At 38.1% G+C, this 246,040-nt stretch overlaps 4 protein-coding genes across 6 annotated transcripts; 1 reads left to right on the forward strand and 3 right to left on the reverse strand.

The window, feature by feature from the left end:
* Positions 1-2,847: 2,847 nt before the first annotated feature.
* Positions 2,848-24,032, reverse strand: ephx4 (epoxide hydrolase 4). Its single transcript, XM_067459548.1, has 7 exons — positions 23,395-24,032; positions 21,347-21,432; positions 19,345-19,502; positions 16,573-16,701; positions 14,338-14,441; positions 9,585-9,733; positions 2,848-3,780 (listed from the first exon to the last, which is right to left on the reverse strand). The coding sequence occupies exons 1-7, from the start codon at positions 23,635-23,637 to the stop codon at positions 3,537-3,539; spliced, it is 1,113 nt and encodes a 370-aa protein (XP_067315649.1). The 5' UTR covers positions 23,638-24,032; the 3' UTR covers positions 2,848-3,536.
* A 1,456-nt stretch (positions 24,033-25,488) lies between these two features.
* On the reverse strand, positions 25,489-55,971 carry brdt (bromodomain, testis-specific). Of its 3 annotated transcripts, none has more exons than XM_067459550.1 (21): positions 55,819-55,971; positions 53,156-53,452; positions 52,868-53,005; positions 52,625-52,766; positions 52,373-52,497; positions 40,090-40,455; positions 39,876-40,004; positions 39,557-39,766; positions 38,191-38,369; positions 37,785-38,065; positions 35,715-35,807; positions 31,673-31,801; positions 30,242-30,303; positions 29,925-30,087; positions 29,368-29,709; positions 29,010-29,098; positions 28,128-28,239; positions 27,978-28,045; positions 27,694-27,887; positions 27,234-27,432; positions 25,489-26,286 (listed from the first exon to the last, which is right to left on the reverse strand). In XM_067459550.1, exons 2-21 carry the CDS (start codon positions 53,351-53,353, stop codon positions 26,218-26,220), a joined length of 3,288 nt encoding a protein of 1,095 aa, XP_067315651.1. In that variant the 5' UTR covers positions 53,354-53,452; positions 55,819-55,971; the 3' UTR covers positions 25,489-26,217. The 3 variants fall into 3 exon arrangements, with proteins under 3 accessions (XP_067315651.1, XP_067315650.1, XP_067315652.1); XM_067459549.1 differs by having other exon boundaries at positions 55,204-55,948; XM_067459551.1 differs by lacking the exon at positions 29,368-29,709 and having other exon boundaries at positions 55,204-55,949.
* Positions 55,972-64,072: 8,101 nt separating this feature from the next.
* On the forward strand, positions 64,073-203,361 carry tgfbr3 (transforming growth factor, beta receptor III). Its single transcript, XM_067459552.1, has 16 exons — positions 64,073-64,292; positions 78,120-78,272; positions 109,229-109,416; positions 147,565-147,702; positions 163,434-163,617; positions 167,265-167,427; positions 169,329-169,476; positions 171,991-172,180; positions 174,279-174,571; positions 175,587-175,742; positions 176,607-176,753; positions 178,089-178,271; positions 183,423-183,719; positions 187,847-188,003; positions 192,849-192,956; positions 200,284-203,361. Exons 2-16 carry the CDS (start codon positions 78,203-78,205, stop codon positions 200,400-200,402), a joined length of 2,541 nt encoding a protein of 846 aa, XP_067315653.1. The 5' UTR covers positions 64,073-64,292; positions 78,120-78,202; the 3' UTR covers positions 200,403-203,361.
* A 12,149-nt stretch (positions 203,362-215,510) lies between these two features.
* Positions 215,511-227,845, reverse strand: LOC137093567 (piggyBac transposable element-derived protein 2-like). Its single transcript, XM_067458386.1, has 2 exons — positions 227,777-227,845; positions 215,511-217,526 (listed from the first exon to the last, which is right to left on the reverse strand). The coding sequence occupies exons 1-2, from the start codon at positions 227,777-227,779 to the stop codon at positions 215,835-215,837; spliced, it is 1,695 nt and encodes a 564-aa protein (XP_067314487.1). The 5' UTR covers positions 227,780-227,845; the 3' UTR covers positions 215,511-215,834.
* Between the last annotated feature and the right edge of the window lie 18,195 nt (positions 227,846-246,040).

The following is a 246,040-nucleotide window of genomic DNA, read 5'->3' on the forward strand; positions in this document are numbered from 1 at the left end:
CGAAGGGCGAAGCATTGAGGTCACAGTGACACCTTGTGGTGTGACTGAAATACAATAAGTATAGCCTCCTGACGCTGATACCATCTGTGATTAATGACTTGGATAGGTATTTGGTCAAAATCTTTGTAACCTATTAAATATGGATATTTTTCTTACAAAAACATAATGCTTCAGAAGGCCTTTATTAACCACCCGGAGCCGTGTAGATTATTTTATGATGGATAGAAGCATTTTTATGGCCATTATAAAGCTTGGAAGAGCCAAGACATTCTTTAATATAACTCTGATTGCATTCGTCTGAAAGAAGAATGTCATATACACCTAGGATGACTTGAGGGTGAGTAAATCATTGGCTAAGTTTTCAATAAGAATACTGAAAATAATTAATGTTACTAATTTCTAGAATACTGCCACTGAAAGTGTTTTCCACACTGCTAAACATGTGACTGATTCTATAATTGCAGTCACTTTTTGCATTTCAAAAAGTTAAGGAAAAAATGGAAAAACTGTTTATTCACAGAAGAGGCAGAGGATGAGAGGCAGAAGCAGAGAAAGTAGAGGCAGCAGAAGCCTCAAGCTTCTTCCCCCCAGGGAGCACCCATGCACACCAGGTCCCAACAGAGAGTGTCCATGTTGTTTTCACATGGCTCACTCATTCCTGGCCTTTACCCCAGGGAGCACTCGTGCCCACCTCCTTTCCACAGGCAACACCTGTGCACCCGTTTTATCTACAGGGAGCACCCGTGCCCAGTTGGAAACAAATGGAGCAAACGAGAAATGAGAAATACCTCAATCAATCAACTTTATTTATATAGCACTTTTACAATGACGATTGTTTCAAAGCAGCTTCACAGTGTTAAACAGGGCAATATTGCAACAAAATTTAATTTGGCTAGTTTGATTTGGATAGTTTATAGAATTAAATATGACCTAATACCTCCTATCTCCACTTTAGACATTCAACTAACTATATAACTTTGCGACTACATAGAGTATTAGTTCAATGGTTGCTAATATCGTCAATTTATTCCACTAACACCTAACATGAATCGACTATTTCTCTAATTAAAAAGTTAGTTGACATGTAGTAGTAAGGGTGACCATATTTTGATTCAAAAGGACCAGGACACTTGGCCCAGCAATGACATACTCAAATGATACTCAAAGTTTACTCAGAGATTCCTTATTCATTTTAATATATTTAAAGTATGTTCCCTCTGTATGGATAGAAAATGGTTATATTAGGGCCAGGACAGGAATTGAAAACAGGAAGTTTGGTCACCCTATGTAGTTGCAATTGTACTTACACTTAGCAGTACGTCTAAAGTGGAAATTAAAAAATAAAGTGTAACACTGCATTCAACTAAGATACTGTGCTTTCTAGTTCCTCTCTCTCTAAAATCCTTTTACCGGTATATTATATTTTAAAATGATAAAAGTGATCTGCTTAGATTTTTGTCTAAGAAGCTCTCATTAAACCTGCTCAGCACATATTGTCTTTTTCTTTAAACAGGACAAGTGTGTACCAGCCTCCTCCACCATTTTTTATACAATTAGTAGATCATTTATTTAGTAGAGACTGTGCTTGAATTTGATTAAACAGGGAGTGATTGCCTGCAAACTAATCTGGTCTGGCAACATTAGTAGTGCTTATTGCATTACCCTACTAACGTGAACTGAAAATAAGGTTGTTCTATTTGATGGGATTTGCTGGCTAAACCAATTACAGAATAAGTATAAGAGATTTTTTCTTATAGATCTTTAATGTGTATTATCTTAATATTACCTTAAAATATGGAGCCTCTTGTTAAATATGTACATATTGCATCAAAAGTAGTATCCCATGGAAAAGGTCACACCTTTTATTTTTGGTTAAATGCTATCAACAACTATTGTTGTTTAACAAAATGTGTTTTTATTAAATGTAATAATATTATTATTGGATCATTACTGAAAGATTATTTTTGAAATGTTACTTTATTGAAAATATTTACTGCTATATGAGCAAAGTATATTGCAGCAGCCATATGACCCTATAACCCAAGACTGGTTTCCCACTGAAGCTAAGTAGGGTTGAGCCTGGTCGGTACCTGCATGGGAGACCTCCTGGGAAAACTAGGTTGCTGCTGATAGAGGTGTACGTGAGTGAGGCCAGCAGGGGCGATCACCCTGTGATCTGTGTGGGTCCTAACACTCCAGTATAGTGATGGGGACACTGTACTGTAACAAGCACCGTTCTTCGGATGAGACCTTAAACCGAGGTCCTAGCTCTGTGTGGTCATTAAAAATTCCAAAAAGAGTAGGGGTGTAACCCCGGCATCCTGGCCAAATTTGCCCATTGGCCATCATGGCCTCCTAATCATCCCCATATATACGATTGGCTTCATCACTCCGTCTCTTCTCCACAATCAGCTGGTGTGTGTGGTGGCACAATACGGCTGCCGTCGCATCATTCAGGTGGATGCTGCACATTGGTGGTGGTTGAGGAGATTCCCCCCTATGTAAAGCACTTTGAGTGCCTAGAAAAGGGCTATGTAAATTGAACTAATTATCATTATTATTAAGTGTAGATTTAACAACAAAGCCTTTGAAAAATGATAATTGACCTAGGCGTGTAATTGACCAAGGCGGTACAAAGTATGATATATATATATATACACACATTTTTTAATCTGGATTATTTTGAATGCTTTCTGAAAATTTGGTATTTGCTGTTGCAAATTATTCTGTCAAGTCTTTTTGACTTAACACAATATTTTTTTAACCGCAACTACCTTTTTTCCCTGCAAGACCAAACATTTGCAAATTCTTCTTATCAATAACCAAAGGTAACAGTGTTCAAGTGAATGAGTTCCCACTATTAGGCCTATTTATTTACTTATAAAATCATAATGGCGCAGAGCTGGTTGTATTTTTTTTTTTTTGATGCAGTTTAGCAAGAGATACAAAAAAAGTGTACAATATTTAAACATCACTTTGTTTTATCATACAGGAGGATCAAAATAATGAAATTCTCAAACTTTTAAGCCAAATATTGTCAAAAATACAAAAAAAGAAGAAGAAGAACAATATTTCCCACTAAGACAACACCTGATAGAGATGCGGAGGGGTTTAGGACTCCCTTAAGACTGTGTTAGAGAGTAGCAAACTGACAATACAAATGGCTGACAACCCCACAGCTCATTCTCAAAAAGACATGGCACATCTTACGCTGCAAAATGGTATGTTGAAAGGCACCACACATTACAACTTACAGATATTTTGCAACACACTTTTAAACACTTGTCACCAAAAAACCTTAAGGCGAATGTCATGTGCAAACTTGAGAAAAAGAGATTAAACGTACTACTCTCTATGCATCCCCTCCAATTGAAATGTGCTTTTGTTCTTTTCTGCTTCACTGAAGTTTGATTTGTTTCTATATCTTAAATGTATCAAATTTAAAACGATGATTGCATTAATCATTACATTGGTTTGTGTTCACAGGCATTTCCCTGGTCCCCTCTTCAGACAAGCTCAGAGGGCAAAGGACCCCATTATAAGTTCCTGTAGTTTTTCCGGCCTTCTCCCTCCTTAATGAAAGTCCATATGAGTGTATTGACGATGTCGGGCTGGTCTTGTTGCAGCCAGTGACTGGCTCCAGAGATGATGTTGAGACGGAAATGGTTTCTGATGTACAGACGGCAGGCCTCGGCCATGTCCTGCTCAAGGAAGGCATCTCTCTCTCCCCACAGCAGCAATACAGGAGACTTCACCTCACTCTGACTCAGTGGGAGGACACTGCCGAATACAAATAATACAAATATTAGGGCTCTCAATTGATTCAAAATGTTATTGTTTTTGCCTTTAATTACTACAATGTGCATTAATACATTGTTATATAACTACATGATTTGTATATATGTACTTTTCTGAAATCCATAACTTGGACATAGTCTCCCCTGATAACAAATCACTTTAAATTGTAATGTAGACAAATGCATTTTCTGTAAAGCTTTGAAACGACATGTATTTTGTAAAGCACTATACAAATAAATGTGGAATTGAATTGAATAGTCTGGCATAGCCAGACTTGATGGCAGAAGGCCTGGACTCTCTTGCAGCTTTCATTGATCAAGGACCGCCAAAGAGGACGTTTGAGTGACATGTAACGCAACCAATCACAGTTCGCTTTGATCCGCGTCATGTTTAGGGGCGTGAAAAGTCAATGTCCCTGCAATAACAGGCCGATGCGGATCTATAAATTATTTTAAAGGGTTAATTCACCCAAAAATGAAATTTATGTCATTAATGACTCCCCCTAATGTCGTTCCACACCCGTAAGACCTCCGTTCATCTTCGGAACACAGTTTAAGATATTTTATATTTAGTCTGAGAGCGGTTGCAAGTATATGCACACTATACTGTCCATGTCCATAAAGGGAATAAAAACATCAAAGTAGTCCACTGATGTCACATATGGACTACTTTGATTATGTTTTTATTACCTTTCTGGACATGGACAGTATAGTGTGCATACACTTGCATACGCTGTCAGACTAAATATAAAATATCTTTTTTAAATATAAATATAAAAAATTTCATTTTTGGGTGAACTAACCCTTTAATGAGTGAGTCATTGAGTCATTAATTTAAATGATTAATTCAAACGACTGATTCATTTAAGAATGTGGCAGTTGTTTACGAACAGGTCATTGATTCTTTAATTCAACCGATTCATTCAAACACTGAATCATTCAGTAACACACTGTTGCTGTGAGAGGCGTTATGGTTCTGCTGTTTGGAACTTTGCTGCTTGGAATCTTTGTTTGGAACTATTTTCGCTCCTGAAATAGAACAAAAACACTCAATATTGCATCTAAAATGTAAGTGACTAAATGTTAATTAAAGGGGGGGGTGAAATGCTGTTTCATGCATACTGAGCTTTTTACACTGTTAAAGACTTGGATTCCCATCCTAAACATAGACAAAGTTTCAAAAACTAAGTTGGACGTTTGAATGAGTATTTCTGTGTCAAAAATACTCCTTCCGGTTTCTCACAAGTTTCGGAGAGTTATTTTCGAGTATGGCTTGGCTTGACGTCGATAGAGCGGAAGGTCCTTGTATGGGCCATACGGGCTCTTCTCCTGGTAGGGTGTGCGCGCGTGACTAGAGGCGAGGAGGAAATGCACGGCCATAAACACTTCTTCAGCTGCAGATCCACTCGTCTGTGAACACTTATGTCGTTATAGTCTGCGCCGCGCTCCACTTTATTCCTATGGGTGACATTAAGCGACTTCAACGCTTCAGTACAGCATTCCAGGAAGGCAGCGCTGCATTTGAACCAATTTGAACGCAGAAATGCAAGAAGCGGCACAACATCACGTTTCAGTCGCGTCGCAAAAGTGGATCTCCGCAGTCACTGCTGTCACAGGACTTCACCAAATCAACAGTTACCAGAGAAGTGTGTTTTTGATGGAGCGGTGAAGATAAAGGTTCACGATCCTGCTTTGGAAGCAGGCGGTGAGTAAAACTGCTTCAAATGTCTATGCTGTTGGCTATCGTCACGTGAGTAAACATCAGTAAACGACACAATTGTGTATAACGTTAATTAATTTATCAATGGAGCATCAGTCTATGGTGTGTGTTTAAATACATTTGTTTAGCTCACCACTATAGGTGTCAGTTTGTTTATTGTAAAACCACCCAAACCTAGCATTCTCACAAAGCGTGCTTCGTCATTCAAATGCGCTAACGGTTCCTCCATTGTTGTTCTATGTATAACGTTACACTAGTCTGACGTGCAAAACCATTTTGCTTGCTACGGCTAATGTTTAGTCGCATACAATAGTCCATAAACCGAATCATGTCCTCATAAACTGCGAGTAAACCCACACAAATGTTGACAGGCCACTAAATACAGTACATACCACAGTGACGGACGTCTTGATGTTATTGCTTCCCCTGTTCAATTTATTTCAGCCTCCGGATCTGATTCTGGATCATATATGTATTAGTTGAATCTGATTGATAGCCATGGGTTTCTCCACGCTTGAGGACGTCACCGCTTTGCGCGATTGTCATTCTTTAGCTCCGCCGACCCGATACGCCTCCAGCCGCTCGGTTTTTTCCGGAAAGACTCGGTACAGCCTATATTTCTTTGATAAATATAATAAAACTAAAGACTTTTCGGAGATATGAAGGATGCAATACTACTCTATATAGGTACTCAAGATTTACATGAGATTGACTGAAACTGATTGTTTATGGAACTGTCATATGAAATTAGAGTAATTTTCAATTGTGATGGTATTCAGGAAAACATTTGGTTGTGTGTTGTTTAACTGTATCATATATAAAAAATATAAAAACTTCACATTTTGAATGTTTACCGCAATTTCTCTGAGCTCATTTGTTTAGATTTTTCCTCGAGATGCGCGAGCGTCAATAACGTGCTGTTACCATCAGACGTCAGTTCATTACATTATATATCATCCACTATCAATCGCCACTTACACAAAATAAATGCAGAAACATTCTTGCATTTTGGTGATTCGTTAGTTATTTTTTTTGCTATCGGCGTTTTAATCAGGCTGTCGGGCAAGTAAAATTCTCTTTCACTTGTCCTTTCAAGAAATTCACTCGTCCCGGACAAGTGGAGAAGCGTTAATTTTGAGCCCTGAATGTTATCTAATGTTAACATTTTTAAGCATTTTTTGATGGCAGGAGGATGATGACACACACACACTAGAGATCAGACAAGATGAGAAAATGACTGGGAACAAGACAACTTGGATGACTTAAAGAGGACTTGGATGACTAGATGATGACTGTGATGACTTGGAAGACTGAGATGACTTGGATGACAACTGAGATTGCAACAGCCATTCACACGTTTACCAGAGAGTCAAGTTCCGGCAGAAGAGTGACCTCTGACCCTAGGTCGGACATAGCTCCTTTTTTTAAATATTGGAATTCCAACATTTTTTTAGACTTCTAATTCATAACTGGTGTTTAGTTTTGCTCTATCCTCTACCTTTCTGGGTTTGTCAATTCTCACCTAAGCTTGTGCTACACCTAAATCCTACGTCAGGGATATTATTTTATAAAACTTTAATTGCGCTAGAAGAAAAGAAGAAAAGAAGAAAGTCATATACACCTAGGATGGGGTGAACTATTTCTTTAAATACCAGAATAATCATAGGGAAAGCAGCCTGTGACTAATACCAATATATGTACACATGAAATATTACATAACTAAATAAGTACTATAAGTGCCATTTTAAAAAGTCTATAGGTGGGGTTTCAAACGTTTTGATGGTATGGATCCCCATACATGATTCCCTTGCAAGAGACCCCCTTCCTAAAATATGAAGACAGCTTGTAATGCACAGTTGAGATGTTGTTGCCCAGAAAGAAATCAAACGTGGTGTCGGAGGAAAAGATACATACGAGGGCTGGCATATTTTCCCCGGGTTTAAAAGAATGGCATCACACTCATCCACAAACATGGGGATTGAGTGAGGAAAAAGTATACAAATAAACATTCAACTGAGGTCACAGATAGGAAAAGGAAAATAAAAGGAAGAAGAGTAGAAAGTCGGTAGAGCGGTTATCTCTTTCTCCTCACTTTCAGACACCCTCTAGTCTATGCACATTCTAACTCAAATTACCGTAAATACACTTAGTGACCGTTACAAGCTATATATAGAATATTTATTTGTAATAGAAGACCTATTTGTACTACTATGTGAGGAATAGTGTGAAAATATGCTAAATTAAATAATTTGCTTTTATATTATGACTGCACTGAAGCCAAAGCAAAAATCTTAATTTTCCAGTAAATCTTCAACACAGCTAAATATTTGCAAATTGTTTTTCATAATCAATATCATTCCACATTGACAGTCTTAAAAATGTGTTTAATTTTTTTCTCTATAATGTTTCCACTGACTTGATAGAACCCTCTTGCAGCTTTCTGACAGCCCTAAAAACCCACTGGACATACTAGTTAGTTTAAGAGGTGAAGACGTGTTTAAAGGGTTAGTTCACCCAAAAATGAAATTTCTTTCATTAATGACTCACCCCAATGTCTTTCCACACCCGTTCATCCTCGGAACACAGTTTAAGATATTTTAGATTTAGTCCGAGGGCTTTCTGTCCTTTGAATGCAAGTGTATGTCCACTTGCTGTCCACCTCCAGAAGGTAATGAAAACATCAAAGTAGTCCATATGTGACATCAGTTGGTTAGTTAGACTCTTTTGAAGCGTCAACAAGACATTTTGGTCCAAAAATAACAAAAAAAATACGACTTTATTCAGCATTGTCTTCTCTTCCGTGTTCCTCAAATAAAGAATCAAACGGTCATGAATCATTATTCGGAATGCGTGTCAAACTGGCAAACTGCTGAAATCACGTGACATTGGCGATATGAATCACGAATCAATCTGCTGATTCACGACCGTTTGATTCTTTATTTGAGGTTTGAAAACAAACGCGGAAGAGAAGACAATGCTGAATAAAGTCGTATTTTTTTGTTATGTTTGGACCAAAATGTATTGTTGACACTTCAAAAGAGTCTAACTAACCAACTGATGTCTCATATGGACTACTTTGATGATGTTTTCATTACCTTCTGGACGTGGACAGCAAGTGGGCATACACTTACATTCAAAGGACAGAAAGGCCTCTGACTAAATCTAAAATATCTTAAACTGTGTTCTGAGGATGAACGGAGGTCTTACGGGTGTGGAACGACATTGGGCTGAGTCATTAATGAAAGAAATTTCATTTTTGGGTGAACTAACCCTTTAAAGGTTTGGACACCTCAAGCTCCTCTCCTCAGTTCTCTGATATGGACTTGTGTGTTTCTAGCTTCCGTAGAAACTGTTATGTCAGCGCCCTCCTACACACACCCACCTGCCCACCTACGCACACACAAGCACATTCAGCGCAGCTCTGGCCTGAGACATAATCAAAGTGTGCTTCAGGAGCAGATGGAGGGCTCAGTCATGCATGCACGTCTCACATGTTCCCAACACATGCACTCCGCAAGCAAATTAATGCAGTGTACTTTTACAATTGTTTGGGTGTATTAAAATGAACTAAAAACCCATTTTGATTGTTTAGTACTCTCAGAGATACACCCAGCAGTTGATCTGCTGCTGATATGAGCTCAGTGTGAATGAATATCATTACTACATAGGCAGTGAGTTAATGGCTGTTCAGGCACAGTTCAGAGAGCGTGAAATCAATCTCTCTTATGAATGCACTTAGGAAATTAGTTTCCATTCTGTCCACCCAAACCGTGATACAGATTTTTTTGATGTCTATACATTTTGAAATAATTATATCATTTTTTATTCATAAGCAAGAAAACAATTCTGTTATAAGAATCACTGCTGCAGTAGCTAAAGTAAAAAATAAAATAAAAATAGCACCCTCTCAAAAGTTGCTTAATAAAAACAAATATGCATTTCAGGCACTATGAGGGCAATATTTTCTGACAACCAAGTAGTGACTATTCTGCATTTTTGTATAAGACATCAGCAAATGAATGCTGAATTCTGAATTTGTTATAAGATTTTCAAAAAAGAAACAGTACCTGAAGACATTTCTGAAGTAGTTGAGGGCCCCTGTGAGGGCCCCTGGCTGTGAAAGGGCATACAGGTATGCTTCAAGGTCTTCTGTGGTGAGCCAGCGGCCTTTACAACTGATGCCTGTGCTGCGGCTGGTGAATAGATTCTTCAGCGCCTGTAAATCCACATTAGCAAACAATAAGGAAGAAGTCACATAATTCGGTCCCGCTTTATATTAGGTGTCTTTAACCGCTATGTACTTACAGGGGTTGGATAATGAAACTGATAGATCTAATTTTTGACCACAACAACTTATTAGTTCATTATTATTCATTTTGCAGCCAGTGCGGCATGAATTCATCCTGGGAATCATAGATACAAGCACGGTGGCCAGAGGGATTTTGAGCCATTCCTCCGCCGTGGCCAGGTCAAGTGATGCTGATGGAGGAAAAAGTTTCCTTACTTGCTCATCTAAAAGTCACACCAAAGTGACTCAATCATATTAAGATTTGTGACTGTGAACTTGGCTTTCATGCTCTGTCACCAGTCTTGCTGCGTGTATTGGTGCATTATCATTTTGATACAAGGCACCAAATGCAGGGTACAATGTTTGAACCACTAGGTGCAGGTGGTCCTCCAGAATGGTTCAGTAGTCATTGGCAGTGATACACCAATCTAGCAAAAGAAGTTGGCCTAGGGAATGCAAAAAACATTCCTTACCCACACTGTGCTTTGCTCTGTGTATGCAACAGTCTGGGTGGTAAGCTTCTTTGGGGCTTCTACACAACTCTCTTGGATGTGGGAAAGACAGTGATGGTGGACTCATTAGAGAACAGTACATATTCATCTGGGCTAGTACCTAGACATTTTTTTCGGACAGCTTCCTGTTGCAACGACAGTTACTCCTGTTGGATGTGGTTTGTACTTAGTGATGGTATGTCGACATTAATATCATAGCTCTCGATATACCACAACTTGCTGTCCTTGAGATGCAAAAAGTTGCACGATGGTTACGTACGTCTTGTCTGACCTTAAATGTTGATAAAACGGTCTCAATGTTTTTTTCAAATAAACGTAAATTACAAGTAACTCAAGAAATTCAAGTAAATGGACAAACAATTAAAAATTTAAATGAAACAAAATATTTAGGTTTAATACTTGATTCGAACCTTAGTTTTAAAAGTCACATAAAAAATCTTAGTAATAAATTGAAATTTAATTTGATGAACTATAAACATATTAGAAATTCATTAACTACGGATGCTTCAAATATATATCTCAACACTATGATTGTTCCACACCTTCTGTATTGCATGTTGGTCTCAAGCGTGTAAAACATCGTTAAAATCCCTTGAATCATTGTATAAAAGGGCCATAAAAATCCATGATAAAAAGCCTCGCCAGTACCATCACTGTAAAGTACAAAGTAAATATAATATTTTGAGTTTTGAAAATCTTATTAAATATAATCAAATTTCTGCTTTATTTAAAATTATCCATAACATCGCTGCTCCCCCTTTGAGAAAATTTGTCACATTAAATTCGGAGAGAATTTCTAGAGCCACACGGTCGACAGTCAGAGGAGAGTGCAGTGTTCCAAAATGTAGAACCACATATGGTCAACAATCATTCTTTTATAAAGCAGCGAACCTTTGGAATATTCTTCCAAATGAAATTATCTCATGTACAAACTATAGTACATTTAGACGCCTGACCAAACAGTGGTTATTATTAAAGCAAACCTGTACGCACTGAATTGACTGTGATATGAACGATGTATTGAGTGAGTGAGTGAGTGAGTGAGTGAGTGAGTCCTGATGTGGAGTGTGTTTTTATGATGTGAGTGAAGTAATGGTTTTATGTATTATTTTGTATATGTTTTATGAACTCTTGTACGTAGGGCTTATAACATCTACCTGTCCAGGGACTGCGGGTGGAAATTAGCATTTTTTGCTATAACCTGGCACATGACATCTCGTCTTTTTAGACTAATGTTTTTTCTGTGCATTGTCCCTGATCAAATAAATAAATTCAAATTCAAAGTCCTTGTCACAGATGAGCCAGCGAGATGTGCACCATCAATTTATCCTCTTTTGAACTCTGATATATCTCCCATTATGTTGTGTGGATTGCAATATTTTATGTACAGCTGTGCTGTTGATCTGCTATAATTCAACCTTCACACTCTGCTTCTACAGATGGAATATGAAATCAGAGAAGATTGGCCCCAAATATGAAAGGTGTTTAATTCTCCAACCCCCGTAAAAAATAAAATAAAAATAAAAACATTAATAGTACAATGTACTTATTGTGTTCATGTTGTGTTGAAAAATATTTTTGCTGCCATTGAAGTGGGATACAGTTAAGGTTACAGGTTTTTTAGTATGGTTAATTTTTAGAGTGGATGAAAAAGTAACTATAGATGTCATCAAAGACACTACAGATTACATATAGGTATCTTTTAAAAAGTAAAAGTACAACTCAAAACATGTGCACAATAAGTGCTTTATATGAAATGATTAATTGAAATGTTAGTACATAATAGTTAAAGATGCTTATTATAAAGTGGGACCCATAATTCAATCTGGTCCCACATCTGAAAAGTAACTGAAAAGAAAAAGCAATTCTATAGATGCTATGCTAAATAAATATTTGTAATTTTACAAAGGTAGCAGAGCAATTAAATATTTTGCTCTTATTGGTTTAAATGATACTTGACAACTACACAGTGGATTATTTAAATATGCTGTGCTTAAAGGGATTTCACCGCTGGAAAGATGAATGTGTATTTAAATTGGGTCATTTATGTAGTAGAAATGGGATTTCTTTTAGAAGTTGGTGCCTTTTAGACTGAGAAAAGCCAGAAAATGTATTTTTTGCTCATGTGGATAAAAGACAGCAACTCCCAGAATGCACTTGCTTCACTGCCCTACTCCCCCAAGCCACACCTACCGCTTACATTACTTGCCCACTGCAGCACCACCACCACTGTCGTTTTCAAAATCATTTAGTTCAATTAGAGAACTGACACTACAATTAAAAACTGAACGGTTCTGCTCAATACAGTGTGAGCCGAATGAGAGACAGACCAGCAGCAGGAGCCAGATTTCATTCATCACCAGAGCGAGGAGATGAATGGCAAGATGATCGCGGAAGATTTGGTTTCAATGTAAAATGTACAAGCACCTATTTAAAGGAAGTGTATGTAAGACCGCAACATCAGTTGAGGGCTGCAACAACAACTTTTAAACAATATCTTGGCCAGACTACTGTTGTCAGTGATTTAAGTATTTGAAATTAACATGATTTCTTAATGTCTAGTGACATATCAGGGTAATTTTATGATATATATTGATATATATTTCTTACAGTTCCTTTACGTGAGTTTGTCATTGTACCGTTTTGTTGTTGTGTTTTTCATTAAGAATAATAAGCTAATGAACCCACAATTCAAGCAACCCGCCCCCGAATTGGCGCTAATTCTAAACCAAAACTAAAATGAGCACGGCCGCACAGGCATTCATTCATGGCTGCAGTGTAATTAATTGATTGCCGTACAGTGCGCACACATTTCATTCACGGTGCATGCCCAGTCTGGCACATTTTCAGTTCATGCCTATGGAGGCTTAACTTTCATTGTTCACTTTTCTTCGCACCGCTCCGTTATGAATGAACAGAAGTCTAACCGTGGAGATCCACTTTTGCGACACGACTGAAGCATGCGGAAATAGCTCCTACTATTGACTGTAGTCTCTAGCCTCGGGCCAAAAAAGCCTCAGATGACGCTAAATGACGAATTTTACGTCATCTGAGTTTTTTTTCCACACACAAAATACAGAAATCTCTCGTCTCAGTGGGACATGAGGGAGGGAAGCACGGCCATTCGAATATACTACCGGGTTCCTAGTTATACAAAGCTTAATGCTATCGGTGAAGTATTCCTTTAAATACTGCACATGCTTATTATAGGTTTCTATTTAGGAGGTATGATATGCATGAAATAATAACACTAAAAGTAGCTGAAGTAAAACTGAGCTGTGTGTTGAAGACAGATGGATAAACTTGGCCAAATGATTCACTCTGTATTAGTAATTCTGACACACAAAAAATAAATCACATGCTGGACCAAAAAGCTGTTAAGTTATAAAGAATCATCCAGAATGATGGGTAATTAAAACAATAGAGATAACATCAACCCACACTCTAGTAATCTAGCATTTCTCAGTTTATAGGCCACATATGTAGTTATTTATTTGTAATTCTGAAATCAGTCCAGGAATTCAGAATATATTGTTTGCTGCAGTCATCACATTAATTTATTACAGTAAAGTCAAGTAACGAATGTATATAGCATGATTTTGAGTCACTAAGATTTTTAAGTAGCCCACCAAGATTGTTAGGCTTTATTTTTTTTTAAAAAGGTGAAATATTGTTACAATTTAATGTTTTCTCACAAAATCTGTTGCTGATGATGCCAAAACTGCCTTTAATGTCACATGATCTTTTTAGAAATCATTCTAATATGCTGATTTGCTGTTTAAGAAACTATTTTCATTATTGTCACAGTCGAAAATTGGTGTGCTGCTTAACATTTTAGTGGAAAATTTAGTGGAAAATATATATTTTTTCCAGAATTATTTGGTTAAAGTTCAAAAGAACAGCATTTATTTGACATTTTTGGAGCAATATATTAACTGTCACTTTAGATAAGTTTAATGCATATATTTACTGAGGCTATTAAAAAAACCTTACTGACCCCAAACTGTTAGTCAAGCTCACCTTGAAATCATTGATGGAGAGCATTAGCTCTGGGAAATGTGGCAACTGGAAGAAAAAGTAGTAACTTGACTTGAGCATCTGACTTGGGTGACGAAGGGCATAATCTGGACAAAGAAGAGAGAAAATGAAAAAGAATTACCATTTTCGGTTCCCATTGAAAATGGAAGTCAATGGAAACCAAAACTGTTTGGTTACCAACATTCTTCAAAATATCTTCTTTTGGGTCTCACAGAAGAAAAAACAACAGTCACAGCACAGGGGTAGGGACCTGCACTCCCGCTGGACTACCGCGGGACCCAACACAACAGAGTGCGGCGCGGGAAAACATTTGATATTTGGGTTTGAGCATTAAGACACTTGTATGTGTGGGTTGTGGGAGAGCAAAATTATTTGTGAGACTTCTGGAAAATATCTAAATTAATATTTTAAAGCAAATATCTAAAAACAAATCAGTTGTTATTAATTTATTGCAAATGCAAGAACAACAACAAAAAACTATTTACAGGCACAAACACTGTGTTATGTTTTTGCACCATTGAGCAATGTACCCAATCTGAGACATATCTGTTGATTTCTTGAACGCAATGGCCAATCAGAAGTGTTACAATCCATTAGTGACAGCTTTATGAGTGATTATAAAGGCAGCTCTCCTTGCGTGCTTTCTGAAATGTCAAATAATGCATGCAGTAAACTCAACTGTTTAACTCTAAGGGACTTGGAAAATGAGCCTATTTTCAAAAAAAGTGGAGTGTTCCTTTAATGTTGATGGTCGCATTATTTTACATATGCATATGATTATGCTATCGTTTGTTTCTGCATCTTCTTTTTCATGTGTTTTGATCAAGAGATTCAGTAATTTTTCAAAAGATGTGTCAGAGCACCCCCACAGTGAAAATGCAGAAAGCTGTAAAGTTTCATCAAAAAGGGGAAAGTAAATAATTTATTTACAAATAATTTTTCGGACAGATTATGTTGTAGATGTGTAGCATGTGGCTAGGCGACACGTAACTTGAAAGTACAAACCCATATTTTTTGTAAGCACATGACTTGTAAATAAACTGGCACTAATATGGTTTTGAATTTTGATTTTGAATAATTTATGTTTTTATTAACTAATTTCGGGAGAAGCACGCACAGACAATTAAATCTAATTAAACACAGGTGGAGCAGGCTCAGATAATTAAACCTAAATTGAACACAAGAGGAGCAAATTAAACTAATCAGTTAATCAATGATAGGAGGTGTATATAGACAGCTGAATTACCTTCCTGTCATTGACAGTTTCTCAGCATCCCACCACCACCCCCTATAAATATCAAAACAATCATGAACTTGCAATCTAGTTCTAGACTATCTCATCACAGGGAGGGGATACTCTGGGTTCGGGCAAAATTTCCGAGCCCAGAGCCCTCCCCGGACAGCATGCCATATACGCATAATCTTTACTCTATTTAATTGATGTAAGTGTGAACTCGTGAAACGGGTAAAGGGATTTTTTGGTTACAATATCTTCCTGGCAGTCATTTTAAACTAATTTAAAATCTTGCATTGTGCACTGCATCAAGGACACATTTTTACTTTGGAGAACTGCTCTCAGAAAAGCACATAGCATTGATTTCTCATCCATCATAAAATATGATTCACTTTTGGTCGTAGATAAACCTAACTCTAAAATATTAAGAGTTTTATGTTATCTACATATTAAAAATATGTGAAATTTGTAATTAAAAGATTAGTTAGGAGCCAATTTTATTTAATTGTCATGTAGCAGGTCGTTTTTATTATCAGTCTTTAATTATCATTTTTCCACAGTGTTGTCTCTAGGCAACATACCTTTTGATTTTATGTAATTTATGTAATTGAATCAAATGTGTTTCATAACACATGCATTGCATGGTTAAGACACCCCATTTAGAGGAGATACATTTCAAAAGAACAAGAAATGCAAAAGATGTATTCGATATGTCACTGAGGTATGTCAGGTACTCAGTGTTATTATAAGAAGGTTCCGAGTCTTTGCCAAAAGCCTGCCTGTAATTACCTCCTTCTCCAGGCTGGAGTGCACAAGACAGATGGAGGGCAAAGCCCCATGATTCCCTGGACCTAACCACAATATTTCATTGTGAATGATGCAGCTCATACTAATGAGCCCTAAAAACAAAACAAAAAGCCTCTGGAACTGGCATGTTTGGACAGGAAGTCTGTTTGTCGATGTCAGATGTATAGGGATCTTACCAGTGAACACACAGGGGTGAGGACTGTTCAGCACTATGAGTTTTGTCACCATTTCAGGGTAGTGAATTGCACAGAGCCATGCGATGATGCCACCCCAGTCATGCCCCACGAGAAAACATCTGTTGTATCCTGAGGAGAGGATCAGAAGGAGGAAGCTGACATGTTTGTGTTTGCTGTGTATGTATGCCTCGTAATTAATAGGTAAAGTGAAAGACAAGACAGGAAATGGTAGCGATAACAGGATTGAGGAATAACTCAAACCAAACTCAAACTCATATTTTCCAAATAAGCACCATAGCCATTTTTTTGTTAAATAAAATTAATATTTTTGATTTAAAGGTGCAGTGCGTAAATTTGAGTGGCATCTAGTGCTGAGGTTGTGAATTACAATCACCCACCACTTACCCCTCCCTTTCAAAGAGCCTGCGGGGGCCAACACAGGACAAAAATATCGTCGTCGAGGAGAGCAGAGAGTTCCTAGGACTCTATATAGAAGTTTGTCTGTTTAGGACTACTGTAGAAACAAAACGGCGCAAAATGGCGATTTCCCTGTAAGGGGACCCGTGGTGTATGGAGATAGAAATGGCTAATTTTAAGGTAATAAAAAACATAACAGTACATTTTGTAAGGTTTTATACTCCACTGAAAACTTAGTTATGTATATTATATTGCATTTCTGTCAATAGATCCTCATAAATAGTATACACTGCCCCTTTAAGTAAAAACACTTCTGATTTTAGAGTACATAATTGGCTTTCTGTGGCATATTTTATATGATTTAATTTTCTACAGAGCATTGCACATGACATTGGTAAAAAATACAAATGTAACTATGAATTAAGAATCCGTCCATGACTTATTAATAGGAATCGGAAAATTTCTCATATTTTCCAAATGAGCACCATAGCATAATGTCTAACCACTAACCCACAGTTCCAACCTAAAATGCTGTCCTCTAATTTGAAAGACATACATGACGGGGACAAAAACATTAGAAATTCTTTCCTGCATGTTATTAATTCATGGACACTTTTAATTGATTTGTTCCCTTGTTTTGGTTAAAATGTTTTAACTAGATTAAAATGAGGGAATTAATACAATGTGGCTACAACTGACCCTAAAAAGAGGGAAAACATTATTTCGTGGACAAATTCTTAAATCATAGCCACAATATTTTGTGCAATATAAAGATGCTCTATTGGGTTGAGATCTGATGACTGTCGGGGCCATTTTAGTACAGTGAACTCCTTGTCATGTTCACAAAACCAATTTGAAATGATTCAAACTTTGTGACATGGTGCATTATCCTGCTTGAAGTAGCCATCAGAGGATGGGTACATGGTGGTCATAAAGGGATAGACAGGGTCAGAAACAATGCTCAGGAAGGCCATGGCATTTAAACGATGCCCAATTGGCACTAAGGGACCTAAAGTGAGCCAAAAAACATCTCCCACACCATTACACCACCACCAGCAGCCTGCACAGTTGTAACAAGGCATGATGAATCCATGTTCTCATTCTGTTAACACCAAATTGTGACTCTACCATCTGAATGTCTCAACAGAAATCGAGATTTATCAGACCAGGCAACATTTTTCCAGTCTTCAACTGTCCAGTTTTGGTGAGCTTGTGCAAATTGTAGCCTTTTTTTCCTATTTGTAGTGGAGATGAGTGGTACCCGGTGGGTCATCTGCTGTTGTAGCCCATCCGCATCAAGGCTGTGTGTGTTGTGGCTTCACAAATGCTTTGCTGCATACCTCGGTTGTAAGGAGTGGTTATTTCAGTCAAAGTTGCTCTTCTATCAGCTTGAATCAGTCGACCCATTCTCCTCTGACCTCTAGCATCAACAAGGCATTTTCACTCACAGGACTGCCGCATACTGGATGTTTTTCCCTTTTGACACCATTCTTTGTAAACCCTAGAAATGGTTGTGCGTGAAAATCCCAGTAACTGAGCAGATTGTGAAAAACTCAGACCGGCCCATCTGGCACCAACAACCATGCCATGCTCAAAATTGCTTAAATCATCTTTCTTTCCCATTCTGACATTCAGTTTGGAGTTCTGGAGATTGTCTTGACCAGGACCACACCCCTAAATGCATTGAAGCAACTACCATGTAATCTGTTGATTAGATAATTGCATTAATGAGAAATTGAACAGGTGTTCCTAATAATCCTTTAGGTGAGTGTAACTACTTTTTACACTGTAGTTCATGTGTAAGTCCTCTTTCGCAATAATATCACGTTGCAGTTAATTTAGTGTCATATTAAGGTCTGACTAAGTATGAATGACACCATTGCTGTAAGCCAGCGTGGAAGTTTCCATCATCTGCAATAGAGTGATTCCAGTGTCAAGGAGCTAAGACCCTGGAGCAAGACATCATCATGAATCCTAATAACGTGTCATTGAGGGCCTGTCATAATACACCAGCCGCTTACACACATGCCACAGTGTGCAGATGAATTTAACTTTGACATGATATATAGTGTTCACCCACAGTTGTCCTTGTCCTTGAGTCACACAGTACTGTAACGAAGCTCAACTAGTAATTCTGTATTTGAAATCAGTTAATTAGACTTCATGTTAAGCATCCTAAGCTGACAATACGTATCTAAAAAGCCAAGGACATCAGGGGGTCACCTTCACATTACAGATTGTTGGGAAGAGCGCTACATTAGCATTCACCACTACAACAGCCTTATCAAAACCTCTAGACATGCTGGAATGTGAAATGGAAATTGGGCTGAGATAAAGGAGGCAGTCTGTTCTTACCCAGATACTCCACAATGTCCTTGATGTCGGTGACAAGGTAGTCCAGTCGGTAGCTCTCAGTGGAGGAGGGCAGGTCAGACTCCCCATAGCCTCGCATATCCACGGCAACAACGCGGAACTCGCTCTTAAATTCCCTCAGCTGGTGACGCCAAGAGAACCTGGAAAAAAACATGGGGTAAATCTTTGAGAAATGTTTTGTGTGATTTCTAGAAATATACAGGTTTGCTGTAAGATGTCTGAACTCTCTCTCTCTCTCTCTCTCTCTCTCTCTCTCTCTCTCTCTCTCTCTCTCTCTCATCCATAAGATAGTATAAGAGCAGATATTTTCAAAGGAGTCACAATGCTGAAGCCATGGAAAAGTACAAATAAATAAATAACTAAATAAAATGAATGAATGCAGCCTTGGTGAAAGATGATAAATGCAGCCTTGGTGAGCATAAGAGGCTTCTTTCAAACATTTTGTTTTGTTTTCTCAGGTTTAATCAGGTTTTTAACAAATTTTACCGAACCCAAACTTTTAAGTGGTAGTGCACATATAACAGGTCTCTAATAGTGGGAAAAAAATTACAATGTAAACATAATAAGAAGAAGTAAATATTCAAGTATATAAAGTATATAACTGCCTTTTTATTTTAGAGGCTCTTGCAAGTATCCCCATCAAAACTTGAAATGGCTCAGCGATTTACTGCAGAGCAAGTGCTGAGTGTCACTGTCACTTGATATGGGAACTGGCGAAGAAGCTGTCAGCGATCAAAATACATATTTTAAAAATATATCTTTTTTTTGAAGATGTCGAAATTGATATTTTCAGTATATGTTTGAGATCGCAAATATGAGCCAGACGCTGAATGTACTGGAAAATGAGCTCTGATGAGTACAGTGAGAATGTCATAAAACATATGCTCAAACTGAACCCTTCCAAGCTCCAAAAGGGAACAAAATATGCTTGATTTCATTCTACTGTAAATGTTACTCTAATATCAGGAGAGTTTTATATGATGGGGAAATGTAGAGATCCATCTGTGTTAGATATAGATCCGGGTCGCTTAAGACCCAAATATGCAATAATGTTTGAAGAAACATTCATGCATTTAAGGGTTAAAATGAAACACACTTGGGCCAAAAATCTGAAGGAGCAGTGGCAAATTGCGCCACTGGCTAGTACTTTTACTGAAATGGATTGTCCAAAATCACCCTGAAACTAGTTTGACATTCGCAAAATTTAACTGAATTGTATTAGTACTCTCCCACACTGGCACTACCTAATTGGTGACTGTCTAAAAGAGGGAGAAGAAAGAGTGAGAGAGAGAAAGTTGAGCAAAAGCACAAGGAAGTCTGACTATGATTCTGATGAGTCAGATGCAGAAAAGGCTCCCATGACCCAAACCCAATATGTTAGAATATAGATGAGCTTTAAATTGGCACACACACACGCATACCCTATAACAACCTCAACGCTTCCCTATTGCTCAGCAGTGAGGGAAATCTCTGATTTGCACTTTTTGAATGCAGCAAACTAAAGTGAAGCGAAAGTCGGAAAAAAAGGGCGTCCTCCAGGTCTCTTCTGGATTCTGGAACAGTAGATTGGCCAGTGAAGCAGAAAGGAGCCATGCCACATTAATTAGGCACAGTCCTGTCCTGATCGCAGTTCTGCTGTCTGGCAGCTCACTGAAATGACAGCTTCACTGGTCCCAAGATAGTCTGAATGTCAGGACACTCCAGATCACAGAACAATAATACAATATATCATCCGTTTAACATTTAACAACAACAATACAGCACACCTCGGACTCTCCAGAGGATATTAATAGCATTAGGTTCACATTTTTAGGCATTGTGTCTTAAAAAGAGAGAAGTATGTGCTGAAAGGGAAGGGTTGTGTCTCTGACTCCATGTGTATAATGTGGACTGATTCCACAACAACATATTTCTGATCTGCGTCTGGCAGCATCCCAGTAGAGAAGTGTTTCCCTCGTGTGTGCGAGTGCGTTTTCAGTCTTACCAAAACTCGGGGAATCCATGCAGAAACAGCATAAGTGGCTTCCCTCGTTCCCCGGCAGCAACATAGTGAAATCTGAGTCCAGACTCCTAGAACCATACAGAGACCAGAGGCAGTTATTCTTCACCATACACACAGGATATCATAAAAGCTACCCGGTTTCTTTAATCACACAGGCCTGTCCATCCTGATGTAAAATCCATTCTCGCATCACTCTCTGCTTTATAGAGCCGAGCCATAAAATGTATCAGGAGAGAGGGAGTCATGTCCGCAGGCTTCAGCTAATACTAAAGCAATATCTTCCATGGACATTTATGAAAAAATTCATACCCTGTTAAAGGACAGCCTGCATTTAATTCCATGTGATAGTATCCTCGGGTTGTGGGGCTATTTAAAGAGAATGTGGCTTGCCATGCAAGATTTTACTTTTGAATACAAACAAGTTGTGGGTTCTAGTTTACATACAGAAAACAACCCACCTCACAAAATGATGTTTTATTAACAATGTTTGGGAGGAGCACGTTCAGATAATTGACATAAGTGGAGAGCATTCAGCTAATCAACAGTAAGAGGTATATGTACGCAGCAATCTTACCTCTGTTCATTGACATTTCATCAGCATTTCTCCACACTTTTAGTTCTAAAAACTTACATACACGGGGGGCACTCTGGGTTCGGGCCAAATTCCGAGCTCAAAGCCCTCCCCCAGTACAGCATGGTGGTAAATAATCTGCCAGTGGGGTAATCAAAAGAATCTTAAAACAAGATTATTTTGCTTATTTTAAGCAAAAACTCTCTTAATTTTTAGTTATTTGTTCCCAAAACAAGACAATTACTTTTGCTTGTCTAGTAAATACTTCTTGTTTTAAGAAATTTTAGATGTTTGAACTAAGACAAAAATACTAAGTAAGAAAAGCATTTTTTTGCAGTGTACACATTTACATTAACTCTCCATAAATTATATGTGTGAACTAGTGAAATACCTAATGAATATAATAATGTATAATAATGTATAAAGCTCTTACATTTTATTCTGCAGGAAAATAATGTATAACAATTTTTTTTCCCAGAACATTTTAATATCGCTTATTTATGGTCAATTCTTATTTTACTTAGACAGAAATCAGATTTTTACACCAAATCTCCCACTCCCAGAGAACAATTTACAATATTTTTCCTCAGAAATGTTTCAATGCCCCAGGTTACACAACACATACTCAGGAACAAAATTTAAAGAGGTTGCTTTCAAGTCTAAGACTTCCTCAAAGCTATCTTGAGACTGTCTAAGCAGGATATATTTTCAGCACCACTTGGGTGGAAAGTCCAGGCAATGACTTTCATTTTGCGGGAAACTGATCACACTGCTGTCCACCCAGATGGCGCTGAACTGATGTTCACTGACGGTCACTGCTTTTCCCTTCATAGTGACAACAAACACAAATTAGATCTCTTTAAAGAGACAGCTCCCTTATGAAAAATCAAACAAACAGTAACATTCTGTCATCATGGCATTCCAAACCTTCGTGACTTTCTTCTGAAGAACACAAAAGAACATTCAGTTGTTGTTGTTGATTGGTCACTATTGACTTCCATTGTGGAGATAATTCATACAGGTTTTGAGGGACATGGGTGATTAAATTCTCTAAGAATTTTCATTTTTGGGTGATCTTCCCATTATGTCTCAAGTGTTTGTCAATGAGAGTAAAATTAGTACAAATTCTGAGATCTTGTTAATTATTAAGAACAATGTCTCAAAATGCGTTTGGCAAGATACCAAACCTAAGAACATTATCTCAGTAGCCTACACAACTCTTACTGTCCGACAACAATCGACTCATTTGTTTCTCCTAAATAATTTATGGAGACTGTATGTGAGACAAAGGTAATTTTTTGAGAAATAATTATAATTGAGAACACATGAGCTATGCAAGAGCAACAAGGTAAGCACCGACGAGCAAAGTTATGTTTTTGTATATATTCCCCCCCCCCCCACCCCCCCCCATACTGTCATATGCATCCATCTTACACCGATACCTAACGAAACCTCTTACCTTGATTCTAACATAGCAGTGGGTTCCCAAGGACGTGTCATTCAGGCACGCGGGGGGTGTCTCACGAACCGTCCACTGAAAGGTTGTTGACGGTCGTAGGATGATATTCCAGCCAAGTTTGAGCAGCGCTACGCCCGTGCATAGCGCGCAATATCCGTAGATAAGAGACCAGTATCCCATAACTCTGATCTTCAGCGTCAGCGCGACTGTCAACAACAGCAAGTTATGAAGCAGTCTCGCCATCTTTACATTACTGCAGGAATACGCTTGTTGATCACGGCTTCTTATTGATTTGTTTACTCAACTGCCCGTGTTTCAAAAACGACGTGCATCGTAACAGCCCTGTCGCACCATCACCGGGGAGGATCCCTGGGTAGACGCTACAGAGCCGCGCTTACGTATGACAGGAGAGATGCTCAGTCCCAAAGGTGTTTGCACCTTGGACTAAACCATTACACCCCATCTACACTGACAAAACTAAAACGTTCTCATAATAGTCAACGCAGCTGCCTGGGCCCACCTCGCGCTACAAACGCTGTCAGTGTCCACGCGCAGAGTTCTGGACGCTCCCGGTAACGAGCTGAGGCTTCGTCAGTCATGGGAGAGATCTCGTTTTAGTCGCGCGCGCAGTGTAGCCTAAACGAGGTTTCGCGACAGCTCTTCCAATATTTTGCCTAGTATACAACAATAAAATATACAGCGCCTCATGATACATTAAAATTACAATTTCTCGAGACCAACGAGACCTATGCTCCGCCTGCATTTTAGATATTCATAACGTAAAGATTAAAAAATGTCATAAAAGAGATGCATTGGAAAAAAAGTTGTGGATTATGTAGGATTCTGCTATTGACTTACATAAACAAATAATTAAAATAAAAACCAAACAAAGAAAAAAAAAATAGGCTAAATAATCGTTAAAGAGAGATAAAGTCCAAATAACTTTTGGGCCTGGAAATGATGTATATTATTAATTATAGATTGATGATTATTTAAATGTACAGGATAGACCTTGATACGGTGTAAAAAGGGACAAAAGTTAGCAGTTGCACAGTGAAATGCTTGAATCAGTTCTAAACCATATTTAGAATTTTCATATTGACAACCAGAAGGCTACCAGCTGTTGTGATTTTATCTAAAATAATGTTTACATATTAGAAATCTAAGAAATGGTTATCAGTTCAAACAATATTATCTACATTTTGTTTTTGAAACATTTTTAGGTAAAGCAAAAAAAAAAAAAAAAAAAAGCAAAAAAAAGTGACATCTCTATAAGTTGCTTTTCACATCATGGCAACAGCTGGTGAAACCAATGTTCAAAATAAAAATCTGTAAAAACAGTTATACTGTGAAATATTACTATATAATGGTTATTCCTTGGATTTGGTAAAATAGGCTTTTTAAAATGGTGGATCACCAAAATAAAATAAGACTTTCACTATGCTTTCGTATGTCCATTATTAATTAACAATTGCATTTAAATATTTTTCCCCATCAGGGCTCGTCATGAATGTGTACTGGGTAACAAGAATGATCAAAACATAAATATTTATTCACTTCATTGTAAATGACCACAACACACATTTTAATGAAAATACTTATTTATTTTATTGATTTAACTTTTAGAATGTGATTTCTTTGAAATAATGTCTTTCCCTCACTAGCATGTGACACCTCAGCATGGTGGTGTAATGAATAAAGTGCTTGTGATGAAAACTGCCACAACCATTATAGTCAGAGAAACGATTTAGAACATGTTTTCAGTGCAGTACAATCACCAGATCACACCTTGGAATCGACACGGCTCTGGAGAAAACACTAACATTAGGCACGGAGAACTGCCTATCATCTCCAAAAGAGAAACATATGGCACTGCACTTCCAAGTGGATACAAATAGAAATACAGGAAGTGCAATAACTCCTCTAAATAAGTCGAAGGCAGACACCTGAAGAAAAAAAAGAAAAATAGGAGCCCCTCCCCCCAGTAACAAAACACTAAATATTTATACACACATGCTTACATTACATTTCTGACACTACAGAAATATGTTTTTATTTATTTATTCATATTATATATATATATATATATATATATATATATATATATATATATATATATATATATATATATATATATATATATATATATATATATGCATATATAACTTAAACAGGACAAGTTTAACGCAGCCAGCGCATTTTCTGTTTAAATTGCTGCATCGAGTCAAATGTATGAAATACCAGCTAACAGGATAAACAGGGGCAGGGCCCTGCACAGGAATATCCTTTACAGTTCTGACAACAGCTAGCGCAAGACAACCAGCTATGCAATATTCATACAGCAGGAGAGTTGATGGAATGTGTCAAAGATTACGATTGCAATAATAAACCAAGAGAAGTAAACATTCTTCTTTATAAACAAAAATACAGAATAACAAAAAAAACTGTTGTGAAACGTCAAGACATGTTTCTCTTTCAAAACTGCCTCGGACAATCAGCAGCGTTTCAGTGCAGGCATTTCTGGATCCAAAATATCAAAAACTCAAGAATATACACTCAACACTGTTAATGGTGAAAATATTGGTCTTACAACATTGTACAATGTCCACTACTGTATTCTTATTTTTACAAGAGCTAATTTGTTACAAATGTAAAGTGATGCAGCTGTATTGCAGTGTTTTCTGCCCGTCAAAAGACTAAGACCCGTTTCAGTCACCAGGACTCATGGAGCAAGTAAGTGATGGGAAAAGACGGCCTGCACTGTTCACTGAACAGAAGCGCAACACAAACAAGCACTTTTTTTTTTGTTGATTTGTTTACATCTCAGTCCAAGTTCTTCTCAAAGGTTGCCATTATGTCACTCTGCATGGTCATATCAATGACTCCTGACATCTAGAGAAAGAGCATTAAAAAGAAAAGTATGCTTCCTTAATAACATCATAAAACATCATCATCATCACTACTACTACTTTGAAAACACATTAATAAATAACTTAATTATATGGTGTTAAAGGATTAGTTCACTTCAAAATTTAACACACCCCCCATCTCATCCAAGATGTTCACGTCTTTTTCTTCAGTCAAAAATAAATTAAGTTTGAGGAAAACATTCCATGATTGGCCTTCATATAATGCATTTCAATAGCAACCAATGTGATATACCACAAAGAATTACAAACACCAATGTCGAGAATTCATGATTAAAAAGTATACAGTATACTTTTTTTGTTGTTGAAAATGACCGATCATTTCACTAGATAAGACTCTATTCATCGGCTGGGATCGTGCAGAGCTAGCAGTGCAGAGCCTCTGAAACCCTTCAAAACTGCCTTGATTTGGAACATATATTGGTTGCAACTGAAACGCATTATATGGAGAAATATCCTGGAATGTTTTCCTCAAAGAAATGTATTTCTTTTCAAATGAATAAATATATATATATATATATATATATATATATATATATATATATATATATATATATATATATATATATATATATATATATATATATATATATACACACACACACACACACACACACACACACACACACACACACACACACATATACATACACACACATATACATGAATATGCAATGTGATGCACACATTTAGCAAAATGCTCCTCTCTAGAGTTTATTTTTGTAGCTGACTAAGAGTTTATGGTCACTGAATGGCTTTCTGAGATAAATTTAAGATTAATGCAATTACATTTCGGCAAGTTGTAGAAGAACCCTCAATAATACATTTTTATGGTATCTTTAAAAAAAATTGCATTTGTTTTAATTGTGTTTATACCTAAATACTTAAATACTTTGTGTTTAAAGTACTTACAGCCTCTCTTCTGCGGCGCTCTTGCTCTCTCTTACGGGCCATCTCTCGTTCTCGGTCTACAGAGTTTTGCTGAAGAGAGCAGGGCTCAGGCGCTTTGGGTGTATCCAAGATGGCGGCCATCAGAGGCAGCTCTGCTGACTCCACTTCTGGCTTTGAAGGCTGGCAGTCCGGCTTGGTCTTTGGGAGCTGCTGCGTCAGACTAGAAAGCATTAAAGGCCACATTGTCAACTAGTTCAGTGAGTAGAGTCATAACAGTCATGGGCTATCGGGATTCGTAGGTAAATTAATAAGATAAATAACATTTTGAATGCATGTCGCAAAATCGCTAGGTTTTGAATCAAAGCCATGGGAAGTTGTGGTCAGCTGGAATCATGTCTCCAGCCAGGTAGAGATTGAAACTTTTCCAAAATGAAACTTACATAACATCTTTATTGCCTGAAAAATACAATTCTGTTTATACCCAGTTTTGTCTGTGCTGCTCTTCTCTCGACCAGCCTCCATTTGCAGTTTACGAGCTCTCTCGCGTTCCTCTTTCTCCATGGCAACTTTGCGGAACTGCTGGAAACTTTCCTTAGATGATTTGATGGGGCAAGGATTTTGAGTAGCCATCTTACCCAGGCTGGTCCAGGAGTCAGCATGCTTTAGGACAATATCCTTAAACACACATGAATAGATCTAAAATTATCAGAGGCCACTAAAGATTGAGCACATATTTTGCTATACACACATGTAAAGCATCTGTACCTTTTTAGGCAGGGAGGATTTGGCATCTTCAATAGACTTGCATAGTTCACTGGAATCATGTTTCGCTCCTAAATAATATAACAAAGGATTTTTTTAAAGAAACAATTGAGGGGAAGGACTGCAGAGGAAAACGGCGGGAGAAATGCTGACCGTGCATTTTGTGCAGCTGAACGGAGGGTTCATCCAGCGTCTCTGGGCAGCCCTGGTCATCCCTTATATTGGTTAATGGACTCTCGTGCAGAGGTGACAACAATCTACATTGCTGTAGAGACAGACAGTACAAGAAGTCATTTGAGGTTGAAAATGATTTTCAGTACTGCAGCATACCGTGAGTGTATATTAATACCGTTTGTTTGTTTTTGAGATCTGATAAGAGCATTTGAACCAAGAAATGGGGAAGCCAAATTTAACCAGATTGTTCTAATGACAATAGGGAAGTCCAAACAGAAAGTCCACAGCTATGCACCTTATTATGCAACTTTGAATTTGTGATATATCATATATCAGTTATTGGCTTTAAAATATAAAGCATTATTGGTATCGGCACATCCCTACTTTCGTTACAGATTAGTTTTGGTGACCCTAACTGACATCATACACAACCGAATTTTGTATTGTTAGGTCATATTCAGGGGTAGGCACCCCAGAAATAAATAGAAAAAATAAGACATTTTTTGAGCTACGACAAGGTTTTTCCTGCCTCAAAATTCACCACCGTTTACCAGCTTCTTTGTTTTCGTCATTGTTAAGCCTGCCCACAAACACTACACATGATGCGATTGGCCTAACCAGAGTTTGGGTTTTACAGCTCACAAAACAACAGAGTTGCTAGACTACCCTGGCTGCAAATTAGATGACTTTAGGGGGCTTATTGCTTATATTAAAATAAATAAATATTATACACACACACTATAAAGCATAACTTAAAGAAAGTGTCAGCACAAATCTAATATATTTTAAAGTCCCTAATTTAACTAAACAATTGACAAAACACTCTCTCCATATGGATATGTTTAGCAGAAAGAGAATTACCTCAAACTGAGAGCTGGAGGTAGGCTGAGATCCTGTGACGAGCATGGCTGCAGGAGGTGAGGTCAGTGGTGAAAGAAGAGGAGGGATGCCTGCAAGATTGAGGAGAGAGAGAGGACTTTACCTTGAATGGTATCCTGTTTTACATGCACATACAATCAGAGGCAGCAATGACATGCAGCTGGGGGGAGAAAAACTAAATTGATGACAAAACTCGACAACACACCACCAGTTAAAAGACGAACACACAATGCTAACCTACAATGGAAGGGGAAAGTTGCAGATGCAGATCGTTAACAGAGCGAGGGCAGAGATCGGCGAGTTTGAGAGTCGACACTCGGCATATCAAGCGACCTCTTACCTTCCTGCTCAGACTTATGTGGAGGCTTCTCTGCAGCAGCAGATGATGTGGCGCCAACCTGAGATACCTGCAGGTCAAGGGGTTCGAGCGAGGGACTACAGGAGAACAATGGGTCTGCAAGGAGTGAGGTGGGTGGGTGTGGGGTGATTAAAACGTGGGAACATTTGGGTGGGGTGGTTATGTTGTCTTCACGGGGGGAGGTGGCGGAAGTGTTACGTAAAGGGCTGAGGTTCTGGTCTGGAGGTGGGCTGAGTGGTAAAGGGCCAGTGCTGGTTTTACGAGGTAGCGGGGCAGCTTTGCCACAAGGTCTGGTTGGCTGAGGTGGCAGCCAGCTGTGTAACGCTGTCGTGGAAGCAGAGGGATGGACAGAAAGGTGTTAAACCGATAAATCAATGCTGCAGACATCCATCTGGTCTCCAAAAGTTGTTTTAGATTTAGACGAGGCATAAAAAGAAACCATTTTCATTTTTGGTGGTCATTTCATTCTTGTTGTGCGATGTGGCCACAGAAAACACATTAACATGAAAGGAATTATGAACAATGGCACCATGCCTAACCTGGGATTGCTGTGATGGTGTCCTCAGCAGGATGCTTTGCTTGCTGTGACGCAAACAGGTCTTTGGACTCTGCCTCTGAGACCAGTGACGCTAGGCGAGACTGGCACGTCACGACTGAGGCAGAAAAAGAGTCCTTTACCTCAGCAGCGGCCTGCCGCATTGCCTGTTCGGGGAGGGGGACAATGGGGCAATATTTCACTCAGGAAAAATCTGGCACTACATGAAGTGAAATTCTCCATGTGCCATCATCAAAGTTTAAAGGAGTGGGAGTAGGCCATTTAATAATGGTTGTCTCTTATTGGCTTGTGTGCTTTTACCTTGTTTTTATTTTTGTTGGCATGGCCAGGGGCTTTGCTTTGCTTCCTCTTAGCTTTCTGTTCTGTAAGAAACGCACAATGCACACTGAGGTCATTTCACTTCAGTCATGGCTGCGGGAAAGGCGAACCCCATCCCATGGGCATTTCTGCTGATTTACCCAGTTTGTTTGAGCTCCAATAACAAAAAATAAAACAAACTGTATGCATACACAAGTGCTATAAGCATTAAATCGCTGTAATAAAAATAAATACAATCCATAATAAAACTAATTACATTTTTAAGTGGTTGTAATTTGGGTATTTTCAAGTCAAATGTGCACAATGTGTGAAAATGTTTTGTGACACGAGTAAAAGTGAAAAAAATGTGAAATGACAAAAGGGAGTGGGGAGAAATCACAACACTAATCTTAATATTCAACATTTGTCTATGAAAATGCGTTTTTATTTAAATCTCTGGGTGTCAAACACCAAGCTCAATGAGTAAGCTTTACCTGTTTAGGTAAATAAAAATGTACACATCTACAAAATAGGCAAAAGATTTAAAACAGGACAAGTGGTTGCCATTTATGACAAGCTTGCTTTGGTCCTAGCTTCCATGTTGTTTCAAATCTAGTTTACAATCAAAGTACCTCAAAGACAACATATTGACGCATGCTTTTACAATCTATTGTAAAGTTTCATTACATATACATCTCTGGATAACCTATCACACAAGTACAAAAGTTGAAATCACAAAGCAATGGAAAAAGAGAATCACATAGTAATGAATGAATGCAGCAGTTTAAAACAGACCAGCTGTAACTCTTAGTAGGGAAAACAGCATGGCTCAAACTACTGTGCTCTCAATTATGTTTGAAGATCACAATTTAAAAATAGTGTTTTTAACCTAAATGCAGGGGAACCTAAATAACTCAACTTCAGGTAAACCTCATACCAAGAGCCAACTGGTCTCAAGCTTGTCTTAAACTACAGCACCAACATAAATAAGCGATTATGATGAAAACAAGAACAAAACCTCAAACACAGGAAAACAATAAATAACACCCAAACAAAAACAAAAAAAACTGAAAGCGTGAGAGACCCCTTACATGACTAATAATTGTATCATTATTTGGAGCCAAAAGTGCACAATTTTTATTACAAAAAAAGAGAGAAAGTGAGAGATATGGGACAAGTAGTGAAAAAAGGAACGTACACAATTTTTTTTTTAATTGGGGAGAAAAAAAAAATCTGAACTGCATACCATCTCATGCATTGTTGTCCAGTAGTGAAACAGATTGAAGAGTTTATAACACTGGGATGTCCAAGTAAGCGTTACAATTTTTGATTTGTTTTCTGCATCAGTGGCCAGATAGATAGTGTGGGGGGCAAACTGGCCTGAGAGACAGTAAGTGAATAAAAGGGTTGGTGGGTAGGTGTGAAGCAGCTAACCTGAATCAGAGTCACAGCTATCAGAGGAGCTAGAGTCACTACTACTGCTGTCAGAGCTGGACGAGCTGCTGCTGCTGTCACTCAGACGAGACGGACGGCTTGTGTCTTTAAACTCACCTTCCATTTCAACTGCACATAGAAAGAAAAATAAATAAATACACATTTATATTGCCTCTATATGATTACTAAGGGTGCAATGATATACAAACTGAACCAAAAGCTGCGATACACCACCCACGGTAGGAACTGTGATAGTCTCATGTCGAACCGAACGAGCACCACCCGCCGCCACCCTGGCCCAGCTCTTATTTCACCTTGTGCCACAAAATTATTTATGACGACATTTGATTAAATAGCAATTAGTACAATTTTAACAACTAAGAAGAGCTGTATTTTTACTAGGGCTGTCAATCGATTAAAATATTTAAATCACGCTTAATCACATTGTCATGAGTTAACTCGCGATTAATTGCAATTAAATCGCACATTTGTATCAGTTCTAAATGTACCTTAAATTAATGCTGCAAGTTTTTAATACTTTAATCAACTTGGGTATGGACAAATATGCACGTTTTATGCAAAATTACATTTATTAGTGGTGAAACCATACTCAGAGCATGAAGACTAGACATGTATCAAAGGTCATAGATGTTTTTCAAAGAACTAGTTCATGTCTCTTAAGCCTAAGCTTAAATTCAGAATAAGGAGTGATATCCTCATTTTAAAAATATAAATAAAAGGAGTTAACAGGTCGTATGAAAAATTGGTAATGTGAAAGCAGTCATGCGGACCTGGGAGCGCACAAGTACCACACCATACCTGGAGGAGGTCCATATTCCACCAGTGGGAATATAGTGTGGCCCCTTTAAGAGATGCGCGTCCCTGTCAGTATTGTGTGTGTGTGCCTAACTGTGCCACGATTCACACGAACAGTCAATGTGAGAAACACGGACATGTGGGCGTTCTTATTCAGAAAAGAAACCTGCGTATTTAGTCGATTGTAATTTATTTAGTTCAATAAAAACACATGTACTAAGTGGTGATGGTGTTGATGATTTACCTCAGATATGAGCAAGACTGGAGTTTAATACAAGTTAAGTAGAAAATATGGTAGCTTATGTAGGCTATAACTGCACTTATTTCAGAGTAATGTTATCTTTAACCCTTTTTTTCCCCTATTAATGTTTGCTGCTGCATCTTTTACAACTGGATGATCTTAATTTCTCCAACTACGGGCCATGGATCAAACTGAAAATGTGTGTTGCGTTAATCGCGCATTAATAAAATTAATTTGCGTTAACGCGTTAATTTTGACAGCCCTAATTTTTACTAATTACTATGATATTATTCACGAAAAATACACAAAATGTTTGTCGTCCAAGTATATGACTTGGGCAATAGCCCAAGCTGCATGGTGGAAGAACAAAGAAAGCCAGTTTAGCTAAATGCTACCTTTGAGTCCCCGCCATTTTATCATAATAATACTTCTGTCCGACTGTTTGTTTCTGTCTGGTTTCACTCTTATTCTTGTTTTTATTGTTTTGATTTTATTTCTCTATACGCTGTTCAGCACTTTGGATAGTTTTACTACGTTTAAATGCGCTATTTAAATAAACTTTACTTACTATTTAATAGCTTTAACTTATTGGCCTATTTATTCATCAGTATTAATCATATTCGTACAATTTCTGGTTTTTTTTTTGGTAGACTAAAGTGGGAAATTACTTGTGTGTGTAAATTTAATGAAACAAATTAGCTTTTTTATTTTATTTTAAACATTACTCTAAATGTTTAAAATAAATGCTTAAAATAAATGCTTAACTGCTCTTAAGAAAACATGAAGCCAATGTATTTTTTACATACATACATATACCCAATTTTAGCTTCGGCTAAAATGTTGTAGTATGTAACATGTGTTTATGTGACATACTTGTCCCTACTCAAATAAACAAAAAAAAATAAATAAATAAATAAAGTTAAAGATAAAGTTAAATTTTTATTATTAAAGAGCAGGCATATTGCAGGTTAAAAAAAAATTGAGATGAACATATAACCTTGTATGAAAATGCCATATGAAAAGGTAATGCAGGATTTAAAATGTTTTTAAAAGACACAAGAGCACAAATTTAGCAGATAAGGTGGCCGTTTCGTTGGCTGTTTGTAAAAAAACGCTGTTTTTTTCAACATCGCGTCATATTACGCCACGACAGGGATTCGTCTGCCAAGCTCTGCGTTGGCTCAGTGCAGAATAGGTTGGTATTTTGTAGTAATCAGTGTATTTTCGGTCGTTTTTCTATTTAAATTTATCATTGTCATGGAAAATTATTGTGTCCAGCCTGTCAGGACATCGAGTCCACAGGTTTCCTAAAAAAATACGTTTGCGTTTTGTGCAGGTGAAGAGATGGTACTTCACTTCTGCATCTGCTTTGACACACGTGGTGGTGTGTGTGTGTGTTCACTTTACACCGCAGATTATCAGCGATATGATGAAGTTTAACATTCCAATACTCATGTAGTTAAAGGATAATATTAAATGATTAAACACTCACACGCAATGCTTCTTGGTTATTGTTTTTACATTAATCAATTTCAACATTGATTAATACAAAGTATGTAGGCTACATAAACACAAATGAATAGTCTCACACTTTTTAAAAAAAGTCAGGAATTATGTGCTGATAATGTATACATATATTATTCAAGCCATGTATACATATACATATGTACATCGTTCACTCAAATACATACTCAAAACGTCATACATCCTCACACTATCGACGGTGAATCGGCACAAAATAAACCCATAACACAGAATGAGTGAATAAAGGATCACAATAACACGTTATACTGTCTGTGGCTCGGCCGCTGCGGGAGGTGTGACGGTCGGTCACGGATCTGTCAGAGGATCAGCTCGGAGAAACCGCGTGAACTGAGCACCGTAACTGAGGCGATCCGGGCGAACACATACACACGAGCGTTTGCGTTAAACAGAGACTGGAGACTCAAAACAGAGACTCAATGTTGCTGCTATCTTTGATAGAAAACATTACTTATGTGCAAATGATTTGTTGAAAAGCATAGAACAGCAGCCTTTTCAACAGAAACAACCAGAGGGAGTGAGAGCGTATGTGTGTGTGTGTGTATGTGTAAAAAGGCACTGTATGGTTGCAGCAACTGAGCTATAGCATAATAATACTCATAGATCTAGCCTGTGACATTGTTGTGCATGATTTGGCAATAGGAGACAGCCATGCTGGTGAAAAATCAAGCCGACTCCCGAATTTTTTGATTTTGTATGTTTAAAAAATATTGTGATAGGGAGGTGCGAGAAACGTGCTCGGCTCGTCGTGTTTTTCCTCACATGATGCGAGCCACGACCATACGAGTATCCACAATGTCCACGCGAGGGAAAAACATTGTCTGCGAGCTCGTATGGGTGCAAAAACAGCACAGTGTAACGTTACAACCTGCGCCCGGCTTTAACATCTAATGTGGACGGCGAGTGTGACTTAAGCCAGATGGCCACACAACAATTCAAATCATCTCCTCTAAATGTTGTTCTGTCTAATCCTGGCCTGTCCCTTATTGTGAATCATAATTGCATGGCTGTGGTCTGCCATATGACTATTAATAAACATTTATAATTTCCACAGCGTCCCAACTGCCATTGCGATCCATTGTTTTCCTATGGTTGAAAGTCACCGCACTCACTCTCGTTATGTCACTTCCGGTTTGCGCATTTTTAGATGCGGAAGTAAAACGAATGACTCAAAAAGCCTTATTAGCGTATTTACAAGTATATTTTAAAGAAAATCTAGGTCCTACATTATTTTTCTATACACTGACTGACTGGAGTCTCTAACCTGCAATATGCTCTTTAAGTTAAAAGTGAATATAGGTGTTGTTATTACTAGTGCCCTGCCATGAACCCTGTCTCCACAGAAAACAGAACCGAACTGAACTGTGGCTCCAAAACCGTGACAGAAACCAAACCGTGGCACTGGTGTATCGTTATATATACAAAATGAATACATATACTCACTTTTGGCCTTTTTATTGGAGTTTGGTTCTCCAGTTGTGTGTTGTAGCTCTTTATCCATTTCCTTGATTTTAGACTTCTTTTGTGACTTCTTTTCTAAAAATGTAAACAGATTAAACGTATAAATTTAAGCTAAAAAGTCCCCCTTTACACACAATTGTGCAATTCTTGAAGTTCATTTTACTGTTTTTTTTTTTTACATCCAAATTATGTGGCACCACTGCTTTAAAAAAAATTGTACATTGAATTTTGTCTTTTCAAATAATGAGAAGGAAAATAACAGGGTATATGTAGGGATCCTGAAGTTAATTTCAATACCTTTTTAAGACTTTTTAAAGACCTTCTCAAAATATTTTAAGACCTCATCGCACTTCAAGTTCTAATCGGCAACAAACCTTTAATAAACAGTTGTAGTCGAATGTAGACTTAAAATCTCTAGCGTAGGCCAATTTTGTATCGTTTATATTGCTTATCTATTTTACAACATATGGAGGGCGACAACATTACCTAACTGCGCATTTCGCAAAATACATGACGTCACCCTTAGACAGCGCTCGCCAGGGATGGAAATTAACTTTTTTCAAAGTCTACCACTCAATGTTTTTACCAGCCACTTTTTTGTTTTTAACAAATTAATACTACAAGCTCTACAATACTTTTACAACAGCTCTACAACAGTTTATTTAATCTCAAGTCTCAATGAAATACTGACATTTTCACGATGATTTGTGGTCTTTTATGGCTTCCAGTTTTATGGTTTAGTCCCAAGAATAAAACTATTCGTTTTGGCATCTTTGAAGCGTGTTGACAACATACTGAGCAGAACATTGTCAGTAGGGATGCACCGAAATCAAAATTCTTGGCTGAAACAAAAAAAGAAGAAACCAAAGCCGAAAAATAAAATTTAAAATTCAAACTAGAATGTTTAACTCGACCTCACTCATGTGTACATTAAATAATAATGTACAGGCCTACTGGCCTGCAGAAAGGTACAGAAATTGAATAAAGTAATCAAATGTAAAATAACTGCATATTTAACTGTTTAAATGAAAGATTAATCCTTATTGAACTTGCAAAAGCTATTCAATCAAGAGCATTGTTTAATGTCAAACTAAATATAAGGACATCACTCAGGCAGCAGTAAAGGCTACTGCGCCTTTAAGACCTGAGGCAGGGATATGCTCGTCTTTCTCGACTGTGCATACTATACAGTCCTCTTAAGGCATATTCAGACTATGTCTGCTAGGATACTCATCAAGATTGACATGTTGACATACTTCTTGTGTGAGTTTGTCTGTTGAAGTGCAAGACTTGAAAGAGAACTCAATATTTGCGCGCTGTGAGACGAGCTTCTCTCAGCGCGCGCGCGAGTCTCACGGCGCGTCTTCACGCGAGTGATGACGGAGAAAACGACTGGTCATAATGCGCACATACGGCAGCACACGCATCCATTGAACAAAGTTTACAAAGAGGTGAAACAGCTCAGTAGGTGAAGCGAGTTTACCCGCCACAACTCAAAATCAGCCGCATTTGGCTGGTGGCGGTGCTAATTTCCATCCCTGGCGCGCGCTCCGAGCCGATCTCAGACTGAGCGCCCCATTGTTTTTTAATACGTATGGGGATGAAAATAAATATATTCATAAATACTTTTTGGAGTCAAACTCTTTTGACAAAGCTTGAACAAAATACTTTCAAAATTTAAGACTTTATAAAGCCGTGATAAGACTTTTTAATACTTTATAAGGGTCTTAATTTTCCCAAAATTGATTTATCACCTTTTAAGACTTTTCAAGACCCCGCGGATACCCTGAATAAACAAATAATTTAAATGGGAGCCATTTATGCAATTTCAGGCTCCATGGAGGCCAAAACACTGTACTACGATAATCTGTTTTTATAATGAATATTTTCCAAGCCTTGGCACATACTTGATATATTTGCATGTCATCTAATCATATCACACATGGTATGAACAGGCTTTTAGTACTACTTCACACATCATTTCATTTACATAGCTTTCCATATATGTCCCAGCATCAAAAGCTGTAAATAATGACTGTAAATATTACTCACTGTCGGTTTCTTTTATTTTTTTGCGAAGGCAAGTTACAACGTAGCACTCAAGAGCTCGAAGAGTTGAAGGTTTAAGAGTCTCAAAGTCGATCTCGATCTCCTCAGGGTCTGTGTCCCTGAGCAGAGGTTCTCGCGCCTTGATGATGTTCACTACTTTGCCAAGCTTGTCCCCAGGAAGCTTGTTAATGTCTAAACTCAGTTGCCGTTTCTCCTCATAAGACATGGGTAACGTGTTCATTTCTTCTTCTTCTTCAGAATCACATGCTCTACTCTCCTTCCGCCTAAGAACAGAAACAACGTTAATTTAGATATCTCTGAGAATATAGTACCATAGTAAAAATACTCCATAAGTTAATTTAGTGTGGAAGTGGCCATGTGCACACAAACACACACAAAACTTTCCTACCTTGATGACTTGCTGCTGTTTGACCTTTTCTGTATTTTTGCAGATTTTTTCATTTCTTCACCTTTTCGCTTACTGGACTCTCTCTCTTTTTTCCTCTTCTTTTTGGACTTTTCCCTTTTCTTTGGTTTCAAGAGTGGTGTTTGGGTCAGTAACTGCAGCTGCTCTCGTACTGCATTCAGCTGGAGAGGAAAAACAGAAATGGCATTAAGAATAAATACGCTCAATCTATAGCTCAAAACCCTTGAAGCTACTTCTCACTGCCTACTATATAAATGGGCTGACTGATCTTGAATGCTCCCATCGGAAAAACTAGATTTGATTTAAACAGGGTTTGATGTTAGCTAACAGCACAATACTGTAATAAGTATAATAATAAAGAAATAGGGGTGTGCGATATCATGATTTTAGATTGTGAGCACGATCCTAACAGTTGCAGTTCTTTGCCATCACAGAAGTGTATTTTGGCATGCTTTTTAAAGCCTTGCCAGTTCAACTTTCACACGAATTTACTCACAAGCTGTTCTATAGTTTCAAAGGACCATAAAACTCACGGTTCAGATCTTATTACGGTTTGTCAAGTGAACAGCCAGTAAAAAACAAACTTGATTTTTCAACAAAAAAAAACAAAAAAATTATTCAATGACTCAATATTCAACACAATACTTACACTCATACTTCACTTTTTCATAACTGGATGAATCAGCTGTTTTAAAAAAAAATTCTTTAAAGAATGTTACTGTTAAATGATCTACTGTAGCTGAAAAAAGGGTAAGACACTGTTTGTTTCACTTGTATCTTGTATTTCCCCACTTATTTGCAATTTGTATTTTTTTTTAAATTAAAGATAAAATAATATTAAGTGAAATAAGACTGACCCACTCCAACTTTGGCCAAATAGTCTGTCATTCTTTTTTCTTCTATATTTTGTAACCTTGTAAGGCTAAATTTTAAAAAGAGAAATTTGTTTGGCTGTACTGCTCAGCGGCTTGCAAAAAAATAAATAATAATAATACATGAAAACAAAATTGTGGATCATGAAGATTGTGGATCATGATCCTGCCTGAAAATAAATATATAAATTAATAGATTTTGTAACTCTGTAGACTTATTTGTGAAGACTTTTCAGTTTTGAGTGTACAATAAGCATATTCAAAAATCCCTCTTTCACTTCTTGGCGAAGAACATTCTGGAAAGGATTTTGCTACCAAGGATACATTTCACACTGACATAATTTGTGTAAGGACTGCGTAATGTTGATGCATACCTTTTGGAAAAGTTGCCAAATCAGGAGTGTGCCAATGATAAATTGTTTTGGAACAGCAAATGCATGCAATAAAGGACACAAATGTCTACATGCAAGTTTTACCTGTTCCTCCAAGCTGGCAAGTCTATGTGCTCTCTCCTCTTCATCCTCCTCTGTGTCTGAGGAGTCTCCTGATGGAGATGATTCGCTATCACTGCTCTCAGAGCTGGACGGACTGTGTGCTCTCTCCTTTTTTACTCTGTTCTGACTCGAGGTTGGGGCTGTATTTCTAGGCTCATCAGGAATCTTAGAGAAGCGAAACTCAAAAACATCCTGGGGAAAAAAAGAGAAAAAGAACAGCCTGTGAGAAAATAATTAATTTCCAGATATTGCATTTATGAAAGGAACTGGGAAGATCAAATGACCAAACCAAAAGACACACCTGGAGTTTCCTTGCCATCCCCACAACCTCATGGCCTGGTGGATTATATTTGTAGCAGTTTGAGAACATGAGTCGCATATCGGCTGCAAATTGCAATGCATCCGTGTACTCACGAGTTTCCATCTTTTTCTGTTAGGACAAAAAAAAGGCCAATACTATCACAATAACAATGACCAAAGATTTTCCAGTAATAGTAACACAATGTGATACTCACTTTTATGGTACTCATATCCATGGGTTGGTGAATGATTTCATGATAATCATCAAGGCCCAGTGCCTTAGCATCCACAGGCTTATAAAAGGGCCAGGCATAAGCAGAATGCTTTTTGGCAAACATCTCTTTTAGGATGGCACAGCAGTATTTTAGTCTTTCAGAGAGTTTGGTCCTTCTGCCCACCTGATGCTGTGGTGGTGATTCAGGAAGGTCTTTACAGGGAGGTTTAATGGGTCGACCACTGCCTCGCCTGGAGAATAACTTTAGGACTTTTGGCTCTTTTACACAAGGGGATGACTCACAGCTGGTAATGGAAGAGGCAGAAGGGGTCGTTGTGTCTGCTTTTCTTTTCACGCCATTTTTCAACTGAAAGAAAACAAGACCATTCATTTAGATAGATGTGGATTACGGTTAAAACAACTAATGGTCAATTATCTTCTCCTACTATCCCACCTTTAGCATATACAGGTCCTTCTCAAAAAATTAGCATACGTGATAAAAGTTCATTATTTTCCATAATGTAATGATAAAAATTAAACTTTTTAGATTCATTGCACACCAACTGAAATATTTCAAGTCTTTTATTGTTTTAATACTGATGATTTTGGCATACAGCTCATGAAAACCCAAAATTCCTATCTCAAAAAATTAGCATATCATAAAAAGGTTCTCTAAACGAGCTATTAACCTAATCATCTGATTAACTCTAAACACCTGCAAAAGATTCCTGAGGCTTTTAAAAACTCCAAGCCTGGTTCATTACTCAAAACCTCAATCATGGTAAGACCTCCGACCCGACCCTGTCCAGAAGGCCATCATTGACACCCTCAAACAAGAGGGTAAGACACAGAAAGAAATTTCTGAATGAATAGGCTGTTCCCAGAGTGCTGTATCAAGGCACCTCAGTGGGAAGTCTGTGGGAAGGAAAAAGTGTGGCAAAAAACGCTGCACAACGAGAAGAGGTGACCGGACCCCGAGGAAGATTGTGGAGAAGGACCGATTCCAGACCTTGGGGGACCTGCGGAAGCAGTGGACTGAGTCTGGAGTAAAAACATCCAGAGCCACCGTGCACAGGCGTGTGCAAGAAATGGGCTACAGGTGCCGCATTCCCCAGGTCAAGCCACTTTTGAAGACCCAAAACTCTGGAAGAGCTTAAAGGACAACTCCGGCAAATTTTTAAGTTTATCTTGATCGTTATATCTTTGTGAGTACAGTCTATAGAAAAAAAACGAACCAGATTGGTGGTTGCAACACAGTTATTACAGTTAATGCCCAGTGCCTCTTAACAGACACAAAATGCAATTAAAATGTCTGTCCAACATAAACAGGTCCCTTACATGACAACGAGATGCGTTTAGCCACTTAGCCATTGTTTAAATTCACCTGTTTTAGACGGCCAGCTGTGTCTCGTGCTGAAGTCCCGTGGGGACTCAGCGGTAGATGGAAAAAAGGAGAAAATGCCTCGTCCAGTTGGGGAAGAGCGTTGTGTGTGTAAAGCATGATTTTAAATTACTGCACATCTTTCCTCAAGCCGTGTGTGCCCAAATGGAAGGATAAATAAAGTGTACATTACTGTCTCAGTGGTTGCACCCATCTTTAACCACGGAATGGCATTATTCTTCAACCGGCCCGGCTGTGTTGTGTCTTTGTAAGTTAGTCAAGTGTTAGCTGTATATTTATACAATTCAGAAAGGCACAAACGCGAACAATTTCTTCTTCACTTGTTAGCCCGATCGGATCATTACTCTAGTGATGTCCGGTCATGAACGAATCGCTCTTTTTTTAGTGAACCGGGCGAACGAGTTCACCAAATCGGACTGAACCGTTCTAAACGGTTCGCGTCTCAAATCAGCGCTGAAAGCACACGTTACTTTAGTTACTCACTTTCTGACATGAGTGACAGTGCCAGACGAATATAAATAATGTGTTGAATTATATGTTGTAACTCCAAACGTTCACTGAACTGAGACATGTTTTGCTGAGAGATCTGATGAACTCACGACCCGCTGATACTGAGCATGCGCGAGTAACTGAACGAGCAGCGGTCCTCTCCTCAGGATCAGCAGTACAGAATCAAAAACTGTTTATCTCAGACACGTTCAATACTGAGAACCATCAAGCCGATGAGCAGAGCCTCTTCATACACACTATGCTCATACCCACTGAACTGTTTTTCCGTCTCCTGCAGGACTTCAGCACGAGACACAGCTAGCCGCCTAAAACACAAAGATATAACAATCTCCTTCGGACTGGGGCTCTATGCAAGAGCTCCCCTCGTGGGGTCTCAATGATCCTAAGAAAGGAGAGAAATCAGCCCAGAACTACACTGGAGGAGCTGGTCAATGACCTGAAAAGTGCTGGGACCACCTTTCCAAGGTTACAGTTGGTAATACACTAAGACGTCATGGTTTGAAATCATGCATGGCACGGAAGGTTCCCCTGCTTATACCAGCACATGTCCAGGCTTGCTTAAGTTTGCCAAAGACCATTTGGATGATCCAGGAGTCATTGGAGAAAGTCATGTGGTCAAATGAGACCAAAATATAACTTTTCGGTCATAATTCCACTAAACGTGTTCGGAGGAAGAAGAATGATGATGAGTACGATCCCAAGAACCCCATCCCTGTGAAGCATGGGGTGGTAGCATCATGCTTTGGGGGTGTTTTTCTACACATGGGACAGGGCGACTGCACTGTATTAAGGAGAGGATGACCGGGCCATGTATTGCGAGATTTTGGGGAACAACCTCCTTCCCTCAGTTAGAGTTGAAGATGGGTGGAGGCTGGGTCTTCCAACACGACAATGACACGAAGCGCACAGTCAGGATAACCAAGGAGTCGCTCTGTAAGAAGCATATCAAGGGATATCTGGCGTTGCCTAGCCAGTCCCCAGACTAGGGCTGGGATAAACGATTATTTTTTAAACGATTAATCTAGCGATTATTTTTTCGCTTATCGATTATCTCCCCATTAATTGCCTAATAGCAATTTATACATGTTGATTTAATTATCTGAATGAAAAAAACTAATTCCTTAACATTGCAATATATGTTTATTGCTCTTAAAATTCCAAAGTAAAAGACTATACAAGAACAATGCATTCAATAAAATCATAACAAAGTGCACGCACACACACACACACACACACACACCCTATTTTGAAGTTACTGCACTCTGCCTTTGTATTGTCTGCAAAAAATGTGGAGTCATGCCAAGGCAAAAGGCAGTAACTTCCATATTATCAATATTTGGTTGCTGATCACCATTTGCAAAATCAATATAGTAACACCTGTATAAAATCTAATGATCATGGCATTTATTTTGGATGATTTACAATTAATTATAGCCATCTTCTTATTACCATCATGTGCTTTGGCTGCATTCTGATGCCATTATTAAGGACACAATACGTCTTGTAAAGAGTATCTTCATTGCTGTGCAGCAAAACTTACAGGTTGATAGGTGACACTGAATTATATGAACAAGATAAGATTTTTTCTAATGAGTAAACATTTGCATATATAATGCAAAGATATAAAAAATAGAACAAATAACAAATCATGTAAAAATGCATGGGATTGGAATAAGATAAATAGCAAATAGTGCCGCTGGTTAATCAAGGGTTAAGTTTGGCTATCACGCTCTAATGACAGCGCTGACTGGATCGGATTGCCCATTCATAGGCTAAACAGAGTAATTATTTATTGCAATATGTTTTTAATGTTTTTATCTAGTAAAAAAAAAAGATACAATAGGCTGCATAGCTTAATTACTTTTACATCTTTGAATGAAAATCGCCTATAGCCTAAAAGGACAACTTTTAGATTGATGTGAACGGCAAGTAGGAATAATTCTCAGAATGCTTGTGGATTAAACATCCCCGATGACGTTCATTGCCATGGATTTTATCGGGTTTACAAGAAAAGGTAGGATATATGGATATAATTGCGAACTGTTACTACTGATTGTATGTGTGAGCGCACGCTGTCACGGCATTCGAGTGCACACAGTCGGGCAGCTCCAAACTGCCTGACAGCGCGCTGAGAGAATATTCTGCATTATGAAAACATGTATGACAGTACACAGGCTCCACCGTAACTTAAACGCGGCAGACTTTAATAGACAGTAAAACAAAGGCGGGACACCATAACTGGATTTCGGTACCGTAACTTAATTTAAACATCTGTCTTCCTGTGTGCAGAAATTTGTTTATGTAGCAGTGACAACAAAACGCGTGCATGCGCACCTGTGCTCCGTGCGCGCCAACCCGCAAGCCTTGCACTTCTGAAAGTCTGAGGAGCCACTCGTGTTGCTACCATAGATATACATAATACATAATATACTTAATTACATAATATACTTTATTATGTATATCTATGGTTGCTACTACTCTCCGGCGCCACCATCTTTATTTTGAGTCTGACGAATCGACGCGCATATTTTGCGCAATGCTCAAAACATTCAAAACAACGCTGTGTGCTGGATTAAACGCGATCATTTTATGCGTGTACATGTGGCATTATTTTTACCCGCTGAGAACTCATGAAGAGCTCATAAAATGTTCAAAACATTCAAAACAGCAGCAGGATTTCCTCCGTTGTGCAGAAAAGAGATGGCCGTTCTGTCGTCTGTACCTGCTAATAATGGGCAACACAGGAACTTTGATGAGAAGAGCCAGGTATGCTTTTTGTGTGTTTTTTCTAGCATTTTCGAAACATGCTCGTCTGACCAAATAGCCTATTGATTAGGCACTTCCTCGTTGCTCCACGTTTGCCCTCTAACGTTAAAGTTACTCATTTTGGATACCTTTCCGCGTCGTCAAATCAGCTGCATTATGCGTCGCATCTTTTGACATTATACGTCCGGTTTTTGGTCCGTTTACATGTCTTTGGTCCGTGTTGTGTTCATATATCAATCGAACCGCACCAGAGTTCGTTTGAAAGCGGACCGAGACCAATCTTTTTAGCGGTCTCGGTCCGCTTATTTGGTGCGCACCAGGGTTCGTATGGCAGCGTTCACATATGTTCAAATGAACCGCACTAAACGAGCAATCGCACCAGGGTTCGTTTTAATCGAACCAAACATGACAAGTGTGAACGCACCCTTAGACCCTGGTTACTGCTGTCAAAACACACCGAGTATCACCCAAAGTTCCTGGTTCCTGGGTAAAGTTCCTGTGGTTGAAACGGGGCTAAAGGCTACCATACCAAATAATAACATTGATTTTCTCAGGTGTTCAAATACTTATTTGCAGCTGTATCATACAAATAAATAGTAAAAAAAAAAAAAAAAAAAAAATCATACATTGTGATTTCTAGATTATTTTTTTTTTAGATTATGGCTCTCACAGTGGACATGCACCTACGATGACAATTTCAGACCCCTCCATGATTTTCAAGTAGGAGAACTTGCAAAATAGCAGGGTGTTTAAATACTATTATTCCTCAATGTGAGCATTCAAAACTTAGTCTCTCACTTCCGTTCAAATGGATCACAGATTTTTATGACATCACCACAGACTTCAGTATCTAATCACATCTTCTGTCCAATCAAATGCGCTCTAGAATCTGAAGCATCCCACCCCTACACTATAAATGGATGCTGAAGCCGTGGCTGAAATCGGTCAGTTGTTAACATATTTACTATTTTCAACATGGTGAATGGAACATAGCGCACTATATATACGATCGGAAACAGTTTCGACAGTGTAAACATGTTTTCAGTTGAGGCGAATGAAGTCTGGTTTCACGTTAGTTTCACGCGCACTGCAGCAGTGCACAGTCTAGACCAGGGCCATTGGCTAGACACAAGACCTCAGAGCGAATCAGCGCACACAACAAAACGTATCGGACCCATTTAAATTCTGCGCAGAATGCTGCATTTCAATGTGATGGAGGAAATTATGATCATAAATGGTTAGAGATTAGGCGGAAACTGTGGCTTTACCGTATAGTCAAACTGTGATATTAACAAAACACTATTGGCTTGTTTTTTTTTTTTAAAGGGGAGGAGCTGCTTACAGCTGGAGCCGTTTCAGTCTACTCTGTATTTTCTACTGCACAAGAGGCGTGATAAACGAGCATTCGAATTACTCTGTAAGTAATTGGATAGTCCTTCAACCTATCAGACCACAAGAGGGCAACAACCAATATCAGTGGCAACGGCCCATCACTTCTCTAGCCATCATCGTGTTAAACTCAGCAATAGCGTGCCAGGTGGACAAGCCAGTCTGTGATTGGTTCCCGCAAAAGTGTAACAGAAGCAGTAGAAATGAAATGTACAGGTTTCCAGACTTAGTTGCAGGGCGAAATCAAATCTCTGGCAGATCAGGCTGAGTTTATCCAGTTTAGTTTTAAAGGTCCTGTTTTTCGTGTGTTTTTGAAGCCTTGATTGTGTTTACAGTGTGTAATATAACATGAGTTAATGTTTTGAGTGTAAAAAAACACAGTATTTTTCACACAATTTACTTATCTCAACACCGCTGTTTTCTCTGTCCTAAAAACGGCCCGATGATTTCCTTGTTCTATGAAGTCCCTCCTTCAGAAATACATAAAGAGTTCTGATTGGGCCAGCGCTTCCCGTGTTGTGATTGGACAGCAGCTTAGCGCACTTTGCCCGGAAAGGTCCCGCCTCTTACCATAACGGGGAGATGCAAGCGCTCAATGTGCGCTCTTCTCCACGTGGGAGAGCAACAAGACCACGCTCCCTTTTTTGCGTAATCTTGTAGGCGGAGGGTTAGTCAACAAACTGTTCTAGTGACGTCAATCCTGCAAGGAAGTGCAGGAGAGTAGTCCAAAGCAGCCGTTCGCTGTAGGCTTTGAAAGGGAACTTCTGTTAAATAAAATATCTCGCTTGGCATTGAACTTTAAGCGTTATAATTTTACAGGTATTATTTACTCTCTAACAGCAACATTTCACACTAACTAAAGTTTAAAAGATGGGATCGCAAAAAGAACAGGACCTTTAAGGCACTTCAATGGGCCTTTAAGAGCAAACATGGATTCTGTTTGATCATCCGTTATGGCTGGAGGCTGTTTTCCGATTAATCTTTTTTTAAAAATCTGGTCGATTCAGAATCGATTCTCAAAGGCCACAGAATCGATTTTTTTTCCATATTTATTTCCGCTAACATTGAACAAGATTAACATAAATCTAATTACTATTCTTCTCCACTAGATGTCACCCATTTGCCTCGTGTGATCTTAGCTACATAGGAGCAAGAGGCACACATCATTTATCCATTCAGTGTTTAACCGGCGGCTTCCAGTGCGTTGTCGCCTTTTATAATGCTGAGGTGAAATGCTGTAGTAATACTAAAAAAAAAATCTGCGGAACCATTTGATGTGACAACTAGGGATGCACCGATCCGATACTCGGGATCGGTATCGGCTCCGATCTGCCATTATTTGCCGGATCCGGTATCGGACAGACAGGACCAATCCAAAGTCGATACTGTGCGCATAATATTCTGTTATTGTTAAGCCCCAGCGCCCCACAAAAGGCACAAAAACACTATAAAGCATCATCAACGATTCGTGCACTATATTATAAGTCTTCTGAAGCCATTCCATCGTTTAATGCGAGTACAGATTAGTTCACGTCAATGCTTCCCTCCACTGCGGCTGTCAGTCACTCTCCATTCAGCTTTAAACTGTCGCGTTCGGTTACAACACTCAACACGATGAAACTTTCCAAGATTATTTATTGTTTCTGTTATTATGCTTGATCTGTAGATAACGCTCTAACGTTATGGTTTCTCAAAAAAATGGCTATCTGCTGGCGTTTATTGCTGTAAACCGTGTTACTTTCTACCGGGTGTCAGTTAGATCACAACACTGGACTAGTTATTATATTGTTTTTCACACACAGTAACTGAAATGTTAAACTGTTAAAATAAACGGCTTATAAGAATACTGCATAGATATACTACGCGTCTATATCTTGTTTTAAACTTCTCGATGCGGACGGAGCGCGGCGCGCTGTGAGCGTTTGACTGTGGCTGTGAGCATGTGACTCCGTGTTGCTTCAAGCGCATCATCCTGCGGACAGGATGCGCATAAGCGCTTTGTGCCGCTCTGTATTATGCTACTGTTGCGCTATGAAAGCCTTATTAATAGCCTTCCTTGTTCTGTTCTATCTATATGTTGCTGCCTCATTAAAAATATGCATTATACATTTAAAATAAATGCAATTTCTTAGTATATAGGCCCTATTTCTATAAATATATTTACTTGTTTTTCATGAATATATTTTGTGTAACATTTTACCAGATTTACAGCTACAGTTATTCACTTTTGTGGTTTCCTTTATTTTTTCCCAAATAAATGTTTAGATTTTATACAATTATTGTGCACTCGTGATTTTATAACCTTTGCTGCTGTATTATTCACTAATCTAATTTATTCAATTCTACACACTAAGGCTTAGAAATTCTACATAGACAAAACTGCATTGGAATCGGATCGGTTTAGTATCGGTATCGACCGATATTCAACATTTTTAATATCGGATCGGTTCTGGAAAAATGGTATCGGTGCATCCCTAGTGACAACACACACAGCCGAGCACACAACTGCTAAAAATATGTCACATAACTTACACGCGAATGCTTGCCATGCATTAGGATCAAACTTGAGCAGTCACTTAAGCACGTACGTTAGCCATTATAGACATATTCAAATTATAGTCCACATACAGAATAATGAATCCATACAGTCCATGAATAATTCAAGCCCTAATAGCTTATATTATAAACAGGTCCACAGTCAACTTAAGTCAGAACGTTAAGGTATTGTCCGTTCCGTTACCACGGCAACTACTCGTGTCCAGAAAGTAACCATAGACTGTAAAAAAAATAATGAACGTGTTTCTCATGTATGAAAAGTAAATGCACACATGACAAGCAGCAAAATCGCAAGAAAAGCTTGTTGTGTACTGAAAATTGCTAAAAAAAAAAAAAAAAAAAAATCAGCCAATATCCTTTTTATGTTTTAGAATAAATATATAAAAACATCCATAAAACACTTCTCAGATAATTTTTTTTTTAAATAAAGTTGCATCAAAATTGTATTTAACAATTGGATGCGTTCTGTTTTAATGTACTCAGGTATACTTAAAATAAAAAGTTTAATATACAGGTTTGTGGCTCTTCATTTCTTTTTAATTACCCACTTATGTTCACTGTTCTTTTTTTATAAATACCCACAGTATTTGTATTAAATCTATATTCGAGTTGAATACAGAATTGAAAATCGAAGTCGAATCGGTTTGAGGGCTTGTGAATCGAAATCGAATTGGAACATCTGAATCGATACCCAGCCCTACTCAAGAAGTCAAAAAGATGGTCAAATTTAACTTACTGTAAAACTAAAAAGTGATTCTCCTCATGGAAGCAGATAAAGACAATGGGGCAGTGTTTATAGATCATTTCCAATAAATGACATTACAGAATTTACCGCTATCTTGCTGCTGAGATGTATATACACACACAATAGCCCAACGAGCAAATTGTCAGGTCTCTGTTCTGTGGACCCTTATGTGGACATTTGCTCTTTATTTCACTTTCACTATCAATGCTCTGTTTAGTTTCGGTTTCATTAGTTACTGACGTTCTCGTAGAGGGGGTAACATAATGCTAACATGATTAACCGATAGAAATTTGTCAACTGGTAGAGATTTTGTACTATATCGCCTGTCTCATGGTTACGCCCATTTGATTTTGCTGTGCTGCTCGTGGTCGCAAAATAAAGTATATGCATGTGCTTTAAGCATTGCGGTTTAAAAACAAGTAATTTTAAACTGTTGAACCTTAGTAAGTAGTGAAAGAACTCATTTAACTATATGCATGTGTAACCCCTCTTGTAACAGTACGGACGCTGACTGAGTTAAAGGGGTACTTCAGCGCTGGGAAGATGAATCTGTATTTAAACTGGGTCATTAATGTAGTAGAAATGTGAAATTATTTTTGAATTTGGTGCTTTCTAGACTGAGAAAAAAAGACAGAAAATGTATTTTTCTCATGGGGATGAAAGACTACAATTCCCAGAACGCTTCGCTGCCCTACGACGCCACTCCCTAAGCCACCACTACTGGATCACTGGATTACTTTCCCACCGCGCTCATTTTCATAAAATCAGTTCAGTTAGAGAACAGACACTACAATTAAAAACTGAACATGATCACAATCATTCGAATATACTCCAGGGTTTCTACCGATACAAAGCCATGTGCTAATCGCTGAAGTAACCCTTTAACGTTAAGCATTACCATATCCGAGGGGAAAGTTACAGCGCGATCTGCCATCTTCATCTGATCCAATCTTCAAAGTATGATTACAAACACCAAAAGAGTAAACCCGATGATTTTGTTTTGGTGGTTTGCTTGACGATGCGAGTATAGGACTTTTACCTTCATGCTATGATTAGACTTTTTAAAAAATTAACTTAAAACATATATTCCTAGATGTTTTGATTCTTGCGCCGCCTGAGCTGACACTGACAGGTGGTTGCCATGACAATGAAGTAGTTTAGTCTCTCTCTCTCTCTCTCTCTCTCTCTCTCTCTCTCTCTCTCACATACACACACCTGGGTCACTGCACCAATGTAACCCCTACTGTTCAAACCACGCACTCCAAGCTAGACTCAAACCCGGGTCCGCTGGCAGGAGAGTCGGACGCTCTAACAAGGAGGATAAAGGCTGCAACCCTAGCTTCAGTCGCTAGATCTCTAGATTTGGTTGAAGTGACAGCAGCCTAATAAACCTGCTGCCGTCTGCCATTCATGTTAATCAAAGAACAAAGAGAAAATCTCTTATAACCGCTCCTAACGCAATCACTTTTGTAACTTCAAAGTATGTTAAATTTACACATTAAAGACTGTTTTTAATGCATATCTAAGAGATTTTTTTTAAACAGGCTAGTAGTTTGTGATATTGAAAATTGTGACAAGAATTGTCATATTTCAATGGTAAACATGAAATAAAATTACTCATATTGTGATACGATTTTGGCCATATCACCCAAACCTAACTACACAAGGAACTGAGGCCCCGTCCACACGGAGACGCGTTTAGCTGTATACATATAAATTTTGTACCGTATCAGCGTTTCGTCCACACGGATCCGGCGTTTTAGAAGCATGCATCCGATATTTTTCGAAATCGGGTCCCAAAGTGGGTAAATCTGAAAACGATCATCTTCCGATTTCGTGTGTATAGCAAATCCGTATATTTTCTGAAACGGTGATGTCATCACACTGCGTCCAGCACGGTAAAAGAGTTAAGGGATACAACTACGGGCACTGGGCATGCGCACATCAATATCGCGTCATTTAATTATCGTATCTGCATTGTTGTAAGGGTATGTTTTGGGTTGGGCTAGGTGTAGGCATTAATAAAACACATCTGCTAAGTAACAAATGTATTTATTGTTATTTTATTGTGAGATTTTGCCTCACCTCCGACCACTGCTATACCCCTGATAGCCACAACTCTTCTCCGTTTTTAGTGTATTTCTGTGGCAGAATTACAGTGCCACATACTGGCCTGGCATGCAAACTACATCGTTTTTAGTCCATTTTTGTAATCTCGTGTGGACGCAGATATTTCTTGAAACAAGGGGGAAAAAAAGACTGGATTGGGAAAGCGCTGGCTTTGTGTGGACAGGGCCTGAGTTTTCTAAATGCATACCCAACAGGCTTGCTGCAGTAGTCAGTGTTATCGGTGTTAAACAGTATTCAGCTGTACACCGAATTACATTACTTGGACAATGTGACACCGCCCCTACTGTCTCTACAATTATAAACGGCTCGGCTCTTGCAGAGTCACAGCAGAAGTCAAATTTGTACTTCTGTAACAAGAGTAATGAGAAATTACTGGAAAGACAATGGTGGATGATTAGGTGCTCATCACTCCTATGTGGTAATGAATCCGATTTAAATAGGATTCGGACACGTGCATTTGTGTCTGTCATGCATGCAGTAAAATCGGACATTGCCCAGTAAATACGAGTCATACGTCATTACAAACTACGGGGCTCTCTTCTTTAATTTCTCAATCATTTTGTCTGCACCCGTTGCATTTTGCACCGTTTTACTTTCTTTTCCGGGTCAGAGTGTCTTGGGCTGTTTTGCCAGTGTTTAATGTAAAAATCAGATATGGATCACTTTTAAAAAAATGAAAGCAGGTCATCTCCAAAAAAAAAAAAAAAAAAAAGTTCACATGGTTAGTTATGTCATGGGCGACTTATGATAGTGCTGCGTTAACAGTACAGGTGATTTGAAACTGACTTTGGCTGTGAGCTGTGCAGACAAGGGAGCGGAGGGAATTTTATGTAGAGCATCTGGAGGGATGACAGTCACTGTTTGCTGGAAAACCACCTCAGAAACAGGAGACTGCGGCCTCATCTTTAACCCTGCAGAAACATGCAAAGGTACATTTTATTTTGGTGATCTACCAAACAAAATGCAAAAACCCAAAACACATAGGCCTAGTAATTTGACATGAATTGAATTCATTAGAAAGGTCTTAGGTGAGAATACCTGTTGTAGACTTCCTTCCCCCTTTTAGAGGAGCTTTAGTTGTCAGAGCAGAGATCTCAAACTCATCCTGAGGCATCTGTGCCACCTTCTCTAAAAAATACTTCTCAAGGTCTTGAGCCATCCTAACAATATCATCACCTGGCTGGAACCACACATAAATGGAAAAAAAAAAAAATGTCTAAGACCAAATGTTGAAAATCAAATCTTCCAACTTTTTACACAAAATAAGACTAAGGTCCTCACCCGATTGTACACATAGCAGTTTGTGAACATGGTGTTGAAGTCTTCAATACACTCCATTGCCTTCCAGTAGTAATTGTTTTCAAGACGCTTTTTAATGGTAGTCATGTCCATTGGGTTCTTGATTATTGCATAATAATCCTAAATTAAATATAAATACGGAGATCACAAATAACAGAGCAAGAACATTTTAAAGCATGTTACTAAAGATATGCACTTACAAACTGTGTAATCAGTGAAATTGCAAGTGAATAGTAGTAAAAAAAAGCTCCAGAAATATTTGAGACTTACTGGCAAATTGAGTCTGACGGCATCCACAGGCTGTCTGAAAGGCCAGGAAAAGTGGTGTCTCCATAGGGACTTAAGGACCACCTTTTCTAGATACTGCAACTGATTGGTGAGGCGTCCAGGCTTTTTGGGGTTCTTGAAATGAGGGGGAGGGGGGTTCCCATTCATGGTGAAATTCTGTGGGGGTTTCACATCAGACATCGCCTGAACTGATCCAGGGAGTGGTGACCAGTACGGAAAGGGTTTTCGCAGCTACGCCTAGGCAGCTCAGCGAGCATTACACATCCACTGTCTGTGCCACTGTAAACAGGGAGAGCAGTGTCAACATACTCATGGTATTCTGCACTGCTGTTAGGTATCTTTAGGCAAATCAGAACAAGCAGCAGATGGAAACAAGCCTTTGAATCACAAATCCTTTTGACAAGTATAAAAGTAGTAGCATTGTTTCTAGTTAATCAAATACTGCACTGTAGTCCAGAGCTCAGGACTATAGCAGGTTTCCTACGGCATGCACTGCCCTCTATTGCCTAGTAAACGAACAAATGACTTTTAGCTCCACTAGACATCAAATGTCATCTTCATAAGGTGAAGTATACGATTGGTCTAATACCCACCCAAAATAACTCAAATAGACAAACAGAAATGCATACAAAAACTTGCCAGCTAAAATGCACTTAATCAAAATTTAAACATACTTTCAATTTTCCCTCCCATAAGAGATTAACAGCACAATACAAATATATACCAGTGCTGTTTAGAATGTAAAATGCCACAATTAGCATTTCTTAAAGAATTAATATTTTTTTATTTTTAATGTAAAATAAATTAATTAAAAGTGTATTTTATATTACCGCAAATTTTTTCCCAATAGAAATAAACACCAAAAGGCTAATAACAGAAATGTATCCCTAAGTAATTTTCACTTACCAACTTAAAACGCTCTTCAAGACCCAATTCATTAAACAATAAATGAAAACACCTCAAAACTCTTAATTTTACAATATGTAGTGGAAAAACAGGTTCTTAACTCACAGATTTCTTTTATTAGTCTCCGAGCAATCTTTATTCAGCTTAACTTCATCACACTTACCCCAAACTAAAAGGTCGTCATTCTCAGTAAAATATTTTTTTTTCTCATACTCAAAAACATTTACAAGTTATATTGATCATTATGTGTACTTTATTTAAATAAAAGTAAAAGAAATAAACATTGTACAAGAAATCTAAGGGCTTACAAATTTATTTATACAAGAAAAACAATTTGAAAAAAAAAAAAGTTGAATGCCATTTTATTTTTTTTGTGAGCTATATAAAAACATTTAGTTTCACACTGGTTTGTTTATGATTGGGAAAGGGGGTATTTGTTTTTGGAGGGAAGGGGAGAATGAAAAGTTGTCCCGTTTTCATTGATAAAGTCCACTGGAAGGGAAAACAAACGTTTCATCATTATTTTCTAACAGTTTACAATTAACAGTTAGTCTATATACAAATGTAGCGACGGTTTGTAGATGTTAAACAACAAATTTAAGCCTGCACGCAGAAAAATAATATATTCAGGACAGAAAGAAACTTCGTAAGTCTACATAAATGTACAGCAATATAACATTGAATTATAAACAGCTCCCTAGGCTCAGAGAATGAAATATGCACCATGTGCTTGTTTGCGCAAAATTTTGTTTGTTCCTTTTACGCAATCCAGAGCCATGCGTTACATAAAACCAAACAGACGAATCCTTTTGGATGACGCAATACCAACTTCCGGCTAAAAATGAATGCCATAGAATTGTCGCCTCAGCTTAAATGTCAAGAATTATTAAATTACACAAGCATATAAACACGCCGTAGGTAATTAAGACATGTTTACATGAATTCCCGTTTATAACAGTGTTATCAAGCCTCGAGCCACAAAATGGCGCCTTGCTAGCTTTAGCACGGCTAGCCACACATTACCCCGCCCCGTCAGATGCTGACATTGAGCTCAGTTAACAGTCCCTCCCCTAACCATTCCGCTAGCTAAATGAAGCTAGCTCAACGTGGACCCAAAATGTTACCTTTCCGTCTCGGGCACAACAAAGAAAGTTTAAACTGCCGAACTGAGACAGACGCTGCAGTGCAGGAGGGGCTCTGCTGGAAAACTTCACCAATCGAAGGATCTTGTTGATGCTTTGCGCCCGAAAAACCCTCATAGAAAACGACTGAAAGATTTTTGAGCTTAGTTTTCAACGCCAACAGAACAAATTAACATTATATACATTTGAAATAACTGTTTCTTTGAAAGGTTAGTCATCAATGGCGGATGTCTCTCACGGCAACCGCCTGGTATTTATACCCTCCTGCTGAAAGCGCCCAATCCCATTGGACAAGACCCCTCACGTGCTCCCTTCTTCCCCCTCGCGCCTCTAACAACTAGAAAACATTCCCTTAAAATGCATCCCACGGAAATCACGCTGTCGTTTTATACCAAACATAACTCCGAAACACTAAATTTTACGATTGACCACGTTCATTTTGACAACGACGAACGAATTCCTCTAAAAAACGGACACGTACGTCAGTATTTTTTTAAACTGCGACATAACTGGTCTCCGGACATCACATGACCATTCTAGAACATTCTGTCGATCGCTATAGTTCAATTCCCCTTTTAGTGTTTGTTAAATTATTACATTGTGGCTATTTCCCGTAGCTTTGGTTGTCAGCTTCTGGCGACTGTCGGACATCGGTCATCTCTGCAGCTTGAAAATCTCACAAAGAGAACTATGATATGATAGAGCACTGAGCAATGCTGAGGGGAGGCGAACACGAACTAATGCGCATGCGCACTTTCTTGACACTTTTTGATTGGCTTCTCGGTTGACGCTTTAATAATCTTTTGTCTGAGAATCTCCGTACATTTTTAAATCTGTATTAAACCTCTTCAGATAATCATTATAAAAATCACTTCAAAAATCACTTTAAAACTAAAACTAAGCATTATCATCGTTAAACACAAGCAGAGTGCAAGCCAGAGACCAGAGGGGTTTCTGGTCTGTGTTCCCTTACAGAAAAAAAAAACCCATGAATTTCACTTGTCCACAAATTTCCCTTGTGCTTTTAACATGTTAAACTTCACATGTGCAAAATCACATGTACATGTGATCACGTGTTTTTGCACATGTGAAGTTCGTGTGTTTTTTTCTGTAAGGGTTGCTAAAACACTAAATCCCATTCTCTGAACCAAATTATAATAGCCTAGGCTAAATCACTCTTTCTGTTTAGAATTAAACAAGTTCAGGTAGTTTAGACACTATTTGCAATACTCATGCACTCTTTTTTTGCAAAACTTTGCATACACTTGTTTCAAAACGATAAACAAAGGCAGGCAAAAGTTAAACACAACTACAACATCATTTACACACAAATTGTTGCCACATTGTACAAAATACAAGTCAGTTCAGAGTGCCAAAAACAATATAAGAGGGAGAGAAGGAGGACACGAAAGAGTAAGATATGGATAATGTTGTCAAGACTGGATCTGGCACTAAAGGGTTTTTCCCTTTGCCTGGCAAGAGAATACATTGCCTGTGATGCACAACATGAAGACCTGATACTGACGCAAAATAAATATATTAGTTTGCAGTTGAACAGCTCTGAGTGTGCTATAACATGCTTTTTGGAATTTTGCAGTTGGGTTACTGTATTTTCACAGTATGAAAGTGCTAGACAGCCATTCGATAGGCCTACTATACAATATTCTGTGCAATACTTGCAGTTCAATTCTGTAAATAATTACTATACTTTTTTACGTAATTGCAAAATTTGTTTACGGCGTTACAATTAACTTTTTTTCTGTAACTGCATGCTTTAACACAATAAATTCAACGACAAATCTTCAAGCTACATTCAGAGAAACTCCGACTCTTCTGGCAAAATCAAACAATTGCCTCAAAACAATTTGATATGTGCACACTACATCCAAAATGCAGAACATAGAATCCAAATCACGCAGTTACAGAAAAAGAGCGGTTTAACTGCAAAATCAAGGTTAATGGGAGATTCATTCTACAGAGTGAGGTGTTGCTGTTGTCAGTAATGTACTGTAAAAATATACATAATTGTTAACATTTTATTTTCTGAAAGCATGCCTCATACTTTCAGAACTCTACACACACATTAAAAAACGCACACACAATGGGCAAAACTGCTCAAATCTCCAGCAAAATGAGAGACATTTCTTTTCAAAATGGTATTTTGTTTTCAAATGACACACACAAACCGAATAGACATTTACAAGTACCAGTTGAACACTGATGTGCTCAATGCAAAACACTTCTTCAGTTCACACTTTGGATCAGTGTTACATTTACTACAGACAGTGTAAGTGTGTTGTAAAATATTTGAGAATATTGTTTTTTATACTCAGAACACACAAATACACAGTGACAAATATATTTAATTTTTACCACAAAAACAATGTACACAGTGTACATCATAAACAACACAAAGTTACACATGGTCTGCATACAAAAAAAGAAGAATTTACAGCTACAGTAAAAAAATAAAAAATAAAAAAAAATACATTCCAATGTCATCCATTACTCGAAATCAGAAGTGCTCACCTGTTGCCCTTTTAGAGCTTATGGAGGACCAAACCTGCAGAAATTAAAAGTAATTAAATTAATGAATGAATAAGTATACAAATTAATAAATAAATAAATGCAACCCAACATTTTGTGCTACACCCCTGCTGGGTGCCACTCAACAAGGACATTATATTTGAGTGAATTTCTCTGACATGTTTTTCTTTACTGGATGTCCTGTAAAGAGAACATTCAGGGCTTTTTTGTGTGTTTTTTGTTTTTGTTTTGAGGTTTCACCAGGACAAAAACTTCTCCTTGGTCTTGTGACCAAAAACATCGTGAATCGTGAATCATCAAATGTAGCACTTTTATGGAAATATGATAATATTTTGTAATTATCATTTAAATCTGTCTAATTTTCAAATTGTTATAAATCAACATCTCAGGAAAATCTTACAGGTTTATAATCAATAAATGCTACAACGCAGGCATTGATTTGTTCTTAATAGAGGACTTAAAGCGTGTTTATCAGGCATTTAGGGAGACACAACAAGAATTGGGAAATAAATTAGATATAAATTTTCCAATAAAATATGAGATATTATTATGAAAATGTTGCCAACTATTACTCCCGTTATTACACTACTTTTTTCCATTACATGTTGCTCCAAGAACACATTAATGTGAAAATTAAATAAAATTAGCCTACAGTGTATAGACATATTAAATGGGAAAAAACTGTAGCCTATATCAATTCATTCCGTTAGTCGAGAATCATCTTCAAACAAAGTTGAGTTAATTTTTTTTATCTTGAAACCTGAAAATTGACTGGTGAATGAAATTCCATTGTTTTTGCTTGCCTTAAAGGCTACATGTAATTTCATGAGTCTTGGTCCACAAGAACATAACATAACATATGAATAAAATATTATTATAATATTCATAAAAATATAATTAAAAATGCTAAAAAATGCCCCCCCCCCACTTTTGTTTCTTATGCTAAACAATGTAATGACATGACGTAAAAAACTAAATAATTATAAAAGTCCCGAATTTCCATTTTGAATTTATGATCCTTTTATTTCACCAATTTAAAAACATGATTTAAATTAAACTTTCCACAAGAGGGCAGCAAATGACTTATTTTGGATTGGGAAAAAAAACCTTCCATCATGCTTTCTAGCTTGCAGTGCTGTTTTATAACACTTAAATTACCTATAAATAACCACATATATTTATGAACAAGCTTGCTACAGTAATGACACGTTTTTCTTTTATCTTTGATTTTATAAATATTTAGAGTTAGGCTACATGACAATTTATGTCATATGTGTTGATTCATGTTGTTAACTTAGTTTTTTATTCTCCTTTCTGTCTTAAAGAAAACTTTAAGGGAATCTAAAGTAACTATACATAAACATCCCCTGTATTTGCTCATACTTCAGATGAAAGGCTTCATCATACCATGCGGCTCCAAGGTCAAGAGTTCAGCACCCGACATTCCTCGTGGATCACTTCTCATATTTAAGAAAGTGTTATACAGGAAAGCACTTTCACAACTAAAGAGCCAAAGAGATCAGGCCATGACCAAAATGAGAGATGGGCTATGTGTCTATATGCAGCTTTGTAGAAGATGTGGTGAGCCAATCCTTTTTTAAAGGCAGTACAACCAGTGCATTGTGCTTTACAAAGCACTGGTTGTATTGCACTGAAAAAAACAAACAAAAAATTGTCTTTTCTTATTGTCATTTCATTTTTTTTAAAGAACAATTTCATGCAAAGTGTTTGACAAAGATCCCAAATACAAGCGAAACTAAGGAAATCAAAGAATTAGGGCAGGAATTCATGTTCAGGACTAGATTTTGTTGCGTCTCTCTCCCCGTCTGTGTGCGGATGCTTTGAGTTGTCCTGGTTCTAAGGCATACATATGCATGAGAAGTGAAAAATGACATGAAGCCTCTGAGTACATCTTCATTGACACTCAAAAGCAGCATATCAATGTTTTCAAGACAGCAAGAAGCGGCAAAACAAAGTTTTCCATCTTGCAAGGGTGCTGTCTCATTAGTGGCAAATCACGACTCTGACATTTACACTGTAAGCAGGGGTAATGCATTTCCATTTCCTTTAAAACGGAACGGAACATTTCAGTCAGACAACATAAGTCTGTTTGTTTGGGAAAGCAAGCCTGTGGAGGAGGCAGAATAAAAGGAGGGGGAAAAAAAAGAAAAGTAAACAAATATCAAATATCAATAACAAATACAACACACTGAAAAAAGTGTGCTGGATTTACATGATTTAATTGTGTACATCGGTCCAACATGAATCAATTGAACAAACATAATTTGTTCATGTAACTTTAGCATCATGGAATGAATTTTAAGTGACCCAATTAGTCTCAAAGTGAATTTTATATGGCTCCGTGACATCAGGCATTCAGTATAATTCATAATAATATATCCATTCATTCACTTCAATTTCACATATTTTAATGTTACACAGTTGAATTAAAATACTGCACTTTGCAGCATTTTAAATGCTGAGAATTAAAAGCTCTTTCAGCAAAACCATCATGATGTTAGTTGTTTTGGTCAGCTTATAAGCAAATGCTCCACTCTTCTCCATGGTATTAATTTATATTACTTTATTTATATATTTATAATATTATTTATATATATTATATTAATTTAAATTTAATAATTTCTACATATTAAACACAATCAAGTCTCCCCCTTTCCCATCTTGCTCAAAAATAACTAAAATTACACTTTTACATTTAAAATAACATATACTCTCTCTTGATTAGCCATAACATGCCGAGAACAAACCCCACATTTCATTTAAAGAAACACAAATTATTAATGTAATCTCAATCTAAAAAAAAATCAAGTCTCCAATTGAACATTTTCTAGTGACTGATCACATCTAAATTTAGATTTTTTTTTTTTTTTACAGTGCACAAAAGGATTAAGTAAACTTCAATTTTACTTATATTTAAGTGGATTGAACACAATCAAATTAAGTTAGGACAAAATGGGTTGCTTTAAGCTTTTGAGGACACTACAAATATTATTTTATGGCAGTTAATTGTTGATTGTCAATGGCTTATTTGGCTTATAGTTAATACCACAATCAACTACTCTTTAGTAAATGGATAAGGCCCTAAAGGCAGATTTCTGACCAGAAAGAGGTGTTAGTCACTAAGGAAACGGCCAGTCTAAGTCAGGACAGCATGTTTTTTTTTTTTTTTTTTTTTTTTTTTTGTTGTTGCCTTGAATCAAATCAGTTGGCAATGACAGAGTGACACAGCTATCACTAAATCATCTAAGATAAGATAAACTCATTCTACAGCGGAAGATCTGATTTACTACTATACCGGGGGTTGGGGGGGGGGGGGAGTACATATTTGTACCTTAATAGTATCAATACCTATTAAAGTGTTAGCTAAATTGTATATACTGAAAGGGTACTGTCTCATAGCTTTTGTAAAAAAAAAAATCTGAGAGTGTATGAAAATTGTTGTTTCAGACTTCCGAAAAGATCCACTCTAAAGAATGCTGGGTTAAAAACAACTCAAGTTGGGTGGAAAATGGACAAACCCATAAATTGGGTTGTTTGAATGGGTCCATTCACGGTGGGTTCAAACAACCCAATTTATGGGCTTGTCCATTTTCAACCCAACTTGAGTTGAGCTTTAACCTAGCATTTTTTAGAATGTGTGTAGATAATTTTGAGAGTTGGAACTGCATCCTGAAATGTATTTGGAACACCATGGATGTACACCTTGGATCAGTGTTAGGAACACCTTTGTGTAGATGACATTGACATCACTTTAATTTAGATTAGTTTATGGCTGAGGTCAAACTTGGGAGCCCACGAAAATGGCAGCACCCATCATACCTAAAACATGAGATATTCTCCATTCAAGCATTAGGCTACAACATAACAATCAGACACCAAAGCGTGTTCTTTTTGCGCACTATGATAAATTGCATTTTACATAATTACCCCAAAATCATCAGCAAGAGAGCAACTCACGACAATACTCATGGAAAGAATTTGTGGTTTGAGGCTACATTTCTCAGTTCTGCAAAACACATTGTGAATAGAAACCTTTGACGCTCTAGAGTGCAAACACAGGTACACACTGGATCGTTTGCTAAATCTGTTTCGCCAATATTTTGGAGAAAACTGATCCTAGACCAGTAGGTTACGCTAGTCTCAAGTCCGTGGCCAGGGGAAAGCTAAGCCTATCCCAGCTTTACAAAAGCTCCGCAAGGAGAGCTGGGATGGAGTGTTGCACCCTCCGAGTCAAACTCTTCATGGGAAATAGGCCTATTTAAACGAGGTAAGGTGAAATATCTCACAAATGGAGCATATGACAGGGCATTCAAAAATGAATAAAGTAAAAATAATAACCTTACAATATTAATAATTCAATTGTGCAACTGCTTAACAGAACAAAATGCATTCAAATACAAATAAATACACTTTTTGAATATACGTTCACTTCTGTTGCTTGAATATTTTAACATTTACACAATAGCACTTGACTTTTTGTTTTTAAATTCAATATTTTATTATATTTTAAATGTATAGAAGGCTATTATTAATTGTATTGTTGTCAATAAATTGTTAAATCCAATCTATACAATGCTCTAAAATATAAAACCAAGAGTGCAAAATCCATTTCTAAATGGCTTCTGGAGATTCTCTAAAATGTTGCTGTGGTTAACACAAACTACTTTTTAACGCTTGGAAGAACATGAGTTTACCTCTTTCGGCTGGAATACGGTATAAAGGATATAGCCTAATGTTTATGTGAAAGTGTTACTATATGTTGATTCTCACAGTCTGACACCTCCACATATAATAGAAAGAAACATGTTCAGCGTTATAGCCCTAAGCATAAAATAGGCAAAAGCTTGTTAGTGCAGATGCTAGGTGGGAGCCAGCAAGTTGTGAAATATTACACTCCATTTTAAACTAATTTAAATAGCATTGTTTTAACACTAAGCATTATTATCATTTTTATGACCTTTTATGACCATTTTAATTATGAAACTTAATGGAATATGCTGTGTGTAAAAACAAAAAAGTAGTTAGGCTAAAGTAAAATATTAAAGTAATCATTGCTAATGAAGGGAAATATTTAAAAATGTAAAAAAAATAAAAATAAATAAAAATATATATAAAAAAAGATAAACCATGACCAATTATAACAGAAAAAATATACAAATTCCTCTGATCTTTTAAAATTCTGCAATGATGATGATGATGATGATGACGATAATAATAATAATAATAATAATAATAATAATAATAATAATAATAATAATAATAGGTCAACTGTGTACCCTATAATATCAAACAACAATAAAAAATAATACTAATAATAATAACAATAATAGGCCTATGTATTATTATTATTATTATTATTATTATTATTATTATTATTATTATTATTATTTTTATTATTATTATTATTATTACTACTACTACTACTACTACTACTACTACTACTACTACTACTACTACTACCAGTTAAAATATAAAATCTTTTAAAATTCTGCATTAAAAATGTACCCTATAATTTCAAACAACAATAATACTAAATAATGATATTTTATTATTATTATAATTATTATAATTATTATTATTATTATTATTATTATTATTATTATTATTATTATTATTATTATTATTATTATTATTATTGTTATTATTATCAGTAAAAAAATTATTATCCGTTTATTTATAAAATCTATTTTATTATTATTATTATTATTATTATTTTTATTAGTTCTAACATAAAAATTTACAAATTCCAGTGATATTTTAAAATCCTGCAATAATAATAATAATAATAATAATAATAATAATAATAATAATAATAATAATAATAATAATAATAATAATACAAATCGGTCAATATATACCCTATAATTTCATAATGTAATATATAATAACAATAATACGTATTTTTTATTATTATTATATTGTCAGTTATAACAGAAAAATATACAAATGCCATTTATCTTTTAAAATTCTGCAACAACAACAACAACAACAACAACAACAGCAACAACAACAACAACAACAACTAATAATAATAATAATAATAATAATAATAATAATAATAATAATAATAATAATAATAATAATAATAATAATAAGGCCTATTATTATTATTATTATTATTATTATTATTATTATTATTATTATTATTATTATTATTATTATATATTTTTTGTATAAGTAAACTCACGTGTCATGGCTGCGGAAGTTGATGGGTTTTCAAGCCCACTTCATCCTCTCATTTGTCTTGATAGATGTGAATCGCAGCCTCCTCCTTCTGGCCCCTCCCACTGAAACACACACGGACCCACAGAAAGCGGGAGAGGTATTTAAAACTTTTTGAGATCTGTCACAGGCTTTGTCATCCCGAAAATCGTGGCGTTTGTCGCACGATTGATTACTACACTGACAGAAGATTTTACGCAGGTTGTTTACTATATCAACCGAAGGAAACGCTACCGTGAACTCCCAAGAAAGTTTTCATCAGCATTACTGAAGATTCGCTGGTATGTCACGTTGTTTCTATCGTTGTTTTAGTTTTGACGTAAACATTGTATAAGGATCGCTGTCAGACCGGTTTAGTGTCCTTGTTAAAATGGTTGTTTTATAGCGTGTTTACAGTCGCATGCTCATTTGATAGACGCGCATGCACGCGCGGTTCACAGCAGCATGTCTCGCGACGAGACAAAACCAGAACTCTTCCTTTAGGCTATATTCTATGAAGTTGTTGTCTACTAAGCAACGTTCTTCAAGTTCACGCAAAGGTTTAAAGCTCATTTGAATTGAATAAGTGATTGTAAAATGTTTTTAACAAGGTTTTTATTTGAAGTCTGCACGGTCTGTGCGTGCAGATGTTGTGATGTGGTCTGGATGAGCTGTGCAACTTGAGGTGCTTGTTGTGACATCTGACAGCTGAACTACAATGTGTTGTCCTTGTCCAACATCGATCTACTTATTTTTTTCAGACGCAACTCTTTTTAAGGATGAGTGGACTGCCCTGCACAGGAATTTCTTTTAATCAAATTAATGTAACTTAGTTCACATAACACCGGAGGTACAGTCATGGCACGAATCTCTTTCAGTGCATGTAAAGACAAAAGCCTCTTCCATTTACTAGTTGCATGTATTGTGAAATTCTCAAGCAGGCATGTAAGTGTATTGAACAATTGGGAGTATTATTATGTAAAACATCACACGACTTTAAGGTATAGCCTACTTTCCTGGGATTTCTCTCACTGAACTTAATTTATAAACAGGAAATACTCATAAACATGATGTCTTGTGCCATAATTCGGTTGTGGGCATCAGCAAAATTAACAGCTGAGAAGTTCTTACATGTTAATTCTAGACTTGTGATTCACAGCGGCGGACCCTAAAATGTTTTCAAATTGGGTTTCAGTTGCAGACAACAGATAAAATGCACATAAAACAATGCAAATAATACAATTCACCAAATGTATTTATAGTTTGTATGTCAACTTTTAATAGGAAGGCTTCCCTTACGTTTTGGTGTTGGCATCTAATGCTGTGCAACAAGTCAAATTCTACAATATTTTGGCACTATAAATGTCTCTTGTAGAGCTGTTTTACAGCAGAATTTGAATCTAATTTCTTTCTTACTGGACTGTGACTGTCAGAGGTATTTTTTGTATGTTTATTTCTATATATTTTCTTATCTTTTTACCTTTTATGTCCCTAGAAAGTATTCAATATATCAATAGAGCTTTGCTGTTATATTACACATCTAACCATGAAGCAATGGACATCCTTGTTGCTATGCTTCAGTGTTTGGTTACCAAAGAGACAGTTTTCACCTTATCAGTTTTGCAAAGTGTCTTAATATAATATTCTATGACCTAATCCAGAATTGATTCATGTTTACTAGTTACACATTTAAGTAATATCTTCATTTGAGAACATTTCCTGTAAGTCACTTTCATTAGTGGTGCGTGGCTGATCTCCTCAGGGGGATTTGTTCTGAGTCCCGGTCAGGCTTTTGCAGGCATCCCTGCAAGTTTCTTACGTGAGAAAACAAGGGTTTCTGGGCAGTGGATTCCATGGGAGAGGCTGATCATAGTTCTTGAATGTACTTTAAGACATGATTTTTATAGTGGAGATAAGGTGTTAGAGTGAAGGTGGTTTCATTACAGACCTCTGAGTGTTATCTGATTCAAGATCATGTGACATGTTGATTCAGGTCCTCAGGGTTAGCAATCACTCACTCCCAACTTATTACTTTCTATTCTCAAAGATAGAGGGAGACAAAGAAAGTTAAGTGCTTTTTGGAGGGAACCAAATTCGCTGAACATAGCTTAGTAGATTAACACAAGATTATGTATTGTAATGAGTTTCATTAACTTTCATCCTTTTTTCTGTCTTTGTCATATTGCCGTTCTGTGAGTAGTGCGGGTGATTCATAACTGGCGAATGAGTAAAAATGGCATGTTGATGCAAGTGTGTTACTTTGCGTGCTCTGATGTGACTCACAAATAGAGGTCACGTATACGCAGTTGTGCAGATGTTCCATAAGTGTGTGTGTGTGTGTGCTCTGTGGTCTTAGCGGCAGCCCTGAGGTGTGATTTAGTGTGTGTTTGTGTGCATGTTGTGTGAATGAACGTGTCCAGTGCTAAAGATGTGCAATTGGCCCAGTGAGTCGAGTAGATTGATCAATTTGTGTCGTTGTTGGAGGTTGTGGTTTTGTTTGAGTGCAGCTGGCCACTTCATGTCCCCAGTGTCTCACTGTTTGACACGTGGCTATGCTCGCGGCCAACACAGAAAGGATCCATTTGGGCCGACGAGCACATCTTCCATTATAAACATGTCAAAGAGGCTCCCGTCACCATTGACTTACGCAAACGGGAAACCACATTCTGTTTAGGCTGAAAGACTCAATCCAAATAAGATTCATTAGCAGACAAGAGGCCCATGTTGGACATCATCATGGCTTTCGGGAGGCCTCCACTACCAAAGTGGTCCTAGATGATGCGCTCTGTAGGTACCCACATTTTCAGAGAAACTCATGCCATGTTTTTTGGCTTGAACAATGTAGGCTGGAGTGAGTTATGTTTTATTTATACATGGCTGGAAATAGTTGTGGTGTGTTATTCTCTAGAGTTCATGATGTATTCTGGTCTATCCTCTCATGCTGAGATGGTTTTCAGAAGGACATGGTCAAGCATACTGTAAAGACCTCATGAAACTTTTAGATCTCATGATGGACTTTAGGTCCATCTCTGTTAGCTTTGAAGTTTTCTGTGTAGCACTTCTAAACATTGGCAATTACAATTATAAGTATTTCCCTTGAAGAAAATGGATCATGAATATTAATAACTCACCTTGTTTGGAGAGGTGTAACTGAGGGTGCGTTCACACTTGTCACGTTTGGTTCGATTAAAACGAACCCTGGTGCGATTGCTCGGTTAGTGCGGATCATTTGAACATATGTGAACGCTGCCATCCGAACCCTGGTGCACACCAAACAAGCGGACCGAGACCGCTAAAAAGATGTGTCTTGGTCCACTTCCAAACAAACTCTGGTGCGGTTCGATTGATATATGAACGCAACACGGACCAAAGACATGTAAACGAACCAAACACAGGAGGTAATGTCACAAGATGCGACGCTACAAGTCAGCTGATTTGACGACGCGGAAAGATCGGTGTATCAAATTAGTAACGTTAACGTTAAGAGGGCAAATGTGGAGCAAGGAGGAGGTAAGTGCCTCATCAATATTTGGTCCAAGCATGTTTCAAAAATGCTAAAAAAATGCACAAGATGCATACCTGGTTCTTCTCATCAAAGGACCTGTGTTGCCCATTAGTTGGTACAGACGACGGAACTGTCGTCTCTTTTACAGCAGATCTTAATTTCTGCATGCAACAGAGGAAATCCTGGTGCTGTTTTGAATGTTTTGAACATTTTATGAGCTCTTCGTGAGTTCTCAGCTGGTAAAAATAATGCCATGTACATGCATAAAATGATCGCGTTTAATCCAGCACACAGCATTGATTTGAATGTTCGGTAAGCAAGCTTCTACATCGTAAAAGCCGACCAATCAGATTGTGACCGTCTCCCTGTGCCTTTGGTTTGGTAACTTTAGGTTCGCTGTTAAAAATGGCAGTGTGAACGCTAAGCGGACCAGGACTATATGTTTTTTGGTCCAAACCAAACTAACCGAACTACAAGTGTAAACGCACCCTAATACTCTTTCTTGCATTCTGACTTATTTAGCTAGCCTAGAAATCTAGACGCACTCTAGCGGCAGCAAATCTAATCTGCCGCAAGTATTGTCTAGCAACTCTCAATACACTTCTAAGCTGTAAAAGCCAAACTCTGGTCAGGCCAATCACATTGTGTGTAGAGTTGATGGGCGGGGCTTAACATAATGATGGCCGAGTTGCGTTTGCGTGCTTCTAGCAAACACAGAAACTGACGAACGACAGTCTTTCAAATTGGCTTTGATCGCGACTCTGGAAGACTTGGAGTTAAGCTTTTCTCTGAGAAAAGAACAAAGAACGGCAGCGAAGTCATTATTACAAAAGGGAAGATGTGTTCGGAGTTTTGCCAACCGGATACAGCGACTGTTTAATCTGTCAACGAGTTCCGCTTCACCTTCGTTGCTCTGGTTGGTTGTAGCGCTATCCTATCGCGTGCAGAGGGAGTTTGAAAGACACTCGTTTATCCCACCCCTCGGATTGAGCCCTGTCAATGGTGAGTTTCCAGACCAAACATCTTGATGTGGGTCTGGCTTGTCAGGCTATTATTTAGTTGGATTATCATGCTAAACATGACCAAAATGTCAAAAGAAATGAGTTGGCTGTATGACGAAGTATTTCTGTGCCAAATAATAATAATAATAATAATAATAATAATAATAATAATAATAATAATAATACATTTTATTTATAATGCACTTTATATTAAACAAAATCTCAAAGTGCTACAGAATTAAAAACAATCAACAACAATAAATAAATATGTAAATGAATAAAATAAAATAAATAAAACTGAAAAAAAATAAAGAAGTAACAAGTCAATTAAAAGCTCTGCTAAAAAGGTGGGTTTCAAGACCACGCTTAAAAGCATCTATAGTCTGTGGAGTCCGCAGGTGGTCAGGGAGAGCATTCCACAGACTGGGGGCTGCAGAGCAGAAGGCCCGATCTCCCATAGTACGGAGATTGGTCGAGGGAGTTTTAAGACGAAACCGAGAAATAGAGCGGAGGTTACGAGTGGCTGTTTGTGTGGTAAGGAGTTTTTTGAGATAGGAGGGAGCATCACCATGGATGCACTGGTGCGTAAGGAGAGAGATCTTGTACTCGATCCTGAACGACACAGGAAGCCAGTGGAGAAGGGGAAATACACCCCCTCAGGATTCGAATACGTTTCAGAAAGTTTTTTTTCGAGTATGGCCCCGTATGACGTCATAAAGGGCGGAATTCCTTGTATGGGCACTTCTCCTGGATGAGCGCATGCGCACATCAACCAGAGTGAGAGCAAGATCGGGCACATCATAGAGCTTCGTTCGAGTTGTTGGAACCGTCGGCACCGCTGTCATTTTGCTTTTAGACCATGAAACCAACAATGTCACTAAAAAAAGTGCGGTTCTGGTTTTGAGGGAAATGTAACCTTTTTTAGCCTCCCAAATAACCCAGTGTTAAGGAACCAGTGGATGCAGTTTATTTTTCCAGAGCAGCAATGGAGTTCTGCAAGTGTGTTTGTTTGTGCCCGGTCATGCACAGGCGGGGAGTGAAAATGTATCAAATGTTTGTGTTGTGTTGCCAATCAGTGCGTTAGTGGGTATATTGTAAATAACACAAACGTATAGTGAATCAAAAGTTATCCAGGGATAATGTCGTGATATATTGTGTGCACACTTGCACTGTAAAAAAAAGGCAAATTTTGAACTTTTGCAGTACAATCGACTTGGATGTTTAAGTTATTTCAACTTAAATTATGTTAAACTGACTTTAAAAATTGAGTTACATCTTGTATAACTAATAAAAACAAGTTTTATATTGCTTAACTTATTTTGATGAGTTAAAACAATGTAAAAACATATGTTGTCATAACTTATTGAACATATAATTTTTTACAGTGTGTGACTCTTTAGCTCCGCCCACTGCATGCCTTCATGAGCTCAGCTGTTTTCTAAAAGAATCTTAAGGCATACAGCGTACCTGTCTTATATGAATATGATAAAACTAAAGACTCTTCAGAGATATGAAGGATGCAATACTACTCTATAAGGTTCTTGAGATTAACATGAGTTTGGCAGAAACTGTGTGTGTCATGTACCCTTTAAGAACTGTTAAATGAAAGGTTATTTGGGAAACCCAGAATGTTTTTTCTCTGGCTTTGCTGTGAACCCCATTTTGAAAGCCATATTTTTAAGATTATAGAATCAGAGTTTCCCACTTAATATCATGTTTTAAACTATGGCAAGTTCTCATACACCCTCTGAAAAAAAAGGCACAAAAAATGTCACTGGAGTTGTACCTTTTCAAAAGGTACACTTTTGTTCATTTTAGGTACTGATATGAAGGCTTCAGATGCAAAAGCCTCTAAGTCTGTCTGACGGTTTTCTTTAAAATAAGCATTTTTTGTCAGGCAGAATGTGCTACGGCTGGGATTTAGTGGGTTTAACGTTAAGGTATTTTATAAACATGCAGAGAGCATTCAGTCAGTATCATCTTATTTTTGATCAAAGTGGCTTTTAGAGGCTTTTGCATCTGAACTCTTCATATGTACCTTTAAGGTACCAATATGCACCCTTTAAGTACAAAAGTGTACCTTTTGAAAAGGTACTGCCCCAGTGACAGTTTTTTACCTTTTTTCCTGAGAGTGTTAGGAGTTTGGAATTAAAGGGGTTATGAATTGAGAAATCTACTTTTCATCCAGCCTTTGATAAATAATAGTTCATTGTGATTTAAGAATATCCTGTGAGTTTCAGAGCTGAAAACCTCCTTGTTAGTCAAAGAAAAGCTTAATTGACACCAGGCCCAACAAACACTTGATTTTAGAATGTGCCAGGCTGTGACATCCTCTGCAGAAGAAGATCAACGCCTACTTCATCACTGCCTGTTTAGCCCCGCACACCGATTCGCACGTGTGACATAGGCCCACACAGAAAAATAGGGTGTCAAAATTGTACCTTTAGCTTGTCGCTGGGGCAGTACCAGCGGCAGTACCAGTAAAAGGACATATTTGTACCTGTTTTACTCCTAAAAGGTGCATATTAGTACCTTTGAGTACAAATGCGTACCTTAAGGTACTACTAAGAACCTTTTTGTGATAAAAATGGTACAACGTTGTTCTTTTAAGGGTACTGCTACTGCCCCAGCGACAAGCTGTTATACCCCTAAAGGTAAAATTTTTTCACCCTATTTTTCTGTGTGCAGATCGAGCTAACAAGCAATAAACATGCAGTTGAGGATTACAAAATATTGTGCAGTGCCTGGGCTTGACAGTAAAGCAACATGTAAGTCACTGTGTTCATTCTAATGCCTGATCTGAAATGTGATTTATGTACAGTTAGATGTTCTTTGTTGGTCAGTAAATCAAACCAGTGACTAAACGTCATCTTGGTTTGTTTATCTAGTAGAATAAAAATAATCTGTTATTTAACGGTGATTAAATTCTATAAAGAAAGCGATCAAAGAAAGCTCCCTTTGCAATCGTTGGAGCAGCGCTTGCTGCAGCTGTCAATCAAACAGAGAGTTTATCAGTGACTCCTGTTTTATTCAACGAATCTCTTAACTATATCACGTTTGCACTGTTAGTGAAGATGAAAGCATTCGTTAGTGGACAGAAACTTGCAATGACGAGATCACTGTTTGCTTAAATGTGCAACATGTGTCGTTGATCGGCTACAATGTTCATCTCTGCAACTTTTTATTCCACGATCTGAATAAAATGCCATAAAACTAAATATAATGCCATAGATCTAAATTTAATACAACGCTTTTCGTGATTAGTTAATCATGAGAACTGTAATAGTAAAAAAAACGTGCTAAACGAGAGAGTAATACTATTTCAAATGGAAAGATGTTAGCAGAAATACGGAAATAAAGACGGAAATACATTGACAAAGGAAAGAAAATGGTGTTCCTCAAACCATTTAATGTGCTTTGTAATACTCTTTAAGCACAGTTTTTTTACATTTTGGATAGATTGGCATGGCAACAGATTGCCAAGTTGCGCTTATTTTCACATTTTCAAACCCTTGATTTTATACTTTACACAAGAAACAGAATGTGATCAACTAATTCTTTGATTGTGAATGATCTGTATTTTTCATTAAGTCAGTTTCTCATTTTAAACTGAATATGGATGATTTTATAGTTTTAAGGCACGCTTCTTTCTCCAGAGTGAAGTGACTCTTTGAGTTCAGACTGAGGCTGCGTATTAAACCATATGGTGTTCGACACTCCACCTACACAGTAATAGTGTGGAGTAGCTACTTATTATGTTCAGTCTGGGGTCTGCTGCCTTGAATTTGCTAATGACTTTTCCAGACTGTTTCTGAATGTTATTGTACTATATCTTTTTGCCGAGAAAAAGGGGAAAAGAGATCTTTCAGACTGGAGTCATACGAGGTGATCAGTCTCTAAACTGAAACAAACATTTATTTTATATCTAATCAAAACCAACATCAAGTTATATCGAGGCGATCTGCCCACGTTTTAGTTTGCTTCTTCAATTATCTGCTTTTGGTTGACAGAAATGCTTAGAACTTTCATTTTACAAGTTTAGTTTAGTATTTTGTTTTGCCCTTACCAGGCCTGGAGAACCCCACCCCCGTTAAGCACATTTATTTATTTGTTTATTTTTATTTTATGTTATTAATATTATGTTTTATGGTTATATGTTTTATGTTATGTTATGTTATGTTATGTTATGTTATGTTATGTTATGTTATGTTATAATGTTATATGTTATATGTTATATGTTATATGTTATGTTATGTTATAATGTTATATGTTATATGTTATATGTTATGTTATGTTAGGCCATGTTTAGGCTATGTTTATGTAATGTTTATGTTAATGCTATGTTTGTTATGTTTGTTTATGATATGTTTATGTTATGTTTGTTATGTTATGTCCCAAGCAACTAGATATAAACTCGAAATTGCGAGTTAATTGAGATTCACAATTCTGGCTTTGCAGTTCACAATTCTGACTTTATAACTCGCAATGACTTTTTTCCTTTAGAATTGTGAGACTCGCAATTGTGAGTTGTAAAGTCTGAATCGTGCGATATAATGTCAGAATTGCGAGTACAGTCAAATTCTGAGGGAAAAATACTTTTTTGATTAATTAATGCAATTACAACTTTATAGCACGCAAATCAAAAGCGACTTTATATTAACATTTGGAGAGAAAAAATGGATGCCAGCCGAACTCAGCCCCACCCACAACATTTTTAGGTCGGGCAATTCGGTCTGGCATCGCTCCATAGAGGAGTAATTATCCCCGAACAGAAACTGTTCAGACCAATGAAATCATCAGGGCGGGCTTTAGACGATGACGGACAGATGATAAACAGGAACGTAATCATGCACGTCATCAAAGGGGCTTGGATTATATTTACTCGAATCCTAAACGGAGAGCTTGTTTGTATATGCATTCAAAAATGATGATCATGTTGGGTAAGTACTCTGTGTATCAATAAATTCTTTTATTTTTTTTCAAAACCTGCTAAGATCGTTTATTCAAGCGTGTGCAGACAGGGTTGCCAAGTTTTTACAACAAAATCCGCCAACTACTAGCCCTAAACAATAGCTTCTCGGGGGTTCTCCGGGGAAAAAAATGGTGTTTGGGGGGTAAAATGTGTGTTATTTTGACAATGTTGCCTGCTAAAATTCTCACTCATGGGTCTATATATCACATAATAGTCGCTTCAACCCTTGGACATATAAAACAACCACGGAAAAATGTTGTGGTACACATTAGTTGAGCTCTGTCTGTTGACATTTGACAATGCATCGCTTCGTTGCTCTGATTGGTTGTAGGTCTATCCAATTGAGGTCTTTCCTGGTTCAGTTGAAACACGCCTCATAATCACAGCCCAATGGAGCAGTTTCAGACTAGAATTGAGTATGACCACGTCAGGCTAGCCCCAACCAGGCCTGCAGAAAAAAATATTTATTTATTTATTTGTTTATTTGTTTATTTATTTATTTAAATTAGTTTTTATATTACTTAGTTTCGCCCTTGATAATGCTCTCTTTGATCTCAGGAATCCAAAATGCCCCTGTCCTTAGTGTGAGAAATGCAAGAGATGGGGGCATCAAATCAAAAGCAGAGGGCACTGGCTTGGGGCCCCTGTGCTGGAAGTGCAATATTTGTTGAGATCCTCCAAAATGACTTCCCAGCCTCAGCAGCTGCCCGTGTGTGAATGGCTCTTTGTTCCTGCAGCTGTTTGCTGAGAGAGAGAGAGAGAGAGAGAGAGAGAGAGAGAGAGAAAGAGAGAGAAAGAGAGAGAGAGAGAGAGAGAGAGAGAGAGAGAGAGAGAGAGAGAGAGAGAGAGAGAAAGAGAGCGCTCCTCACCTTACTAAGAGAGAATAAGCAAAAGGCAGAAAGATTGGCGAAGGAAGGAAGCAGAGAGAGTGAGATAGTGACAGTTTCAGATACTGATGAAGCTGTGGCTTTCATTACTCTTCTCTTGGGGATGCCCACCGGAGTTGTATGTGGCTGTTTTTAACTATTGATGTTCTGAGTGACATTTGAGGTTTTAATCCACCTGTGCCACTCTGCATCTGCATCAATGTGTAAATTTGACACATTGATTCCCCATAATGCACTGGAGTAGCATAGGTTGGGTTCAGGGACTGTGCCTAACCCGTTGCTGCACGGTTGGATGGTTGCTCTGAATGTAACTGTTAAAGCCATTAGTGAAATGCTTCAGTAAACTAGCGTGACAAACCTGTGATGTTGTTTGGTCAGGTTAATGAAGTATTATTGGCCTGGTGTATGCGTCTCTACGCACACTGTGTGGCATGGTGACGTAATTCCTCAGAAATCTGCTAAATTCATTATAGGTAATCTTTATGAGCTGATGAAAAAAAACAGGAGATGCAGCCATGTCAAAACTGGCGAGTTGTGCGGCAAATTCTTGCGGTGCTCTGAAGTATAAATTCTTAGAGATATGAACTCTCTCTCTCTCTCTCTCTCTCTCTCTCTCTCTCTCTCTCTCTCTCTCTCTCTCTTCTCTGTCTCTCTTTTAATAATGAATTAACATAAATGTGACCATTCGTTCATATAACATTTCGATGGCTCTACTTTATTTAAAGGGGACGGTGTGCTAGAACTAACAAGCTGTAACTTAAGAAAACAACCGTCGTTTTAACCTGTCTGTTAAAAAATTACACTGTAAACATCAGTTACAGCTTTAACTTGTTTTTAACTTGGCACTTCCTACAGGGTGTCATGGAGAGGTGAAGTGTCTAAGTCTTATAATCTAGCTACTGGGGTTCCCCAGGGCTCAGTCCTTGGACCACTTCTCTTCTCCATCTACATGTCATCATTAGGTTCCGTCATTCAGAAACACGGCTTCTCCTATCACTGCTATGCGGATGACACTCAACTCTACTTCTCATTTCAACCAGATGATCCTACAGTCAGTGTTCGTATCGCTGCCTGTCTGACAGACATTTCTGACTGGATGAAAGAGCATCATCTTAAACTCAATCTTGCAAAGACAGAATTACTTGTTTTCTCAACCAACCCAGCACTTCATCAAAATTTCTCCATTCAGCTTGGTTCATCGACCATAACTCCATCAAGGACAGCAAGAAACCTTGGAGTTGTGATTGATGACCAGTTAAACTTCACTGACCACATTACTGCAACAGCCCGGTCCTGCAGATTTGCTTTATACAACATTAGAAAGATTAGACCCTTCCTATCAGAACAGGCTGCACAACTCCTGGTTCAAGCTCTTGTTCTCTCCAGACTGGATTATTGTAATGCTCTTCTGGCTGGGCTTCCAGCATGCACTATCAAACCCTTGCAGCTGATCCAGAATGCAGCGGCGAAAGTGGTCTTTAATGAGCCGAAGAGAGCGCATGTTACGCCTCTCTTCATCAAACTGCACTGGTTGCCAATGGCTGCTCGCATCAAATTCAAGGCACTAGTTATCGCCTACAAAACAACCTCTGGCTCGGCACCAATATACCTAAATTCCCTTGCTCAGACTTACACACCCTCCAGAAGCTTGCGTTCTGCGGACGAGCGGCGCCTCGTGGTTCCATCCCAAAGAGGCATGAAATCGCTCTCACGGACATTTTCCTGGACCGTTCCTACCTGGTGGAATGACCTGCCGATCTCAATTCGTGCTGCCGAGTCTGTAGCCATTCTTAAAAAACATCTTAAGACACATCTTTTCCATTTGCACTTGACCAATACAGAATAGCACTTACTGATCACCACAGCAAACGACCAAAAGCGCACACTCCTGGATCATATCTACGTCTCTCATCCGGATTTGTGCCTTCAGGCGGGTATGTTACATAGTTATCATAACTATCAGAATCCAGTGTTCTGTATATTGCGTACGTGAGTTTTTGTTGTAGATGGCTATTGCTGCGCGTTTAGCTAGAATACAAAACCAACCCATTGGGCCACTGAATCTGCATTAACGACAACAGCTGGGGCAACAGCCTTAGTCCAAATGGGTTGTAGCTATCTTAGCTATCAAAATCCAGTGTTCGGCACTGTGCGGACGTGAGTTTTTGTTGTAGATGTCTGTCTTTAAAAAAAAAAAAAAAAAAAATTGTGTATTGTGCTAATTAATTGAGATTTCTTACAGCTCTTACAGGTTTTTGGCCTTGTCTGTTCCGTTGCTTCTATTACTCTCCCCTTTTTTGTAAGTCGCTTTGGATAAAAGCGTCTGCTAAATGATTAAATGTAAATGTAATGTAAATGGCAAATAATGGTGACCCCAGAATAAATGTTTTTCATTATTCTGAAGCTGAAAGTTCTGAAAATAAAGAATTATTTTAGATGTATATTCTTGCACTCTGTCACTGACTAGTTCTATTTAAAATAACACTTTTTACTGGTAAAAAAAAAAACAAAAACAAAAAAACAGTTGGCATTACCAGGACCCAAAAATAGTTTCACATTGCATTATTATTTATTATATTCAACATTATAGTAGTTTAATGTAATACTGACAGTGTAAACTTTTTTTTTGCAAAGTAATTTTCATTTTGGGTGAACTATACACAATATATGTTGTCACTATCCACGATACATATTGTTGTATTCTTTTATTGCAATATATCGTGACACAAGAATCTAATATTGTGACATTAAGTGGTGGCCAAAATTATTAGAACACCTGACGGATCTGATAATATTGAATGCCTAATGTTCATGAAACATGCAGATGGATGCGCTGACCATCAAATAGTGACTGAAGTGAGTCATGCTCTTTTTATCCACTTTTAAATGTAATATTTGGTATGTACATTTTTTTGCAGCAATTACAGCAGCCCGTCTCATTGGCATAGTGTCAATATATTTTCTTCCTAAAATTTCTTTAAAGATAAGTTTTTGCTGATGTTTGCCTTCAGAAAGACTTGATTTGATCCTAAAATCATGATTATTTACTGCAAAAACCCTGAACCTCTATTTCAGATTTGGGACAGTCCATGGAAAACAAAACTATTCATTTAGTCAGAATGGAATTAATCTAACCGGACTGCGTCTGATGTGACATTCTCTGCGCAGACGTAAATGTTTAAATGCCAGTGTAGATTTGTTTGAAAGGTTTTTATTTGATGACTCAATATCTGTCACGATGTAGATGGTAGGTTTATAACGGCGGCGTTTTTTCAGGTAGTGGAGTAAGTGAAACTCCATGTGGATAATGCATGCTGTATTTAAGCTCTATTGGTGTGGCATGTGTGGGCATTAGCACACCCTCCGGTGAACTCCGTTTAGCCACTTCGTCTCTCGAGTTCAGTTGTGGTCGTGGTAATTAGCTGTCGTCTGTTAATGCTCTTAACTGCAAACTCCAGGTGTCTAATCACACCGTTATCTTCACTTCAGCATTTCTTTTATCGTCTTGTTATTCATTTAAATCCCTCTGTGTTTTGAAACTGGCATTTTTTCATCTTCACCGCAGCTAAAGTTGCTAGATGATGACCCATCACTTGTTCTCCTCATTCACACAAGGCTTAATTAGTGGGCTGCGATTAAACAGCGCCGCCACATCAACCAGAGCCCTGCTGTCTCTTCCAATCAAAGCCCACAGGATGTGACATTAAGACCCTAAAACCCTGCTGCTCGGTCACCGACTGACATCTTTCTCTCTCGTTTTACAGATTGTGTGTGGGGACCATTTAAGAAGACACCCCGCTGCTTGTTTCTGCCACGTCTGGCTTCAGGAAAGCGTTTTCTTCCAGCCATGAGGCTAACGGCACATATGCACCCCTCCGTCATCCTGTTTTTGACCCTCAGCAGCGTGGCCTCTGCAGGTAAGCGCTGTTATCCTTGTAACCCATCATCTCTCTCCTGGGATTTTGGAATAACAGGTCAAGAGTGAGTGAACGTGGCATGACATTGCACGAGGCGTCTATATCCTCTGTTCCGTTTGCCCTATGAAGATGAAGGAAAGGCCGAGAATTTATGAGGGGTGTTTTAAACGGCTTTCAAAAGAGCTGCTATGTCATGGCTCATGAAGAAGTGAATACCAGAGCACCCTTGGCTAATTTTTGATGGTTTAAACAGTGTGTTTATAGGTAAAGTGTACATTTCTAGTCACCAAGAAGTGCCAAATGGACCCCATCTGCCTTTTTTCGGGGGAAATAGTTAGTCTGGCAAAATTACGCTAAAGCTGACATGTCAGACAGGTGAACATGCTTAATGTGTATTGTGGCATGACTGTGAAAGGTTAGTTCCCCCAAAAACGAAAATGATGCCATCATTTACTCACCTGTTAGTTGTTCCAATCCTGTATGAGTTTCTTTCTTATGCTGAACACAAAAGAAGATATTTTGAATAATTATGGGTAACCAAACAGTTGATGATTTGATGATAGTATGGAAAGTCAAAGGGGCCAATAATTGTTTGGTTACCCATATGAAGAATGAAATTCATTCAGGTTTGAAACAACCTGAGGGTGAGTAAATGATGAAAGAATTTTCATTTTTGGGTGAACTATCCCTTAACCCTTAAAGACAGAGACAGCCGTCTTCAAAATAACTATCATTATAAAATGTTTGATAACTTTTTAACTGCTAATCCAATCTGTATGATGTAACTCATTTATGATATGATTTATGATATGATTTATGACATATGATGTGACATTTCTTGCCATTGATCATTCAAAGGCTCTGTAGTGAGAGTGGATGCGTCATCAAAATCTGCAGCATTGATTTGTCAAAGAACGGCATGTGGGTTTTTCCCCTGAGCCAAACAGAAATTATTGCGCGGTCCCACGGTCCCACCCCCCGTGTCCAGCTTCATTGGAACTGTCATCAACTCAACCAATAAACATAGTGTTTGGTCTTTTGAACCACCAATCACATGTTTCTCTGAAAAATGAACGTGAATGTGGGTGTGTATTTGCGTGCATGAAAATAAACCAAAATAAATGCATGCAGAGCGCTCTCTCATAGATCACAACACGCTAAAGTCAGAATATTGTCTATTTGTATGTAGTTTGTGTTTTATACCGTTTTCACTCAGTATATTTTCCTCAATTTCTATTTGAGAAGATTATTTACACAGTATATTTTACTCAAAAACGCCTGGCATAATCACCATTCATCACCATTACTCCAGTCTTCAGTGTCACATGATCCTACAGAAATCATTCTAATATGCTGATTTTGTTCTCAATATTCGGTAACACTTTATTTTACAGTGTCCTTGTTACATATGTTACATTTACTTGTATTACTTACTGTTATTACTCTAGTAAACATAACTGCATGCAACTAACCCTCAGTGCATGTGTTTCCTTAAAATTATTCAGTACTTAATTACACTCTACGACACCTTTAAATAAAGCGTAACCAATATTTGTTATTATTAATATTGTAAAAATGTGTGCAGTCTTTGATGAATAAAAAGTTTAAAAGAACATAATTTATAGAAAATATTTCATAACATCATAAACGCCTTTACTTGATCAATTGCGTTGAAATGGTACTGACCCCTGACTAGTGTATCTGATTATATGATGTGTTTGAGTCATTAACTCTTCAGTTTAATGATAATGATTGGCAATTTTCGTCTTGTCTGCTTCACCGATTTGGAAATTAAAGACACGCTTCCTTAACCAACATATTCATCAGTAATATGATGAAATAATACTGAACACTATATTTGACTGTAAGCATGCCTGCATCTAGTCTAACACAGACAGCGGGACATGTTCTTTGCAGGGACTCTTCGCAGGGCGTGTTCTCGATAAGCTGTGCCTCGGCGCTCGTTGTCTTGACAGAGTGAGGCAGTGTTGCCTGTTTTGTCAGGCAATCACGTTTCGCCCCCTGTGTTCGGAATTTCCCCGGTTCCTCCCAGCATGAGTCTTCTAGATCTGGCTGTCAGAGAGCAAAGGCCGGGGGGATTTGCATTAAGAAAGTGCTGACAGCCTCAATCTCTCAGCCCGAAAAACACCAGTGCCGCACATCAGCTATGCGTCCTCTAACCCGACTCATGCAGCTCTGTCTGTGTGATTGATCAGGGCTTGTTGGTTCAGTCTCTTCAGAAGAGTGATGATTTGTTCCCCTCTGGCACAACAGCCTGACAGATAGTTGCATGTCGAGAGAAAAAGGGAAAGACAACAATATGGCAGCAACCAAACAAACAAACAGAAGGAACAGGCAAAATTATGACAGTCATCAAGTCCGGGTTGTCGGAATAGAGTGTTATGATTTAAGAGTGCATGTATTTCGCACCGTTCTATGGTTTTACTTTCACTTGTTCTGTCGAATGCCTTTTTGTTGGTAACAGATCCCACTGGCCATTCTCAGCGGTTTTATGATTTCTCTGTCACTCAGACCAAATACTCTCTCTCTCTCTCTCTCTCTCTCTCTCTCTCTCTCTCTCTCTCTCTCTCTCTCTCTCTCTCTCTCTCTCTCTCTCTCTCTCTCTCTCTCTCTCTCTCTCTCTCTCTCTCTCTCTCTCTCTCTCTCTCTCTCTCTCTCTCTCTCTCTCTCTCTCTCTCTCTCTCTCATATTCATTTACACTCATTTAATTGACACACTGTGGTGTAAGATACTTCAATTAGAAGACGAGTGTAAGAAATTGGGAATAGATTGTTATATGGGGTTTGTTTCGGTGATTAATCCTGACATTGATCAGAATTTTCCTTTCTGTTTACAAAGGGAATCTGTCTTTCATGCATTCATGCAGTGTTCAAGGTTGAAACCTTTATTTATTGTTTTAAACAACATTTCTCAATGTTTTAATTGGTGTTTTTCAATGAAGTTGTGGCTTCTCAGAGCAGCAGTTATTAATGTCAGGTGGTTAATTTTATATTAGGTCTGGCAAATATGGCCATTTACATTACAAGAAAAGAGAAAGTTGATCAAGGTGTATGTAATAGTTTAGAAGCTGTGTCAGTAAAATCTAGAATCCTAATTGATTTTATTTATTATAAAGCAATGGATGACCTTATAAAGTTTGAATCATAAATGTTTTGTTAGTTAAGAAAAAGTTTGGGGTCTTTTAGTTAGTCCCTCCAGGATTTTTGATATTTTTTGTGATTTTTGCAATCAAAATTGTTGCTAATTTTTGCACTTTTTTAAAAAATTGACTGTATTAAGCAAAATGCACAATAGTCATACATGACAGTAGAACAAACTAAATGCACAAATCTTGTTTATTTTGGTATCTTACTAAAAAAGGGCTAGTCCAGTGGTGTACTATATAGCTTTAACATGATCACATAAGGTAGGAAATATCTGGGAAAAGTAAATCACAGCAATAAGCAATTGCCTAATATAAGGAAAAAGTTCTCAAATAGTTAATTCATCAAGTAAACAGTCAGTAATAGAATAAGAACTAATAAACAAATGATAGGAGGACAAATAAATATAATAAAGATACAGATACAAACAGTGCTTTACGTTTAAGTAGGCTGTTGTTTGTTTTTTCCAGTTGTTGTTGTTGGATGGGTATAGGATATATTAGGTTGCTTTCACTTTAAAGATACTGCCTACAGTAAAGCATGGACCCAATACTGTCACACGTCCCAAACTTACTCACTCAAGGCATAACCGCCAAGACGGATATTAAGGCATAATCATGTGTGTATTTTATTTTGATTGTTCACGGGCATTAAGCCCTTGATAGAACAGAACACATTTCTGTATAGTTCCTCATGTATAGTTCCTGTATAGTTCCAACAGGCCTGCGGCAAACGCACAGAATCCTCAGCCAGTCTGACATCGGTCCGTGTGTCAGTAGTGAATTGAGTTTGTGGTATACAGCGCTTTATTAATTATTTTTTATTGTTATCGGGCATAATCACACTTTTATTTGGTCATTGAGTAATCAATTGGCCTGGTCCTTGGCACTTATGAGACGGCAGGTAATGCGGCACAATGTCTGTATTCTCATGAAAACAATGTATTACAGATTTAAATAAATTAGAGATAGTTCAATTAGAATATTTAGTTATAAATTTATATTAGTGACTATTTGGCGTTGAAATGACAAATTTCAGGATCGCAAAAAAATATTTTGTGTTGTATTCAGTGATCACGAAAACCTGGGGGGACTGTTTAGTAATTGATGCTTGATCCAGATGTTGATTGAATGATTTATTGTAATAACGGTCTTTCTGTTGCCCCCCCCCCCCCCCTTCATTTATCGTGGCGGGGGAATGATTAAATGATGATTTTTACACAATTCTTTAAATGAATTAATTACACTAGTTGATATATTAAATTCACAACCCTACTAATTATATGCAGCTGTCAGGAAGCTGATGTTAACCAGCATTTAATTAACAGCAATTCTCAGTGGTGAGAATTATGCCATGTAGGAGGGTAGAAGACCTTTTTAATTATGTAAACTTAATTGTAGGTCAACGTAACGCTAACAGGGCAAACACCTCCATCAACACGGCTGGTAAAGCGAGATGTTTGACCCGAGTCTCGAGCTGCTCAAAGCGTAACGGTTCCTGTTAGCGATGTTAAAGCAGGAGGACAATGGCCACTGTGTCAGAATGTCCCTTGAGTTTAGTGAAATTTGGCCAGAATACAATTCTACCCTTTCCTTTAATACTCTTGAGGCGAGCATTGTTGCGTTGCGCTGTATATTTGCTTCCTCAGTCTTTCTCAGGCACATTTACCTGGAGCACATTTATTGAGGCTCTGCTTTCTTTTAATTCATTTTTTATTGTTGATGAAGCTGTTCCAAACCCTTATTTTGGGCGATGTTGATTTTTGATAAAATATGAGTCTAAACAAATTCTATGAGTGTCATATCTGGGCATGCTCAGTATTTCCTTTGTACTCCACTTTTTTCTTTTTGTTTTAGAGCATAGCATAACTCCCTGAAATCTCTTGTTTTCTAAAAAACTAGGACATTATCTAATCTGCAGCATCAGAGTGTCTGCAGCCCTGAGCCCTTTCCACATGGACTTCAAATCACTGCCAGTCATAACCTGTGTTCAGCAGTAGTCATTTGATGATAGTGATGATAGAGGTGTGATATTTGAACATCTCCATGATTTCTGAGAGCTTGTCATCAGAACGCCTCTTCCTCAACACTGTATCTCCTGGGACCGTGGAGAAATGTGTCATCTATATGATAGTTTAGGAAGAAGATCTGTCCCAGTGTGTCCAAGGATGGTGCTCACTAATGTGACGTGACTGATACAGCAAGTTAAAAGCAGGAGTAGTGTTTCACAGGTCAGGTGGATTATTTTTAGGTCTATGTATGTAATTACATAATTAATTAATTAATTAATACGCTCAAGCTACCGAAACTCACGCATAATTGATTCATTGTTTGTAATTAATTACAGTGATAGTTCATACAAAAATGAAAATTTTTACCATTGCTCACCCTCAAGTTGCTCCAAATGTATATGCATTTCTTTGCTTTGTAGATGAAGGAAGATATTTGGAAGAATGACGAAGGCATGTAAGCCGCAACGCGCTGGTGTACTTGTTACCTGTTTTTATAAGATTAAGCCATGATGAATTAAAGGCTTTCTAGCCTTTTCTACACCATTCGGGTGCCTCAAAAATGTTTTATTTATTGAGTTGAACCATACATCCAAAGAGCACCGAGATAAGGCATTTACACCCCGTGCAGCACTCCTTTTGCTGCACGGGGTGTGATCAATGAGAGATCTGCTTGGTTTTAAACATTTTTCCAAATAACTTTCTCCTTTGTGTAGCAGAACAAAGAAATGTACATGTTTGGAACAACTTAAGGGTGACTAAATATCCCTTTACTGAATGTTAAATGTGTTCTTTTCCCTTGCAAACACTTGTGTTGCAAACACTAAAATTTTCAAGATTTTGATCATGCTTCTCAATTTCGACAGAGAGGTTGACAGAGACAGATCTCTTTTCTATCACACCATTAGTCACATGCCCGAGCCGCTGATGTTACATAAAACTACGACTTGGTGACACTCATGAACAAAGTGCTTGGCTAAGAGACAGTGAAGAGTAAGAATTCAGTCTCTTTTGTCTCTGTACTCTTGTATATGATGTTGATACAGGATTGCAAAAATCAGTTTGAAAACTTCCCTAATTTTACTGTCTGTGAAAGCTGGGAAGGAACTGGAATTGTTTTTTGTTTCTATACCAGGGTAACCACAGTATTATGCTTTTCTATAAGTGGCAACTAATATCAGAGAATGAAACATTCATGTTTGTCTGAACAGGTCTTAAATTTTACTTCAGCGATTAGCATATGGCTTTCTATCAGTAGAAACCCTGAAGTATATTTGAATGTTCGTGCCCCCCCCCCCCATCTCATATCCCCCTAAGATGAGAGATTTAGGCATTGTATTTCTGGAAACATTACTCCGATGATGCAAATATCGTCAATTTGCATCATCTGAGAAATTTTTGGCCAGAGGCTAAATACTACAGCCAGCAGAGGGAGCTATTTCCACATGTTTACAACCCATGCATGGGCGGTGGGATCGCGCTCACAGCACACGGTTCGGGCAGCTGCGGGCATTCATGTAAACGGAGCGGTGGAGCAAAGTGAGTGTTTCAACTTCTCAAATTAATTCCCATTAAAAGTTAAGCTTCCAAAGGCATGAACTGAAAACGCGGCAGACTGAACACGCGCTGTGAATGTATGCTGCGAGCGTGGACGAGAGCTCATTCATCTCATCACGAGAGCTCATTCATCATGATGAATGTAATCTGACCCCTGCAGCGCTTGTGCTGTGACAATCCCTCAGCGGCTAAATCACATTATATTGAATAGACACGTCTGTTCTCTACTAACTGACCTTATTTTGTGAAAATTAACCATAGACCATACAAAAATGAACACGGTGGGAAAGGGATCCATTCACAGTGATCCAGTAGTGGTGGCTTTGGGAGTGGCCTCGCAGGGCAACGAAGCATTCTGGGAATTGTCTTTCATCCCCATGAGACAATTTTTTTTTTTTTTTTTTGTCTTTTCTCAGTCTAGAAAGCACCAAATTAAAAAATAATTTCACATTTCTGCTACATTAATGACCCAGTTTAAATACAGATTCATTTTCTCAGCACTGTAGTACCCCTTTAAGGTTTTAGATAAAATTGAAATAGTCTGATTAATATTTTCAACTATAATGAAATAGTTAACCATTTAAACGGTATAGTCCCACATATAGGATGTTTATTTCTGTGCCCCTGTGAGTACAGTCCCACATATGGGATTTTGAATGTTCAGTGACGTCACATAACTGCCAGATTCAAACTGTGCTTTCGCGCTTTGGCTGACGCTGAGCCAGAGACGGACGCACTCAGCGCTTGCCATATACCACAACTATGCAGTGTTTTCAACCACATAATTTTTATTTTAGGTTTCAAACATTTAAATACACATAAGTACTAGTACAATACATTTAGAGTTTGTAAAATACACACTGGTGTCTATGGAAGCAGCAATAACAATCCATTCAAATATAATTTACAGATGTGTTTCATTCATATCAGATTAATATCAGTTGTGAGTTACTATAAAGTGTACTCTATTCTTCTCCCAGTTCACCGGCCACTTGCGTGTATTTTGGGAGAAACTGATGAATTCACATGCTGTACATCCGACTGAGAGGACTCTGAACAGAGCCACAAACAACATGGCGGCGCCCATCTGGCGTTATAGATCAAAATATTTTATAAATAAACGACAACACGTACTCGCTTACATGTATTTGACAATCGGAATATTGTATAGTTGATGACATCGTAAGCAAGTTTGAGAATATTTTGAATGAGAAAAGAAAAAAGAAATAAAAGCGATACATCTGTCATAGTTGCAGTGCTATTTTGGCTCATGTGAGTCATGTGACAAGCATGATGCGTCCTCATGGAAACAATAAGGGGAAAATAACAGATGCGTTAAAAAAAAACCTCTCACTTTGATTGGTCAGCTAGAATATTTTAAACTCATGCGTGAAAGGGTTAAAGCAATAATTTGAATTCTGTCATATTTACTCCGCATGTCTTTCAGCCGTTTGACCATGACTGATTTTCAAGGCTAGAATAAAGTGAATAGCAACTTAAATTTCTGTGTTCATATGAAGCTGTCATATAAATGTATAGGATAGGCCTGACAAGCCAGACCAACATCAAGATGTTTGGTCTGGAAACTAACCATTGGCAGGGCTCAGTCTGAGGGGCGGGATATACAGTTGTCTTTCAAACTCCATCTGCACGCGATAGGATAGCGCTACAACCAACCAGAGCAACGAAGGTGAAGCAGAGCTTGTTTATAGATTAAACATTCACCGTATCCGGTCGGCAAAACTCCGAACACATCTTTCCTTTTTAGGAATGACTTCAGTGCCGTTCTTTGTTCTTTTCTCAGAGAAAAACCCCAAGTCTTCCAGAGTCGCGGTCAAAGCTGATCGAAAGACCGCCGTTTGCTAGCCTCTGTGTTTACTAGAAGCACGGAAGCGCAACTCGGCCGTCATTATGTTAAGACCCGCCCACCGACTCTATACACGATGTGATTGGCCTGACCAGAGTTTGGTTTTTACAGCTCAGACATGTATTGAGAGTTGCTAGACGACACTCGCGGGCAGATCAGATTTGCTGCCGCTAGGGTGCGTCTAGATTTCTAGGCTACTTTTAAAGTTCTTTTTGTCAACAAAAAAAAAACAAAAAACAAAAAAAACACTGGCCGTTCTCATTGGTCCCCATCCACTTTCATTTTAAGATCAACTGTTAAATATCTCTGTTGGTGTTCCATGTAGGAAAAAAAAAAATACAGATTTGAAAGGTTGCATTAGGGATGCTTGAATTTTAATTATCTGGATGAACTTTCTCTTTAATAAGTGTTTTTATATAAGCTGTCTGTTCTTCAATACATTTTCTCTCTCTCACTGCCTCTTTTCATCCATTCATTTGTCAGACATTCTTTTCGAAGCACTTTTTGTACGTCTGAGTTGCCTTTTTTTTGGTCTCTCATTTTGCCAAGCTGTAGATTCAGTACGGTCTGTTATTATGGGGATGGCAGGGCTGTTGGAATCCCTTAAGTTTCACTGGTGAAGTGGAGAATGGAGCAGAAATCCTGCCAGATATTAATTTGCAGCACTTGCCAAAAACAGCTCTTGCAGGATGCTGGTTACGCCAAGGGCCGAGCGTGTGGCCTGTGGGGCGGCTGCAGGAACACGCGTTGGCTCGTACCCGGGTGGAACGCCTCACTTTCCCCTCATCGCTCCATCGTTTTTACCCTCTCACAGCTTGCTGGGATGAGTGACAGTCTTGTCATGCCCGTAGGCCACATACAGATTGTTTGTCTATCCTTCCTTTCTGTCATGTGACAAAGACACGAATAGAATTAGTGCTGAAAGATGAGTTTACAGAAATATACCTGCAGTTATATTCAGCTCAATGACATACTTTAAAGGGATCAGTCCTTCATCCTCATTTAATCCAAAAAAGGCTCTACATCGTGGAGGCAAATGACCTGAAACACTAAATAAAGCAAATCAAGGCAGGGCTCAAATAGACATGGCTCAGGGCCACAGTGTGAGAAAGATTCAGGCCTGTTGACGGAACTGTCAGTTGATAGGTGTGTTTCACTGCATCTTAGGGTCATTGATAATGTGCATGTGCTTATATAGGCCCCAATCAGACGGAAAGCGTTTTTTTGCAGTGAGAGGTTTTCCATTGAGTGTTTTGCATACTGTTTATGCACCCAACGTTTTTTTTTTCTCTCTCCATTGTTTAATCCATTGTCCATTGGAATAAAAGAGGCGGGCCTTCCATTGGGGGGATGTGATCTTGATTAGACTGACAGGACAGGTGATTCGGGGGTTGCCTAGCAACATAAAAACACAACGCACTGCTCTTTTCTTAACGGAAAAACTCCAACCCCCCAAAAAAGACGCCTCGCTTATTAAACTTAAAAAATGCGTTCTGTTTAATTGGGGCCTTAAACATTAGAATTTTTTAAAGTGTTTTGAATATATATATATATTTTTTACGGTACCAAAGTAACGATGGCTAACAATCTATGTGTCCTTCCAAATTTGCATATTTAATTTAAGGGAAAAAATATTTATAGTTGTTTAATTTCCAGCGTTTACTGCAAAAATGAAAGCCTAATTAAATCCATCAAATATTATTACAATTTAATATTGTTTTATATTTTAATATGTTTAATATGTGAAATTGTAATTTATCCCTGTGATGGCAAAGCAGAATTTTCAATTGCCATTACTCTTTATGATTCATTCAGATTTGGCGCTTAACATTTCTTACTATCAATGTTGAAATATAACATTGTATAACATATGTTATATTGTTATATTTTATACAAAAGTTAACCAAGTGCCAACCTGAATGATTTCAGAAGGATGAAGTGTCATGATTCTTTAGAAATCATGACACTTCATCCTTCTGAAATCATTCAGATTTGGCACTTCGTTAACATTTATTATAACATATATAATATTTTTGTGGTAACCTTGGTAGATTTTTTTTTCAGGATTCTTTGATGAAAGCTCAAAAGAAAAGCATTTATTTCAAATATATATTTTTTTGTAACAATGTAAAAGTCTTTAATGTCACTTTTGATCTTTTTTGACCAAAAGTATACATTTTAATATTTTTTTACATTTAAAAAAAAGAAAAAAAAGAAACATTTGATTTTTAGTTTATCGCTATTGGTGAACCAAGTTAAAATGTTTGCAAGGCAGGTAAAAAAATATGAAGAGAAAAAAGTCCTTATTTTTGAGCCCTGCAATGTAAAAGACATGTTTGTTTAGTCTCTTGCTCTGAGAAACGACCCCAAACAACATTTTATTTTCATATTCTCATTTAAAATGACTCGTCTGCTTTCCTTCTCTTAAGAACCAGGCACAGAATCAGACAGACTATAATAGTGCCTCTCCAAATGTTTGAGAACAAATGATCTATGTGCTGTTTTATGGTTTGTGTGACGGACTATGTCTGAATGTGCGTACTTCTGTGTGTGTGTGTGTGTGTGTGTGTGTATATGAGGGCCTCCAAATTGTATTGCGCAACCGCTGCAATCTGAGCCGTAATGCTTTGGAGGCAGTGAGATCCAAACCACCACACTCCACACTCTGCTCCAAACTGGAAGAAACGAGAGCGAGAGAGATCTCCTTCCTAAACCAGATGTTGCTCTGTGATTTAAGTGTTAGTAACCAGACTCTATCACTGCTCTTGTGTTGGCACGAGGAAGAGGTGTAGGGATGTTTACATAGCAACAGCAACCCGCCATTGGCTTAATTACAGGTTACTGCAATCTACACCACGGCTCGCAATCTCTTCGAGTCGGTCTGATACTCTCTCTCTATCTCTTTCCCCTACACCACAACCGTTATGCCAGTAAGTGAGTGTGTAGACGACCTCAGCCAGAAACCTAATGGAGAACAGCTGGGGTGACCCTGCATTTTCCATTGTGTTTCATAGAGTGCTGGAAAAAAGCAAACGAAAAACACAGGCCACAAGATTTGGAGAGGTCTAGGGAGCGTGCCGTGAATTCATTGAAAAAGACGAGAAGAATCAGATAGCTACAGTTAACTCCTTTTGTACCGGCTGTGTGAAAAACAAATAGATAAAACTGGCTGATGAAATGTGAAATAAATATCTTTGCACAGATGTGCTAACTCTTTCCCCTTGTAAGGTTTTTCGCACAGCCGGTACAAAAGGAGTTAACTGGAGTTAAAACAACATTTTATATATCATCTGTATAATAAGTTTACATAAGCCTACATATCAACATAATAATTATTAGAAAATAATGAACATAATTGTATGTAAACTATTAGCATATGTGAATTTATTTTTGCCACAACTTTTCATGCAAATGTTTTTATGAACATACTTAAGATAAACAGACTTGCTGATGAATGATTTCAGACAGAGTTGCTGTCTATAATGCTGTCCCCCCCCCCCATTTCAATCCAAGACATAGTCCAATTTTTTACACTTAATTCTCTCTGCACTTCAGCATAGGTTATAAAGAGTCTCGCTTAGGTGTTTGAGGGCCCTGAGATATTTACGATGCTGTGGCGTGCTTTTTCATTTTCATTCTTACTTTCCTGTTTTCCTTTTTCCTACATTTAAGATATGTTTCTGAAAGATCTCAAATGTTTTTTTTTTCTGAAAATGTCATCACATATCCAGAACTTATCGATCTGCGCGGTAAATGTTTGATAAGGGAAGCATACTAGGCTTAGATATTTGAACAAACCCCTAAAGAGGTAAGTGTAAAGTGTTATTTTAGTGCAGGATTTTATATCATTGATTATTGTGCATACCGTGGCAGAAATTACATATCTGATAAGTAAAAGGTTAATGCTTTATCTTGTTTAAAATAACAGCCCACAATAGGTTTACCAAAAGCAAATATGCGATTAAAAAAAGCATTTGTTGAATAAACCGTGCCATTTTAGCTTGCTTCTGCAAGTCTTTTAGCTCTTGTAAAGGGACAGTTCACCCAAAAATGTTTATCTGCTTAGACATGCATTATACAAGCAAGGGTTGGAGTTATTTTTTTTAATTTGTGTTCTGCTGAAGAAACAAACACACCTACATCTTGGATGCCCTCGGAGTAAGCAGATAAACATCGAATTTTCATTTTTGGATGAACTATCCCTTTAACAAGACTGGTCTCATAGCATTAGGACAGGGCTTAAAAGTCATTCTGACAATAACTGATTCTATTAATCAGAACTTTACACTTCATCCAACCCTTTTTACCTCATTCTATCTGCTGACTACCAAAGTTGTGCCTGTAAGAAGGAGGGCTGACTTTTTGCTTGTCTTTTGTCGACTGCCTGCCCTCTGACCTTAAAAGGGCTGATGGCATGCCCTCTGAGTGTTTTACTGCTTGTGAAACACTGATTCAACATGCTCATTCCCTCAGCGTGCCCTTCCTGACTCACATTTACAGAACGGTCTTTACTTCTTGTGTGCCTACCTTGTCATGAGACTAGTGGGCACATAAAATGACAATAACAAAAAAAAATATATATTTTCATTTTTATTTATTACTTTAGCCAAACCCCAATCCAGTATCCCATTTGTAGATAATTTAAAATGTATAACACAAATTCACAGATAACTCCTTAGACTGGATGCCAGCCAAGCTTAGCCCCGCCCACACATTTTTTAGGTCGGGCAGTTCGGTCTGGCCTTTCTCCATAGAGGAGTAATTATCACCGAACAGAAACTGTTCAGACCAATGAAATCATCAGGGCGGGCTTTAGACGATGACGGACAGATGATAAACAGTAACGTAATCATGCACGTCATCAAAGGCGCTTGGATTATATTTGTTCAAATCTTAAAAGGAGAGCTTGTTTGTATATGCATTCACCTTCACAATTTCTCTCAAAAATTATGATCATGTTGGGTAAGTACTCTGTTAATCATTAAATTCTTTTATTTTTTTACAACACCGGCAAAGATCGTTTATTCCAAGTTTTTACAACAAAACCCGCCAACTACTAGCCCTAAACCCTAAACAATAGCTTCTTGGGGGGTTCTCCGAAAAAAAATGATGTTTGGGAGGTAAAATGTGTGTTATTTTGGCAGGGTTGCCTGCTAAAATTCCCACTTATGGGTCTATATATCACATAATAGTCGCTTCAACCCGCAGATATAGAAAACAACCCGCGGAAAAAAACGCAGACTTGGCAACACAGTGCAGTTGAGCTCTGTTGACGTCGCTCTGTCGCTCTGATTGGTTGTAGGTCCAATGGAGCACGATTGAAACACGCCCCATGATCACAGCCCAATGGAGCAGTTTCAGACTCATATTCTGACTAGAACTGAGTATGACCACGTCAGGCTAATAACTCCTCAAAGGAAAGACCAAACCCATACGGACACTTGTTTTTTGTTTTTGCTGTTTTTTGTGCTGATTTTGTAAGAAAATCTACATATTACACAATATTATGTTATTTCAAATTTATTTACAATGTTAGCAGGGTTCTTCCAAAGATAGCTTGAAACTAAAAACAGGCAAATTCAATGTTCAGAAAAGCATCTAATAGAATGGCTAAGTTCGTTTCAGCTCTTTTGGAAGGTTTGGTGCATTTCTTCCGAGAGGATGTGGCGGCTCTCAACTTGAGAAACATGACGTCTTTGTTTATCCGAGGAGAGTCCTAGTAGAAGAGCTGCCGTGGAGGGAAGAAGAATCACTGTCTAAACAGCCACAGGACTTGGGAGTGTTTACTCTGATATCGGACCCTCTCTTTCCCTGTTTATGTGCTACAGAAAACAGTTGCCTCAAGTTTATTCAGGTGCTATTATAAAGGAGACTCTTCTACGTGTGCTTACGTGTTTCTTTGTGAACATTACTGATGCAATTTACCCATGCATGAACAACTAATCTTCGTGAAGACATTTAGTCTTGCCTTGTACGTTCAAACAAGGGAACTGGAGTACTTGAATGTATCCAAGGACCTCAAAGAGGGATTTTTTTCTTATCAAAAGCACAAAAAAAATAAATTTGGAGCCACTTTGTATATGCTACAACCTAGTGAAAATGCATGTTCCCCTTTGTGCACCCCATTGTTGAGGAGTCAGCCAGTAGTGCTGTGCTGTTCTTATGCTGACAATGCAGTGAGGTCAGAGCAATGTTTAGTTTGCCATTACGGTAAGAGGCGCTTCGGGGAACAAGCTGTACAAGTATCATTGAAAAGCACTCTTTCCTGCCTGACTGAATGGTGGACTATTTTCTACCAATGAAACCCCACAAATGGCCTGCTGTTCCATGGTGCTTTTGATTGATTAACTATTGATGAAGTGACTCCCAAAACAATAGCCTTCTGAGAGAGATTGTGTGTCCGTCATCATCTTGTTGAAAAGATATATTGCGATTGTTTGTATTTGGCTGCTTCTTCAACTTTGGAGGTTGATATTTATTATTTAGTCAAATGTAACAAATTTCAAGATATTACACGTTTTAATAATCTTTTAATAATGCCTTCATCAATAATTTTTGATACTTTCCAAGTGACTACTATGCGTAGCTTTAAATGTTTTGCCATTGTTGCAGACCCAGACTTTCAGTTTCTGAAAATCCATCATTAACTATAACATTTATTATTTTTAAAATCACATTTGTCACATAAGACCAGTTTCCAGCCACTTGTCCCACTGTTTTGTTATCGACAGTGAATATGTATTAAAAAAAATTCTGCAATTTGCTGTTTCCATGGATGTTTCCATCCAATTAGCTTTTTACTGATAAAATGATGTGCGTAATGACATCATCCATAAAAAAACACGTTGTCACATACTTTTTGTCTGATGTTTGAGAGATAACACGTCTTATTCTTATCAATATTATAACAATCATTTAATATACAATTTAATAATATGAATATAATAGATTTAATGCACCTTTTAACTACAAGGAAATGGTACTTTAACAGGAGCAACGCCACAAACGTCATGTCACACCACATTTATTTGCGTTATAAGCCCCTTTCTCGTCAAAAAGTGTTTCCAAACTAGTTTTTCACCACATTTGAAGTACAGACATAGAATGTATATGCTAAAATAAAATGGAAAAAGATTGTGTCGACATTATTATCAATAATTGGCACTTCCATCAGCAATATCGGTTAACATTTTGATCTGCTACCTTTTTTTTTAAGGAAAAAACTCCTTGGATGGAAAACTGGCTATTAACAAAAGTTAGTGCACCTCTTTACCAAGGCCATTTTATTCCAAATATATTGCAACATATTCGAAAATTGGATTTCCACGACATGATGTCATAGAAGTTTGCCAATTCGCCAAAACATATAACAGTCCTGATTTGCCATGAGAATGTGTTCGATGCATCTTGCCTGTACTCTTGGCGCCAAGCTGCTCTCTATCTCCCTTGTCATGTGCATGTTGATAAATGTTGCATACATTCCTGTTTCTTTATGTGTGTGTCAGCAGCAAAGGTGGACTGTATGTTTCGGCAGGGCGGACATTAAAGCCGTTCATGCTCACACATGTGCAGGTCTGCATGGCGCAGCTGTCGACCTGTTTGTTGAGAGTCTTCCTCTCCTCTCTTCTTTTCTTTTCTTCTCCTGTCCTCTGGGAAAAGGCCATGTCATCTTTTACTTCAAAGACCGGTGATTTATACCTACCTTAGGAGTACCGGTGAGAGAGAGCGAGAAACAAAATGAGAGCGGGACGGAGGAAAAGTCTTATGTGAGCTTTAGACCAGTAATGGTGGTCATGAATTTTACTCTGACCCCAGAGCTGCCTCTTCCCCTCTCGCTCCTCCTGCCTCAGAAATGAAAGATGTGTCCCCGTTGATATGCGCTTGAATGTCTGAAACCCTGTTCAATGCCACAACTGTCCCTGAACTTTTTTTTTACTGTTTGCCCAGACACTGATTTACAGCCCTTTATCCCCACAGAAAAATCCACCTGGTAACATATTTGGACATGGAACAAAGGGTTACTCATTTGGAAGCATTTAGTTTAAGTCAAGCTCACACTACACGACTTTTGGCTGGATTTTGCTGTCGCAGACAGATTTTCAAGGTCTACGACTAAACCCCTGTAACGCGGCCAATTTGGACCCATTCCCCGATTTTTTTGCCAAAAAATATTGTTCAAAACAAGTTTTAACTTTATTTTGTTTAGGTAAAAAATATTTGCGGCTTGGTAGAGTGCCTACCTGGGGTGCAAAACTTCCAGCATGGGAATAACCCAGACCATTCCACAGTATAAATGGGCACCATATTTTTTGCAATATACAGTATACATATCAAAGGTTTATTAATTGATATGCAGATCAAATTAACTTTTATTAACAACAGTAATGTGCAAAAAAAGTACAGGGAAAATTTAAATGTTATGCTATTTAATAATATGCTAATGATATTATTAAATATAGATTACCATTGTTCTTCAATATTCTCACACTGAACTGACCGTCAGCTTCAGTTATTATTAAATGAGCTCTTTACTTGCTTTCTGTGTAATTTAGTTTTTCATGAGACTTCGTGACTTCGTACTTTTCTCCATATATTAGGAAGTGGAAATGGCAAATAAATCAATAAGTGCTCTTCTGCTGTTTAAAGTGGTGGGCACTGCATATCTTTTTTAAATAAAAAATGCTTGTTTGCCACAAAATGGATTAAACATTTAAAAAAATAAACTAAAAGACTTTCTTTCACAAGACCCCTTTAAAATTTTAGTTTTACAAACCATCACATTAAAAATAGCATATTTTGGATATTTAGAGCTTTGAAGTGCTGGAAATAAGTGCAGTAAGTGTACAAATAAGTGTACGAAACCAATGGAAAGTGCTTGAATTTCATTCTCAAAAGGTTGTACGACTCCTGAGATAAATAATGACAACAACATTAAATCCTTGTGGTTTTACTACAGTAAATCATGGTGGATGTTGGTGATTTGTGAAACACCTGACCTTCGCTCATGTTGTCTCCATGTCAGCTCTGTTTGATCTGTTATCTGTGGTTCATAACAGAATTCTGAGCTGAACGCTTCCACTAGATCACAATAGCGATGTTATTAATTCTGTGGTGAATTTAAACGCTCTCTCACTGGATCTCCAGCGCTGTGTATCGTGTCTGTCATGAGATCGGCCCGTGTATGAGCTTGCGCTGCGTTCGTTGTCCGCGCAGCTCAAATGAGCGCAATTCCGTTCAGACTTCAAACACACTTTGCAGCGGAGTATTGCAAATTGTTCTGTGAAATACTGAACCAATGACACTGTATGTTTTTAGACGCTATCCTTGTTGTTTGTGTATCTCTGTGGCACTGGCAAACGCGCGGGGGAGGGCTGAGCCCTTACGGGAGCCCAGAGGGAGCATCGGCGGATTTTAAAGAGAGAACCAATTTTCATTCACAAAAATCGACATGAAACTACAAACTCGAATTAATCGATAAAATCGATTTATCGCCCAGCCCTACTTGTCAGTGTTGTGTTGTGTAGAATGTGCACTGCTAGACGATGACAAACCCTGTTGTGTATTGTGACCAAGTGTCGTGTGAGGTTCAAAAGATGTGTCCATTTAGTATTTCCACTGTTGCCTCTGAAGTGCATCTTAAATCTGTCACTTGCAGTTCCTACAGGATGCTAGATGGCTGCCAAAGGGGTCCAAAATTAACACTCCTCAAGTGCCAAATGCGAGTTAAAAGTAGTTATTCACCAGTTGGTCACCAACTTTATAAAGAACATAAATAATAATAATGTTAAAAAAAAAAATTGGACCATAGATTTATACGTTGGCATTCAGCATATCAGTCGGTTTTGACACAAAGTCATTGCAATACCTTGATCAGCCCACTCTCTTAGACATGAATGTTTTTCTTGCCCTCATGTTTTCTAAAAAGAACTGAAGCTGAGAAATAAGTTGTTTAAAACAACCACTTAATGTTAAAATAGCTTCTTCTGGCATTTGATACATGCTGGTTTAACATCACTCTGATGTTAAAGTTTATGACATCTGCTAACAGCGTGCAGAATTACCTCCCACTACCTTTCTTGTCTTTGTCCATATTCTCTCCCCCTCTCTTCACCTACAAGTTGCTCCTCAATGGCATTCTGAGAAACTATATTTCATCCACATACAGATGAATTGAGCTCCCTCTATTCCCTGCGAAGGAGTACATTGGCTTCCTGTATTTGTGGCCTCTGGCTGGACTGGTAGTGAGTTACAGTAGGATAAGCAGCGTAGGTCTAGTGATTTACAGATAAAAACACAAGCAAGGAGAATATTGCGTTCTTTAAATGCGCTTGATGTAGTTTCACAGAGCCTGGGAATTTCATAGAGCAGGATTGGCCTTAATCGCTCATTCTATATGAGAACGAAGATTTGTTTCCTTATGGTTTATGTATAAATAGAGTCCGCCTTGCTGAATCTGTGACCCCTCAGAGCATCCTCCTGTGTCCCTATTTACTGTCATGAGACTAGACTTTCGGTGGTTTAGTTTAATTAAAAACATATTTTTTTGTTGCTTTGCTGCCCATTATTGGGTTTCAGGTTATGTAATGGTTGGGACATTGCTTTTGTTCAAGGTGTGTCTAAAAATAACGATTTTAATGTGAAATGGTGCTTGTAAAAGAATTCAATAATTTACAGAATTGCTTTTGAAGTAAAAGAGGGTATTCAACTACAATACATGTAGGGTGGGAATTGGGTTTATCTGTTGTAAATGGATTGGATTGTAAAAAAATATGGGATGAAAAATACAAATTAATATAAAAGACAATTTATTACATGGTAATTACATAGTAATAACATGATTATTAATACAAGATGACTAACAAAATATGTCGTTTTTAAGTTTTTAAGCAATGTGCACAGAATCATTCATAATATGTCAAAGCACACATCCAGGAACAATGGTAGGGAATTGGTAGTTTTGTGTATATTGAGTTAGAGGGTTTGTTTGCTTCCCTTTAGAAATGCTGTATCAGATTTGGTTTTGCTGGCGATGAGGGAGTGACATCACGTCCTGTTCCCAAATCCAAGCCATTGGCCAGTTATCAAAAGTGTCTAGGAATCAAGTATTATTCTTGGAAGTTTCTAGCTTCATTTTTAAGTGGGCACTTTAAAAGTAATTTGAGTACTCTCAATGCCAGAATAGTTCTTGTTTTGAATTTCTACAAGAGCATTTCCTGCCTCTCCGTATGACCTTATAACACTTAGCCATGTTTCACTAACTCTCTAAATTCAATAACGCTCAAACACTGCTTTGAGTATCTGCGGTTTGAGATAACCCTCTGTTATTTTACCCTGAAGATTTAATCAGCGTGAAATCAGAAATAATTCTCTCAAAAGATCCGAGGACATAAAAGCAAACTGTGGCGCATTAAAAGTGAAGCGAGAGGGAAGTGCCAGAATCCTTCTCCACTCTCTGCTTCTGTAAAAGCAATACTTGACCCAAAAAAACGAACAGACTTAATTTACTCACTAAACCTCCAAAGATAAGTTTCTTTTGTGGAACACAAGAGGAGAAACTTTAAAGGCTGTGCTGGTTACTCATTTCTGCCAAATTACAATACATGGGGACTGAAGTTTTAAATCACCATTAAAGAATCATAAAAGTTGTCTGGGCTACTCTGCGTTATAATATCAGCTTTGTGTTAATTCATTGAACGGAAATTAATGACTGAAAAAACACACATACAGAATCACTCTTTTGAGTCAGATCTTTTCAAAGAATCACTTGAACTAGTTCTGGTCTGAATCTGAGTAATTCACAAATCACAGAAAATGACATTAGAGGACTAATATGTACTTATATGGACTACTTTTATAATATTTTAATAGGGCTTTTACCACTTTTTGAAGCTTGAAATCTTTGGTCTCAATTCATTGTTACATGGAAAAAAAACAATCACAATCTACAGAATTTCTCCTTTTGTGTTACACTGAAGACGGTATGTCAGGTTTAGAACGGCACGAGAAAGTCAAAGATGAGAGAGTTTCTCTTTGGTGTGAATTCCTATAAAGCTCTCGAGAGCATCGGAAAGTTTTTTGAGCCTCATCAGATGCAGGGATTCTTCTTTTCACATCTTTCACTTTCTCCCACTCAGTGAGCACTCTGACTAGTTTCTGTGTTGTACAGTATGGAAGCTCAAACATGTGGTCCCACATAAAGCTCCGGAAAGCTCCATGCATCAACGCTTCTCACTGTATGAGCTCAACGGGGCGGCACACGCTTGCATGTGCTTGTGTGGGAAACACACTTGCACTCTTACATTTGTACACATTCACTTTTTTGCCTATTTTCTGATGTGTCTTTTCAATTGGTCAGAACAGCGTGGGAGTTCTTTTGTGTGGTTTTGCTAACAACCTGTCATCCCGGTCATTTAATTGGCAGCTATGAGTTCGGACACTGAATGTGTTTCCCCACCTGAGAATTTGTGACAGGATGTGTGTGCAAATGCAATATCTTTGCAAGTAAGCAAGATAATGATGCTGGTGGAGATAGAAGTGAATTTACTGTAAATGTCAGGGAGCTGTGTGTGTGTGTGTGTGTGTGTGTATGTGTGTGTGTGTGTAGACCCAGTTACAGATGTGGCGTGAGTTTGTCACTCAGCATCAATGAAACAGGTGCATGTGGGCGTTAGTATCACATTTGTCTTTGCAAGGCAACACAGGCTTTGGCAGGTTGTCACAATTTTTTTGTTTTTTTGTTTTTTTGCAACACAGTATGTGTTTACATTACACAGTTGCTAGAAAAAAAGCATTTGTAGAAGAAGTGCATATTGCTTATGGTGTTAACTCTTTCTCCACCAGCGTTTAAAAAAAAGTCCCCCCCCCCCCCCCCAAAAAAAAAAAAAATTCTAGCCCATAGAATATTTTGTTTATAAATATCTGAGCATGCAATATATCAAAAGAAAGAGCTGACCCTCTTCTTTTAAACAAACAAACACAATTTTCATAAACACTTGAATATAAACAAAAAGCTGAGAAAATCAAGTTTTTGTGAAAGACTACATCCAGATCGGATTCAGAGTGATGATCAAACACAGATGGAGGAGATCGAGTCCATCAACACCCCTAATGCTTCAAAAACAAGCCCAATATTATTGTATTATTTATTATCATTAATATAATTTATGATCAACTTTTTATCAATAAATGAGCCTGCTGCACATTAAACTGAAACCTCTGGGAGTTTGAAAAGCAAAAACAGATGTGATTTTACAAAAATCTTCAAATTGCAATAAAGGGCACGCAATATTCTCAGATTAGCTGTGAACAGTTTGGATGGAAAATGAGAAAAAGTGATGTGAAGGCCAATTATGGTAACCGATAGTCAGAGTTAGTGCACACATATTATTATTAGGAGCAGTGGTGAACACACACACATTGCAAACCATGAAAAAGATAATGTGCAATCTGCCCTAAATTGTATTGAAAATTACTAATTTCACATTCTATTTAGGATTAATAATATGGACATTTTTTTCTATGATTGGGACACAGGAAAGCACTAATGGAGCACATATAGCCACACATTTATAATAAAATAAATTCGAACCATGTTCGAACCATAATTGCGTGATATATGCAGACTTGGCAACTGTGGTTTCAGCACTCATTCATGATTCAAGATGCATAATAGTGCCCCCTAGTGTCTGACAGTGGAAACAAAGAAACCTGGAAAATTCAGTTTTTGGCCGGGAAGCGTTTTCTCACAAATAACGGAAAATTCTGTGTTTGGCAGGGAAAGAGTGAATGGTGCCCATTGGTTCATTGAAAAATAAGAGTATTCATACTAAAAAAATGTAAACATTTTAACTTGAGCATACTATCGTATCGATACTTGCAAAATTTATCAACTTTTTATTGGCAACGTTTCGTTCTCATGACCTTCATCAGGTATATGTCTGATGAAGGTCATGAGACTGAAACGTTGCCAATTGTTTTTATACAGCAGTGCTTTGATACGTTTTTGTAACAGAGCAGCACAGCAACGGCATGTGAGCGTGTGACTACGATCGAGATGATAGTCCAAAATCTCTACTGGTTGACAAATTTCTACTTGTTAATTGTGTCTACCAGTTTATTGCCCACCCCTAATTTTCACTATATGGTCTTTCTGGACTGGGGAGGGAGTTTTAAGTTCTCAACGTTTGAGTATGTTTTCATACAATTAACTTTTATTTCTCAAGATCAATGATAACAAAATGTTTCATGATATGACAACTTTAAATTCATTTGTACTTTTTGGACGAATAGACATAGTTATAAAGCAGCTTTACAAGGTGTCAGACCTAAAACCACTATGGAGGCGACACACAGCAATGAAACCTCCATGAGCGTAAAGAAGAAGACTTTGGAGGAACCGAGGATGAAAGTGCAGAGCTGGTAGAATACGACATCAAAAGACAGATCAGAGGTGTATCTGAAGTGTTTGGATTTAAAGCTGAGCTCTTTAAGGTGCTAGGGACCTAGGCTGCTTTTCATGTCTTCAGGCCTGCTGAACCGAACAACGGTGTTTCTCATTTTTGTATTTCTGTGGGCGTCCTGTCTGTAGCAAGCAGACAGCCACAGACCCTAATAGCTGCCAGATAGGACCAGTTTGTCCTCTGCTCGCTGAAAGAGGGAGCACAGACACACAAACAATGAGAAAAAAGTGGAGGTATGTAGAACAGGGATTCTCAACTAGAGGGAGTGAAAAGTCTTCAATTTGGCTTAATAATTAATTTAATAATTCATTATTATTAGCTTTAATTTGGCTTCATAAATCAATAGAACAGAATAACCAGAGACAGCTTAAGGTGGGCAAGATGGATCTGCCGATATTATCGGCCGATATGAGCCTGTCGTAGATATATTGTAACCGGCATATGATATGCCACCAATATGAACGCGCACGCGTCTCGCAGTGCGTGAATATTCACACACAATTATGCCAAAATGCTGGCCTTGTTGAGAATCATTGTAAACATCGTCAGTTAAGTGAACGTAAACATGAAATTTGCCAGTCACCGCCAGTGTTTTTGGTCATTTTCACAAGTTTCATGGCCCACAGAATATATTGTTGTATGAATATCTTAACATGTTATATATCAAAAGAACAAACAGGCCTTCTGTTTTATTCTAGCTTCATGCATTCTTTTTTTATCAACACTTTAATGTAACACCCCAAAGGATGCCGATAATGATATCGAATGAAAAATATATTTATTTTAAGAAGTCTCTTATACCGTGTCTACAACGGACACTGCTGTTGTTGCGGTTTCCTGAAACAGCTAGAAGCTAACTACACACTGGATGTGACAAAGCAATCATTGCATATCCATTAAAAGTAACGTAAGTGCCTCAGGAATAGCACTGGGCATCAGTTTACTGTCAACATTTTTATCTTGTCACTCTGCATCATGCTGGGCAGAATCCAGTGTAGACAGCATCACGGATTATAATGGATTGTATTTGCTCACATCTGTTGTAGATACCGTATTGTGCTCACCAAGGCTGCATTTAAAGTAGTAATATTGTGAAATATTGTTAAAATTTAAAATGAGCCATTACTCCAGTCTTCAGTATGCAATCAGTCATTGCTGAATAAAAGTATTAAGATACTTAAAATGAAAGTATTAGAGCTGTAATATCTTATTGGGGAACATCATACACAAACTTTAGGCAACACTGTAATAAAAGAGAGAAGATAGCTTTGGTGACATTGATGACTATTTTTTTCCCTTCGCCTTATGCAGCCTCAGACAGGTTGTTTTCCTGAAGATAGTGTACCCTCCATTTGGTCCAGTCAAAAGAATGTAATGAAAGAGATTTATTTGAAATTCATCTCGATCTTAATGCTTCTTTTCGTCTCCCAAAGCTCAGCAGGAAACCATGGATGATCACTCACCATTAGATTTTTTCTTTAATATATGTTTTGTGTTTTACAGTCTTTAAAAAATGTAGTGTTTTTCCAGATAATTTGAAAGAATAATCTTACGTCATCAAAACTCTCCACCAGAAGACCCATTTTTAAAATAAATGTATTGAAATATACACTATAGAAAATAAATGTATTAAAACCATCTGTGTTCATTTTTATTCTCGGTTAAAAACATCCTTCACGTCAGGATGGGAATGCACTTTTGTTTTTGGCCCCTTCCATTTTTGTTGGAGAATCACACAACAAATGCTCGGCTTCCATCTATTATTCTCCAAATCATCCGTGTTTTTTTCCCCTGAAGCACTTTGTCTTGTGGGCCCTTTTCCCTAAGCAGTTAAATAAAGAAACAACATGGCTGCCCAATAAGAGCTGTAATCTTTTGGCCGTCTTCCAGACTCTGGCTGGCTGGTGCTTGTTATTCCTCTGTTCACTCTGTGGAGGAAAAAGTGAGTTTGAGTGATCTCAGACTTTGGTGAGGGATGAAGGCGTGATGCCGTCGGTTAGACAGGCAACAAACTCTGTTCCGCTGGGAGGAAGAGGAGGTAGTGGAGGAGGATGGAGTATCGAAGTCACACATGTGACTGTTAACCTCTTTATCTGTGATTTTAAAACCTTTCATTCTTGATCTACGTGTTCTCCAAAAATGGCTGTTCCTATTAGAGCACATCAAAGTGCAGTTTCCTTGCACACTTGCGAGTTGACGTCAAGGCTTATGTGAGACCGATAAAGACCGTAGAAAGGAAAAAAAACAGGAATTCAGAGGTCATTCGAGGCATGAATGCAAGCGTTTCTGTCATCACAACAAATACCCTATGTGCAAAAGTTTGGGATCTGTTAGATATTTTTGTTAGAAGTCTATGCTCACCAATGCTGCATTTTAATTGATCAAAAATATACAGTAAAATCTGTAATATTGTAAATATTATTACAAAAAAGATAAACATTCTAAATTCTATATTGTCACGTTTGATCTATTGAATATGTCCTTAAAGTTACTGACCCCAAATGCTTCAATGGTATTGTGTATATGATACCTATTTTGATTCAGATATTATTTACTTAAAGTAATGTCTTGATCATGTAATGTCATTATATATGACCTAATGTAATGTCATTATATTTTCTCAGCTTTTTTCTCAAAATGTTGCTTTTTTCATGAAACTTACATTAAAGTGTTGATAAAAAAAGAATGCATGAATCTAGAATAAAACAAACCAATATGACTTTCCTCCTGTGTGGAACACTGAGAATTCTTTTTTTTTATTCTTTTGTGGTACTTTTTAGCTGTTATTTACTTTCTTTTTATATTTTTAAAAGTGTACGATTTGTGTCTTACGCAAGAAAGAAAGTAATATGGTTTGGAAAGACATGAGGGAATGCAAAATATTAAAATTAAAATTTATATTTTGGATGAACAAACAGCTTTCATAACACTTTACCTGAAGACATACATGCAACAGTTTGAAGAGAGGAATCTTTCTCTCTCTCTCTCTCTCTCTCTCTCTCTCTCTCTCTCTCTCTCTCTCTCTCTCTCTCTCTCTCTCTCTCTCTCTCTCTCTCTCTCTCTCTCTCTCTCTCTCTCTCTCTCTCTCTCTCTCTCTCTCTCACTCACTCACTCACTCACTCACTCACTCACTCACTCACTCACTCACTCACTCACTCACTCACTCACTCACACACTCTCTCTCTCTCTCTCTCTCTCTCTCTCTCTCTCTCTCTCACACACACACACACACACACACACACACACACACACACACACACACACACACACACACACACACACACACACACACACACACACACACACACACACACACACACACACACACACACACACACACACACACACACCATAATAGCTTCCAAATGTTTTTCTGATCACTATCGCAGTGTGGTTGCGTGTTTGTCGTGTTGGAGCTGAAATGTGAGTGGTGTGTGTCCCTGTGGACAGAGAGAGAAAGAGAGACCTGCGAGAGAAGTTCACCTCAAGCCCTCTCATGGGAAATTACATTCTAAGGAAAAGCGTTTGTGCGTTTACATGTGTCACTCAGTGTGGTTGAGGAATGTGTGCATTTAAGTTATCATTTGTCAAAAAAAACCTCAATAGTTCAGTTAGCTCTAAGTATTATTGGCTACATCCAGGGTTAGTGGGTAGTTCTCCACTTCTGTATGATGATTCTGTAAATAGATAATAGATATGATTATCTAGCTAGTTTCTGCAATTCTAAACTGAAAATATTATTCGCAGCATCCTGCGTATCGCTTGCTAAAATGGTCCTTGGTGAAATCTGGTGAAAAATCTTTCAGCTAGCCGCACACAAAGGCTGTCTAATAGTTAATGCATTTGCAAGAATGCAAGAGCATACTTCTTACAAGTTCAAAGTTATGCCCTTTTAGTATGCATGTTTCAAAATCTGTAAAATTGCATGAAAATATGCTATTAAGCCACTAAACAAAGATGCGCAGGTGCACTTAGGTCCAAATTCACTTTTGCTAGCGACGGAAAAATCTGTCAGCGTCAGACGCATGGTCCAAAATGCTTGTACCTTCTCTTAAAGGAAGTTTATGTAAGATTGTGGCCAGAACTGGTACTGCAATCACTTTCAGATGACTGTAGAGCGGTTTATTCCCTCTCCCTCTCCAGCTCTGACTCGAGGTTGCGAGATAGGCTGCAGGATCCAGCAGGAACGTTTGTAGCGGCAACTGTGGTAACTAGAGCAGAGCTGGCAACCCGGATGCCGAAACACTACTGACTTCATGATTGGTAGATAGGTGGAGGGTGGCGCCTCAGGCCAAAACACAACATGTCAACATCAACATCCGTTGAGGGCTGCAACAACAACTTTTAAATGACAATATCCTGCCTGGACTACTGTTGTCAGTGATATAAGTATTTGAAATTATCATTATTTCTTTGTATAGTGACATATCAGGGCCATTTTATGATTCATTGAAATACATTTCTTACATACAGTTCCTTTAATGAGTCATGGATGTGTTTTGGGCATAATGTGCGAAGAGCCAATCAGAGTCTCCCATTCCCTTTAAAAGCCAGTTGTGCCTGCACCATGTCAGATTCGATTTTTACTTGGCGGAATTTGTGAGCGGAATGACTGGACGCTTCTCTAGACCAGGTTTTTGTTGGTCAATAGCACAGTCGTTTGCAGTTGCCTCAAAAAATCGCAACGCACAATATGCCTGAAAACACACCTCGTTTTCAGACCAGCATTGACGAACAGGTGGGTGCGAGGGCATTTGCTATTTAAACAACGTGGAGCTAGATGTGAAAGTGATAATTCAGTTGGACTGAAACTAGCAAAACTAGGCCCCTTCATGTTGTTTCCACATTAATTAAAGCTGCTCTCCGTAACTTTTTTTTGTTCAAGATTTACAAAAATTATATAATGAGAATGTACGACATGAATCCACTTTCCAAACCGTGTTTTTGTCTTACCCTAATAATTATGGTACACTTATAATAAGTGTTTATATTTGGACTATTTCAGGCCAGACTGGTAGGAACCGCTGCGGAGGAGCACAGTCTCTGTGTGATTTGCCATTGACAGGGAGAAGTAGATCCGGCTGCAATGTTCTTCCGCAAGATGCATGCAGTTCTGTTTATTAACCACTAGAGTGCAAAAAATTATGGACTGCAGCTTTAAGTTAAACAGTGTTGACTGATTACAAAATGTGATGTTAATGGCACACGGAAACCTGTGATTTATTTTATTTTTTCATTCAGCAGAATTGTTTTTATGTGTCACAGTCATACACAGAGGTCTGCATTCCTGCAGCTCTCCCGCGAAGACCGTGGGACCTGTTCAGTTTTCTTGCGCCGCCGGAGTAAATGTCCAAGTTCCCAGTGCCCTGCCCTAAACCTGGCAATATATGATCTTTGCATCCCGTCCACGAGGGCACCTTCAGAGAGAACATTCAGCCTTTGTGCTCAGAATTTTGAGGAGAGATGTTCAGTAATGAATCTGTCAGTCAGCGACATTCTGTTCTTGCACTGATGTAAAAAAAAAAAAAAAACATTTTGCAGTAGCTTTTGTTTATTTGTATTTGTGGCTTATTATTTTGATCGACAGATGTCATATTTGTATTAGCCTATTTTTCTCTGTGACATTTTTTATGGTGTTGATAAGTATCATGATAAGACAAAATAACAAATACATTAACTGTATACGCAACATTTTATATTTGTTACCCCAGTCACTGTATTTCTATAGTGGAAATTTAAATCTGGCAACAAGGTCTAAATTTAGCGGGATCGGTCGGGTTGGGAAGAAATTCATTCTAAGCGGGTGAACGCGGAGTGAATTTTAAGCGGGTAGGTGCGGAATAGTACCCAGCGGGAGCGGGACGGAAAAAACTATTACAGTGGAAATGAAATGAAATAAAAAGTTTCCCACTGTATCTTTTTTTTCTTCTTTGCGACTCATTGGAGACACACTGGCTTTACCGTCTGAGCCTGCTCATCTGCTCAGGTTGTCCTGAGCTTTATCAGCCGATGGGTAAATGCAATCATCCCATGCTCCTTCGGTTTCTCTTGGCAGGAGAGATATAAGCCTAGCTGCAGGGACCTCTGTCTGTACAATCAGCAACACACACACACACACACACACACACACACACACACACACACACACACACACACACACACACACACACACACACACACACACACACACACACACACCGATGGACACACCCTCACCCTTATGGGTCCTTCAGCTACCAGATTTGGTTGCTGATTACCCTCTGAGCTTGAGAGAAACATTCTTCATTCATCTTCCCTTGTGATCTTGCTGCCATTTGGCATGTCTGTTGTTAAAGTTGACCTTCAGCTGGAAGGTGCATAGCTTATTAAAGCTCAACCCAAACATAAATGGAGATCTAATGACCTGCGGTGAATTAGACCAGACAAGTCTTGTGACCATTTGGAGCAGAACTGCACCTTGAACCTTAGAGCCATCATTTCGATGTAGGTGCCAAGAGGGTCCTGTTTAACATTCATCACCGATGGCTGAACCGTATCATTAGGTGCTGTTATCTTCACACAGTGCTTGTTTTTTCTCCCCTCATTATTCCATGATCTCTTTCTCTGTTGTGTTTCAAGGTCATGGCTCAGAGCGTGTGCCCGTTTCAATTCTCCCGTACAAACACATCACTGCTTGCTTAGTTTCTGTGGTAATAGCCTCACTGACCTCATCGAATGTGGGCCAATTAGAGGAGTCTCTGATATAGGAGGGCACTAACATGTGAATCCTTTTTGCTTCGTGAAAGTGATTAAGAGGGTAAATCTTCCCATTTAGGGAGAGAGAGAGAAAATTGTAGAGAGAGTAGAGGCTATTAAAGAGGACGGATAGAAGGGTAGAAGAAGTCTTGGTAATGAGCAGGAAGTATGCAATGTGCCAGCTTGTGTTTTTGTATAATCTTTATTATTTTTTAATAATAATAATAGATAAAAAAAATACATTCATTTATTCATTATGTATTTATTAATTTATATAGTAATAATTATATGCAATATATTTTTATTAAATTATTAATGTAAATAATTAAAAAATATGCTATTTTAATTTAGAATCAATATATATATATTTTTTTAATTTTGTGTATATGTTAATCAAAATGCAATACTAAATAAAATATAGTATTTATAAATGAGTAAAAATGATATAAATTAATTAATACATAATTAGTAATGTGTATAATTTTATATATGAATTATCTTTTTTTGACCTGCATATCTTGTAAGCAAATGTATATTTCCTTTAGTATTACCCTATACATTTACCAAATTACACCATAAAGAGCAATAAAGAGCATGGATGACAAACCCATTATGGAGTTCATTTATGTATTCATTGCAAAATGAAGCGATGATTATGAATATGTAAACATATTTAAAACATATCTCATGTTTTGAAATGTACCTAATAAAAGGCTATTGTCATGCTTGGGCAGGTACAAAAATGATGATGATAATGCTGTATTGAATTTTTTTTAGGTACGGTTGTACCACACAATCCATTTTCTGTGTTCTGTAATTTATCATCTGTTTACATGTTTGCGTAATGGCTGCCCCATATTATTTACCAATGACAGAATTGCACTATGAAAACTGCTTTCATTTTCAATTGTGCAGTGTTGTTGCTAAGAGTTATTATTATAACTGCCTTAAACATAGCCATATGGGATGCTTTGATCTTCTACATACTTGTGGCATTGATTTAAAGTGGCTTCCCAGATTTCTATGTAAAAGCCTGTATAATTTAGTGATAAAATTGGAACAATCAAACACTGTATCCTAAGTAAAAGGAACACCACATTTCACAATAATGAGAGAATATGCTTTTAGAATGTGTGTGTTCATGCCATGTTTTCTATTATTTGCAGGTCCATTGTCTCGGAGCCCTTGTGAACTTTTGCCGGTTGGGGTGGGTCACCCGGTTCAGGCCATGTTAAAGAGTTTTACTGCCCTATCAGGCTGCGCTAGCCGAGGAACCACCAGCCTTCCTCAGGAGGTGCACATCGTCAACCTACGAAAAGGCAATTCACAAGGAGGCAGAGAGACACCAGCAGAGGTACAGTAAGGTTCCTTCACTACTAGGTCTCAAATGCAGCAACGAATCCTAATGTGCGCTACAAAGCTTTTCAGCTTATTTCAGTCATGCCATAATTAAGCATTAGAACATGAGAGGGATGTATGTTATCAAGAATAACAGCATGACCATAAATGTACTCTTGCTTACATGCAACAGTTTTGCAAAATAAATAAAAAATGTGAATCGAACAAACCCCAAAAATAATTACAGTTAAGTTTTAATATGTACAATTTCTTGTGAAAGCAGTTACCACAAAAAGTAACAAAGTTGCATTCATTAAACAAATGCTATTCGCATAACGTAACTAGTGACACATTAATACATTTATTATAAACCAATATTATAAATCAACTTATAAAGCATTGCTACTATATTGTATAGAAATAGATGCTGTCAGTGTTGTCAGTGTTTTTCCAGTGAGCCATTTATTATTTTGTATTTATTATATTGTTACATCAAGACATTTTATTGTGCAGTTGTATTCTGCTGTTTCTCATATGCATTGAAGAGTCTAATGCAATCGATTCATCGGTTTGTTCATACTGTTTACATGTTAATAAATTATTCATTGATCAAACTAAGGGTTCACATATCAAATGAATGATTTCAATCGAACCACTTCCAATTATAAGTCCCTGAAGCTCATATTTAATGAATAATACAGTTAAAACAGTAATCATGTGAAGTGTTTTCACAATTTAAAATAACTGGTTTCTATTTTTATTTTACACTGTAATTTTTTACTTGTTTGCTTGACTAAATTTAAACCATTTTAAATTGCGATGCTACATTGCAAGAAACATTTTCAAAGTAGCTTCCCCAACTCCGATGTGCACTTTAGCAGTTATATCCATTATTATTTACATGCAGCCTTAAACCAGGGGTTGCAGAGACTAGTCGACTTTAATGCTTGGCCAGGATGATTTAAGCTTGATGTCGATTAGTTGCTGATCATGGCCTATAGAGGCTGCAACAGGATAAGAAATCTTTGAAGTCCATTTTTACGCTCTGATTGCAACAGTTAAAATGACTAATAAATGCATACTCTGAGAGTGCTCCACAAGATATGTTTGACTGCCATCTGGATGCTCAAAATTGATCAGGTGAATGCATGTTTTAAACGGCTTATTGTACACTCAAGTTAACCGCCATTCTAAGCTTAATGCCCGCCGCATTGTAAAGCACACACATAACGACAGTAGCTCGCACATCACGTTCAGATTGCATGCACGCAGAAACATTCAGTAATGCAGAAATGTATTGTCATCACTGTTCTGTGATGTATTAATAAAATAGATCAGAAACTGAAAAGTTCTAGCATCTCTTTAAGAAACTAAAACCCACAGTTTCACTATTAGGAGAGATGCTGCCAGATAAAATCACTTCACACGCAATCACTCTCTCACTAATGCATTCATATAAATGGAATCTTTACTGTGCTACTTTATCTGTATCTGCTTTAGAACGATGCAGAAATCCCAAAGACAAAATAACTGATAAAATATGCTATTATGTAGGAGCAATAGCCTTGTGGACAGGAAACCCACTTTCTAAACCCAAACTGTGCACAAGGAAACCCGCTTTCGGCTCGACTCGAGGTTATTTGTTCATAAATGACATCATCAGCGACTAGTCAACTCGACTTTAATGACATAAATGATCTGAAGTCATTCAACCCCTACCTTAACACCAGCAGAAATGTTGTCTGATCAAATGGATGTTAAAGGGTTAGTTCACCCAAAAATGAAAATGTGATGTTTATCTGCATGCTTATCCCCAGTGCATCCAACATGTAGGTGTGTTTGTTTCTTCAGTAGAACACAAGTGAAGATTTTTAACTCCAACCGTTGCTGTGTGCCAGTCATATAATGGGGTGAATAGGTAACAATTCTATGAGAGCAAGACAAGCAAACAAACAAACATGCTTAGAGAACATGCATAAAAACCCTGCTGCTCCTGACGACACATTGATGTCTTAAGACACGAACCGAAGAGTATTTATGTTGTTGCTTTTTATCTCACATCCCGACGAGTCTTATCTAGTATTCCCATCTGCTAGGGCTGGGCGATAAAACGATAACGATAATTATCACTATATAATTTCCCTCAATAAAACGATAACAACAGTTCGATAAATTCTTGATATAATGCTTATGCGCTATGCGTAATGCTGCGCATGCGTATTACAGACCGGGCTTCTGGGTGCTGCACGTGCTATTGTTTACAGTCAGTGACTGACAGGCTTGGAGGATCAGAGTGAAGTGGAGCGAGAAAAATGAGCGATAGTGTAGAAAACTCAGAGCTCACGGCCAGCTCGGAGGACACAGATATTGTTGACAGGTTAGTTCGCTCAACTTCAGTGGTTTGGAGATATTTTGCCGATCCCATCCGACATAAAACAGCGACAAAGGCTACGTGGACTGCTTATCATAGGTTCACGTTCACCACACGGAATTTAATTATTAAATGATTGTGCTTCTTCTAAGGTCTTCCATATAACATTGAGCCCAACACAGTGGTAAATCTACATTAACCACATTCACACTCAGGCTTATTACCTTGTTAGTTGCGGTGGGTGACTTACAACAAGCTAACGCTACCAAACTATATTCACTAAAACATCGGACTTGTCTTGTACATGATCGCTATCATGATTGTTTGTCTTTGGTGATGCATTAATGACTCAGCATCGCCTGTATCAAAAGAGAAATAATGTCATCTGATGTTTAAAATGAATAAAATAGACTAGACAGCCCTTACTGGAGATCCACAAATACTGAACTTTGCTCTCTCCCTCCTCTCGCGGCCAGCCCACTGTCGGTGAGGTGTGCGTGCGTGTGCGTGCGTGTGTTTGTGTGTGTGTGTGTGTGTGTGAGAGAGAGAGAGAGATGCACAGGGGACCTTTATTTATTTATTTATTTTTTTTTGCCTGTTTGCGTTTTTAGTGTTTTACTACTTACACGATTAAGTAATGATATTATTGATATACAGTGTAGAGTAAAAAATGCTGCCCACAATTAAGATTTTAATAAATAAATCTACCGTAGTTTTAATAAATTGTTCACCTGTTTGGGAAGTGTTTGTCATGTTTTGACAATAAAGGATAGTTTAAAAGCACAGTTAACTGTCTGTTTTCTACATATTTCACTCAGAAGCAAAAATATGCCTTTTAACTTTAAAGAAATAAAGATTTTACATTTATCGTGATATTTATCAATATCAACTGATATGGAAAATTGTATCGTGATAATTTTTTTGGGCCATATCGCCCAGCCCTACCATCCGCGATTACTTCCGTCAGGTAAGGTCAAGCTGACGCAATCATATATATGTACCACACTAACTAACCCTTTAAGGATCCCACGTGAGAGCTATTTTAGATTGTTCAAATAGCAATATCACTGTTATGAAACATCAAACCACTAAACCTGGAAACCAAGAGTTGTTCAAATGGCTTCTTGGCAGAGCTGCTTCTTGCAGGTTTAACTTGCAATGATGAAGTGGTTATAAACATACTTTGATTTTCAACTTGGCTGAGGTGAGGTGAGTTGGCTGGGTTGTCAAGTTGTTAGTTCTCTTGTTAGTTGGTGGGGGTGTTGTAGAAACAGCATGAGGTGTGTCCACAGGGTTCGTCTATGAATTGATGTTGTAATTGCTGGAAGAGCTATTTGGCCAAGAGCACTGCTGACTCTAGATGTTCGCAGAGAGCCGGTACAATCTCGTGTTTGCGTTATCGCTTGTGTAATTAGAGCCTTCTCTTTAAGCGCATGCACAATAACACACTCGGGTTCGTAATTTAATGAGATACGATTCTGATATGATTGCTTTCTGCCCTAGCTGTGCAGTTTTTATTCTCATTAGTAACCAGTATGGAAAGAAAATATATACTTGGAGAAAGATTGGCCTTCAAGTTTTCACATATCCAAGAAAAACATCATTGGGCCTCAGGAAAGTTGGGGCGAGTTTTCGAGGCTCTGTCTGTACTTTTGTGAGCGAAAAGGGAGGAAGACGCAATGAGAGGGGGCCGAAGAAGAAAGAAAGACTGAAAGAGTGCAAATGGATGCAGTTGTCGGGCATTATCAGCCACGCGGATCGAGAGAGGCTTTTTCTCCCTCTGAACTCTGTGTGGCTTGGGCTCATAGCTCTATTGAAACACAATATTGGTCTCTGCCGACACAGACAATGATGGCTTTAAACCGCCTCGCTTTCACTGTCGTGTGTTTTTTGCATCAGGGAGCAAGTATCGCTCAACTGGATCGGCGCAGACAAAAGGCTCTCTTCTTCACCCCTGCCAGGGTTCAAAGCCCACTTGGATTTTACTCCCCGCGCTCCATTAGACTGCCGCTCATATCCATACCGTGTACTGTGTGCCCTCACGCATTGTAATCTGGTTCGCTGTTGTTCCCTCCACCCTGATAGACAGGAAGCAGAAGAAAAGCACACTGGCCAAAGCACAGGAGCGGAGGGCTGTAAACATCCGTGCCAGAGATCAGATTGTTGTTGGTGGCTTCAGTATGTGAAACAAAAGCCTGAGGAATGCTATCTGACATATCTCAGAAGAGTAAGCAACATTGAGAGAGAGAGAGAGGGAGAGGGAGAGGGAGAGAGAGAGAGAGAGAGAGAGAGAGAGAGAGAGAGAGAGAGAGAGAGAGAGAGAGAGAGAGAGAGAGAGAGAGAGAGAGAGAGAGAGAGAGAGAAAGAACGTCTTTGTTTGCAAGTTGTCAATCCCAAAGTAATTTGCAAACAAAAGATTCAAGTGTTTGATAAACAAAATAAATCAATCAAGGTTTTCAGTCGTTATTTTCTATATATTTAGTGTCTAAAAATGAAGACTCACCAAGCAAGTGAGTAAATAAAATACTACTATTAAGTTTACTTCCAAAACTCCATGTGATGAGATTTTTACTGGGAAAATCAAAAAGATGTAAAGTTAACTTGCGCTACTGAAAGCCTCTTATCCATTTAAATGACACATGAATGCTTATTCAACGTTCAGGATAATGTCAAAAGAGCCATTCTGAAATGTAATGTCAAAGTGTCATGCAAAGAAAAGGAATTAATTCAAACTATAGTCGCGCATATGCAGTCTAAGGTCTGAAATATACTTTGTAATCAAACTATCATAACAATGTAATTTGATTTGACCTAATTTGTCGACCTGATGCTGGTGAATTGTAAAGCTTGTGCAAACATATCAACATCGCTATGATCAGATGCTTTCTTAACCTTACTATTTTCTCACTGCTGTCATTTTTGTGTTTATTTTGTTGTTAACTCTTTCCCCGCCAGCGTTTAAAAAAAAGTAGCCAGCCAATGCCAGCTTACCTACATTTTTGAAGCTTGAACCTGCAACCTTTGGGTTACAAGTCCGACTCTCTAATCATTGGGAAATAACTGCAAAGTTTCATATCTTCCAGAATATTTTGTTGTATGACTATCTGAACATGCAGAAAACTAAGAAAAGTGCTTTTTAGTCAAAGACTATACACCTGGATTGGATTCGCAACAATGATCAAAACATAGATGGAGTAGATTTTCAACACCCCCCAACATCGACGTTCCATTTAATTTAATTTCATAATGTTGATAATAATGTTATTTTGCATATGCATCTGCTTATGTATCATATCACTTGTTTCTGCTTCTTCTTCGTCTGTTTTGCTCAGGGGATTCAGTGCTCTTTCAGAAGATGTGTAATAGCACCCCCCTACTGTATAACATTAAAAACACGGAAAGCCAGAAAACTCCGTAAATGGCGGGGAAAAAGTTAAGAGCAAAGCATGCAGCACATATTTACATATCCATCTAAACATCGCTCTCAGCAGCATGAATGGCTTTGGAATGTGCGTTAAAAGTATATCACTGCAAAATTATTACCACTTCTTTTTACTTATAAGCAAAGAGTTAAAAAGAACTTTGCTGTGAGTATATCAAGGCCTTGAATCATGTTTAGTCTCTTAAATTACGTGTGTACGAGTGCGAGCTTAGCTAGGTGTTAGCAACCGCCTTTTACTATTTATTTGTTTTTTTGTGCTTTCAATGCTGATAATAATAAATATTTCTTGAGCACCAAGGAACAGCTGAAAAAACCCTTCAAAATTAACAGAGTTTTTGCTTAAAATAAGCAAAATAATCTGCCAGTGGGGTAAGCAAAATAATATTAAACCAACATTATTTTAGCAAAAACTCCAAATTTTGAGTTATTTTTCCCCCAAACAAGACAATAATTTCTACTTGTCTAGTAAATGTTTCTTAATGTAAGAACTTTTTAGATATTTAGACTAGAAACAAGACAAAAATACTAAGTAAGAAAAGCATTTTTTTGCAGTTTTGTCAGTCTGAACAGTGCATAGAACCGCTCTAAAACCAGCAAACCAGTCCAGACTGACCAGGCTGGGAGACCGGCTTTTTTCAGCAGGATTTCTGAATGTGTCAGCGTCTCTAGGTGATTGATCCAAACAGCAGGTCATGGATAAACACCAGCATGTCTGATAGCATGGCTCCTCTGTGCACGAGCACCATGAGTCACAGGTCGTGCCATTAGATCCCATCCTCTAAATGTGCTTCGTCAGGACTTTGCAGTGGCCTGAAACCATGTGCTGGAGAAGTGTGAAAATCAGCATGTCTCAGCTAGCCATCGGGATTCCAGCAGCCTACGGCGGAAAGCGGACTGAAACTCTGCCGATGATGAATGAGACATGTCATTTTCTGCTATGCTATAATGCCATTAGCTCTTCGTTTTTGTTGGCAAATGGCTAAAGAGCTCAATTCCCTATGATGCCATTGTTGTGGTTTTGTATCAGTATCTTAGTAACAGATTTGACATTTTTGTGCTATTTACATATAACTGGTTGAATTGAACGGAGGCCAAGACTGTGTTTACTCAGCACATTCTAGGGCCTTGTTGGAGTCCTGAGTGTAATATGTCTTGGTTCGTTTTCCTTATGCAGATTTATTATGTATTTTTTTGGTATAATTTTAGTGGAAAAGGGAGAAAAGAATATGTATAACATGAATAATACAAAGCAAATGCTGCGACTATTGGCAAGTGCAAGTGCAGCAAAATAGAAGATGTAATCGCAGCGCCACTAGTGGCACCAAAGGATAAAAAAAATGAATACAAACGGTCAACCTACTTAAAATGATCTCTTCATATTAAACTGTGCAAAAAGTAGCACCCCAAAAATGAGACACTTTGCCTTTAAAGGCTTGCGTGCTTTTCATGCACCGTGCATATGATCGGATTTTAAGCTTCTCCCTTAAGCCTTATATGAGGTGAGTTTTGTCTACACACACAGAAAGATAAAACTGTTTCTCTCATTGCATTCCAAGCCGCAGATATTTCAAAGACCGGTCCAGATATTGTGCTCAGTGATTGGAAGAGAAGATTAAGGATTCACTGAACAAAAGTACAATGACAGCTGTTGATGTAGACACATCCGGACTAGCTACAAGATATGAAGAATTAGAATATGATCATACACACATATTTGGAAACTGCAGAACCAGGTTGTGAACACATGCACACCGATTCTGAAATTTGTCTTATTGTATTTTTATGTTATGTACATTCTATACACTGTAAAAAAAAAATTCAGGCCTCTCCAGTTGAACATTTTCTAGTGACTGGTCACATCTAAATTTTTCAGCTGGCCAAATTTCTGTGAATTTTTTACAATTTAAATCACAGATATTCAATTTGGCAAATTTGGAAATTCACATCAATAAAAAGAAATTGATGTGACCCAATCACTAGAACATTTTCAATTGGAGACTTTTTATTTTTTATTTATTTTATTTTATAGTGCAATACAACATAAATGTACTTGATAAGACATATTGCATAGGAATTCACAATATAACAGTACCATACTGAATACTGTATAATAATTTATTATACCAATATTTTATAATAAAATTATTATTATTTATCTATATCAACTATTGCAACTTATATTTATTTGTACATGCACGTTTTCACAATTTTTATATTTAGATTATCTTTACTCTCAACTAACACTTCATTTTTAATAACTCAAATGTAATAACCTTGTTAAATTTATTGTATTGTTTAACAAAAATAAATTAATATATTACATTCTGTGTTAATGTTTAGATGTTTTTATTGTTTTAGTATAGAAATATTATAAAAATATTCTAATATTAAATATTAATATCGGCCATTTTAGTCCGTATTATTAATATACTATTATAGTATTTATTAATATTTTAAATTTGCTTTTATTTTTCTATTTTCATTTCAATTTAAGTTTAAGTTTAAGTATATGTATATGTATATGTATATGTATATGTATGTGTATATATATATATATATATATATATATATATATATATATATATATATATATATATATATATATATATTTATATTTATTTATTTATTTATTATTTTTTCATTTATTTATTTTGACACTGTAACCATGTGTCCAAAGTGCCCTTTGCGGTCGGATGTTTCTTTTAAAAAAAATGACTCCAGATACTGGTCTTGAATTCAGCTTGTGTGGCTCAGAAACCAGTAAACAATAACGTCCCAAAGGGGAATTGTAGGGTCATTCTAATGGTGAGAGACTCATTCACTTAATATTTGTTTCTCACTGTGGTTGAAGTTCATGTTTTTGTCCATGTGGTCCACTGCAAGATTTTTAAAAAAAGGAAACCATTGTCTTGCTAATCACACAGAATACTGAGCCCAGGCATTGTCTTCCTTCCTTTGGGATTGCGGACTTTAGAAGTGTTCTAATGTCATGCAAGACTATTTGTCCTTGACACGTTCATGCAGCCGAGAGCGCCGCATTTCTTATGGTTTACATATGAACCCCTCTGGACTGTTTGTTTTGGACCGCTTCCAGATGTTCTTCATTTTTCTGCGGGGCCTTGTGCTCAGCGTGTACAGTATTCGTTGGCTTGCTTCACTCTGCTAATGAAGGAGTGCTGGGTTACCCTGCACGCCAAAACTTTCCTCACTAGTTCTATTTAAGAGATTTTATATTTTGACGAAACTTGACTCTGTCCTGACACCTAGCTCAGTGTCTCTCAGGCCTTGTTCACCTGTGTGGTCTCTGGCTGGATGGTTGGAGGACAGATAAATCTGCCTGTCCATGACTTATTGGCGGCACAGACGAGGTATGGAAGGGGCTGAGGCCGGTTTGTGGGGTCATGGCTGTGAGAGAGAGAGTTTGGCCCTGCTTCTTTTTTCACTTAAATGGAGAAAGATAAGCACCCAAGGACATCTGGCTGAATCACAATGAGCCTTGACATTAACAGTCACCTACCTGGGGCCCTGGCACAGATGTGGCCTTCTGGGTTCACACACCCACACTTAAATCACATCGAAACGCACAACCAAAACCTTCCCTCTTTTTTCACTGATAAACACGCATACACACACACACTGTCCTTCAGTTCTAATCCAGCATGGAGACTGTAGAAGGGTCGTGTTTCATGTGCCCAGGCGCCACCGGCCTTCAACGACAGATGGATCAGATCCCAAGACATAAACAGTTCAGCGAAGCCCTGATTTACTGCTCCTAAACACAATGTTGAAAACCTAGAGGGGCGATAGTGTTACTGGCCATCCCTGTTCTGCCAACTAGTAGGACTTGTCCATAATGCAATATGGACCATTAAGATTTGCTCTGATTTGCAAAGGTAATCAATTGATACAGCCTGATATAGAAAAAGACACTGCTTTTGATTTATGGGGATTAAAAAAAAAAGACAAGTGGGTGATATATATATCTCTTACCCATATATATATATTAGGGGTTGCACCGACTAGTCGAGTCGACCTTAATGCTCTGTCATGACGCTTTAAGCTTGATGTCGACTAGTCGCTGGTCTATAGATGGTGCAACAGGATAAGCAATTCCTGACACGCAGGCTGTGTTTTTAACAGTTAAAAATGACAAATAAATGCATACTCCGTGAGCTCTCCACAAGACAATGTTTGATTACCATCTGGATGCTCAAAACTGATCGGGAGAATGCAGGCTTATTGTACACGTAAGTTAATCATCGCGCTTAACTGCGTGCTGCATATTGCAACACACACATAGCCGATCGCACATCACGCGGAGATCGCGTGCGCCTCACACAAAACCATTCAGTAGAGCAGAAATGCATTGTCAACACTGTTCTGTGATTTATCAAAAAAAAAAATTAGAAACTGAAACGTTCTAGCATACATTTCTTGATAACTAAAACTCATAGCTTCACTATTAGTAGAGAGACGCTGCCAGGTAGAATTAATTCACACACAATCACTCACCAATGCATTCATATAGTATGCATTCACATGTAATCTTTATTGTGCTACTTTATCTGTATCTTATTCAGAACGAACAGAAATCTGTGAGAAATATAACGACCATAAGACAAAAGAACTGATACAGAAGCTGTCATGTAGGATCAATAACCTTATGAGCAGCTCTGTGTCATATGCCATATCAGCTGTGCACAGTGCCGCCGCTGCGCGTAGGGCACCAAGTGCTGAGGGGGGCACCACGATAAATTTCTGTCTGCGCAATGTGAACGCGCCCCCCCGCGGGCACCATTAAAAATGGTGCGTTGGGCATCAAGACGGCCAGTGGCGGTACTGGCTGTGCACAAGAAGACCCGAGTTCGAGTCTCAGCACAAGGTTCAGGTTTATTTTATTTTTAATTAATGACGTCATCAGCGACTAGTCGATGTCGACTCGACTTTCATCACATAAATGTCGACTTTAAAAAAATGAAGGTCGTTCAACCCCTAATATATATATATATATTATATATAACCCCTAATATATATATCAACTCACGAAATCTTTTGATGAAGAAAACCTTGAATCCATATAAGACACGTCATTAGACACAATCCATGTCATTAGAATCAATGAATCCATTGATCATCTGTCCACCATCGTATAAAGCCTGCCCTGGCAATTTGATTGGTCTGAACAGCTCCTGTTTGGGCATAGTTACTCCACAACGAATCAAGTCCATACCGAATTTTCCAAACTCAAATGTTGCGGGCGGGGCTAAATTCGGCTGGCATCCAGGCTACATTTAAATACTTTCCTCCCATCAATTTTGCATCTCAGGTCAGTCACAAGGATAACTGTGTCCATGCCTTTTCAACGCAATTTTTTCACTGCGTGTCATTAGTAAATCATGACAATAGGGTTTGTGCAAGCTGTTAGTAAATCTGGCCCTAAGTATTCTGTTATAACCATGGATGCTGTGTTAATTTATATTTGCGCAGTTCAGAGACTGAGCAAATACGCACCCTGTCTTTCTCACATCCTCCTCTTAGAAATAACAGCACCACTTGCCATTCATATTGTGTGAAATTTGCAGGCTGTTTGTCATGCAAACTCTTGGAATGTAAGTCAGGTCATAGAGTTCATAAATTCATCTAATTTTGTTTGAAGTAGCCATTCCCCTATTTGTTTTGGATTAGGTCTTGGATGCTTGTTTACAGAGTCAGCATGAATGCGGCCGGTCAGTCAGCAATTATGGCAAGGCTAGTCTCCGAATGTTCCAAATCCTCCACATCCCCTCACGGGCTTAACTCTGTCAGATAGAGGTGAAGACACTGAATTGTGAAGAAGAGGGTTTTGGGGTCATAATCAAAACTTAAGTACATAGTAATTTTACTTCATTGCTGTGCTTAAGTATTATTTGTACTCTATCCAAGTACTGTTGCAATTAAAAATTGAAGTCTTACTCAATAAGTGGGAACTGTGATACACTATAGCATTCAAACGTTTGGGGTAAGTGATACTTTTAATCTAGCCTAGAAATCTAGACGCACCCCAGCGGCAGCAAATCTAATCTGCCGCGCGTGTAGTCTAGCAACTCTCAATAGACTTCTGAGCAGGAAAAACCAAACTCTGGTCTGGCCAATCACATTGTGTATAGTCGGTGGGCGGGGCTTAACATAATGACGGAAGAGTTGCATGCTCCTTGTAAACAAAGAAGCTGGTGAACGGCGGTCTTTCGAATCTGCTTTGGCCGCGACTCTGAAAGACTTGTAGTTAAGATTTTCTTTGAGAAAAGAACAAAGAACGGCACTGAAATCATTCTTAAGAAAGGAAGATGTGTTCAGAGTTTTGCCTGACCGAATACGGCGAAAGTTAAATCTATCAACTAGCTCCGCTTAATCTTCTTCATTGCTCTGGTTGGTTGTAGCGCTATCCAATTGCGTGCAGAGGGAGTTTGAAAGACAACCGTTTATCCCACCCCTCGGATTGAGTCCTGCCAATGGTGAGTTCCCAGATCCAACATCTTGATGTTGGCAAGGATGCATTAAATTGACCAAAAGTGACAGTAAAGACATTTATAATGTTACAAAATGTGTCTATTTTAAATAAATGCTGTTCTACCCGGAAGGGAAAAACATTTAAATAAGATTTAATTACAGTTTGTTTACAATGAGTGTCGAATAGATTAAATGGTAATGTTCTTTGGCGTAGGCCCCATCCATATTCCGAATCCGGAGGGTAGCGGATGCTTGCAGTTTTTGCCTGAAGATGAAGGCCTGATGTATAGACAGGGACCGACCTAGTGATGGTGGGAAGGATGGGGGTGAACACCAGCATCAGTATCTGCGATTGTAGTAATGGGTGGGAACAGAGTTTATATACTACAGAAGATGAATAATGTTTGGCTAGATAGATTTAGAATTAGTAAATGACGTGACATTGAAGTCTTCCAGGTAGAACTACACTAGATCTCCCATTTCTTTGAACTTTCTATTTATTAAAGAATTCTGAAAATATGTATCACATTTTCCTCTGATATAAGCAGTTTTCAACTCTGATAATATCAATAGTAATTGAGCCGCAAATCAGCAATGATTTCTAAAGGATCAACTGACACTGAAGCCGAGAGTAGTGGCAGCTGAAAATGTAGCTTTACCGTCACAGAAATGTATTTAAAAAATGTTAATATTTTAAAATATATTTAAATAGTAAACAGTTTTTTAAAATTGTATTAATATTATCTCACAATCTCACAATATTTACTGTATTTTTATAAAGTACACGCAGAACATACAAGTCTTGTTTTTCTTTCAAAAACATTAAAAAGTCTTATTCTTTTTACTTATAAACATTTAATTTAAGTCCAAATGTAACAGTTTGTGCAGGACATTTCAGAGCAGTTTGTTTTGTCATAATGTAATACCAGAAAACGAAAACAATGGTTTGGACTTTTGCTTCAGACATATTGAGCTATTGCAGGTTTGAGTCTTGCTTGTGACATGTCCCTTCCCATTTCTTCTCTTTCACAATTTTTTTTTCTGTTTTAAAAATATTCACATAAATTAAATTGTCTATTTTGTCTATTTTACAAAAACCTTGACTAAAATTAGAAGTGGACATCAGGGAAAAAAATAATGTTAAGAAAGTATGATATGAATAATTGTTTATTGTATATTGCACAGAAATACGTTACCACTCACACAGACAGCAGCTGCAAGGTGTCAGTGCTGCCCTCTTATTTACATTGAACTAACATCCTCGTGTAAAATCTTCCCCAAACACAGCCTCCCTCCTTCTGCTCCCCTCACACATACACACATTTCCATTTTACTGCACAAATCATAAGGAACGGTTTCCTGTCCCTCTCGCTTTTCCCAGTGCCAGTGTGTTGTACAGTGTTACAGTTGACGGCTCAGGCTGTGTTATCCTCTCCATAATAGAGAGAAGTGCACAGCTGCGTTTTGCTCTGTAATGGCCATGGCACGGGTCCAGACTGAACCGCAGCGCTGGATAATTAAGTGAAACTGAACACCCAGCAGTGACTGTGCATACTGCTTTTACTTCCTCAGCACTCTCACTGAAAATACAACAGTACTTTCTTTCGCTTCAGTTATTTTAAAGGGGTGATGAATTGAGAAATCAACTTTCCCTTGAGCTTTTGATTTATAAAAGGTCATGGTAATATAAGATTACTAGGGGTGGCCCCTAATAGTCGAAAATTTGATGCATCAATATGCAGGACCGGATTCGACCACTGATCTCATGGTCGAATCTTTGCGGGTGTTATGAAACGAGGATCATACCATTTTGGCAATATGGAGGTGCTCAATATTAGTGTTATAAAGACTTGTCGCGGCGCTGAGCGATCGCCCCTTTAAGGGCACTGAGCTTCGCACTGGACGCGCCACGCCTTTAAAATTCGAACACATACACCGACGGCGGCATTCGACGCCTGTCCACAGCGATTAAATGTATATTTCCCTCAAATCGTGACTGTACATACCCTGATTTCACCCTCTGCTACAAGATAAACACATCGTGAAGCTCTTCTGTGAGAAGTTGATTCAAAATTGAGCTCGCGCGTATATAATGTTCACGTCTGCTTGGTGTGAGATCCCCTTGAGGCACAATCGGCTTAAGAACGTGCATATAAACGCACTCAAAGTGTTCTTTTCCTCTCTAGGCAGGTATTTTTTTTAGGTTTATTTATCAAAATTTTATTTTATATATTTGTGTGATGTTCTGTGTTTTGATCGCTGCTTTTAAATGTTATGAGAGAACGGTTAATTTACGAATGTGTAGTGAGTGTAGCCTAGTTTTGATCACTTCTGTTAGTTTTGATTCGGAAATTCTGATTCGAATGTGTAAATCCTTAGTCGGGGACACCCCTAAAGATTACCCTGCAAGTTTCAGAGCTGAAAACTTCTTTTTAGTCAAAGAAAAGCTTTTATAGAAACCAGGCCCAGAAAACGACTGTGTGCTTCATCCTTGCGTCATCGTGCGACGAAACACACACCTCTACAGCACATGTAATCCAGTAGCCTCGCCCACCGACTCATGAAGCTGTTCGGATCACTAGCCAGCAGCAATAACAATGTGGAAAAAGATAGCAAGAAATTATGGAAGAACACAGTCTCTGCATAAGCTTCCTTCGGATCATAATATTAGGGATGTAATACTTCATTTATTTTTTTGATGAAGTTCCAGCTCACATGGGGAAGACCGTACTGCGGATTCGTTTGTAAAAAAGCCTTAAGTGCTGGATTTGCAGACACAATTTTGTTCCTTCTATATTGGATCCGACAGGAATGGTGCAACAATCTTATGTGAGTAAAACATCTTTTTTATATGTAGTAATAGTAGCCAGGGGGCTGTGTGTTTGGGCTGTGCACCAAAACGTATGCCCATCGGCAGAAATTCTATCTTGATCTGGTTGCGCACGTGTGTGCGCGTGCGCGCGTGTTTCGCACTTATATCGACCGATCGTGCAGGCCAAGTAACACAGAAATAATATTCCAATCAATCGCGGGTGGATGAGAAATAAATCATTGTTTGCTTGATGAAGACGTTTACGTGCCTTGTCGAGAGAATCTTTGCAGTTGCCACTTTCAAAACAATCTCTCCCTCATGTGAACTGACGGGCATAGATATGACAGGGGAGCTAAAGCTCATTAAATATGCAAATCTCATCCAATCCTAGCCATGGGCGTTTACTTCCAATTCTCCATTTCGGCACGCCCATCAAAACCCAGAGTTCAGGAGAGATCCTTAAAACCCGTGTAGAAAATAGCCTATTAATTAGTTATGATGTTTTTGAATGTAAAAACCACACAAAAGTCATTAGTTGACCTCAGACAACAGTATATAAAAAAGAAGAAGAAAATAGCCAGTTCATGACACTTTTAAAATTAATAATGAAATATTTTTTTCTCTGTGAAGAATTTGTCAGAGATGTGGTGCAGTGTACATATTGAGCGACAGTGCTCATGTGGGAGATTCTGATTCGAGTTCTGCCTGCGACATTCCCTGGATTCCATTTCCTCTCTACCCGTTATATTTTTTTGCCTCCATGCTAAATACTGGTCAAACAAGGATAACAAGAAAAAATTACTCTTTAGAGATCCCAAGAAAGGGTTTGACTTGGCTCTTTCCTTTGTTGAAAGTATTTCCTATTGAAACAGGAAGTTGTCAGGACATATCATATAACTTGTCCTTTTTTAACCAGCCAATAGGATTTATTGTGTAAATAGTTAAACTAGTTTATGTCAATTCGACAAAAAACCATCAGGGGGTGAACTAACCACCCACTGATGAATGGGATAATTGAAAAAAACTGATAGTTGGCAGCTTTTTCCCCAAATAGTGTCTACGGTATATATATTTTTATCTCTATTATATCTAGATCATTTTTTCTTTTTAAATTATGTTAGTAATATAGGTAAAATAAGTCATATAATATAAAACAAAATACATTTTCATTTAAATTAAATTCTGCATAAAAGTTTGGAAACATTTGGATTTTTTTTAAAAATGTTTTTGAAAGAAGTCTCATCAAGTCTGGATTTATTCAATTAAAAACAGGAATATTGTGAAATATTATTGCAATTTAAAAGAATTGTTTTATATTTTAATATACTTTAAAATATAATTTATTTCTGTGATCAAAGCTGAATTCTCATCACAATTACGCCAGTCTTCAGTGTCATATGATTCTTAAGTAATCGTTCTTATATGCTGATTTGATTCTCAGTTATTATTAATTCTGGAAACATTTGCGCTGCTTAATATTTTTTTAGAACCTCTGGCACTTTTTTCAGGATTCATTGATGAAATAAAAAGTTAAAAACGTTAAGAATGATTCTAAAAAATCAATTGGCACTGAAGACTGGAGTAATGGCTGATTCAGAAATGAAAATTCAGCTTTGCATCACAGAAATAAATAATATTTTAACGTATATTAAAATAGAAAATCATTATTTTGTATTGTAATAATACTTTCGTATTTTTTATCAAATAAATGCAGCCTTGATGAGACTTCTTTCAAAAACATAGTAATGTTTCCAAACTTTTGACCGGTACTGTACATTAATTTAACAATTCAACTTGTGCATCAACCTTGTTTTTATTTATGTTTGTAAAGATATTATTGACCATAAAATATTTATACTGGCTGAAAGATTTTGTCAATATTTGGCCTTAAATATAACGGACATAGACTTGAGATTTTAATATAAATGCATTAGTTACGACACATTGGATTTTCAGGGAATATAGGTTAGGATGACGTCCGATGATGCAGTGGAATGTTCTTTTGGCAGAGCAGAAAGTTCCTGACTCATTAAGGAGTCTTTCTTCTGTGCTTTTGATAAAGAGCTGTGTCTGTGGCCATCCCTGCAGCCCTGTACATCAAGACAGCTTTTTCCACTCGGTGAGAGCTGAGAAAAAGAGATATTTCCATGGATCTCCGTGTCCTTATCTAAAGAGTTCAGGGAGACGGTTTCTCTTGACTTCAAAAACACTTGCATTGAAAGCCCTGCTACAGACAGCAAACCAGCCCAGTCAGAGAGGCCCTTTCAAGCCTGCAATCTGCTCCCTCCATCACTGCCACCTCCACAAAGGCCTGGCTGGAAGGCGGTAGTCCGATACCCTTGCGGCAGGCGGCAGAGAATGGCTGTGTTTTGACACAGGCCACTTGGGCGGTAATCCGTTAGTTCCAGGTTAACTCAGTCCTTCATCTAAATGCACAAAACTGCAATGATCTCATCTGTCTCTGCAGTGACCTAAGGATCAAAGTGCCAGAACCTTTCTCTCTGCCTGCAAGCCTTTATGTGTGTGCGTGTGGATGGATGGTGCGTCTCAAAGAGAGGGGAAACAAAGCATTCATTCTGTGGCAGTAGATGTGATAAGGGCAATAAGTAGTGGAGACAAGAGTGTGTGTTCTGGAGAGGAACTCTGTAGTCTGATAAGAGAAGAATTACTGTATGGCACATTTACACTAGATTAGATGCACTACTCAGAATGTGAACAAATGCCAGCTGGAGGAGATTGGAGCAGTGGATCGTAACTGGGTTTGCAGAGTTGCAAATTTAACCCATACACTACCATATGTTGTTTGAAAGAAGTCGGTTATGCATTCAAAAAAATGTTTCGATGTATTTTAAAATGTTGTTTATTCATGTGATGATATGGTGAATTTTCAGCAGCCATTATTTCAGTCCTTAGTGTCACAAAATCCTTCAAAACTATGGAAACTTAAACATTTAATATGATTTTGTGTTCAAGAAACCTTTATTATCATTATTAACGTTTTTATTAAATAGATTTGTTGTTTAATATTTTTGTGGAAACCATGATTGTTTTCAAGATTTATGAATAGAAGTTCAAAAGAAGAAATGTAATATTTTTGCATTTACTGTCACTTTTGATCAACTCGATGCTAAAGTATTAGTAAAAATAACAAAAAACATATAGACCCCAAACATTTGAATGGGTAGTATGTATTCATGAAGGCATGTCATGCAAGCTGTCCTGCAAGTTTTTGGCTAATTTCTACAAGATGAATTTGTGGAAATTTGTGTTGCTGTGTTGTGTTGTGGAAGTCTGTGGTTTAACATCAACAGCAGCAGCAGCAACAACAACAACAACAACAACAACAACAACAACAACAACAACAACAACATGAAAACAACTTTTTTTATTTGCCTTTCAAAAGTTGATAAGCCTATTGTTTTATTCAGTCTTAAACTGGTTGACAAGTATGGCATTTTCAATGCTAATTCTGATTCTAAAAAAAGGATGGAAGATGGTGATAGCAACTCAGTGATAGCAAATAGTAATAGTTGAACACAAACTAAAATTTACCAAAAAAGTTATCAGCCAAAGAACCAATTATGGCCTGATTAATGCACCTGACTGATATATTGGCCTAGTCACTAGTCTTAATTTGATTAGTTGCTTTTTTATTTGTATTTAGATATATTTTTTTAAATTCATATTTTGTGTCTTGACCCACCAGTTGAGATTCACTAGATTAAAGAAAACTAAAAAAAAAAAAATCAAGAGAGAGGTAAAAAGGATAACAACATGAGTAAACAATTGTGCAGATGAATGTATACGTACCTCTAATACAAACATTTAGATAAAGATGTTTTTGACCAGGATGTTATATTAACATGACTACAGGTGAAATCTGGTATATGTGGTATTAGTTGTGATCTACTACTCTATGCAAACCAGTATCGGCATACTTTTGGTCTTTCGCTTCCGGTCCAGTGCAGAGCCATGGGACTTATCGGACATTTACAGGGTGTGGCATTTCCCTTGTCAAAACTCTGTCACAAAAATAACCACGTTCTATCTTTTGACAAACAAGCATAATTTTCTCTTAGCAACAAGGGAGCAAACAGCGGATAGCCTGTGTCTCTTATCCCTCTCTGAGAGTGTGATTTCACAGCACGGCTGAAAATAAACAAAGTCAAGCCAGTTTAATCTAACTCACAGGCCATCTTTGTCTAATCAATTTAGCGAAAGTTAAACATCAAACACCAGCTCTTGGCCGCGGCTCAGCGTGAGGCAGAGCGGATGATTGTTTTATCAGGTGGAATTCTTAGATAGGGAGACTGGAGCCTCGCTAACCCAAACATGAGATTTTGACGAGGTGAAGGGGACAGTGGCAACATTGCCACCCCAAGGCTGAGAATCAATCTCAGCGATTTAAGCCATTGCATCTAATGCTATTCTCCATCATTTTAACATCAGTTGACAAATTAAAGCTATGCATATCTTTTTTTTGTTGTTGTTTGATTGTTTTGTCATATTATCACCTGCATTCTGCAGTAATAGCACATTTGTTTGTAGCCCAATGTTTGTACTGCAAAAAATAAAAATCTTTTTGTTAATGTTTTAAAGATATTTTATGCTTTACAGTAAAAAAAAAAAAAAAAATCTAAAAATCCTTAAATGAAGATAAGTGTATTTTGTATGTTTTGTCAAATCAAAAAACAATAATAACTTCTCAGTGATTTATTTTTTTATATATTTTAAGTTTTACATCAGACATATTTAAAATATTATAGAATATTATATGCTTGCTGCTTATTTATTTGATTTTATAGATTGTATCATGAATATGTGTATTTTATCTTTTTAAACTTGTTTATACTTAAAACAACTGAGAAAATCTTAAAATCTTAAAATAACAGACAAAATACAGTACATTCAAATGTACTCACTATATACATAAACTATTAAATATAGGTTCTCTAAAATAAGTCTTAATATTTTATCTTGTCTCATGCAAATATATATTGTATAAGTCTTTTTAGATATTTTAGATTTATATAAATTGCATAAATGTTATTTTTGGATAAAACAATAGACACAACCTCAGTTGTGGGTAAATGAGAGTTTATTCACTACCCCCAACTAAATTTCCTGTCGGTATCAAGACTCGAACCCATGACCTTCAGGTTACAAGTCCAACTCTCTGACCATTAGACCACAATTGCCCTTAAAGCCACAATTTGTATGATTTTTGGATTCAAATATCCACTGGATTTCGTCATCCGCAAATAAACTTAATTAAGTCTGAACCTTGTTGTCGGTCCATCGTTCGTAGTTTTTAAACTTCATTGTGGATTTGAATATCAAACGACTCTTACTTTCACCATACAAAAACAACAGACTTTTAGGTTGAAATAAATTGCTGGGTGAGCTCAACCAATCAGCATGTTCACATTTACATTTACATTTACATTTATGCATTTGGCAGACGCTTTTATCCAAAGCGACTTACATTGCATTCAATGTACAAATTTTTACATCATTTTCAGTTCTTGCTTTCCCTGGGAATCGAACCCATGACCTTGGCGTTGCTAGCGCCACGCTCTCCTGGTTGAGCTACAGGAAAGCATGTTCAGCGGCCAAGTCCCACCCCCGAAAGTTCCTGAACTTTTAAAAAGTACTACCTTGCAAGCATGGCCGTTTTAAGGGGGAAATATTTACCCGGAACTTCATGTAGACCCCGCTTACACACAGAGTACCACTCCAAAGTCCCTAGTTCCTGGGGAAAGTATCCCGCGGTGGAAAGATGGCTTTTGATATTTTGTTGACTTGTGCACTTGCATTATCCCAAATGTTTCCAAAAATGTTTAAATCCAGAGAAATAAGCAATTTTAACCACGACACGGACTGTGTCCATGAGTTGCCTATCAATGACATCATTCCTGCATTACCCCAATTTCCTTTTTTATTTAGTAGAAACCATGGAAACACTGAAGACGCTTTAGTATATTATGTGTTTTATTAGAAAGGTGAGCAACCATTTGTATACATTAATCGACATAAAACAAATCATTGTTATATAGCTCAACACAGTATTATTGTTTAAATCTTGTTTTCTTGATTTTCTGCGAGTACCATTTTTTCCCATGCCTAATATCGATCTAACTTACTGTAGTGTGCAACAAGTGTCTCATAGTAGCTGCCGAGCGACCTTTCAATAATATACCTATTTTATTAAAGCCACAATATGTAATTTTTCACCACTAGGCGTAGCTTGAAAATGCCTGGATTTCACGGAGCTTTTGTTATGGTGCTAATGACCGCGTCCGCTTTTTCTGGTCATGCGTACGCGGTTATTAGCACCATTACAAAAGCTCCGTGAAATCCAGGCATTATCAAGCTACGCCTAGAGGCGAAAAATTACATATTGTGGTGTAATAAAATAGAACTTGTGTCTGTTCTATTCTGTGTCTTTTGTGCACATAACACACACAGAGGCTTAGGGATATCTGATTTATCATCCAAACTTGCCCCCGAATTCATACAAGCACACACAAACACACAGCGTGATGGCTATCGGTTACCCATGTGCTCTGATGTGTCTGCACAGAGGGCTGATGAGGTAGATATATCTGTGTGTTTGCACGCTTAGATACCGGCAGATAGACATCACAGTGCACTAAAGGGGCTTCAGGTTGAGAGGTCACAGATCACTGAGCAGTGGTGATAACAGCACAACAGATTGATCTGACCCTCAATCTTTACTTCATTTATTCTTCTTCAGCCATGCTGAAAGAACCAAGATGCTCAGTCAAACAACATACACAAAGATTAGTGTTTAGAACAGTGCTAAACGCTCACACAGCTCTACTTTGTTTCAAACAGAGTGCTGTAGTGAAGTTCATGTACAGACACTTGGCGGCGATTTTTATCAAATTTACAAGAAAATCTCTTGACAGCACAAATCTCTGCTTTGCTAAGCAAAGTTAAGTGTGTTGACACAGTCACAGAGAATGTGCAAACACTGCATTGTTTCCAGAAAACAAACTTTATAAATAACAGAAAGAGTTGTTTTCGAGATCTAAGGTTTTTCTTTTAGCTAAAACTGCCTTTGTGAATGTGTGCAGTTAATTATGGAAGACTGCTTCCACATTTGAGATAAAGTAAAAAAAATAAATGGTAGTTATGAGAAATAGCATTGCAATTCAGATACATTATATTTATATATATATATATATATATATATATATATATATATATATATATATATATTGAGATATATATTGAGATATATATTGAGATATATATTGAGATATATATTGAGATATATATTGAGATATACATTATATATATATATATAATATATATATTAAAAAAACACAATAAAATAACAATAAAAAACTGCTTGCCACTGGAGCAGTACCCTCAAAGAGACATCTTTGTACCTTATTTATCTTCATACCTTACCTTATTTGGTAAAAACCTACAATTTTGAAATTTTGAGACATTACGTCATCATATGAAAAATTAAGTCATAGTTGTGATTATATACAGTTGGAATTTCAGGAAATAAAATCACAATTACAGTCAGTGTAAATTCCCAAGAGCAATTTTAATACCACAGCAAAAACAAATATGGTAATGTTCTTTTAGTTAAAGGTTTAGTTCACCTAAATATGAAAATTGTGTCATTAAGACCTTTGTTCATCTTCGGAACACAAATGAAGATATTTTTGTTGAAATCCGATGGCTCAGAAAGGCCTCCATTGGCAACAATGACATTTGCTCTCTCAAGACCCATAAAAAGGTATTAAAGATGTCGTTACAAAGTCCATCTCACTACAGTGGTTCTACAGTAGTTTTATGAAGTGACGAGAATAGTTTTTGTGCGCAAAAAAACAACACTTAAATAACGACTATATTTAAATAAACTATAGTGATTTCAAAACACAGCTTCGTGAAGCTTCAAACTATTATGAATCAGATGTATTGAATCGGTTTTTAACTAAATATCCAAATATAATGAATTACTAAATTAACTGTATCAACTATATTACTGGTCTGACCACATTGTTGCTATATGATAAATTGAAATAAGCTGATAACATCACCTTTTTCTCCAGAACAACTGTACAGCCAAATCTAATTTTGTTGCGATATTTTACTATTTAACAATGTGAAGCTGCTTTGAAACAATCGTCATTGTAAAAGCGCTATATAAATAAAGTTGACTTGACTCTTTGCCCGCCCCTCCTCCACTCAAATTGGACAAATGGTTGGGTGAAAAGTGACAGTGATGAGCGCTGTGTTTTACTCAAAGTTGAACATTCTTCATCTCTCGGCGACCGGTAAAAAACGCATTGTGCTTGAGGGTGAAATTGCTCAGCGCCTCATTGCGCTAATGGCGTGAAAAAAAAAAAAAAACGCTTTGCTGGGCACACGGCCTAAGGCATTAATATGTGCTTTATAAACTAATTAACAGTTAATACCCTAGTAATATGCATGCTTATAAGCAACTAGTAAATAGCAAGAGATGAACCCTTAAATTAAGTGTTACCATTTATTTTAGTCCCAAATTTGTAGTAAAGAACCAGTACATTTGACATCCCTAAAAGGGACTAGTTATCTGATCACCAAATTTTTCTTAGTTTTCCCATTTCTTCATGAATTATTCCATATTGTTAGTCTATCATCTTCCTTAAAGGTCCCGTTCTTCGCGATTCCATCAATTCAAACTTTAGTTGGTGTGCAATGTTGCTGTTAGAGCATAAATAATACCTGTAAAATTATAAAGCTCAAAGTTCAATGCCAAGTGAGATATTTTATTTAACAGAAGTTCCCTTTCAAAGCCTACAGCGAACGGCCGGTTTGGACTACACCCCTGCACTTCCTTAAGGAATGATGTCACTAGAACAGTTTGTTGACTAACCCTCCGCCCACAAGAACACGCAAAATAGGGGAAGTGGTCTTGTTGCTCTCCCACGTGGAGAAGAGCGCACATTCAGCGCTTGCATCTCCCCGTTATGGTAAGAGGCCGGACCTTTCCGGGCAAAATGTGCTAAGCTGCTGTCCAATCACAACACGGGAAGCGCTGGCCCAATCAGAACTCTTTATGTATTTCTGAAGGAGGGACTTCATAGAACAAGGAAATCATCAGGCCGTTTTTAGGACAGAGAAAACAGCGGTGTTGAGATAAGTAAATTGTGTGAAAAATACTGTGTTTTTTTACACGCAAAACATGAACTTGTGTTATATTACACACTGTAAACATAATCAAAGCTTCGAAAACATGCTAAGAATGGGACCTTTAATACTTCTGCCGTTTCCCAAGTACGTCTCCCATTCCCTGAAACTTCACATGGCCCAAGTGAATGTTATGTTCATCAAGGCTTCTTGTTTTGCTTATCTTGCATTATTTGGCATCTAATTAGAGGATGTTTAGTGAACTAAAAGTTTGGGAGGACTATGGGTCACATAACAAGCTCTGTCAAAACGGAGTCAACACCCTTCCCTTTGAGCTGGGAATTGCTGTCAGCAGTTAAAAGACAAAGATTTACAGTACATAGAGAGTTGACAGTATTGATTAATTGGCGCTTTACTCAAGAATGCAGGAGTTATGAAAGTTTCACAGACAGATAGACAGGAACAGCACGGTCTCCACACAGGAACTGCAGTGTCTTGCTGACACTGTTTGTTCTCACCGAGGTAAAATTGTTGATTTGAACGGTAGGTTGCTGGAGTGACATGGTGTGATTGGTTTCTCATCAACCCCTGCAGTGATGCTAGCCTCTGGGCTGGGTTTGTACGGGGAGGTGCAGCTGTCTCCTATCCGAGCCTGGAGTTTCCTTGTAACTCAATCTGTCCGGACAGGCCCCCGAAACACCACCAGACAGCGGTTAGCGCAGTGGCCTGTGAAATCAGGACCAGATTCGTAATCTGGGCTTCACACTGGCCATGTCTTACTTTTTATCTCTCGAAACATGATCATCTCAACCAGTTCGTTCTTCTGAGGCCTGGCTTTGGTCAGTTTAACAACTCTGTTTGCAATTCAGCGGTAGTTCCAGTGGTGACACTGAGATTGAAGAGGGCTGTAATGTGTTTTCCACTGCAATGGTTTTGTTGCTGGTGCCATAGTCAGTACTCGACCAGGGATCCGAGAATCTTCTTGGCATCTGTCTCATATTTCTGCTGACTTGACAATGATGACCCAAATTAGTATGTTACTACAAACAAATATAGTGCATTGCTGGTTTTGTTAATAAGTCTTATTGCTGGTTTCACGAGTTCCCACTTACATCAAATTAAATAGAGTAAAGATTATGCGTATTTGGCGTGCTGTCCAGGGGAGGGCTCCGGGCTCGGATTTTTGCCCGAACCCAGAGTATCCCCCCCCCCGTGGTAAAGATACTCTATAACTAGACTGTAATGTTTTATGGATTGTGATGGCATCTAATGAGGGTTTATTAAATTGAAGTGAGGAGATGGGGTGGTGGAGGGATGCCAAAATAAAAATGGTCAACGAGAGGAGGTAAATCTGTAGTATAAGTACACCTCCTATCGTTGATCAGATTGATTAGCCTACCATGCTCCACCTGTGTTTAATTAGGTTTAATTATCTGACGTGCTCCCCTTGTTAATTAGGTTTGATTAGCTGACGGCTCCGTTGTTTAATTATCTGTTAGTGCTCCTCCCGAAATTAGTTAATAAAACTTCACTTTGAGAACATATTTTAAAGTTCCAATTAAATGGAAGTTGCAACAAATCTTATCTTCCTCAACTCAACTTGGCACTTTCCATCGGTTGTTGATTGGACATTGAGATGTGGGCATTTCACCCCAAAACATGGAGCAGCAGGTCTAATAATCCCCTTTATTACTCTGGCACCTTGTCAGTGGAAAGAGATGTGTGTGTGTGCGCACTGAAATGAATAATCTGTACACCTTCTGTACAGTATTGAAGTATGATATGATATTCAATTTCTGTAGAAATCTTTTGTAAACCATGTTGTATTGTTCAGTTTAGTGCATGCATTACAGATGCATTACAGCATCGCAGATGGAGTTTCACAGAACCTGCGCAATGTGGGACTAATCAACGCTTCCAATTCCCAGCAATGCCAATGTGTGATGCGGAGTATGTGAGCTCACCCTGGAGAGCTGGGTTTTTGGCTTATGCCTAGCCAAGGTAATTTGCTTCTCACCTTGGAGCAGTCTTGGAACGGCAGCACGACTGTGTTTGTGCCTCCTCTTAATGACTCACTTTTTTGGAATTGATTCTGTCTGATTCTAAAATTCCATGATTTTTACAACCAGGAGAGTTTGTGCTTGCGGCCCTCTCCTTATGACTCTGCATCCCCTTTATTCAGGCAAAACTTTCTTCCCGTTTATTTCTCTGTTTCTAGCTGAAAAGCATATTTCACCTTAAAAGGAAAACTGTCAGCTTTTACTCACTTGTGTTGTTTCAAACTGATAATGGGGCGTTCACACCAGACGTGAATGAAGCTAATAAATCGCGCTATTCATGCAAAGTTGGATGCTTGTACATTTTGAATCCATTTGCTTCATTCACACGTGAAATTCGCTTCATTCGCGTGTGACATTCACTACACAACAGACGTGAATTTGCGTCATGGGAGAGGCTTCTGCCAGGCAGCGACAGTTGTCAGAAGGACTAGCTGAGTTAAGGGCGCTCTCACCGGGGTTAATGAGTGCTAAGCGCTGGATCTCACACTTCCGAAAACGCCAGATAAAAATTTCAAATAGGCACTCTCTTAATAAATAAACCACAGATTTGAGCTTTAAACAACTACATTCTCGCCTAAAAAAAACGATTAAAACTACATTTTGTGACACAATAACAGTAGTATTTTTAAACTACTCTGGCCTCTGGGTTTCCGATTCATCACTTCACCATGTGACAGCAGCAAGCAGGCTCCTTATTGGTTAACGTGGAATGAATATCCACCAAAGTTCCGAGTATCCTCTTTACATCAAACCCTCAGTTTGCATCATTCGTGCCATCATTCACACGAATCGCATCATCACACCAAAGATGCTTTAATATAGTATGTGTTTTATTAGAAAGGTGAGCAAACCGTTTGTATACATTAAAGTAGCCACCGAGCGAATGCACACAGCAGCATTATAACGTAACTTTCAACACACTTTAATCTAATATAATAAAACAGCGCTGCGCTACTCTAAATACGCCTTACTGGAAGAAGCAGAAGCGCTCATCTGCGGCGTAATATAAAAGCCCCACTGCTCTCAAGGTGTGTGTTGCACTTGTCTCTCGTCTCTGATTAGCAATCGCTCCTCGTTCTGCTCCAACGGCTTCCAGCACCCCCCTGCTTCATACTACAGGTCATCCACGAATATGATTTCTGCCCAAGTCTGGTCGGATTCGTTTCCACTGGCTCAAGAGGTGAAGACAACATCTCCCGTAATTCCGCGAAATCAAGGCGTCATCAAGCTACACCTATGTTTTGAAAAAGCGACCTCTAGCGGCAAAAATTACATATTGTACCTTTAAATCTATTCATAATGTAAAGTGATCATGTCTCTTCAGAAAGAAGGATTAAACCACTCGATTTATTTTGATTTCTCTTACAAACTTTATTAACTTTCTGAAGCACCAACGTTTTGGTGTAATGAACTTTCATTGGAGAGAGAGAGATCTCTTAGGTTTGTGTTTCACAAATGATTTAAATCCGAAGGGGTTTAGAACAAAATGAAGGTGAGTAAATGATGACAGAATTGAGATTTTTGGGTGAATATCCTCTTTAATTTTTCAGCAAATTGATCCGTTTGTTTAGTTTTTTCCTCCCCACTCAAAATCTTTCTGTGCAGGTAGGATTTGTTTGTGAATGTCTGCTGAGAGTGAGCCAAGCGGGAGGCTTGGGTAGATGCTCATTGAAATTTTTCCACTGAGTACAGACTTTAGGAAGGCAAAAAAAAAAAAAAAAAATCAGTGGAATAAAAAGCGAGGGTCTCTTGCTTGTTGCGTCTGAGTTTACTCTGTCTACCAGACCCGTTGTGATAAGCTCTCTGTAATATATTCTATTCTCTGCTCTCCAAAGGCCCACTGTTATGATTATTGCCACACTTTTATTGCGCACGTTGCTAAACACTCTCATTTACTCAGCGTCCTCCCACATAGGCTCAAATCTGCGGGGGAGATCCTTATTTTGCAGCTCCAAACCTCGGTCAGAGCTCACTTGAGATGTATCGTAACTGCATGTCATTTAGGGCAGCTCATAAACACATCACAGTCCCATCCACGAACACATCTGCTTCCTCTAAAACCGACATCTTGAAATGGCAAGGTTTATTGCTCTTTTATCTCAGTCAGTTTTGTTGGACTAGGTACGCACTGATCTTGTCCCAAATGGCATCCTTAGTCCTAACAACATTTCGCTACTAAAAGGGTTTCGAGGGCACAATGCAGCTATATAGAGGGTGCCACTGAGGACTTTTTAACTGTGACATCCTGTGATCTTGTTGGCAAGATTGCAAGTGTATAGTAGGTGCATGGACAATCCCCATTTGGGACATGCCCATTTTTTACCATGCAGAAGAGGTCTATGTTGCTTCTATGTTATTACATCAAGTTTACAATTTGGTAATGTAGTTTTGCCAAAGGCGTATCAAGAGAACATTGTGGCTAGATATAGGGTACTATTGAGCCCCATTTTAATAATAATATTAAAATATGACAGCCTGTTATCTAGATGCACACAAGAGAACGTCACAAGGCCATTTTTACCATGCAGATGAGTCATACTGAATAATGTACAGTAGATAAATGGGGTCATAAATGTCGTAAGGCATTTCAACAAGATGTTAGGTTCTCTGCCATAAACATAAATCTAAGTTAAGTAATGGTTTGGTTGGACATGCCCTTCTGAGCCTGAATGTTGTACTTGAGAGTGGGAATAAAATAATGCAATGTTTCATATTTCAAAAATAATAATAAATAAATTATCAAAGTTTTCTTATGCAGTTCAATTGAATTGTCCTTATCTTACATACTGAGTAACTGCATCAAAGCAAAGTCTTTGCAGATGTGTTTTGGCTGGGTCTAAGATAATATAATTTCCAAATTAAGTTTTCAGTGTCTGATTGGTTAACTGTCTAATTTGTTAAGTGAAGAATTTGACTCTGGCTGCTCTGATGTAGTCGTGAGAAGATGTTCTCAAGTGTGTAACAGTATTAGCCTGAGAATCAGGTTTAGATCAGTATGATCCAAAGGACCAGCTGTGAAAGGAACTATTTCAAACTATATTAAGAAATATCCTAGATGTTAAAAAACAAACATACATATAAATGGTTATGCATTTTGACTACATGACTTTGTTGGTCACAATTTTTTAAATTTATATTTGCAAAACTGCTTCAAATTCTATGAAATATTCAGGATGACCTCTCAAAGGTTAAAATAATGGTTCACTTCAAAATAATGATCATAAAAAGTCATAATTTACTCATTTACCATCATTTATTTCCAGAAGAAATATTAAAGAATGTACTGTTCACTCTTTACCATGCAAATACAATGAATGCAACTTTTAACCTTCCAAAATTATCATAGTCAGGTATAACAAGTATCATAGTATCATATGCTTTTGAAGGAGTATGAATGCTTTTTGTGAGGAACAAACCAAAATTTTATCCAAAGTTATTTTAATTTCGAATGATTGCAAATTGAAGTGTAGGTAATCGGTCAGTGTCTGATGGATGAAGAGTGTGAGTGATACAGCTCTAAAGGTGATGAGGCAGTGCTTGTTTGTCAGGTCAGTGTTGAGAGGTAGTTAATCAAACTATGTCTGGAATGGAGTTTGGTTTCGACCCCACTGCTGGCCCTAAATCAGCAGGTTATATTTGTCCCACTGGGTCCCGTCAGAGGCTGTGAAACCGGGTATAATGCAACAAAACACCAGCTAAATGCCTCCTTAGAACTTAAAAACACATTTCTGAATATTTGAACTGACAAAATCCAAATTTACATCTTTCTTTGTCTCTATATTCTCTGTGTGTAGGGAGAATATGTATATATGTATATAGTTTTTATTTTAGTTTTTACCTAATAAGACTAATCATTTTTAAATGCATTTTATAAACCTTCATCATCATCAAGCTAAATATTTGTACAATTTGATTGCCCAAAAATAAACTCAATTGATAATTTTTTTTTTTTTTGTCTAAATCTATATGGACTCTTAAACCTCATGAATTGACCCATCCATGCTGTATAGCTCTATATTTCTCTCTCCTCTCGCTCACTTTCTCTATCACCATCTTTTTGTTAACAAAAAAGCTTGTGTGTGAAAGTTCAAATACCAGTGAGGCCACATATTGTGGCCTTCCAAAGAAAAACACTGCTTTCTAAGTCGCTGTGCGTTTATCAGCGGGGTGGAGACATAAATAGCACAAACTCTGATAAGGAGTAACAGGCGTCCACAGTGCTGCTGTATTGTCATGTTTTTGGCACTAACTTTACTGCAATAACTATAGAATGCAACCGAGGAGGGATGGACTAGAAAAAGAAAAGAGGACAGGAGAGGCGTTTGGAGAATGAGCGTTTTTTATAAGAGCGAGGTTCTCCTCGTTGGGGCCACGTGGGGTCACCATAAATACAAATAGAATGGGGGGGGGGGGGGTAGCAGGATCAACCTTTGTAGCAGGATTTTATTTATGATATAAATAAAAGCTTTGCTAGGATGATTTTTATAACCATAGGCTAATCCCATATGTGACCCTGGAGCACAAAACGTACTCGGTTACTTTCGTAACCTCGGTTCCCTGAGAGAGAGGAACGAGTATTACGTATGGGAAAAACTCCTTTTCTCGAGAATGTGAAGCAAAACTTTTAATAAAGGTATCTATGTAAAGCGCAGTGAGCTGCACGGCCATAGCCCAGCGCGAGGAGCGCTCTGATTGGCCGGGCTGCGGCAACTGCAGGAACCTATGGTGAGGCGGCTGAGAGGAACGAACCAATGGGGGGCGTTCCAGAAGCCCGCCGAAAAAGGTGCTTATATTTGCATACAGGAGGCTATATAAGACCCTAATTCGCCATAGGTGTCAGGTTTTAAGATCGACTGAAGCGATACCTGAGAAGCATAAACACGGCACGGAACGTAATACTCGTTCCTCTCTCTCAGGGAACCGAGGTTACGAAAGTAACCGAGTACGTTCCCTTTCGAGAGAGGTTCCTCGTATTACGTATGGGAACACAATGTAAAGCGCCGTGTGTGCTGACTGACCCAGTATACCCAAAGCACATGTTATAAACCCCCGAGACACCGACAGAGGCGGCTTATAAGGGGAATGAAGAACCGGAAGAGTCGGTTCGTTTGAACAGCTGATCGGACATAGTCGGATCTTATGATGAATGAATAGTGCTTAAGGACTAATGTGTACAGGCCAAAATGTAAGGCAATCTGTTTGCCAGGGTCAAGATAGAGCCTAGATGGAGAGAAGCCCTGCTTGTAGAGCTGGAACCTCCAACTTGTAGAATCTGATAAAAGTGGACGGAGAGGCCCAGCCTGCCGCCGCACAGATATCTTCCAAGAAATGTCACACGACCAAGCCCAAGATGAGGCCATGCCTCTAGAGGAGTGGGCTTAAATGCCTGTAGGACAGGTTAGGTCCTGGACCTATATGCTAGTGGGACTGCATCCACTATCCAGTGTGAGAGACTGTTTCATGACAGCACAAACTTTAGTGCGGCCACCGAAGCAATGAAGAGCTGATCCGACTGCCTGAAGGGGGCGGAGCGCTCTAGATACAATCTCAATGCTCTGACTGGGCAGAATAGGTTTGCGTCTTATTCTCTCTGAGACGCGGGTTAAGCAGTGCAAAGACCTGCATACTGAAGGGGTTGATAGCACTTTCAGCATAAAACCATGCCTCGGTTTGAGCACAACCTTGAAGTTGCTGGACCCAAACTCAAGACAGGAAGGGCTCACGGAGAGTGCAGGTAAGCCACCCACTCGGTTAACCGAGGCCACAGCCAGCAGAAAAACGGTTTTGAGTGATATGTGCTTCAAGCTCGTGTTCTGAAGTGGTTAGGAGGGGGAACCCTTCACGGCCTCCAAAACCATGGCGAGGTCCCAAATAGGGACCGAGGTAGGGGCAAGGCGGGCTGAACCTCCTGGCCCCTTTAAGAAAACACACAATAAGATCACTTTTCCCTAGTGAATGTGCCGCGATCGGAGCGTGGCTAGCTGCTATGGCGGAGACACACACCCCGAGTATGGAGGGGGGACGACCCGCATCCATTAGCTCTTGGAGAAAGCGAGCGGTTCCGCCAGTTCGCATGAGTGTGCGTCGATGTTTCGCGTAGCCCATTGGTTAGAAAACCACTGACCACTTCAAAGCAGAGCTGCCAGATAGCAGGGGCTCTAGCTTCCGAAATAGTGTTCATAACTTGTCAGAGAGGTTCCCGGATACCGTTGATGGGCCATACGTGGAGGGCCCACAGCTCGGGATTGGGATGCCAGACCTTCCCTTTCATTGGCAGAATAGGCATGGGGCTGTGTCTGACAGCTGAAACAGTATGGAGAACCATGTGCGGTTCTTCCAAAGTGGGGCTATTAAAAAGCACAGGCTGCAGCTGGATCGCGATCGGAGGGAACATATAGAGGGAGTCTGGGCCAACATGGGCCAGGGCATCCCTGCGTTTGCAGAAAAAATATTGGGCAGCGTGTGCTGTGCGAGCTGAATTGTTTGCGGGTAAAGGGACCATCCCCCTGGGGACATGGGTCCTCTGGATAACATGTCCGGACCCTGATTCAGAATACCTGGCACGTAAGCCGCCCTTAGGGAGCTCAGATTGTGCTCTGCCCATAAAAGGAGATGCTTAGCCATGCAGTGAACAGAGTCTGATCTCGGCTGCCCTAGCGATTTTATGTACATTATCAAGACGTGGTGGTTCTTATGCCGTAAGTCTTGAGTCTATGACAATGACTGTACTGATAAGCCTGCCCCTCGAAGGCGAATCTCAAGAATGGCCTGTAGTGGGGGTGGGGGGTTATCGTAACGTGAAGTATGCGTTTTTCAGATCTATTGAGAAAACCCAATCCCCGGGGCGAATGTGCGCGAGGATTTGTTTCACCGTCAGCACCTTGAAACGAGCGTGTCATAAGTGCTTTGTTCAGATGCCTGGAAAATGGGCCTGAGACCGCCACCCATTTTCGGCATGAGGAATTAGCGACAGTAAAAACCTGACTCGCTAGCGTCGGGTGTACTGTTTTCGCCGCTCTCTCCTTTAACAGTCTCAATGCCTCAGCGAGAAGCACGTGACTGACACTGCTTCTTACAGAGGGCTCGACCACGGCTTGAATCGCGGGGTCTGCGAGCAATACTGTAGCGAGAACCTCGTTTTATATGTTCAACACCCAATATTATATACCAGGAATGGCCTGCCAGGCCTGGGCTCGTAAAGCCAGGGGTTGAATTAGATTCGGGGGCTGGCCGCTTAGTAATAGGGGCCTGTTAGCCGGGTTGCTTGTGCTGTAACACTGCTTGTAACACTGTGGGGATAGTGTTAGTTTTGGCGGTGCAGGCTTTGCAGTGGGCGCACGCCTCACATTTATATTGTGTGTGCGAGAGTGAACTTTGTGAAAAGTGCTTGGGTGCAGGAGTGCAGACTGTAAAGTGGGCACATTTCCTACATAGAAAGCTCTTTTGTGTGTAGTGTAAACAATGTGCAGTGGCGCACAACCTACGTAGAATACCCACGGTGCAAACCAGTGAGCAAATCCACAGGGGTAAACGCACACAGCATTAGTGTGCAGACGAGCGTGTTTAACACAGGCTAGTTGACTGCAATATTTCATCTCCAGTCACTTAACTTAAGGGAACTGGGAGAATGTAAGGAAGTGTGGGTGGTATGTGAGCCATTCCACAATGCCGTTATGCTCTAGTCTAGACTGAAAGCACGCATGCAGACAAGCGTGTTTGACCACAGGCTAGTTGACTGCAATAAGGCTAGTTGACTTTATATGGTGTAATCCGGCCGCGGCGGGATTTATTTGTGATTTTGTGAGGCTGAATTAACAGTGCTTATGTAGGGGTGCACACTGTGTAGTGGACACTTTGTCTACAGTGTAAAAACCTTTCCAGCCGCCTGAATAAAGGGGACTGGAAGTGATAGAGTGAAAAAAGGGCTTAGCTTGGCAGCCATTTTCCGACGCCCTTATGCTCTGACAGTGAGCGCGTGCTATGACGTAAGCCGCGCTCTAGTCAGCAACGCGCTGTGGAAGGGGCGCGCGCTATCATGACAAGGCAGCCATTACAACTTCCTTGGCAGTAAGCGCGCGCTGCAGCGACATTGTTCTTGACATACCCAACAGCCCGAGCTCGCTCGTCTAACTTACTCTAGTATTCTCTGTCCGCAGCGCTTCAGCACGGCGGCGGTAGAATGAGCACGGCGAGAGCTTCGGCTCGAGTTTGTTTATTCACTCTAGTATTCTCTGTCCGCGGCGATAGAGCGACAGGACGAGAATTGGAAGCGTGAGGAAAAACTCTGTCCGCGGCGCTTCTAGCACGGCGAGAGCTTCGGCTCGAGTTAGTTTATTCACTCTAGTATTCTCTGTCCGCGGCGATAGAGCGACAGGACGAGAGAATTGGAAGCGTGAGGTAAAACTCTGTCCGCGGCGCTTCTAGCACGGCGAGAGCTTCGGCTCGAGTTTGTTTATTCACTCTAGTATTCTCTGTCCGCGGCGATAGAGCGACAGGACGAGAGAATTGGAAGCGTGAGGAAAAACTCTGTCCGCGGCGCTTCTAGCACGGCGAGAGCTTCGGCTCGAGTTAGTTAATTCACTCTAGTATTCTCTGTCCGCGGCGATAGAGCGACAGGACGAGAGAATTGGAAGCGTGAGGTAAAACTCTGTCCGCGGCGCTTCTAGCACGGCGAGAGCTTCGGCTCGAGTTTGTTTATTCACTCTAGTATTCTCTGTCCGCGGCGATAGAGCGACAGGACGAGAGAATTGGAAGCGTGAGGTAAAACTCTGTCCGCGGCGCTTCTAGCACGGCGAGAGCTTCGGCTCGAGTTTGTTTATTCACTCTAGCATTCTCTGTCCGCGGCGATAGAGCGACAGGACGAGAGAATTGGAAGCGTGAGGTAAAACTCTGTCCGCGGCGCTTCTAGCACGGCGAGAGCTTCGGCTCGAGTTTGTTTATTCACTCTAGCATTCTCTGTCCGCGGCGATAGAGCGACAGGACGAGAGAATTGGAAGCGTGAGGTAAAACTCTGTCCGCGGCGCTTCTAGCACGGCGAGAGCTTCGGCTCGAGTTTGTTTATTCACTCTAGCATTCTCTGTCCGCGGCGATAGAGCGACAGGACGAGAGAATTGGAAGCGTGAGGTAAAACTCTGTCCGCGGCGCTTCTAGCACGGCGAGAGCTTCGGCTCGAGTTTGTTTATTCACTCTAGTATTCTCTGTCCGCGGCGATAGAGCGACAGGACGAGAGAATTGGAAGCGTGAGGAAAAACTCTGTCCGCGGCGCTTCTAGCACGGCGAGAGCTTCGGCTCGAGTTTGTTTATTCACTCTAGTATTCTCTGTCCGCGGCTGTAGCGCGACGGAATGAGAGAAGAGTGGGAACAACTCTGTGGCAGCGGCGGAAGAAGAGCCGCGGCGGCGGCAGAGTGAAGAGAGCTTCGGCTTGAGTGTGCTCATGTCCTCTAACATTCTCTCTTTCCGCGGCGCTATTCAGCGCGACGGGACGAGAGCAGAGGGAGAGTGAGAAGAGCTCCGTCTTTCCGCGGCGCTTAACGACGCGGCGGAACGAGAGAGTCCTCGAGTAGAACAAGCCTGTAAGCTCTAGAAGTGGCGTTGCAGCGGCAACACACACACAAACACATATAACACTCAACATAGACACAGTTTAAAGGATATATAACGCCGGATGGCGTAGCTGGAACGGCAGAGAAGGCGGAGAGGGAGTCCGTCGTCCTCAGCTGCAGGTTCCGCTGGTGCCTTTTCAACGGCGGTGCTTCTTCCGGAGACCAGCGAAGGTATCGCTGAAGGAGATAAAATCTGACACCTATGGCGAATTAGGGTCTTATATAGCCTCCTGTATGCAAATATAAGCACCTTTTTCGGCGGGCTTCTGGAACGCCCCCCATTGGTTCGTTCCTCTCAGCCGCCTCACCATAGGTTCCTGCAGTTGCCGCAGCCCGGCCAATCAGAGCGCTCCTCGCGCTGGGCTATGGCCGTGCAGCTCACTGCGCTTTACATAGATACCTTTATTAAAAGTTTTGCTTCACATTCTCGAGAAAAGGAGTTTTTCCCATACGTAATACGAGGAACCTCTCTCGAAAGGGAACCAGTCATAAGTTGCACGGGTGTATTTGTGGCAATAGTCAACAATACATTGCATGGGTCAAAGTTATTGATTTTTCTCTTATGTCAAAAATCATTAGGATATTAAGTTAAGATCATGCATGAAGATATTTTGTAAATGTTCTACCATAAATATATAAAACATTTATTATTAGTAGTAATATGCATTGCATTTGGACAACTTTAAAGGCGATGTTTTTCAATATTTAGATTTTTTGCACTCTCAGATTCCAGATTTTCAAATAGTTGTATATCAGCAAAATAGTGTCCTATCCTAACAAAGTATACATCAGTGGAAATATTACTTAGTCAGCTTTCAAGTTTTTGTGGTTCAGGTATTTATTTGCGTTCAGGGACCAGGTGAAGAAATTGAATGGATGTGCGCATGTTGGTAAAAAAAAAAGAAAAGTAAAAAAATCTTTTTTCACTTGTTTTCTAAAATTGTCACTTTGTAATCATCAAATAAAAAGTAACATTTTATTGATTGCAAAAAAATTACATCTTAAGTTAGCAGATTTTCAAAATTATAAAATATTTCAATAGCATTTTTAGGGGTGATCCCGAATAGTCGAAGATTTGATGCATCGATATGCGGAGCCGATCTCACAGTCGAATCTTGGCAGGTGTTATGAAACGAGGATCATAACATTTTGGCAATAAGGGAGTGTTCGATAGTCTTTAAAATTCGAACACATTGTTTTCAATGAGTGCACACACACCAGCGGCGGCATTCGGCATCTGTCCGCGGCACCACAGAGCGCCATTTCAAATATTAAAATTATTTTTTATATTAAACTTATATTAATTTCCCTCAAATCATCAGTGTAAATACTGATTTCACCCTGTGCTACAAGATACACTCATCGTGCAGTTCCTCTGTCAGAAGTCCATCCAAAATTGAGCTTGCGCGTATTTAATGTGCGGTGTGAGATACCTGAGGCGCGACGCTGAGCTTCGCGTCCGGTGTGCGACCCCTTTTAGGCATAATCGGCTTAAGCACGTGCATGTAAACACACTCATTGTGTTCTTTTCCTCTCCAGGCAGGTATTTTTCTTCAGGTTTATTTATCAAAATGTTTTTTTATATATTTGTGTGATGTTCTGTATTGCAATCGCGGCTTTAAAATGAAAACGGTTTATGAATGTTTATCCACCACATTACCTTTTATTAAAACCTAAATAAGAAAACCGTTGTCAGTTTGTCTATCAGTTGGCAGGCAATTTTGGTCGCTTTTTTAAAAATTGTTGCTGTGTGCAGTGTGTAAAGGAAAATAAAATAGTTTTACCCTGTTGCTGACTAGTGTCGTGCCCCTCCCAACCCATTCACACACACATAGATGATTCAACTATCAGTCGATTATAGAGAGATTCGACAAATCTGATTAGAATATGTAAATCCTTAGTCGGGGACACCCCTAGGCTTTTTCTTCATTATGATATCAGGACAGTTGTACCACCCTGATTATTTTTGACAATTTTCATTTCCCAAAAGTTGAATATTAAAAAGTGTCACTGATTTCCCTAAAATGTTGTAGACTAAATGTCCAAATGTTTTACTTTAAAAGACAAAAAATGTCTGAGAATTCCTTCTAGCAGCAAAAGCTCTGTGGACTTTATACAGTTCAGAGCCCCATGGGTCTTTCCCATCGCTAGTGAAAGTCCTCATTGTCTTCAGAAACCTTATGATGTAATCTTCTCTCTTATTCTCATTTGACCCCCTTCTTTGCTGTGTTCAGGTGGCGTTACATCTGCGGCCCATCCAGTCCCTGCAAATGCACCAGAAACCCCTGGTCTTCGTCCTGAACTCCCCTCAGCCCGTCTTCTGGAATCTTCAGACAGAGAAACTGGTCTCAGGAGTCAAACGCATCTTCCATGTGAGTCTGAGCTGCTTTATGACTCTCAAACCATCTCTCTATCACCGCCTTGTCTCTCTCCCTTCCTCCCCAGCACTGCTTCTCAGCCAACTCCATCTACATTTTCTCAGTAATGAATATGCAGATTATCATTTATTCCGAATCAACAAGCATCTTTAAACACACAATTCATTTACACTCTCGTTGGCTCGTCTTACCTTCCTCAAACAAACTTCTCCACTCTCCTGTCAGCAGAGGTCTTACTCGCTCAAAGATGCATTCAGGTGTGTTTACCCAGAGGAAACACAAACATGCTCACACGCACACATATACACACGTAAACACACCCCATGCCAACACAACCATCTTTCAGACAGAGGCTTGTGTAATTGCATCTGGCACAGGCTCACAGGTTTATATTGACTGCTGTAGATGTTCACCACTCTGCCTTAAGGATGTTTGGTGGCGAGACGGTGGCTCGGTTTATTCTCTAGTTGTGGCTTCGCTCTGTTCCCCACTGCTTTACCCATCGCTTTCACCACAGAAACACTTATTGCTCAGTGGGTGCTCTTCCATCAGGAGACCTAGAGTTCTCAGATATGCAAAATTCTCAAAAATTGGACATATAGGACAATTGTATAATGTAAATTGTTGACAGAGTAAGTGTAGAGTTATTAATGTGAATAATACCGACCAACATAAATATCTAAAATGTTGATATTATTTGGTCTGGGAAAACTTTAATGAGAACTGTTCATGTGGAGATCTCTGACTTTGGATTGCAGAAATTTATATCTTGGCAAATATAAAAGTCTGCAGAGATCTCTACTGAAACTCTAGAGGAGACATGTGTGAGATGACGGGACGCTTACAGTAAAAAAAATCGGAGCAGCAGGACAGCCTCATTTACGAAACACAGACTGAACATTGTGTGTAATTTATTGAAGACCATCTGCATAGTTTTGGGGATGGATATGTGTTCTCTAAATGGCTATGTTTACACGCACATGATAATCATTAATCTGACTGTAATTGAACTGATGGCTCAATCGACCTGAAAAGCCCTTATGTAAAATAAGCAGTTAAATACTTGAATGCACATGTACAGTGCCATGATGCATATGTTTTTCATACATTTTATGTCATATGAACACACACTGTAAAAAAAAGTTTGGTTTAACTTAAAAAAGTAAGTTTCCCAGTTGCCTTCATTTTGAGTTTATTGAAATAAAGTTAATACAACAAATGAGAATAAATAGAAATGTAATTTTTTTTCCAGGTGTACTTTCACTATACGAAAAAAATGACTTGTCACTATTTTGTTACATTGCAAATTTATTTAACACTAAATATAAATTATGATTTTTATTTTTTCCCCATACATACATGTGCATTCTATCGCTCGCTGCACAAGACAGCATAACTTAGAATGGTTTTACAAACAATTTATGCAAATTAATTCATGTGTTTTATGAATGAGGCCCATTGCTATCTAGTATAGGATGGACAATTGAGATACTAAAACAAATCTTCTTTGAGAGTTTTCATTTCTACGTGTGTTTTCAAGACCTCTCACCTAGATCAGAATCCATATCTACACAACTATTTTAAACCCTTTTGTATTTACTGAATGGCAGAGGACATTTTACAACCAGTAAAAAGCACAAAAAAAAAAAAAGTTGTTTATTTATGCAAACCTTTGAGACGTCGTTTTGTTCGAAGCAGCATTTCTCACAAATAAACGAAGGACCAATGAGATCAGCAACAACGACTTTCTGACAGCATTATAGTTTTCCAGCCATATTGGGAAACGAAGCAGAGTTACTACACTTTTCTTCACCCCAAAAATAACAATGACAAGATCCAGGGCGTTCCTCCCTGCACTGAGGGAGCTCAGAGGAGAGCTGGAGGGGTGTGGGGGGTTAAGTAAAATCACCCCCGCTGAATAGCCAACCATATTTAGTCAGGCTTAATGAGAAAATGAAGGTGGGCTGGTCAGGATCTCTGATCATACACATTGCAATCCAGGATGAGAAACAGACTTTTATAACATTTTTTTTTTTTTTTTCTGCAATAGCATGTACACTATCGTAGTATTTATTCATATTTTGAATGAGATTATTTTGATGGTTTCTAAAGATTATTGTATTATATTTCCTTCTGGTGTGAGGTGTGTTAAGAATGATTGAATCTGCTTGGATGAACCTTGGGCCGCACTGATCTCAAATCATAAATATCTAAAATGTTGTGTTAGCTGAACTCTACTGACAAACACGTACGCGCACCCAAAGAAACATAACACGACTTAATCCAAACTTTATTCAAACCCAAATCCATTTAAAAAAAAAAAAAAAAAAAAATTCTGTAAAAAGTAGTCCAAACACTATCTTCCCCATTTCTTCTTGCCCGTCATCCGCCATGTCTGTTTAATCTAAAGTCACTTGTGACGTGAGAGTTTTGCGAGATTTCCCGTGTTCACAGTTGGGACTGGACTTTCTGAATGGACTCTGTTAGTGTGGTGTGCTGTCTTGGTCACATTGCGGCACTCCACACACTATAGGAACAAAACGAAATTATAATTTTTTTAACTTATTGCCATGTTTGGGGTTTCTCACATTTTGAAAATGTGACACTCTGACACTCATGAGCACTGTCATGTGATATAATCCGGCCTATCGTGAAACAGTCATCAGAGTTCCTGCGGTACTTCAATAGCGCCGACTCCACGTGACTGTGACGTATGCCGTCTTAAATCTGACAAAATTTCTAACCAGCATGCACTGCTTCTAGTCAGCCGCCGATCAGTCACACTGCACCAACAGACATCGACCAACAGCAACAAATGCATGTCTGAATTAGTTGGATCAGTGTGTCTTTTGGTGCATTGTGAATTAGCTATAGCAAACTAAAATATTTGGAATCATGCATATAAAGTGAACATAGGGCATATTTGCAATCTTTTACATGGACCTAGGATACATTTAAATGACATACAATGCAAAATTTTGCTTTTAGAAGTGCACATGCTGTTGTTACTAAGAATTCCTTTTAAAGGTCACCCGCCACGGTTGCTGGAAAATAAAAAATGCCCCAAAATACCCACATTTGGCTGATAGCGGGTGTTAATTTCCCATTATGTCCCTATCACATGAGAAAATCACAATGAAATGAGAGCAAGAGGCCTCACTGGTTTTAACTCTGTCACACTTTTCCTGCCTTATGTACACTGTAAATACCTTTATGTAGCTAGCGGTTCTATGCAATAATCATTTTCAAATGTGTTTTAAAACCGTAGCATTCCAGAGGAATGTAGTGCTGAGAGCCACTATTATTTCCATGTGTGTGGATGCGTTCCGCACTCCTGCTTGTTTTGTTGATGCGGATGTACAGTATGTGCAAATAAAATACATGCTTTATTTCTTTGTCTATATAAGGGACTTTCTTAAACATGCACACTGACAAGCATAATAATATCGTCATCAATTTTTTTCGTGGCCACAGAGAGATGTCCAACTCTACTACACCCTGCATTCTCTTTGTGTGAGGCAGTCCACTTTTACCATGTTAAATTCGGTCTTTCCTCCAGAGTTCCGAACGTTGTGGTTGTCATTCATCACCTGGTTGTGGGAAGGGACTGTTTATTCTGTAAAACTGTCCGTCAACACATTTCACTCTTGTTGCCATGGCACAAACTGTGCAAAGAATGAAAAGGAACCACAGTGAACAATTTCACTGTTTCACTGAACAACATTTTTTGGTCTGTTACCAAGGCTCGGGTACAGATACTTTTGAGATTATGGATGAGAAAAATGTAAATATCGTGCTAGACCGCAAATTGAGTTATTTCCTCTAGAGACGGGATGTATTCTCATGTAGGATTCATGTAATTTCATGCAGACGACTTTATGGCCAAAATGTATTTCAGAGGAGAATGTGCTGAGGTCATCCTTGGATGTTTATTAGCATGTCAACGCTCTTGTAAATGTCTAGCTTTGTATGAAGTGCCAATAAAGAACCTAGGGCAAATACGAGAAAAGGTAAAGACTGTGTTTGTGATCGATGCTTTAGCAGATAGCTAAAAGTGCTCACAACCAATATGACCGATTTGATAAATTCAAGCTGAGTGACAAATATTTTACAGATATACTGTATATACTTTGAATGCTGTGACAGACAACATTCAGGCTCAATGAAGACTCCAAAACCTATTGGGCTGCCTAAATAAGACATACTTCATTTTGGCTGTCTATGGTAACATCACATGTTTCATCAGTGGATAAAACAATCCCAGAATTCATTGCAATTAGCTCAGCAAGAAGTGATCTCAAGAGTTATGTCAGTTATAAATGTCTTTGTCTGTTCTAAAAAGAATCGATATAAATAGTTTATATTGTTATGAATATAAAGTTGATGTACAGCTATTGTAAATAGTTATAGAAAAATAAATATATATTTATATATGCATTTTATTGGCCACCCTGTACTCCATATACTGGATTAGCATCAACATCGGCCAAATGAAAAGTCAACTGACCATTCATTTTGGCTGAAAACACTGGGGCCTTGTGTGAGCCGCGGAATGTGAATTTTACTCCGTAAGCCCTCTTTCTCGACTGGAAGATCTCAATAATGAGCCAGGACTGAGAAAAAACAGAGACCTGATCCCATTGTTGAGCTGTCAGCACGTACCTTCATCCCTCACTTCACATCTTCCTTTTGCTCCTGGCTTTGATTTTATTAGCCCATGTCTAATGATGACATCATCTGAATACACACACAGCCCTCACGGTTCTGAGATCTGCCAAGGCAATGAGCTCACCATATTTTTTTTTTTTCCACTACAGAACCTCCTTACCAGTCGTCCTGACACACTGACAGAATTCATCCTCTCGTTGCGCAACTCTTCTAAACTCTCACACACCCTGTTCCACGCCGGAACTATTTCCGGCTCAATGCTCTCGAACGGATCTCAGTTACAGCACATAGCCCCAGCAGATGGCTTAAGTGCATGTAGCATCGTAGCCAAGTCATGCGCGATTTTGTTTAAAATTTACAAACATGGTTGGAGTGGAAGCAGGGGGTTTACAAAAATCAACCTTCACAAATCACACCAGGCACAAATCAAACAAGCTAGTTCAACCCAACTACTCCAACTACTACTCTCTCTCTCTCTCTCTCTCTCTCTCTCTCTCTCTCCTCTCTCTCTCTCTCTCTCTCTCTCTCTCTCTCTCTCTCTCTCTCTCGCTCTCTCTCTCTCTCTTCTCTCTCTCTCTCTCTCTCTCTCTCTCTCTCTCTCTCTCTCTCTCTCTCTCTCTCTCTCTCTCGCTGTCTTGTTTGGCTAGATGTGTTATTTTTTTACAGGCAAGATCATAAATTAATTCATACAATGACCTCAGTAAACCTGTCTGTGATGACATGATGACAGAATAAAGTTGAACCTGTCAGGGTGTTATACTGTCTTATTATTATTATGATCCCCCCCCCCCAAAAAAAATTATAATTATTAGAGAGAAAAATGAATTGCATATATTTACAAAAAAGAAGAAGAAGAAAGAAATGTATTATTACTCCCACATGCATGGAAAGAAAACATTTCTAAGAACTGGGGTACAACCATTTTAAAAATATTTTGTCCATCTCTTTATTTTGGACACTATTATTTGTCATTGACCCTGGAACCAAGTTTCTACCTCTCAGACCCTCAAAGTTGGCCCTATATTTTTACAGTTGAGTAATGGCTTTATAAGGCTGGTTGTCTGCGGATGATCCCTGCCAACCCTTGTTTCCTGGTTCCAGCACTTGGAGGTCCAAAGAGGCAGATGGGAGTCCTGGAGTCTGAGCAGAAAGCTGGTGTTGGCTGCTTTCACCACCCGCACTAAAACAAAAGGCCTGAAATCCAAACATCTCATTGTAAAACACAATCCTTGTGACATTTTGCCAATCTTTTACCAGCCGTGAAAGAGTCTAAAGGGGGCTATGAGTAGATACTTGTATATCAAAATAATCTCAAAACAATGTTTTTTGTCAAGAGAGGTCTGAAGAAGACCAGAATGTTAAACTTTCATTGTTGCACTTTGAAACTTTCAAAAAGTGGTGGGTTAAAAACAACCCAAGTTAGGTTGAAAATGGACAAACCCAGAAATTGGGTTGTTTGAATGGGTCCATTGACTGGGTTCAAACAACCCAATTTCTGAATTTGTCCATTTTCAACCCAACTTGGGTTGTTTTTTAACCCAGCACTTTTTAGAGTGTGGTGACCAGCATGGGATAATGGTCTCTTCAGCATTCTTCTTGGCTTTCTTGGTTACCCGAAAGATGATTTACCATCAAACAAACAAAAAAAGAACAAAAAAAGAAAAGTTTTTCTGGTGAACAACAGCTGTTACAGTCTACAAACTAGACTATCACCAAACTAGAACTAACCAGCCTGCACGTTTGTTGTGGTCTAAGTTGTGATATTCAGCAGGATCTGGCAAACGTTTCTGAAATAATTGATGGTGCAACATTTTAAAAAGTTTGGCTGTTGTAAATTTGTTGCTCTTTCTGTATTTGCCAAGTGGCTGCTTTCCTGATTTTTATTGCCTCGGGAGGTTAGCAAAAACAGTCTCGCTCTCCCTCAGATTTTTAATTGAAACCATTGCGGGACCAGTATTAGTTTTGCGATGGAGGTTGATCTGCAGGAACGCTCTTCTGTGGCGCTTGCAGACAGATGGTGTTGTTTGTTCCATGGCAGTCTCTCTCTTCAGTTCACAGGAACACGACAATGGAACTTTGCCAGGACCTTGATTAGCTTTCTGGAGTGAGCAGAACAAATCACCCACAAATTTATTTACCGCCTTCATCTCTTCAGCACGTCATGGCACGTTTGTTTCCCATCTCGGGAGCTCACGTCGCATCTTTTTCCTCTTCTCTCACGCCTGTTTAAACACTTCATCATCTCCTACAGATATTTTCGCTTTCTCAAGTAGAGGGAGGTTCATAGTGAACGTTTTGGAGATTAGTGTGCGCTTATAATTGATATAAACCATTTGGCGTGCCGTCTCTTTTTCTTTTCTTAACATATGGTTGTCACATGTAGATGCTGAAAGGCAGAAGGTGCAGGAAATCCAGTGAAATATGCGTGTAGGTTACTTGTTGGAGGACAGATGTTAATCTGAGATATTAGGAACGGCACAGGTGTGATGGAAACGGTGCAGTAAACTGAGGCGTAAATGTAGGTACCATTACAAAACCAGTGCGAAAACCATGGCAGCAGTGGGGTGTTAAATTACATATCCCAATTTTCCATCAAATCAGCAAATGCCAGATGTCAAGCTGTTCTTGCTTTCTCAGCAGAAGTAGATAAAACATTTTGGTTTGGCTGGATGGTGTGATATTTAGTCGGGTAGTGTAAGACTCAGCAACTCTAGGACATTTCTGTATTTGTCAGGTTACCTCACAGGGTCTCTTGGAGATCATGTGGGCCTGAACACAGACTCAGACGGAGTCAGACTCCCGAGAGCAGAGTATGGACATTAGCTCATATCTCTGAGCAAACCCAGGGACCCAATCCAATCTGGACCTGTTTACTGACAGATAAGGCATAAACAGGAAGATTTATACAGAGCTAATCTCACTCAAAAGTTCCAGACGGGTTCTTGTGAGTGTGAGAAGAGCAAGACTGCTGTGATGACACTCAGGACACTGAGGGAAACGTTGTTCTTCTTAAACAAGACACTGCTCTATAGACACTTTGCAGAGGATAAAAAATGTATTTATGACTTTTTTTGTTTTTGTTTTTTTGGTGCGACCTTTGTTGGATAGGTACAGCGGAAAGCTGAGCAGTATCACTCAATCTAGTCATGTTCACTAATAATTCCATGCAAATGTTCGTACTTGGTGAACGTGTACAGAAAAGTTTCTCACACTAACATTTTTTTCCGGAACAGGTGCGTACACTACACACACAAATTGGTTCTTCTTACCCTCCAATTTTGATGTATCTGGATTACTAAATGAGGGACTTTGTTAACACAGTTTGTAATTGGAATAATATACACCCTAATCATATTCATTTAAAAAACTTTCAGTCCTTTTGCTCTTAAAGGAGTTGGTCACCCAAAATTGAAAATGATCCCATAATTGACTCACTTTCAAGCAATTCTCTAGGTGTATATGACATTCTTCTTTCAGACGAGTTATATAAAAAAATTTCCTGGCTAATCCAAGCATTATAATGGCAGTGAATGGCAGCCCGAAATTTAAACCCCAAAAAAGTGCATCCATCTCTATTATAAAAGTATATATTTTACTATATAACATGTTAAAAAATTTATTTTTCTTACAAAAACCCATCGGTTCACAGAAGGCCTTTATTAACCCCCCGGAGCCGTATGGATCACTTTTATAATGGATTCTTGGTTTTCTGCCATTCACTGCCATTATAAAACTTGCAAATCCAGGATGGCTTAAGGGTGAGTAAATAATGGGGTAATTTTTTATTTTAATTATTTTAATTTTTTAGAAAAAAAAAGAACAAAAATAGTTTTTTTTCTTATTAATCTTGAAACCTGTTTCACACAGATGCAGAAATAGAAAATGACTTGTAATTGAGATGAGGGTTTACAGCCTGAGGTAGCTGCCTCCCACTGAGAGGCTATGTTGTTAACACATACCACTAATTGTGCTCAATAAAGGTGAGCAGCAGCTTTCAGCACACTTTACCGACACTTACCACATCACTCGCGAGACACCTTCAAAGAGAAACTCGCCTTTTAATCACTCTCGGTTTTATTTCTGTTCACAGAAGTATATCTAAAAACAGCTAACAGTAACTGCCCTGTGTTTCACTCTGTTATCACTCTGAAGTCATTATTACCCCAATTTGTTTTATAAATGTACATTGTGCGTCATTTTCAGGTACAAGATTTGCATAGTCAAGCCAAGTCTTTTCTATAGCAGGCAATACTGAATGTCTGATGTATGCTTAACATGGTTACATGATGATGCCAAGGTTCTACTGTATATGTCCTTCTATTATATAACATATATTAGGCTACTTATATTAACTTATGTATATTGCCTCACTCTGATTTCAACATTTTGCACATTAGTTTGTATATTCTTTCTCTGCTAACAAAAATAGTTCCAAATCAACTCAAAATATCAAGCTTTGCATGTCACCATGAGCCGATTGTGCGAGTTAGGTGGAGTGACAGCATTTTTCTCCCCCAAATTGTATTGTAATGACTTGGGATCCATTCCAAGTTTTTCTTTTCTTACTGGTGAGCGAAAGCCCGCACTGAGTGATCCTAAAATTATTTTGCTTGTGTAGGGTGAGTGATCATTTTATTTTCTTTAGAGATTTGTTGACAGTCATACAACTAGTACTTTTGATGCCTGTTCTAAAAGTTAGACTCGTGTTTTATTATATGCCGTAATCTTTTAAAAACATGTATGTCCATCTGTATACTGGCATTGAGTTTGATGGCTTTGGAAAGGATGAAGATGGTTTGGGGTTGGGGTCTGGGGGTCTGGCTGAACTCCAGAGTGGGTTTATTGCTTTCATATTCCCTTTTGAAATTCTTGAGGTTTGAAACTCTTCCCAAAGCCTGGAGCTAATTTAGTTTTAGTCCTTTCCTTCTAATTCCTCGAGACTAATTACAGCCCTATTGCTGCAATTAAATCGATAAACTCCTCTGTGCTCAGCTGGGCCTGCCAACATAAGCCTCCTCTCCTCTCCTCTCCTCTCCTCTCCTCTCCTCTCCTCTCCTCTCCTCTCCTCTCCTCTCCTCTCCTCTCCTCTCCTCTCCTCTCCTCTCCTCTCCTCTCCTCTCCTCTCCTCTCCTCTCCTCTCCTCTCCTCTCCTCTCCTCTCCTCTCCTCTCCTCTCCTCTCCTCTCCTCTCCTCTCCTCTCCTCTCCTCTCCTCTCCTCTCCTCTCCTCTCCTCTCCTCTCCTCTCCTCTCCTCTCCTCTCCTCTCCTCTCCTCTCCTCTCCTCTCCTCTCCTCTCCTCTTACAGCTTTCATGGTTAACTAATCGTGAAAAGTGTTGCATTACATTTAGATCTATGGCATTTGATTTAGGTCTATGGCATTGTATTAAGATCGTGGCATGAAAAGTTGCAGAGATGAACATTGTAGCCGATCACAGACACATGTTGAGAGCATGAAAGCTTATCATTAAAACTCAGGGACCCACTTTAGGTGGCCTTATGTACTAACATTTTAATTAATCATGTGATAAAATGCACTTATTGTGTACATACATGTTTTTACATTGTATCTCACCTCAATATCAGTAAAGGTGTTTGGCAGTACAATTTGAACACAGCAAGTACATTGTACTTATTTTTTGATGTAAGTACATAGTACTTAAGGCCACCTAATATAAAGTGGGGCCCTACTCAGTTTCTGTATACACTAACAAATGCTTTCATTTTCACTAACAGTGCAAACGTGATATAGTTAAGAGATTCGTTGAATAAAACAGGAGTCACTGATAAACTCTCTCTGTTTGATTGACAGCTGCAGCAAGCGCTGCTCCAACGATTGCAAAGGGAGCTTTCTTTGATCGCTTTCTTTATAGAATTTAATTACCGTTAAAAATGCAGTGTAAAGCCGGTAAGTCACTGGTTTGATTTACTGACACACAGAAACAAAGAACATCTGACTGTACATGAATTATTACATTTCAGATTAGGCATTGGAATGGACACAGTGACTTACATGTTGCTTTACTGTCAAGCCCAGGCACTGCACAATATTTTGTAATCCTCAACTGCATGTTTATTGCTTGGTAGCTCGATCTGGTTTAACACTAGGCCTATGTCACACGTGCGAATCGGTGTGCGGGGCTAAACAGGCAGTGATGAAGTAGGCATTTATCTTCTTCTGCAGAGGCGGCGTTTCACCACACACTAATGTCACAGCCTGGCACATTCTGAAATCGAGCGTTTGTTGGGCCTGGTGTCTAAAAGCTTTTCTTTAACTATCAAAGAAGTTTTCAGCTCCAAAGCTTAGAGGATATTCTTAAATCACAATGAACTTATATTTATCAAAGGCTGAATGAAAAGTTGATTCTGTAATTCATGACCCCTTTAACTTCCACTGTTTATTAATGCAAAAAGAGTGATGAAAACAGATCTGAGGGACTTGCAATCAAAGTAATTGGGGGAAAGAAGTACAAACATTAAAATATTGACTATCATCGATGGGTTTTTTCCCCGAAAAATATCCATATTTTATGTTACGTTAAACTACTATTCAAAAGTTTATGGTCAGTAAGATTTATTTTGAAGAAATTAATCATTTTAAAGCATTAAATTAATCAAAAGTGACAGTAAAGACATTTATAATTTTACAAGTTTTCAGTTTTTCTGATAATAAGAATTAAAAAAATTATTGAGTACCAAATCAGCATATTAAAATAATTTCTGAAGGATCAAGTGACACTAAATTAGCTTTGCCATCCCAGGAATGATAAATAAATGGCATTTTAAAATATATTAAAATAGAATATGTTTGTGGTTTTTTGTTGATAACTAAATCCTTTATTTATAATGCATTATAAATAAAGGTATTCATAATGCATATCTTTTAATTAATAATTGTAACTAAAGTTAAAATGCATTCATTTTTTGTTATCATGTTTCAATGCATTATACTTATAAGGTGTATGACTGTGATTATAATTATTCATGAGACCATGCTATGCATTATAAGATGCATTACAAGGAAAAATGTATGCAGTAATAATACTTATACTGCATTATAGATAAAGGCTTTAAGTACAGTGTAACCAGTTGTTTTTAAAATTGTAATACTTTTTGCACAATATTATTATGTTTTTACCACATTTTTTATCAAATAAAAGTGGCCTTGGTAAGCATCAGAGAGCTCTTTCAAAAAATGAACAATCTTACCGATCCCAAACTTTTGAATGCTAGTGTATTTCAATTTCATACACCAAAAATTGCCCCAATTTCCCTCCACTGTCAGTGTCCCCCTTTTTGGTATTGATTAAACTGAACTAAACATGTGTCAATCATCCTCTTAAATGAAAATTGCACAATTTTACACTCTCTACAATACAGAGGAACCCTAAAAATAACCTTCAACCGAGACCTTAATTCTTCGACGGCCTTCATGCCTTTCTCATGTTTTTTCTTTTACTTTTTGAAATTTATCACTCCTGGCAAGGATAAGGGCGTTTGCCTGGGGAGCCGTCCAGAGGTCAAGCAGATGTTCCTCATGGTACTGGGTCATGCACCAGGACAGATCTCAGCTCATTCAGCACGTCATACACCTCTTTTTATCTCTCCCTCTCCCTCACTCCACCTCTCCTGTCTGTCACCGCACAATAGTACACAGGTCTCTGGCTGTCGTTCAGATTGGCTGTCTGACTCTCTGCGCAGCTCGTATGGGGTCCTTCAAAGCTGTGGTGTGATATAATGGTTTAATTGGGTTTGCCAGCACGGAACCGAATGAGCGTAGAAAGAACACCTTTGGGAGAATGAGCGAGAGAAATTAATGGAAAAAAACCTCACAAGCATGGAAATGTAATGAGTCTGGGCTGTCTAGACCGTGTGCTTGGCTGTGTGGAGCTGTACTGCGAGTTTTTCAACATATGTGAATGTTTATCTCTCTGAAATGGAGCATGTGGACCCAGGGTCCATTCGGAGCCAAAAGGGAGGACTTTCAGAGCAAAGCCCGCCCAAATCAAGCAAGACAACATGCGGAGAAACTCAGTGCTTTATACTTTTGCAAGAACGTGCACACATTTGCCAGCAATCAAATGAAACTTAAACACATTGATTTTGTGTATCTTTTTCTTACCTCTTGGCCGTGTTACTCTAATCTTATGCTCACATTAAAGCTTGCTTTAACTCTCTGTAATTTCTATCATTTGCACCTCATTCTTGAAACGTAGCATTTGAATAAAATCAAGCACATAACACATATTTAGAGTGTCCTGTAGGGGAGGTTTGCTGGCACAAGCTGACAGGACTCCTCAGTTATGAATTGCTATGACAGCTGTGAAATGTACATTCTGTGTTATTCTTCCTTTCCACAACTATACTAACACTACTCTTTTATGTTTACATGTAGAATAATAATCTGTTTATAATCAGAATCATAGCTCTATCACAATAAAAAGTACTAAAATAAAAACACCCCTGTTGGGGAAAAAATAAATCATGATTTGGATTCGAAATGAAACTGTTATGTGATTTGAAGAAGCATATTTTGAGGGTTCATTTTGAACTAAAGAATGATTGGCGTGTAATGCACAAGGCAGTGTGTTTCTTTGCTGAATAAATAAGCACTTTTTATTGTATTTTTATGAATATATAAAACAACACATATTATTGGGGTAGATCGGCTCTTTTCTGCAAGAGCCATGTTTTCTTTAATAAAATCCATAGCACAAAAAACAATGCCATGTTATCCTAAAACTGTGAATTCCAGCAGGACATCTCTCTCCCACCAATCTTTGCTACATACTTTTATCCATAGTTATTGGAAGGGAAACCAATTTTGAGACTTTATATTACATATTTTTCTCATGACTAAAGTTTTTATTTATTTATTTACTTTAGCATAAATGCTTCTCTTCGGATGCTCAGATATTGTATTCAAGAATACATGTGATGCACATCTGTTCATATAAACAATATGTTCGCAATCTGTAGTCAATTTTATTTTATTCACGTGAACAAAAGGTCTGTGCATGTAAACAATCACTGTCTGCTGCACAAGTTATAATCCATCCGAAAATGAAAAAATCTGTCATTGTTTACTCAGCCCTCATGCCATTTCAAACCTGTTTGACTTTCTTTCTTCTGGGGAAATAGTGGTAGATATTTTGAAGAATGTTGGTAATCAAACATTTCGGTTCCCATTGACTTCCATTGTATTTTTTGTCTATCCAATGACGAAATGAGGTTGAGTAAATGAAAACGCACCCTTATTTTTTTTATCCCTTTAAGCCTATATTCGGAATGCAAAACCAGTGTACTGCAAACTGACTGTATGTTACCTACTTTTAAAAAAAGTTTGTTCACCCAAAAAGGAAAATTCTGTCATTAATCTCTCACCTGCACATCTTCGGAACAAAAATGAAGATATTTTTGATGAAATCCAAGAGCTTTCTGATCCCTCCCATAGACAGCTATTTAATTAACACTTTTAAGGCGCTTAAAGGTTTTAACATTTATTTTAAATTAGGTTATTTGTTAGGTTATTTGTTAATTGTCCATGTGATTACAGTGGTTCATCTTTTATGGTATTAAGCAACAAGAATACTTTTTGTGTGCAAAAATAATGATTTTATTCAACAATTTCATGAAGCCTGTGTCAGAGTTTTATACTATTGGTGCAGTATAAACACCGCAGCCGGCTTATCATTGGCCAACGCTGTTTACATGAGCACCACGACATTATGTGTACGAGTCATTCTGCCAGAAAACCAGGAAGCACTGTACTGCTTACATTACGTTAATAACATAAGAGTTTGACACAGGCTAGAAGAAACTGTTGAATAAAATTGTTATTTTTGTTAGTTTTTTTCTGCAGAAAAAGTATATTCATCACTTCATAAAATTAGGGTTGAACCACATGGACTACTGTATTTTAACAATGTTTTTATGACCTTTCTGGGCCTTGAAAGTGTTAATTAAATAGCTGTCTATAGAGGGTCAAAAAGCTCTTGGATTTCATAAAAAATATCTTAATTTGTATTCCGAAGATGAACAAAAATTTTACGGGTTTGGAACGACATGTGAGCGAGTAATTAATGACAGAATCTTAATTTTTTGGTGAACTTACCCTTTAAGTATGCATTATCCTAGTTTTAATATTAATGCTAACCAACTCAAACTATAGAATGCTATGTTTTTGGCATATTAATATTGTATTCATAATTTGGGAAATTTTCTATTATGTGCACAATATGTACACTGCGCTGAGTCTGCATGACAAAGTATTTGATCCCCTTAAAGTCTGACTTTGATAGTCTGCATTGCTTTTGCATGTGCGAAAGTGTATACATATGTTGTCTATAAGTCTAATGTCAGCCGTTAGCTCTCCTTTCTTCCTCCTGCCCATCTCATCTGATGCACAGCAGTGTGTTATATAAACAGTGGAAGGCAGACACCTTATTGTGTAAGAGGACCATGTGTAAAAATATGGAGCACACATTGGAAGAGGCTTTCAGAAAACCATCAGGATAGAGTGTTAAAGATGTGTTTTGGCAAAGATTGTGTGGAAGGTTTCGTTTTGGAAAGGCTTGTTGTGATACTCTTTTTCCTTTCCTCTCGTAATCTGTAGTCTTGCCCTTAAACTTTATTACCTTAGACTTTCTGCTGTGAAATGGGATGTGCATATCAATACAGCTTTGAGTTTTATGGGCCTGTCTTCATCAACAGAGAGATCTTTGTTTCTTGAACTGTCAAGGGGGAAAATATGCTCCAAGAGTTAACAAAAGGGGTTTGTATTGTACAGCGAGTAACTCAGACAGAAAAAAAATAATAGAGTAAATATTTTACAATTAAAATGTAACACAGTTGCTAAAAATTATGCTTACATATGGATTATTGTATGTTGACAAAAGCCACAATTACTAGTTTTAATTTTGTGTCAAAGTGATACGGAACTGGACAAACCGGGAACTAACTTTAGTTGATAAAATTATTGTATTATCCAATCAGAATTGAGAATTTAACTGCGCTCTTTTAGAAAATACACTAACCGTGTTATTTTATTGATTTCTTAGGTTGCAGAGGGATCTGAAGTGTTTTTTGAGGCAGGAAATTTCTCTGAGTCATGTGAGGTGAAGATGGAAAACCTTCCTCATGGCAATGAACACCTGCTTTCCTGGGCCCATCAACGCTACCGTGCTGTTACCTCTTTCAGCGAGCTCAAGATGGCCCACGACATCTACATCAAAGTTGGAGAGGGTACGTTTTTTTGAGCATGCGCACAGTGTTTTACCTATTCCTCATTTTGTTTTAGCACAAATACATTTATTTGCTTTAAAGGGATAGTCCACCGCTTTTCCATATTAAACTATGTTATTCCCTTAACAAAGAGGAGTTGATACATACCTCTCTCATCTCTGAAAAACAAAAAATCGCTCTGACGCGTGATGACATTTTGATAGCATTTAGCTTAGCCCACTAAGCCCAGTTCATTCACTATGGTACCAAACAGAGATCAAGTTAGAAGCGACCAAACACCTCCACATTTTCCCTATTTAAATACAGTTACACCAATAGCTGAACGACCAAGTATGCTGACTCAAAATAAAATGTGGTGCTTTTATAAGCGGATAACTATAATGTATGGCGGAATAGCACTTCTAAGAGTACTTCGACTCGGCGCAGTAAAAAGTCACAGCTGAAAAATTCTCCCTCAAATCTCCCCCTCCCCCTCTCATTTCCGTCAATAGGAGGAGAGGATTTTTCAGGCGTGACTTTTTACTACGCCGAGTCGAAGTACTCTCAGAAGTGCTATTCTGCCATACATTATAGTTATCCTTTTAAACCCGGCTAAAAAAACGCCACATTTTATTTTGTGTCACCATACTTGGGCGTTTAGCTATTCGTGTAACTGTATTTAAATAGGGGAAACGTGGAGGTGTTTGGTACCTAAGGAATGAACTCGTGTCAGAGAGATTAAGTGCACGCACAGAGAGACGAGCAAGGTATGTATAAACTCGTCTTAGTTAAGGAAATAACATAGTTTAATTTGAAAAAGTGGTGGAGTATCCCTTTGAGTTTATTTGGCTTAAAATAAATGTTGTGCCATTGTTTTCAGCCACCTCTGAACTTCAATCATGGCCCTGCACATGCTTATTCACTCTCAATGGTGCCTATTGACTGTGTTTAGTAACTAGAACCATGGATAATAAAGCAAATCTTGGTGAAGCCACCTCAAGTCATTTTAATTTCCACTGGGCAACATTCAGTTTCATTTAAATACAACATGGCAAAATCTGCGGGTTTAAATGGCAGACTTTCTCTGTCTCTCATTTGTAATCATTCGATTAGCTTGCATGTCAGGCTCACATACAGCCGAGAGATGGAGAATTGATGGAAAGGCCAAGTAAACATATGGGAAGAGTTTCAGATGAAAGCCCTGACTGCCAGCTTGTGCGTACGGGCCCTTTGCCAAGTCTGAAGCCTTTCACAACAGTCCTTTTAAAAAGAGAAGGATGAGGGAGAATAGCAGACCTAGAGGAAAAAGGGAATGAGCAAAGGGAAAGTTTGGCAGGGAGGGTATAGAAAAAGAAAAAAGAAGCCCAAAACAGAAAGTCCAAATTTATAGCATTACCAGGAAGCCTTGTAAGATTCTGCTAAGAAAGTATCTTAGCCATCTGCCCAATGACATGAGCCGTAAGGGGGAAATTGGCTTATTCTCAAAGGAAACGGTTTAGGGGCATTTAACTTGAAACCGACTCTTGGACTTTGATATGATGTTTGAGTCAGACAGGGCTGCCACATTCAAAAAGAGTTTGCTGTTTACTCGATGAGAGCATGAAACAGAGAAAGCAGAAACAGATACTTGCAAATACGTGCCATTAGCGCAGCGAGCCTCAGGGATTGTTTGAAGAAAGAAGAAAAGGACAGATCCGGCTGTGTGTTTCACCCAGGGCTCCATCGTGTTTCCCCCGCTGAGTTCTAAGACCAAACCAGCAACACGTCTGACTTCAGCATCTATCAACTGTCAGGTTGCCCGGTTAAACTCCTACAGCAAACAGAAAACCTGGTGCTCATTTTTTTCAGTCCGTAGAAGAACATGAGATTCCAGCACTGGAAGAAAGTAATGACTGCATCATTCAAAGTACGCTTTCCAGTCTCTAAGCTTGTTTCGGTCAGCCCCGTAAAACATTTGGCCCGGCCGTGTTTGAGTTTGAGGTTTGGCAGTGACTCAAAAGGCTGTGTTTACCTCTGCAGGAGAGTTCTGGCCTTCTACTCTATCTCAACCCTTTGTAGCTCCGCATGAGAGCGGACATGCTTCCGATCTGTTTGCTGCAGAGAACAGGCGACCCTCTTACCCCACAGCACCTCAAAGAGCCAGGAAGAGCAGAGAGTAAGACATGCCAGCCTTTCATGAGGAGTTGACACTCATCACCCTTGCGCTTTGTCCAAGCATAATGGCCAAATAAGGAAGCATCTGTCTTCTGTTTCTCTGGGGCAAAGAGAAGAGCCATCATCTCTTTTGTAGAGGAGCAAAGAAAACGGTGTTCAAGAGTAGATTTTTTTTGGGGAGTAGTTCATCTGCAACAGGGCATGTCATTTTCAAGATAACCATGTCCAAATGGTGTTTTATCTTCCTAATTTGACAGGTCCAAATATTACTAAAAGGTTTGTCAATGAATGATGATTTTATTTTGAGGGGGGGAATTTTAAGTAATTGTTGTGTAAACTAATTTGCCATAATTTAATTATATTGTTCAGTACCGATCCTTTTAAAAAAAGAAAAAAGAAAAAAAAGAAACTAGTACTTTAGCAAAGATGCATTTCAATTAACAGTGAAGTGACAGGAAAGAGTTACATTGTTACAAAAGACCTATATTTCTTGAATCCAGTTTTTTTTTAAATCATATTTTCCACAAAAATATTAAGCAACTGTTTTTAAAAATTGATAATAAGAAAAGTTTTCTGACCACAAAGTTCAGTATGATTTTTGAAGGATAATGTGACAATGTGAAGACTACAGTAATTGCTTAAAATTCAGGTTTAAAGCAGCGGTCACACTGCACTTTTCCTTCCATTGACTTCGGAAAAGCGAAAGGACTCATGCGAAAGGTTTTGGTGTTCGAATTTCAAGCTTGGTGAACTCTGAGCTGCGGATTTGCATCATGTGATGACGTGTGACCAGTAGAAGCCTCTTGACTGAATTAAAAGAATTAAATTTTATATAGTAGATTGTATATTTTTTACATTTTGAGTGTATTGCTTTTTGTTGTTAAATTCATGTTTAAAAAAAGACAAAAAGGGGTTTGTCATATCACAACCTTTGGCGGTTCCAAAGAAATATCACATGCTCAAAGTCTAGTAGTGTCTGCAGCTTAAGGAATAAATTACTTTTTAAAATATAATAAAAGATTATTTCACAATATTACTTTTTACTGTATTTTTGTTATAAATAAATTCAGCCTTGGTGAGCATGAGGCTTCTTTCACATTCATTAAAAAATCTTACCATCCCCAGATTTTGAACAGTATTGTCATACTACTATATACTGCATACATATATAGTATACATACTACATTATATACTGTCATAATACTGTTTGGCATGATTTTGGCATTTAGTCAACCTGGTTTCAAGATATCAATATAAGCATTGGCCATTGAAAATGTTCGACCACTATGAAAAAACCCACAATCTCTCCTCTGCTTCCATTGCTGCTCACATACTGTGGCAAACACAGACAAGCCAAAGGATACAAACAGCAAAACGTTCCAGTGCTTTCATACTAAATATCAGATTATAGGACTGTAATTAACTGTTGGTTAACTATTTGTCAGTCAAACTGTTTCTGTCTCCTCAAAGTTTCTATCAGCCCTTGGCCTAAAAATATCTCGTACTTGTTTCAGACCCCGTCTTCTCAGAGACTTGTAAGATTGATAACAAGTTTCTGTCTCTGAACTACCTGGCCAGCTACATCCAGCCCCAGCCATCCAGAGGGTGTGTTCTCTCAGGTCCTGATCATGACCAGGAGGTCCACATCATTGAGCTCCAGGCACCAAACTCCAGCAGGTGAGGAGAAGACTGTTATACAAGTAAAGGATTAAGAAGTTTCTGTAAAAGTTTCTGTAATACAGCCACGGTAAAATACAGTCATATTAACATTATTTATTCATATTATAATATTTTTCTTTCAAATACATATTTAAAAATAATAAGAGATTTTTAGTGCATCTACAGCAAAGTTGAGAGCAAAGAATGTGATTTAAAGGGTTAGTTCACCCAAAAATGAAATTTCTTTCATTAATGACTCACCCTAATGTCTTTCCACACCCGTAAGACCTCCGTTCATCCTCTGAACACAGTTTAAGATATTTTAGATTTAGTCCAAGGCCTTTCTGTCCTTTGAATGTAAGTGTATGCCCACTTGCTGTCCACGTCCAGAAGGTAATGAAAACATCATCAAAGTAGTCCATATGAGACATCAGTTGGTTAGTTAGACTCTTTTGAAGCGTCAACAATACATTTTGGTCCAAAAATTTAAAACAATACGACTTTATTCAGCATTGTCTTCTCTTCCGCGTTTGTTTTCAAACCTCAAATAAAGAATCAAACGCTCGTGAATCAGCAGATTGATTCGTGATTCATATCGCCAATGTCACGTGATTTCAGCAGTTTGCCAGTTTGACACGCGATTCGAATCTTGAATCATGACCGTTTGATTCTTTATTTGAGGAACACGGAAGAGAAGACAATACAGAATTTTCAAAGAGTCTTGATGACTCTAGAGTAGTTTGTAACACATTTTATTTAAGAGAAATATAAATGTAAATATATTTGGTTTTGACAGATCTAGAGTATTCAGACTCACTCTGATAAATCAAAAGAAATACAGAGAAATAAATATGCTGCTGCAGAGCACATTACGAAGACTTGCTATAGACATAGCGTGCAGATTGAGCTCCATCTCCAGAGTGTATGGAGAACTCCTTTGAAGATCTAGACGGGTGGTGCTGGGGAGGAGGAAGGACAATAGACATAGTGTGCAAAAATGAGCTCCATCCAGTAGGACTGGAAAATAAGCAAGCGATAGATAGGAAGAAGCAATTGATTGGCTGCGAAACCGCAGAAGAGACAATCAATCAGCATCAAAGTTTCATGACTGAACTTTGTATTAAATAAACAAAATTGTGCATCAAATGCTGGGATTTTATTCGTTTATTAATTTATTTCAAAGAAAAGATTATATATATATTATATATATATTATATATATATATAATATATTATATATATATATTATATATATATATATATATATATATATATATATATATATATATATATTATATATAATATATTAACAGCAGTGCATATAATTGAATCTGCTATTGAAGGCCTTACCAGATATACCATATAAACCGTAAACTTTTCAAACTACAAATAATTGTGTTGCTGACATTCTCTGCAGGATATTTCGGTCATATGGGTATGTTTAGTTTATCGTGGTGTGTTATATAACCGAGTGTTCATGGATGGGTGTGTTTGCTTTTGTAATGTACGTGCTTGTCTGTCTGTATTTTGACATTTTAGGTTGTCATTGTGTTTCCTTCAGTCTGTACAGTTTATTTGGAAATAGGCAGGTATTGTTGATATTGGAAAACTCTGCCGTGTAAAACTGTCTCCGCCCACAACAAAATCACTCATGGTTGCCTAATAGTGACTCAAAAAATGAAAAACAGATCTAAAGATATGCAAGCATCATGATGGATCCCAGTGTTGTGGTATGTGGTCTGTTTCACATGTGTCCAGCTTTGTTTTCTAGGAAACAATCCAGTTTTTTAATCAATTGGCCAGACGGAAAGCATGTTAAAACTGAAAGATTCTTATGATCTCTCTCTCTCTCTCTCTCTCTCTCTCTCTCTTCTCTCTCTCTCTCTCTTCTCTTCTCTCTCTCCCTCTCTCTCTGAGTAGTGCATTCCAAGTGGATGTGATCGTGGATTTAAGGCCGCTAGATGGTGACGCCCCACTCCATCGTGATATTGTGTTACTTCTGAAATGTGAGAAGCCAGTGAATTGGGTAATCAAAGCCCACAGCATCATCGGCAAACTGGACATTGTGGTATGATGTTTTACATTTTTGGCCACATGCAATATGAGTATTGGTCATATGCTGTTGTCATCTCTATATATAATATATATAGTTTAATAATATTATATATATATATATATATATATATTATATATATATATATATATATATATATATTATATATATATATATATAGATAGATAATTATTGCTGTTATACACTACAAAAGTTCAAAAGTTTGGATCAGGCTGATTATTTTGTTTTTGAAAGAACATTTGTATGTTCAATAAAGCTGTTTATTTTATTATTTTTATATTATGTTTAATTACAGCCCAAATATTTGAAATGTTATTAAATAGTTCTATTTGCATCATTTTTAAATATGATTTATTCCTGTGTATTTTCAGCAGCCATTAGTCCAGTCACACAATCTTTCAGAAATTATTCTAACATGTTGATCTGGGACTCAAGAAACCTTTTATTATAATGTTTTTATAATTACAGTTGAAAATGGTTTGTGCTGCTTAATTAAGCGTGGAAACCATGATACAGAGTATTTTTTCAGGATTATGAAAAGAAAGAAACATTTTTTTAAAACACATTTTTTATAACATTCTGAATGTCTTTAATGTTATTCATTTTGATCAATTGAATCTGTCCTTACTGAATAAACATATCAAATTCTTAAGAAAAATAAAAAATCACAGCGATGATCCCAAACCTTTGAACGGTATGATTTTATAAATTTTTGTAATCAAACAATACGTAATGCTTACTCTTCTAACTGTTTGAAAAGGTTGAGCAAAATATAGCAAGTTGATCCAATGAACTGTGTGATCTGGAGGCCTGTTATATATTGGAGTAATAACAGAAGAACGAGTGTAGTGAGTTTTTCTTCAGCCAGAGCCTTTGCAGAGTTTTTATTGTAGCATTGGCCTGGCACTTCAGAATATGAATTATGAGAGCGTCTGTCTGCTGGTTTCAGATAGCACAGCATAACACATTCACACCACTGAAAGTGTCACTACACACTGCTCTTGGAGAGTGACTTGTGCGCACAGTGTGTAATTTAGTGCTAAATATTTGTGCATTTTTATGTGCTGCTTAAGAGAATAAATCCACAATGTCGTTAGGATAAGTCACATTTGTTAAAAAGGTTTAAGGTGTTTATATGATAATTTATAGATGTTTTTTCTGAGTTTGAAAACTATAATGTAGATTATAATGCATTGTATGGTCTTATTAATAATTGTAATCACAGGTATAATTCATTATAAAACATTGCATCTTTAGAAAGTATAATGCATTAAAACATATGACAAACAACAAATTCAGATGAAACAAGGCATCTGCGAATATTATAATGTATTATAACTTTGGTTACAATTATTTATGAAAATATATAATGCATTATAATGTAGATTATAAATAACTTCACAATGGATTGACCAGGACTCACTGATAGAGAATATATTGTATCTTAATGGGCCCTTTCTGTTTAAATAAATAAATAAATAAATAAATAAATAAATAAATAAATAAATAAATAAATAAATAAACATAAAAGCTTTAAGTAAAATTAAGTTATAATTCTTATAATTACAGATATTTGAATATATATATATATATATATATATATATATATATATATATATATATATATATATATATATATATATATTCAAATATCTGTAATTATAAGAATTATAACTTAATTTTACTTAAAGCTTTAATATCTTTATGTTCTATAATTTATATATAGATTGAAAGATTGGTATCATTGAGCTACAGTAGATCCACGAATATGTAGGTCAAACTTTTAGGAGGACAGTGGTCCTGCATTATGCTATGATGTTCTGGCATTGAAAATCAACAAGTCATAAAGTTCATTAGAGAATTTTAATGTGAATGTCTAAGTGTGTGTATAACGCATCTGTCGCCATGAATGTGTTGCACTTGTCCGTGTCTGAGTGAATCGGTTACAGTGTTTTAGACTGTAGGAGAATGTAAGTAATGCATGTGATACGATCCACAGCCTTGTAAAATCAAAGCCCTGCTACTGTTGGCAGATTGGCTCAAGTTGGTTGTCCAGCCTGGTGAGGCATTTGTGGGAAACACGGCTGGGAATGAGGGCCATCTGCCCTTCACACCTATTAAAGAACAACCAGGCGTTCATTTATGATTCCTACGTAATTTGACCACTTTTTTTGCCATGCTGTAAACTCATCAAACCTTTTTGTTTTTTGTTTGGGTGACCTAAAGGAATAACCAACATTAAATGCGATTAGGAATTACTTCTGTTGGCAAATTTATGCTGAAAAGGTAAAAGTTACATTTGGGCCCTGATATTTTTTCTCTTCCATCAGTGAGGTTCGATCTATATTTATAGGTAAGATAAGGTATTAGATCAGAAAATGTTTCCTTTCCAATTTTTAGTTTTTCTGTTCCAAAAAATGAGCAAAGAATTAACACTTGTGAAGCATTCCTCTGTTTCTGCATTTGAAGTGAACGAGTTATCTTATTCTTCCCCTTTGTCCTCCTCAGACATCAGATACTGTCGGCCTGAATGAGGACACAGAAAAGCTGATGCAGGTGTCGAAGACGGTCAAACAGAAGCTGCCCGCAGGATCTCAGGCTCTGATCCAGTGGGCAGAGGAAAACGGATTCAAACCAGTCACTTCCTACACCAGCACCCCTGTCGCCAACCACTTCAAACTGCGCCTCAGAGAACAAGGCATGAGCAACAACCCAAGATATAAATGACATCAACTTAAAATAGTTAAAATACGCTTAATTAGTTTAAAATATAAATAAGCTTAATTGATTGAATACACTGGGAAAAAATATATAGATATGGCCTTTTTACACCTGGTCACTTCATGCATTTTATTGTTATTGAATGTTATTGCAGTCCTACACACGTGCTGCACAATTATTCTGAATTAAATATTAATTTGAGTGATGATGGATATTATTGGGGTGTCTTTATATGGCACAGGAGATGCAGATAACTTGATCTTGACCTGTAAGAGACTTAAATGAATACTGTCACGTTACAAATCTGCTTTAATTTGAAATTAAAATTAAATGAATTGCTAATTACAACATTGAAATAAAAATGTAAAGGGTGTAGCCTGACGTGGTCATACTCAATTCTAGTCCGAATATGAGTCTGAAACTGCTCCATTGGGCTGTGATTATGGGGCGTTTCAACTGAACCAGGCAAGACCTCAATCGGATAGACCTACAACCAATCAGAGCAACGAAACAACGCATTGTCATTCAAATGTCAACAGAGCTCAACTGCACATTGTTGCCAAGTCCATGAGTGCGAATTTTAGCAGGCAACCTTGCCAAAATAACACACATTTTACCCCCCAAACACCATTTTTCCCCCAGAGAACCCCCAGAGAAGCTATTGTTTAGGGCTAGTAGTTGGCGGATTTTGTTGTAAAAACTTGGCAACCCTGTCTGCACGCGAGCTGAAATCAGGCTGGAATACACGTTCTTTGCTGATGTTGTAAAAAAATAAAATAATATAATGATACACAGAGTACTTACCCAACATGATCATCATTTCTGAGAGAAATTGTGAAGGTGAATGCATATACAAACAAGCTCTCCGTTTAGGATTCAAACAAATGTAATCCAAGCCCCTTTGATGACGTGCATGATTACGTTACTGTTGATCATCTGTCCGTCATCGTCTAAAGCCCGCCCTGGTGATTTCATTGGTCCAAACAGTTTCTGTTTGGTGATAATTACTCCTCTATGGATCAAGGCCAGACCGAACTGCCCGACCTAAAAATGTTGTGGGCAGCGCTAAGTTCGGCTGGCATCCAGGCTATAAAGGGTGTACAAATACTATACAATCGTGAATATAAATAATTGTGAATAATGTTAAAATAAAACTGCACATTTAATTGATCTATTATAACTTTGATGTTGTTTTCTTATAAAGGTCCAGATTTTTTTTCACCAGGTGTTTTTTTTAAATTATATTATGTCATCACATTTCTGTTTTGCCACCAGCCATTGCTGATCTCCATTGCTGATCGTGGTTTCCAGTATGTAACTGCCCTCTTCAGGGAACACGAGAAAACGCAGTAATCCAGATCTTTTAATCCAATCTGCAAATTAGTTTGAAGAACCAAATTAGCCAGAAATCAGTTATCACGATTAAAAGATCTGGCATCTGTCAAATCATCTCAGATGTATAAAGCGACGTTACGAAGCACGGACCCCGGGTGTGAATGCCCTCCGAAACGCTTTCGAGCCTGATTTAAATCCGATCACTCAATCACTTCAGAAGGCGGTTTTAGATGCATTCCAGACAAAACTAGACAAGTATAAATGCAACACTGTTGAAACCAAAATACGTACATTTTACTCCTTCCAAAATGTAAAAAAATAAACGTGAGAGCGTGTTATAGGCTATATGACATGTAATAGTCAGATATGACAGCGCTTCTGAAACACTCATCGCCACAGATGAGTTAGGTGTCTAACTCAAGCCAACGCTCAAACTGCTGCAAATGAAACAGTCACAGAAGCTCAACAGTAGAAACGCATGAAGTGAACATGTGTAAACAGGCACATTCATTTTTTTCTTCAAAAACATTTCTTGATATTTTTCTTCCTAAGTAAATTTATAAATTTATTACATTTGGTACTGGAAAACATTAAAAAAAAATTTTTACTGAAGAATTTTAATAAATCATTAATAAAAATAACAATGCATGTGTTTGCTTTGTGATTTTCTTGCATCGACATTACCGAGCAGTTGCCAGGCAGATTGACTTTTAAATCTCTTCTTTCTTGATCACTTCCAGACCTAGGGAGCATGGATGAAGGAATGTTCCCACCAGAACTGTCCATTCTCCGCAATATCAACCCACTTCCAAAGCCCAGCGCCCGGGATTCCCCTCCACGGAACGGGTTCCCTTTCCCCTTTCTGCCATCCATGGAGCAGGGCCTGTCATTTCCACCTCCGATGCCATCTCTTGAGGAACGAGTCTTTCAGGCTAGTGGCCCCGAGGAGCAGCAGGGATCTCCAAATGTAGGATTCAGTGTGCAGTGTGAGAAGAACAAAATGGTGGTCAGCATTGACAAGGAAACTCTACAGGTAGGTAACACAAGTGACAAGTGCACAACATTTTGTACGCACAAATTGGTTGAGTATCGGATGAGTATTGCAGAGTAACTAATTAAAAGTAGTTTGAGTTTTAACATAACTTCATTTTTAAGTAGCTCTTATGTCTGTTTTTTTTTCAAGACTGCATATATTTGATAAAAAATACAGTTAACATAATGATAGTATTATTTAAAATAACTGCTTTCTATTTTAATATATTTTGTCGTATGATTTATACATGTGATTTTCAGCATCTTTAGTCCAGTCACATGATCGTTCAGAAATCATTCTAACAGGATGGTTTGGTGCTCAAGTACAATGTGTGATTATCAATGTTTAAAACAGTTGTACTGCTTAATATTTTTGTGGAAACCATGGTAATTTTTTAAATAAATAGTTATAATAGTTTTTTTAAATAATAGTTAAATAAAATAAACATCTTTTATTTTTAATAATAATCTAAAAGTATTTGCTGTCACTTTTAATGCATCCTAGCTGAATAAAATAAATCATTTATTTATAAAAAAAAAATCTTCCTGAACCTTAACTTTTAATCTTTGATGCATTTTTTATTATTATTATTAATTTGTTTTATTTGTAGTTTGTTACTACTTGTTTAAAAGAGTAGCTTGAGTATGGTTAAACTTTAAGCTAAGCTTCCCAAACTGCATTAAAGAAGTGGTGTGTGAGAGACACCTTGTATTTCTCTCAAGCTGATGCTGTGTGAATAATCCCAGAATGTGTGGGCCGCATACACTGACGTCAGAAACCAGAAGTGGTGTAACAGACCACTTCAGAGGGAGAGCAAACACTCATTCTACCATCAAAATGCTTTTGAGCAAAGTTAGACAAGCTTGCAAGTCTTGTTTGTCACTTTCAAATGTTGAAACACACAATAGATCTCAGATTTAGACTGCAATATCTTCAGGACTGATAATAGATCTTGATATGTTGTCAAAGGTTGAGATTTTTCTTGTGAAGTCATGTTTTCCTAATGTCCTCGCAGGCCAATGGGTTTGGAAAACCCAATATCACTCTTCAGGACTCCCAATGCAAAGCAACCTCCAACACCACCCACTATATACTGGAGACGCCCCTGTCTGGCTGCCAAACCACTAAAATCCCCTCCCACCCCAGCCCAGTGGTCCTCTATATCAATTCAGTGAGTACTAAAACCAACATACAATCAATAATATCAAATGTGAAATTAAGTTCTTGTTCGCTTTGCCTTTTCCAATGCATGCGGGAGTTCAGGGTCAGTTGGTGTGACCCCTCCAACACGCCATATCTGTTTTCAGTGTTTCCTGGTCCTGCATGTGTGTTTTAACCCAGAAGGGATGATTCACTTCCACACGGAAATTCAGCAATCATTTCTAGCGGAAATTCCTAAAAACACTTTTAGCCTTGAACCCATTAAAAAAGCTGGACAACCTCCCAAATATGTATCTTTTACTCTGAACTCTGAGCCCCAAGGGCAATTAAAACGATATGACCCATACGGTCAGAACACAGTACTGGCCCGCAGAGCGAGATCCACAGAGCTTCAAAGGAGGATGGTGTTTAATTGAAAATCCTATGACAAATTGGCAAGTTTTGTATGACTCAACTTCACCTCCATTAGACAATGTTCACAGGCCTCCTTCACCTTTGAACCCATAATCTGTCCTGAGCTCTCATAAGGAGGTGGTTCTCATATTATGATGTGAATGGATTGCCATGTTTTTTTCCGATGAGAAGAACTGAGAGAGGTTTATTTTTTATTTTTTGTTCATCTGCCTTGGGAGTTACATTGCTGAAATTGTGCATTCCCATGTATTAAATCCAGCTTTCTCATCTGTTTTGGCAGACCTTTGGCAAGTGTAGATTTCGATTATCTCTGACTGTATCTGTGCTGAGCATCAGAGTGAAGCAATGTATTTTCTATAAAAGGTTTTATAGAGGAAATTGTATGATTGTTAAGAAATTGTTGGGTTTACCTTACATTATTACTGAGAGGTCAGAAACTAAGTGTGTCTGTAATTGACAGATTGTTATTAGCCAATTAGAACAGAAGGATGGAAGTGGCTGGCCCGTTGACGATGAAGATCTGGAGTCAGGAGATGTCGTATTACCAGGAGATCCGGAGGTGACAGAAAGAATTTTACCAGAAACCGGACATCGTGCGACTATCTTGGTATGATATTTACATGTCAAAATATTATTTATAAATGGTACTACAGGAATAAAAACAATAGGACAAGAACCAAATGTAAGTTTTTTTTCAACTAAAAATCTGCCTGTTACTGTGGCTCTCAAATCAGATGTGGCAAATATTATAACTGATGCCTGATTAGAAATCCTACATTACAGTTAAGCTATGTAGTTATAACCATCAATACATTAGTTAATGTACTATATAATATAATATATATCTGTGCTATATATAAGTATATATTGAATAGTTTGAAGGGTATTTTTTTTTTAATTCTTTATGGCATCACCATAGAAAGGTATATAAATATATTTATAATGTGCTAATAGTATGATATATTTAAAGGGGACATATTAAAGGTGAGCTAAACAAACCATTTTTGTGTATGTCCCTTTAAATGCAAATGAGCTGGTGCTCCCTGCCTGTTAGTTAGTTAGTTAGTTAGTTAGTTAGTTAGTTAGTTAGTTAGTTAGTTAGTTAGTTAGTTAGTTAGTTAGTTGCTATAGTTTAGTTTAATTCTGGTTTTAACTAATGTTGCCATCTTGCTTTTATCCACTATTATTACAAGCCTGTTGTAGCGGACCCTGCCAAATCTTTACTGATGAATTTGGTGAAGTGTTTTGTTCATCACACAAAAGATGAAATGACCGTTTTCACGTCAGAAAATCGATGTATTGCATTATTATCAGCATACACAGCGAATTACACAAACACAGTCCTTACAACGAACAGTTAACAAATATATGCAGACCTTTTCCCTTTTAAAGGGGTGCTTAATGAACTGGTAAACTTTATATATGTAAAACAACTCTGATAAACTATTATAAAGTGCACTCTCTCCCTTTCATGATCAGTATGGAAAAAATTGAGAAAATGGCGGACAGTGTACAACTGGCTGAGGGCAGAAACCATGCTAATACGGAACAGTCAATTGGCAAAGTGGGTGGAAACGTGCAGATTAAGGGGTGGTAATATTACAAAAGATCCTATTCCTACATCAGAAGGGGAGATAAATCTGAGCGGCTCATTTTTTCACATAATTGTAGAAAAAGGCTTACCAAAACAGTTACTTAGGTTGTCCTTTTTCACGTTTCCTGGGTTGTAGATGGACCAGGAACCCGATTATAGCACTTAAACAGATCATGATCAGATTAAATCAGATTTTCATGATATGTCCCCTTTAAGGTTAATAAGGACAGTATTTACTGTATGTGATCAAATACATTAGGATAATGATAACATATTCTGCCTCTCTTACCTTCTAATTTCCCTTCAGTTCAATTAACATTATCCAATTCTCTGTTTCTCTCCCCTTAGTTCAATTGCACATATCGTAAGAACCAGGACACCCCAGTTGACAGTGATATTGGATCTGATGATTTCCTTGTAGACTCTCTAGACAATATTACCTTCAACATGGAGCTGTATAACAATCCCTTCCACTACCCCATCACTCAGTCGTTCCTCACCATCACCGAGAACAGGCCCATCTATGTGGAGGTAAGCATATACATTTGCATACAGTCATGCTCAAAAGTTTACATACACCTTGCAGAATCTGCAAAATGATAATTATTTTAACAAAATAATAAGGATCATACAAAATGTGTTATTTAATATTTAGTTCTCTCCTGAATAAGATATTTTACATCAAATATGTTTTTCAGATTCTGCAAGGTAAGGTTCAAGGGTTTGAAATAAACACCTGGGTAAAAAATCACCTGTGGCAGGTAATAATGTCAAATCACTTGCCAATTTGCCGGGATATTTTCACAAATTATGTTCACACAATTTGCTCGCGAAGTAAATCTACTTTTATATAATCTGCACATATTTGCTTTGAAGGAAATTGATCAGACCCAACATAATAATACACATAATAATGTGGAGTAACTAATCCCAGTGTAAAAAAGGAAAGAACCACCTAGCAACAACAAAATTTTTTTTGCAGACCACAGATCTTTGTTTGAGGTGGTGTTTGACTTCCTATGGATTTATTTATTCACTTAAAATGCATTTGTAGTTCATAGAAGGATGCCATGTTTTATAATATGCAATACAGATTTTATAATAAATAAATGTATATATAAACTTGGATTATCACATTGCCTCCTCTTATGTGACTTTTCCCCATGCCTCCTCTCATGTGACTTTTCCCCATTCATTTCAATTCCCCCACACAAAAGAAAGGGCATGTTTTAGGGTGTCTGTTTGAAGTCAATGGGGACAGATGAGGCTCGTCTCCCGCTGTAACTTCACCTGCAGGTGTCGCTGTTGAACAGTGTTACTTTATGAAAACTACTGACTTCTACACATTTTAACGTCACATTTTGTAATATTTGCGTTTTATTTTAGCAATATCGATTTATTTTTTCTCATTTCATTTTTTTTGAGGAAGCACTGCCTCGTTTGCCTCCTCGGAGGAAACGCCCCAGATACACATAAACATACATACACATAAAGTCAAACCAATATTTATTCTGACATTTTATCCCATTATCATAGTTTATTTGCTATAGTTTTGAAAACATGTAATGTCAAGATAACCTTTTATAGAAAAATACGTAACCAATATGTATCTACCAATCAGCTGTCAGCTGTTAAATTTAAGCACACAATTAGATCATGCAAATTTTGGTCAACCAATGACCAAGCAATGCTTCGTTTTGTTTATTCGGTGGTGTAAAAGGTTGCATTAGAAATTAAAGAAAAAATACTTAAGAAAAACATGGTCAGGTCAAAGAGTCTGAATAATTTGGGTCCCATTTTTTTTTTAGCAATTTCACTGGTAGTTCACTGTATGAAGAGTTTTTGGGTATAATATGTCACAGTTTACTTTATTTTGCTATCCTCACTTAAGTAAATGAACTATAGTGTCCTGTACTCAATAATAAACAATTATATCTGGTGTCTGAATAATTTTTGGTTTGACTGTACATATACAGTGAGGAAAATAAGTATTTGAACACCCTGCTAATTTGCAAGTTCTCCTACTTGGAAATCATGGAGGGGTCTGAAATTGTCATCGTAGGTGCATGTCCTATGAGAGACATAATCTAAAAAAAAATCCAGATATCACAATATATGCTTTTTTTTAACTATTTATTTCTGTGATACAGCTGCAAATAAGTATTTAAACACCTGTCTATCAGCTAGAATTCTGACCCTCAAAGACCTGTTAGTCTGCCTTTAAAATGTCCACCTCCACTCCATTTATTATCCTAAATTAGATGCACCTGTTTGAGGTTGTTAGCTGCATAAAGACACGTGTCCACCCCATACAATCAGTAAGAATCCAACTACTAACATGGCCAAGACCAAACAGCTGTCCAAAGACACTAGATATAAAATTGTACACCTCCACAAGGCTGAAGGGCTACGGGGAAATTGCCAAGCAGCTTGGTGAAAAAAGGTCCACTGTTGGAGCAATCATTAGAAAATGGAAGAAGCTAAACATGACTGTCAATCTCCCTCAAACTGGGGCTCCATGCAAGACCTCACCTCATGGGGTATCAATGATCCTAAGAAAGGTGAGAAATCAGCCCAGAACTACACGGGAGGAGCTGGTCAATGACCTGAAAAGAGCTGGGACCAGCGTTTCCAAGGTTACTGTTGGTAATACACTAAGACGTCATGGTTTGAAATCATGCATGGCACGAAAGTTCCCCTGCTACATGTCCAGGCCCATCTTAAGTTTGACAATGACCATTTGGATGATCCAGAGGAGTCAAGGGAGAAAGTCATGCCGTCAGATGAGACCAAATGCATCTACAATGACAATTTCAGACCCCTCCGTGATTTCTAAGTGAGAGAACTTGCAAAATAGCAGGGTGTTCAATACTTATTTTCCTTACTGTACATATCTTACAACATGGTTGAATTCTTGATTCTGATCGATAAAATTCAGTTCCAAGATGTTCCAGTACATTCCTGGCTTTTTAAAAAATTGTATTACACACATCCTCTCTACACACAAACGCAACTTGAAAACCTTCACGTTCCTATGTTTAATAGTAAAACCTACACTATTCAGCAGTTTGGCATTCTTAAGATATTTTTTTAAAAGTATTTTATACTCACCAAAACTGTATTTATTTGATCAAAAATAAGTCATAATTGTTTAAATAACAATAATATTGTGAAATTTAAACCATTTTCTATTTTATTTTGTTCATTATATTTTTTAAATGTTATTTGTTCCTGTGATTAAAGCTAAATTTTCAGCACTCATTACTCCAGTCTTCAGTCACATGATCCTTCAGTGATCATTCTAATATTCTGATTTGTTGCTCATGAAACATTTCTTATTTTTATGTTAAACTGCTTAATTTTTTTTATGTGTGAAAAATCATCAAAAGAACACTATTTACTTGAAATGTAATTGTTTTTGTTACAATTTAGAAGTCTTTACTGTCAGTTTAATGCATCCTTGCTGAATAATAGTATTAATAAAAAATAAAAATAAAAGTAGTGTACATGTGGAAACCATGGGGTATTACATTGTGCAATACATACAACAGAATGTTTGTGCGTTATGTTGGAAAAGATTCCTTTGGGGTTCAATAAAACCATTTCCAGTTCTGTAACCACTTTAGAAATCTAATTTAATAATTGAATGAGAAACCATATACACACTGCCAAAAGCTCTACAAGAAATCCAAGATCTGCTTTTACCCTTAAACCATAATGTGTGGTGCTCATTGTGCATGGTTTCATATTTCTAATACCATAAGCGCCTGGTGTCTGTCTGTCTGATCAGACATTGTTCCGAGTATGCGAGCGTTTATGGCTCAAAAGTACACGCGTGTGTATAGATGTCTCCCTGTCAATCGCTGTGAAAGATGTCAGCAGTCTGCTGTGTGTGTGTACATTTTGTCTGGTCCGGGAGTTTGGCATATTGTCATTAATCAGTGGGGTTTCAAGGGGGCAAGGCTGACAATATTTGATCTCAGAGTGAAATTCTCAGGTGCCTGTTTTTAACTCTTTCTCTTCCAGGGTTAGAGTCTTTGATTAAATGTGTTCTTCTGAAGGTCCGTCTCACATGCCATATAAAAATGTCAGATCAGTGCAGATTGTTCTTGATTTATGGCCACATCAATGGAGGATCTGCTGTTTCAGTCAGACAGTAGATCACAAAGAGCTCCCTGTGTCCACACTCTTTTTGGGCCTTGCAAAAAAGTTTTTAATTAATCTCTCTTTTCTAATTTGGTTATACAAGTCCTCCAGTGAGTTGAGAATACACTCATATTAATAAGGCCGGTCACACACAGAACAAAATGCCACACTGCATGCTGGCTTGAGTTCAAGGTGACAGAACAATAACAGTGAATCTAATCACTCTACAGTTATTTATTAAGAATAAACAAAGTAGCAAAGATTGCTGTATGAAAAAACAGAAAGTGGAAAAGACAAACTTAGGCAATACGCAATGTATCAGCCTAAAATATGTACATTTACAATGACTTGGGACAAATATAATTTAATTTAATTTAATAGAAAACTATGATTATATAATGTACAGTATGTTCACAGATTGCTGTTTGAAAAATAGATTCCAGCTTTAGCATTTTAGACAATGAACACTGACTGTAAATCCAAGTTTTCTGAACAAATTTGTGCCCTCAATCTCAAATATCTCTTATTTAAATTATTCACACTAGGCTTGACATCAGTGATGCTATTGTAACCAAATGTGTTGCTTAATTTGAAGTAAATAGATAGATGGATGGATGGATGGATGGATGGATGGATGGATGGATGGATGGATGGATGGATGGATGGATGGATGGATGGATGGATGGATGGATGGATGGATGGATGGATGGATGGACAGACGGATAGATAGATAGAAGTGCAGTGAGATGAGAAGGGCAAGATTTTCAGTGAAATATGACTTCTGTTCTCAGAAAAGCTAATTTATACTCTAGCAATTCATTTTTGCAGGGCTTTTTTTTGCGCGTGACAGTCTGTTCCTTAAAGTCAATATTGCATTATTCACATTATTGTTCGAGATTCTTAGTCTGCCTACCTGAAATAAATTGGCCACCCTCCTGAGATTGACACCCCTTTGGCACAGCGATATGAAGGAAATGGGATGTGATGGTGTTTTTTGTGGCAGCTGATAGACAGTCTGTCATGCAGGCTTTTACAACATCAGATGGCCAAACTATTACAACTGAATGATCCTCAAAGATTTATTCGAGGCACAGAAATCTGACGTCAGAATTTGTGATTCTTGGAACGGTGAGCACTCTGACAATGTTTCTTTAGACAGTTTGCTGTGTTAAAACAAATGGGCAGCCTCTGTGCGTTATTTGCTGATTTGAACCGATGCCTGAGAGAGTTCACTCGGTTCAATCACTCAGAACGATCAAAAAAGATAGATTGAGCGTGTCTGGCAGAGGACTAGACATAATGTATAGCATCTAAGCATCACTCTGCTGATCCATCTCATACTATATGAATCACGTTTGATCATATTTATGAAAAAATGTCTAACAAGTTGTATTAATCAAGATAAAGAAAGTAGTTTTTCTTTACTTACTTTGTCTTGCTGTCTCTCTCTTATTGTTTGCAGCAGATATATATTTTGTCTCACAGAAAAATTACTTTTTCCTTTATTAATAGAGACATGTGACCTTTTCTCTGCAGATTTCAGCCTCAAAAGCCGACCCTAACCTTGGGTTCATGATCCAGACCTGCTTCATATCTCCAGACTCCGATCCTCGCATGCCGTCAGACTACGTTGTCATAGAGAACATATGTCCCAAGGACGACTCTGTTCTCTATTACCCTCAGCGAAGCGATTTCCCCATCCCTCACGCCCAGATGGACAAAAAACGCTTCAGTTTCACCTACAGATCAAAGTTCAACGTGTCATTGCTCTTCCTGCACTGTGAGATGTCCCTCTGCTCCAGAAGAAATGACAAGGAGATGAACCTGCCAGAGGTAGAAACCATCATCTAACATATCAGCTCTGTTCCAAGATCTAGTGAGCTGCCTTTGTAGGCAGCATTTAAGGGGTCACATTACATTAGGTGCGGTAATAATGCAAATGCTCTTTAAAAAGCGTTAAGCAGCAACATTATTCTGGCCCATGCTGTACCTTGATTTTGCAAATTCTAAAGTATCATCACGTGTATCATTCACAGAGAAGCCAATAAAAAATAACATTTAAAAATAAACCCAAGATTGCAGAAGCAAGAGAAATATTAATTCAGTACTGACTATATATATATATATATATATATATATATATATAAATATATATATATATATATATATATATATATATATATATATATATATAAATTACATAAATATATACATTATATACATGCCAATATTTCTTAAAGTCCCACTGAAGTGCCTTGAAACACACCTCATTATTCAGTGTGTTGACATAATTCAAATGGGTCTATATGTTTAGTTGTCTGCGCCGACTCGTGCATATGATCCGTGCTGCGCTCTCGTGTCTGTAGTCTAAATTTTGACCAGAGCAGTTGGTGTGTGCGCGCTGCTGCGGTGTGTGAAACTAACGTGAAAACAGACTTAATTTGCCTCAAATGAAAGCATATTTATATTGAATCGTTTCCTATCGCATATATAGTGTGCTATGTGCCTTTCACCATGTAGAAATGAGTAAATGTGTGAACAACTGACTAATTTCAGCCGCAATTTCAGCAGTGTAGGGGGCGGGCTTTATATTCTAGAGGGCATTTTGACTGGACAGAAGATTTGATGAGAAGGTGAAGTCTGCAATGATGTTATCAAAATTTGTCATTTGTTTTAACAGAAGTGAGAGACTGTAAGTTTTGAATGCTTATATCTCCTAAATGCAAGTTGTGTCATTGATTTGAATCATACGAGCTTATTCATAACTTTAAGGGTAACACAGTCATACTAAAAGCTAAAAAACTTCCATTTTAATTTCAGTGGGCCTTTAAATATATACATTGAGAAAAATGTATTAGAAAAGTAAAGTATTTGAACACCCTGCTATTTTGCAAGTTCAAGTTCTCCCACTTAGAAATCATGGAGGGGTCTGAAACTGTCATCGTAGGTGTCCACTGTAAGAGACATCATCATCTAAAAAAAAAAATCCAGAAATCACAATGTAACTATTTCTTTGTGATACAGCTACAAATAAGTATTTGAACACCTGAGAAAATCAATGTTAATATTTGGTACAGTACCCTTTGTTTGTAATTACTATTTTATTAGAGGTCAAACGTTTCCTGTAGTTTTTCACCATGTTTGCACACACTGCAGGAGGGATTTTGGCCCTACTCTGGCCTGTCGTTGAGAAACACAGAGTTTGAGCTCCCTCCAAAGATTCTCCATTGGGTTTAGGTCTGGAGACTGGCTGTGTGCTTCGGGTCATTGTCATGTTGGAAGACCCAGCCTTGACCCATCTTCAATGCTCTAACTGAGGGAAGGAGGTTGTTCCCCAAAATCTCGCAATCTCGTCATCCTCTCCTTAACAAAATGCAGTTGCCCTGTCCTATGTGAGTCATGAACATGTCCAGGCCCTAAGACAGGGAACCTTCCGTGCCATGCATGATTTCAAACCATGATGTCTTAGTGTATTACCAACAGTAACCTTGGAGGTGAGATCTTGCATGGAGCCCCAGTCCGAGGGATATTGACAGTCATGTTTAGCTTCTTCCATTTTCTAATGATGGCTCCAACAGTGGACCTTTTTTCACCAAGCTGCTTGGCAATTTCCCCGTAGCCCTTTCCAGCCTTGTGGAGGTGTACAATTTTGTCTCTAGTGTCTTTGGACAGCTCTTTGGTCTTGGCCATGTTAGTAGTTGGATTCTTACTGATTGTATGGGGTGGACACGTGTTTTTATGCAGCCAATGACCTCAAACAGGTGCATCTAATTTAGGATAATAAATGGAGTGGAGGTGGACATTTTAAAGGCAGACTAACAAGTCATTGAGGATCAGAATTCTAGCTGATAGACAGGTGTTCAAATACTGATTTGCAGCTGTATCACACAAATAAATAGTAAAAACAATCATATATTGTGATTTCTGGATTTATTAATTTTAGATGTCTCTCACAGTGGACATGCACCTACCATGACAATTTCTTACCATGATTTCCAAGTGGGAGAATTTGCAAAATAGTAGGGTGTTCAAATACTTATTTTCCTCACTGTACATATATGTGTGTGTATTCAAATATATACATAATAATTATACACAGTACGCACACATATATTGCATAAACACAAACTTTTATTTTGGATGTGATTAATGCAAAATCACAAAATTGATTAAATCAATTTGACAGCACTAATATTTATGTGTTTTGTCATCATGCTAATGGCAACCTTTATTCAAATCCATTGTCATGACAGACAAAGCAAGAAAAGTGTTCGTTGTACATATAATTCATTATATACGGAAATGTATTTCTAAAAGTTTGTTATAATTAAAAACACCCATTATTGCTGTGTAGTATATGCCTATTTGAGTATTGCACTAGTCTAGCCACATGCTAAATTTTTTTTTGTGTTGATATGCAGTAAAAACTCAGCAATAATCATTATGTATTTATATAATTAGTATTATTAGTAACACTATTAGTTATTACCTATACATGAAATTCTGAAATTAGGTGTCGCCTATTATGCCCAATCCATTCCTGCTCAGTTTATGATATAATTCACTGTTAATCAATTAAACACATAATGATCTTGTTTGCATTCAGACTTATGGATTTTGATAGCTAATGTTGCTTTACTGCCCTCAGGTTAAATTTTTTGGCAGTGAAATTACACAAAACATGCAAAACGACAAAATGCATTTGATGGAATTTGCAGTAATTCTTACATTAAAGATCGCAAAATATTCTAGGAACTCTTATGTAAAACCTTCCAAGTTCCATTTTGGTTATGGAGTTACCTTCGATTATAAGGAAGCTTCCTTTTTTGGCAGTTGGCAGTGCAGCAGCTCACTAGGTTTTGGAACACAGTCTTTATCTCCCTTATCTTTGCTTTCATCATACACGCATTATTCCCTCATTTCTTTATTCCTCATGTTTGTTTGATTTTAGGCTGCACAGGGTTATCGGATATCTCATTAAGCCAGAACACAGGAACGTAGATAACTTATTGACACTAGCACATATTTCCAGAGTAGAAGCTTTATTATATGGATAACATGAACACACTCTTTAATTCATTTATATAATCTGTTTGACTTTGCTGTCCATCTTAAGAGTTGCTTTTCGATTCATTGCTTTGGCACGGCTCGCTCTACACCAGCTGCTAGCATCAATCCACTCTCTGTGAGTGTGGGATGCGTAAATCTCAGGTTACTTCAGTTACCATCCACAGAGGAAAAACAAATCTCCAACTTTCACTGTCCGTTTTCAAATTTCCTTCCTCCCTCACTTCTAGTCATAATCATTTTAATCTCCTGCATTTTCAGCCGCTCTAATCATCATATTGCACGTTAAGGTTGTTTATGTCTCACCTAACATGATCTTGAAAGTGACTCATTGTTTGGTCGTAGATATTTACAGTTCAGTCATAATCTGGATGAGGATAAGAGACGTGACACGTCAAACCGTATAAACTGTGTATGAAATTATATGTGCTTTCTCTTCGAAGAGCGTGTGTTCGGTTTGGCTCAGGCACAATGTCTGCGACAAACGGGATGGCTTTAATGGCTTGAAATATACACTAATCCATGCTTATGAAAAACAAAGTGAACATTTTAAACATAAAAGGGCTCAATAATAAGGATGGTCAGATAGGGTCACTGTGAAAGTGTTTCAGGACAGATGATAACAAATCAGTAATGTGTTGCAACAAATGGTATTAGTTGCTAAACTCTCAGAAAGAAAAAAAAATCCTAATTTATGTGTTTTCTCTCTTTGCCGAACCACAACAGACTCCAAAATCCTTGCAAAAAAAGAAGTGCAATTGTATGCCTGTTTATTATAATAAGCTCTTTTATCTCATGAGTGAGGTTCATGCTGTTCTTTGAGGATTGTGGTGCCCATATGGCAAAGATTAGAGCTGGACCTTATTCTAACATTTCTGCTTCTTTCTTTGTAGTGTATGTTACCGGATGAAGCCTGCACTTCCCTCAGTGTGGAAAACATCCTACTCATGATGATGAACACCAAGACCTTCACCAAGCCAATGGTAGTCATCTCCGACAACACACCTGTCACTGTTAAGGTCCCTGAGGAGCAAACTCCACCAGACCGAGGTAAAGATCACGACATCCAACTTTCGACATATATTAAAGATGCATCAAAACAGTCATTATTTTTTGTTAGTTTTTTGCTGAATTTAATATCTAAGAGCCCTATTTTACTTTCTGAGCGCATGGTCTGAGGCACATGTTGCAGGTGAACTAAGGGCATGTCCGAATCCCCTTTTGCTAGTTTAATTATAGAAAAAAAACAGTTGGCGCAAAATGGTTGTATGCCTCTTAAAGAGTCATGGGTGTGTTTTGGGATTAATGTGCAATAAACCAATCAAAGTCTCATTTCCCTTTCCCTTTTAAACGTCAGTTGGGCTTGCACCATGGCAGATTCACTATTTACATGGTGGAATTTGTGAGCAGAAAGACTGAGCTCTTTTATTTTCAACATTTAAACATGTTGTTTAAGCGTGTGCTGCTGCGCATCCCTGTGTGTGTAATAAGCCGAGTGTACGCAAAATGCACCCAGCTATAGGCAAATATTACTAACACGCTCTTTAAATAACACAAAAAATACAGCACTATTGACTTTAGACCAGGTTTTTGTTGGTCAATAGTGCAGTCGTTTTCAGTTGCCTCAAAATAGCAATGCGCCAACAATGCGCATGAACACACCTTGTTTCACGCCCATGGGTGAACAAATGGGTGCGAGAGCATTTGCTATTTAAAAAAACGTGCCACTGGATTATATAATTAGAACTGCGTCAGGCTGGAACTAGCAAAAAATACACAAAAAAAACACCCTAAAAGAGTTTTTTTCTCAGGCATCAGCAAATAATGCACGGAGGCTGCCCATATTACTGTCAGTGACATATATGGAGCATCATGGGAAAATGTGCTTATCTGAGTTTATGTGTGTCAATCACAAGTCACAGAGTTCCTGTCTTGTCTCACTTTGTGGCGCATTACAACCATCTGGAGTCTTTTAATATGTGGCAGTGTTGAGTATGTGTGCGTTTGCATGTGTGTGTTTATTCTGCATTCAATGTGGTTTGGTTTTAAAGTATGAGCGGTTCATTAGAGATGGGGGACAAGGGACTCACAGATGCATCAGAGGAGAGGAAAAAGGCCAGCTTTCCGATCCTGGATAGCATTTGTTTTCACTTAAACATTCTTTAAGGCCTCCCCTTTTTAGAGAGAGAGAGAGAGGGGGGGGGGGGGGGGAGAAGGAGGATAAGAAAAAAAAAACTTGACCATGATAAAGAAAGGGGCCTTTATGCATGGAGTCTTAAGGCAGAGTTCATTTGCCATAGACTGTGTGGTATACAAGAGGAGAGCAGGGTGGTGTCTAAACAACTTGATTTGACCATGACTGATTTGTTCTGTTCCCTGCATCCTCTTGGCAATATTGCACCTATTGCGGTTGGAGTGAATCAACTTTACTGACTCGCAGCTCTAATGAAAATCATTCCGGTTTAATAGCACAATGTTGCTGTGCTGCTCGTGGCAAATGAAGCATGCGTCTATTAGTCACACTTGATTAGGTCAATGATTGCCACTCCTGAAGGATGCAAGCTGCGATTTTATTGGCCCAAGTCAAGTTTTATGTAGGTTTAGTTGTTTCTGAGTGGAAACAAAATCAAAGATCTGTTCCACAGCAAGCAGACAACACACCTGTGAAATCTGGAGTGAATCCAGAGTGAATGTGAATTCAGTGTGAATCCAGTGTGGGCTCACTCTTGATGAACAAGCTTGTGTGTGTTGCCTGGTGTGAATTAAGTAAACTCAGATATGCCATAAAAGTAATGAAAACAGGCTCTGCGTCTTATTTTGAACACAAAGACGACTCTTGTACAGACATGGCAGAAAAGCAGCTTTCAGAAAGGCTCAAAGCGCCGCTCTGGACAGGATCCCAAAATATTTGGCTTAATCTACAAATCAAAGAGGGCAGTTTATGGGAGTGCCATGCTTTGAGAAAAACATGGCAGAACAAAACTTTGCCATCCGAAAAAAGACTTATGATCAGAAAACATGAATAATTTGGGCTAAAGCAGAGGTACAACCTCAAATATAATTGAATTTGGTGTGCGGGTAATCACTCAGTTGCTGACTTCATAAATAGTTACAGAAAGACAGTCAATAACTGAAGCTCACACACTAGACTTTAAAGTTATTCTGAACGCATCAAACTTTACTAGGGGATGCATGACAAATGAAACCAATATGTGTCAATATTTTCAAAATATCAAACATTTATGATAGCCTCCAACTAGACAGATTCATAATCTGAAGCTAAACATTTTATTCTCTGCTCATAAACCATGTAATCTTCAGTTAAATGTGTCAACTCGTACTGCCCAAAATCTGCAGACCGGTTCTGATTTTCTAACGCATGATTCCAACTAGTGTTGGACTAGTGTTGGTGTATGAGCTCCTCCATACTGAAAAATCAAAACCTTATATTCAAAAACCTTACGTGTATTCAAAAACCTTACAAATAAAAGAATCTTCAACAATGAAATGTAGGGATTTAACTAAATCAATCAGCTCCGACATTAATCACAAAAACTGTGATTTGTGAACGACGTAATCAGATTAGCAGCAACGATACAAATTAATTCTACCGTGTAAGACATTGTCTGACATTTAAGTTGACTATGAGTGTAGAGAGGCTGGGTATTCCTGGAAGGTCCGTCTGTGTATTTGGTTAAATTCCTTTATGAATTAAATGAATGGGATTTTTACTTTTTACTGTGCTTTATACTGCTGAATCAGCCAAACACATCATCTTGTTGAAGTTTGCCCGATGCTTGTCCAAAAAATACACACAATATTATTGTTTCTTGTTTTCATACTTCCTTTGAGAAACCCAGCTAGCCTTAAACAAGGGCGAAGTAAAGAACAGCACAAATACGTTCTGACACTCGGGAGAAGATTCTGGGCAGTGGTGACTACATAGAACGTTGTCCAAGTCATTAGGGCTAGTTCATTTACTTCCCTCCGAGGTACTTTACATGGTTTGTGGGTGGAGTAGCTCAGACAAACCTATGGCAACGGCAGAGCAAACCACATCCCTTGCTTCGAGCTGACATAGCTTCTCCCAGGAATCCACTAAACACACGCTTTTGTTCTCTGTTCTGTTTTGCTTCCTCTTGCAAGCCAAAGATGCAGCAAATTGTGAGATACACATTTTCTATGTTTCACCCACAAACACAGTTATCATGTGCAACACAAAAAAAGATGATAGTTAGATAGATATGTTGATAGTCAATGGAGTCCAAACAACACTGGACCTCTTTTTATAAATTCACTGCATGGACCAATTAAAAAAAATACATTTATCAAATATATACAAATCAAAAGTCTTGGGGAGCATAAGAGACATATCTTACTGACCCCAAACTTTTTAACTATAGTGTTTTATTTTGTGTTTACCATCTCTTCCCCCTTTGCTTAGGCCTTAAAACATGTACATAGATGGGATTGTTAATGACACGCTTTATATCTTTGAGCCGCCCTGCACAGATATGATATAGGGGGTGGTTCTGGTGGTGATTCGGGGGAAAGGGTAAAGGCTGAGGCGGGAGCTGTTACATAGCACTCACTCTTGTTTTAACAGAGCGCTCCAGTGATAGTCTGTCATCAGTCTGTCAAAGGGGATGAAAATCTGAAGGTGCTCTCTCTGAGAATAGCCTCTATTGTGCTTGGGATTTTGGCGCCAGACCAGATGGGCCATAAAGCTGGCGGCCACACAGGCTCTATTGTGCTGTGTGATCAGTGATCATTAGAGTTAATTAGAGCTCTGAAAGTCATTCGGTCTGTGGCGCGCGTCCAAAGAGATTCTCGGATGCGCGGCTTGCCAGCATCAGATGCCACTGCAAATCACATACCAAGCATGTGCTCTTTCTTTATACGTGGTTACCAAACACTCAGACATAAAACATCACGAACCACATCATGTAGTACAATATCCTGAGCTAAAATGCAGATATTAGAGATGTTTATGGTAAGAAATGAACAAACAAACAAAAACAGCAATGTTTCGGGTATTACAAGCTATTTGTGCTTGTATACTCATAATCAAGTAATACAATTTCAAATTCATTTTCATCAAGTAATAATGTTAACTCTTTCCCTGCCAGTTTTCACAAAACTTGAATGGCCCCCTGAATAATTGGTTGTATCTGAACATGCAATATATCTAAAGAAAGGTCCGGCCCCCTTACTTTTAAATAAATCAAAACTAACACTAACACTAAGGCCGTGTGTCTCTTAACATGTTTTTTTTCTTAACGGCATGAGCGTAAGGAGGCGCTAAACGAGTATTTCATGTTCAAGCGTCGAGCGCTCAACGTTTTTTACCAGTCACCGAGAGTTGAAGAATGTTCAACTTTGAGTAAAACGCTGCACTCCTCACTGTCACTCTTCACCCAGCCGCCCAATCACAGTAGAGGACAGGCGGGACAAATACAACACCGACCAACCGCCACATTCTGCCTGTACAAGGTCAACAGACCTGATGAAAACAAGCAGCATAATAACAGAAACAATTATTTAAAACAAGAGCCAGAGCAAATACTTTACAATGTATTTGCATTTTTTCATATAGAATCAATACAGAAACAAGCTATCAGTGAAATGAGACGCTAGTTACACTTCCAAATAACAAGTAAAGCGTCTCAACTAGAAAAAAACACTCAAGCACCCACAGCGAGGCGTTTTCAACAGAGCGCCTAGTGTTTTTTGGTGGACACCCGGCCTTAGTTTTATAAAAAAAGCAACATTTTGATCAAAAAGCTAAGAAATTTTGGACACTGTATTTACCAAACTGTACTGAAACCCTGACCACAGAGTGATTACATGCTTAACAGACATAATTTAATCTATGTTTTGACTTTTTTCTTGCAGATATCATATATCTTTTGGACACACCGACTGTGGTGGGCATTGCTTTCGCTGCCTTTGTGATCGGAGCCCTTCTGACTGGAGCTCTGTGGTTCATCTACTCACATACAGGTGAGGAAAATATCCCTGCGTATTCACATCAGAACACCCTTGAACTAATCTGACCTTTGTTCTCATTCCCTGCCTCACGTTAATTAGTATTGAGAGAGTTATGCATCATGTAATTTATCATATTGTCAAAATGAGCAAGGAAACATGTTCATTACTTGAATGTCGGAATGCCTCGCCAGTTCTGTTAACAGCGATATATTAACAATAACATATTGACTCCCAGCCCGTAAATATATCCCGTTCGTCAGCAGAAGCGCATCTGTCTTTTCCGTTCTTTCAAGCACTGGGGGACGGCTGGATGCTCAGCAGTATTTTGGGTACAATAGCCCGAAAGGGACTGGAATTCCCCCTGTCCGCTGTGAGGGTGTCTCCAGGCCTCACAGGAAAATACATATACAATCCTCCAGCTGAATGCCAAGATTCACTGCACCCCTCCTCCCTGTGTTGCCCTGTTGTCGCCAGGCTGATGACCTCTGTTGACCCTTCAGAGGAAGCGCATGCTCTTTCTTATCCCCTATTTCCGGCCATTTGCATTCACCCTTACTCCGGCCTCTGGTTTTTGTCCTCAGTGCCATTGACCTGCTACTGTTTTATGGCGCACGTTTGAAGGGATTCCCATTCTGAACACTGTTCCAGAATCTGTAGTTGTGTAGGCCGACGAGCATCAGTATGTTGACCGAGGATCAAAGCCATTCTGAATTTGAGCTATTTTTTATTTTTTGGACATGTGTATCTTGGATATATCCATGCCTTGACATAAAAGGAGTCATGTTTAGCTTTTATTAGCGTTCATTTTTATTCTGGAGTTGTTCAAAAACATAAATCAGTGTAATTTTTATTAATATTGCCTGTGGTATTCAGTTGGGATGACATTATCCAGATGTGTTTCTGCTCGTTGTTCTTCCATGAGACTGAAGAGTTTAGAATTGCCTGTTTATGCTAGCACCTCAGATCAGGGTCACTTTTTATGTGTTACTGGTAAGACACGGGGCTTCTTTTGACTACTCTCTAAGTTCATTTAAGGTCAAAACTGTGACTTTCTCTTGCAGAAACAAGTGTAATATGTTGAAATGAAAGAAAAAACAAAACAGAAACTAAGTACTAAGATCTGATCTTTACAGCCATGTGTTTCTCATAATGACATTGATTACTTAATACAAGCCAAAAGCCTATTCAACCACAGTCTTGTAAAGTATTCAATCATATTATTAAAATAGCCCTACATGAAATCATTTTTTGATACTGACGTTAACCCCAAGTGTTTTTCATGTTTGGAACAGCTTCAATTATTGACTCAAAGCTTCCTAAAAAAAATGCTAAAAGATAAAAAAAAAACAAAAAAAAACACAGTGGTTCTTTCCCCCCTGGGAAGTGCAGGAAAATGCCAAATAGAGGCTTTGATTTAATGAAAAGTAAAATCCACCCTTTCTCTCTATCCTCTGTCAGTTAGACCAACTGAATGATCCTGTTTTCCATATGTTACTTTGGTTCTCAAAAAATAACAAATAATATAATGTTTAATGCAGTATATTAGTGCCTTACTGGGGTTAACAGACTTTTTGATGCCAAGAACCCCTAATATAGCTATTGTTTCTATACAGGTCCTTCTCAAAAAATTAGCATATTGTGATAAAGTTCATTATTTTCCATAATGTATAATAAATGATAAAAATTAAACTTTCATATATTTTAGATTCGTTGCACACCAACTGACATATTTCAAGTCTTTTATTGGTTTAATACTGATGATTTTGGCATACAGCTCATGAAAACCCAAAATTCCTGTCTCAAATTTTTTTGCATATCATGAAAAGGTTCTCTAAACGAGCTATTAACCTAATCATCTGAATCAACTAATTAACTCTAAACACCTGCAAAAGAATCCTGAGGCTTTTAAAAACTCCCAGCCTGGTTCATTACTCAGAACCGCAATCATGGTTAAGACTGCCGACCTGACTGCTGTCCAGAAGGCCATCATTGACACCCTCAAGCGAGAGGGTAAGACAGAAAGACATTTCTGAACAAATAGGCTGTTCCCAGAGTGCTGTATCAAGGCACCTCAGTGCGAAGTCTGTGGGAAGGAAAAAGTGTGGCAAAAAAACGAGAAGAGGTGACGCTGAGGAAGATTGTGGACCGATTCCAGACCTTGGGGGATCTGCGGAAGCAGTGGACTGAGTCTGGAGTAGAAACATCCAGAGCCACCGTGCACAGGCGTGTGCAAGAAATGGGCTACAGGTGCCGCATTCCCCAGGTCAAGCCACTTTTGGGCTACAGAGACGCAGCACTGGACTGTTGCTCAGTGGTCCAAAGTACTTTTTTCGGATGAAAGCTAATTTTGCATGTCATTCGGAAATCAAGGTGCCAGAGTCTGGAGGAAGACTGGGGAGAAGGAAATGCCAAAATGCCTGAAGTCCAGTGTCAAGTACCCACAGTCAGTGATGGTCTGGGGTGCCATGTCAGCTGCTGGTGTTAGTCCACTGTGTTTTATCAAGGGCAGGGTCAGTGCAGCTAGCTATCAGGAGATTTTGGAGCACTTCATGCTTCCATCTGCTGAAAAGCTTTATGGAGATGAAGATTTCGTTTTTCAGCACGACCTGGCACCTGCTCACAGTGCCAAAACCACTGGTAAATGGTTTACTGATCATGGTATTACTGTGCTCAATTGGCCTGCCAACTCTCCTGACCTGAACCCCATAGAGAATCTGTGGGATATTGTGAAGAGAAAGTTGAGAGACACAAGACCCAACACTCTGGATGAGCTTAAGGCCGCTATTGAAGCATCCTGGGCAGCCTCAGCAGCACCTCAGCAGTGCCACAGGCTGATTGCCTCCATGCCACGCCGCATTGAAGCAGTCATTTCTGCAAAAGGATTCCTTACCAAGTATTGAATGCATAACTGAACATAATTATTTGATGGTTGACTTTTTTTGTATTAAAAACACTTTTCTTTTATTGGTCGGATGAAATATGCAAATTTTTTAAGAATTTTGGGTTTTCATGAGCTGTATGCCAAAATCCTCAGTATTAAAACAATAAAAGACCTGAAATATTTCAGTTGGTGTGCAATGAATCTAAATATATATATAGTTTGAAAACTCCTAGTATAGTATAGTATATAAAGTTATTTTATTAAAATTTATCATTTTAAATTTTTATATATATATATATATATATATATATATATATATATATATATGTATGTACTGTAAAAAATATTGTTGGTTTAACTTAAAGCTACTCTGTGTAACTTTTTTAGTTTATTCTTAGCTAAAAACACTTAGTTCTTTCAAAAATGTGCTCATTAATGTATATTTACTTCTTTCAAGTAATAAAGTATTCTCATAAGTTTATAATATGCTATTGAATATACATACAGGTGAGGGGTTCGAATGCTGGTCGCCATGTTGCTCCTCCATCTTGAAAGTACATTAGCCAAAGATGGCACAGTGTCGAATGTGAAGAGGGGGATTGTTAATCTTGGACTAAATCGGCCACCGTAGGAGTTAAAACGAAATCAGAATTGAGAGGAACAGAAACTATTATTCACTGGATGGTCATATGCCTTTACACCGCTAGATGAGGGAAAATATCACATAGTGTAGCTTTAAAAAAGTAATTAACCTGGTTGAAATTAAAAATGTGAGTTGATACAATGAAGGAAATTGGTTTAATAAATAGAAACCCAAAATATTATTAGATCTGAACCACATAAAAAATTAGATAAATCATGAAATAGCACTATTTGGCATGTTTCACTGCGTCATCACAAATAAAAAACACACACAATTACCCAATATGCTAACAAAATCTTTTAATAATATTTGAATAAAGATTCTCAAAAATGTTCATTGTATTAATTTTCAATTACAATGTATGTATATATAGTATTCATTTCAGTTTAAGTAAATTTTATGTAGTTTAGTCATAGCTTTTATATTTTTTTATAATTTTTTAATTTAAATTTTATTTTAGTTAGTTGCTATTGCTAATGTAATATTTATATTTTATTTCAGCTTCATTTCAATTAACTAAAATGATTTAAATACATTTTAGTTTGACTGTTTTACTTAACAATAACAACTCTTTACCATTTCAAACTCAAAAGAGTGATGTTTACAATGATTATGAGTACATAATGTTCCATACATTAGGGATGCTTACTATTTTAGGGAAAGCTACGTGTGGAATGTTGCAGAGATCTGTTAAAAAGCAGCTCCTGTAATCCTGTCACCATCCCTGTCGTAGATCACACTGATAGGTTAAGGACGTTGCCCCTGTGCACACAGAGTGGGAGTTACACAACGCCATGACACGGTCGAGTGGAAGAGGTCAACAAGCTGCCATCAAACTCTTTCTCACGTACAACAAAATGCATCTTTGTTTGGGATAGTATTTAATTTAACTATGACCAACTTATGTTGTTAGTCTGTGTGTTGTCACTGTGTACGTTCGCAAGATGATCGGTCGTAAAAATGAGGTGCACGGAGGCAGATAAGCGAGAGTCTAGTATACGGTGCTGTATGAGGAAATAGTCTGTTTTTAGCTGGAGCTCTTGGCAGCACATCTCTGGCACATATTAGCAGCAGAGGGGCCTACAACGGGGAAGCAGAGACACATCCAGTTGAGCTGAGAAGAGAAGCACACATACATAAACACACTCACAATTTACAATGGTGGGTTTGTGGAAATTATTTACAGAGTTTTACAGAGAATTCAGATATATGTTGTGTAGGAGAGCAGAGTGTTCTTAATATTGGTGTTTTAGTCAAATGCCAAGTATGTAAAGGGAAACCTGGAATTTGATTAAAAACTGTTCAACTTTCTGTCAGGCAAACTGTCTACAAGATACTACATGCATTCTTACATGCCGCTCTGCTTTAGCGTTAAGTCCTCCAATAGAGGAATGTTTAGGTCTATCTAGAACAGTGATCAGTGAAGACAAAAACAGAAAAATGAGATAGACGTAAGCCATATTCCATATGCAGCCTCCTTGGGAATTTTAAAGACAGCGTTGCATCTATCTAGGGCCGAAAATGAACACTCGCCAAGAGCCAAATGTGAGTAAGAATCGGTGTCAGCCGTATGTGAAACGGTGTCAAGGTCAATAAACAAGAATCAGTGTCAGCAGAATTCATTCTTATGATTTCTAACAATGCAATTTTGTGAGAACATGAACGTGAATGACGCTCAGGACAGTTGATGGGCCAGTGCTGCATCGTCGTGAAAGTTTAAGCCTTGCCAATTTAAATATTCAAGCGCAAGAAGATGTAAAAGGGACTGCGCGAACATCTGGAATGCGCGCCGAGAAACATGCGTCTCATACAGCGTCCAAATACTGAATCGTTTCCATTTGCAACGTCAAATATAGGCCAATCCACAGACAACTAACAGGCATTAGGACCGACGTAAAGAGGGCTCTTGATGATTTCTGATGATTTATTTTTCTGGCGTGAAGTTTCATGCACAATGAGCTGAGTGGACTGCAATTACATTAAAGAAAAACATTACTGGAAGCTTCAACATGGCTGTGTTTACGATTAGAAATGTCAAACTAATTTTGCCAATGTAGGCGATTGTAGCCCATGTATAGAGGTTGAAAATAAAACTTTAAATTCACTAAAGCCTACATTGAACATTGAAGGACCGCTACATTCTCCAAATCTGACTGGACTAGAAACATCTGTCATAGTCTACAACAGGGCTGCATTTATGATTTAGGATATTCAAAAATCTAATGAATCAAAACAATATTTTACGTAATGATTCAATCTAATATAGACAACTGTTCAAAACTGAAACTTTAAATGGACTTACTTGAGAACAGGCCATGTTTTTGTTTTTAATTGAAAGTAACCGACACTTAGGCTAGGCAGGCGTATAATATAACTAATAGGCCTAGCAAGTAATAGGCCTAGTGACAGCAGCGTAGTCTTTTAATGTCAATCAAACAACGGAAGACAAAGAAAAATCACTCACTGCTCTTGACTGAATAACTGTTGTAACTTTAATAACGATTATGTTTAATTTATACAGGCAGGACTATGCAGTGTTGTTTTACATTTGATTATAAATTTTCACTGGTTTTGGTGTCACAACCGCCTGTTTTCATGGCTGGAGAAAATGAAAGTTTATAAAGGTTTGATAGTATGAATCTACTATACATAATACTGAATGTAAGAATGTAAGATGCCGATAATACTAAATGGTGCCTTATAGGGATGCGGTGATAGATAGACATGGATAAGCGAAGAACTGCCACAACTGTTGTTGTGCTTGATGTATAGCATTTTAAAGTATATAAATATAACATAGTATAATATAATGATTATTAAAATATAAAAAACAAATTAAAATATAAACATTTAAAATGTGAGAGATTTTTTGTAGTATACAACACTCTAAAATAAAACTTCCAGAAGATCAGACTGATCTCATTAAATGGCATATATGAGATATATGAAAATGCCATTTTGCTTTTTAGTGTGTTTATCAACGCCGTTACAATATATCCCGCTACACTGCCCCTACCTCTAAACCTACACACACACACACACACACACACACACACACACACACACACACACACACACACACACACACACACACCTACCCATCACAAGAAACATTCAGCATTTTTACTTTTTCAAAAAAACATAACTTTTACATTAATATAATGTGTCATTGTGGACACACACACATAATGGTTCATTTCGGCGTAGACATTCAGGCGGAATCACACAGTGTAGACATATACCCGCGGAATCACACAGCGTAGATATACACGTGGTGGAGATGATGGTTCGTTTCGCCGTAGAAATTCACGCGGAATCACACAGCGTAGATATACACGTGGTGGAGATGATGGTTCGTTTCGCCGTAGACATTCACGCGGAATCACACAGCGTAGACATACACGCTGATAGCTCAAAATGCGTACAGAAAACACGCTTTAGAAAGTGGCGTGTATGTTTACGCAAAGTCATGATGCCATGTTGAGAAGAGGGTTTTCACAGCGATGCCATGGAACAAATCATTTTCCCCCTGTTGTGTGAACCTTTTGTTGCAACGGAAAAGGTCAGCATAAATGCACTCTTAAGTGCACTAGCCAACCCACGTAATGCTACAGTAAAAAAACCAAACACACATGAAATAAATGTTGTGTCTGAGCCTGTAAGGGTTATTCTTTCCTGACTTTCTGTCACAGCTTCTGAACAGCTTCTGCCATTCTGAAAGACTTGAATCGCAGAACGTCACATTAAGTGCTCGGTGTGTTTTTGCAAGTGCCCCTAAAAGCCTTAACGTCTTCTTTCTCAATCTCCCTCCTCAGGTGGCACAAGAGCGAGGCAACAGGTGCCAAAGTCCCAGCCGGTGTCTGAGAACAGCAGTGCGGCTCACAGTATCGGCAGCACACAGAGCACGCCGTGTTCAAGCAGCAGCAACGCGTAGAGCAGCTCGACTGACCGCTGCTTCCATTGGTGTTACTCTTTGTAGAAAAAAATGGAAGAATATGCAATTTAGTAGCAGACCTTGAGAACATCAGGCCTTATTATTTTATGTTTAGGCTGAATACACAACCGGATGAAATAGGCTACGTTTAGAGGAAAGGGAAATAACAAAATCAAGATCCCAGACCGTTTTTAAATGTTGCTTTTTTCTTGAACCCCACAAGAGAGTTTTGTTTTTGCCTTATATGGTTGAGATCGGCGTGAAAATAACAAGGGCTGTTTACACCAGTCATTATGGTCCAGAGAACAGTTAGTTCTCTGCGAGGTTACCCAAGGGTTCTGTCTGCACCTAAACAAAGATCAGTGCCTTTCCCAATCAGGCATACGTGTATAAGATATTTGACAAGAGAAATGTCATGATTTTAATGGTCAGTGCGTCCATATCTGACTTTTAATACCCAGATGCCAATCCTTTAATTCTACATTGTTGTATATAAGACAAGCCGTCTTAGGGATACAGACGTCAAGAGTGAATGGAGTTATCGGAGGACAGTTTTTGGCATATTGTAAAATAATGTATATTCTGTGAATATTGTATGGAATGCATAGAGATTTAAAGTGGAAATAACTCCATAAAAAAAGCTTTAACTAAAACCAAATGTTTATCAAATGTTTATACACCATTTAGAAGAATTTAAAAATGAAACAATTAATCATAAATGCTAATATAAATGATTTTACATATATACATACATACGCTCAGAATTGGCCAAAATAATAATAATAATAAAAAGATTCTAACTTAAAATATGTTCTTTTTTTCCCCTCAAAAGTGTTGATGCCACTATTAGAGTCTCTGTACAGATAATTACAAATAATAATACACATTTTATAAGTCAAAAATGGACTTGTATGTGTTAGTGTTATTTTTAAATGCTGGGCATTATTCAACATAAATACAATAAAAAAAGAGTATATTTTGTCCTTAAATTACTAAATCGAAATGAGTATTTTGTTGAGAATGATATGAACCGTCTCTATGTGCCTAGTCACAAAAGATGTACATAATCCGATGCCAAAGAACGGGCATTTATTTCCGGTCGTTTAGTGTTACAGCAGCATCTGTGTATGTTTAGGTACTAACCTACCACTAAAGTCAACACACAATCAACATTTCTCAAGTCATGACTTTATTTGTGCTGTGTATGTGAAGTTAGCTTTTTGGGATTTTTTTAAAACATGCATACAGACACACTTGTAAAGTGCTAGAAATGTATGAATGCAAAGCATGAGTAATCCCACCGTCAAACCTTTACATGAATGTCATTACATTATAAGTGCCTTAACTTTGAGTATATGCTTCATTTCAGAGATAAAACGAGGCAAGAAGGGAAGTGGTGTTTGCTTTGCTTTAAGCACAGTATATACCCTCTGATGTGAAAATCTGCCAAATCTGTGCATCGAGTTGTTCGTTTGGTTGGTTGTTTTAAGTATCTAATGTTGCTTTTTTTGTGTGTGTTGCTTGCTACAAACCGTACCTATAGAATGTACTTTATTTCAAACTTTAATTTCATTGTAAACTTGTATAAATGTCTCCTGTAAGAGAAAAGAGAGTAAGAATTTAAACATTTATGTGTGTATAAAATTATATTTTTCCAGAGATATATATATATACATAGAACCACCATATAATTCTATCTGCATACTGTGAATTTCTATGGGCATATTTCTATAAAATGTTGTGTGTTTTCTCTAAATCTAAACAGTCCATAATGCTGAAGTGAGCTACATTCACTTACATTTTTCTGGAATAATCATATAAAATAAGATGTTTTATTATAGATATATTTTTTACAAGTATCTTTTATATGAGAACACTATTATTTGGAATACAAAATGGATTTTGATGATGCAAATGTTTTTATCTCTCTTTTAAAGGGACATTTCACCCATAAAACGAACATTTTGTCATCACTTTATCATCCTCAAGTTAGTTCCAACCCTGTATGAGTTTCTTACTTTTGTTAAAGATATTTTGAAGTAGGAAAACAATACTATGGAAGTCAATGGCTACCGTCAACTGTCTATAATGACCAGCATTCTTCTAAATATCTTCTTTTGTGTTAAACAACAGAAAGAAACTAAAGATGGGTGAGTAATTGATGACAACATTTTCATTTTTGGTGTGAACTCTCCCTTTAAGCTCTTCAACATTTCAGTGTATGCGTGTGTTTGTTCACGCTGTAGCTCTATGTATCCATGTATGTGGGTTTAAATGAATGATAATGTGCATAGTCCTTGTATTGTGTCATTTGGGAATGTTTAAAACGATGCTGTCATGTCTAACAGTTTCAATCTCTGATAGGTTTAATCAAGAGTCATTTAATGGCTGTAGAGGTCACAGAGGCCTTATTGGTTTTATCAAAAGGTCTTTCTCTCATTCCAGCAAACACTCTGTGTAACAAACTCTTTATTTTAAAATGTAAATGTAACTGCCGTGTTTGACACAGTAGTTTTCCTGTACGTTGAATGGTGAAATTGATCGTGCTGTCTTTCTGTTTATCTACCTCAGTCGAGTGTCTGTGTGTGTATAAGGTTTCGTTGTCTTGACATCAAGAATATGTTACTGTACATATTGCGTGGATCTTGGTGTTACATCAAATGTATCACATCAAATGTTTTATCTTACAGATTTGACAGTTCACTCCGTATCGGTCGCCAGGCTTTCCGACAAAAGAGGAAAGTCTGACAAATGTAAATGTGAACCAATCAGAAATAGACTTAAACATTTTCAGGCTGTCTGGCTCTGAGACTACACACTATTTGTGAATATTTTGTGTTTGTTTGTTTGTTTTCTCCAATGGTATGTGAAACCTTTAGTGTATTGTAAATACAACATGCTGTAAATATGCATGCTATATGTATGCTCTGTATATATCAAATAAATTCCCGTAATCTTTTGGGAGTGTGTTTGTCAGCTCATTTAACCCTTTCCCCGTCTTTGACGGAAATGTCCATTTGTGAGAAAACACTTCCCTGCCATTGACTGAATTTTCTCGTTTTCTGTGTTTTCACTGTTATAAGGTATGGGGTGGTATGGCGCATCTTCTGACGGAGTACAGAATCTGCTGCGTAAAACACATGTGAAGAAGATGCAGAAACAATTGATATCATATGCATATGTAAAATAACACAATCATCAACATAAAACAGCATATAAATCAATCAATGTTACTGAATAAAATGTCGACCCAGGACGAGCTATAGGACTGCAAATATTTGGGGTGTTGATGGACTCAATCTACTCCATCTCTGTTTTGATCATCTTTCTGAATCGGATCTGGATGTAGTTTTTTTTTTAATAAATAGTGTTTTTGCTTAATATTTAGCTTTTTTTAATAAAACGTATTCACATTCAAGTGTTGATAAAAAAAGAATGCATGAAACTAGAATAAAATGTTTATTGCATGTTCAGATATTTATACAGCAAATTATTTTGAGGGCCATGAACTTTTTGTGACAATGGACAAAAACGCTGGTGGCGTTTACACGAAATTGCTGTAATAAAAACGCAAATTTTTTCAGTTTCTTTTTTCATGTGCAGACGACAACATTGTCAAAACGACCTCCGTTCACAGATCCATGAAAACCACTAAAAACTCTGTATTATGCATGCCAGACTGGTACCTGGTGGTCACTTTGTAAGGTAACAATATGCAACTATAGACTGAACACATAATACGCACACGTATGACGTCACTGTTTTCACAAATTTGTTTTTGTTGTTTATACAGTGAAGCTTGACGGTCCAACCATACCCTAACCCTACCAATAACCCTTTTTACTAAACATAACTCCACTCTTTAGGTCCACATAGGTGGATCTGGATGTCGTTTGGCTCTGTTATGAGCACCATTTGAATTCTATATGAAAGATGTAGGGACATTATTTTAACGATCTAAGCACATGGTATAAAGTGCATGGTGTAAATGCACTTAGGGTGTGTCCGAATACACGTTTGCTAATTTAATGACTTAAAAAATGGTCTGCGTTCCAGGCGCATGGTCTTAAAGGGGTGTGCCCTATTCTCTTAGAGTAATGAATGTGTTTTGGCCGAAACATGCAATAAACCAATCAGAGTCTCATCTCCCATTCCCTTTAAAAGCCAGTTGCGCTTGCACCATGGTGGATTTATAGCCTGGATGCCAGCCGAACTTAGCCCCGCCCACAAAATATTTGGGTCGGGCAGTTCGGTCTGGCCTTGATCCATAGAGGAGTAATTATCTCCGAACAGAAACTGTTCAGACCAATGAAATCATCAGGGCGGGCTTTAGACGATGACGGACAGATGATAAACAGTAACGTAATCATGCACGTCATCAAAGGCGCTTGGATTATATTTGTTCAAATCTTAAAAGGAGAGCTTGTTTGTATATGCATTCACCTTCACAATTTCTCTCAGAAATTATGATCATGTTGGGTAAGTACTCTGTGTATCATTATATTATATATATATTTTTTTTACAACACCAGCAAAGATTGTGTATTCCAGCTTGATTTCAGCTCGCGTGCAGACAGGGGTGCCAAGTTTTTACAACAAAACCTGGCAACTACTAGCCCTAAACAATAGCTTCTCGGGGTGTTCTCCGGCGGAAAAAAAAAGACGTTTGGGGGTAAAACGTGTGTTATTTTGGCAAGGTTGCCTGCTAAAATTTGCACTCATGGATCACATAATAGTCGCTTCAACCCGCTGACATCGAAAACATCCCGCAGAAAAAAACGCAGACTTGGCAACACAGGGCAGTTGAGCTCTGTTGACATCTGACAATGCGTCGCTCTGTTGCTCTGATTGGTTGTAGGTCTATCCGATTGAGGTCTTTCCTGGTTCAGTTGAAACGCCCCATAATCACAGCCCAATGGAGCAGGTTCAGACTCATATTCTGACTAGAATTGAGTATGACCACGTCAGGCTAGTGGATTCACTATTTGCATGGAGAATTTTAGACACACTCAACCTGACAGGTCCGTTTAAATACACGTGTATTGCCACAATTGGGTAAATAAGTTTTATTTCGATTTACTTATTTCAATTTATTTAGTCAAACAGGTGAAATTCTGATAAAAATCAAAGAACTATCAGGTAGTTCTGATACATGCAATGACTAACCATTATGACATGTAGGCATTTTATCTTTATGCATACAATAATAATCTTTTACATTTTATTAATTTTATTTTAAAGGGGGGGTGAAACACTCAGTTTCAGTCAGTGTCATGTCAATCTTGAGTACCTATAGAGTAGCATTGCATCCTGCATATCTCCGAAAAGTTTTTATTTTTTTAATAATTATATAAGAAAGATGCGCTGTTCCGAGTCTTTCCGAAAAAAGCCGAGCGGGTGGGGGCGTGTCGTGTGAGCGGAGCTAAATAATGACGTGTGCAGCAGCGCGCTGTGTGTTGAGTCGAGCGTCATCCCTAACAGCGGAAAAAAACTTTATTCAAAATAAAAATATGGCTTTTAATCAGATACAGCCATACATCTATGATCCGGAATCAGACCCAGAGGCTGCAGTTGAACAGGAGCAGCAGCAAAAACGACTAGAGCAGGACGTCTGTATGTGGTAAGTTACAAGTTATACACTAACTATATAATATGCTTAGCGGCTTGTGTTATTTACATATTTATACTTGAATTATATCGTCGTATTTTTGTCTTTGAAGGTGTACATGTGGGAAGTGCAGTTGTGCACGTGTGTTTGTGTGTTTACGCGTGGTTTGTGTAGACAGTAAGCGGACTAAAAGCAGTCTCACTCACCCTTCCAACGTTGGGACTGCTCCATCCTTCAGCATTAGGCGATTGGGAAAATTCGGCGTCGAGCTGGGCCTTGTTTATGAAACAGTCGGCACCGAAATGCAGCGAACAGATATAAACATTCGCGCAACTCAGTTGCTGATCCGGAAAAGCAAATTACATCCACTGTTGCCTTAACGCGGGGTTTTTGGCGAATCTGTGCAGGACTGTCTTGGTCTGGCAACCAAAAACCCACTTTTTTGGTGACATTGTTATGTGCTATGTGTAATTGTCACCTGTCCAGCATCCTACAAGCCCCGCTTTGATGGGCGTAGGCTGTTGCTTTCGCTCTCTCCCTCGCTCTCTCTCACGCGCTTCCGGTAGAATTGTCCGTAAGGCCCATACAAGGAAATTCCGCCCCCACTAACGTCAATGGGGACGCATGATCTCAAAAAACTTGCCGAAACTTATGACTAACCGGAAGTAGTATTTTTGACAAAGAAATACTCCCATCAAACGTCCACCTTAACTTTTGAAACTTTGTCTATGTTTAGTATGGGATTCCAAGTCTTTAACAGTGTAAAAAGATCAGTATGCATGAAACAGCATTTCACCCCCCCTTTAAATATTTAAAAATATTTGTGTACTGCTGTGCATCCCTGTGTGTGTAATAAGCAGAGTGTGGGTATGCATGTTGTGCCACGTCCTTTAAAGGAATAGTTGCTCGTATAATGCATGTCTAATTAGAATTCGACCCCATTGGCATGCATTATACGAGCAACGGTTGCAGTTAAAATTCATAATATGAGTTCTACAGAAGAAACAAACACACCTACATCTTGGATGCCCTGGAGGTTAGCAGATAAACATCAAATTTTCATTTTTGGGTGAACTATCCCTTTATATAACACAAAAATACTGCGCTATTGACTTTAGACAAGGTTTTTGTTGGTCAACGGCGCAGTCGTTTTCAGTTGCCTCGAAATAACAACGCGCCAACAATACGCCTGCACACACCTCATTTTCAGACCATGGGTGAACAGATGGGTGCGATTGCATTTGCTATTTGAACAACGTGGCACAGGACATGAAAATTATAACTGCATCGGGATGAATCTAGTAAAGAAAATGTATTTCTTGCACAATTCTATAATATAAAAAGGAATGAAAATAAAGTCAACTTAAATAAAAATAATAATAATAAAAAGAAAAGAAAAATAATAAAAGAAAAAAACAACCCTGAGAGAACTAGAAAGTGGTGACATTATTTTTTTTTTAAATGGCCAACATTGACCGGTGTGGGACAATGGGCAGTCATATGACATCACCTTTCCAGGATGAGTCCAGTTTGTCCCTCAACATGATCAACTCACTGTGTCATTTATGGACATTTTCCATAAAGCTTCTTTTCCACAGTAAATACTTGTAATCTAATTTGTCAAATTGTTTATTAAATTTTCCAGGAATTTTTCCCTCTTATATTAAAAATATAATTATAAGATGACCAAGTCACAATAGATTCCAGAGGGGGAAAAGAACTGGGGGGATTTACTTGATATGGAACAGGCTTTGTGTCTTAAACAACAATGACTCACTGTAGGTCATCAGTTTATTTTGGGTTAAGGTGATGTTTCATAAGAGAGTGAGGTAAAGGGCTGACTTTGAGGTTGAGGCCCATTGTTTATGTTCACAGTTGAACCACTTAAAATAGTCAAGTGGAATATATAAAGTGGAATATGAATGTACTGTATAAGCCTTGTCCAGAATCTAACTACAGGATGTTTTAGTCCATGAAGATATTTAAAGGGATACTTCATTGCTTTTTCATATTAAACTATGTTATTCCCTTAACTAAAACGAGTTGATTCATCCTTCTCTCGTCTCAGTGTGTGCACTTAATCGCTCTGACGCGCGGTGATGATCTGATAGCATTTAGTTTAGCCCACTAAGCCCAGTTCATTCACTATGGTACCAAACAGAGATCAAGTTAGAAGCAACCAAACACCTCCATCTTTTCCCTATTTAAATACAGTTACACCAATAGCTGAACGACCAAGTATGATGACATAAAATAAAATGTGGCGCTTTTCTAAGCTGATTAAAAAGGAGAACTATAATGTATGGCCGAATAGCACTTCTGAGAGTACTGGCGCAGTAAAAAGTCACAGCTGAAAAATCCTCCCTCACATCTCCCCCTTCCCTCTATTGACAAAAATGAGAGAATTATTCGTGTAACTGTATTTAAATAGGGAAACCGTGGAGGTGTTTGGTTGCTTCTAACTTGATCTTTGTTTGGTACCATAGTGAATGAACTGGGCTTAGTGGGCTAAGCTAAATGCTATCAAAACGTCATCGCTCGTCAGAGCGATTAAGTGCACACACTGAGACGAAAGAGGGATGTATCAACTTGTTTTAGTTAAGGGAATAACAGTTTAATATGAAAAAGCGGTGAAGTAACCCTTTAAGTCCGAAAATACAAAATACTATATTTAATACTGAACTATATTCTAAAACTCTAAACAGTTTAAAACATAAAATGTATTAGTCTTTATGTGTTTATGTAGCCTGGGAAAACCCAGACAACTTTCGGCAAATTTAGATTTGCTCTGCAAATAGTCTGGCAAAGAGGAAACGATGACGACAGCGCAGCGACAGTGAAGCAGATTTTGTACATTACAAAGATGGATGCCGCCGTGGAACATCACTCGTTCAAATCAGCTATCCCGTCTGTTTTAAGCGATTTCAACTTTTCCTTTTCGTTAAAACCCGAGCAAAGAACAACACTCGGCTACCAGATGTGGATTACACTGGCTACTTGAGGAGGAGGATGGGGAGTGTGATCATGTGCTAACACCACACAGCTCTGGATCTGGCCTTTCTGTGCTAATTTCCTCACTAGATCTGGTAGTCATGTAAAAATTGTAAATAAATAACTAACTAGCATAACTATGCTCAAGTCTGAAAATGTTCTAACATCTGAAATTATTGAATTTGAATAAAGTTTGTGAGACAATTTTCCAAAGACTCATCAATGTTATAATTTTTTTTTTATATTTTGCAAATTGCGTTCTAATCGCAATACAAATGCCTTTCAATGGGGGCAAATGCGATCAGATCTTGATGTTTTCTGTTCGACTGTCAATCTGAGATGTTTAAGTCGGTCTGAGATGCTATTAGGTTTTCCAAATTTAGCAAAAATGTTGATGGAGTGGCGATGGACACCAGATATTATCATATTTCTTTTACGACAACGGCAAAAGTCGTCAGTAGCAATTGCAACATCTTCCTCGAAATCACAAACAGAGAATTGCTGTCAGAGTCTCAGATGTTTCTCCGTTGCTCTGCATGCGTCATCTTCATCGCTCTGATTGGTTTTGGGCAGTTTTAGGTCTATCCAATTGCTCCAAGAGGCATTTGAGCGACGTCCGTTGGTGATGCCCCTTTGGAAATTATTTATCTATGAATCTTTGCCACACCATAACACAGTTACTACTGAGACTGGTCTGGTTTTAAACAGGCTAGTGTTTATGTGTCAGGCACGAACATACAGCTAAAATGATTTCACAAATATGAAATGAATTTATCAGCAAGCAAATGAGGTTAGGTATGATGACTTTAAAGTAGGCAGAAGTATTTTCTCTAAATATCACTTTGGGTTTTGTGTTGCATTGATGGTCCTATAAAGAAATGAATATCATTTTGTTAACAGTCTAACACCTGCACCTGAGATTATATACACCCTTGGCAAAGGCTTTTCTACATGCTGAAATCTCCACAGATGTGGGGTAGGGTCTCAGTACAGTCCCACTCCAACAGCTGTCCAATTTGAGGGTTTAAATATATAGCATTAAATATGGCTGCCAGTATCAATAAAAAGTATTTAATTTTGCTGAGTCGCCAACTCTATTTTGATGACAGCACTGGGGTGGCTGTATATTTAGGCAAAGTGGGAGAAGGAGCTCAGTATTTATGGCTGGAAACACTGGAGAGTCTCCAGCACTGAAATCTATAGCCATAAAATTATACCACATATAATGAAACTGCTCTTTCATGAGTTATGTGCCAACACAAACCAACGCTCAAATGCACACATCTGCACATACTAATACACATGTGTGTTCTTATCTAATCCATCATACAAATCCTAAAAGTACATATGTATGCATACATATATCAGTTCATTCATTCATTCATTCATTCATTCATTCATTCATTCATTCATTCATTCATTCATTCATTCATTCATTCATTCATTCATTCATTCATTCATTCACCCACAGTTGTGTTTGCCTGTGTCTCAAAACATTCTTTGGCATTTTTCTTTAAAACAACTTTTTACATTAAAGTTGATTAACATTACATAATGCATTAGGTATACTGAGCTAAAAGTCAGTGATATATTTTTTTAAAGCATTTGTATTATGTTTAATAGATTTTAAGCATGAATACACACTGAATATTATATTTATAAATGAACATTCATTTAGTGCTGTCAAATCAATTAATCATGATTTATTGCATTCAAAAAAATATTGTGGTTACATAATGTGTGTGTACTGTGTATAATTATTAATTATTTCATATACATGAATATGTTATGAAAACACAAACTTTTATTTTGGATGCAATTAATCACGATTACGATTAATTATTCGATTTGAATTAACCTAAAATTAACAAATGCTACGTTTGTTTATTGCTAGTTCATGACACAATGCAGTAATTCATAATTCTAGTCATAATGTAAATTGTCATAATTTACTCAGCCTCATGTCTTTCTTTCTTTCTTAGAACAATAATATTTCATTATAATAATCATGTATTTCATCGAAAAATATATTTTAAAATATATTTTAGCTGTATATCCATATAATAAAATCTAATCTGATCCAAAACTTTCAAGCTCCAAAAAAGAAATTAAATAATCTAAGGCATCACAATTTTTTTACGGAATGATAAACAGATTTCAATTTAAGTGATGATTATTATCAATATGATTAGTAACTTATTAATAAGTGCACACAACCGTTATGTCCTTTTTGTATACGCATAATATAGAGCTAGAGCATTCTTCAAAATTTGTGAAAATTAGTGAATAATCGCATCCAAAATGAAAGTTTGTGTTTACATAATATATGTGTGTGTAGGCTACTGTGTATAATTATTGTGTATTTATAAATACACATACATGCATGTATATATTTATATATATATATATATATATATATATATATATATATATATATATATATATATATATATATATATATATATATATATATATATATATATATAATGTATAATTTATCTTATATAAATATTTTTATAAAAATGTTCTTAAATATACATGCATGTGTGTATATATGCATAATAATTACAAACAGTACACAGATATATTATGTAAACACAAACTTTTATTTTCGATGTGATTAATCAGGATTAATTTTTCCCCAGCACTATTTAAAATATATTCTTCTGTGTTCAATAGAAAGAAAGTCAAACGAGTTTGAAATGACATGAGGGTGAGTAAATTATCCATCAATGATCCAAAGGAGATTAACTATTCCTGCAACAAGTTGAACTTTACTGTAAAGTTTTACCAGAAAAACCAAACAACAGGGTCATATCAGCACAAAAACAAAAAAACAAAAAACAAAAACAAACAAATCAAAAACAAGACTTTCTTTATCCTGTCACCATCCAGCATGTGTTGCTATTTATGTAATAGCTCTTAACTGATAAAGATGTTTACAAATCGTTTTATCATTCAAATAACCAGAGACCGAAGACTTATTAAACTGCACTAGAGGAATAATGGAATGCCACCCGTGGGCCACACACCAACATCAGCAACCATATCGCCATGGAGACGAAACTCTGCCCCAAATTGTAGCCTCAGCCCCAAATGAGAACCAAATGCTTCAAGCCCCACACGTACAATATCTGGGGAGAGATGAAAATGACTTAATATTTCTATGTAAACATAATGGAAAAATTGGACACAGATGACTTTTATCTCAGGGTTGCGATATGAGTGGAAGTTGAGAAGGGACGAGTGTGAGCTGTAAACTGTGACCAATAGGAAAACACTGCTGGGATGAATTGTATTTTCTGTCATGGACATTTGGCTTTTTCCTAGTAAAACTGAGCTTGTGGCAGACTCTAATACAGCACAGCACTCCCTGAGAGAGGAGGATTAATATTCCATTGAAGGGGCTACAACTTTTTAAAAAAAGTTAAAAGTCAAAATACACAAAAATCCCTTCCTTTCCTTTAGTCAATTTTCATGAAATACATGATACCTTTTTTAATTCTTTGTAATTTCATACAGTATATGGGTGTAATCTGTAGGGTTTCATATGGAGCTGGCCCACTCTTTGCAGCTATCAGCTTTAACTCTTCTGCGAAGGCTTTCCACGAGGTGTGTTTATGGGAATTTTTGACCATTCTTCGAGAAGCGCATTTGTGAGGTCAGGCACTGATGTTGGACGAGAAGGCCTGGCTTGCCGTCTCTGCTCTAATTCATCCCAAAGCTGTTCTATCGGGTTGAGGTCAGGACTCTGTGTAGGCCAGGCAAGTTCCTCCACAGAAAACTTGCTTATCCATGTCTTTATGGACCTTGTTTTGTGCGCTGGTGCGTATGTTGGAAAAGGGAAGGGGCACTCCCCAAACTTTTCCCACAACGTTGGAAACATGCAATTGTCCAAAATGTCTTGGTCTGCTACGCATGAAGAGTTCCTTTCACTGAAACTAAGGGGCCATGTCCATTCCCTGGAAAAAAAAGCCCACACCATAATCCCCCCTCCACCAAACTTTACAATTGGCACAATGCAGTTACGTAAGTAGTGTTCTCCTGGCAACCACCAAATCCAGTCTTGTCCATTGGATTGCCAGATAGAGAAGCGTGATTCGTTCATTTCAGAGAACATGTCTCCACTGCTTTAGAGTCCAGTGGTGGTGTGCTTTATGCCACTGCATCTGACTCTTTGCAGTGCACTTGGTGATAAAAGGCTTGGATGCAGCTGCTCGGTCATGGAAACCCATATGCATTGTTCTTGAGCTAATTTGAGCTAAAGGCCACACAAAATTTGGAAGTCTGTGGCTAATGACCATGCAGAATGCAAGCAGTCTGTATACCTAGTTGCTTGATTTTATACACCCTTGGCCATGGAAATGAATGAAACACCTAAATTAAATTATTTGGTGGGGCAACCCGATCACATGTAAATGTGTATAAATAGTACAATGGTTACAATGAGTGTGCAATGTTGTTAAAATATTCTTCCAAAACAATTAATACTCCTATATCTTTGTTTAGAACGTATATAACTCATTTAATCTAACTGTTTGAAGGATAGCCTTCTCAAGAAGTTCCCTCAATAAAGGACCTGAGAGCTGTTGACTTTTGCCAACAATATGGCCTAGATTCTCTAAGAGGACATTACAGATGCTCTCCACCACTGCTTCAGTATCTCCCTTTTCACCAGACTGTAAACATAACCAGATGCTCTACCTGCCACCATAAGCACCTGAGTTTTGATTGGTGGAGACAAACTGCCCGATATATCTGCTGAAAGTTAAAACAGATGCAGAAAGTTCAGAGGCATCACTGCACTTTCTTTTAGTCACTGGCTAACAGACGTACACTTAAGAGCTGCAGGTGTTGAGACATAAGTCTTAATACTGAAAAAGTATAGTTCAAGAATGAGTCTCCATGTATGATCACGTTCCTGCGACCTCCTGTCGAACAGCGTGACTAGAATAAGCCTCTGCCTTTATCAGTTCATGCTGCACATGGTTTTAAGTTTGGAATCGGCAGATGTAGTGTGAGACTGCCAACCAATTTTAGATTTGTATGCTGTGTATCTTTTCATGGTTCTTCTTGTTACTTACTGAATTTGGACAGATCAGAGATCAGTGTTCACGGCCTCAAAATTACGGACGAAAATGATATTTGATTTCATAAATGATAAAAACAAGTACAAAATGTGCACTACGATCTTGATCATTCAATTAAGTTATTTTAAAAATACGGTACATGTGAGATTAATAAGCTTTATAAGCATAATATTATAACTTGCATCTTCAGGAAGGAGCCTACGAACGAATGAACAAACACTGCCAGAGATGTAATCTTTTCTTTACTGCCATTATCCTGCCTCAGTTCTGAGGCTTACATACCCTAAATGCTGTTTGGTTTTTACCTGAAACCATCTGGTATGTTCCTATGTGACCAGTGGAGGAGTGTGTCCCACGGCTATAGAAGAGAAAGGTCATCGGTGGAGTGTGGGGTCAGTTATTTTGTGTATTTGCATTGACTCCTCTGAGAGCAGAGGCCATGTACAGTTCAAAGATAAAAATGTGAGAAATGTTGAAGTCGGTCAGGGCTGAAAAACAGAGCTCTTACCACACATGCACTATGTGTGGTAAGAGCTCTGTTTTTCAGAGCAAGCTCTCAGTCATCAGAGCGTAGTGCTTGACTGATGGTCCATTTTGAGAAGAAGAGGCTGCTTTGTTGGTGACCGCTCAGCCTCATTGAGTGGACTCACAGAAGCATGTGAGCCTGTTTACTATTTTCATACAGTTACCAGGAAATAGGTTATTCTCAAAACGCGACAACCCATTTCCTTACACATGAATTAATGCTCAAAATCCTTAAAACAGACAGGGAACAATACAATTTAATAACCCTAATGTCAGCAGATGAAAAGTCTGTATTCTGCATCAGTTTACTAAGATACATCTCAGTATATCATTCAACATAACACACATTGTGCTTGTTTGGCCACAGATAATCACAACTGTAATATTCAGTAGTCTTCAATTGCCTGTGATATTGCTTAAATTCAACAGTTCAGTGGACAAGATCTTTATTTTGAGAATGTATATTTCAAATAAAATGTTGCCAGTTAGTCCATATATTTTTCTCCACCAGATATTTTTTTCCAAAAAGAACATTATAGGACTGGATTTATACAGTTGTGTAAAGTATTGTATTGTTAATTTTATAGTATATTGGATTACTTAATAATTAACCAATAAGTTCCCCATTCTAGCCATTGGTAGCAGTTTATTTTACAGCCCTGCTCTCCATATACATACTAGAGCAATTGCAATAACTGGGTAGTAACTACTAACTCTGGACCTATCCCTAAATCTAACCTTATATAACCCAGTCTTAGGTAAGTACACTGTACATTTTACATGTACATTTAGCAGATGCTATCCAAAGCACCTTAAAACTGAGGAGTACAGGAGCGATCTTTCATGATGAGGCGAAGAAATGCAAAAAGTGCCTTAAACACACACACTCGCACACACTTTCCCTGATGAACTTTGTGGAATGTATGGTATCATACATCTCTTTATTCACACGTTTATGGTTTGCTAAATTATAAGAGAGAAGGAAAATTGGCTGTTCAAAAGGGTTTCTAATATACCTTGTTCCCCAGCCTTGGTCCTGGTGTCTGTGAGTAGCACACTGGCACTCAATTTATACCTAGGAGACTCACTGGAAGTCTTTTGAACTGTTTTGACTTCAAAAAATAAAGTCATTTTTATGTTGCATATCAAGGTCAATGTAGTTACCATATACAGTATGGTTCCTCGCTAAAATATAATACAATATTTTTTCTTCACACATCACAATTCCAGTCCAGTCACTTCATGGTACTTGACAAAGCAATTGCGATCAGCATTGAGGCACAGGTGGACCTTACAGACCCTGCAGACCACGTTTGACCTTAGTATGTTCCCCTTCTTGCTGCAGTGCTTGCAGGTCTGGCGGTTGGTGTAGACGGGGGCATGGAACAGGGACATGTCGAACCGCTCAGAGGCATGTGGGGTATGACTGCGGTGTCCCCGGACAGGCTTGGGGACATCAACAGAGGTGCTGGGGGTGCATTGAAATGATGAGCTCCTCTGGGGGTTAGACATGACAGGCCTCTGGCTGCTGCAACTCCTGAACACCTGGATCTGGAAGTTCTTTAACGACAGCCCATCCACAGCAAGAGCCTTGCAGTCCCGTCTGTACATGATCCAGGCATTCGTGAGGCTGACATCTATAGCATATGCAAACAACTGCATGTACCACCTCTTAGACTTTATGGGGGTGCAGTAGACCAGCGTGTCACTGGTGACGTAGTCCTGCATACAATGAGGTACACCCCTTTTCTCCATTTCCTTGATCGACTTCAATGGAGGTTTGCCTATTCTGTTTTCCCTGGCTGTCCACGTGTTCCTACAGTTCTTGTCTTTGAGGTACCGCACCTTCTCCAGGCTGGTGAAGAAGTTGTCTGCAAAGATGGCTGTGGTGGTGGAGGAGGACATGGTGCTGGCCAGGACAGAGACTATCTGGCTGGTGACACACATGGCTTGTTGTTCAGACGTCATGGGAACATCATAGGCTTCCAGCGTAGTTTTGCCCTGGTATAGCACCAGATCATGAATAAAGCCATCTGCGGAAGCCCTGGCAAACAACTTAAATCCCCATTGGCCTGGCTTATTCTTGACGTACTGCCTCCGTTTGTCAGCTCTCTTGCCATTATAGGCAACCATAACCGCATCCACATACTGCTTGGGGGTCTGTGGCTCACTCCTGAAGGCATTAACCAGGAGGCTGAACAGTGGCCGGACTTTGAAGAATCTGTCAATGGTGCCAGGGATCTGGGTGTTGTCATTAAAGTGGACAAGCTTTCTCATCAGCCTGAACCTCTTTGATGACATGAGGTTTGCAACTTGAGGGACTCTGGTCTCCATTGCCCAGTAGTCATCAATGGAGGGGAGCTCAGAAATCCCCATGTAGAGCAGGATACCTATAAAGGTCATCATCTCATCTTCAGTGGTTGTGAAGGTGGTGTTGACATCCTTCTGGGTTGCATACAAGTTGGTTTGGTATGTTATATGTTTTATGACAAGGGGGCTGAAGTACCTGCTGAAGTAATTATATGGAGTATCAATGAAGTCAGCGGGAAAGTGCTGGTACTCAAGCAGGGCTTGGTTGTCCAGGTCAACCTTCTTCCAGGTTGTTAGCCTGGCTGCTGGCTTCCCCTTCTTGGTGTGACTCTTGGCTTGTGGTGCTGGCTGGTCTTCATCCTCATTCTCGTCACTGTTGTCCTCATCCTCAAGCTCCTCCACTGCAGGCCGCACACATGTCCTCTTGGCAGAGGGGCCCATGTCACACGGGCATGGAGTGTCCAGGTTGTGGATAAGTGGGATGAAGTCGGGGTCTGCCACGTCATCGTCTTCCTCGTCAGAGCTCTCATCGTTACTGACGGCGGGGTCAGCTGGCTCAACAATAATCAGCCTCTTTCCATAGCAGAGCTGGGTAGACAGCTGTAAAAGAAAAGTGAGTACAATTTGAGTATGTTACCCACTTTGAGTTATTTGTGAAGGAAAACTGTAACCGTGAAGTTTGCTCTACTGAAAACAAAGAATATTGACTTAGAAAATAGTAAAAAGAAAAAAGTACTGGTGGTACCACTTATTTTAGCAGTAATACGGCTTACAGTAAAGAATAAACATAGATGTGTGCCATAATAATATGAACTGGGTATAGTAATAAATTCTAAAATCTGTTATAAGTTAAATATATTTCACTATTATGGCTTGATAATTTGATAATAAATGGCGTAAATTTCCCATTGGATCACTGTGTGTTAATACAAACCTGTGGCAACATCAAATGCACTATTGATTGTCCTACGTTATAATGCATTAAAGGACAACTCCGGTGAAAAAAATGAACCTAGGGGTAATTAACACATGGTTACAGAGTAGATCGTTCTCTGGGATGCGTTTTCATGAAAATTAAGTTCGATTGCTCCCCCCTCCCTCTGGCTCCGCTGGACTGTTCATATTATATTATTTGGTTCCGAAGCGGGGTTCCTTTGCGTCATCAAAGCAGCAGCTGTTTACCCAGTTGCTTAGTAACGACAGCCAGCGTGAAGGCGGTGAAATGCATAGCGTTGCTCCCGTCACTTTTATATTTTGTTTTTGAACCATTGGCTTTGTTACCAAAGCTTCTGTACGTAAAGGCACTTGTGTCTATCTGCCGCGAACGGACTGCAAATGCTCTAAAGAACGCCGAAGATGAGCAGAGATGAGATCTACATCTCTCTGCTTGCAGTATGTCAGTGAAGCTCGTCAGGTAAATGAGTGAAACACACACAAAACACACATTTTTATCAACTCATATGGCATTAATAGCAGTTCAGATTTAGTATGATTGCGTTCACATCAGCAGCGAACTGTTCCGGAGTTCACATGAAACGAACCCCAGAACACCTCTTTAAGCGGACTCGGGTGCGGTTCGCGGGTGCACACCCGAGTTCGGAAGAGCGCATTCATATCATCCAAAAGAAAAGAACTCTAATGTTAATCGAACCCGGTGTGCACCAAAGGTGCTAGTGTGAAAGCACCATAACACTCATCTATGGGGCACAGAGTAGTAAAATTAAATCGCTAGTTAATACCACTAACAAGGCTCAAAATAGCCTCACACTAACACGGTAGCACAATGAGGGTCCCTACATGCAAACGAATACAAACAGCAGCCATCTTGGTAAAAAGTCTTGACGAGTCGAGCCATGAACGCTGTGCTAAGTGAGCTGGTCCATAGGAATTAAGTTTATTTTCTCTGCTGCGTGTAGTGCTTTCTTCCGGAAACAACGGACCATATAAGATTCCAAGTCACAGTTTATCACTAAGCACAGCGTTGGTGGCTCGACTCGTCACGACTATTTTCCAAGATGGCTGCTGTCCGTATACGCGTATGTACTGGCTTTATAAAGTATCTTCTTATTAAACTGTTTGTACACTTACAAAGTTATCAATGCTTCAATTTGCATGTAGAGACACTCTTTATGCTACTGTGTTAGTGTGAGGCTATTTTGAGCCTTGTTTGTACATTCGATTTTCATGAAAACGCATCCCAGAGAACAATCTACTTAGTAACCATGTGTTAATTACCACCAGGTTCATTTTTCACTGGAGTTGTCCTTTAAAGGGGGGGGGGGGGGGGGGACACTCAGTTTCAGTCAATCTCATATCAATATTGAGTACCTATAGAGTAGTATTGCATCCTTCATATCTCCGAAGAGTCTTTAGTTTTGTTATATTTATAAAAGAAATATAGGCTGTACCGAGTCTTTCCGAAAAAAAACGAGGCGTGACAACACCATGGCTGGAGGCGTATCGTGTGGGCGGAGCTAAAGAATGACGAGCGCACACAAAGCGGTGACGTCCTCAAGCGTGGAGAAGAAAACGCTACCCTAAATAACCCATTGCTTTCAATCAGGTTCAACTAATACATATGATCCAGAATCAGATCCGGAGGCTGAAATAAATTGAACAAGAGAAGCAACAACAGCAGGACGTCCGTCTCTGTGGTATGTACTGTATTTAGTGGCCTGTCAACATTTGTGTGTGTTTACTCGTGGTTTATGAGGACATGATTCGGTTTATGGACTATTGTATGCAAGCAAAATGGTTTCGCACGTCAGACTAGTGTAACGTTATACATAACCATTAGCGCATTTGAATGACGAAGCACCCTTTGTGAGAACGCTAGGTTTATTTTTGGGTGGTTTTACAATAAACAGACTGACACCTATATTGGTCAGCTAAACAAATGTATTTAAACACACACCATAGATCGCATGCTCCATTGATAAATTAACTAACGTTATACATGATCGTGTTGTTTACTGATGTTTACTTACGCGACGATAGCCAACAGCATAGACATTTGAAGCAGTTTTACTCACCGCCTGTTTCCCAAGCAGGACCGTAAACCTTTATCCCTGGGACCGCTCCGTCAAAAACACACTTCTTTGGTAACTGTTGATTTTGATTTTGTGAAGTCCTGTGACAGCAGTGACTGTGGAGATCCACTTTTGCGATGCGACTGAAGCGTGATGTTATGAAGCTTCCCGTCATTTCTGCGTTCAAATCGGTTTAAATGCAGCGCTGCCTTCCCGGATTGCTGTGCTGAAGCATTGAAGTCGCTTGATGTCACCCATAGGAATAAAGTGGAGCGCGGCGCATCAGAAGTGTTCACGGACGACTGGATCTGCACCTTGAGAGCAGTGTTTATGGGCTTGCATTTCCTCTCTCGTTCTAGTCACGCGCGCGCACCCTTCCGGGAGAAGAGCCCGTACGGCCCATACAAGGACCTTCTGCTCTATCGACGTCAAGCCGACCCATACTCGAAAAAAACTCTCAGAAACTTGTGAGAAACCGGAAGGAGTATTTTTGACACAGAAATACTCCATCAAACGCCCAACATTAGTTTGTGAAACTTTGTCTATGTTTAGGATGGGAATCCAAGTCTTTAACAGTGTAAAAAGCTCAGTATGCATGAAATGCCTAATGTTGTAGTTAAACCATCAGAGGCTTGTTGTATGAAGCTAGCTGAACAAACTCTGGGTTTATAGGTTTCGTGTTGACAATCCAGATAAATCCAACCTGGTTTAGATCAAGTTCAACCATTTCTCGAAAGGGTGACTTGCGACAAACCGTTTGATTCACTACTCTTCTGAAGAGTGAGAGATCTTTTTGAAAATTATTATGAAATTAAATGTGATTACAAGACAGGAATAAACATTGCTGCTGCAGTGACAGTTTGAGAAGGCAGCTTAAAGAATATCTGACTATATAAATGCAATCAAAGAAATATGCATAATAATTATAGGTTCACAAAGAGCTCAAATGAATACACATTGTTTAAAATAATTATGAATGCATGTTTTATATTTATATGAATATTTGGCTACTTATCAATTATTATATTAATTATATGAATATATTATATTAATTTAAAAAGTAATTATAATTACTATAATATAAATATAATAAATAATTAGTTCCAAAGGATAAACAATTTTGTTAAATATAACAAGCAAAACGTTTTTTTTTTAACTATACACTGCAAATTTGGAACAGGGGGTGTGGCTTTATTGTGTCTTTACTTGGAGCTGATTGGTCCAATTTGGGTTTGCGATTTCTAACCCAGAATAAAACCTGCTCCAGAGCAGGTTAGCAGTGTAGTGTAAGTTACCATGGTGATGAACACCGCTAAAAAAAAATCCACCTTCTTGAGCCCGAAAAAACAGTTTGCTCAAGCTAATCTTGAATTTACCTGGGTAAAAAGAGAAACTTTGTGCAACAGACCACAGGACAGCAGTGGTGTGTGAACTGAATTTGGTGACAATAAAGTGCATTACAGAGAAGTTATTAACTTTTTTTTTTTTCGGGTTTTGGACTTTGCAGATGGTTCCTTCGAATCGATCTCTCAGCCATCTGCACATAGTGTTTTATGAGATTTTTGGTTTCTGAGATTTTCAGTGTCAGTGGGCGGAGCTTACATGAATGAGTTTCCCGGTCATGCGAGTGAAACTGAGAATAGAGTGCCGAAGTCATGACGTCACTTTGTAGGCCAACCCGGAAGTTAGCGGCGCATGGGTTCCCTCGATCAAAAGCCTATGCATTTTCCCCATAGACTTTTGGACAATCGCAAAATATAAGATCTGTGTTCAACAAAGAGTTATGACCCTTACACGTTTTGTCTATCAAGATAATCTTTACAAGTGAATCCAACATGTATACCGTTTGAAGCCTAAATAAAGCCGTCAGATATAAAATGCTAACGGTAGGCTATAAACGGACTACAGCACACAGTCGCGGATCTACGTCATCATCAAGCATCCTCAAACTTTATTTAAAAAACACGTTCGCTCATTATGATCTGCGCTGTGTATGAACACTTATCCACTTTTTCATGAGAAATATTGACCATTCGTTTTTTCCAAAAATGTTAGAAACTAATTGAGTTTATGTGTGCCTCTCTGAGATGTGTTTTCTCGTTTGTTAATGTTTTATTTATTATTTTGTTATTTTATATAAAGCTTAATATTATTGTCTTTGTGATTAAGATTAGGCTATTATGCCTGATCATCGTGCCCCAAATAGACTTTAAAGAATCTTTTGAAGAATCTTTCACTGTATTATGTTTGATTGTATGTTTGCATACCATTTGCTAATTCGCCAGAAAAAAAGCGCTTTTACCACCTCAGAAGCACTGACGACGTAAGCTAGCCGTATCAAGTTACAATCGTATGTCCTTTTTTAGACGATTGATCATATATCGAGGAGAGAACCACTATAAATCTGGACATGTAGAACAGCGCAGCTTTCATTCGACGACTTGTGCTTCCATCTCAGGACAAAACAAAACAGTACAGTCTCTCCACAGAAATGAAGAACTGGTAATCGGTTACCTTAATATCACAGATTTCTGTGTATAACAATATTTGGAAACACCACTATTTGAAAGGACTAAATATAACTATGTATATTAACTGAAAGGTAAACTTCTAAGAACATGAGGCTGAAACGCAGGCTAGTTTTATATTTTTATTAAACATTTACTTAGAGAATTCAAAAGTGAATGAAACGCGGGCTGGTGAGATTCCCCGTTTGTCACGATGACGTCTAAAGTCCCGGCCAAAGGATGTAGTCTCTTTTAGCAACTTGTTAGCAACCGCCGTTTTTAAGACACAATATAGTTTAAAAAAAATCACAAGCAGGTTAGAACTAGTGTGTTTTATGTCATAGAACAAAACGTGAAAATATTTAGAGGCTTTGTTAACCACAGACCTTATTTCAGGCGATTTAGCAAAAACCCATTCAAAAAACCCATAGACTTTTGAGCGAGGGAACCGGAAGTGCTAAAATGCTAACTCACTTCCGCGTTTTGGCCTACAAAGTGACGTCAGAACTTCGGCACTCTATTGTAGTTTGCTCCTGCTATATCTCAGCAGATATAATGTATTGTTTCAAAAAAAGGTAAATCATTTCAATGTCGCCCAAATTTATGCCTAAACTTCAATTGTTTATTGCGTTTACGAAATATTTATTGGTTTGCAAGTTGTGCAGTCGTAGGCCTACCTGATTAAGCAAACTTGAACTAGTCGTACTGATTTCATTTTGTTGTGCTTTCTTTTCTTTGTGCCATGACGCTTTAAAACGGTCTTTTAATATTGTCATACTTTGTTCATAAACCTGTATAAATGTGTAAATGGACACTAAAAAGTTAATATATCCTGGTGTGATTTGTTCTTAAATTCTTGTACATTTTTATATATCAAATAACTCAAAACCAAACACAAGCATGAATGTGTTGCTTTTAATAGGTCTATGGAAGTAAAATTAGAATTAAGTGTCATGAGAAAAGTCGACCTGCTTTTCTATAAGCTAATAATACTGTTCAAAAGGTCTTTATTTTTTTATGTTCACCAAAGCTGCATTTATCTGATTAAAAAATATTGTGAATTTATTTTTACCAAATGTTCTCTATATAGATTTTTTTTATTATCTTGTTTTGGCAGAGCTCCAGTCTTCAGTGTCAAATGACACATGACCCTTCAGAAATAATTCTAGTATACAGATTTTCTGCTTTTTGAAGATGGTTGTGCTGCTCAATTTAGTGTGGAAAGCATTATACAAACATATCTGTTTTCCGGATTCTTTATGAATAGGAAGTTTAGAAGAGCAGCATTTATTTGAAATATAAATAATTTGTAGCATCATGTCTTTACTGTCTTTTTTTTGTTTTGTTTACCAATAGAATCCATTCTTGCTGAATAAAAGTTAACATTTAAATCATAGTGATTCTAAACTTTTGTCATGGAAATCTTAAGAGTGATTAAAAGTCAAGATAACAGAATGCCATAAATGTTTTAACATAGATTCAATAATTTAAAGATGTTTAATTTTTCAAGATTTAAAGTCAAAAGTGCTTCTAATGAAGCCCAATTAAGAACCTGTTTATAAAACACCCCCGGTTTCACAGAAAAGTCTTAAGCTGTTTTAACTGAAAGCATATCTTAAAATATGTCAGTTCTATTGTTTTGTCTCAAGACGCACACATTAATGTTTTTTTTCTAAGGCATGTTTAATGTTAAATTTAAATGTCTTAATTTAACTAGACCTAATGCTAGTTAATCTAAACCCTGTCTGTGAAACCAGGCCTTTATGATGGATAAATTAGTGTTTGTTGTGCATCAAAATACATCAGATATAAATGATCATCAATGTGTATCAACCAGGCATTGCAACAACACATGGTCAAAGAAAGAGCAGATGACAGAGAGTAATATCAGTGTAGGTTGCAGAATGTTTATTAGGCCACTGACATGGTTGTGGGTATGTTATTTTAGTCATTTAGGGATAACAGTTTTAAAGCTTCATAAGGTAAGGTAACAGAAGTGCATAACAATAAATAAGACTATCTGTTCATAATAGGCATGTGCCAATATCAATTTTTCATGTTGCGAATAATTGCTGAAGTTTTATCACGATATACGATATCACAATATTGTATTAATGCCAACAATGTTCTATCACTTTAATTCAGCGCTTCCAGCACAAAATAGACACGGTGTAGAAACGATCGACGCGTTGCTGCAGACGGAAAAGCTCAAAAAGCTAAAAGTTTTTAGGAGCTAAAAGTTGTTGTAGCTCCTGGAAAGCACTGCCGGACCGCATCCGTGTGTAGTGAGAAAGCTGAAATCCGTTAACATTGGGACGTATAACAGGCGATCTATTTATGATCAAACTAGTTGCGTTACAGATCTAAGCAGTTCATAGTCATTTGTTGGACTACTACACAATAATAGAAAGACGTGTTTTATTGCTATTATCTCATCACATTTGAAGCGCCGCTAATGTGAATAGGTAGAGGAACATTTTATATTTTATGCATTGGGAATTTGGGATACACTAGCTGCCTGCTGGGGTGGCAATTGTCTTTATTTTGGGGTGGCAGTTGAAGAAACCCCAGCAGATCCGCCCCTGCCACTGTCATATTTTCTTACATTTTCGTTCGATATGTTGAGGTGATGATGTACTGGGTGTCCGCTGTGACTCGATTCGGGTGTGCGACAACGATGCTCAACGTACGCATAATTGCCTCGATCCAAAAAAAAAAAAAAAAAAGGATAACGCAAAAGACAATTGTCTCGGGGGCCCCCTGGTATTCGGGGCCCTGGGCTGCAGCCCATGTTGCCCATTAGGATAACGCGCCCCTGCAGTCAGACGTAGTGTTATTAGTGTACAGGCCACAAGATGTAACCCAATACAGAATGGAGATGATGCAAAAGATGCAGATGATGATGCAGAAGATGATGCAAAAGACGCAGATGATGATGCAGAGGGTGATGCAGAGGATGACGCAAAAGATGCAGATGATGATGCAGAAGGTGATGCAAAAGACATAGATGATGATGCAGAGGATGACGCAAAAGATGCAGATGATGATGCAGAAGGTGATGCAAAAGACATAGATGATGATGCAGAGGATGACGCAAAAGATGCAGATGGAGATATCCAATGGGTACCTATGGCTACATTTTTAGTTAGTGTTGCATACACTAAATAATAATAACATTAATATATATATATATTTTTTTTTTACAGATTTCCTGTGACCACTGTGGGCGCTGGTTCCACATGAAGTGTGTGGGCGATCCATCCACAGAAGACGAATACACAGGGGCGTAGCCATCTTTTCAGAAGTGAGGGGGAAAGAAATGTTGTAATACCATTTTTTTTTTTTTTGGACCAATATAATTTATCGCATCTCTTGCTTTTAATTGGGCAAGATATCAAAATACACTGCTGAACAATAACCACTAATTATTAATATATATAATATTATTCTATTTTTTATGCCAATTTTATGATTGGTTTATATAATACAATCAACACACATTTATGATTATTATCAGTTGTGCTGCTTTAGTGCTGCTTAATTTTTGTGGAAACCATCTAAACATTTGTGGTAAAATTAAAAAAAGATTGAAATTAATACTTTTGTTGATCAGACATGCATTATATTGATCACAAGTGATATTTTTAATATTACAAAAGATAATAATTTATTTAATGAATGCAAATAAATGCTGTCCATTGAACTTTCTATTCATTAAAGAATCCTGAAAAATAACATGTAGGCTATCATGGTTTCCACAACATTTTTAAGCAGCACAACCGTTTTCAACACAGATAATAATTATAAATGTTTCTTGATTATAAAATCATTATGAGAATGATTAGAGAAGGATCATGTGACACTGAAGACTGAAGTAATGATGATAAATTCAGCTTTGATCACAGGAATAAATTACTATATATTCACATAGGAAAAAAGCTGTTTTAATTTGTAATATTTCAAAATATTACTGTTTTAACTATTTTTGATTACATAAATGCAGCCTTGGTGAGCAGAAGATACTATACATTAAAAGCTGCATTATTCATATGATAGCCTACCTACTTTATGGTCAATAAATAGCCTACATTGAGATGACTTGAAAAACACACATAAAGCATATATTGTCGCAATCGTCTGATTGTCGTCACGTTTCATAACTCATAACGATTGTTCTCCTTCAGCTGCAGCTCCTGCGTGACTGGATATTACCTCTTTTCCACTTTTGGACTTTATGTGAGAGAGCGCCCTTCTCATATTTAGATTCGAAAAAAATGACAGGTCATGCATAGATAATTATTTATCTCTGAATTTTAAATCTTGATGTAGCTATTCTTGGTTTCTATGTAAATACACATGCCCGTGACCTCAAGAAGCGCGCTATCAACCGAGATTAAAGAAAGCTGTTTTTAGCTGTTAACTTGCCCGCGCTTGCAGGTAACGCCGGTTAGAATCCCGATCGGACGGAGCGGGTTGACTAGGATCGGTGAGACCCAGTAAAAGTGAGGGGGACACGTCCCCCGCGTCATCTACGCCCATGCGAATACAAATGTGCTTCTTGCAGTAAATAACTTGCAATAAATTGTTTTTGGAGTTTGTGTTTATTTTTCACTTTGGGTAAACCGTTACACCTGAAAATCAGTGTCTGAAAAAAAGCAGTATGTCTTTTCTTTCAAAATATAAAATGTGACAAACACCTGTGAACATCTAACCACAGCCTTAGTAGACAATATATTGAAATCGATAATACATTTTAAAATTGGCAAGAAATAAGCTGGCAGCTGGAAACCCTCGCTTCTAAAAAGTAAAAAAAAAAAAAAAAAAAAACCTTTTTGAACCTTTTGGCTTCCCGTACATCCAATTGTGCTTAGTGCTCACATTGTCTGCGTCTCAATCAGCTCCCTAGTTCACTAGTCAGGGCACTGATCAGGACATAAGTCAATGGGCTGACTCTCTGATCAGTGCCCTCACAACTGAACTAGGGAGCTGATTGAGACGCACCCATTATTTCTGACGGTACGCATGGTAACTCGGCAACTACGAGTAACTTGCAGTGTGTTTGCGTAAAGGGAAACAGACATTCCGAAGGGAACAGAATCTGCTTCAACTTAACGTGCATCTCGAAGACATAACGACGCAATGCCCATGCGCGGTCAGAACTGCTGTGGTACAACTGCTGTGGTGTTGGGGTAAAACTCTGGCTCTGTGGCTCTGCAGTTTTCTAACTTCTCTAATTTTGAGAAATCCTAGGCAAACAAAATGTATCTTAACATTTAACACTCTAGTCAACCATGTGTGAGTTTCATTAACTTACCATTGTTCGTTTCGATGCTATTTTCGTATTTGGGGGAATAGGCAGGAGCTTAGGTCCGTTTTGCACAAATTCTTGAATGACGCTTAAGTTTGAAACACCCAAGCCCACGGGAAACTCCTGATTGGTCAGATGCAATGGCGTCACGTAGAACTGATGTCCGTTGATTGGCTGGGACAACCATGTGCTCACGGAGAGGCGTGTAAGCGCCATTGTAAATGTTCGATTAAGTTACCAAATATGGTTCTTTGCCCGATAAAGCTCTCTCTCTCTCTCTCTCTCTCTCTCTCTCTCTCTCTCTCTCTCTCTCTCTCTCTCTCTCTCTCTCTCTCTCTCTCTCTCTCTCTCTCTCTCTCTCTCTCTCTCTCTCATGTTTATGTACAACATTATGAGATAGAGATTCATTTTGTCAGGAACAGTGGAGACAGAGGCACACTTCCTCCTCCACTGTGATAAATACACCGCCCTAAGAGACTCACTGTATGGGCAAATACAACACATTATCCCTGACTTCCAGTCACTACACCATCCCGAAAAACTGAAAGTCTTACTCGGTGAAGGACCTGCTACCACTTATATAGCACAGCATATCTATAAATGCCACAAATTGAGATGTACTGAGTGAACACATCCTGATTAATAATATATGTATTGCTTATTATGTGTATATATAAATGTGAATATGCTTTATGTATGTTTCTGTTTTGCTTTATGAAATGCTTTGGCAATATGTACCCATGTAGCCTATGTCATGCCAATAAAGCACAATTGAATTGAATTGAATTGAATTGTCTGCATAAAGTGTTTCTAATATACCTTGTTCCTGTGTTTGTGAGTAACACATTGGCACTGCTGTGAAAGTGTTGTGCCAGGAGCTGGTATTTGTGAGAAGGGCAGTGCTGTTGGCTCTTGCTGAAATAATGGCTGGATTTTTCAGGCTTTTTTACCTTAAGGTTTCCCTGAGGAGTCCTGAGGCACTTCCTGCTTTGTCAATAACAGAATAGCAGACATCCAGTCTGTTTTGCACTTAGGTCAGTCCTGGCCACAGTTTGTGTCTCTTCTCTCTCCATGTGTCATTCTCTTACTCACTCTTTCTTCTCTTAACCCTTAAATGGGCACAGTATAAACAAATGATTATTATTATTGGTAGGCTAATACTTTACAATGCAGTCTCATTTGTTAATAGTTAATGTTAACTAAATGAGTCAACTTATGTTTGGTTCAGTATAATGTTTCTTTTGTTTCTTGCAGAGCAAGTACTGAACACAATCAAATATTAGTGTCATATTGATTTTTAAATATGTTGAAAAGGATAGTTTTGAGAGAGCTCTGATGAGGACAGTGATAATGGTATAAAATAAACTGAACCCTTCCAAGCTCCAAAAGGAAGCAAAATAGGCCTATGCATTATTGCATTCTTCTGTAGTTGTTAGTCTAATATCAGGAGAGTTTTTATTATCGTGACAGGCAGAGATCCTTCCATGTTATAGAGCCGGGTCGCTAAAGACCTAAATATGTAATAATGATTGGTGAAACATTCATGCATTTACAGGTTAAGCTGACAGAGTTATAGTTTATTGTATTTGTTTATATAAATAAATTAATATTTTATATTTAGTTACATTTAATTATATTAACAGTCCAGCTTGCATAAAGGCCTGAAGTATGGTGAAAAAAACTATAAGTAATATTGGATTCCAAGTGATCAAGTTGTAAGGGTTTCACCAGAGGTGGGCATGTAAGGAATGACGTACATTCCAAGTGATCGAGAGGGAGGGACGTTAACGAAGAAAGCTCTGGCTGTGCTTTGGATCACCACCTGACTGCTCATATCTTGCCTTCCTGGCTCCTCCCAGGTTCCCATCATCACCACCTTGGCTTCTCCTGCTGGTACCTGTTCCCGTCTCTGGTCCTTCACCAGCCCCTAGTCCACCTCCAGAAGTCTGAGTATTATTGGTTCAGTATTATCTTCCTTTTGTTTTCCTTTTGTTATTTGAGTTTGTTAATAAACACCATTTGAAGATACAGTATCTTCCTCATCATGTTTACTGACCTGCACCTCACCTTGCACCTAGTGCTTTCATTCTCTTATATGTCGTCTATATTTTAAACACATTGTGGTAAAGATCATTTACATTTTTTGCTATATTTTTTCTCCAATGGCCCGTCAACTGTTGGGTACATTGTTATTGTTTGCAATATTTTTAAGATTTTATTTAAAATATATTTTAAATTGTAAATTAACCTGATATAACATGGTTGGTCGTTCAACAAAATAACATGGTTTGTCAGACACGGCCTGCCATTGAAATAAGGCAAAATGGTGAAATTGTCAACTATGTTACTATGTCACTATGAAATTGTCAACTGTCCTTGTCAACTTTTAGGTTTTTTTTTACACTTTAAATATCCAGACTGGTGCTTCTGACATTATTTCAGGATATAGTTTACATCCATGTGGACTAGAGTTTTTCATGACATTCTTAAATGAAAAAAATCTTTAATTGATTAATACAGTAATAGATTTATAATTTAAAAAAAAAATCTTGTCCCTTCGTGACCGTGCACATTTTTTTTACACAAATATCTACAAAAAAGTATTTTAAAATAATCATTATATGGATGGATGCAGCTCAGTGCTATAGAGTGCATTATATATATGAGATCCTGGATTCCATCTCCAAGTGCTGTCAATGCTTTAATGCAATATTTTTGTCCATGCACCATAGAGTAATGGTCTCCCAACATGTATACATTTGGTGAAAATCTTTTTCAAACATACTGGGGAAAAAAATCCAAAAGAGAGGATGTAGATCAGTGGTAGTGTACATTGTATGACGGTATATTAGTTACTGAATTAAGTCCCCAGGATTTCTGTAAATACTGTAATGCAAGCCATGCACATTTGAGTATGTCTCCCAATATATAATTTGACTGGATTAAAAAGCACTTGCAAAATAGGAGAAAAAAAAAAGTGGCCAACTGGAAGTAGCTCAGTTGTTAGGTGCATGCTTTGCTTGTGAGCCTGGGTTCAGTCCCCAGCATCTCCAAGAACTGTTACTTAATGTATCCTAGAGCATATATAAGCCATAACTGTGTCTATATTTGCTATAACCTACATAAATGCCTCAATAGTTTTCATATGAATATTATTGTAATAGCACTTTACACCACACTACAGCTAAATTACCACGGGAGCATTTCACGTCAGTTGCTCTGTTAAGATCATTCTTGTCTTAATGAAAAAAGAAAGGAGAAACTGGGGCTGGAGGCTGTTTATCCATTTATGCTGTCAGAAAGTGCAGATCTCTTTAACCTCCCTCTACTGTAGGATCGATAACGTTCCAGAGACTTTACCATTTGTAGATCACATAAACAGCTCAGAGAAAACCCAGACCTGAAGGCCAGCATTCAACTTGGCCTTACTGAGACATTTGTATCTATTTGCTCTTGAACATGTCAAATGGTTGGACTGTGATATAAATGATCTCTTAACAATTCCACAATAGGTTTTCACGAAAATCATATTGTTTTGATTATCCAAATGTAAACAATCCCCTACCAGCCTCTTATTGAACTTCATCTGGAGTGCAAACTAAGTGAAGTTCTTCCCCAAATAAGGCAAGAGTAAAATAAATACAATGTTAAATCCAGAACCATTTATTTAGAGTGAACTTTTTGTTTATGCTACCATCTGTAACCATGTTTTCTTTTATGCTTATATACGGTTGAGGTATCTTATCGTATAGTGGAGCACAGCTGTGCAAGATACCATGGTTTGCTATGAAAAACGCATTACATAAATGTGTCGAATCAACCTTCAAATGTATAATTTATTTGCCATCTGAGAGTGTTATGAATGAGCACTCCAAGGTTTAACTTAAGTTGTTTGAAAAAAAAGTCACCCATTTGAGTGTTAAAACTTCCAAGTATGACAATATGTTATATAATGGTCCATGAAAATAAGGAGGGGGGAGGGGGATTGGGGTCCACTAGCACCTCATTGGTTGTTTAAATCAAGGGCTCTTATTGACATTGTGTTCTATGGCCTGCACAGGTGGCAAACTGTTGTACAAACACCTCACAATGAGAGAAACACATTTTGATTAGTAATGCTTTCAGCAGCTGGTTTGTCCATCTGCACATTTTTGTCGCAACATTCTTTTCAAGATATTTTTGCAGCATTGACTTGTACACAAGGGTATTTTCCTATAACTAGAAGCCAGTTAATGTTCTGTTCCTGTATTCAAAAGGATGATTTTACCATTATTATTACAGGTAGTCATATGGGTGAAGAAGTCATCCTTCTGCATTCAGGAACTGGTTTTACATTGTATTATAGTGCAATGTATTTTTCCACCACTGTTTATCAGGCTACCTGATCCTCTTTTAAATGTCTGGAACTTTAACCCACACACAAAAAATAACCAATTGGACAAATTCATTAAAAAAACAAATTAAATTTAATTAAGTTGATCCAACTCAATTTGGGCCAATGTAATTAAGTTTGAAATTGAAACACTCAGTTTCAGTCAATCTCATGTCAATCTTGAGTAGGCCTAGAGTAGTATTAATTGAATCCTTGTGGGCGGAGCTAAAGAATGATGAGTGCACGCAGCTACTGCGTTGGGTGTCTGAAAGCTGTGACATCCTCAAACATGGAAAAGAAAAAGTTAGCCTAAATAAACCATGGCTATCAATCAGATTCAACTATACATATATGATCCAGAATCTGATCCGAAGGCTGAAATTGAACAGCAGGAAGTCTCTGTGTTTTTTTTGTTTTTTTGTTTTGTTTTTTTTGCTTAGGGGCAACATTTTACTCATGGTTTATTTGTCCATGATTTGGTTTATGGACTATTGTGTGCGACTAAACGTTAGCAGTAGCAAGCGGAGCGGTTTTGCACATCAGACTAGTGATTACATAAGAAAACAATGGAAAAGTAGAGCATATTTAATGAAGAAGTACGCTTTGTGTAAAAAGCGTTTGTGTTTGGGGTGGTTTTACAATAAACAAACAGACACCTATAGTGGTCAGCCAAACAAATGTATTTAAAAACACACCATACATCACATGCTCCATTGATAAATTAACTTTATATGTCACAATCGTGTTGTTTACTGATATGTTGTTAGCCAACAACGCAAAGAAAATTTAAAGCAGTTTTACTCATTGTCTGCTTCCAAAGCACGACCGTAAACCTTTATTGCTTGGACCGCTCCATCAAAACACACTTCTTTGGTGACATTGTTGATTTCGTGAAGTCCGGTGACTGCATGCAGTCAGCCTCCATAAAGCCGAGCAAAACGCGGGCGTGTGTGCATTTACTCTCTTGCTCTAGTCGTGTGCATGCCCTCCTGGGAGAAGAGCCCGTACAAGGAAATTCCACCCCATTTTACATCACACAGACCCATGCTCGAAAAAAAACGCTCCAAAACTTGTGAGAAACCAGAAGGAGTATTTGTTGACACAGAACTACTCAATCAAACATCCAACTTTTTTTTTTACTTTGTCCATGTTTAGGATGTGAATCCAAGTCTTGGAAAACTCAGTATGCATGAAACAGCATTTCATCCCCCCTTTAAAAAAATCATGATACTTTAGCTCATTTTAATTAATTAAAATGAACAAGAGGCAAACAATTTTAAAGTGCAGGTGTTCTTCATCAAGCTAATTAAACAATCAGAAAAACAAGGTTAAAGGTGCCCTAGAATGAAAAATTGAATTAACCGACGCATAGTTGAATAACAAGAGTTCAGTACATGGACATCACATACAGTGAGTCTCAAACATCATTATTTCCTCCATATGTAAATCTTGTTTGTAAAAAACACCACGGAAAAACAGTCGATTCACGACATAACACCAACTGTGACCCAATCGCTGGGGATCACTGATATGTACGCCCCCAGCATTTGTATACGGCAGCACATGCGTCACGCGAGGATAGCGAAAATGGCAGATCATGGAAATGATGTTATGCTCCAGGTTGGCAGGGGACGTGGAGACTTTTCATACCCCTTCCACTGAACAAAACTGTCAACAGGCATGTTTCTCTATAACCGGATACCGCAACAATTGAATTAAAAGTTGTTTGTTTGCTTGGCCCATTTCACCACGGACAGTTTTTCTAACCTGGACAATAGCAGGCTTCTCTCAGCTTCTAATACTGGAGAAGCGGCAATTCAAACTATATCCCCGTGAGCAGTAAGTAGTGATTTTATCCTCTTATTGACTGTCTAAACAATTTCTGATTAAACTGAAAGTTTCTTAGCGAGACAACATTAACGACAATATCCCCTTGTTGTCTAGATCCAATGCAAGATGCTAGTACAGTAACAATAGGAAACTCCAAGTAGTATCAGTATGACAAATGTCAAAGTTAATATTATTTCCTGCCAGTGTTGTCATACAAATCTATAAAATACAACCATAGATACAAATGGCAATCCCGTTTGTCGGATAGAATTATAATTTAGCCTATATATTTTCATCAACAACACATAAACTTGGTTTAGTTGCATATAGATCGCTCACTTGATCCTTCTAGCTAACGTCATCACCACTTATGTTGAAACGGTAGTAATTTGACAAGGCATCGTCAATTCAAAGTGAAGAAGCATTGTAAAATCAAAAGATAACACATTACAGTGATTCAAATATTTTTTAAATGCTAAAAACAAAGTTGATGATATGAGTTAACGTGTAAAGTTAATGTTATATGCTAGTTCACGTGTAGGCTTAATGGTAGGTAGTATGTTTTGCTGGTCTTACTAAAAATAAAGACTTACCCCTCAAAAGCATCCATTTCCAATCTCAAACCAATTGGTTGTTCCTCCAAATCTTTATCTTCTTCAGAAACAGGATCAAATATAAGGTTGGTGCATAGTCTCTCCATGATTGACAGTATATGGTAGATGTGTTTCTGGTGAAACAGCCAATCAGACCCGAACTCCACATTAATATTAATGACCCTTCCAAATAAGGCAAAAACAGAGCATTACATCCTAGGGGACAATTTCTGGGGTTGTAAATGGACCTGTAAAACCGTATCTGGACAATTTTAAACCTTATATAAGTCATATACCCTATATGTAGCTATCAGGGAACAATTAAATATTGTTTCAACTCATTCTAGGCCACCTTTAAACAAAGGATGAATTCCAAACCCCACTGAAGGACTCTTCCTGAAGGGGACACGATTTGCAGAGGTGTTCCAAATGAAAGATGTTTAAGCAAAGGGAACATGTGATGATTTCTTCAAGGAAGTAATTTACTGGTTTATGGTCATGTGACCCAGGCTCACAAGTCCTTGGGAGTCTTTTCAAATCATTTCAAAATGTTGGAGTTAACATAATTCAAGTTGGTTTGTTTTGTTGTGATATATTACACACATTTTCACAATGCATTTCATATTAAGTTTAAACAGAAAGGTTTTTAATGCTTTATGTGTTTAATGCTTAACTTAGTAAGATCAGATCGGGAACATACAAAACTGTACATTTATTTGTATCATATTAACAGCAATAATAAGATATTGCCCAACTTTGTCATAGAAACATTCCATGTAAAGCCAGTGAGGAAATAACGTAGTCTTTCATGGCTCCCTTTGCCAAGTGTGTTCCAAACGGCTTCATTATGACACATAAGTGCCCTGCTCCCTCCAAAGTCCTCACTTCACAACCCAGTCACACGGGCATAGGGGGGTTCACTTCCGATTGGAATTTGCCCAAACTGCAAAGACAATAACTAACTAAGAACTATCAATAAGTCAAGATGTTAAAAATGATTTACAAGTGCACACTCATTTCCCAGTGGACTCTTTCAGCACACTGATCATTTGACTTTTGTTAGCTTTTTATTTAGAGTAATCAATGCATAATTAAAGCTGTGCGTCTGTTTATGAAAGAACCAAATGTTGTTGAAAAATCTGGCTCCACAGCAAATATCTAGGACAAGCTAATGGATGTTGCAATCAATGCTTTGGGTGAGAGAATGTTCTAGAAATTGATCTCGATTCGGTTTTGTTTATTCAAAAGCATGATTAAAGTGAAGGGCCAGAGAAAAAGGCTCTAGGGAATAAAATTAAAGCACACATGGCCAAACCCCAGAAGAATGGGGTCTTTTGTGTATTCTATCTAGGATCTCTGCCGGGGCTATTTATGCACAAATCTTTCTTTCTGACATTCACTGCAGTCATAGGAGAAAGAAAAAGATGTAATTAAATATTATGTAAGGCTTAGAATTTGACAGAGGATATGCTACACTGGTTATGATTTGGGACAGCTTGTGTAAAAGTATGTGAGGATGACCCTCTCCAACACAGCGACAAAGAACAGCATGTGATGCTAAACTAATCCAACCCTGTTCTGAGTTTTTATCTCAGTTCATAATAAAATGTCCTTGGACACTGGAGAATTTGAGAGGGTTAAAAACTAAATACAACCTCATGTTGTGTCAATCACGTTTACACACTGCCTCCCTGGTGAAAAGAAAGAAGAAAAACAAAAACAAAAAGCAGCATGTGCTGGTTAGGTATGTTTTGAAGCATGGCAGCTGGTTTTAGCTTTACCTGGTCATGAGCTGGTTTTAGCTGATCATATGCTAGTCCTAAGAAACTAGTTCTAGCTCAGTGCCAGCTTTTAACTGTCGCGTAACAGAAGAGCACAGACAAGCAGGTAAGTGAAAGTGATCTTTATTAAGTTTATTAAGAGTGGTTGTGGCAGCGTGAACCAGGCAGGTTTGTGCACAATTCAGACTTGTATTGAGAATGGCTCCTAAATTCCATTTCAATTCTTGAATTTGAATTGATGTCAAAAACAGGTTTTAGAATTGCAATTCGAATTGGAATTAAAGGAAGCAGAATTGAAATTTAAGAAAAAAATTCAAAGAAATTCATATACATGTCCATCTTGCCATAGAAGCTACCTCTGCACAGATGCATGTTTTGACCCTTTTTTCTCACAAAATAACCCAGGGTGACATCCGTTCCCTATATAAATGGCATCTTCAGCAAAAATTAGTATTTTGAGCTGAAAAAAACAAATTCAGAGGAGAAATTGAACTTGAAAAAGAGAAAAATTGCACTAGAGATAGAGTTGCTTCAAAAGGACCTGGTGTCGAACGACATTAGGGTAAGTAATTAATTATGAATTCATTCATTTTTGGGTGAACTAACCCTTTAAGCTTCCTGACCTGTTGCTATGACAGCAAGTCCAGGATGAGATTCGAAGAACCAAACGATCCAAGATCATGCAAAATCCTCAACAATCAAACCCAGCTAACTGAGTTAGCCACGTACAAAGCCCAGCTCATGGTGAAATAAGGACCAGCATAAACCAGCTCAAACCAACAGCCATGCTTGAAAACATACCCAACCACACTCTAAAAAAATTGGTGCTATTTGGCACTAAAAGTGGTTCTTGGCTTGTTATCATAGGGGAACCACTTTTGGTGCCAAATAGCACCATATCTTTAAAGGTACTCTACAGCACCTTTGTCAAATGGTGCTAGAACCCATAAGAGGTGCCCTATATCGCATTTTATTTCTTCCTCAATAATGGTGCTAAACGGCACCAACAGTAGTTCTTTGGTGTATAAAGAACCCTTAAAGTGGCATGAAAGGATCTTTGTACGCCAGTCGTGCTATATAGCACCTTTACCACACCAAAGAACCACCGAAGAACCACTGAAGAACAATACAGGGGCTTAACAGGTTCTTTATGGTAACAGTGCTATATAGCACCTCAGTCATCCCAAAAAGAAACGCCGAAGAACCACTGAATCGCCAAGATTTACAGCACTTAAAGTGGTTTCCCTATGATTAAAGGCCAAATAACCACTTTTAGTATTATATAGCACCATTTTTATATAGTGCAGCATTTTTTTCAACAGGGTCTGATATTTTCATTCCTCATTAAAATATTCGGTTTGGGTTTTCTGCTGTTTTTTTGTTGTTGCATTATTGCATTTTGAGAGGGGTTTTGACAATTCAGAGCCACCAGATGACGAATATATATAAAAAATCGCATATGTACTTTTCAAACTCAGTGGGCGAGGACCTCAAGGGCCAGATTGACTAACAGCTTATGCCAGAGCAAACCCTCTTTTTTCGTTAAAAACTGCTGTCAGGATTTACTAAAGACATATAGTGATAAATTAGTGTTGAAAAGACATGGATAGGGTTATTTTTGTGGCTGTCCTTATTGCATATGCATTTGTAGTTTCCTTTCATGTGCAAATTCATGGTAGGAGTATTTACATGAACTCTTAACATGCAAGTTAATTTACAAAGGTTTGCGCTTGTCAGTTAACTGCTGTTTGCATTGTTTACAGAGGCCAACTGGTAGATTGAAGTGGTCATTATGGAAATGATCCGGCGGCGTCTGTGTTCATTAATTTGCGTGTCGTCAGTAGCACACGCACAGAACATCTACTCCCATCTGCGCTTTTATGGAATTTAGCTTTAACTGCTCTAAGAGTCTGTCATTTCAAAAACAAATTGGAATACAAAAGGTACATTTTATATCCTAGCCAGTCTTTCTTTATAATAAAAGTGTCAAGCTCCAAAATGGTTGTCTGGCTATTACCAGACCAAACTCAATTTAAAATTGAACATTGGTCTGGGGAGTCTGCTCTGTATTTTCTACTGCACAAGAGGCGTTATCAACGAGCATTATTCAAATAACTCTGTGAGCAATTGTATAGTCTTTTAACCATACCACAAGAGGGTTGCCTCATCGTTTCTCTATCTGTCATCGTCAATAGCGTAGCAGGTGGATAAGCCAGTCTGTGATTGGTTCCCGGAAAAGTGTAACAGAAGCAGTAGAAATGAATGTACAGGTTTCCAGACTGAGTTGAAGGGTGAAATCAAATCGCGCCAGATCAGGCTGGGTTTAAATGGTACAACAGCATCACAAAAGCTGTCCATATAGCCATAGCTTTGAGGTTGGAACATACTAAAATTTAAATTGTTTTTCACTGAAAATCTTAATATCCACTTTCATTGGTAGCTCATGAGTCTGAAGTTTTTAAAGAAACAATTGATTCATGCAATAAGACTCAGTTCTCAAGTTCAAATCAATTAACCTAGAGGAAGATTTTCATGAATAACAATTTTGGTTTCTTCGTCACAGTCTCTGTCGGCTTAGAACATATGAGGATGTTTTCACACTTGTGTCCTCTTTAAAAGTGCCACTTTTATGATACTTCTGTGGTGTTTTTTTTTTTTTTTTTTGGAGCCTAAGAGCTTCCATTTTATTCTATTATACTAAATGCAAGGGAGCAGCCAGAACATTCTGGTAAACTTCTCATGTTGCATTCTATAAATTGGTTTTATGGATTTGAAACAACGTGAGTGTGTGTAAATAAGGAAAGAATTTAGATTTCTGGGTGAAAAATCTTACTACTTGAGAGGTTTTAAAGCTTGCTTTTTACAGCAGGCCTTGCATGTGTTGTAAGTTCCATGAGCAACATGTGACTGAAAACACATGTTACATGTGTGTTAACACATAATCAGGGTGAATTACAATTCTGTTTATGTCTGGTTGAATGGTGGGGGGCCTGGAATATCCATCTTTTCTAAAGATGTGTTGATGTGGTTTGCAGGTACCAGTGGACTATTAACTTGGCATGTTCAGCAACATAATTTCAGTTAGGAAGAATATGTCTCTCTCATGAGCATATACATATCATTTGCACTTCATGTAAGTACGAAAGAAAAAAAAAACATATATATACTTTTTTTTTTTGAGGATTTTAACTAACCAAACAGCTCTCTTCTGCTATCCTTAAGCTGACACAGATAATTGTATCAACCTCTTTCAGTTGGTCCTTTAAGAAATTAGAGCAAATTAAATGTAAGCAGAAGCTCAGATGCAACAGGTCACTTTTATGGCATAAAGACATTACATTTGAGGTATGAATTCATACAAAATCCTCACCTTATAAAACAAATGGTACAAAAAACAAATATTGAGGTTTTTCATGTGCTTTTAACCCAGTTAGACTGGAACAAAGTGAACTTAGAACTCTTGAAAATAAATTCAGCAGGTGTGACAGGTTTCCTGGTGTGAACTGCAAACAAATGTGCTTGTGAATGTATTCCTCAGGTGTTGCGTTGGAAAAATAGGTCATTGTAAAACATTGAATAAATTACATTTTAACACAGCTTGAAATACAAAAATGGTACCGGTACATTTTTTGTGCACTGACTGAGATGTAATGTATCTTGTGATATGTAGGCTATACATGGTTGTGTTATTTGCCTGCTTTTATCTGAGATGTACCTGCTGCAGTCCCACCTGCTGCTCGCTGTGGGATAGCAGAGAAACACGTGTCCTAGGACAGCAACCAGAAAACTGTCTGTTTTTTTTATATATAGTAAAGAAGAGTAAAGATGAGAGAAACAGAGAAAGGAGTGGGTGAAGAAGAGATTGAGGAAAGAAATGGAAGTGTGTGAGTGTAGCAGGACGTTCTCTCTTGTGCCAGCAGACAAATGCATCCAGACAGTGGAGGAGAGACAGAGATGACGGAACGTTCCATGCAGCGAGGAAGGGGCTCCCTTGAGGATCTTCTGGCCAGGGACGCTGTGGATCAGTCAGGCTTTAGTCCTTGGCGGGATGAGGAGCTAGGATAAGTCATCTTGCTAGCAGATTTCTGACACCACCGTCTGCAGTCTGTAAGCCACTCTGGACCTTCACGATGAAACCAACATGGTTTGTATTCGTCTTTGGCAAACTACAGCTCTCAGAGACTCTTAACTAAATGACCACTAGGGGACATCTTGCCTCCCCAGCTTCGGGACAACTAAGGAATTAACTCCATACCTTGATTGTGATTATGTCAACTCTGTAATAGTTTTTTTTCCCCCTCAAAATTTCAAACCGGGTTCCAATGTAGCTGAAGGAAGGTTGTAGAGGGTCCATGTGACATTTAAGAAAAATATATAGGCCTAGGCCCTATTGAAAACACCCCTTTTCAAAGAAAAAAAAAAGAAGAAATTATGGAAGCTAAGCTATCCCTCCCAGCATTATTTTCATTCATGAAAAATTAAATATGGCATGTAGCCTACACTAAGATAGTTTGACTATTTATGTTATGTTTATGTGAAAAATTAAAACAAAGCTTATATTTCACTAGTATTATTTATAGTATTTATATTTTTTAAAGGAATTGTACTTGCGTACTTCCAACATAAAGTGTCAAGCAATTGTCATGGAGATGAATGGAAGTATTTTACAGCTGGCTTTTTCTGGGAAAGATTGACAGAAAGAATATTCCCCATAAAAATATCTAAAAAGACCACTAGAGGGCAACAGGTCTCCACCATTTAGGAATGTGCCTCCGTCAATGTCCAGTATGTTAGAAAGAAAAGAAAGAAAGAATGAGTTGATTTAACTGATTCTGTGTCAGAATCAACTGTTGAATTCAATTGCCTATTTAATATGAAAGTGACATAATTATCCAAAATCCAAATCTGTCATATATCCAGACCAGCAAGTATATGGTAAGCACCTTCACACCCGTGGGTCTTATATGCTGCCTGCTGCTGCTGCCTGCCTCAGTTTGTAGCTCTGTATAGCTCATAGACTGTAAAAAAAAAAAAAATAGGTATAGCTGCGTTTGAATCTCTATTCGATATATTTTCTTTGTTAACTATATTGCTAAAATAACTTACTCATTACCATATATTGTTTAATATAGCCTATCAAGTTAAATTTGACATCGCTAGTACTGCTCGTTTTTATTATGCCCTTCCTTCACTTGCAAACTTCCCTCAAGGGGGTAAGCTAGCACTCGGAAAGCGTTCCACCCGGGGCGGCCATTGCTAACCAAGCCATCACCTGCTGTTAGCATCCCATTAGGCTTGTTTGAGATGAGCAAAATCTGCGCAGAACCGATCACCGGTGATCAGCGCGAGATGCATGCCGGTTAGAAATGTGTCCGAGGGCGGTCCGCCTTGCTCTGATGTCATGCTGACGTATGTCCAAAATCTCTCGCGATGGCGAGGCGGATGTGTCGGATTCTGCAGTCGAGCGCAGTTGCTCTCCACCATAGACCGTAAAAAAATATGGACGACTCGACATCATCCGTTTCTGCTTGCCAGATTTGAAGCTTTTAGGCGGCCTGCACGGCGCAGACATCTTGGGACCGAGTCTGCGCAGTAGCGATTTCGGGACCGGAGTTGCACAGTAGAGAGCAGGAAGAAGAGCAGGAAGTACAGTTGCGATTTCAAAAGCCCGCCCACTCTCTCGCAGATGCAGAACAATTAATAATGTTGGTGTGAAATAAACAGTTATGGAAATGTAGAAATTAAAGCTAAAGCTCCAATCTGCTCCCAAAAATTTCGAAAAAGTCTGTCAGTGCCTCAGTGACAACTTCACTCAGAGAAGCCGTCAGTCTCAGCTGTCAATCATGACGTCACACCCCCCGTTTTTATAGCATCAAATAACTAACTCAAACTAAACTTATTTTAAAAACGAACACTTGAAATGAAATCATCGTGATGATAACTGCCTTCAGTGACTTAAACTAACTTTGGGGAAAAAATATTTGAAGTGTAATTTTATTATTTAGTTTGCCTCGCGTCCATTAGAAAACATAGAGGGGCGGCTATACTGGGACCGGTCACCGGGGGGCGATCGAGGCATGAAAGCTTCAGTAAATGAGAGGGAGACTGCAGGCTTGTAGCCTGACAAGCCAGACCCACATCAAGATGTTTGGTCTGGAAACTCACCATAGACAGGGCTCAATCCGAGGGGCGGGATAAACAGTTGTCTTTCAAACTCCCTCTGCACGCGATAGGATAGCGCTACACCAACCAGAGCAACGAAGGTGAAACAGAGCTTGTTGATAGATTAAACATTCACCATATCCGGTCGGCTAAACTCCGAACACATCTTCCCTTTTTAAGAATGACTTCAGTGCCGTTCTTTGTTCTTTTCTCAGAGAAAAGCTTAACTCCAAGTCTTCCAGGATTCCAAAGCTGATTCGAAAGACCGCCGCCGTTCGCCAGTTTCTGTGTTTACTAGAAGCACGCAAACGCAACTCGGTCGTCATCATTATGGCCCCCGGCCGCTGACTCTATACACGATGTGATAGGCCCGTCCAGATTTTGTGGAATACAGCTCAGACGTGTATTGAGAGTTCCTAGACTACATTTGCGGGCAAATTAAATTTGCTGCCACTAGGGTGCGTCTAGATTTCTAGGCTAGCAGGCTTGCTCTCCACTGACTGCGCTGACCAAAAGCATGATGGGAAACGACTTGCTGACGACACAGCTTAATGCTTGGTTTAAACAACCGTGATGTATGTTTTTTTTTTTTAAATATTTTATTTTAAAACTCTGATATCATGTTTTTATGTGTATAAATTATTTTTATTAAACTTTTTTCACTCCTCCCCTCAATGCAGCCACCTGGTCGCGCCTTTTTTTCAGGAGAGGCAAGGCACATCTCAAACAAGCCTATTGACTCACATTCATTTTTGAGTCACTTTGACAGTGAATAACTTTACATCTGAGGCGTTTAAAGACTCCATTTGTCCATTGTTTATTTATAAAGAAACATGACAATGCATAAAAGGCTCGTAGAAGCTGTTTTTGTAAAAATAGGCTAACGATTGCGTCATAACCAATGCGACTCTGTCGCACAGTTCAGAAATTACCGTATAGACAGGAGGAGACGCTCAGAAGCAATCGTTCACTATCTATGAGACAGTAAACGGGGGGACGTGGAGACATAAAGTCTGATAAAGTCAAGGGGAAGAATGGGGAGCCTATAGTGAGCCAAAAGCAACGGGAGAAAATATTTAAACAACGTGATTCAGATTTCACTTTCCACAACTACTAAAAGACTTACAGCTGTCAGACTGTCAGGTTGCTCACGTCACATACGTCGTCAAGCTCAAGGTGCAGATCCACTTGTCCGTGCAACACTTCTGTCGCGCCGCGCTCCACTTTATTCCTATGGGTGACGTCAAGCGACTTTAACACGCCCGCATAGCATTCCGGGAAGGCAGCGCTGCATTTGAAAAAATGCTGCGCAGCAAAAAAAGCTGACCGGGAAGATCCACTTTTGGGACACGACTAAAGCGTGATATTGTGACGCTTCCCCTCATTTGTGTGTTGATGGGCGTTCCTCAAGTTTACTGCTATGGGTGTGCTTTTGAGCCAGCGGGGAATGAAAAACAAACGACCCGCGAGAGACTTCCCCCAGTCTCCATGTGCTCTACTTCTATAGGATAGTCGCGTCGCGTTCAACGGATTAATTTGCATAAAGATGGGAATCTGTCAGCTTTTTTGATGTGCAGCATTTTTTAGGTGCAGATCCACTTGTCCGTGCATCCATCCTATGGGTGACGTCAAGCGACTTTAACGCGTCCGCATAGCATTATGGGAAGGCAGCGCTGCATTTGAAAAAATGCTGCGCATCAAAAAAGCTGACCGATTCCCATCTTTATGCAAATGAATCTGTTGAACGCGACTATCCAATAGAAGTAGAGCACATGGAGACTGGGGGAAGTCTTTCGCGGGTCGTTTGTTTTTCATTCCCCGCTGGCTCAAAAGCACACCCATAGCAGTAAACTTGAGGAACGCGCATCAACAAACAAATGAGGGGAAGCGCCACAACATCGCGCTTCAGTCGTGTCTCAAAAGTGGAAATCACTGTCCATTTCTTGACTTCCCTCCGTCTTGATCATTCAATCGGATGTGCGTCATTGCTTACATTGCATGAGTGCCCACTACTGGCGGAAACTTTGCAATGGACTGAATTGGAACGCCCTAAGCCCTTGATCACTTGGAATCCACTATGGAGTTGATGTGTTATTTATTTTTTCCTTCATGAAATTGTTTAATGCAGCATTCTATATGTATATGGATGTGTTTGGGTTGTTTTAAAGGTCCTGTTCTTCGCGATTCCATCTTTCAAACTTTAGTTAGTGTGTAATGTTGCTGTTAGAGCATAAATAATACCTGTAAAATTATAAAGCTCAAAGTTCAATGCCAAGCAAGATATTTTATTTAACAGAAGTTCCCTTTCAAAGCCTACAGCGAACGGCCGGTTTGGACTACACCCCTGCACTTCCTTCATGAATGACGTCACTAGAACCAGTTGTTGACTAACTCTCCCCCCACAAGAACACGCAAAATAGGGGAAGTGGTCTTGTTGCTCTCCCACGTGGAGAAGAGCGCGCATTCAGCTTGCATCTCCCCGTTATGGTAAGAGGCGGGACCTTTCCAGACAAAGTGCGCTAAGCTGCTGTCCAATCACAACACGGGAAGCGCTGGCCCAATCAGAACTCGTTACGTTTTTCTGAAGGAGGGACTTCATAGAACAAGGAAATCATCAGGCCGTTTTTAGGACAGAGAAAACAGCGTTGTACAGATAAGTAAATTGTGTGAGAAATACTGTGTTTTTTTTTACACGTAAAACATGAACTCAGGTTATATTGCACACTGTAAACATAATCAAAGCTTTGAAAATGCGCGAAGAACGGGAACTTTAAATGTTTTTAAAAATAGAGTTGTTTGTGGTGGGGTAATTTAAACGCGATATGCGGTGATGTCACAATCGTGTTGCATTGTGGTATATGAAGCTACCTGAAGTGTACATATGAAGTAGGCCCTGTCCCAAATGACACCCTAAACCCTCTTCCTCTGAGTCCGCACTTTCACAACGTAATGCCACTTTGACTGCCGGTAGAAGCATAGCTCGCAAACTTGCGGGCTCAGCTGAAGTGCACATCGAGGGCGCATAAGTAACGACCCCAAAGGGTGCGCTCACGAGCACCGTTCTTTAAGCTTAAATGATGAATGGGACACCCTACGGTCTTGTGGACTTAAAGGGATACTTCACCGCTTTTTCATACTAAATGTTATTCCCTTAACTAAAACGAGTTGATACATAACTCTCTAATCTGAGTGTGTGCACTTAATTGCTCTGATGAGCAGTGACGTTTTGATAGCATTTAGCCTAGCCCACTAAGCCCAGTTCATTCACTATGGTACCAAACAGAGATCAAGTTAGAAGCAACCAAACACCTCCACGTTTTCCCTATTTAAATACAGTTACACGTAGTTGAACGATCAAGTATGATGACATAAAATAAAATGTGGTGCTTTTCTAAGCAGATTAAAAAGGAGAACTATAATGTATGGTGGAATACGACAATTCACCACGTTTGTCCGGGTGGCAAAAGCCGAAGCGTTCCTATGGCAACACTAGTAAATTGCTTGGGTTTCAGACATAGTTAACATGATTATT

This window comes from Pseudorasbora parva, chromosome 12 (assembly GCF_024679245.1).
Source record: "Pseudorasbora parva isolate DD20220531a chromosome 12, ASM2467924v1, whole genome shotgun sequence".
NCBI classification, from domain to species: Eukaryota; Metazoa; Chordata; class Actinopteri; order Cypriniformes; family Gobionidae; genus Pseudorasbora; species Pseudorasbora parva.

Coding starts and splice junctions, on each gene's coding strand:
- ephx4 (XM_067459548.1), bottom strand. CDS start 23,637: ATGGCGAGACTGCTTCATAACTTGCTGTTGTTGACAGTCGCGCTGACG. Junction 14,442..16,572: donor TCACCCCTGTGTGTTCACTG/GTAAGATCCCTA, acceptor TTCTTTGTCCAG/ATTATGCCCTTCGTCACCCA. Junction 9,734..14,337: donor TCTCCATCAATGATTTCAAG/GTGAGCTTGACT, acceptor GTGGATTTACAG/GCGCTGAAGAATCTATTCAC.
- brdt (XM_067459550.1), bottom strand. CDS start 53,353: ATGTCTGATGTGAAACCCCCACAGAATTTCACCATGAATGGGAACCCC. Junction 52,498..52,624: donor GGGAAGGAAGTCTACAACAG/GTATTCTCACCT, acceptor ATGTTTCTGCAG/GGTTAAAGATGAGGCCGCAG. Junction 27,888..27,977: donor AATCCTCCCTGCCTAAAAAG/GTACAGATGCTT, acceptor TGTGTGTTTAAG/GATATTGTCCTAAAGCATGC.
- tgfbr3 (XM_067459552.1), top strand. CDS start 78,203: ATGAGGCTAACGGCACATATGCACCCCTCCGTCATCCTGTTTTTGACC. Junction 163,618..167,264: donor CTACATCAAAGTTGGAGAGG/GTACGTTTTTTT, acceptor TACTTGTTTCAG/ACCCCGTCTTCTCAGAGACT. Junction 167,428..169,328: donor CAGGCACCAAACTCCAGCAG/GTGAGGAGAAGA, acceptor CTCTCTGAGTAG/TGCATTCCAAGTGGATGTGA.